Raw genomic sequence first — 231,058 nt, 5'->3', positions numbered from 1 at the left:
TAACATCAACTAGAGAGCTTATAGAAAAAAGAACGGGGGAAGCCTAAAATTAAACCCTGAAGAGCTATAGCATTTGAGACTGGCTAAGGGCAAAGGGAGAGCTTCATTAAATAAGGAAGCTCTGAAACTATGAAACAAAAAAGCAGACATATTTATCTAGAAGTTTAAAGGTTGTATGGTAAAAGATACCACGAACAAGTCCAATATACAATATATTTGGAGAAAATATTGTAACGTAGATGACAAGAATCGTAAATACATAAATATGCAAGCAAATGAGACAGGACAACATGAATGGGTATACAGAAATAACCAAAACAGAAACAGACCCACTGGGGCTGCAGATTAAGAGTTCATCAGATGTGGAGTGTCACGTAACTATGTTTAAAATGTTCAAGGTAATAAAAGACATCTGAGGATTTCAGAGGGAACAGGAAAATTAAAAAAAAATGTTTCTTTAAAAAAAAAAATATGTAACAGAAATGAAAAATAAAAGTTGGTATAACTACATTAGTATTGGTTAAAGTAGACTTTTAGGCAAAAGCGTTACCAAAAATATAGAGAACACGTTAAGATATTTTAAATCATTCAATTCACCAGGGATATAAATCAACTAAATTTGTATGCACCTAATAACTCTTATAAAATAAAAATTGACATAACAATAAGCAAATCCAAAATCATAGTGGGATATTTTAACTTACCTCTCTCATAAATGCTAGGCAAAAACTCAGTGAAGATATGTAAACTTACACAACACTATAAGCAGAATTATTCTAATGAACATATGTAGAACACTTGCACTAATTACAGATTATGGATGTTTTTCATATGCACACTGAACATTTATAATACTTGACCATGTTGTGGGTCATAAATTTGAAAGAATTGAAATCTTACAGAATATGATCTCTAAATGCCATGCAGTCAATCTAAAAATCAAAAAAATGGTAATGAGAAAATCCATGAGTATTTGGAAACTAATAAATATACTTCTAAATAACCAGTCGGTCATGAAGAAACCAAAATACAAACTAGAAAATGCACTATTTTGAATAATGCACTAAATGCACTATGAATGGTGATGAAGACTTCATATCGAAACTTACGGGATGCAGATAACGATTGTTATTGTTAAGGCTAAAAATCTATCAGCTAAGCAACCATCTTATAAAACTGGAAGGGAGGAATAACAGCAAACAAAAATAAACTAGAAGGAAAGAAATAATACGAATAAAAGGAGAGGAGAAAACAAACATACAACAGAGGATCAAAAAAGCCAAAAGCTGATTCTTTGTAAAGACCAATGCAATGCAAAAACATCAAGTGAGATTAAGAAAATAAAGAAGGCACTAATCAATCCCAAGAATGTAAAAGAGGACATCACCACCAACCCTGCAACATTAATAAACTCTTAATGCATGAATTATTTATAAAGATCAATTTGAAAATGTGGATGAAATGGACACATTCCTAGAAATTACAATGAACATAAGATATAAAAATCTGAATATTCCTCCAGCTATTAATTAAACCCACCTCAAAGAAAACATTAGACATTAAGGTCACTGGCGAAATTCTATGAAACTTTTAAGAAATAATGCCTGTCTTACGTTATGAGGTCACTAAAACCTTGATAACAAAACCTAACACAGACCTTAAAAGTAACTTATGAACCAATGGCACTGATGAAAATAGATGCCAAAAATGAAATATTGGCAAAAAAATCCAACAATATGTAAAGAAGACAATACATCACAATCAAGCTGCTCATTTCGGGAATGCAAACTTGGTTTAATACTAACTAGCACATCAATCAATATAACTCACTAAATGAGAAAAACCATATGATCATCTTAATTTAATAAAAAAAAGGTAAAATTCAGCATCCTTTCCTGATTTTTTAAACTTAATATTAGCAGTTTATTATAAATGATACTATAAAGGTTACAAATGAACATACTGATCAAGAGGTCCATAGAGCAAGGTCTGGATGGGTCCTGAGCGCAACTCGTTCCCTGTGGAGTTGGGAGGGTGCCAACGTCAGGCACATGGAAGCATTCACCAACCCAGAAACTCCCTTTCATGATTTTTAATGAAAAAATCCCTTGGGAATTGAAACGTGCTTCCTTAATTTAATAAGAGATCCAGATTCTAGGGCAAACACCATACTTAATGTTGAAAATTTTTCCTTTGAAATCAGTAAAAGGTTGAATATTGTTTCTATTCAATGTTATACTGGAATTCCTAACCAGTGCAGAAGGGCAAGAAAAAGAAATGAAATGTTGAAGGGAATAGAAAGGAGGAAATAAAGCTACAATTATTTGTAGATGATATGCGCAAACAGAATAATTTCTAAAGTTAGGATTAATAAGAATGTTTAGTAAGTCTGCTGGGTATGTCAATCTATTGATTGCTCTGAAACGTCAAAAGTTTATTGAAACACATGTGTTGGATTCCATCTCCACAGTTTCTGATTCAGTAGGTCTGGGGTGGGGCTCACGTATTTGCACTTCTAATTCGTTCCCAAGTGATGCTAAGGCTTCTAGTCAGGGGACCACACTTCAAGAAATACAATTATATGTTAGCAGTAATTTTCAATCAAATACCCAGAAATCTAACAAAAGATATACAAGACTATACCCAGAAAACTATAAATATTTGTGCATGTAAATTAAAGAGAATCTAAATAAAGGATACTCCATTGTCATAGACTGGAAGAGTCAGTATTCTGAAGATGTCAATTTACCTCAACCTGATCTATAATTTAATGCAATCCCATTCAAAATCTCCATCTTTCTTTTTTGTGGATCTGAAATGTATATGGAGGCATCATCTGTAATTGTTGAGAAAAGAGCATGGACACTTAAGATAGACTCCCTGAGTTTGAATACTGGCTCCTACTTTGTGACTATGGACGAATTATTTAACCTTCTGTCTCAGTTTTCTCATCTGTTCTGTGTAAGATTGTTATAAGGACTAAATATACTTTAGATGCATGCCTAGCACACACTAAGTGATACATACAAGTTTGATAAGTAAAATAAGATAAAAATAGGGAGACAACATCTAATGGATATCGTCTAGAGTCCAGAAGCACTCATGCATATATACGTAATTGGTTTATGACAAAGGTGGATTTATACAACAGTGAGGAAGGATTGTTTTTCCAATAAAAGATACTGGGACAACTTGGTGCCCATATGGGAAACAACAGATTTTGACTCCCACTTCACACTATACATAAAAAGCAATTCCAGGTAGATTATAGAGCTAAATGGAATAGGTGAAATAATAATAATAATAATAAAGCTTTTAGGATAATCCAGTAAAATATCTTCATGACCTTGGGATAGGGAAAGATTTCTTAAATACTGCACAAGAAATATTAACCACAAAGGAAAATAATGATACATTTGTCATTAAGGTCATGATAGAAGAAACCATTGAGAATGAGAAAGTCACACAATGAGTAGAAAAGACATTATCAATACATATGACTGATAAAGGGGTTGTATACAAGACATGTAATTTCACAAAACAAAAGCCTCAAAATAAAAAAAAACCAATAAAACCAAAGTGACAGGTAACCAAATAAGTAAATGGACAAAGGACTCAAGCAGGCACTTCACAAAGGAGAAAATCCAAATAACTGATGTTTCCATCCTACCTGGATCCCTGAGAGAAGAGGTGCAGCCTTCTGGAGGGGAGGAAGGGGAAGAGGCAGGAGGGAAGAAACGACTGTTGCGCCTGACAGATAACGCCCACGAATCCTGCTTGTTCTCACCTCCAGGCCTTTCCATATGCTGTATCTAGTCTGCTCTTTCCATCACCCCTTCACCTAGCTGCTATCTGTCCTTCAAGACTCAGCTCAGAGGCCCTCTTCTCCCAGAAACCTCAGCCCGTGCCCCTCCTAAGAGCCGCCCATCCCCAACAGTCAGGGTCACATGGCAGGGTACCTCTCTGCTCTCCACCCCAAAGGCCAGCCTTTTCCCTTCTGCAGAAAGGTGACCTCTGCATTACAAGCTGCCTGGCTGAGGTCTGGTGCTGACAGTTAGGGCTGGACATGGCAGAACTAAGAATGCACTGGAGGGGCCTCCCCAGACAGGAGACAGGGACAGAGGTCTGGAAGGACTTTTTTTCCCCTGAGATTCCTCTCTTCAGTGGCCTTCAAGAAGGGGAAGCTGGGAAAGAAATGAGTTTGCCTCTGAGTTGGGACTCAGCACGTTACCATTCAGTCTTAACCTACCTCTCCCCACTCCACAGAAGTGAGTGGGGCAGTTATTATCAGTCCAATTTTATAAAATTCGGAAGCTCATACCCAGAGTAATAATAAATACATGACTTGGGGTCACAGAGGCAGAGTTGGATTGCAAACACTGGCCTCTGCAGCCCAGGATCGGCCTCTAGACATGAGGTGGATACTGAGGAATTACTTGTTCAGAGAAGTCATCCCATGTGTTCCCTGAGCCAGAAGGCACAGCTGCTGTCTTCAAGTATGTAAATGTGCAGGATTTCCAAAACTTTGTTTTGGGGAAACTTGTGAAAGTACCAAAAGAGAGGGAGCCAAGTGTTTTGGGGTAAGAGTCACTGTTGACCAGAGCATTTAACAGCCCCAGCAGTAGGTAACCAGCCCCCATGCAAGAAGCTCTTCCTGCAGCGCAGACCCCACCCCATCCAAGACGGGCTTCCTCTGCTTCCCCCACCCCCACAGCCCACCCTCTGGCTCAGCCCGAGCCGGAGAATCAGACATGCATTCAGCAAGTGTGTATGAAGCACCTGCTGGCGGTGCTCAGCAGCTACTAAGGACTACTGTGCCACAGCGTCCTGGCGTCTTAGGGGGCCTACAGGTGTGGCGGTATGAGAAGAGCCACCCTGGACGCAAGTCCAACACTGTCTGGGCAGGTTCAATTCCCTTTCTTACTTTTGAAGACACTCATATGCACTGATTTGGCATATATTTACCAAGGTCCCCTAGGGGCTGAGGAGACCTCTCTGGAAACTGGTACCTATTTCTGGCTGGCAAATCACCGTTCTCCAAACTCCTGACCTACAACCTGGAACTCTGAGTCTAGACCAGACCTGGGAATGTCAAGTTCAGAGGTCAACCCTCATCCGTGGCTGAGTTATTTCCAAGAAACTGTGACTTGCTCTGAGCAACTGCCCCATGGAAGACAGTGCAAAGTGGTACAGTCTGGCCTTGGTTTAGGTACCAAGTAACCGAAGAAGCATTCTCCCAGGCCTTACGGTACCTCCCAAAGGTACCGAAACTTGATGAGAGTACCCTCTTGCCTCAGGCTCCCGCCAAAGTCCAAGAGGCCTCCCACACAGTCTGATGGGACTGAGAGGCAAGGAGAGAAGGCAGGGAAGAGACCCTGTGCCTCACAGTTACCGAGGTTGGTTTGTCTTGAGTTGGCCATTTCTTAAGAGTCCCAGTGCCAAGATCCAAAGGCCTGTACTGCCCATAAAGAAGAGGCCCACACATCCCAAGAGCAGCCAAAATCAGCTCACCCATTTATTTGACTGAGAACATGAAAGAGGACAACAAAATTAAACAATTTTTAATAAAATTCCTATAGAAAACTCAGTCACCGGGCAAATACTCAGTTCTCTTTCCCATGTCATTGAGAATTGACAGCTCCCAACAGTCTTTGGAGAATAAGCAGTAGTTTTGCTGGATGTTGCCAGTACTCAGAAAGAGCATCCATTTACACATTCAAACCAGTAGTTCCTATTGCACATATTAACATCGTTTGCCATCTAGCACCCTAAGTATATGGTACCTCAACAAATAAATTAAGGAATTCCATGTGGCATGAAATCATTTCAACTTGAACTAATATCCTTGAAAAAAATCACATTATTACAAGTTTTAATAAATACAATAAGAACATCTGGCATTTTACTAAAATACTGAATTTTAGGTCTTGAGTTTTTTCCATAAATAATTTCCTTTTCATTTGTTTTCTGTCTTGGGTACATTTGCTCAAGTATTATGCTCTATGAACTCTTTCATAGATAACCATGTAAAAACTGTATTAATATGTGCCTCATTACAGAAGCAGCTGGAAGAACTGGATCACATACAGTTAACTAAAAAGTAACTTAGGAAAATGCTCTGCTTTTTGTAAAACACAGGCTGAAGAAAACCAAAGAAACATCTTTTTATATAGAACTCCCACTAGAAATTTTATAAATATATATGCAGCATATATATTATATTTGCCTCACCAGTAGATTTTCAGCAAGTCTGGCTGGGATGATGTTACCATGATAGATAAATATAACAAAAGAATTAATGTTTCCACAGGTTTAAAAGATTTCGTTTGAAAAATAATCAATTTCAACTTATATTATAATTTGTAGTTTATACAATTTAAAAAGGGAAGAAAGATACCTTTCTTTTACGCCTCATTTGGAAATTAAGAACAGCCACCAGTCCCGAGGTGTGGATACGTTGGCTGATAACACTTGTTCACAATTCAAAAAAGAAATATTTACACCTTTCCAAAAAAGTACCAAATACTTAAAATTAAAAAAAAAAAAAAGACAGACAAAAAACAATCTCTAGTAGCATTCCTTGGCGTGCAAAGTCAGCAGAAATGATTATCCATAATGTTGACAGTTTTCATGATGAATCTTAGAAGCATTCAAAAAGCAGAGGGTGATCATCAGGGATTGTTCAGATTAGGTTGTGTGGGATGCCTTGTTCTTAAATTTAACTGAGATTCAGAATTTCATTCCCTTTATAACATCTCTTGGGGGCAGGGTCATATTCAACTTAGTGCAAGTGCAAAATGAAAACTAAACAGAACCAACAAATACGTTAGGAGCCAAGGCTGATCATTACGATCTGTAGTCTTTCCGGACTGTGTGGGCCATCCAGTTCACTTTAGTAGTCCAGCTTTCCCTGAGAGCCTCATCAAATTTTTGCTTAAATTGCTTGAGTGCTTCTTCTTCACTCTTCCCTAAGGCAAGAGAGTCCTAAAAATAAAGGAAAAGAATCTCATTTTATGCCTCCTCCAAAGTGACGTGCAAATGTCAACATCTGCAGGAGGCTTGCTTGGTTACACTGCCCAGCCACCATTAAGCACTGTGCCTCATGTTTTTATTTAAAACTTTTGCAGGAGGGAGAACGAACACCAAGGTAGGGTGACAATGTGACCTCTGCCAAACGGTTTTTGAAGACAAAATGAATTTATGATTACTGCAAGACACCTACTCAGCGGCTTGTCACTACCACTCCTGTGCAAGAACTGTCTCACAGAAAAAGACTTGGTTCCATTCCCTTTGAACATCTGAACAGGCAGGTATATTGAGCTCCAATGTACAGAGAAAGGGGTTTGTACCTTAAGATACTGTATATCCTTGACTGATGTGAGCTCAGGAAGCCCTGCAGTCAACATCAGTGCAAAGAGAGTGATGAAGAGATTCCCATGCCGTCGTAAAATCAGATACGCATCCTCACAGCACTGGCGGAACCTTTAGTTGATGGAGCAAATCACAAGAGCACGATGTCAGCGAGTTTCACAAAGGACGATGGGAGAGCTATAGCTAGACTCTCCAGAAGAGCAGGAAAATTTATATTGAACTAAAGGTTCGTTTTTGATTTTTCCTTCTTTGAAAATTGTGCCAGGACTAAAATTTACATAAAATAAATCAAGCTCTCTAAAACCACACATGTATTTTTCAGAAACAAAACTAAACATATTTTCTATGATAAAAAGCAATGTAACACAATTTAGGCTTTTAAATTCTATGAGGCAAAAAAAATTATTGTAAAGCAAGTAGTAATTATAATCCATGAGGATTCCCGAACACGTTTCTAGACTCCAGATCGGTGGTCTGACTTCGGGCATTAATTTCTTTAAAGTCCTCTGAATCAGTGATCAGTGTTTTTGCATTGCACCTCCCTGTCATCTTGCCGTCCTCTATTCTCTTCTATATGGTTCTTCAAAAGGACCACTCAATCCTACCTCAGTTTTGTGAAAGAAAAAAATGTACCCAGAGGTGTATCTGGCAGAAACCCAGGCAGAACTAGAAATGATAATACGAATTATTTAGTAAGGCTATAATATCAGTTCATCACATCGTGTAACCTGTCTCTATCATAATAGCCCTGAAATTGAATTGGTTTGTCCCCATTTTATATGAAGAAACAAAGACAGGAAGGCAATAATGTGCAAAGAAACATACAAGGAACGAGGAATAGATCAGAAATTACCAAGTCTGTCTCTGAACCCTGGCTCCCTCACTGTACTCCGCGATGAATGACAGCAAAATGCCTGTTCTCAGCATCTATCAAATGTCTTAATAGTTTCAGAGAATTTTCTAAGACAGGTAAAAGGTGGTATACTATTGGAATAAAGCTTATTTCACATTTCCAGCATTGTTTCTCTTCTCTGAGTATATCTGAACCATAACGTGGATCTGACAGGCAAATCCCCCAAAAGCCCCATTAGCAGATGGAGTATCTCCCAGACCTAAATATACCTCAGCAAAGAAATGCTAGTCCAGCTGTCCAGATGAGAAAATGTTGGATGTGTCTACCCTTGACATAAGGGCAATACTCACCGGCCAAACTTTTCCGTGTTTCCTGTTTTTCCTTGTTGAATCACATGAATGAAATCATAGGTAAGAATGAAAGGCACTCGCTCCCTTTTAATGCCAAATTTAGACTTGAAATTTCCAAGAATGTGTCCAAAATCAATGTGGAAGAGCTGGAAAACAAATGGGATTCAATTTTCCGTGTTTTTCTGGTGGGTGCCAAACAGAAAGAAGAGATCTCAGCAGTCCTAAATCCCGATGCACTATCCCCACCCTTATCTGAGCCCCTTTTTTCACAGCCTTCTGGGTCTCTTGAGAGGAGAGAGTGTCTAACATTCTTAGATCTTTTATACTCAATAATAACCCTGATATTAAACTGCAAATACCCAGTAGGGAAGGCAAATCTTTAAAAAGAAAAATGTATTCAAATAATAAACATGTCTGATTAAAAAGTCAAATAGTTCTACATATAAAACTATTATGTTGGTACAAAAGTAACTGCAGTTTTTGCAATTTTTAACCTTTTAAACCGCAATTACTTTTCCATCAACCTTATATTTCTACGTCAACAGTTCTTCATATAGAAACGTTAACAAAAAGAGTATATTCTTGCCCCACCAGCTAGCTATTCACCACTTTGAGTGCTACTACTTAGAGGTAACCTTCTCTCCACTCTTTCACATAAATTCTCTGGTATCTGCCTCCATTTTTCTAAATACCTTTTTTTATACTTATTTTTTACTTCCTAATTTAGGATTATTCTTTTTCTTATGGAAGGTAAAGATTTAGTACTCTCGTGCTCATGTAATACTACATGATGTGGCACATTATATCATCATTTCTGTTAAGTATATTCAATGTTTGCTATTGTTCAGACTACATAAATACATTTCAAAGTTAAGCCATATGGTAGTGGTATACCAGGACATTTCTTTCTTTGTTCATGTTTTGCCTTGACAAAAATATTTTTTTTGGACTTAAGAGTTCTATGATCCTATCATTAATTCTTCCCAAAATATTCTTAAAAATCTAAAAATCAATTTTTAAAGAAAAATTTTATTGGGGAAGGGGAACAGGACTTTATTGGGGAACAGTGTGCACTTCTAGGCCTTTTTTTCCAAGTCAAGTTGTCCTTTCAATCTTAGTTGTGGAGGGTGCCGTTCAGCTTTAAGTTGTTGTCCATTCAATCTTAGTTATGGAGGGCGCAGCTCGGCTCCAGGTCCAGTTGCCATTTTCTAGTTGCAGGGGGCACAGCCCACCATCCCTTGCGGGAGTCGAACCTGCAACCTTGTGGTTGAGAGGATGCCCTTCAACCAACTGAGCCATCTGGGAGCTCAGTGGAAGCTAAGCTCAAGGTGCCATGTTGAATATTTAGTTGCAGGGGGTGCTACCCACCATCCCTTACGGGATTCGAGGAATCGAACTGGCAACCTTGTAGTTGAGAGCCCGGGCTCCAACCAACTGAACCATCCGGGAGGCAGCTCAGCTCAAGGTGCCGTGTTCAATCTTAGTTGCAGGGGGCGCTGCCCACCATCCCTTGGGGGACTCAATGAATCGGACTGGCAACCGTGTGGTTGAGAGCCCACTGGCCCATGTGGGTATCGAACCAGCAGCCTTCGGAGTTAGAAGCATGGAGCTCCAACCGCCTGAGCCACTGGGCCGGCCCTAAAAATCATTTTAAAAATATTTTCCCACGTGATCAGGTAATCATTTAATTCTGTATGCGCTGGTTGTTCTCTAGGCCTGCTGTACAACCTTCCTCCTGGGTTCCCCTTCAACTCTTGTCCTATATGGAGCCCCCATTTCCCAAGTCCCACATCACATTCTCTTTTGGTTTAGACAAGGGTTTCTCAATATTCACATTACTGAAATGTTGGGCCTGATAATTCTTTGCTGTTCTGATCTGTACACTGTAAGCGATTTAGCAGCATCCCTAGCCTCTACCCACTAGACGCCAACAGAACAGCCCCCTCACCAATTCTGACAATGTCTTCAGACATGATAAATGTCTCCTGAAGACAAAACCACCTCAGTTTAGTACTGCTCATTTAGAACCTTGTTTTGGTGAATGTCCTTATTTTGGCAGCCTCCTTAGAATAGAAGCAAAGGAGACACAGCTTTTGAGATCTTGTATGTTTGAAAATGTCTTTATTCCACCTTTATACCTGCTTTATAATTTACAGTTAGAATTCTAGGTTAGAATCATCTCAAAATTATGAAAGCTAACTTCCACTGTCTTAAGTTCCCAATGTTGCTATTGAGAAGCCAAGTCTTCCTGACTACTGAACCCTACCTAGTATGAGCCCTACTGGCTCTCTGGGAAGGTTTGAACACAGTCTTTTATGCCTGATGCCCTGAAACGTCATGATGAAGGGTCTTTTCATCCACTATAAAAAAAAATGTTTGTGCTCTTTTAACGGGATATTCACAAACATCAACTTCAGCAAATGTTTTTATATTACTTGCTTTCCTTCCTCTTTGTTACTTCTTTCTGGAACTCCTCCATTAGGCTAACGGCAGACCTCCCTGGACTGATTCACTATCGTTACTGGATCCTCTTTCTCCCATTTATCAGATATTTCGGTTCTTTTGGGGATGTTATGGAGCAATACAGAGCATGGTGGCTAACAAAGTAATCTGAGCCAATACCAGGATTTAAATCCTTCTATATCCATTTTCTGTTGCCTCAATTTTCTCACCTGTAAATGGGGGTAACACTACCACTTACTCTGTAAGGTTCTCATGAGGATTGAAGATGTTAACTAAAGAACTTAAAACTGTGCCTTCAACAAGTTAAGAGTTCAATAAATATTAGCTGATCTTTAGTTTAACTACTTTTAACTTTTTGTTCCTCTTTTTAATTTCTAAGAATTCTGTTTTCTGATTTTTAAAAAACAGAATCCTATTATTACTTAATAGATTCAATGTCTATTTTGTTTTGAGTTTTTTAAAATCATCCTCTGTTTATTGCAGTTATTCTGTTTTTCCAGAGTTCTTTTACTTCCTATTTTGTTTTGGTCTTTTATCTTTCATGGTGGAGGCTTCCCTCAAATGTCTGCTAATCCTTGGCTGACCATTCATATTTTAAAATGAGTCACTAAAAAGCTAAATGAAAATTCTGTGTCTGGAGGAATGTTTATTGGTGGACTTACTTGCAGAGTGACTAGGGAAGAGACCTCAATTGTCAGAATCTGTAGGTCTTTTCACTGGAAACAATCAGATTTTCTTGAGAAGAATCATCTAGTCTCTTGCTGAGAGTGGAGGTATAAACCTGGTTGCTAGAATTCTTGGAGCAAAGCAAGCAGAATTGGCTGGGGATCATACCATTTAGTATGCCAACTTTCACTTCATCGCCATTTTTAATATGGCACCTTTTCCTCAGCTTCTCTAGAACTCGGTGCCCTTGAGTCAGAAGAATCATTCAGAGAATAACTATCTCCTTCTAGGAGATGGGAGGGAGGCTTGAGTATTTAATTGCTTCATATGAAACTACCAACAATCATGTTCTCATCCCCCTTAACCTCTTCCCTAATCTCCACCTTCTGCAATATCTTGTGCATCTCATTCCAGAGCTTTTTCTCAGACTGACATACCCCTCTAAAGGTATGCAGGTTTCCATTTTCCTCAGCTATGTTAAGTCATTGCCACTTTTTCATCACGCTTTCTATCACCCCCTAATCTGCTGATGTCTTTCACCCACTGTGGCCTTTATTCCTCCTATCTTTGACTTCTTGGATTTACATATTTCTTATTCCTTAACATCATATTAGAAGGGTGTCAAGAAAGAATAAAGAAATCCCTATGTATTCAATCTTATTAACCAGTAGTCTGAAAGAATCCTTTTAAGTGTGAACACAAGGTTCAAATCTCAAAGCTCAAGAAGAACTACCCAGATCTCCCAGGTGTGAAACGCTGGATCCCACCTAGAGCCAGAATTCACAGTGACCTACAGGTTTTCAATCTGGAATACCTCTAGTGGCAGAAAATTCCAAGGGTGGCTAAACTGATAAATATCCCAAATATCTCATCTGTCTTTACTTAATATAAAAGAATTTACAAGCAAACATAAGTCACTCTGAAAAATAGTTTTTTATTTGAAAACTAAGCTTCTTCATAAATAACCTTGTCTAGTACCTTAGCTACCTCAAAATGGTATTACATACTCTATTCCTCCCTACTCTCTACTCCCACATTTGATGTTCTAAAACAGAAAAACATGGCTCAACTTTTTTTTTTTAAGAACTGGTTATCTTATTTAAAGTTAATATATCATGCACATCATCTGTTCCTTCTATTCTTAGTTACATTTGTGTCCAAGATACAACTTTTTTTTATGGTTTTATATTATTTTTAAAAGATTTTTGACCATACAGGAATGCGTTTATTTCTGCATCTCTATTCTGTTCTACTGACCTATGAGTCTATTTTTATGCCAGTACCATGCTGTTTTGATTACGATAGCCTTGTAGCATAGTTTGATATCAGGTATTGTAATAGCTCAACGTTTGTTTCTCAAGACTGCCAAGGCTATTCAGGGTCTTTTATGGTTCCATATAAATTTCAGGATTATTTGTTCTAGATCTGTGAAAAATGCCATTGATAGATTGCTTTGGGTAGTATGGACATTTTAATGGTGTTAATTGTTCCTATCCATGAGCACAGTATATGCTTATCTGTATCTTCTTCAATTTCTTCAATGTCTTATTAATTTGCCAAGTACAAGTCTTTTACCTCTTTGGTTTAATTTATTCCTAGGTATTTTCTTTTGATGCAATTGTAAATGTAATCATTTTCTTAATTTCTGTTTCTGATAATTTGTTATTGGTATATAGAAATACAACCAATTTCTGAACATCAATTTTGTATCCTGCTACTTTACTGAATTCATTTATCAGTTCTAATGGTTTTGAGGTTTTGTTTGAGGTTCTCTCTACATAGTATGTCATCTGCAAATAATGAGATTCACTTCTTTCTTTCCAATTTGGATGTCTCATTTCTTTTTCTTGTCTGACTGCTGTGGCTAGGACTTCCAATAATATGGTGAATAAAAGTGGTGAAAGTGGACAGACATCCCTATCTTCTTCCTGATCTTAATGCTTTTAGCTTTTCACTTTTGAGTATGATATTAGCTATAGGTTTGCCATATATGACCTGTTATGTTGAGGTATGGTTTCTCTATTCCCATTTTGCTGAGAGTTTTTATCATAAATGGAGGCCAGATTTTGTCAAATGCTTTTAATGCATCTATGGATATGATCATATGATTTGTATCCTTCATTTTATTTATGTGGTATATCACGTTAATTGAACCAATCTTGCATCCCGGGAATAAATATCACTTGATCATGGTGTATGATCCTTTCAATGTATTGCTGAAATCGCTTTGCTAATATTTTGTTGAGAATTTTTCATATATATTCATCAGAGATATCAGCCTGTAATTTCCTTTTTTTGGTAATGCCTTTGTCTGGCTTTGGAAGCAGGGTAATAGTGGCCTAATAAAATGAGGTTGGGATGGGGGTGGGGGGGGGAGGGGAGGGCCGGTTGGCTGGATCGCTCAGTTGGTTAGAGCACGAGCTCTGAACAACAGGGCTGCCGGTTCGATTCCCACATGGACCTGTGAGCTGTGGCTTCTACAACTAGATTGAAGACAACGAGCTGCTGCTGAGCCCATGGGATGGTGGGCTGCACCCCCTGCAACTGAAGATTGAAAACGGCGGGTAGACTTGGAGCTGAGCTGCGCCCTCCACAACTAAATTGAAGGACAACGACTTGGAGCTGATGGGCCCTGCAGAAACACACTGTTCCCCAATATTTCCCAATAAAATTTATTAAAAAATTAAATAAATAAATAAAATAAGGTTGGGAGCCTTCCATTCTCTTAATTTTTTGGAATAACTTGAGAAGGATAAGTGTTCATTCTTCTTTGAATGTTTGGTAAAATTTACCTATGAGGTCATCTGGTCCAGGACTTTTGTTTGTGCCAAAACATAATTTCTTATACTGAAAAAATAGGTCACTTAAATAATCACAATATTTTAAAAAATATTTAAATAAATTCTTATCACCTAACTTTAAGGAAACAAACCAATGAATATATGAAGCACATAGTAAGTGAAACGAGGGGTGGGAAATAAAAGTAAAGACAATCACGTGACTCCGAGAATCACTAAAGAACCTGCCTGAGTTTCGTAAGAGATTGTGCTGTACCTAAGTAAGCATCACTGGGGCCCTTGGAAGACTCTGGGGAACAGCTCACCTGGCCATTTTTTTTTACCATGATGTTGTCACTATGTCTGTCACCAATCCCAAGGACATAAGAAGCTACACAGTAGCCGGCACAGGACAGGGTAAACTCCTCAATGGCTCGGTCCAGGTCATCCCTGAATAAGAGAAAAAATAGAAACAACAACGGTTTTCAGCCTGCAAATGTGTGAGCTGAGAACAAATCCACACTCCCGTTTCCTTTTTAAATGTGAGAACTGCAATATGGAGCTGACAGAAATGTTAAGAGCAGATCATATTGGGTCAGCCAAGAGAATGAGAATTCACAGGAACAGGGCAGAGAGGAGTGAATAGACTGGCTCAAAGACATCAGGTAACTGGACCTCAGCCATTCAAATTGCTGTGTCCTGGGGGTCATGTTTCAGTGGGGATGGGATAGGTTCATATACATAGAAATGAGAGGAGACCATTAGTTTTGCTGGATAATCCTGGGGCCTTGGAATATTTTGGTTGGTTTTGACATAAGGCTAGAATTCTGTATTTAAGACTCAAGTATTGCATTTCCAACCATTCAAGTCACTGACTTAAATTAGAAGTGAATAATACAAACCTATTAGAGACAAGGCCCTAAGATAAAAATTTGGAAACTGATTCTCACATACAAGTCCTTGGAATTTGACAATGATAAAATTTATGTCTGAATTTGAAGTCATTAGCCAAAAATATTTAGTGTTTTCCCCTCATTGTGAAATTCCTTAATTTCTTATGTATTAGGGCTTTTCCAACACAATAACCATAAAAAACACAATTCCAAGCACTTTATTTTTCAGTCTGAAGTCATCACAGTCTTCAAACTCATTTACTTCCATTATAAAAAACTACTAAGAACCCAGGTTCACACATTCACATAATTATAGAAATGAATGCCTTTATGCAAAAACCTATATGCTATTTTAAAAATACTTAAATTCTTAGATTTGCATTTAATTTGCATTTAATTGCAGGTTTGCAAGGCTCTGAAATTTGATCTAGATGAAGATCAACACCAATCATTTGTAAGACTTTAGGTAGGCCTATTTGTCATTTTGATCTAACCTGAAATGAAGCAATAAATGACACTAGTATCTCCTCTAGGATACGATAATTCTAATTGGGAGGACAGTTATATTTGGCTGTTTGTTCAGGAAAACAATAACCAAACCAAACAAACAAACAAACCCAGAATTGTATTCTTTAAGCCAGTTCAGAAGGGCATCTTTATTGAAGGCTGCTGCAGCAGCCACGTTGCTACTGTTCAGCTGAATGTCAGCAATTGTTTCAGATGTGCTCACAACTTCAATAAGGCCAGAGCGATCTCCTGTGGCTAAACAGCCATAAGGCAACATCCTGAAAGGAAAAAAATGGGCACAAGTGTATATTATCCATTAAATGAAACACTAACAGATTATTTTTCTCTGATTTCTAAAAACATTTGATTACTATTGATACCCTTGGCATTATTGTTATTATTGTCATATGGAAAAATATGAGTTCTACCTTCAGTTAGGAAGTAAATCTCTTGGCCAACAGATAGAGTAACTTATTAGAATTTCCATGTGCCAGCTAAATGCATAATTTGGTACCTAGTTATTCTGGTGAACAAGTCTGTTTGGGTAGGTAGACAGAAGCACATCAGATAAAAGAAAAATCTTTCATTTTTACTCTAAATTTGGGGAAGGGAATCACCCTTTATGAAGCATTAACAGGAAACATATAGCAGGCTAAGCACTTTACATTACCTTGGTGAATGGCAATGCCATCCTTCCAAGTATTCAAGCCCACAACCATAAGGTCATCTTTGACCTACTTTGACTATGAATACAGAGTCTAAGTATTTCTCAGCCTCTACCCTTCCTTCTGCTACCACCCTAGTCCATCAACCCGTATTCAATTATTCAAATTTTCTAATTAATTTCCGTGCTTCCATATCACAGTCTGTTCTAGATGCAACAACAACATAATCCATTTAAAATATACTGATATTATGTCACTTTCCTGATCGAAATGTCTGCAGTGGCTTCCCACCTTACAGTGAAAGCCAATAATATACTTGCCAGAACTCACAAGGCATTTACTCCCCCTTCACCTCTCCTAGGATCCTTCCCTTGTTTACGCTGGTGCTACTGTACTGGCTTCCCTACTATTCCTCAAACATATCAGGCACAATACGTCCTCATTCCTTTATTAAGTGTTATTTTCTCTGCCTGGAACGTTCTTCCTCAAGATATTTACATGGCTTACTTCCCTACCTTTTGGAAATCTTTGCTGAAATGTCACCTTCTCAGTGAGAAATTCCCAGATCATCCTATTTAAAATAGCAACACTATCTGTGACACAATACTTGCTATCTCTTCCCTGCTTTATTTTCCTTTATAACCCTCAACACTATCCAACATCCTGTACATTTTATTTATTTATTTGTTTATTGTCGGTCTCCACTGTTAGGATGAAAGTTCCATCAGGTAGGGATGTTTTTGTTCATTGCTGTATCCTCAGTGCCCGAGAATGTGCCTGGCACAAAGCAGTCACTCAATAAGCATTTGTGAATGAACAAACAAATTTAATAACAAAATCCCTAAAAGTTCTCAATTTTACAAAGGAGAAACGTAAGTAATTTGCAAAGTCATTTATTTAACTAAGTGGAAGATCCAACACTTAGAACTATGTCTTTGTGGCTCTAAAATTATCCTTTTAACCTAACACCGTCTCCAGTATCACTGAACAATATAAGAAGCCTCTCAGGCTGCTTCTTGCGCAAAATTATTTTTGCCAAATTGATAGGTAGTATTTTGCTTTGATTTGCATTTATATGATGCCTAGTAAAAATAAAACTTTTCTCAGATCTCTCTTAGCCATTTTAAGAATTTCTTTTGTGAATTAGCTACTTGCATCCTTTGCCTACTTATTAGGGTTTTGAACATCTTCCTTAGTGATTTATATGAGTTCTTTATATATTAATAATATCCTTTTCTCATTTTGGTTGTAAACATTTTCTCCAGTTTTTTAAAAACTGTATTATCATTAGAGTAACTCCAAAACGAAATGAATTACCTTGGAAAGTTCAAATAAAAGTCCGGTAACTACCGAAAATAGATGGAATTCATGGATTCAACAAATATTTGTGTGCAGCTGTGACAAGCATTAGCTGCTAGTGATCCAGACATGAGCAAAAATACCAGCTTCTCACTGAAACAATGCACAATGTACTTACTACATGTGATCTTTGTATGAATGAGAGGTGCCATGAGAACAAGTCAAGAGTTAAGATCTCTGTGAGGAGGAAGGTCCGCATGGCTGGAGGAGAATGCAAGGGGAGCATAAAAGCAAGGTGAAGACAAGAAACAATCAGTGTTGGAAAGACTACGCAGGGCTCTATAGGTCATGTGAAGACATCTGTCATTCTTTAAAAGCACTGTAAAAGCCTTTGAAGGACTGTGAGAGAGAGAAAAAGAGAAATAGGGGAATGAATGTATGTGTGTGTTAGTGCATGTAACAATCAGATGAAAGAGGAGAGTTTTATTAAGTAGTTACTGAATTCCCTTGCAACCAACAATTCAACCAGTTTGTGCCTCTTTAAGCACTTTCCTAGTTCTAGCAAAATAAGGTTGCACAATAATTGTGCACAATAAGGAGCACAATTACCAAACTACATGCTTGATACACCAATAGACTGCTTTACATCTACATTATTAATTTATTTCTCGTTTTAGAAATTTACCCCTCAGTAAGGTAGTTACGGAGTATGAAAAGATTTTTACCAACACCCCTATCCTTATCGTGACACAACACATGTGAAGTAAACACTGCCCAATTAAAGTGCACTTTGGCTCACTTTCCTGCTTCTCCTCCCACCCCACTTGCAGCCTAAACTGGGCAAAAGTCCAACAACTTCCTCTTCAAAAGCTGGCAACGATGAAAGCATTCAGTGCCTTGAGGATGGAACACTCACAATGGGAAGGAAAAAACATTCTTGTCAGAGAGACAGTTTGACAGAAGTCAAACTGGGGACAAACCCTGACCATCTTACATGGCCCCCTTTGCACTCAACTTCTACACTTCTTATAAAGGCCATGAAAACAATTAGTAATGTTTACCTTCCTTTCTCAAACTCTCTGACCCAAGAAGTAATTTGTTACCTTTCCACTAAAGCAAAAATTAAAAAATGAAATAAATCCTACAGTGGGGAGGCAGCTCGATAAACCAGCTCTCAATGGATATGTGGAAAGTTTTCTCTGACCTTGACTCTGACACATCAATCCAAGTCTGAGTGGTACCTTTAGCCCACTGCCTCCAGAGGAGGAAAGCGTAACACCTTTACCTAATGACTGCATTACTGTGTTTCCCCAAAAACAAGACCTCGCCGGACAATCAGCTCTAATGCGTCTTTTGGAGCAAAAATTAATATAAGACCCGGTCTATAATACAATGTAATGTAATATAATGTAATGTAATGCAATGTAAATATAACGTAATATAATATAATAAATAGAATGCTGTGTCTTATGTTAATTTTTGCTCCAAAAGACGCATTAGAGCTGATTGTTCGACTAGGTCTTGTTTTTGGGGAAACATGGTACTTCCATCTTCTTCCTTCATCCTTCTGAGACTACTGATACCAGTTTCATTAAAGAACTGCTGTGTAGCTCTCTTAAAAGGTAAGTAAACCACATTAGTGCAACTCAGCTGTAAAGTCACAATAAAGACAACTGTCCAAAATTTAATGTCACATGTATTTATGGGGAAGGGTAGAGAACTGTCAACTCTACCAAAGGCCAGAAAGATTTAAATGTAGAAGCATATCAGACCTGACAGAAAAGGCTAACAGCCTATATTATTTGTTGACCAAAGAAGGTCGGGGTGTTCTAACATATTGATAGATTACAAATGTTTTAATTTGGAATGAAGATGCCAAGAGTATTTTGAGACATCAGGAAAACATGAAAATGATAAATATGCACTTTCATTCATGCTAAAACGGCACTATTCCAGGTACTAAAATATTCTGATCGAAGTAGTCACGTATACAAGGTACATTAGATTTCAGATTGAACTTAAAAGTGTGTGCTACGTGACCCAGTTTAACCTGAACAGCTGGCCAAAAGAAAAACAAACACAATAGGAACACTGGAGCACATATATTTATAGAAATAGTAAAAAATGTTTGGTGAGAAAAAGGTATTAGTTTGAAAATGAACTCAAAAGAATTAAAGTCCTGCATATTTTTTTAGACATGGGGTCAGAGTACAAAAAGTCAACAAAGATCTCACTAGACAGACAAGTTCCTTTTTCTTTAACGTTAGACACACATTGCTTCTCATCAGACAGACACCAGGTTTATTTCTAGCACTCTCACATGTGGCTGCCTCCCTTTGCCTGAGGTCACGATGAACTCCACTTGAGGCTAAATGTGCTTTACATTTGAATAGAATGTAAAATCAAAATTAGGAGAAAAGAACTTGGTTGGGGTTTTCAATTATGCTGATGGAACTAAGGGCAAAGTCTCTCTAGCTCGGCCTTTTATAACTACAGAACACTCATTATATGGCCTGAATCTGTTCCTAACTAAAGGAGACCATGGTGTAGTTTATGTAATTACCCTGGAAAGAGTCAGTGAGTTACTAGCCTCAGCTTGACAAGTTTCCCCCATTTTTTATGGTATAACTCAAGTAAAAACATTTTTGTCGGGGTTTACTTTTTTCAGAGAGGTCTGTAAATTTTTGCTGGAATGAGCCAGATACTAAATATCTTAGGTGCTCGAGGCTAGGTCACTACTCAATTTTGCAGTTAATAGCATAAAGTGGACATAGACAATATGGAAACAAATGGGTGGTAGCTGTGTGCCAATAAAACTTCATTTACAAAAAAAAAGCCAGCTCATATCCCTCTGGGTTTATATTCCTTAGGGAGTTTCTCACAATCACTCATTCCTCTTATCTATGCAGCATTTCTTATCAGTGGTTGACCAAAACACTTGCTACCTATTCAAAACTACTAATTCCATTTTTACACAGCTGTGTTAGAAATTCCCCCTAACTTAAAAGAAAAACACTATCATTTCTGGTGCTCAAATGGTCCTTTTCAGATAAACTATAATCTCTCTTTCTTATTCCAATCACATCTATGGGACCCATGGAAGGAACAACACCCATAGCAAACTGTTCTTTCTATTTCAACAGCACTGCAAGTTTACCCTGGAAGGATCTAAGACTAGAAAATGCTTTCTTTAAAAAAAAAGGGGGGGGGGGAAGGTAAATAAAAAAATCACACATTTTAGGCACCAGAACACTGATAATAAACAAAGCATTTACAAGATGTCTTGCCATGACTGTTTTCTCATTTAAATTGATAAAATAATAGAAAGACATCAAGCGTAGAGTCTGACAGAGCTGGATTTGAATCTGGCTCTGCCACTTAATATTTTTGTAACCTTTGACAAATTGTTTAAAATCCTTTGAACCTTAATTTTCTCATCTGCTAAAAAAGAATAACACAACTTCATAGAGTTGTGAAGATTACATGATATTACATACATGAAGAGCCTAATACAATGCCTTGTTCAGTCAATAAACAATTAAAATATAACGAGAACATAATTCAAACTTAATCAAGAAATGCTTCTGATCTTGCAGGGCCAATGTTAATCACAACTGTTTCTAGCCACCTTGTGGACTAAGTTGCTGTAGACACTGAAACATAATGACAGGTAAAGACAAAACAGTTTTATAAATAGTTAACTTTAATAAAGAAAGAAAAGGAGACCTCTAAATCCCAAAATGCAGAGATTATTCATAGTGGTTTAGGAAGTTACTGACTTGGTTGCCATTTTAATGCCCATGAGAAAAGAGGCATGGTCCTGGGCCCATGAGGCATGACCTGGATCTGAGATCCTACACAAAGTGGAGGCTCTGAGAGAGCTGTCAAGTGTATGAAAAGAGAACCACAAAATGTCTGTTCACTGACTAGAGGATGTGGCAAGAAAGTCTGTCATCTACCCTGGGCACCGTGTGGGCAATAAAAAAAGTCACATGGAAGTGCTAAAGCTGACGCCTTCCCACATTCTCATGAGATCCAAATATAAACTACCTATAAGGTATGAGAGCCTAAAGGCAAAAAGTTAACATAAAAACTGGTTGATGGCGTTTAAAAACTTTGGGAAACAGCACAAACTAAACACAAACTCATTTAGGGGGGATACTTTCACATCCTAAAGAGTAAAGTACCCTCATAAAAAATACAATCCCACCAATAATGAATTCTAAACCTAATATTATTAACTACATAAGGAAATAAGATTAAGCAGATAAGTGAAAAGGTGGCACCCCAAGATAAACCAGAACAATATGAAAGAGACTCTAAAAGGATGAAAGACATGAAAAAGAAAAGAAAGTATAAGAAAAGTATAATATTAAACAAAGATCAGGCATACAAAATCAAATACAACTCCTATACAAAAATAGTCATTGAAATATACACACTACATTGAATACACACAAAAAATAGACAACGAAGTGATAATTAGTGAATTGGGAGAATTAAAGAAACTACAAAGAATGTCACATAAAGATAAAAAGGTGAGAAATAGGATAGATAGGTTAAGAGACATGCAGGACAGACCAAGAAAGTGTGACACACATCTATTAAAACTATAGGAGAGACAGAGTGGGAAAACTGCAATGTTAAAGAATAAGGGTACATTTTTGTAGAAACTAAAAGATGTGAATTTATTTGAAAAGATACAGTGAGAATGGGGAAGCACAAACACATAAAAAGAAACCCACACACAAACTGGAGTAAAACTGCAGAAACCAAAGGCAAAAAGAATTTTTTTCTACAATGTGGTAAAAAAAAAAAAAAAAAGATTATTTAGATTGACAGATCTGTAAAAAAAACAACAGAGGTCAGATTAAATGAAATAACGTCTTCAAGGTTTCTAAGGGAAGAAAGCAGCTGTCAACTTAGATTTTTAAAATTCTATAACCCGGTCAGCAAGAACAGGGAGTTAAGGACCTTTGAAAGTCCACTTTTCCAGAAAAGCAATTAAGAACACTGGTTAAAAAAATTGTCAGAATCAACTATTTCAGTAATATGGAAAAATACAAGAAAGGCTTCCTGCAATCTGGGAGTGTTTATTGAAGAAAACAGCTGAAACTCAGTTGTGCTTTACTATAACCTATTCAAATCCCTCCACCCTTCTCAGTTCTACAGTAGACTTGACAATTAACAGCCCACAATCATGGTGAAAACAGCAACCTGGTAGCCACTAGAGGGGGCAAAATGGAGTTGGAGATTCTTCAAAGCCCCATCTCTACAGAATTGTCATTCTCTGAACTCTCTAGTGCTTCCCAGGAAGATCCCATTCACAATGGTTTCTTTGACTTTACTCAGACCTCACCTAATGTGAACTGCCTTTTACTTGGGGGGGTGTCCCCAAAACAATTAGAATCCATTGTTTAAGGGATAAATAATTGTTGGGGAAAACAATAGGCTAATTAACCAAAAAGCTTAAAAGGAAAAGCCAGGGAATGATATGAACACAGGAGACAGTGAAAAACTCCAACACATTCATAGGACTCTAAAAGGCCATGTACTTGGAAAGGGTTGTATGTGTGCCCATGCTACATACAGGCACTAGAGAGAACTTGAAAGCCCTAACTCTCACCTCCTGTGAACTTTGAGGCTTTACACAAGTTAGATCTTGGGGCAGGGAGGACAAAGAGGGGTCAAATATATGGTTACAGAAGGATACCAGACTCTGGGTGGTAAGCACACAATGCAATATACAGATGATGTATTACAGAATTGTACTCTTGAAACTTACATAATGTTATTAACCAATGTCACCCCAATTAATATTAATAAAAGAGAGTATCTTTAAGATAACTGTACACAAAAGGATTTTTTAAAAATAATGTAACAAAAAGCATAAACTTAAAGGAACCTAGGTAATTTATAGCAGAGAAAACACAATTACTTATAAACACTGAAACACATACTCACCCAAACTACTAATAAAAGAAATGCAAATTAAAATTCTGTAAGAAGCCATGCTATATCCATTAGATTTGTAAAAAAAATTAACAAGGGCAAGGCGATATTTCTGGGTGGAAATATAACACTGGTACAACCATTTTGGAAGGCATTTGGGCAATGGTTGTAAAGTTGAAAATACACTTGCCTTATAACTCTGCAATTCCATTTCTGGCTATATAAACTAAAGGACTCTTCCATGTGTGAACAGAGATTTAGAAGTGCTTAAACTACAGGGCATTGGTGGTGGGGGGCGGGGGGGATGAGGATGGACACAAATAGCTAGTAACAGGGGAATAGATAAATTTTTATATTTATTTAAAGCATTCGTAGATAAAAAATAATACATTAGAACTCCGCATATTTAACTTTATAACCCCAAAAAAGTGAGAAAAACGTAAACTGCAAAAGTTATATGTAATATGATGACATCTATGTAAAGTTTAAAACATACAATGGATTCATAATATATAAAGTACTAAAATATGTATTACAGGTTTAGAATAATGGTTAATTCTGAGACATGAGTAAGGAAAATAGGATAAGAATGCATTAACTTTATCTGTATGTTTCATTCCTTGTTTAAAAAAATAAAATATGGAAACATGCTAACATCTGACATTCAATTACGTAATGTTTATTAAATCTGAACATTAGAACATAAAAATTGCTGTAAATTACCTTTTATACTTTCATGTTTGAAACAGTCGACAATGTAAAAAAATATATAAAGAATTAGATAAATGATGAAGTTAATCATCATTAACTAGAATAAACAAAGTTTAAAAACTGTATGGATCTGTATTATAGCCTGCTTAATGTTTTTTTCTCCTTGATTAAAGGAGATGCCCATTATAGAAAACTAGAGAAACAGGTACACAAGGTGTGTTTGGAGGCAGTAGGGGGAATCACCTTTAATCCCACCATTCAGAAATGACTATTACCATTTCAGTTTCTGTCAACATTTCAGTGTATCATTGTTCAGTGAATTTTTAACATAGCAGAAATATTTTATAAAAATACTTTTGCATCACACTTATTTCATTTGATAATAGAAATGAATAGAAAAAGCACTTTCTCCAAATTGTTAGAAAGTCTCTGTAAACTATTACTTTAAAATATCTAACACATTTGGTCATATGGAATAGCTAATACTTTTTTAAACCCTTATTCTACTATTGAGCAAATGTTCAAAAGGGGGGCCCAATTTTTAAAATTGTAAATAAAGCATGGATGAATCTCTTTGTGCATGAATCTGTCCATGTCTCTAATTTTAAAGTAAATTCTGGAAATATTGTGTAAATAAACTTGTATAAATAAACTTGCTACAGAGATGTTCATATTAATTTACAATGGCATATCAAAATACTTACTTTTTTTTGTTCTAATAGTGTCCTAGATTATCAATTAACAAACTCTTTGCTAGGAAATCAATGCTATCCAATTGTTCTTATAAGTTGTACTTTTACATTGGAACTGACAGTGTATAATTATTAGTTTATTTTATATCTTGTATGAACAGCCTTTTCACATTTTCCCACATATTTATTTTTATGAGCTCTTTAAATATTTAGGATTATTATCTCCCATCGTGTTCATTATGAATATAATGGCCCAGTATGAGGCTGGACTTTCAATTTGTTGACATTTAAATCTTATATTTTTATATAAATATTATCAACATTTTATTTGCAATTATCTTCATCTTCTCTTTACCTTAGAAGATTTGATAATAATTAAACTTTTAATATCTGTTTCCTTTTTTTCTGTTGCCATAAACCTTTCTTTTTCGCTGTCTACTCCTAATAATGGTGGCAAGCTAAAAGCCCTAAGAGCCTCCCTAAACTCCTCCTTCTTGGGAAGCAAAGGAATCAATGTTACTAGGCTAAGTAAGATTAGGGGCAGTCCTTTCTCTGGCCTTGTCACTCCCATGACCATCAGTGCGTCCTCCCGGAGAGCAACTTCAAAACCATAGCTTGAGGACCATAGCTTACTACAAGTTCTTTACTGAAGGTCAAACCTATTCCTTCTTTCTGCTATCACCATCACATGTACGGTGTTTCACATGATGAAGTTTGAATAAGATACTGTATTTAAGAGTAAACCATAAACTGTAAAATGCTATATAAGTATCACTCTAAAAAATTATAGCAGGAGGGAAGGACTCAGCAACGAGTTTTTTAAAATTTTGCTGTGGAAAGAGTACAACATGAGACAAAAATAATTCACTACAAATCTTACCGAAGATCCAGACCAGCTTCTTTCCACAGTAAATCCATCAAGCGCAGCATTTGGAGTGTCAACATATCCTGTCGTAAATCTAAGGGGAAAAAACGGTGCTTTATTAAATGTTTTCCATTTTATGACTACTAACATTAATTCAAGATTAGCTAATTCAGCCAGAATTAACTAAAACCACTGACAAATGCTGTGCTAATTTCTTCCCCAATATTTTAATGCTGACCACATTCATTATGTTAAATATTAGATTTGTTGGTTAGCATGTCCCTGTAACACTATTTCAGAAATTAAGTATAAAAATATTTTTAACTGTTTACCGTGTGTTAGGTACTATACTAATTGTATGAATGCTATATTACTATTATAACACAGTAATGTTGTATTACAGCATCCACATTGTTAATTTTTTTCCTTCTTGTTTACTTATAGGGATGCACAGGAAGTTCTTAAGAATCACGTAAGTAGTAATTGCACAATGGGTTCATAAAATAACAACAGTGGATTTTACTTATGATGTCCAAGCATAATTTTCAAGTAACAGGCTGTGAAAGCAATGACTTCCACATAATGACATTCATGTATGATCACGTGGTGTTAAATGTCTGGCAAAATACTACAAGTTCTTTTAAAAATAGTTGTAAGCACATATTATTGTAATCACATTTACTTATTTTATCTCAATTAATTCCCTTTAATAACAGGAATTATTAGATTATAATAATTTAATAATTTCACAATTAATAATTATCAAAGTATTAATAATTTAATAATCACCATATAGACAATATAATTTTCACGGACATGAAGACCCTGAAGCTCAATTAATTTTGTGTGACTTGCCTGTAGTCACACGACTAACAAGTGGTAGCAGTCTTGACTGCGTTCTGATTGGTGTGATTACTTCAGAGGCATTTCTTAAAGTATGTGTCAGTAAGATAGTTTAATTAAAATACAAAACTATGGAAGAAATATTAAATTGGCATCACTGAAACAAGATGTATGAATCGTATTACTTAAAATATTCTGTTGTTATGTCACAAGCTTTTTACCAAAGAAATAGACAGACTTTGTATTTTGTAGGAAAATAGAGAAAATTTATTAGAACTATGTATGTAAGTATGCTGCAGAAGTCAATTTCCAAAAGGAGGAAAAAGGGATTTAGGACACGCCGAATTCCAACTTATAATTACTGATAGCTACCTCTTTTGGCTGCCATCTGTTATAAATTTACACAACGCCTTTCAGATAAAGCAAACTGAGAACAAATGAAAAACTACTAAGGAATTCAGTACGGGAAAACCTTCAGTACATACCATCACCATTTTTAAAAATCACTCCAACTGAATCTTCACCAAACATCTTGTTGTTGTACACCAGCCACAAAGGCTTCATTTTAGAATCCATGTATTTACACTTTTCAACACTGAAATCAAACACGGGGAAAATTAGCTCACTTCAATGTAAAGAAATGGCAAGACTGTAATTTTGCTGTGATACACTAGGTCTGAAAGAACCCCTCCCCTGTTCCAGTCTACAGAAGTCAGGACTAGAACATTGCCTCTTGGTAGAAAAGCAACCAGGATGACAGCCTTGGGTGGCATGTAGTGATGCCACATGAGCTTGACTGAAAACCTGTTTGCCCTTCTCCCTACCAACATTTAAAATTCCTCTTCTTTCTTATTCTTCCTTAACTTTATGTTGTTCTGTATAGTCACTATCAGAACATATCATTGGATTAAAATTAGGATTAAGAGTTCATTCTTGATTATTTAAAAAGGGATCAATTTTGAATACTGATATAATGAATAGACATTATTTTTCCATTATTTCTGTAGAGAATGAAAAAGTGCGAAATAATTTTCTAAATTCATTCAAGATCTCATTTTGAAATAGGAAAGTTAATTAGTAAATAATTTAAAAATAAGTTAATTAGTAAATGATGGTTGCCAACATGTTGCTTATACAGGATTTTCAACACTTAGATACTACTAATAGAAAACAAATTTAATTCCATATAACTGAAAGGAAATTAACTTGTAATAACTTTCACTAACCCCACAGCCAAATTTATTTGGTAGACATATATCCTACTGAACACAAGAATAACCTTTGAGGACTTCAAAATTTCCCTTCTTTAATTATATTCCACATACTGCAGCTAAGAGCTGGCCTTATTCCTCCCCCAACACAGTCACTCAGAAGTCCTTTCTTTATTGCTATTTTGATGGGAGGTTCAGTGAGCACAGCACAGACTGTCACTTACTAGAGTTCCGAGAGGATGACACATGGGTTCAAAGGTGACTGCAAGTCAGACAGGGCTTCCCGATAAGCATTCTGTTTTAAACAAGTGTGCATGGCCTCTTTCCCTTTGGCTCTGTTTAGCTTCATTGCATTCAGTTTGATTAAACTATTTAAAGTTTTTAACTTATTGAGTGCTTCAACCTGAAAAATAAGTTTCCCCACCATCAAAATTCATTTATGGTTAAAAATAACATAAAGTACTATAATATCATGTGGTCATATTAATCACTAACCACTACACACACACCAGCTAATGTACAAACAGTGCTTGGCTTATGACAAACATATTAGATAGAACAACAGAATAAAAACTTACTTTTATCACTTGTTACTTAAAGCACCATTTTTCAAACTTTAACCCTTTTCTTAAATGAAATCTTATAAATTAGTAAAAAGTAGAGACATGGATGGTGGTTAAGAATATAAGTATGAAACTTAAACTACTCAGAACTCTGCAGCTCACTGAGTAATAGAATTTGAAACACAACTAATCTCAACCACTCCAGTTGGCCAGCTCCATAGTGTAAGAGTAAAATCTATATACAAGTAACCCTGGGGTTCCTGACATTCAACTGTATTATCTACTTCTTGTCATCACTCTTATATGACAGCTTCTCAGTATATTGTTTTTCCACTAATAATAAGTTAAAATGGATTTTAGTGTGATAAATAAGAATACAGACACAGTATTTGTTGTCCCAGTCTAAATTACTTCTTTTTATAATGAGGTAACTCTGGATATTAAAACATATGCAAATTAAAAAAAAAGCTCATCCAAGTAGTACAAGGTGAATCATCAATGGCCAACTGAATCAAAACCATTGTGTTTAAAAGACAACTTCATTGTTTAATCACTGAGGGTCTTTCTGTCATATTATGTAAAATTCCTTAAGATAGCCTCGGCCAACCACAAATCAAAAGGAGTATTTTATTTTATCGTTATGGCCTTAAAACTGGAAACTAATGATAAAAACAGTATTTACATCAACGTGTAAGTTGTATATAACAAGCACATGAAATATGTATACAACAAATGTTATAAACACCATGGCTTGAATTTCTACGAACAGATTTATTTTACACCATATTTTCATTTTTGAACTCTGCTTCTATGCAAGGAAACCACTAAGAATCTGTAGGGAGATCAATTCAGGCATACAGTTTCTACAGACAGGCTGAGAGTTTGTTCACAGGAACCTGGGAAAATACTATGTAGCTTGATGATAAAATCGAGAGGACTGAAGCTTGCCAAGTCAGTCATCTGTCAAAACCACAGACACTCCATTTTTCAGCAATTTCAGGAGCTGTACAAACACTGGTGAAAATGGAACCAGCTAAAAAATGGGCTATGCAAATAGGAACTTTTAAAAGTATTTCAAATTTGAATTTCTTCCGTATTTATACACTGTGAATTTTCATGCCCCATCACTAATTGTGTTGATATACATTTCCTGGACAGTGTCCTGAATACCCACATGACCATAAGTCATATACTTTAAGTGTTTCAACACCTTTTCTTTTTATAGGTTTACAGTGATAACAAGAATTGCTATGTAAAGGATAAAGTCTTCTCCTTGCTAATCATCAGTCAAGAAAAATAGTAAGAATAGTGTGGTCACACAAGTCACATGACTGCTGTTATAAAAGTCAAACTGAGGCTCCCAGAGAACCAAGAAAATGTCCAGTGTGGTTTGAGCATATCAGTGAAGTCAAAGAAGTAGAAACTTCATCAAGTATGGCCTTATAGACTTTGACAAAGAGTTTGGATTTTATTCCCCATGCAATGAAAATTACTGCAGAGATTTTAAAAAGGGAAATGACATAATACATCTACTTTTTAAAAAGATCACTTTACCTGCTGTGTAGAGAATGGGGGTGGGAGTTTGGGGGGAGGGACAAGAATGGAAACAAAAGGCACAATTTAGGAGGTAAAGGAAGACACCCAGGTGAGAGAGGACAATGGATTGGACTAGGATGGCAGCCATGAAACACAAGACACATTGCTAGGCATGAGATAGATTTAAGAAGACTAAAATTAAAGGGATTAGTATTATCTATTTCATGGGCGGCCGGATGGCCCAGTTGGTTAGAGCGTGGGCTCTTAACAATAAGGTTGCTGGTTCAATTCCCACATAGGATGGTGGGCTGTACCGCCTGCGACCAGATTGAAAATGGCAACTGGACTTGGAGCTGAGCTGCGCCCTCCACAACTAGACTGAAGGACAACGACTTGGAGCTGATGGGCCCTGGAGAAACACACTGTTCCCCAATATTCCCCAATAAAATTTATTTTTTTTTTTAAAAAGTATCAATCTCATACTCTTGTGAAGAAAAAATGGCCTATAATAATAAGTGGTGAATAAGTGTTAGCTATTATTACCATCATTAATAGGCTAGATATAATTGGTTTTAACATGAATGAAAAATCATCAACATTAAAATCATCAATATTAAAATCATCTATAAAAACCTATAGGAGTTCCTCTGGCAATAAAATTACTACAAGGCTCTATTATAAAAATAGGTTGGGACAGCAGAGAGGTATAGAATGAGTAGAAGGTTATGAGTGGAGAAAAAGATGGCCTTCAAATGAGAGAGAGGTTAGAAAAGGTAGTAAGGTAGGGGAGACTTTGCCATGAGGGAAAAATAATGTACCAAAAAGTAAAGACTGGAAGAGAATTTTTAATACTAGAGGAAATTTCGGCTAAGTTGACTGAATATACTGATTTCAGAATGTATCAGCTAGATGAAACTACCCTGCTATACTTACTAGTCATATACAGCTTATTGTCTGACATTTATACTGACAATAATAAACATTTAAGTAGTAAACCTTCAGGACTCATTTCTCTAACATGCACCCATAGACCTAGCCACACTGAAGTTGATAATTGCCCCAATATTTTCATCAGTACCGAATGACACCTGTGAATTCTACACCAGACTGAAAATGATTTTTCCCTGGCTTCCCCAAAGGAACTTATGGCCTTTTATCACGGCAACTGCACATCAGGGAAAAGGAAATAATCAGACCTATCAGGAACTTCTGGACACCTCTGGACTCTAAACTGACACTAATTCCAAAAGACCCAAAGTGTCACTAAGGGCCTTCAGACAAAGTAGGAGGCTTATGGAAGTCAAGGTAGCAAATTGAGTTTTTGCACAGAGCTGTCTCACAGTAGGCTCAGTGGGTCCCAGAACCCACTGAAATAACCCAGTGGTTATTTCCCCAGTTCTGGAACGCATCATTGGAATAGACAGACTTAGCAGTTGGCAGGATCTCCACATTGGTTCCCTGACACGTGGAGTGAGAGCTATTATGGTGGGAAAGGCCAAGCGGAAGTTACTATAACTGCCTTTCCTAAGAAAACAGTAAACCAAAAGCTGTAATGCATTCCCAGAGTGATTGCACAAATTAATGCCATCATCGAGGACTTGAAATATGCAGGAGTGGTGATTTCCACCACTCATCCCCACTCAGCTTGCCTATTTGGCCTGTGCAGAAGACAGATGTATCTTAGAGATTTATAGAGGATTATCCTAACATTAACCAGGTGGTGTACCAGATATGGTTTCATTGCTTGAGCAAAGTAACACATCCTCTGGTACCTGGTATGCAGCTATTGATCTGACAAATACTTTTATCTCCATACCTGTCAAAAAGACCCACCAGAAGCAGTTTGCTTAAATTGCTATTGTTGGCTTTGCCAACAATACACTTTCGCCGTCCTACCTCATGGGTTTATCAACTCTTCAGCCCTAATGTCATAATTTAGTTCACAGGGATCGTGATTGCCTTTCCCTTCAGCAAGATACCACTTTGGTTCATCACATTGATAACATTATGCTGACTGAACCTATTAAGAAATAGCAACTACTCTAGACTTAAAAAATATTTATGTCAGAGGGTGGGAAATAAATCCAACTAAAACTGGAAGACTTCTAACTCAGTGAAACTTCTAGGGCTCAAGACATCACTCAGGTCCCTTACATTGATAACATTATGCTGACTGAACCTACTAAGAAGTAGCAACTACTCTAGACCTAAAGAAATTTCTCTATCAAGGTGGCAGGGACAGAGGTTATGCATGGAGTCAGCAACATGGACCTCCACTCACCAAAGCCCACCTGGCTATGACCATGCTGAGTGCCCAATGTGCCAGCAGCAGAGACCAACACTGATGCAGCACCACTCACCCAGGGTGGCCAGCCAGCTACCTGATGACAGGTTGATTACACTGATCTGCTTCAATTATGGAAGGGGACGTGTTCTGTTCTTAATGGAATAGACATTCTGGATTCAGATCTGCCTTCCCTACACTCCATGCTTCTACGAAAACTATCATCTAGGGACTTACAGAACACCTTATCCACCATCACGGTATGCCATGCAGCATTGCTTCTAATCAAGAAACTCATTTCATGGCAAATGAGGCTCCTGACATAGAGTAAGCAATAATATCTGACCTATTAGTATCACAAATACCTCATCATGTGCAATGATTAGAAAATGAGGGTCAGGGAAAAAGATGAGTGATTATGAGAGACTATCATAATTTCAGAAAATTTCTATATATAGAAAAAGCAGCTTGAGGATTTTCAATTCTAAGAGCTGTAACACCTACGGATTTAGGTTTCAAAATATCTTAAGTCTAAAACAAATGGCAGAGCATATGAATCATAAATAATATACTATGGAAAGAGTAACTCAGGGATATGAAAAAACAGGGTCTAAAGATTTCGTGATAGTTGTCACCATCACCAACAAACCCATTGTTAAGCATATCTAAATACGAATTTCCTATTAAAATTTAAGGCATGGTATTACTATAAATGCTATGAGGAATCTTGACTAATTTTTCTGGTAGCATTCAATTAATGTTCTGCTAAGTTTGTTGAAACTTCATTTTTTGACTTGAATTTTGATTTAATTAATCAGGTTCAGTTACTGAAAACTGCCTGAAGTAATGAAATGACAGTAAAAGCATATGACAGAGTTCATCAAATATCATGTGGCAAATTGAACACGAAGATTAAAACAAACCTGCTTGGAAAGCACTTTCATGTGCCCTACGCTTCCCCGGCAATACGCTTCAAGGATGACACCAAATTGTACGGAGACAGCAGGAATGTGCACTTCTGACCTAAAGATAGTTAATAATATTATGGTATTTTGTCAGACACTTCAGATCACTAAATAAAAATACTGACTTCTTTATTCTATTATAAAATTGACTTATGATGCCAACTAAAGAAAGGAAGAACACATCCTCTTGCGAAAAATTTTTAGTAGTATGGTCAACTTTCCAACTCTTTAAACATTATAGTTCAAAAAAATATGAGATTTCATAATTAGTTAATTCTTTATTCCAAGAAATCCAAAATTTTCACATCTCACTTTATTTGCTTTTTTGAAAAGCTAACATTTCCAATTTAGAGACAATTAAAATGAAACACAAAGATCTGACTCATGTCACACAACTGACTAATCCCTCAATTGGCTTCTATTCAGTTTTTTCTCAAAGAATGATGTGCACACCTGAAACTAATTTAAAAAAATGGTGTGCACATTTGAAAATGGAATACATTATTTTGTTATTCCCTGAAAGGTATAAAATAAGAAGACTGAACTGGATAAGCAAAGAATACAAATTAACAATAAGAAAAAAACTCTATTAATAATAATAAAATCAAGATCCAGAAATATACCCCATAAAATATTATACAGCTTATTTTCCTTAAGAAGCTAAGCCTAAAAGGAAAAGTTATTTTTTCCCTGATAATCACTACTTTCAATATTCTGAAGTCCAGATGAAAAAAGTAAAAATGTCTCAGAACAGAGTCAGAAATGAGGAATCAACAATTTTCATAGGAAACTAAAGAACTTTTAGCTCTCTTTCCTGATTTTACGTTTACATAAATTTGGTGAAATAGGTTCATGTATTTCTGAAAATGACCTAGTTAATAAAGAAGTTGAAAATAAAGCTACTGTTATAGGAAAACTTTAAAATCTTTACTCTGTAAAAGCAATGATATAATATTACTACCCACAGCCTTTTGGAAGGAATACGTCTGGTTTTGAGTCTAAACACATTAACACATTTACTTTAAATATATACACTTTATAGGAAAACAGCAATACACTAATTATCAGTTTCAGTTAAAAATCAAGAAGGCATCGAGGGATACTTATCTGAATTGAAAATTGAGGATTTGTTAATCAAGAAATAGAAGACACCAAGAGAGTATCAATCTTACAGATGGCTCAGAAACAACTAAAGCAGCTCACTGTTTTTGCTAAATGTCCTGTATTACACTGGTTTATATTAACAAGTACAAGATAGTCTCAAACTGCAATATAAAACACTTACCTAAGGTGCCAAAATAGAAATTGCCCTATCCTCCGATTAGCAAGTGCTCTCTCCAGTAGGAATCTAGAGAGGGCACAATCAAGAAAAGGCTCGTATTTTAAAACTTGCACCAGTTGTAAAAGATATTGAGCGAGTTCTTCATCACTGAAAAAAAACCAAAAGACACAGTAAGTCACTCAACACCCCATGCCAGAAAAAGATCCCGTCCTATCAAATTATCAAATACTAACTTACTGAAACAATGGTTTTTTTGGGTCAGGCTTGTTGCATGCTTACAGTCACTGTTTCACTATTACAGTAACATACGAAAAGCTGAGGATTTCAGATGGGCGGGAGGGAGAGTGGAAGGGAGCAAAGAGCAGATACATGGGGCATCTTTATTAAATTAGCTAGGTTGCTATAATTGACAATTATATTTACAATCAGCCCAGAGTTACAATAAAATTAGGTACTGATTTCTGATCATGCTCAAAGTTATATACTTAGTTAACCAATCAATTTTTTAAAATAAAAATTCTATTAGTATGCCAGCAATTTATTTTCCTTTCCTATGATTAGGGTTAAGATAACCCTAGATAGCCCTTCTCCCACATAACCAATGAATAATTAAAATCTTAAATGCAAATAGTTTGAAAGATAAGGAAATGAGTGTACTTGTAAGTGGGAATTGATTCACTAATTAATATAACATAATATTGTCATTAACTGAGCAGAAGGTTAGTAGTTCTATATTTTGTGTCTGTCTCCAAACCATTCACACATAAACACACTCCTATCAGAGGCAATTCCAGCAGCTGGGTCAGATACGAATCTCAAGTCTACTACTCATTGACGATAGTCTTGGACAATAAATGGTTAAGAATGTAGTCTAAGGCAGATCTGGCACTGAAGCCCAAGGTACTGGATACCAAGAAAAAAACACCTTATAACTATACATTTAACGTAGAGAAATGCATCAGAATTACATATATGGAACATGCAGATCACAGCCATCTCCTCCTGGGGATCAATACATTTAAGAAAAACATCTGACTTGGCCTAATGAAAACTTAAGACTGAGGAGCAACTGGGAGCCTCATTTTTTAAAACTATCTACCCAACAATCCTAAAGTTTATTATAAAATCAATGGCCATTATAAAAGCTATAAATAGTGTAAAAGATAGAAAGGAAGAAATAGAAGGATTCCCTTTCCTTACACATCTAATTTCACTCCTCCAAAATGACCACTACTCATGCGTTTGTGTAATTTCTGTGGGCTATCACATGGTTTAAAACATATACACTTTTAAAAAGAAAAAGAATTATAGTGTTTATAATTTTCTGAGAACTTTTATTTATTTTTCAAATAGCCATACAGTATAACCCTCATTTCTGAGACTAGAAAGAAAATGGGAAAACCTGAAAACGCCCATTTTCTGAGACTGTCTGAATAACATTTCAAATTATCTCCCATAGATTCTCACACATGTATTGTCCAAAGGGGACTGTACAAGTATGTTCACTGCAGCATTGTTTATAACAGACAAATCTGGAGAAAACTTAAAATGTTCCTCAACCGAAGAATGGAATAAGTAAGATATATCCCTATGACAGAATATTACACTGTAGTAAAAGGAAACTACATTTACATGTAATGGGAAAGATTGACCTCAAAAACCTAATGTTAAATTTTTTAAAAAGCAAAATGTAAAACAATACATACAGCCCAATGTACATTTGTATGACTTTTCAATGTATAATATTTTGTATCTGTATTTTTATAGATATAAAAAGTGGTAAAAACAGAAAAATGTGGTATAGAAAGAAACACACCAAATTTATGATTATGGTTGCCTCTGGAAAGTAAAAGACGTAACCAGGATTATTTCTATCAAACTAGGGCAAGGAAACTATGAGGACATCATTTTTAACTATAATGCTATTTGCTTAATAATAATAATAAGTTTTTAATAATCATGACAAAATATCTACATTTATTAATTACGGGTAGACCAAAAAAAAGAGTTAACACAGCAGGCCTGACTGCTATCTTTTTAAAAAGGCTGGCACTTGGCTGGCATCTGGAAATACAAATTTCAAAAGGCTTTCTACCACCCTACCAGGTAAGAATGGCTCACAATGCCTAAACTGTGCAAACAGTATGGCTTATGCAGAACACCCCTTTTCCTTCTGGGAATCTAGAATTTTGGTATGTTCTAGGCAGAGTGAAAGAAACCTTAGAAACTTTGCCTGGTTTCCTCCAGACTTTGTCCCATGAATCTTTGTCTTTTGCCAATTCTGCTCTGTATCCTTTTGCTGTAATAAACCATCCAAGAATCTGACTATATGCCGAGTCCTGTGAGTCCTCCTAGTGAATCACGGAACCTGAGGGTGATGATGGGGACCTCGGACCCGGTATGTTTTTGTTTTACAATACCTATAGAGTAAATGTGAGAAAGTGAGAATGTGAGAGAGACAGAGGGAGGGAGGGAAGGAACAAATGCTTTGAACTCTGAATAATTCCTAGCCTTTTCCTTTCTTATGAGATATTCAAGCATTCATCATCTTTTCTACCCACCCGCAAGTTATTCCTTGCCCCACAGAAAGCCAACTCAGGAGATACCTCATCTGTCGCAGGCAGCCCACAGCATATTCCCGCACATACTGATCTGGATAGTTGAAATCTAGAAGTTCCAGGGCCTCCCGGGGAGGCAGTTTAGGCCAAATCTGAAGTAGCGCCTGAAGCTGTTTAAAAATTGAAACTGGTTCAGAAATTATAGGGGAAAATAATAATCTATTTTTCCATGGCATATAGTAGTAAAGAGGGGTCGAAAGAAAGGAGAAGCATACTTGCAATTATAGAGGCCTCAAAAATCCATTCCTGGTAATACAGATTAATAAAAATTGTCTTAAATTATAGCTGAAATATTCTATAGATAAGCAGGTTAAAAAAGCTATTAAGTACTAGCTTAGAATGTACACTGAACAATGAATTCTACAATCATTAGCCATTAACTAATTTTTAAAAGGAGAGAGGGGAGGAGGGAAGGAGGGAGAGAGGGAGCACATGCATATACACGCATACACAAAATGATCAAGAAATATTTAGAGGTAAAACTCAAAGTACAAATAAGAGCCGCAAGGCTCAAGTTAATGACAGGAAATTTACATATAAAGTTCATTAATAACAACATAACATTACTTTAAGGGAGCTCACTTTTAGTTCTTGATATTTTAAGAGCATCTATTGCTTAACAGAACGTTTTATTGACCATAGCATGTTTAAAACCTTTAAATCATAATAAGTAACCCATTAGAAATAAATAGTACCTAGTTATTTATTTTCTATAAATAAGGCAAATACAGCCAGTCTCCTATTTGTACATGCCATGGAGAAATGACCTAGACATAGGATAAAAAAGAATCCTTGAGATGAGCTGGAATTGCACGTAGAGGGTGGCTTTGAGTACACATGGCCACATTTTTGGAAACCCTGGTTCCAGACAGCCTAAATCTCTTGAGCTTTTGTGTGAGGCTTGGGCTTTGGGAATAAAATAAAAGTAGCTTATATTTTATTATTTTAATTCTACAAATTATTCAGCCCCTCATTAATTATGTCAAGTGCCTCCAAAAAGTTAATATCTGAATGAATACCCAGCAGCTGTAAGTTAAAAGGTATTTTCTCATAGCAAACAAATTTCAAAGTTCACTAAAGATAACTTTTAAGAAATTAACTTAATTTTTCAATTTACATTTACAGAAAAATAGCTTTCAAATAAGTTTTAAAAACTGGATTACATTGCCATTATTAGTATACATCTATATAAATTGCTAACAAAGATATGAAATTTATTACAATTTGCATGAATTACATTAAAGTTTCTCAACGAATATAGTAAAATGTTAGTTTCTTAATTTTATCTTAAATTTTTAATTATTCTTAAATCTGCATTGAATAAAAAGAAAGCTTTATTACTTGTTTTACATATATATATTATATATATATATATATATAGCACACATATACATACAGTACATAAACAGACATACACTTGTCTACGGTATCAAAATCTCATGGGGATGGGACTAGTAGGAGGGAAAATGTCTAAAATGGCTCCTAAGGAGTGTAATAATGAAAAAAGTTTGAGAAATACTGGTTTAAAGATATGAAACACCCACTTCACCCCACTTTTTATCACTGATGAGCCCCCTCCATCCTTTCCCCAAGGCCCTAATGAACCAGCAGTCCTGATAATGGATAAGGAATTGGGGGGACCATTTCTTGAGCGTCTAAAACAACAGTAAAAAAACTCTTAGCATATATACTCCACAAAAACAATAATGCAAAGGATAGATAACATTCTGTAATACTAGAGGTACAACTATGTTATGGGTTAAAACCGCCCCTACTACTGTAAAGTAATTAACCTTTTGTAAGATTATTTATAATTATTAAAAAATAAATTATAGGGGCGACCAGATGGCTCAGTTGGTTAGAGCACAAGCACTCAACAACAAGGTTGCTGGTTCAATTCCCACATGGGATAGTGCAACTAAAGACTGAAAATGGCAACTAGACTTGGAGCTGAGCTGCACCCTCTACAACTAGTAGCCTGAAGGACAATGACTTGGAGCTGATAGGACCTGGAGAAGCACACTGTTCCCCAATAAAATTTAAAAAAAATAAAAATAAATTATATAAACATAAAACTAAATACATTACCAAAACCTATCACTTTAGCTTGGGGAAACCTATGGAAGCAAATAGGGAAGGGAAATCTGACTCAGCCATATAATGAAAACAATTACCTGCCTGCTGCAAAGACTACTGAAATCCCTTCTGCATTATGCCAAAGAATGTTCTCCTGTGTATTAATGGGCTACTCTTCTATAGAATTTTCACCCATGGCTTACACCTATTGAATTTAGAGTACAAACTGCACCAGGCTTCTGGTTCTCCACTTCCCAAGGTAATCGATCTATTGATCTATTGAAAACATAGTTTGTGTTCTTTTGTACAAGTTCACTGTAACTGGCAATGGGGACAGGGTCAGAGGAGAAACCAAGCCACATTACTTTTTATTCCATTAACATTTTTACTAGACTACTAAAAAGGGGTGTTAGGATTGTGAAATTCACATTTTCCTACACCTGTTTACATACACTTGTGTGTTTGTACTTGAGTATTAAGTTACACTACTACCTTTCTTCTCTAAAATGGAGGATGTTAAGTTATATCTGGTAACAATGCTTTAGAGTCCCTCATGAAAATGAGACAAGCATGATAAATTCCTGAATATAAAAATCACTGTCCCTACTGTTCAAATAAAGAATATTAAGCATAAATTAGCTCATTTCATTTCCTGATAGTTGACATAAGAAACCTCTCTCAGATATCTTTTAAGAATACAGCAAGATGGCATGACTGAATACTGTGTTCTTTTTATCAGTAGCATACACAGCCAGATAGCATGCAAAAGCAAAGTCTTCCCTTTGAAAGGGCTATGATGGTATGCCAAGTTTTTTCACAGAATATCATTTTTAAAAGTAGATACAAAAAAATGAGAAGAAAAAAAGATTATGAGAAATGTTTGTACTTTAATTCTATACAACACAATATGACGTGTGTCTTCACAAAGGATGGTTTCAAGAGGCACTTAGAACGGGACACAATCCATGAGAAGTAGGCCAATGTGCCAACTAAAAAAGGTTTATATCTTATATTCCATCATTATGGGGGTTCATGGAAAACTAACCTTGAATTTAAATAAGTGGTTAAAGGATAACTATGTCAGAACAATTAAAACCTATCCAAATGACAAAAACAGCTTCTTTTCAGAGTAAGTAATGTTCATGTGGTCTAACAGTGGAACAGTTTAAACGAAGGCCATTATAATATACTTACATAACATAATTCAAAAAATCTTTAAGACATTATTAAGAAATAAACTCAAAAGAAATCCTTTCTACACGTAATTTGAAAACTATAAAATCAAAGATTTAAAAAATGCATATGATTAAAATCAATTTTTAAAGTCATTATACATTTACTAAAACTAGAAAACTTTTTTTGTTTTTAAGGAGGGCGCAGCTCAGTGGCTCACACAGGGATCGAACAGGAAACCTCGGTGCTACCAGCACCGTGCTCTAACCAACTGAGCTAACAGGCCACCCTCAAAACCAGAAAACTTTTTAAAAGATTGGGTGAATTCAAATAAGTTAACAAATTTGGTTATTTTAATATGCCAATTGTATTCATTCTGATTAAAAAACATTTCAAGGATCCTTCTATAGAGCATTAATGACCAATTGAATTTAATAAATGCCAGTGCTTTTGACAGTCTTGGAAAATTAAATCAAGGAGCAAAAATTTCGTAGGCTTTTTGGAGCAAAATTTTTTCCTCTGTCTCTATCCTGCCTAAAGACAAACATTCAACACTGCCCAACTGAAACGAATGTTACATTTGATCTGAATTGTTTATGCTCCAAAATGTTAACTTCTACAAACAGAAGTAATTTTCAAACAATACATATGCATTTTAGAACGTCCCTGCAAAGGGTCTTAAGATTAAAACTTTGGAGTTCATTGATGAAACAGAAGTAGCCCAGGACCTACCATGTGCTGGTAATTACTATAGATAATTACACCATAGATAATTATACCATGGGTAATTACTATAGATAATAATTGTGTTTAGTGAAATAAACAGAAAACCTACATAGAATCTGGAATTTTTCAATCTTGAAACTTTCTGGTCTACCATTTAGAGTATAAGTAAGAGTTTAAAACCTCAAAATTTCTCCAGCAGAAAACTATCCAACCTGTGGAAATGTATCTATGTAGGAAAAGACAGTACAGAAAGTCAACGAAGTACTACGTAATCCTAACAGGTGTCACAGAAATGACTTTCTATTACCTGAGCAACATCCTCAAGTTTATTCCACTTGATCGACAGTAACAATTTCGGCAGCGACTGTGGGAAATTCTCTCTGCAGTCTTGTCGCAAAGTCCAAATAAGATCCATTTCGTTCTCACACAGTTGAGACAGGGGATCCCTGTCCAAGATCTCCTTCAGTACAACCAGAAACTTTTTTCCACCCCGACTCTAAGAAGTAAAAGTACTCATTAGAGAATTGAATTGTGCAAACATCCCTGGCAAACACTTAGCAAATTTATATGCAATAAATTTATAAACAATTTATGAGCTTTAACATGTGAGTTACTAAAAATCTAATTCTTCAAAAAGATTAATAAAGATGGATATCCCTTTTAAAGTTTTTATTGCTGAATACAATATTTGTAAGCTAACGGCTCAGGATGAAGGAAAGAATTATTCTCAAACAGTTCTAAAAAGGGAAAAATACTGTTAAAAATCCATGTGCAAACACTAGGTGGCAGAATTGTGGTATGGATTTAAAAAGTCATTTATTATTATGAATTAAATTTCCTTCAAAGTTTTCAGTTTCTATTAAAACAACAACAACAACAAATTAACAGACACAAAAAATTAACCAATCATATGAAGTTTTTAAAAAAAGTAATAGGTGCTGTCTTGGCTTAGAGGCATAAAACCACTTCGATTAAGACCTGAATTTTGGCTAAACATGACAAAAATACAATTATCTCATTTTCTTTCCCAATCCTTATAAGAATATAGTAAAATGAAGAAGAGTCATGTTATTTTTTGGATCTAGCCGTTAAATTGCACTAACATTAAAAGAAATAGGTGCATTTCCCTCTACTTAAAGAAAAACTATACCAGTTAGGCCAAAACAGTAAAAACAAAAACAAAAAAACCTCTCCAGAATTATCTGACAAGATTCTGTAAGGATTTATATTCTATTATTATATTACTTTGTATATGACATTATTTTAACTAGGATTTTACATAAACATTAAGATAAATTAAAAAGTCATTACTAATTATCTAAAGTGGTGAGATTCAAAATAGCATATGCCAATGTAAAAAAGAATGGGAATAACATGACTATCAATGTAGAATATCTGAAAGATTTAACAAAAATACTATTGGAACGAATAAGCAACTGAAGCAAGGACAATACACAAAAGTAAACTGCTTCCTATACATGAGAAACAAACAATCAAAATTTGAAATTAAAAACACAATTCTACATTAGCACCCCAAAATATGAAAACTTAGGTATAAAATTAACAAAACGTGTACAAGCTCTATGTGAAAAACCTTAGAGAACTCTGATGAATGAAATCAAACAAGAACTAAATAAATGACAAAGTATTCTATGTTTGTTCATGGATAGGAAGACTCAATATTGTCAAAATGTCAGTTCTTCCCAACTTATTGAATAGATTCAATGCAAAACCAATCAGAATCTCAGTAAGTTATTTTGTGGATATCAACAACAAAAAAAAGTTTACATGGAAAAACAAGACTCAGAATAGCCAACACAATATTGAAGAAGAACAAAGTTGAAAGACACTAACCAACTTATATGAAAATAAATGTGAAATGCAAAATTATAAAATAGAAGATAATAAAGGAGAAAATCTAGGTGATCTTGAGTTTGGCAATGACTTTTTGCATATACCGCGTTTCCCCAAAAATAAGACCTAGCCGGACAATCAGCTCTAATGCGTCTTTTGGAGCAAAAATTAATATAAGACCCGGTCTTATTTTACTATAAGAACCGGTCTTGTATAATGTAATATAATATAAGACCGGGTGTCTTACATTAATTTTTGCTCCAAAAGACGCATTAGAGCTTACTGGCTAGTTTTCAGGGAAACACGGTAATACCAAATGCATGATCCTACAAAGAAAAAACTGATAAGCTAGACTTCGTTAAATTTAAAATTATCTGCTCTGTGAAAGACACTAAGAAGAAAATGAAAAGACAAGCCATTACTGGAAGAAAATATTTGCAAAAAAAAAAAAAGTCTGATAAATAACTGTTATCCAAGATATATAAAGAACTGCTAAAACTCAACAATAAGAAAATAAACCACCAGACTAAAATATGGGTCAAAGACGTGAACAGACACCTCACCAAATAAGATATATAAATGTCAAATAAGCATAGAAAAAGATGCTTAATATCATATGTCATCAGGAAAATGCAAATTAAAACAAAAATGAGACACAACTACACAGTTGGCTAACATTCAGAACACTGACAACACCAAATGCTATTAAGGACATGGAGCAACTCTCATTCACTGATGGTAAGAATGCAAAATACTAGAACCATTTAGGTAGACAGTTTGGCAGTTTCTTACAAAACAAAATGTACTGTTACTATGCAATCCAGTAATCACGCTTATTGGTATTTACCAAAAGAAACTGAAAACTTACGTTCACACAAAAACCTACACATGGATGTTAATATAGCAGCTTTACTCAAAATTGCCAAAACCTGGAAGTACCAAGATGTTCTTCACTAGGTAAATGGATAAACTGTAATACATATAGATAATGAAATATTATTTAGCACTAAAGGAAATGAGCAATCATGCCATGAAAAGACATGAAGGAACCTTAAATGCATATTACTAAGTGAAAGAAGCCAACCTGAGAAGGCTACCTACTAATTCCAACTATATGACATCTGGAAAAGACAAAACTTTTTAGTTTATTTTAAGCAAACTAAAATATAGTTTTAAAGAAATCACTGGTTGCCAGGGGTAGGGGTGAATGAGAATGAACAGGCAGCTCACGGAGGGTTTGCAGAGCAGTGAAAATACTCTGTATGGTATTATAATGATGAATTATGTCATTATACATTAATCTACACCCATAGAATGTGCAACACCAAGAGTGACCCCTAAGGTAAACTATGGACTGTGTGATTATGATGTGCCAACGTAAATTCAGTCCTGGTAATAAATGTACCCCTCTAGTGAGGGATGTTGATAATGGGGAGGCTGTGAGTGTGTGGGGACAGCGGGTCTATGCAAAATCTCTGTACCTTCCTCCCAATTTTGTTGCGAACCTAAAGCTGCTCTTTTAAAGTCTTATTATTAAAAAAGTACCACACAAAGACTCGATGTATGATTATACTGGTTTTTATATTCAGAGCCCCAGCTTAAAAAGTGTAGGCTCTACTTTATAAGTTAGACTTGGGTTTCTCTGAAAAGTGATCATGAGAAGTCAGAATTTGAAAATAAAACTCCTACATTTACATCTTAAAGTGACACGGGTTACTGCAAACAACACAGTAAAAATTGTTCATGTCGGAGAAAGGCAGACTGCTGTTAAGTTAAATATTGCAAAAAGTGAGCAGACCTACTATAATTTTGTGGATCAAAATTAGATTTTACAGACCTACTGTAAGTAAATATCCCAAAGAGCTATAAGTAAACTAAGAGGGGAGTGCAGGGGGTTAGCTGTATAATTGAACTGTGATTGTTTATTGAGCTATAAAAAGCACAGCACTGAATAACGTCAAGGTAAAAACAACCAACTACCAGAAATGTGGCAGGAAGCCCAACAAAACACAAAATCTTACATTCTTTTACAAAAGCCAAAACAGTACTGAAAATTATATTGTACAATGTAACTGGTGAACATGTTCAAATGCTTGAACTAAAATAATGGAAAATAGTGGTTGAAAGCAATGAAAATTAACACCCATATTCTCTACTTTTCTTTATGTTTTGATTTTTCAAAATCATATAATTACTATAATAGTGGCTACTGACCAAAATAAAACAAAACATGTATATCCTGCTATAAGCACACTGCAAAAAAAGACTATGGCTCTTTCCCCTTCCCTAGGGAAGGGGCTGGAAAACTCATGTTCAGAGGCACTGGAGATTCAGACAGCATGTTAGCAATGTTCACCAGGAGCAGAATTAACCAGTGGCTGGTCCAACTGAGGATTTGACAAACTGTAGCTAGGGATGAGACAGTCCATGAAGTAAGGGCTGGTGGGACAGAGACTGAGAAGATGGGTATGTGGTTGGGAGATTGAATATAAATAGAATTAAGCAGTTAAGTAAATATATTGAAGTTACTAAGAATCCAGATTTCTGTCAGAAAAGGAAATTAAAACTAGGGAAATACAAAGGTCAGAAAAAATCCTATAGTGGTGGATTCAAATTACAGGCACTGATAAGAACTCATGGTTTTAAATAGCTAAAGAAACATATCTCTGTGCCTGTACTTGCCCAAATATATACATGTATTATCTAGCTGCTTCATGAAAAGGCCTAAATGCAATGGCACGCCAGTAGCAATGAGCATACCCAGTCCCCAGATCCTGGATTCTAAATATTTTTCACAAATAGAAGGAATCAGGACTCCCTGGAGAAACAACTGATTCCAAAGCTGGGGTAGAGAACACACCAGATGAACCTGGAATACTGTGTTGTACCAGGAAAAAGGAACTGCTCGAAGAATGATAGTGACATGTCAAAAAGCCAAAGGGGAGAGCTTGAATGGGCCACGATGGCCACGTCTGGATCGTTTGGAACATCAAAGTAAGTAACAGTAACTAATTGTAAGTCACTGAATAAAACAGAAATCATGAATCCATACTACTATAAACAAAAGAAATAAAAGTAAACAGGTAAGTAAATAAATTGAATAGAAGAAAAACCTCTACCTTATGGTAAAGCCAACTAATAAACCCAAAAGGAAAAATAAATTTGAAAATCAGCACTTGACAAAACACTGTAATAATAATGATTCAAGTAAGCTGTATTAATAAATATTAAAACAACTGAGTACAAATTTGATGTGAAATAGGATGTTTAGAGTCAAAATATCCCCCCACAAAATATTTATTTATATAGAAAAACCTAGTAGATTCTATCCTAATCAAGTGGTAACAACATCAATAGTAACAGAACAAATTAACACTGTTTGCTTCCTGATTAAATGCATTAAGAACACTCCACAGTTTCTATGATATTCATGCTAAAAATGCATAGCTGGAATCTGATCATGACAAAACATTAGGTAAATCCAAATTGAGTGACATTCCGCAAAGCAACTGGCTTGTATTCTTAAAAATGTCAGTCATTTAAGATAAGACTGAGAAACTCCTTTTAGAAAGAAACTAAAGAGACACTGACAATGATATGAAACAAGTAATCCAAGTTGGATCCTGGATTTACAAAGGACATTACTAAGACAACTGGCTAAATTTAAATGGAATGTGTGGTTCAGACAACAGAAGAATTCTATCAATATTATTTTCCTGATTTTTATGAATGGACTCTGGTTAAGTATGAGAATATTCTTGTTTTTAGGAAATACACACTGAACAATGAAAGGGAAAAAGGACATGATGTATATGTACCACTTAATCTCAAACAATTCAGAAAAAAATGCACATACGCACAGACTGGTAAAACAAATGTGGTAAAATGTTAACAGTTGGGGAAGCTGAATGAAAGCTATATGGGAATTCATTGTGTTCTACTTGCAAGTTTTCAGTAAATTTGAAAAATTTTTTTTAATGTTTGATATTTTCTCTCCCTAAAATTGAGTGCTGTAAAGACTCCAAATCATTCTACTAAGAAAACAATCTAGGGAGATGAGATCCCCAGAACATCTGACTAAAGGATGAGTTATCATCTGCGTTCTCCAAAGCCAGCCATTAAGATTTTGTGCCTGAGTTTCTGCAGGAAGAAAATATAAAACAGATAATTATAACATAAGTGTTTTAAATTAGAGCAGGGTTTCTCAGCCTTGGTGCTATTGACATTGTGTTGCAGGAAGACAGTCCTGTGCATGGTAGAAAGTATAGCAGCACCCCTGAACTCTAACTCACTAGATGCCTGAAACACCTTCCCGAGTTGTGACAAACAAGACGATCTCTAGATATTATGCTAAGTGAAATAAGCCAGTCACAAAAACATAAAATACTGTATAATTCTACTTATATGAGGTATCTAAATAGTCAAATTCATAGAGACAGAAAATAGAATAGTGGATGTGAAGGGCTGAGAAGAGAAGGAAAATAAGTTGTTTACTAGACACAGAGCTTTAGTTTTGCAAGATGAAAAAGTTCTAGAGATCAGTTCCACTCAATGTGTTAAGAATATTGTGAATACATACATAACACTTTTGAACCATATACTTAAAGATGTTTAAGATGGTAAATTTTGTTACGTGTATTTTACCACAATTAAAAAAATTTTTTTTAATTCCAAGGGCAGGTTTAAGTCCCTTAGTAAGGTGATGTTAAACTGACTGATGAACTGTGTGTATGTGTGTGTGTGTATGTTTTATACATACGCACACACAAATAAATGTAAACACATACATACACACTCCAACAATACAATTCAACTTACCATGATCTTATTAAGAAATGTCATCAGCTCTTGGCATATACATGAATAGTCAGTTAAAACAGTGGAATGAGAACAAAATTCCATTCATTCCTCTCAAAGGACCATGAAGTGTCAGAAAAGATGTATCTTAAAAACTACTAATCAATAACAGCTGTGGGAAATGGTAAAGAGTGCCTAACACAGGGATCCTTTAATGAGAGCAGTAGGCAGGACCAGGGATCAGATGTGCTAAGAGCCATGCAGTAGTGAGAAACACAGTTCTAGGGAACTCCAGCTCAGAACCAAGGGATACAAGGAGTAGGAGGAAGCCTGGGGTAACCACCAAAGGGATTATCAAGGGATCTGTAGATGGAGCATCTGCTGAAGAGGGTCAGCATGCCCCTTCCTCTGTGCTGAGCTGAAACAGCAATGGCAAAAAAATGGGTACCAAGCCCCATGGAGCCACCGGATCCCAGAAGGTATGGGAAATCTTCAGACACAGGAGATTCCAAGTGTCAGTACAGTCTACCCTAACTCCTACAGTTACTGAAGGCAGGTTACAGTGAAACGGCAGACAACCAGGAAGTTACAAGGATAAAAAGAGCTAAATTAAGAATCACCAAATATATGAGAAAACCATTATAAAGTAAGATGCCAAAGGAGGAAGACCACTTCAAAAGCAAGTTTATTTAATCCCTAAGAAATAATTAAGGTGACATGATAGTCATGGAAAAGAAATAATCAGAAACCTTAAAATTACTGAAATTTTAAAAAGTAAAAAGAAACTCCAACATGACTAGTAATAAGGGAATTCAAGTTAAAATAACGTGATACCTTTTTCTGTCCACTGGATTAACATATTTAAAGGACTGGCAGAAATGAAAAAAGATAAGAACTTTTACACAGTGTGGGTGGGGTTGTAAATTTCCCATCTTTTATGGTATGCAATTTGGCAGAATTCTTATGAAAAAGGCACATATTTTTGGATATAATAATTTCACTTCTAGAAATCTGTCCTATAAAATATACATATATATAAAGAAGTATGTTCAAAATATTCATTGCAACACTGTTTTAATGGAGAATAATTGAAAAAAGCAAACCATCCATCAGTAGGGGTATGTATATTTACGAACTATTGGATACTAATAACGCATGCCATGAAATGTTAAGAAGGCTTTAAAAAGAGAGAAGTAGACCTCTTCATACAGACATGACAAGGTCCACAAAATACATTAAATAAAAAGGGGAGAGATTACATAATAAAGATATTAATTTTTTTCTTTAAAAAAAGGATATAGATATTTACACATAAAGGTATATAAGTGCATACACAGCATTAGGGTTGGTAGCTACAAGCTAAACTGTTTACAGTTATCTCTGAAAAGGAAAGTTGCTGGGGGATATAGAAAAAAAAACTTTCATTTTTGGTTTCACAATTTATTAACTATACTATGTGCCTAATTAAAAAAAAAGATACATCAAACCTGAGCAAGAATATTCCCTCCTCAGTAAGGAGGGATCCCCCTGATTTAGATAAGGTAATAGCAGATCACAGTAGAAATAGTAAAAATATGTATGCGTCTGATGTTCAAAGAGCGATATTAAGACTAAAAAAGGGCAACTAAAAATGGGCATGAAAATGAAGATATCCCTACATAACTGAAGGGAACCAACAATTTTCCAGCCTGAAGCTACTTTCAGGGATATTGATTTTAAGTTGTTTAAGAAACAAAACTCAGGGAACCTCACCCCGTTTCCCACCCAACAAATTCAGACAGAGAAAGCTGCTTCAGGAAGGGAGCCTTGGCTTGATCACCTTAAGAATCTTCACCCCAGCATTAGTCAGGAAGACTCCAAGCCTGTTAGCTAGATACCCCATATCCCACTGTTTCTTAGACACCAGAAAGAATCTGCCTGCCATATGTGTTCTGCTCTTTGTCAACTACCTATAAATCGCCCATTCTCACTTCTGAAATCTTAATAACCACCCCCACCTTTTCTCCTTTGTCCAAAATGTCATATACCCAATGTTACCTCACTGTCTTTGGAATTTTCATGCTTATGTGAATTCACCATGCATATTTATGAAAACCTTTGATTTTCTCCTGTTAATCTGTCTGTTAATTTGATTATTAGCCAAGTTAGAACTTAGAAGGTGGGAGGAAAAGTATTAATTTTTTTAGCTGCCACATAACTGTTATCTCTTACACTTAAACTGTAAATATCTGTTTCAGTAATTGCCTAACTGATAAGTTTATAGCTATAATAAACTTTTGTTTCATTAAAGAACTCTATTCTAAAAGTATTTGTAGTAGAAGTTGACTCGCACTGCAGGGCTATAGAAATTTTTGAGAACTCCAATGGCAAAGCACAAGACAGCCTGGGCCAGGTACTTCTCCTAGCCAACAGGAAATAGTGCTTTGATTCAGTGAAAAGGACAAAAACATATACATGATCTCTGCTTTGCCTATTGGCCTTTATATAACTACCAATCTATACAGAATGGTTTCACTGAAGACACTTAAAAATTGTACTGATGACGTGAAAAGAGAATATAAGATTAGAACTCAGCAACAGGTTAACGAGAAAAAAATTTCCACTGCAAAGTATAGATATAGTTTATATATATAGTAAGCTAAGTAAACAAAGTAATCTGTTCTGTAGTCTTGGGCAGAAAGAATAGGAATCGTGTGTGTATGTGTGTGTGTGTATGTGTGTAAGAGACTGTTGTTTTTCCTTCAATAAGCATTTTCCTCTTCTTTCTTTAGTAACTAGAATCTCTTACTCTTAGCCAAGTACATGACTGCCCAGCGAAAGACAACATTTCGCAGCTTCACTTGCAGTTAGGGATGTCCATGTGACTAAGTTCTGGCTAATGAGATGTGAGCAGAAATGAGGCATGTTATTAATACCCTTTCAAATAATGAGTGAGGCCTCTAGTCTTGCTTTTACTGTTCCTGTTGGCTGGAACATAGTAACCTAGGAAGCTCAAGCACCAACGTTAAAGTATGAGATAGAAACCACGTGGCAGTGCACCAAGATGGAAGAAACCTGGGTTCCCAACAGCACCGTAAACCTGGTCTGATTATACCTGCTTTGCTACATGAGAGAAATAAAGAAAATTACAGCCTCCTCATTCAACTGAGTAATATTCACAAAGACAGCATTGTTAATCTATTGATGTCATTGCATCTTACAAACTAGTTGCTGAACCCCATATTTATATCAGAAAAAGGATTACCACTGAACAGACCACCTACAACCACCTACAAACAGCTGCCATTTAACAAAACATTAATATGTACATACTCACACACACTCAGACTGTTCTTGCATGAGTATGGTCTTCTACAAGATCATAGCCACAAATGACATGAAGGTAGCTAATAATAAGCACAACTTTATAATAAAAAGGGGCCATTTAAAAACCTTGATACTTACTGATACATTAGCACTATCACTGCTTGCAATCTCAGCTGCTTTTTCGATAATCTGTTTAAAAAAAAATTTTAATTAAATTTTGGCTCTAGTATTTGTAAAATTTTAAATGTAAATGACTATACATGTACTTAAGACTACAAGGCACTACATATGGTCTGGCATTTCTATGCTTTATAATATAAACATGAATTTTAAATTCAAAATGGTATTATGCATTGATTCTCAATCTTCAAACTCCTGACAACTGAGAAACAATGGCATTACTATTAGGAACTGTAACGCCTCGGATGCACCAGGATTGTCTGTAGATAAAATGAGAAGTGGTTTGCATGTGTATGTGTAAATATTTTTAATATAGGTAAAGGTATTCTGGTTATGAAAATGAAAAGGTATGTAAGAGTTACTAAGCATTGAGTAAGTTTTTATCATTTCTTATCATGCTTTTTTCTGAATTAATAAATACGAAAAGTGTAAGTAAAGTCAAAAGAGAGCCTAAATATTTTTTTAAGGGCGGCCGGTTGGCTCAGTTGGTTAGAGCGCAAGCTCTGAATGGCAGGGTTGCCAGTTCAATTCCCACGTGGGCCAGTGAGCTGTGCCCTACACAATTAGATTGAAGACAACAAGCATCTGCTGAGCTTCGGGAGGGGCAGCCGGATGGCTCAGTTGGTTAGAGCGCGAGCTCTCAACAACAAGGTTGCCAGTTCAATTCCCACATGAGATGGGGGCTGTGCCCCCTGCAACTACGATTGAAAATGGCAACTAGACTTGGAGCTGAGCGGCGCCCTCCGCAACTAGTTTGAAGTCCAACGACCTGGGGCTGATGGACCCTGGAGAAACACACTGTTCCCCAATATTCCCCCCAAAAATAAAAATAAATATTTTTAAAGTCATTAAGTTCAAAAGGGCTCTAATTCTTAAAAAGAGGGGAACCCACTGGTCCAGGAGGAAGATCAGTGGTAAAGAATCTGAAAATCCATATCCGGTTACTGAGTTAGGTAATCCTAAACTAATAATCTGTATCCTCATGTATAAAATGTAGTGATAATTCCCATCCTATTTCATAGGGTTGTTAATATGATAAAATAATATCGTTATCAAAATTAAGCAATAAACAAAACTGATTTGAAAAGCAAAGTGAATGCAAGTGATTGCAGCAAAAAAAAACATTAAATAAAAATAATGCAGGGAACTTTCACTTTTGATCTCTCTATTATTTTATGTTTTACAATGATCATATATAAATTGTACTATTAAAGAAAACCCAGCAAGTATGAACATATTTACACATATTTAAAGACTAAACTTTCCATCTGAAGTTGATCTTCAAAGATAGACTTTCCAAGGGATTGTAAAGGCAAAAGGAAAGTTTAGTGACCATTTGTAGATGACGTAAGCAATGTTGAAATGAAACATTTTAAAGAAACTGGACTTCTCTTAAAGTATTAAATTAAAAATACTTGCATTTTCACAGAATGTTGTATTTGTAAAAATGTATCAAAAAGCATCTCATTTGATCCAAAATAAATTATAGCTGATTGGTGAACATACCATAATTGAACACAAAAATAGCCACACCTGGGACAACTATCACAAGTAGTTATGGCTTGTGAATTAAGGAATAAAGCCATAGTAGAAATGTAACAGATGAGTCGAAATGTACCTTTTTCTACTCAAGGTATACTAAGGCATATGATTCTTGACATATTTGGGATTTCTATCGTAATAATCACAAAATTTAATTTGGTTGTACTTTATTAATCAGAAAAACATTTTAGAAAAATTTGAAAAGTTGCTCCTTAGGTGGACAAAATTCAATTAAAATGAATGTAAAGGAAGAAACATTAAGTTACATAAATTTAATTTCCATACTATACAAATGTACTCTCTATAGGTCTGGTAGTGTTGAACATTAAAATACAAATTAGTTTATAGGTGGGTTAACTTAAATATTTAGTATAACATCAATTTTTAAAGGTAGCTTGTTCTCAAATGTATTAAGGAAATAAAAGATTTCATCAAAAAAATCAGCATCAATTATACCTGAAGCAAAGATGCTAAACCCAAAGATAAAACATATGACAGCTTAGCTCTCTTGGCATATAAATTATCATAGTACTATTTTCAGCCCCACCAGATACTCTCCTTACTCCCAAGATATGCAGCTTCTCATTAAGGAAATGTGTTTAGAAACTGAATTCCTTGCTATAGAGTCTACAAAAATAGTAGGACCTTAGAAGTCCTACTAATAGTAACATTCAACATAAATGATCTGTTCTTGGATACCAACTGGAACACAGCATTGATTATGTCTTTAATCTCTGAACTAACACGCTAGGCATGTTTCACTGTACAGATACATTTCACATGTTCAGTTACATATGAATGCATTCATAGACCTTTTAAATTGAAAAGGACCTCAGAGAACAATTATGACCTTCTCATTTTATAAATGAAGAACCTGAACTCCAGAGATAACATGTCTGTCTCACTTGGTCAGTGATAAAGCCAGGACTAAAGAGAGTTGGCTCCCTGCTCAGTGGTCTTTCTACTGAACCAAGCTGTCAATGTATGCGAAGTTTTGAAACAGAAATAGACACTATAAACATATAGAGCCAAAACTAATCATTCAATTATTTCACGCATAGTAGCCCTTTAAATAATTAGCTTACCTTGTCAAAAGGAGGGTAATAATAAGGTTGTTTTTTATTCTCTGGGAATTTGATATGCAAAGCCGTTGCATTTTCAGTATATGGATTTGTTTGAACAGTTCCCATGGGATTCAACATTTCTTCAAGTTCATCTAAAACATGCAAATAATTTTGATTCTTAATGCCCTTGAAATGAAACTAAAACAAAACTTTAATGGATTTCAACCATGAAAATGATTTTTAAAGTGTCACCTAAGGAAATCTGGCAATTATATCAGTACGTCTCTAATTTTCTGTTAAAGCTTGGCACAAACTTTGAATGTGAGTTTATATACATCTTTAAAATGAGAAAGTAACAAAAATTAATAAGTACCTCACCTCACTTTTTTTTCAATTCGGTAAGTATTCTGAATTTTGAATAAAAAAACTTAATTGAGACTGCTCTCCCTCCATCAAAATTAGGTGGCACAGAGGAATTGCTATTAGTTCATCACCATACACAGATTTCTTTATCACATGCAATATCTGATTTTCATGGTCATCACAGTACTCAAACTAATATTTTCAAAGTCATCAATGACATTCCTTTTGACAATCTTAATGTTCCTCTATTTCCCATAACAGCTGATAAAAGTTAAACACCTTCTCTGGTAGTTTTGTAACACTCCATTTAAGTGGTACTCCTTTAACTTCACCAACTGCTTGTTTCTTCAAGACATTCCTTCCTCGTTTCTATCACTCTAAACATGGTCCATTCACAGAATTGTGCATGGGGATCTTAGAAATTCAGTGTTGTCACAAAACCCAGGAGCTCACATAATTTTCTCATTTGATAGATAAGTAAACTGTTGAAGAGACATGAAACTCAAGATGAGAGGACAGAGTTTGCAGTACAACCTGAAGTCTCCTCTCTCCAAACTAATCTTTTCTCATACTGATTTTTAGCCGTTCTTCTCACTGTACTTCCTGAGGAGACAAATGATAAAGCCATTTCTATCTAGGCCTAACGTTGACATAGTGTGCACAATCAGAATTGTCTCCTGAAGCTAGAAAATCGTTAAAAGTATTTACAAATTCCAACTACTTAATCATCCTTTGCTCATCTTTTTTAATACTCTCTCATCTCACAGAATCTACTTTCAACTGGACTGAAGCAATTCTCATAACTTATACAACTCTAAAGCGGCCTTCTCTGCAAATTACAATCCTGTATTTGCTAACTAGAACTAGAAGCATTATACTTATTTGTCATCTGAAGTCAAATGTAGCATTTTAGTATTTTTATCAGCCCCAAACATATGGAGCTGCTTAACCTTGCTTAAAAGTGATTACAAAAAAGGCACTCTAATGTATTACAAATGGGGAGTACAGACTGGCACGATCTCTATTGAAGAGCAATTTGTGATTATTTATCAAAATTACAAATATATTTATTCTTTGACTCAATATAACCACTTCTGGGAACTTATTTTAGATATATACCTGCAAATAAACAAGGTTAATCATTGTAACAATGTTTAAACTATCAAAAGATAACTGCTTTAAGCAGCAGCAGCAGCAGCAGCAGGGGTAGCTGGGGCAGCCGGATGGCTCAGTTGGTTAGAGCGCAAGCTCTCAACAACAAGGTTGCTGGTTCAATTCCCACAAGGGATGGTGGGCTGCGCCCCCTGCAACTAAAGATTGAAAACAGCGACTGGACTTGGAGCTGAGCTGCGCCCTCTTCAACTAGACTGAAGGACGACGACTTGGAGCTGATGGGCCCTGATGGATCCTGGAGAAACACAGTTCCCCAATAAAATTAAAAAAAAAAAAAAAGGCAGCAGCAATCTCCGTAGAAAGGGCAAAGAGCAGAACACTACATGGAATATGGTATTTTGTGGACGATTAGGGAGAAAAGAAATCTACATTTGTATTACCAATGTATACATGAAGAATTCTGCAAAGACACAAAAGCAACCAAAAGATGTGATTATATACCTTAATAATGAACTAGGGATTCTAGATAATAGATTATTTGTAGTTCATTTCTGGCTTGCTCCTACTGGGATAACTATGACAATTCTAGGGCTGATACATGCAGAGTAAAGGTGTTCATTTATTATTTCTCATTTTACATTTTGTTAGAGATAAAGTAGGTTCATGATATGCCAAGTTAATATTGCCAACATTTTTTCTAAAAATACCAATCAAGTTACTTGATGATTCAGTAGAACATGTGTGAGTTTAAATTAAGATTTTCAAAAAAGTTTATTGTGAAATGCCTAATTTTTACTCTTATGGTGAAACTATAGGTTCTCTTAAGAAATGTGGGGTGGCCAGTTGGCTCAGTGGTTAGAGTACAGTGCTCATAACACCAAGGGTGAAGTTAGATTCCCACATGGGTCAGTGAGAAGCAATGTCTTGAGCTTGAAGCTGAGCTGCCGGCGGGCAGCTGGTTGGCTCAGGGGTTAGAGCGAGGTGCTCATAACATCACGGTCACCGGTTCGAGTTCTACATGGGCCAGTGAGTTGTGCCCTTGACAACTAGATTGAAAACAATAACTTGACTTGGAGCTGAACTGTGCCCAACCCCCCAACTAGATTGGAGGGGAAAAAAATGTGTACATTCACACTGCTCTCCTATATTTGAGGATTAACGTGATTTAGTGAAAATTACTGGAGATATATGCAGGAAAGGGTAGGAATAACAGACTATCCACACATAAAATATAAAAATGTGAGGAATATATAAACATGCCCAAAAATAACTCATTGAAATTTATGTCCAAAATAATTATATATATACCTCCAAAAATAATTCCCAGGTAGCAACTACTAATATATGAACATTTTCAAATGTTTGTCACCCACAAAATAATTTTAAAATCAAGTAAGTTCAAAATTTTACTAAATATATTAACCAACGATGGAGACAAAAAAAAAAAAAGAAAATCATTATTATATGGTAAGGTTTACACTAAAAATTTCCAACATTTGGGAAAGCAGTACAGAATAACAGAAAGAGTCGAGCACTCTTTTGAACAAATCCTAGGTTTTAGTCAATTATGTAAAATTGACAGACTAAGTCATTATCTCTGAGGTCCACTTTCCTCATCTGTAAAATGGGGATAAAACCATCAACTTCATAGGGGTACTGTGAGTAGTATTTGAAAAATATAGGCATGTGGAAGGTACTCTTCTTAGCTCAAATTTCAGGCTACAGCCAACAAAAGAATAAGTATTTTTACTATTCTTGCCAAATGAGTGAACGTTCCTTCTACTAGTATAGATATTTAGTACAATTAGGAACAATAGAGGTTGTTATACAAAGACACTGTTCCTTAGGACAATTGCTCAAAAACCTGTAAGTATAAAATGTTTACAGCGAGAACACAGTCATTGAAATAATAAATATATGCTGATACAAATCACTTTTTTAATATATTAAAATAATATATGGAAATTTGTTTTAGAATGAACAATGAAGATACTAAATGATGGTTTCTTCATGAAACTGAAAGAACAGTGAGTTATAAAAAAACATTAACTAGTCCACATGCCAAAAGTTACTCTTTAACACTAAGGATTAGGATGTAAATCTTACCAGGAAATGAAGACCAGCTGTGCAATATTATGTCTCCAGATCTCAACTGTCCTTTAAAGTCAAAAACCATCGTATTTACCCATGCTACAGGATAATGCTGTTGAAAAAGAGATTGCATAAATATGCTAAGAATGAATTTTAAGGTGTGAACATCTGCATGCCCTTTGTTTCAATAATCTTAGTTCTTGAAATTTCTAGAGTTCTAGATGATTTCCCCAAATCCACGCAAAATAAAAGCAAGATGTACATGAGAAAATGTCAACATCTCTATATTGGTTCAAGAAAAACCTAAAAGCCAATTAATGTCTCACAATAAAATAGCATATCCCCAAAATAAAATATTTATTGTACAGCCACTGAAAATGATGAGGATCTTCTAATGATTCAAGAAAATACATGTGATATAGGCAGGTTGTATGTTTTAAGAGCTTTCAGCATATATTACTCTTAATATAGAAGACAATGTCTCTATGTATCATAGAATTTATTTATATTGCTAAAAAGAAAGCACCAACTTGATAGGACTTTTATGCAGACACTTAGACTAATTTATTTGCTCAGTATAGCAAAAAACTTTATAAATACTTAAATGCTTTGAGTAAAATTCTCTATCAGTGGAGGAAAAAAGATAACTCTTCTGGGATTTTTTCATAAAAAAAATTTTTTGTTTAAATTATAATAACCAGAAAAAATACATACTGATATTAGGAATATAAAGATACAAAGTCACGTACATAAAAGTAACATAAAAGTAATCAGGTTTTTTTTTAAGGTATAAAATTCATGTGCCCATCCCTAAAAAAAAATTTTTCATAAAGAAAATGAAAAAAAGACTGGACAAAAAATATTAAATGGTAGAATGAGTGAGAAAAAGTATGCCATCCTTTATCCACAATTTCAAAATCTAAGAAAATGAAAAATAATGGTTTGTTCATAATTTATTTGACAGTAAAAAAAAAAGGCCATAAATTACATGAAATTAATTGACAGTCTTCATTTGCCTCATTTAGTGATATTAATATAATTCACTGATAGATAATGATGAGTTTGATTACAGATTTGAGCCCCAGACCCTACCAGGTTTGTTGAGTAAAGTACGATCTATGATCTTTCTAACATGCACAAAATTCTGAATTCTCAAATGTATCTGGCACCTGAAATTTCAGTTAAGAGACTGCAGACCTGTAAAACTTTCTTCATTCTTTTTCATCTGTATCTTCTAAAAAGTATAACATTTATAATACAGCACTTATAGTATGACAGTTACTAAAATAAATGTGCCAAAATATAATGAATGAATAGGACATAAAAATGGAGATTTACTGTGTTTTTGAAATCTGTCCTTATAGAGCAAAGTTACATGATATATTTTCACTTATATTACTCAATTGTTTCAAAAGGTCTTAAAATTATTCCACTATATTATTATTCCATTATAAAACATTTTTACAGAAGTTAGTATATTACCACTTTCCCAGATTTCCTGATGGTCTGATATTTAGAGGGATTAATTGTTTTAGTTGATTTCTTCGTTTTTACTTTATCCAAAACTGCATAAACAGCAAAACATAATCTAGCCATTCGCGGCAGGTCACAAGTATTAATATCAAATTCCAGTGGTTCATTCCAAATGTGATCATTTTTCCCTGATATCTCTGAGCTTACGATGGTTTTACACAGGAGTTCAGTACCATGAAAAAGGCCAGCCCTGACATGAATCTGTAATAAGGGAGATAAAAAGAAATACAGAATCATGAATTTTGCACCACTGAAACACCTCTATTTTGGAGAATGAAGAAACATATACTGAGAGAAGAAGCACATCAACTCCAGAAAAGCATATTTGCCTACAAAAGCATCAGACTGTAATTAATCAGTGTGTTATTCACTAAGCTGTTTAACCTATTTTTCACTTACTAAATAAACAAGCTAAAAAAAATGCCAGGGATATCAAAGGTATAAACAGTTCCAAAGAAATCAAGACCATAAGTATAAAAACTATTATCATATGCTTGCCTCATTTACTTGGGATCTTGCTTTACTCATTTAGTTGGGAAGGAATGGATGGAAAAACAACTCCAAAGTCTCTTTCTACTTCTAAATAATTCATCAGTTGGTCATTATAAGTAGCCAACTAAATATATTGTACCCATATTTATGATTATTCTATACATCACTCACTGTCTTTCATTTTTTCTTTAGATCCACGTTCAGAGTAGTGCAGGATATATGTAAGACATCCCAGAAATTTTTATTTAGTCCTTTACATATATACTTTTTTTAAAGACATGATCTAATTATCTCCAATTTAAAGGTGGTAAAAGTAGAACTAAAAACAGTACTAAAACACCGAGACTAAAGCAATGAAATATATTAAGATTAAATGTTTTCATACTGATTATTCAGAATGACTTCCCATAAAACGATAATCAATATTTACAGAATAAATGAATACATATGTGGAATTATTTAGGTTTGTCTTTCTTAAATTTAAAAAAACTTATCAATAAAAATTTTTACTTGTTAATAGTTACTATTCTAATTATGAAAAGGAAGATAAATAACCAAGACTATCTACTTCATCTATAAATATTCAAAGATATTAAGTAGTGATATAAAATTTTAAATATTGATAATACCATAAACTTTTTAAACTATAAATATTTATAATACATTAGTTATGATTTTAAAACCTATTAAAACAATTTAAAAGTTATACTAGCAAAAATGTAACTATAGTTTAATAGACTACACACTTCATAATGTAACACGGAAAGGATGGCTTACTTTAATAAATACTATTCATTAATCTAACTCCTGCAAAATAAACACAGATGGATTAACGGGTTAAATATTTTTAAATAATTAAAAAACAAAATGAAAATTGTTAAAAAGATATGAGAGGGCCAGCCCGGTGGCTCAGGCGGTTGGAGCTCTGTGCTCCTAACTCCGAAGGTTGCCGGTTCGATTCCCACATGGGCCAGTGGGCTCTCAACCACAAGGTTGCTGGTTCAACTCCTCAAGTACCACAAGGGATGGTGGGCTCTGTCCCCTGCAACTAAGATTGAACATGGCACCTGGAGTTGAGCTGCATCCCGGATGGCTCAGCTGGTTGGAGCCCGGACTCTCAACTTCAAGGTTGCCAGTTCAATTCCCTGAGTCCCGCAAGGGATAGTGGGTAGCGTCCCCTGCAACTAAATATTGAACATGGCACCTTGAGCTTAGCTGCCACTGAGCTCCCAGATGGCTCAGTTGGTTGGAGCGAGTCCTCTCGACCACAAGGTTGCCGGTTGGATTCCCACAAGGGATCGTGGGCTGCGCCCCTGCAACTAAGACTGAAAGGACAACAACTTGAAGCTGAATGGCACCCTCCACAACTAAGATTGAAAGGACAACAATTTGACTTGGAAAAAAGTCCTGGAAGTACACACTGTTCCCCAATAAAGTCCTGTTCCCCTTCCCTTTAAAAAAAAAAAAAAGGTATAATGTAAAAAATTGTGAACCCCTAATAAGTTTTTTAAAAAATGTTAGTTATAATTCCATCAACCAACTTCTGGCATAATTCAGACATAGGGAATGAAGTAAAATTATGGATCAGCTAGTTAAAAGTTCAAAAAAAAACTTCAAGTATAATGGCTAGAAAAGTCCTATACTAACTATAAACAACAACAGCAAAGGGTGTGATATGGAAAAGAGTAATAAAGAATGAGTCTAACTTGGATTGGGCATGGTAATAATAAACAAAAAAAGAGACCCTGTATATTTTGAGGAAATGTGTTGAAATATCATTCATTATCTAATAGTCAAACTGTAATTATTTAAGACCAAGTCGTTAAAATTATGTCTTCTTGAGAAATCTCTTTAAATGATTAAAGTAGATACATGGTTAAAAATAAGCGAGTAGAAAAAATAATCTACATTTAAAATAAAATGGAAAAAATTGTTTTCTGAATTTAAAATCTCCCATAGTATCAGATATTTAAGATTTTGTTTTTAGAAAAAGCAGTGAAAAAAACCATTCACTAAACTTGTATCGTGAAATTTTGTCAAAATTGTCCCATTTCCTGATGCCTGATCTGGATGTCTCCAGGCTCTGAAGAGTGAAGAATCATAAACCACCATTATGCTTAATACAGTGACACATTTTATTGTCCAACAGTAGTAAACTTCCAAAGGGACACTTTCTCACAAGCCCCAGAACACGTGGAGAGCAAGAGAAGGCAGGCTTTATAATGCAAAGGACTCACCACTGCGCTACAGCAAGGACGGGCAAAGCCTGCACACAGAATGCATTGCTGAACTCACCAATTAAAAATGTTCTGTGTTGGGCAAGATATGACCCTTTACCCCAACATCAATACCTAATTTCCTTCTGCGACAATATGACCAAAATCCACTACATTTTGCCTTTAGATATTAGACACAAAAAAAGATCAATAGCATGAACAGGCTGAAATTCCCATGATTTCATGAAGTAGGTATATTATTTTGTAAAGAGGCAGATTTGTTCTGATTTGTGGGAGATGCTGTGTACTAACCTTTAAGGACACAAAGATATCACAGATAGTTAAAATGTATTAATTCATTCCAAAAAATATTTAGAGTTCTAGGCACTAAACTAAGGAGATAAAAACATTACGTTACAATTTCTTTCCTCAGGTTATATATAATTGTAACAGGTTAGGAGTGCTGAGACCCATATAACTAGGCAATGGGGGGGTTATGATTCATGACTAATAAGTGTGATATAGGATGTATCTGGGCTTGGAATTCTCTGGGTTTATCCTGTTTGGGGTTTTCTGGACTTCCTGAATCTGCTACAATATTTATATCTTTTGCCAGCTTTGGAAAGCTCCCAGTAATAATTTCTTTACAGTTTTTCTGAATTGCAGTCTTTTTTTCCTTTCTTTCTGGGATTCAGGTTATACAAACGTTAGACCTTCTGATATTGTTATAGATAGGCTCTAGTATTTTTTCTCCTCCAATCATTTTTCTCTCTGTTTAAATTGGAAATTTTTAAATTAATCTTCAAGTTTACTGACATTCCTTTTTCCACTACCATTACCATTTCCACATTACCATTCCACTATTGAGTCCATTCAGTAAATTTTTTAAATTAGTTATTTTATTTTTCATTTCTAAATCTTCTGTTTGGTTCCTTCTTATATCTTCTATTTCATGCTTGAGACTTTCTATTTTTCCATTTCTTTCAACTGTGTTTGTCCTCAGTTGTTGGAGTATTTTTATAAGTGTTTTAATATCTTTGTAAGATAATTCCAAAATCTATGTCATCTCAGCATTGATATCTGTTATCTTGTACATACAACTTGAGATTTTCATGGTTCTTTCTTTGTCACTTATTAATTTTTATTTATTCTTTTTTTAAAGAGGGCGCAGCTCGCAGTGGCCCATGCGGGGATCGAATCGGCAACCTTGTTGTTGTCAGCACCACGTTCTAACCAACTGACTGAGCTAACGGGCCAAGCCCATGTCACTTATTAATTTTAAATTGTATCCTAGACATTATGATCATTATGTTATACGACTCTAGATTTTGTTTATATCCTATGGAGTTTATATGTTTGTTTTGGGAGACAATGATTAGGTACAGGCTGCAAGCTCCAACAAGCCTTCTGTAAGCTGTGGCACCAATACCAGTTCAGTTTTCAAATCCTTTGTAGGGCTTTTTGGCTCTATTCTATGTGTGCATCATACTGTGACCAGTCTGAGATTTGAGTGGCAGTTTAAGAGTATGCATCGTTCAGTTCTCCAAGTATGTAGGAAGTTAAGACTCAGATCCTCAACGTACAATTCAGAAATAAACATGTAAGCGTAAACAACCTTAAGGGGTTGCTTTCCCAAGCTCCTCCCACTTTGCAATCATCCAAGTATTTTTTGATTGCCTGGGGCTCGCCTTTTCTTGTCATCCAGCCAGAAAGCTTTATTCACCCACACTTCCTACAACTATGCCAAACAGCAGACGGACAGAAAGGACAGATTGGTGGGAGTCAATGAGGATTTACCCCATTCTCTTGAGACTACAACTCCTCTAATCAGAGAAGATGGTTCAACTCTGCATTTTAAGCCTGTTCCCATTGCTGCTACTGCTGCCACAGGACTTCTTAGAGACTGGGGCAGATAAGAACAGAGAAAAGAACAGGAAACAAAAAAGAGAGGGGAAAAGAGGGGGAGGAAACTGCAGTTTCTCTGAGAGTAAGAAGACCCCTTTGCCACTATCGCTATAATTAGAGGGCTTCTTGAGAGCTCTCTGACTATATACCAGCACCATCTTCTAGGTTTTAGGCAGTACTGAATTCAGGCCTCTGCTGAACATTAAGATGCACACCAGAAAAGTGAAAACATCACAAGGCTGGGAAAAGACTGACCAGGAAAGAAGCAGTATGTTACAGAATTCTAAGCACTCTCACAGAGTTGAAAGACACTGAAGTGCCAGCCAGGCAGAGTAATGAATCTTCACTGAATAGTTAGGATTTTCACTACAGACTCCAGAATCATGTGCCCTGTAAGATCTCTGAGACTGTGAATATAATGGGTCTCACTCCCAGGATTAGGTTACTATATGACATAACTAACTTTAAGGAAGGGAGATTATTTTTCAAGGGTCTGACCTGGGTCTTGAACCTGCAAACCTTCAAAAGGAACTACACAAAAGGCTCTCCTGGTTCTGAGGGCTTCAGACTCAGACTAAACTAAACTAAACTATCGGTTCTCCTAGGTCTCCAGTTTGCAAAATAACCCTAAAGATCACAGAAGATAACCAACTCTGTAAGATCATGTGAGCCAATTCCTTAAATATGTGTTTGCATGTGCATATCTGTGTACACATGCACGTGCATACACACAAACATACACACACACACCCCCTATGGGTTCTGTTTGTTTCTCTGGAGAATACTGACTGATAACATCTACTCTCATCACTTCTATTTAACATCATACTGTAGGTCCTAGCCAGGAAAAAAGTTTGGAAAGAAAGAAGTAACAGGTACACACCCCTCTTTTTTTCCCTTCAGATTTATTTTCATAATTGTACCGGAGCTCATAGCCTGTGAAGCAATTAAACTGAATGGGATGTATCCACAAGAAAATCATGCCATAATTGTATTAACTTACTTAAATTCAACTATATAACCCCGCTGGAAAAAGAAAAGGGTCAGCAAAGGAAGACTAGAGAACTAGATGAAGTGGAATGGGGGTACTTCCTTTTTTTTTTTTTTTGGAGTAGGGGATTCTTTAAATAGTACACATCATTAAGCCCATTACTTCTAAGAACATATGACCACAAACAATAAAGTCAATGCAGCTTGAAATAGCTAAAGGAAGTTGGCACAACCTATGGAAATAAAATGTCACTGATAAAGAAATAATTTATTTTGTCACTGACAAAGAAATAATATGTAAGGTTCAAGAAAATAAAGCAGGTAGTGAAGGCTACTTTGGTCTTCCTCAGGAAGAAATTAAATAATAAGAGAATAACTACGAAAGAATTAAATAATGTAAATTATCTACAGACAATAAATATGATTAAACTACAAATGGAATGAACAGGTAGGAATTCCCACTTTACAATGTAAATTACACATCTATACACACAAGTCACTGAACAAAACCACATATGTATATTATACTCCATATAACTTGAGGATAGATTTGCCTATATGTGATTTTTGCATTTAGGAATATACTACCCAAGGATTTCTACTGAATATTTCGGACTGCCCAAGATTTCTATAAAGTGAATAAGTCAAGTAGTAGAATAATGTATATAATATCATCCCTTTTTGTTTAACAAACCAACCAATCAACAAAATAAACATAACCAAAACCCCTTCAATTGCCAAACCATATATTTATATATATTTGTATAAATGCAGAGGTCACTCACAATGCCAGTTAACCTTAAATCCCATATGATGATAAAGAGATGGGTAGGAGAGATCAGTAACTTTATTCTTTAATCATGTTTGGACTTTTTTACCTGTTGCAGCAATGTCATACTTTTGCAATTGGAGAAAAGAAAATAGTAAGAAAAATTTTAATGAAAGGAAAAAATAAAATTATAACTAAAATAGAAAACAAACGCTAACTGGCATAAGCACACTCATTAGAAATTCTAGCTGAGAATGTAAGAGCAAAAAAGCTCTTATTTTAATGACAGCTACCCAAAGCCTCTTTAACGTCCTCTTATGAAAGCAAGCCATTAGTAATCATTGGCAAGGTACTCCTGAATGTATCATCCTGCCAGCAGACATCTCCAACTAACTGAATCTCTTTCTTGGATCACAAAACTATTCACTTAATTTCCTGCCAAGCAAAATAGGAGAGAACGCATGCTTTATACTTGGAGACAAAGTGCCTAGTTAAGCCTTCACGTAATTGTATGGGGTTGTGCAATAAACCCCCGTGTGTTAACAACTTGTGCTCTATAATGCAGTCATCTATTTTCTTCCAGGAAATGGTATTACATTTTCTGTGTTCAGCAAGTTTAAAAGAAAAAGAAGGGGGCTGAGAGACGAGGCTGGGCACAACTCTAAGCAAGGCTGAGACAGGAGAGTAAGCTTGCATACAAACATGTGACTAACAGTTTCAGCTTAAATTTCACTTGCTAAATTTCTGATCTAAAGCAATTTCTTTTACCTAATATATACTGCAAAATTTCAAGCTATCCAGTGCACCTTCAACTATTTAAAGAATACTTTAAAACAAAAATTCTTAATTGTTTTATAATAAATTACCATGTTTCATTTCATGTACCAATAGGGGTAAAATTTAATCTCCAATGTGACAGTCATTGAGCATATCAGTAAGTTATTCAAACAATGGAGCAGATAACAAATTTAAATCTTAGCAAGTACTCACTTTTACAGTTTCTTCTGTGTTAAGTTTATTTCCCTTAACCAAAACAATTTGGAAAGGGTTGTTATTTTCCCAAACATGCTGTAAAAAAAATGAAAGAGTATTTTAATGAAAGATATGAATATTTTATGTTAGCAATAAAATCATCTCATCAGTTCTCATGCCCACTGTCAAAATAATGAAAATAGACCTTTGAACTAACAACTGAAAGTCACATATACTAAATTAAGTATCATAACCACTAGCACCTAGTTCTCATGGAAAAAAAAAGGCAGCATTCCAATACAGCTAAGAGATTCACAAAATTAAAGACCAGAAACAAAAAGTATTAAAAGCTTTAAATATGTCAACAATTGACCATTTAAATTAATATATAGGCAGTATCTTAATAATCGATGAGTGGCTAAATACAATTTGTTAAGAATGAATAACTATTAAAAAATGTTAACTGTTCCCATAAGCACAAACTTAAAATTTGCTTTATACAAATTTATTATATTCCAGAGAAAATGGTGCCTTTGATACATTTAAAGTCTAAAGGTATTCAGTAAGAAGACAGGCAAATTATAACACAAACACTATTGTAGCTAAGCTGATAGAAATGAAATATACCACTAAACCAACTATTTCTGCACATCTAAATTTTTCTACCACAATGTCTCAAATTACTCGTTGAAGTCCCATGTTTAGCTGTAGTGTCAAGACATCTCAAATTTAGTGGCATATTTCTTTGGCATAAAAGATCACCAAAAATATAAATGGCATATTTACATTTATATGTAGCTTGATAAGGAAAAACAATAATAGCTAGACATAATTATTATTAAATGGTGATGGATCATTGGCAAATATGTATTGATTTTCATAAAAGGAGAAATGAGCAAAGAAAATATGGGTGAGACTTAAGCACACAACCTAACGAAATCACATGCCTCTTGGAATTGCCAAAAGTTTACAAATGAAACTTACAGAAATAATTCGCGTTTTCTTTGGTGGTAAAGGAAGAGGAAGGTTAGATGAATTTCTATTTATGGCAGCCTCTATAGCAATCATTTCCTGTTCATACATCTTTTTGATCTTGCAACATTCCACAAGTATAAAATGGGGCAAGGTCCTGTTCATTACACAGGTCCGGATATACTAACAGTAGCAAGAAACAATAAGGTAAGAATATTCGAGCAAACACTTAAATCAACAGAAGAATAAAATTAAGAGCAACACTGTAACAAAAGAATATCTATGAAAGAATATTTTAACTCAATATCAAGAGTATTAGAAATTAAAACCACAGCATTAAAAAGTTACGATTAATTGAACATCTAAGTACATAAGAACTGAGCTAGACACTTATGTTAGCTAATCTTTATAAAAACTCTGTAAAAGAGATTATCACCCATTTAATAGATTAAAGAATGAAAATCAGATCGGTTAAGTTAACATCTAGTGTCTTTCAGACCTGGATTTCAATCCACCTGCCTGACTTTTTTTTATTTATCTGCTAAACCTTGAAAAAAATAACATGCCTCAGTTAGATGTTTTATCTTCTCTTTTCTGCACTTAATACCTGACGACAGTTTGACCAATTAGTGCACCTTTCCAGGGCAGGACTTGATCATCACAGATATCACAGTGCAGCTTTCACCAATCAGTCAGGAAGGTGAACATGTAAATACACATGTGGCCATTTCTTAAGCCCTCAGTTGGCCAACTCATACTTTCCCATGGATCTTTGTGGTAGACCTGGTACCTTTTCAGCACAGGGTACCAGGCAACCATTACTGTCTCTCCAGAAAAAAATCTATTGGCCAAATCTATTGCTTTGTTTTATCTCCATGAAACCAGGATGATTCTCCAGAGGCATATAAATAAGGGTGTGGTTATTAACGTTACCAAAGATTTGTAACAAACTGAACAGAAATCCAATGTATTACTCAAAAGAATAACTTTCCTATACAGATACGATGATTCAATGTATTGCATTCAACTCAGAGCCACTAAAAATACATTCTTTAAAATAAAATATTAAAAAAAACATTTCCAGGCTAGCCTATAAGTGGAGTTATATATTATGATATATTCATTTAAAACTTATCACTGTGGGAGACTATCATTCCATTTCCTTCACATTCCTTTGCCCACATTGTATATTGTCTCTCTTATGACTTGTACAAAAACATATGCATGCCTCTATTTTTCTTTATTATAACCAATTCTAATGTTTGGCAAAACAATATACGTTCCCCTTCTCAAGATAAGATAAAAGTGTTAGAGAAGCAGATTACTTAAAAGAAGACAAAACATGAAGGGAAGAAGTCAGTACTTCTATTTCTATGCTGCCACCAAGCACTTTTCATCTTCCTTCTTCCTCTCACGGGCTAGAGTTCAAGCACTTACTATCAGAATGACACAGCTCTCAAAGCTGTGTGCAAAGCTCTAACTGCTGTTTGACTTTCTACCTACCAAAGCGTAAGAATTAAAGGCCACACCAAAAATCTTAAAACAAAATGTATAAAATTCTGTTACCTGCTAATAAATCAGTTTCTTATTCTCAAACGTCAATTTAATATTTGGCACGCATGTAATTCCTCTTTCTTAAAACAAAACAATAAAAATCACATACACACACACACACACACACACACACAAAAAAAAAAAAAAACACCACATTTTTCTACAATCTCGTTACTATTTATCTAACTTGGCATTCAGCCTATTATTATGTAAGGACCATTTTTCAGTCTCCAAATGTAATTTCAACTAAAATATCTTTAAGTTCTTAGAATGCAAAGACAGGATCCTATCCTTTAGATACCATACGTTATGTGGGGGAAGAGCATTGCACTGCACATGTTAAACTCCACTTTACTCCAAAAATATCTGACGCACTTAAGTGCCTTCCATAAAGCATATAATCAGAGAATTCATGACTAAATGGTAATTAATATCTCAAAGATTAAGGGAGGTTTTTGAGGATGGTCATATCTAATTCTTAGAAAATTCCTACCACATTGGAAGTAACAAAAAAAGGAGGAGAAGGGAGATTACACATATAAATATTGGACTGAAACTGAAAAGTTTTCTAGTACACAATGAAAATGTATAATATTACTTTAGACAATTAACTAATAATCATAAATAAGTTATTATACAATTCAATTAGTGGTTATTTAATCAAAATATTTCATATTTTACTTCCACCAGTATATTTTTATATAAATCATTATGTTTATATGATGAAATAAATAGGCATCTGTAACAAATTGTATTAAAGAATTCATAATGCTATAGGAAATTATAACACTGAAATATTCAATAAAAAAGCAGAATAAATACACACATAATGTATACAATCATTATGCCAAAAATATATATAACTTGAAGTAAAATGACAGAAACATGCCAAAATGTTAACAATGGTTATCTCAGAGGGAGATAGGATTATGGATATCTATTATTTATTTCTGTACAATTTCCTGTAGATTCCAAATGTTCTATTATGGTAACACTTTTTATCAGAAATTTTAATTGTTAAATACACACACATATACACACACACGCACACATACACACCCCGCTGGTAAACAGTTAACACACATACCTGGAACTGGATTAGTGGGTGATCACCAAACACATATTCTACTCTCCCACTGACTTGCAATACATAGTCATAGGGGCTAACTTCATCTTCTTTCCCATGAATAGTCAAACGTTTCTGGATTGCCAATTCGTTTATTTTGACAGGATTCATATTAGGAGACACTTGAAAGCTAAACACATCCTAAAGAGGAGTGTAAAAAAAAGGTGGAATTTTACATTTGTGCTTAAAAAATAAAACCAAAACACTCTTTACACTTGTATTTACTATTATATTATAAACAGCCATACACAATATTGAAATATGTACATACTTTACATTCAATATTCCAGTAAATTTTTCCATTTTCTAAATATAATGTGTCCACGTCAAATTTGTTAAGATTTTCTGATAATTTGCAGTGCATCTTACACTATACAGAGCACCACAGTTACCACAGGTCAGATTAATATTTAACGAAAGTTTATCATCAGGTAGTTTATGCATTTCCCAGTGAATATCTTTCTTTAAAAAGTTACAAAATAAAAAAATAAAAAAACTAAACAGTTAAAAAAAAAAAAAACCTGGACAACCAAGATGATGTAGTACTACACAGTGTAGTAAACACTGTGTTTACTTTCTCTCACAACCACATCAAAATTACAACTAATCTACAAAACAAACATTATTGAGAATCGCCTAAAATCAAACTGAACTGAAGCCTTTCGACTAAAAACTTGCAGAAGAAGACACCTCCAGACTGGTAGGAAGGTTCACGGAACCCAGACAAGCAGCATCTGGCTTGAGTATGTCCTGTACCTATAGCTATACAGCCCTAAGCCAATACTAGTGGCAGCTGGCCTTGGTTCACGGCTTGACCTCCCAAAGGTGCTTCCAAGCACAGCACAGGTGGCAGTCATCTGCAGATTTCTCTGTGTCTCCCACTAGGTGGCCCTGGGTGGGGCTCGGGCTGTAGCTGAAGTAGACCTACAGAGGATCCACTCCAAGGTGGTCCTGGGGCTAGCATCCTCAGTGGCCAGCTTCAAAATGAGCTGGAGCATCACCTAGCCATCTCTAAGTGCAACACACCCAAAGGGCAGATTGGGCAGGCACCAGAGTCCTGCTGAGGCAGTCCTGCTCTGTAAGATCAGGCCCTACACAACAACTCTTCCACTGTAGTCAAGGCCAGTCCTCACAACCAGTGAGCTCAAGAGTCAGTCCCTCATATTGATGTGCAACTATCAACCAAGGTTCAACTACAAGAGAAGGGCACACACAACCCACAGAAGGGACGCACCTGGAGTGTGTGACTCAGGTGACAGAAAAGACTGCAGCACTGAGCCCCACAGCACACCTACTACATAAGGCCACTCTACTAAGACCAGAAGACATAGCAACCCTACCTAATACATAAAAACACACACAGGAGACAGCCAAAATGGGGAGACAAAGAAACATGTCCCAAATGAAAGAACAGAACAAAGCTCCAGAAAAAGAACTAAGCAAAATGGAGACAAGCAATCTATCAGACACAGAGTTCCAAACACTGGTTATAAGAATGCTCAATGATCTCATAAAAACGGAGCTGGAAACCATGAAAAAGAACCAGTCAGAAATAAAGGATACAATAATGGAAATAAAGAATATATCACAGAGAATCAACAGTAGATTAGATGAAGCAGAGGATCCAACCAGCAATGCAGAAGATAAGGTAGCAGGAAACACTCAACCAGAACAGCAAAAAGGAAAAAGAATCCAAAAAGTTGAGGAGAGTTTAAGGGGCCTCTGGAACAACATCAAGCATACCAACATTCTCATTATAGGAGAAGTGAGAGAGAAAGGAATTTGAAAACCTATTTGAAGAAATAACGACAGAAAACTTCCCTAACCTGGTGAAGGAAATGGACATACAAACCCAGAAAGCACAGAGTCCCAAAAAAGATAAATCCAAAGAGTTCAACACCAAGACATATCATAATTAAAACACCAAAGGTTAAATACAGAGAGAATCTTAAAAGCAGCAAAAGCAGTCAGTTACCTACAAAGAAGCCCCCATAAGACTGTCAGCTGATTTCTCAACAGAAACTTTGCATACAAGATGAGAGTAGCAGGAAATATTCCAAGTGATGAAAAGCAACAACATACAAGATTGTTCTACCCAGCAAGTCTGTCATTTAGAATTGAAGGACAGATAAGGAGCTTCCCAGACAAGAAAAAGCTGAAGGAGTTCATCACCACCAAACCAGTATTACCGTGTTTCCCCAAATATAAGACCTAGCTGGACAATCAGCTTTAATGGGTCTTTTGGAGCAAAAATTAATATAAGACCTAGTCTTATTTTACTACAAAATCAGGTATAATATAATATAATATATCATATCATATAAATACTGGTCTTATTTTCAGGGAAACGGTACAAGGATTCTAGAGGGACTTCTTTAAATTGGGAAGGGGATTAAGGACAGGTGAAAGGGGAAGGGATTAAGAAGAACAAATAGGGTATTATACAGTAGTCATGGGGATGTAGGTTATAGCATGAGGAATGTAGTCAACAATATTGTAATAGCTAGGTATGACGCCAGATAGGTACTAGATTTATTAGGGTGATAGATGGAAATGGGGTTGGGATCAGACTGAAAAAGGTGAAGGCATTAAGAGATATAAATTGGGGCCAGCCCGATGGCTCAGGTGGTTGGAGCTCCGTGCTCCTAACTCCGAAGGCTGCCAGTTCAATTCCCACATGGGCCAGTGGGCTCTCAACCACAAGGTTACTGGTTCAACTTCTCGAGTCCCGCAAGGGATGGTGGGCTCCGCCCTCTGCAACTGAGACTGAACACGGGCATCTTGAACTGAGCTGCCACTGAGCTCCCAGATGGCTCAGTTGGTTGGAGCGCGTCCTCTCAACCACAAGGTTGCCGGTTCGACTCCCACAAGCGATGGTGGGCTGTGCCCCCTGCAACTAGCAACGGCAACTGGACCTGGAGCTGAGCTGCGCCCTCCACAACTAAGACTGAAAGGACAACAACTTGACTTGGAAAAAAGTCCTGGAAGTGCACACTGTTCCCCAATAAAGTCCTGTTCTCCTTCCCCAATAAAATCTTTTTTGAAAAAAAAATATAAATTGATAGTTAATACAGTATGGGGAATATAATCAACAATGGTGTAAATTGTAAAGATCATGTAAGGTGCCAGATGGGCACTGGACTTATCAAGGTGATCACGTCATAGACTGTGTAGATGCCTGACCACTGTGCTATACACCTGAAAAGCTGAAGTAGAATAACACTGAATGTCAACTATAACTAAACATATAGGTATATATAGTCACGGGATGTGGAGTACATCATAGGGAAGACAGTCGATGGTATTGTAACAGCTATATAAGATGTCAGAGGGGTGGTGGCTTGGGGGGTAGGCTATCACTTTGTGAGGTGTTTAAATGCTTATTACATTGCTTTGTACACCTGAAACAAATAAAATAAAAAGTTTTAAAAAAACCAACCTGTAGTTGTTCAAATTTAGTCTATATTAAGAAAAGAATTATATGATGTCTCTGGTAAGAAGAGACCTATACTTTATACAAATTGAACCATAAATTAACAATTCTGTCTGATGTTACAAACATGTAAAAGAAACAGAAATTTTAATTAGTGAAAAATGAAGACATTGTTGAGATGGAATATTGTTAAATCTGTCATCATAAATCCCAAAGGTAAAGAAATTAAAGATTACTTAATAATACCTGAATCCACTCAGAATCTAGCAAAATAATTTCCCACCATATGATCATATATTGAAGATATAAGAAAGCTCACTATCTCTCAATGCAGCCAACTGCTACTCTGGACAATTATGACTATTAGAAAATTCCCTACACTGATCTAAAATTAATTTTGCAATATTTTCCAACAAATTAATTTTAAGTCACCTCCCTTTTCTACAAGGTATCTTTCTACTTTCTCCAGTATTTTAACCATTTTTCTCCAGTATTTTCTATATGAGTTGGTACCATGTACATCAAAGTACAGGAGCTAAGATCCAGTCACTTGAGAAGTCGCCATCATTCCCCTTTCCATCCACACCTCACCTCCCAACAAGATACCAATGAACTTACATCCTAAAGTGCTGCCAACTGTCATTTTTTCTGTATCTCCTGTAATGCTCATCTACACCAATGATTCTCTAAATTTCTCCTAAACAGCAACATAATTCTTATTTGATCTCCATAACTCTTGCACTAACCTTCACCCAGCTTAGAAAATAATCTATCTTTAAAAGGAGAGCTGTAAAGAAATACGACACTTTTTTAACATTAATACAAATGGTCATAACTGTCTAAAGCAGTTGTACCCAATAAAACTTTAATAATGGAAATAGTCTATTCTGTGCTAATAAAATAACCAGTAGCCACAAATGGCTCTTGAGAATTGATATGTGGCTACTGTGAAGAACTGAATTTTTAAATAAAATATGTACATGTGGTTAGTAGATATTGTATTAAATGCCTCAAGTCTGAATGATAAAGCCCAGCCTCCTTCATATAATTATTCTATGATCCCCATCTACTCTCAGAAATATAAATCTAAAGGACAATATCATTATCAAATAGCAAGAAACCTGCAGAAATCACACAAAACAGAACTGGGCTTAAAAATCTGCAGGTATTAAAATTAATAGAAAATAAAGCAAGTATGGTTAATGTTTTTCAAGAATTAAAAGCAGCTTGAAAATAAAGAGCAAGTATACCTGAAGAAAAATCAAAGAGAACCCCAAAGAAGACAACGTGTTAAGAAAAACTTAAAATTCCATAAAATGGAAAATGGTAAATTTAACAAGATTTTAAAATACTGACAATATCAACTATTAGCAAAGATATGGGGAAACTCAACTCTCAAAATACTACTAGTAGAAATGTAAATTTGAAAAACTATTGGGCCGTATCTACTAAAAACTGATTATACACGTACACCTGACTCACCAATTCTGTTCATACATGTGTGTATGCGCAATATAAATAAATCAGCATTAATTCTATGAAACAGGAATACTGAATTTGCTATGCTCTGTGTGTATACATGTATATACAGATGACATAACAAATGAGGAAATCTGAACATGACTAGAATTTGAGGATAAAAAGTAAGCAAAACAGAACAAACAAAACAAGCAATGAAAAGATAAGCCACATATTGAAAAAATACATTCACAGCGCTTATAAATGACAAAGAATCACTAACCCCAAAACATCAAAAACTTCTACAAATCAATACAAAAACAACTTAATTAAAAAATAACCAAAACAAACAACAGAAATACAAATGCTTCATAAATATATGAAAAAAGATTCATTCTCATCAGCTTTGAGGGAGACACAATTAAGACAATGGAATTTATATAATAGAATTGTATATAGTACCATGGGCTTCGATCTTTTCTCCAAGGGCCTATTTTATTCTCTTGATAATTAAATTCATGTCTTTTAAAGATATACTAGTGTGTCATCATCACCCTTGTTAATTTTCTCCACATAAACTGTTGACTGGACTGACTTGGTCAGAACTCAACTTGACTGGTTTTCCCTATATTTCAGGCAGTTTTCCAGCATCACTTTCATATATTTCAGAAAACATTACATCTTTTATAAGACTTGTAATCTTCCTGGGCAATCAATTTGTAATGTATTGCCCAAGAGTTACAAACAGCTATACCATGTTTCCCATAAATAAGACCTAGCCGAACCATCACCTCTAATGCTTTTTTTGGAGTTAAAAAAAGCAAAATTATATATAAGATTTGGTATTATATATATATTATATATATATAAGCAAAAAAAATTATATATATATAAGCAAAATTAATATAAGATTTGGTATTATATTATACCTGGTATTATATTATATTATGCCTGGTATTATATATATTATAATATATGTATTATATTTACCATAGTATAATATATATATTATATTTACCACCTATATTATACCACCACCTGGCCACCTGGTATTATATTATGCCTGGTATTATATATATTATATATTATATTATATTTTATATTATGTTATATTATGTATTATATTATATTACATTTATTATATTGTACAATATAAGACCCGATGTTTTTTTTTGGTTTTTTTTGCTCCAAAGACGCATTCGAGTTGATGGTCCAGCTAGGTCTTATTTTCCGGGAAACACAGTAGATGAGACACTATCCAAAAATGCACTGACCATATGGGTAGGAACAGATACTTCGGCTTAGAAGGGAGAAATACAATTCATCAGTGACTATGTCTATATAATGATAACGGTGGGCATTCAGATAATGACTACTGAGGAGAGGAAATACTTATTCTTCACAGTTTTACTCTACATGCTTCCCTATTTTTCACATTTCCGCTCATGCTTCTGATATATTCTCTGGAATTCCAAAAAATATATATATTTTTGGAATATTTTATCACTAAACAGTATCGTATAGGCAGAAAAACAGAAACACGGACCAATGGAATAGAATTGAGAACCCAGAAATAAACCCACATAAATATGGACAGATAATTTTTGACAAAGTAGCCAAAAACAAACAAACAAAAATATATTTTCAGGGCGGCCAGATGGCTCAGTTGGTTAGAGCACCAGCTCTGAACAACAGGGTTGCTGGCTCCATCCATTCCCACAGGGGCCAGTGAGCTGCGCCCTCCACAACTAGACTGAAAACAACGAGCTGCTGCTGAGCTGCCGGAGGGGCGGCGGAATGGCTCAGTTGGTTAGAGCTCGAGCTCTCAACAAGGTTGCTGGTTCAATTCCCCCATGGGATGGTGGGCTGAGCCCCCTGCAACTAAAGATTGAAAATTGCAACTGGATTTGGAGCTCAGCTGCGCCCTCCACAACTAGATTGAAGGACAACGACTTGGAGCTGATGGGCCCTGGAGATACACACTGTTCCCCAATATTCCCCAGTAACATTTAAAAAAAAAAAGAAATTAGAAAAAACACATTTCCTTCCCCCTACCCCCACTCCTCCACCATCCCCCTACACACAGGAAGCTATTTCAAATTACATGTGCCCCTCCCTTTATTGATAGAATTATTTCATATACCTTACACTGGCTATGGTTAAAAAAAAAAAAAGTTTAAAAGTGCTCCTCAGGTTTATTAGTATTCATTACAAAAACGATTCCTGAAATTAAAAATAATACATTGTGATCTGGCTCCTGGAATTACTGTCCTGTAATTTTGAGACACAATAATTCCATAATTATATACGTATTTACCTTGCTTTTTAAGAGCCGTGTGCTATGGCTGGCTGATAGTGACAACATATGTCATCTAAAGCTTTACATGTTTTACACAGAAACTGCTGTCTCGATTACCACCTACCAATGCTGGAAAACTTTTTTAACCTAAATGCAATACCTTGTTACATTTCATCTCTTTTTTAGTTTAGTGTTTACATGCTGCTTTTCCAATACTGCTCATCAGCAGTGATGGTGAAATAATCAAATGAGAATTTTTAGAAATAGGAGGGTCAAATAGAAAATATGCATCTAAGATGTTTGCCAACTGTCCTCTATTCTGAGAGTCTCATTTCTATATTTTTAGTGATAAATATTCATTCAGTTATGAAATAGTGTTGATAATAAATTATGGTTTGGAATTTTTAAATTCAAATTTGGATCGTCCTACTTGCCTAAATAAAAAGCTCTTAACTCTATATAACTTCCAAAAATTCTTTAATAACTTTACTTGTCTATATAATTCAAAATCTAGGAAATTTTGTTTTAATCCCTAGGGAAATATTTAGCCAGAAGAAAAGGAGACTAGAGAGAGATATGACAGCTATATTTATATTATCTAAATATTAGGCATGTAGAATGAAGGAAAGATTGAATGGATACTGATCTGAAACAGGAAAAAAAACCAGGTGGGCAAACTTGTTGCTAAACTTTTTTGGTATCAGATTGTTGATTACGAATTTGTACCAAGGGACAATCAGTTAACCAAGGTTACTATCTGGAAGTGCTGAAAAGGCTGCGTGAAAAAGTTTAACAACCTGAACTTTTCACCACCAATTCATGGCTCTTGCATCACGACAATGCACCAGCTCCCACGGCACTGTCTGTGAGGGAGTTTTTAGCCAGTAAACAAATAAGTGTATTGGAACACCCTCCCTACTCACCCGATCTGGCCCCCAGTGACTTCTTTCTTGACCCAAAGATAAAGGAAATATTAAAAAGGAAGACATTTTGATGACATTCAGGACATCAAAGGTAATAAGACAACAGTTCTGATGGCCATTCTAGAAAAAGAGTTTCCAAAGTGCTTTGAAGGGTGGACTTGGCACTGGCGTGGATGATTAGTCCCCAGGGGAGCACTGGGAAGGAGACCACGGTGATATTCAGCAGTGAGGGATGGAGCGCTTTTTCTAGGATGACTCTGTGAACTTAACTGTCCGACCCTATACACTCTGTTACAATGGTGATTACATTAAAATTTGTATGTCCAGTAGAGATTTGACCCATATGTAATGAAATTCAGAGTGATCTAATCACCTTTTAACTGTAAAATTCCCTGTTCCAGATCTTCCAACACTGCCGAATTTTAAATTTGATTTTGACATTTTATGATATACAAATCTTGGCCTAAATGAAACTTTAATCTCAATATATCTCAGGATAAAGTGACAAATGGTTTTGTTCCTTAGATAAACTTCCTTTGTAAAAATGCCAGGAAGCAGGATCCTTTTTTCGCATTTGTCTTAACAGCTATTTAGTAACATGTTTGAAAGGAGGCAGAACTGGATAAAACCAAAAATACTTGGATAAAATTCTAGCTCTACCACTGACCAGATATGAGGCCTGGCACAAATAACCAAACTTTTCTTCCATTCAGTTTATTCACTGTAAAATGGATAGAAGAAAACAACACTGTACAGGGTTGCTGTGAGAAGTGGCAGTATATAAAAAATACCTTTCATAGTTCCTAGCATAGTATTAGTGCTTAATATAAAATGGCTATTAATGTGGTTTTTGTCGTTGTTATTATAGTAATTGAAGAACAAAACAAAAGATCTTTCAACTCCAACCCAGATTCTAAGGCCATACCCTAGATGATAAACGACCATATTTGATACAAAGACAGTAGCATGATTCAGTTTGTAAAACTGCTCTGAACATTCAGATATAGATTAACTGTATATACACGCACTATAATGCCCAATTCTGTATCAGCCCTTAATTTATATATTCACACAACACAACTATAAGAATACAGAAAAAAAATCATTGATCAAACCCTTCATTTTACAGACAAGAGAAAAATCACTTGAGAAAATAAAATAATATCCACACTAAAGAACATTATCTACACAGGAGTTGGCAAACTTTTTCTGTAAAGGACTAGGCTTGGGTAACAACATATGCATCTTTATCACATTTTCTTTCTCTTCTTTTTTTAAACATCTCTTTAAAATTCTTTGCTTGTTTACATCCCATTAAAAATATAAAAATCATTCAAAAACATTCAAGGTTTGCTAACCTCGATCAGTAAGGTTAGCTGACCTAGACTGACATACCACATCAAAAAAATCAAACATGAGCAAAGTATGTGTCACTTTAGATTATTACACATAATTCTAAATTTATTTCCATCTTAAATATAAAAATGTTCTTTGTAATAGTGTTTACTAGGCAAATAAGAGATTCTTTGAGACTACATTCAGGTAAAAATCAGAGATTTATTACAAAGTTATTTCTTAAATAAGATTATACTACCTGACAATTTTCAAAATGAACAGCCACAATGAGCTTTCCTCCATAAAGCTTATCTTCTAAGTTTTCAAGGATAGATGGTTCATGCTCTGGTGGATAAGTTTGCTTTAGCCAGTCCATCCAAGATAATCCCACTAGCGACTGAATCTTTTCCTCACTGAATTTGCGCATTTTTATTCGGAATTCATTCACTTCAGGATCTTTCAAGGCATCAAATTCATGTAGACCTAAACACATTTTTAAAGGTATCATTTTGAGTAGCTAATAGTAATAAAAGAGAATACAAAATATATTCAACAAAAACTTAATTAGATAACTGGTTTTTATCAAGAAAACAAAACTGGGCAGGAAAATATTATTGAAACATCAAAGAATAGCCAGATAAAATAATAAATTTCACGTACAGAAGATAATTATACAATTAGACTTCGAAAGAATATAAACTTGAAACCTCATAAAGAAATGTAGCCAGTTATGAGTTGTACAAAGATACAGTTAACCAGTTTTATGGAGATTATGACTGAAATTCACAGTACACATTTTTTAAACCACTATGCGATCCACAGTTTTACTTAACAAACTAAGTAAGTCACATGTAAAATATCTGAGAAAGGCTTAAGAATATGAAAACTTTTCAAATACTGTATTAGGAGAATACTGTATATTGAAATTACTATGTTGGCACAAGTTATTACTTAACTTAAACTTTCAGTTCACTGTGATTTTTCCACAATGGTTATAGCAAATCAATTAGTCAAAAATCTCATAAGCATAAAATTATTCATTGTTGTACTTAAGTATGAACCACTTTGGCAATATATAACCATATATAACTTTTTCATAAACTTATGATTATTCTAACAAATACTTCTAGAAACATAAAACAAAAAATAAACGTGTAAATTTTTATACATGCCTTAATTTTTACTTATCAGATTGACAAACATCTTAAAGTTTATCGATACTCTGGGCTGGAAGGGGTAGAAACAAACAGGTGTATTTTTAAAATATTTATTAGAATTTATTTACTATAGATTGGAAATTACACACACACACACACACACACACACACATCCAACCTTTAACTTCAAAATTGCACCAACAGGAATTTCAACGTGAGAGACATGGGACCCACCAAGAAAGACAAACATGCTCCCTAAACCAATCACAGAAGATGCCCATCTTCTAATGAGCCCACCTCCACAGCTTCCTCCGTCAACAACTTCCAATCAGACATATCAGAATCCTTCCCCTTTTCTGGGTATAAAACTTATTCACTCCCGTGTGCCACCGAGTCACTGCCAAACACAAAGTCCTTTCACTACAGAAACTTCTGAATAAACAGTCCACTCTCATTTGGTGGTTTTTATTTCCACAAATTTATGTATAAGTAATATGATATCAATGCAAAAATGTTCACTGTAGTTTAGTTTACAATAATTAAAAACTGGAAAAAGCTAAAGCTAATCATTAAGACTTGGTTTAAAAAATTAAGATAAATCCATATACTATTATATAAGGTCTGACAATTAAGTTCGCGAACTTGTTGCAAGGATGTTGCTAACCTTTTTTTGATACCAGAGGGAATATTCATTATGAATTTGTACCAAGTGGGCAAACAGTTAACCAAGGTTACTATTTGGAAGTGCTGAAAAGGCTGCATGAAAACAGTTCGACAACCTGAACTTTTCGCCAACAATTCATGGCTCTTGCACGACGACAATGCACCAGCTCACACGACACTGTATGTGAGGGAGTTTTTAGCTAGTAAACAAATAAGTGTATCGGAACACCCTCCCTACTCACCTGAGTTGGCCTCCAATGACTTCTTTCTTTACGTGAAGATAAAGGAAATATTGAAAGGAAGACATTTTGATGACATTCAGGACATCAAGAGTAATACGACAGCTTTGATAGCCATTCCAGAGAAAGAGTTCCAAAATTGCCTTGAAGGGTGGACTAGGCACTGGCATCACTGCATAGCTTCCCAAGGGGAGTACTTCGAAGGTGACCATAGTGATATTCAGCAATGAGGTATGTAGCACTTTTTCTAGGATGAGTTCACAAGCTTAACTGTCAGACCCTGGTATACATCTAACAACAATCCAACTCTTTTATCTTCTTTTATCTACTAAAAGTCATGTTTACTCTACTTTCTAAATGTTTCTCAACTATCTACTTCTCCTAGTTCCAACAGTCATTATTTCAATCCCAGCCATCATCATCCTCTCCTTGGATGACTATAGCAGCAGTTTTTCACTAATTTCTCTACTGCCAGTCTTAACCCTCTGACCTGTTATCCATTACACAAACTGAATAATCTTTCTTAAATGTAAATATATTATTAAAGCATTTCACCTAAAGGCAGCACAATATACATTCTTTTCAAATACACAAGGAAAATTTCCCAGGATAGTCTATGTTAGGCCACAAAACAAGTCTCACTAAATTCAAGAAGACTGATATCACATCAAGCACCTTCTCCAAAAACAATGGTGTAAAACTAGAAATCAATTACAAGAAGAAAACTGAAATGCACACCAACACATGGAGGCTAAATACCATGCTACTAAAACATGAACAAGATCAAGAAGGAAATCAAAAGATAACTTGAGATAAATAAAAATGAAAAGACAATAACCCAAAATCTATGGAACACAGCCAAAGCAATTCTGAGACAAAAACTGAGAGCAATACAGGCCTATCTCAAGAAACAAGAAAAATTTCAAAAAAAGCAATCTAACCTTTCACATAAAGAAACCAGAAAAAAGTTAACAAAGTCCAAAGTGAGTACAAGAAAGGAAATGATGAAGATCAGAGTGGAAATAAACACAATGGAGACCAAAAAAACAAACAAACAAACAAACAAAAAAAACCAACAACAACAGAAAATATCAATGAAACCCAGAGTGGTTATTTCAAAAGATAAACTTGATAAACCTTTAACCAAAGTCACCAAGAAAAAGACAGCCCAATTAAATAAAAGCATAAATGAAAGAGAAGTAATAACCAACAAAACAGAAATACAAAGGATTCTGACAAAACACTATAACAATTATATGCCAACAAATTGGACAACCTGAGAGAAATCGATCAATTCTTAGAAACATACAATATTGTAACACTGAAAATCAGAGCACACTAATAATCTATAGTGAAGTCGAATCAATAACCAAAAAACTGCTAACAAACAAAAGTCCTGGACCAGATGGCTTCACAGGTAAACTTTTTTTTTTAATTTATTGGGGTGACAACTGTTAGTAAAATTACATCGATTTCAGGTGTACAATTCTGTATTACATCATCTATAAATCCCATTGTGTGTTCACCACCCAGAGTCAGTTCTCCTTCCATCACCATATGTTTGATCCCCCTTACCTCATATCCCACCCCCCACCCTCTTCACAGGTAAACTTCATCAGACATTAATTTCAAAGAGAAATTAATACCTAGTCTTTTCAAACAATTCCAGAAAATTGAAGAAAACATAAGTCTCTGAAACACATTTTACCAGGCCAGCATTAACCTGATACGTTATGAACATTACGAAAAAAAAGAAAACTACAAATCAATCAATATCCCTGATGAACACAGATGTGAAAATCCTCAACAAAATATTAGCAAACTGAATTCAGCAATACATTAAAAAGATCACACACCATGATCATGTGGAATTTTTTCCTGGGATGTAAGGTTATTTCAATATCTGCAAATCAATTAACATGATAAACCACATAAATAAAATGAAGGATAAAAATCATATGATCGTATCAATAGAAGCAGAAAAAATACTGAACAAAATCTGACATCCATTTATAGTAAAACTTTTAGCCAAGTGGGGAAACAGGGACCATACCACAACATAATAAAGGCCATATGTAACAAACCCACAGTTATCATAGTCAAGGGTAAAAAGCTAAAAACTTTTTCTTTAAGATCAGGAACAACAACAAGAATGTCACTTTCACAACTTTTATTCAGCATAGTACTGGAAGTCCTAGCCACAGCAATCAGACTAAAAAAAGAATTAAAAGGTATCCAAATTGGAAAGGAAAAAGTAAAATTGTCATTATTAGTAGAGAAAACCCTAAAGACTCCACCAAAAAAATATTGCAACTAATAAATGAATTCAGCAAAGTGTCAGGATACAAAAATATTCAGAAATTGGTTGCATTTTTATACACCAATAATAAGCTACTGGAAACAGAAATTAAAAATAGAATCCCATTTACAATTGCATTAAAAAGAATACAATACCTAGGAGGTAACCAAGGAGGTTAAATTTAACCAAGGAGGTAAAAGACGTGTACTCAGAAAACTGTAAGACAATGAAGAAAGAAACTGAAGAAGACACAAATAAATGGAAGGATATACCATGCTCATGGATAGGAATAATTAACATCACTGAAATGTCCATGCTGCCCAATAAAGCAATCCACAGATTCAGTGCAATCCCTATCAAAATACCAATGGCATTTTTTACAGAAATGGAACAAATAATCCTAAAATTTTTGTGGAAACACAAAACCCCAAATAGCCAAAGCAACCTTAAGAAAGAAGAACAAAAATGGAGGTATCACACTACCTGATATCAAACTATAGTACAAGGCTATAGTAATCAAAACAGCATGTTACTGGCATCAAAACAGATACATATAGATCAATGGAACAGAATAGAGAGCGCAGAAATAAACCCACACCTATATGGTCAATTAATCTATGAAACACGAAGCAAGAATATACAATGGGGAAAAAACAGTCTCTTGAATAAATGGTATTGAGAAAACTGGACATATACATGGAAAAAAACAAAACTTGACCCCTTTTTTATACCATATACAAAAATGGATTAAAGACTGAAATGTAAAACCTGAACCATACAACTCCTAGAAGAAAACATAGGGAGTAAACTCTTTGACATCACTCTTAGAAACATATTTTTGGATACATCTCCTTGGGCAAGGAAAACAAAAGAAAAAATAAACAAATGGGACTACATCAAACAAAAAGTTTTTGTACAGCAAAGGAAACCATCAACAAAATGAAAAGACAACTTACAGAATGGGAGAAGATATTTGCCAATGGTACATCCATTAAGGGGTTAATATAAAAAATATATAAAAAACTCATGCAACTTAACACTAAAAAACTAACAATCCAATTTTAAAAATGGGCAGAGTATTTGAACAGGCATTTCTCCAAAGACATACAGATGGCTAATAGACATATGAAAATATGCTCACAACTAATAACCAGAGAAATGCAAATTAAAACCACAATGAGATACCACCTCCCTCCTGTGAGAAAGGCTTGCATCAATAAATCAACAAACAACAAGTGTTGGTGAATATATGGAGAAAAGGGAATCCTCATGCACTGTTGGTAGGATTGTAAACTGGTGAAACCACTATGGAAAAAAATATGGAGGTTCCTCAAAATTAAAAATAGAAATACCTTACTATCCAGCAATTCCACTTCTGGGCATTCATCTGAAGAAATTCAAAACACTAATTCAAAGCAGCATTATTTATAATAGCCAAGATATGGTAAGTATCCACTGATAGAAAAATGAATAAAGAAAATGTAGTACATATATACAATGGAATATTACTGGTCAATAAAAAAGAATGAACTCTTACCATTTGTGACAACATGAATGGACCTAGAGGGTATTATGCTAAGTGAAATAAGTCAGACAGATAAAGACAAATACTGTATCATTTCACTTATATGTGGAATCTAAAAAACAAAATAAATGAACAAACAAAACAGAAACAAACTCATAGATACAGAGAACAAGTTGATTGTCACCAGGTGGGAGGGGTATTGGGGAGATGGGTCAAAAAGGTAAAAGGGATTAAGAAGTACAATTTGCTAGTTATAAAAATAGTCTCGGGGATGTGTAAAGTATAACATAAGGAATATAATCAGTAATACTGTAATCACTATGTATGGTGTCAGATGGGTACTAGACTAATCGTGGTGATCACTTTGTAAGGTATATAAATGTCTAATCACTGTTATACAGCTGAAACTAATATAATATTTTATGTCAACTGTAAATTATAAATAAGTTTTTTTAAAAAATGCAAATCTGATTATGCTATTCCCCTACTTAAATCCCTTCAAAAGCTTCGCCAGTGCTCTTAGGAACATGTTTCTACTTTTCATGTGGCCTGGATGGTTCTTCATGCTCTCTGGTCTTCCTGCTTTGTCCTACCTGTCCCCCTAAACAAACCACAGTCAACTTCTTTTATTCCTCAAATAGGCCTTTCTTCACACATACCATTTCCTCTTGCTTTTCCTTTTTCCAACTCCTTTTACCTGTTCAACTCCTAATCAGCAGTGAAGACTAAGGTTAACTATGTGATCCTCTAAAAGCACATCACTGACTCACCAAGTGATTTAAGTGACTCTCCTTGACTTACAGCCTTCACACATTGTATTGTAATTGTCTGTTTCCTGATCCACATTTCGCACTAGATCATGAGCTCAAAGCAAAGACCACATCTCCCAAGTTTACTGCTGTAGTCCCAAGTATAAACACTTAGCAAATTGCAACTGAACTGCAGTTGCTACTGTGTTGGTAATTTTTATCAATATTTTCTAAATAAGGGACTCTGTTCATAAGTGTTAGAAGCAACTGAGAAGTACAGATTTCTTTGATTCATCCCAGACTCACTGAATTGTAATCTCTGAGAATCTGCTTTTTAGAAAACCAATGAATCTTGAATTTGCGAACCACTATAAAGATCTCCTAAAAATAAAACTGCCAAAAATAAGATGTTAAGCTAAGTAATTTGATTTTCAGCCCAGTTAATTTCCTACATGACTTCTGGTATGAAAATGAGATCACAAAGCTTAAACTAAGATAAGACTACTGTATAGTTTACAGTCAAATATAGTCTTTTAATATCAAAAAAATTATTAAGCAAAAGTAATGTCTTCAAACTAAAGATATTAAAATCCAGCAGACTATACGTTTCCTTCACTTTAAGATATGCCACAGCTTTAGACAGGTCATGGAAAATTAGGGAGTTTTCAAATACTTTTTTTTCAGGATCCTGCTAAAATGCTCTGATCAAGATTTACTACCACTGGCGGTTTGAAGAAATTAATGCAAGGATGACATGTACCTTCACTACGGGGGATAATTAGAACCCAAATTGCTGCTCTATAAATAATAATTTAGAATTAAACATAGAGAATAAAATGATCAGGCACATCATACTTAAGAGAAGGTATTTTTAGATCCATCAAGGCAGTTATGTCTGTAAAGGTTCTATTGTTTTCTTTGGGGATGAGGAGGCAGCAAACTTGTTCCTGAAGTTAAAATGAAATAATTGTTTATTGTTTTTCCAGGAGGCATGACCTCACCACGTCATGCTTATAGTCATGAAATACAAATCACCAAGTGCAAAAACTGACTTGTTAGGTATTTAAAGTAAAAATTCATTCTTAAATATTAAAGCAGACTTACTCCAATTCATAAATGAATGTTAATATTTGAATTTGTGTATATGAACACACCACCAGTTTTTCTAGACATGCTGAAGGTCTAAAGCATAATTTGTAAATAGTTAAGAGCTTATAAACTGCTTAATTTAATGCAGTAAAACACTCCTTGCAACCCGATCGTTCAAATTGCAGGGCACACGGCATAAAAATTTTGTACAGTAAACTTTATGATACTGAGTGAAATATAATGCATTATTTATAGGAAGAAAAATTCAATTCTAATATGTGTGTGCGTGTGTGTGTGTATCCCTGTGCAGTGGTAAAGTAAACTTAGGGTTGCCAAATTGAAAAAAACAAAAAATGAAAAACAAAGACCAGCATGTCCTCTTCTATTTTAATTTTAGATAAACAATGAATGATTTCTTTTGGCATAAGTATATTCCATGTAATATTTGGATCTCTTGTATTTTTATTTATTAAATTTGGCAAGCTTGGGTAGAGGTAACGGTAGCTAATGAATCCATATGTTTTAGAAATTAAGACCAGAAGAGAGAGCATAGTGATCTAAGTTTTGAAAAGATAGTAAATTTCAAATGAGATACCTATATCCTGAAGTTAGCTCTCTCTGTGGTGCTAATCTTTTGGATTATCAAATATTTTAGCTACATCAAATATTATCAGCAGATATTCTTGTCCTGGATGATAAAACTTCTAAGTGATTCTTTCTACTTTACCATATATTCTTTAATTCAAATGACGGAAAAACTTTTTCTAATGGAGAAAAATTAACGATCTATTAAAAGTCTTTGGGCCCCTTCTGCCTGTGAGGTTAGCGTCTGAAGCGGGCCCTCACCAGACACTGAATCAACCAGTGACCTTGGACTTCCCAGCCTTTAGAACTGTGAGAAATAAATTACTGTTGTTTATAAGTTTATGGTATTTTTGTAATAGCAGCCAAAATGGACTAAGACAAGGGCTTATGGAAACACAGGTTGCAGAGTCCCACCTCGGAGTTTCTGGTTCAGTAGGACTAGGATGAGGCCTGAGAAGTGCCATTTCTAACAAGTTCCCAAGTGATGCTGCCAGCTCAGGAACTTCACTTTGAGAACTATTCTGTTAAAGAATCTATTCATAAGAATCTTGAGTACTTGGTCCCCGAAAAGGGGAAGAGAGTTAGCATTTAGCTATGCTATGAGCCCTCCGGTCACACTTTCCTGTTTCTCTTGCATGCTCTCTCTCTTTTCTTCCTCGTGCTTATTAAATATTACCCAGATGTGCCAATTCTATCCTGAGAAAGTGATCACTCCCATACTCAGTAAATTTCAGAGGACCTTATCAAAGAATACAAGAAATGTTGAAGCTTTGCATTAGAAAATCTGATTACCAGTTAACCAATTATTAAAATTTTAACAGCAAAATATAAAATTTAGCCCACTTCTATACTTTTGCCTACTTATTTCTCACCTCAACATATACCTTTCCACAGTCAAAATCTGTGGTTCATTCCCACTTTAAACTTTTGCACTTGTAGCTCCCCTGCGCTAAATGTTACTACATTCCCTCTCTATCCATGTCCACAACTTCTTTCAAAACAGTTTCCTGAGATTCCATGCCTCCAAAATGCCTTTCTTTAGAAACTCTGACTCACACAAACAATTCACTTTTGCTTTCCAGTGGGTAAACACAGTTCTGAGGTGCAATATTTCATTTTCTATTATTTTCTAGTATCTTCTAACTGATTTGTCTTATTTTTTACTTTGCTATCTTGCTCTGACCACAGCACTCTTCCCCTAAAATGAGGAGATTATAGGAAATCAAAACTAATGGCAGTATAACCTTTCATTGCCTGAGCTTCTCTTCCAATGATGCATGGGGTGGGGGACAGTCAGGTATTCCTGAATGGGAGACCACGGAGAAGCAAGAAAGCACTAGAGCTGGCTTTCTTCCCTCTAAATTAAAAAGTCCACACTCCCACTGGCAGCAAAGACAAACTGCTCTAAATATCTTGTCTTCAGCAGCCCCAGATCCTAAGTCTAACGTACTCCTTCTTTCCCTCTACTTAGAAAAGACACAATTATCACGATAAGGAAGGTAGTGACTTCTGTTTTGTTCTTAATTTTTGCTTCAATGTTCAGGGAATACATTATGCAGCTACTCTAAAACAGTACCTGGCCTGTTTACTAACAGAAAAAAATATCTTTGGAGTACTAGAAAATAGGAAAGAATGCTCTCTACAGAGTCCATTAATATAAAGAAAAAAATTTGTATAGTAATCACAAACCTATTTAAAAGGGGGGGAAAATTATTGCCAACAGCAAGTTAACTATCCTCTGAAGTAATCAAACATTATTAAAAACGAGGCTATCATTAAGTAAATCAACAGGGTCTGTTCTAAGTACCCAGAGGGAAGAGTCCCACAGCGTAATCGTTAGCTAGGCCGAATTACCTTAGCTCAAGATCGAACAATACTATCTAAAATGGGATGGTTCTTACAGGGGGTGGTACTATTATCTTATAAAGATACTTACTATCTTAGAGCGGATAGAACTGTATTTATCATCTAATAGTAAATTTATCAATACAGTTATCTATCTAAACCAGATCCAAAAACCTCAAATAGATATTTTGGTTTTGTATTTAAACTCTCCTCTTCAATAATCCCTTAAATTATAGTACATAATTCAAGTTACTATCTTGTCTGAGGCAGGATATTGATAGTATACCGTTGGCCCCCGAGACACCTCTAAGATTACTATAGCAAGAGAGACTCCTCCATGTTTTTCATTTTGTTACTCACAATTCTCCCTGGAATTAATTTGCAAAAAATAATGTAGACATGATTCAACTTGACTCACGACAAAAATAACTTTTACTTGAAGACAATTTTAATTATGGAGTAAATTTGTCAATATGGATTACTTTTGGAAACTTATGAGCTAAAGTTGTAGTTGGTGTAGGGAGTTGTATATAAATTATTTTCATACAGTAGAGGCAATTCACACAAAACAGAGGCTCTCTCAGGAAGGAGCTCCTCAAACTATCTGAAGCAAAGAAATAACCTTCTTCTTCCCAATCTGTCAAAAAAACAATATTTTGGTAAAATAAATCACTAGAAAAGAAAAAGATATACAAAACAGAAGCCCTTGGATATCGTGGCTCTATCAGATTGCTAGACGTTTCTAAACATTTATTTTTGATTTGTTATCTTAGACTTACAACAATTTACAAACCAGCACTGCTCCATGGACTATACTTTGCAAATCACCATCTTATACTTACTATGTTTGTACAGATAGCAACAGACATGTTAAGAATTCATATTTAAAATTTTTTAAATTACCTTTTCCTATAAGGACTCCAATTTTTGAGTCTAATTTTTCCCCTGGGTCACAACTTCTTGTCACTAGCTTGAGAACTGGAAGAAAAGGTCTGACATCACAGAGTCTTCTTGTTTCATCTTCAAGCTCCTCATATACAGCAGTTTGATTCACACATGCAAACATATAGGAGTCAATTTCCATAAGGAGGTTAAACATTGGGTAATTGTGAACCTGCTTCCATAACAGCTGCAGGAAAAGATAAGACATTTTCTGAAATGAAAAAGATGCTCACTATAACACTGTTTGTAAAACTCAAAACTGAGGACAAGCCAAATGCTTAATAATAACGGACTGATTAAATAAATTATGGAATGTTAAACAACTATGAAAATAAAATATAAATACACTGTAACATGAAAAGCTATCAGATATATTAAGGTTGTTTTCTATTTTTAATAGACAATTGCAAAAGAATATGCAGGGTATTAACCCACTTTTTAAAGCAATATAATGGCATAATGCACAAAAGTACACTTGTATAATCAAAATTATTAAAAGTACATACCTATGAATAGTAATAATCAATATACTTCCATGCTTAATATTCCTGTGAACACAACTTGTATTTTGAAAACAACATGGTTAAAATATGTATCATGAACCCCATACAAAATGTGTATTATTTTTATCCTGCATTTTTCTATTCACTAAGGATATTTTCATTGACTAACACTGCCCTGTCAGGATCACCAATCTCTCATCACCTCCCCCAAGGTCTCCTGGATGAGATCATATAAATAATCACCACACAAATGCAAGGAAGGATACATATTTTAATTACAGGCAGTACAAAAGCCAACAGCTGATTACATATTTTAATCACAGCCAGTACAAAACCTGAAAGAGACCTGGGTTAAAAATCATGGCCAATCCCCAGATTCAGTTACATAAAACAAATAGGAGAAAGCAGTGCTACGTAGCAAAAGGGAAATATAGGTAAACTGGATTTCAACAAAATTAAAAACTTTTGTGCATCAAATGACGCTGTCAAGAGATGAAAAGGCAACCCACAGACTAGAAGAAAATACCTGCAGGTTATTTATTTGATAAGAGATTAATATCCAGAATATATAATGCCTTCCTATAACTCAACAACAAAAACAAACAACTGAATTTTTAAAAATAGGCAATGGTCTTGAATAGATAATTCTAAAAATGGCCAATAAGGGCATGAAAACATGCTCAACATCCTTAGTTATTAGGGAAATACAAATTAAAAACTACAGTGAGATACCACTTCACAGCCATGAGGATGTTATTATTTTTTTTAAAAAAAAGGGAACAGAAAATAACAGGTGTTGTTCAGGATGTGAAGAAACTAGAACCATTGTGCATTGTTGACGGGAATGTAAAATGGTATAGTAACTGTGGAAAATAGTTTGGCAGTTCCTTAAAAAGTTAAAACAGAATTACCATATGATCCAACATTTCCATTTCTAGGCATATACACAAAAAAACAGAAAGGACGTATTCAAACAGATATTCATACCAATATTCATAGCAGCACTATTCACAATAGCCAAGATATTTACAACCAAAACGTCCATCAAAAGATGAATGGATAATCAAAAATGTGGTATATCCATACAGTGAAATATTACTTAGTTTTAAAAAGGGAAAAATTTGGATACGTGTTACAACATGGGTAAATTTTTAAAACAGTATGCTAAGTGAAAGAAGCTAAACACAAAAGGACAACTATTGTGTGATTCCACTTATATGAAGTAGCTACAATACACTAATTCATAGAGACAGAAACTAGAATAAATATTAACAGGACTGGGAAAAGGGGAACTTTATTATTTACTGAGTACAGAGTTTAGTGTTGGGATGATAAAAAGTGCTGGAAATGGATACTGGTGATAGTCGGGCAACATTATGAATGTAGTTAATGCTATAGAACTGTGCACATAAAAATGACTTTAATGGTGAATTTCATGTTATGCATATTTTACTTTTTTTTTTTTTTCAAGGAGGGAATCAGTGGTTAATCCAGCTTCAGGTAAAGCCATAGGCATCCATATCTGTCACTGGTGATTATAAAAATAAGCACTCTGTACCTGTGGATTGCTTAAAACAATTCTCTTTTTTTCAATTTAAGGATCATGCAGTTTTAGAATACTCATGTCTCCTTGATGAAGAAGCATGGGTTAAAAGTTAATAGGCTGTCCAAGATCATGAGCTTTAAAAGTATTTGTCGCTCTTTTCCCCCCTAGCTGCTTGAAGGCCCACTGCCATCATGAACGACACAGTAACTATTCGGACCAGGAAGTTCCTGACCAATAGACTACTTCAACAGAAACAGACGGTCCTCGACACCCTTCACCCTGGGAAGGCAACAGTACCTAAGACAGAAATTCGGGAAAAACTAGCCAAAATGTACAAGACCACACCAGATGTCATCTTTGTATTTGGATTCAGAACCCATTTCGGTGGTGGCAAGGCAACTGGCTTTGGCATGATTTATGATTCCTTGGATTACGCAAAGAAAAATGAACCCAAACATAGACTTGCGAGACATGGCCTGTATGAGAAGAAAAAGCCCTCAAGAAAACAGCGAAAGGAACGCAAGCACAGAATGAAGAAAGTTAGAGTACTGCAAAGGCCAATGTTGGTGCTGGCAAAAAGTGAGGTGGAGATTGGACGACAGAAGGAGTAAAGATTCCTCAGTGACTGGTGATTGAGCAGATTTTTCATGAGAGGACTAATAAACTAAGAACTTTAAAAAAAAAATTTGTCATAAATACTTTTCGTTAAAAATATCATAAACCTTGGTTTCCATACTGGGTTCAGCTATTTGAGAAACATTAAAGAGAAAGTTCAGAAAAACAATTTCATTTATATGTTATAGTCTTTACAAATCAATGGCATCAATTCACTTGAAAAAAAATAATCCAACGAAACAGACAAGCCTTGTTATAGAAAAGAATTTGCTTCCAAATGAGGACATACCATTCATTACTGGGGTAAGAAAATCTAGTGAACAGCAGAAAACCTTTTCTTCCCCAAGAGTGACCATGAAAAGTAGTGAGGGTGGGGAGGGAAGATGGAGAAAGAAGAGGAAGGAAAAGAAGAGACAACCAACCAAAAATCACATGGAAAAAAAGTGTGACGAACGTACAGATAGTAATTACAAAGATTTTAACTCAAAATAAAACTCTTTGACAATGTCAAACTTCTTTTAATAATCTGAACAAACATTTCAAACTAGCTAACATAAGCCTATTTTTCTTAACTCGGGTATCATATATAGATTTTTTTTTTACTTAAAGTGGGAGTGAGAACAGGGATTGTTTTATATCTATAAAAGACAAAGTATATATCAAAATCTTAAAAACGTCATGACCTAAAGGTTGCATTTCCCTCAAATTTACCATATGATTTACATTATCAACATTTTCTATAATAGAAGAACGTGTTCCCCTAAGCAATACAGTAAATAAGCCACGTTTATATAAACCCCACTTATTAACATACCTGTTTAATGTAAGAAATGGAGGCTTCCCGAGGTACCTCCAGCTGGATATAAATCCCAGTGGGCAAAAGGAAATCCACGGGTATAGAGCCATCAGATGCTATCTGTGAATCCACTGCCCAGATGTCAAGGACGTCTGCCATAGCAGGAGGCATTATGAAATTGAAGCACATTCATAACCACGGGGCCCTAGAAATCAGTAAGAGAAATTTAGTGAAACATAATTAGCCAAATTTTACACTAAAATATGGTAAAGCCCAGTAGTGCCTAATCATTCCTTGTACTTCAGTATAGGCAGTAACAAGAAGCCAATTAAATCAAGCAAAAGTAAATCACTAGAAATAAGTTATTTAAACATACTTTGGGTTATCACTACATAAATTACATACATACATGTGTGTGTATCTATACACACACGTACCAAACTGATTCAAATTCAACATATTAAGTACATCACATGTGAAAGCTGAAAGGTTAAGGATTACAAGGTCCTGAGAAAGTCAGTTAATAACCACTCAACAACTGATTCTCTTTTACTTAGATGATTTTGGCTTCTTTGGCTGAGTTTTTCTTTGCAAACTCCAATAAAAGTGGCAATCAAGAAGGTCATATTTCGGGCCGGCCGGTGGCTCAGGTGGTTGGAGCTCTGTGCTCCTAACTCTGAAGACTGCTGGTTCGATTCCCACATGGGCCAGTGGGCTCTCAACCACAGGTTGCCAGGTTCGATTTCCCACAAGAGATGGCAGGCAGCGCCCCATGCAACTAATGACTGAACACAGCACCTTGAGCTGAGCTGCCACTGAGCTCCCGGATGGCTCAGTTTGTTTGAGCACGTCCTCTCAACCACAAGGTTGCTGGTTCAACTCCCTCAAGGGATGGTGGGCTGCGCCCCCTACAACTAGCAACGGCTGGACCTGGAGCTGAGCTGCGCCCTCCACAACCAAGACTGAAAGGACAACAACTTGAAGCTGAACAGCACCCTCCACAACTAAGATTGAAAGGACAACTTGGAAAAATCCTGGGAAAATATACACTGTTCTCCAATAAAGTCCTGTTCTCCTTCCCCAATAAAAATCTGAAGAAAAGAAAAGATCGTATTTCATTTTCTATCAATCTCATGTTAGAAACAAAACATCATGAACTTAGTTCCATGACCCACCACCTAATTATTAAAAAGACCAAATCCCTGGGCCGGCCCCGTGGCTCAGGCGGTTAAAGCTCCATGCTCCTAACTCCGAAGGCTGCCGGTTCGATTCCCACATGGGCCAGTGGGCTCTCAACCACAAGGTTGCGGTTCAATTCCTTGAGTCCCGCAAGGGATAAGGGATGGTGGGCAGCGCCCCCTGCAACTAAGATTGAACATGACACCTTGAGCTGAGCTGCCTCCCAGATGGCTCAGTTGGTTGGAATGCGTCCTCTCAACCACAAGGTTGCCGGTTCGACTCCCTAAAGGGATGGTGGGCTGTGCCCCCTGCAACTAGAAAACGGCAACTGGACCTGGAGCTGAGCTGTGCCCTCCACAACTAAGACTGAACAACTTGACAACAACTTGAAGCTGAATGGCACCCTCCACAACTAAGATTGAAAGGACAACAACTTGACTTGGAAAAAAGGCCTGGAAGTACACACTGTTCCCCAATAAAGTCCTGTTCCCTTTCCCCAATAAAATCTTTAAAAAAAAAAAAAAAAAGACCAAATCCCTCAACCCAGCTAACAAAATCCTTGCTGCTGTTTCTGGTTTATTTTCATTTGTTTGTCCTACCATTCCACATCCCAGGCCCTCGTGCCACAAGTGCCTTTTGCCTTCCTGCTGCTAGACCTATAGGTCTAGGACACTCCAATATCAAACTCGTATCCCAAAAAATGCACCCTCAACTGTGCCATTTAAGTCTCCTCTAATCCTTAAGAACTTCCTTCAAGGAAGCACAATAATAACAGTGGGAAGAACATGGGCTCTGAAGTTAAATGAGCCAAGGTTCAAATCCCATTTATTCAAAGAATGAAAGTGTCACTTCAAAAGACCTAAGAGACAACTTAAAGCATTTTGAGCACAAAAATAATGACATCCATAGATTGAAACACATCAAGTATATACAAATATGGGACTTAATAACGATACAAAAAATAAACTATTGGTCACCACTGGGGACCGCTAAAAACCAATTCACTATTTTGAAAATTAATAAAGAATGAAAAAGTAAATCTATCATTTATCATACTCATTTGTACTATTTCAATGTAACCAAATAATTGATGAAAGGTTTTTTTTTAGAACTTGAAGCTAATAAATGCAAAAAGAATGATAGAATTAGGAAACCACCATTCTGCAAGCTCCAATGAAATAGTGGATCAACAATCATTAATGGATAATAAAAAAAATTAATTTACAAGACAGGTGAAAAGATAAGAAATTTTACAATTAACATATCAGATTGACAACACTAAATTCTCTGAATAATCCAGACATTATCTGTCTCCTCCTGTAATGCAACAAGTCCTATCCACTACCTAGAGGGTATACTTGGCTTAAAAACAAAAATGAAATTGAATCTAATAAAGTCTCAGATCTGATCTATCTACCAGTTTATGGGAAATAGGGAAGATAGAAAAGGGAGTTACAAACTCAAGGAAGCAATCAGTAAGTAGAGTCTAGAGTGTAGGATCATTAATAAAACAAATAATAACATAAATAAATAAAAAACATAAATAAAACAAAGAAAGCAAGCTAATAAGTAACAAAAGGAGGGTGGTGGAATGACTGTTAAAAGAATAAAAGGAACAGTTAGGAGATACAGCCAAATCCAATGCAGATTTGAGCAAATCAACTACAAAAAAAATGCTTTCAAACAATCTAGGAAATTTAAATGTGAATAGAGTATTAGATGATTTTAAGAAAAGACTGTTAATTTTGTGACATGTAATGGAATGTTTGTTATGTTTCTAGGAATCAGTCCTTATCCATGAGAGATGAAGAATGCAGAATATGCAGCAATAAAATGGCACTGTGTTTGGCATTTACTTTAAACTATTCCTTTTTTTTTTTAATTGGGGGATATTGAGGAATAGTGTTTCTTCAGGGACCATCAGCTCCAAGTACTTGTCCTTCAATCTAATTCTGGAGGGCGAAGCTCAGCTCCAAGTCCAGTTGCCGTTTCCAATCTTACTTGCAGGGGGCGCAGCCCACCATCCCATGCAGGAATTGAACCAGCAACCCCGCTGTCAAGAGCTCACGCTCCAACCAATTGAGCCATCTGACCGCCCCTAAATTATCCCATTTTTTAAAAAGTGAAAGGATAGATAATTTCAACAAAGGTATAAAGGTAAATTGATGAGGAAAAAAGATAATCTTCTCAACAAATGGTGCAGGAATAACTGGACATCCATATAAGAAAATAAACCTTAATCACACCAAAAATAAACTAAAAATGGATCAAAGGCCCAAATGTAAACCCCCAAACCATAAACCCTTAAGAAAATATAGGGAAAAAATACTGTAATCTTGTATTAATAAGCAAAGATTTCATAGATATGACACCTAAAGCACAATTCATAAAATTAAAAAATTAAACATCATTAAAACTGACCTTAGATACAACTGTTTATAACATGAAGAGACAAGCCACAGACTAGGAGAAAATGCCTGCAAATCATATGAAGGACCTGTATCCAGAACTCTCAACATACAAAATAAGAAAGCCAACACCTCAGATTTTAAAAATTGGCAAATATTTGAACAGCTATTACAAGGACTAAAATTGAAAAGACCAATCACAGCAAGTGTTGGGGGGGAAAAAAAGAGGGAACTAGAACTCTCATACACTGCTGGTGGGGATGTTAACAACTTTGGAAAAGTTTGACCATTTCTTAACACACACCTACCATATAATCCATCATCCTACTCCTAAATATATACCAGAAAAAATTAAAATAATGAAGGCATATATCCATGCAGAAACGAGTACAAAATTGTTCATAGCAGCCTTACACTATCAAAAAAATTGGAAATAATTCAAATGTCCACCAACAGATGAATAGATTTAAAAAATTATGGTGTATTCATACAATGTACTACTAAACGGCAAAAAAAAAAAAAAAAGCATTACCGACACATTTAACAATGTGAATGAATCTCAGGATTATGCTGACTTTAAGAGTACATACTATGTGATTCCATTCACATAAAATTCTAAAAAATGTAAACTAGTCCATAGCGACAGATTAGCAGTCATCTTGTATGGGGGGAGGGGTAGAAGCAGGAAGAAATGAGAAGGAAGGATTACAAAGGGACACAAGGAAACTCTTGTAAGTGACAGATTATGTTGTTCACTATCTTGATTGTGTTGTGTTTTCAAGGTCTGTAAATGTCAAAATATATCCAACTGTGTACTTCAAATATGTGCAGTTCATTATATGTTAATTATATCTCAATAAAGCTGTTTTTAAAAATGAGAGGAATAGATGAAACAAGAAAAGAAAAATGTTGATACTTGCTGAAGCTGGGTGATGAAGATTACATTAAATTACCGTTCTGCTTTTGTGTATATTTGCAATTTTTCATAATAAAAAGGATTTGTTAAATCCTGTCTATACTATTTACCATTTATGTGAATTTTGATGAGTCACTGAAACTTCCCGCGCCTCCATTAACTAAAACAAAGAAAAAGAAGTCCAAGATGGCGGCAGAGGAGGAAGACGCGGCACTCCCATGAACGAATTCAAATACACATGTATATAGACAACAATTATCAAACAAATACACATGTATATAGAGAACAATAATCAAACAAATACACATGTATATAGAGAGAACTAAGGGGTGAACGAACAGCTTCTGAACAACAAACAAGAGAAAGTGACACAACACAAAAGGCTTGATAACCGTGGAAGCCCTCCATGAGCCGCGGAAATCTCCGGACCGGAGGAGGAGGTAAGCGCCATTTGTTTACGTCCCGCTCCACATACATGGCAGCGGGTCGCTATTCTGGCGCTTTGGCCTACCTGCAAGAGGACCACAGCACGTTCCCGGCTACACTGCCCAAAGCCTTTGTCTCTGAACACGCAGAGCAAGCGGGAACAACAGGACGTCTCCACACACACCTGGACTTCCTGCTGGGAGCTGCTCTAGCCCAAGCCAGTGTCACTGGCACCGGAAGCACTTCCTGGGCTCCTCCCCGCTCCTCGAAGCTATCCAGCACACAAAGCCTAGGGGTCACTTCTTACAACACCACTTTCTATATAACGAGAGACTACAGAACAGGCTGAGGAGCCACAGGAACTCTCCAGGGATTGCAAAAATTCTCTGGGATTGGAGATGTCTGTGAATGCCCTTGTTTATATCCCTTTCCACCTACACAGGATTTGCAGGAGCTCTATCCCCATGCTCTGCCCCAACTGCAAGGTCCCTCCCTGCAGCACATTCCTGGACACGTTGCCCAAGCCAATTTCGGATCCAAACAAAGGAAGCAAGCAGAAGCAACAGGGCATTACAACACACACCTGGCTTCCCCACACAAAGCCAATCCAGCTCAGTAGGCTGGTGCCCCAGACGCCTTAGACACCTGCTCAGCTCCTACTAGTCTGCCAAAACCACCCTACACACGTATCTATACACAAGTCACTTCTACATAAGAGAACTTTTACAAGACTAGGAGAAATAGCTACTTTGTCTAATTCATATAAACAAAGTGAAAATACAGAAGAATATCTCACTAATGAAGGAACAAGAAAAATCTCCAGGAAAAACTAAGGAAAAAGATAAGCAATTTGCCAGATTAAAAAATTCAAGGCCGGCCCGGTGACTCAGGCGGTTGGAGCTCCGTGAAGGCTGCTGGTTCAATTCCCACATGGGCCAGTGGGCTCTCAACCACAAGGTTGCCAGTTCAACTCTTTGAGTCCCACAAAGGATGGTGGGCTCTGTCTCCTGCAACTAAGATTGAACACGGCACCTGGAGCTGAGCTGCCGCTGAGCTCCTGGATGGCTCAGTTGGTTGGAGCGCATCCTCTCAACCTCAAGGTTGCAGGTTGGACTCCAGCAAGGGATGTGGGATGTGCCCCCTGAAACTAGCAATGGCAACTGGACCTGGAACTGAGCTGCGCACAACTAAGACTGAAAGGACAACTTGAAGCTGAACAGCACACTCCACAACTAAGATTGAAAGGCCAACAACTTGACTTGGAAAAAAGGCCTGGAAGTACACACTGTTCCCCAATAAAGTCCTGTTCCCCTAAAAACAAAATTTCAAAGAAATGGTCATAACGATACTCAGCAAGTGTGAGAGTGGAATAGAGGGACTTAGGCAGAACATCAACAAAGAGTTAGAAAGTATAATAAACAACCAAGCAGACTTGAAGAATAACTGAAAATGAAAACTACATTACAGACTCAACAGCAGATTACTTAAAACAGAATAATAGATCAGTGACCTGGAAGACAGATTAGTGGAAATCAACTAATTAAAACAGCAGAAAGAAAAAGGAACTTCTAGAAATGAGGATAATTTAAGGGAACTTTTGAATAACATCAAGCACTGAAAAAATTCACCTTCTAAGGATCCCAGAAGGAGAAGAAAGGAACAGAAATTGTCTTTAAAGAAATAATGGCTGAAAACTTTCTAACCTGGGAAAGAAAACAGACATCTAGGTCAAGGAAGCACAGAGAGTTCCAAACAGGATGAGCCCAAACAGGCCCACAGTAAGACATACTGAAATTAAAATGGCAAAAATTAAAGAGAAAGACACAATTTTCAAGGAAGCAAGAGGGAACCAACAAGTTACATACAAAGGAAATTCCATAACTCTATCAGCTGATTTTCTCAGTAGCAGCCTTACAGGCAAGAAGGGACTTGCAAAAAAAAAAAAAAGCGGGCGGTGGGGGGAGGAGCAGAACACCTTTAAAGTACTAAAAGAAAGGCACCTACAACCCAGAAAATTTACCAAGCAAGGTTATCATTCAGAATTGAAGGAGAGATAAAGAGTTTACTGGAAAAGGAAAAACGAAAGGAGTTCATCACCATTAAAACAGATGTAGTACAAAAAAATCTTAAAGGGTTGTGTGAAATCTCAAAGGTAAAGCTAAATATTTAATAAATACAGCAAATCAGACATTTATAAAGTTACTACAAAGGTCAAAAGAAAAAGTATCACACTTACAGTCAAACTCAATGAAGAATATAGGACATACACAACAAAAAAAAAAACATCTAAAACATGACATCAGTAACATAAAGCATGGAGGGGGAGCAAAACTATCCACCTTACTTAATATATTTTCATTTAAATGCCTATCAGCTTAAACTAGACTGCTATAGACATAAAATGATACAAATAAACCTCACAGTAACCACAAAAAAACTATAAAAGATATACAAAGAAGAGAAAGGAACACCAACAAAGCACTACAGAAAACCAGCATAACACCTGGGAAGAGATCAGGAGAAGAAAGGAACAAAGAAGTATAAAAATAATCTAAAAAATTTTAACAAAATTAACATACTTAATATTTTAAATGTAAATGGATTAAATGCTCCAATAAAAAGGCATAGGTTAGCTTAATGGATTAAAAACCATAAAAAACCATAACCTATCCATATGCTCCTTATAAGAGACTCAGTGCAAATCAAAAGACACATACCACAAAAAGTGAAGGGATGAAAAAAATATTCCATGCAAATAAAAATGAGAAGAAAGCTGAGGTAACAATACTCATATCAGACAAAACAGACTTTAAAACAAAAAAATGTGTAAAAAAAAAAGACAAAGAGGGACATTACATAATTATAAATGAGTCAATCTAAGAAGAGAATATGACAATGATAAATGTCTGCACACCCAACACAAGAGCACATATTATACAAAGCAATTATTAATGGACATAAAGGAAGAAATTCAGTTAATACAATAATAGCAGGGAGTTTTAATACCCTACTCACATCAATGAATAGATGAAACAGACATAAAATTGATAAGAAAATAATGGTCTTAATTGGCACATTAGATTGACTAAATAGATATTTATAGAATATTTCATCCAAAAACAGCAGAACACACATTTTTTTAACTGCACATGGAACATTATCCAGAACATATACTAAGCTGCAAAAACAAGCCTCAATATATTCAAAAAGGTTGAAATTATGTGTTCTGACAAAAATGCAAAAATGGTATGAAACTAGAATTCAACAACAAAAAGAAAACGGGGGGGGGGGGCAGAATACTAAACAACATGCTACTAAATAACCTGTAGATCAAAGAGGAAATTAAACAGGAAATCAAAAACTATCTTGAAACAAATGAAAACACAACTTCTCAAAATTTATGGGATGTAGAAAAAGCAGTTCATGGAAGTTCATAGCTATATAGGCCTACCTAAAGAAACAAGAAATATCCAAAATAAACAATTTTAACTCTGCACCTAAAAAAACTAGAAAAAGAAGAACAAAGTAAACAGAAGGAAGGAAATAATTAAGATCAGAATGGAAATAAACAAAACAAATTTAAAAAATAGAAAAGATTAATAAAATTAAGATCTTGTTATTTGAAAAGATAAACAAAATTGACAAACCTTTAGCCCAATTCATGAAGAAAAAGAGAGCCCAAATAGTCATAAATGAAAGTTACAACCAACACCACAAAAAATACAAACTCATTAAAGTATATTATAAACAATTATATGCCAACAAATTTGACAACCTAGAAGAAATGGCTTAATTTCTAGAAATATGAGGTGTGATCAAACAATATGGTGAATGTTTCAATTTTTAAAAATTACTACAGTAAAAGATACATGGCCATTAATAGCCCTCAAAATACTCCCCCTTGCTTTGAACATACTTATCCCATGGTTCTTGACACTTTCTAAAGCAGTTCTGGAAGTCCTCTTTCGCAAGTGTCCTTAGTTGCACTGTTGTGGATGCCTCGATGTCCTGAATCAATTCAAAACGTTTACCTTTCCTGGTCATTTTGACTTTGGGGAAGAGCCAGAAGTGGCAAGGTGCTAGAACCAGTGAATAAGGTGGATGAGGACACACCATGATGTTTTTATTTGACAGAAATTGCTGTACCAGAAGTGATATGTGACACGTCGTCTTTCTGTCATGATAAAAAAATATGGTGAGGGGTGGCTCAGTTGGTTGGAGCGAGAGCGCTCTCAACCACAAGGTTGCCGGTTGGATTCCTCAACTCCCGCAAGGTATTTGCAGAATGAAAACACACTATATCAAAATCATAAAGACCATGTTTGCTTATATTCAAATGCCACCATGCAAAGACAAACAGAGGGGCAAGCCAGCTTCTGAACACCAAATCACAGCAAGTACTACAAATGAATCAAGAGTTACCAACAAAAGCTGAGGGGAGGAGGGGTGGGGGAGAACAAAAGTAAGCATTTAAAATTGAGAAACATTAGCCATCTGTCATAGAATTACAATCACGATAAACCTATACACACCCAAGATTTTTTCACCACAGATTTTCAGCAAGACTCTTACAAAAGAAACCAAATCACCAAATGAATAACATTAGTAAAACAGGAGCATGAAACTATAAAAACAAAAAACCCTGAGATCTCACGCTTACCAAACTACTGGAAATAATGAGTCTTCCTGAGGCCTGGAGCCCTGAGTAGTAATCTTATCAAGGAGACTGATTGTACCTCAACACCCTACAGCATCAACTCCCCAGATACAAAATTCTGAACTCCTGGGGTATTAGAGGAAGGGGCATTATGGTAGATTTAAGAATTTCTTGATGAAGTAGGTACATCCAAAATGAATTGTAAGAATGAATTCATAGTACAACAACATGGATGGACCTAGAGGATATTAGGCTAAGTGAAGTAAGTCAGACTGCGAAAGACAAATACTATATGATCTCACTTATACGTGGAATCCAAAGAACAGAATAAATGAACAAACACAACGGAAATAGACTCATAGATACAGAGAACAAAGTGATGGTTGCTAGGTGGGGGGGGGGGTTGGAGGATGGATAAGAAAGGTAAAGGGATTCGGAAGTACAAATTGGTAGTCACAAAATAGTCACAGGGATGCAAAACACAGTATGGGGAATATTGTCAATTTTGTAGACTATGTAGGGTGTTATACGGGTACTCGACTTATCAGGGGGATCACTGCATAGATTATATAAATGCCTAAACACTGTGCTACACAGCTGAAATTAATATAAATATTGAATGTCAATTCCATATACGTGTATACATGTGACTGTGTGTGCGCGCGTGTGTGTGGCCACGGGATGTAAAGTACAGCACAGGGAATATAGTCAGTGGTATTGTAACAGCTATGCACGGTGTCAGATGGGTGTAGTAGACTTGTTACGGTTATCACTTAGTGAGGGGTTTAAATGTCTCGTCTTTATGTTGTTTTGTATACTGCAACTAATAAAAGAAAATGAATTCATGGGCCCCTACCTTCCTTCCTTTCAAGATCTGACCTTCAACACTGTCACACATACTAATTATCTTTACTCCACCCAAACTGAACCACTGATACTTGTCAGCATATCCTGCACTCGCTCCTGCCTCCTACCTGAATCATATCATTCTCTCTCCCTAGGATATCCTAACGTACGTATCTCCTGACCAACTCTTACTCTTCTAGACTCTTGGAATCCTGCCCTAATACTCTTCTCTGCACCTAAGCACCAGAGCATTCCTGTGTCAGAACAGGAGACTCTACTGAAGCTCATCACTTACTGATAGTCCCCAACCTCTTTATTATTTTCCAGCTGTTTATCTATAGTTCCTGACACATACTACTAAGATCTCAATAAGTATTTACTTATGGCTGAATGAATGAATGAATGAATGAAAAAATTCTATGGAAGTCACTAGTAGAACAATTAATATTCGATAACTAAAAATGTGATTTAAATCATGCTTGACAGGAAAAATTATGTGGCCTTCAAAGTAGTCTTTCAGAGCCTAGTCTAAGAAATACATGAACAGCCTCCAAAGTGACATCTTTATATGAAGCCAAGGTAATATTTTACCAATACATAGATAAAATACCATACACATCTAGATTTCCTAGAACTCCTTATATTTAAACACCTGAAATAATTTAAGTCAGATATCAGTTAAGTCTATTCACATGTGGCTTTACAAAACCTGTCTAATGTTTTATAGATGTGTCTTCCCATAACAGAGTAAAGTAGAAAAACATTCACAAACACACAAACTTCTATTTGCATCACTAGTTGCAGTGGATCAGGCCTAATACCACCGGTCTCCAATCATAAACTCACGTCATGTGAAGAAAACATAGGTCCCAGTATAACTTAAATACTGTTCTCCCACAGTGTTGCAATTCCAGTAATATTACAGGCATTTCCAAAAATGATGTATTTTCAACCGTTTGACAATAGAACTGCTTATTCCCATAAAATGGTATCTTCTGTTAAATTTAGACAGGCTAGGGAACTACCATGATATCTAAGGGATAACCATTATTTTTAATACAGAGAAAAATACAGAATTTCAATTCAGAAAAATTCACTAAGCTCTGTATTTATGTTTTGTGTACTTTTCTGTATCTCTGCTATATTTCACAATGAAAATGTCTTAAACATTTAATAACTAGCAAAATAAGCTGTAAAAATCAAGTATTTTTCTAATGCCATCTCAAAACTCATCATAAAAGAAAGTTTAATCCTTTAGCTTTACAGTTAACCATTCTCTATGCTTACTAAAGGAATATCAATCTCCAAAATCAATTCCTCTATCTTCAATTTCAAGCACAAAATCCTCACATTCAAAATGTCAACGATTAAGAGTCTAATGATTCAGCAAGATATTGAAGATGCTTGTAAAGCAATACTGTATTTAAATAAAAGATGCAGAAATGTTTTTCTCAACCAGGAGTAAATTATCAAATGGAATATTGCAAGTTTACACCCAGGTAAATAAATTTCCACCTAATATTAATAATTTCTACCTCGATATTAATAATTTACTAATAAATAAGTTAGGCTCATTGTCAGACTTTGTAAACACTCAATGTAGACACATAGCATATAATTATAGCCTAATATATAGGTTGACATGTGTGTCACTTTAATAAACACACTTTTATTAGACCAATTCTCAAGGTTGCCAAGTACTTTAAGTTAAATATTATCTAGAAGAATGGTTTTTAATCCTCTCAGATTCAATATTCTTTTTAAACAAATATTTTACATATACTTTAAAAATATGAAATGAAATTAATATAACTTACATGTAACATATATATACTTAATTTGAAAATAAAACCATATGGTGTCCTAACTATAACAAAATGGAGAAATAAAAAAATATAGTAATAATTATATAGTATGTGGTTACTTGGACATGACCATACCACTGCTTATTGAGGTAGTCAGAGGTTTGCATTTATACATAGAATCACCATGGATATCACAACTGCAAATGCAGACGGATCCAAGTGTGTTTTACTGATGATCAAATGCTGATCAAATGCCACTGGTTCCATAGATTTTCTAAATCTGTATCTTCCAAAATCAATATATTAAAATCATGTAAAAAATACTCTGTATTATATTTTTATGTAAGAAAGAGTTCAGATCTAGGATCAAACACAATAAAGAGACTTTTCATCAACATAAATATCTGGAAGAAAATTCAAAAATTGTGTTGTACATGAGACACTTTTTTTTTAGTCCAAGACAGTTCTGTGCATTGCAAGATATCCAGTAATTCCTTAGATAATAGTAGATCCTCCCCCAATATCAAGTAAAATAAAATCACTCTCTACAAATTTCGAAAGCATCTTAAGGGGAGAGTTCACATTTTCAGAAGCACGGCTCTAGGACAATTCCTACTATTTCTCAAAGTAGTAAAGGGCCCTTCACACAACTTATCCAGACCTATTTATAGTCTGTATTTAAATATTAAAGAACATAACACACAATTCTACTTGCCAAACATTGGTGTTTCATGTATTTTGGCTATGTTGTCTTTAACTAATTCTTGAAGAGTAAATAAAAGACACTCTAGGGCGGCCAAGTTGGCTCAGTTGGTTAGAGCGCAGAGCTCACAACACTGTCACCGCTTCGATTCCCACATGGGCCAGTGAGCTGCGCCCTCCACAACTAGACTGAAAACAAGGAGTTGACTTAGAGCTGTTGGGTCCTGGAAAAACACACTGTTCCCCAACGTTCCCCAATAAAAGTTTTAAAAAGGACATTCTAAGTCAAAGAACATTAGCCTCTTAACTAATCAGGAGAATGTAAAGCCAGTAGTAAATGAACCTACTGATGGGGTGGTCTAACTAAAACCACAGGATAACTTGTAGCTCTTCAGAACTTCATGCCCAACACTTTATGGTAAGTAATAAAAGAAGGGCCATAATCACAAGATGTGCTGTAATTTAGGTATGTATTTTGTCATACCTAAAACTGTCACACAGTTGAACAAATAAGGTAACAAACCAACTGCTAACAGAATCTTTTGTAGAGATATTTTGAAGAAAATAAAATTATTGCCACACAATTGGAAATTAAATACGTTCTGGTTCCTATTTCCCTATGTCACCCTTATTTTACAGGGAGCACCACACTAAATTCAGTCTGTAAAGTAATACAGTTTCAGGTTGGAGGTAGGAGCCTAAGGAGTAGCAGACCCTTCCCATTTTAAAAACAAGAAAACTAAGGCCCAGAGAGATTAAATAAATTATCAAGGATGACACAGAGGTAGAGCCAGAACCAAAAGAAAGATTTTTTTCCCCAAGCAATAAACATACTTTGTAATTCTTTACTTTTTTACTTATTTTTTTCCTTTTTATTTTTCTTGAGATTTTTATTAAAATATAGCTGACATACAATATTATATTAGTTTCCAGTATTTACCATAGTTATGCAACATTTATGTACCCAAAGAAGTGACACCATATTAGATCCAACAACCATCTTATACCATACCACGGTACCTCAGTATTATTGACTATATTCCCCATACTGTACATTACATCCCCATGACTTATTTGTTTTATACTTGGAAACTTGAACCTCAATTCTTCACTTTTCCCTCCTTTTTAAAATTTTAATTACAGTTTACATTCAATACTCTTATATTAATTTAAGGTGTACAACATAGTGGTTTAAGAAGTGATTCCCCTGAGTAGTCTAGCACCCACCTGGCACTATACATAGTTATTACCATACTATTTAATATATTCCCTATGCCTTACTTTACATCTCCATGACTATTTTGTAGACTACCAATTTGTATTCTTACCCCCTTCACCTCTTTCACCCTACCCACCAACCTCTCTCCCATCTATCACCAGGAAGAATCTAGTACCTGGAACCATACATTATTATTACAGTACTACTGACAATATTCCTTATGCTATACCCTACATCCCCATGAGTACTTCATAACAAGCAAATTGTATTTCATAATCCCTTCCCCTTTTTCACACACCACCAAACCCCTTTCCATCCGGCAATCATCAAAATGTTTTCTGTACCTATCAGTTTGTTTCTGTTTGTTTATTTTGTTTTTTAGATTCCACTTATAAGTGAAATCATACGACATTTGTTTTTGTCTTTGTCTGAATTACTACACTCAGCACAATACCCTCTAGGTCCACCCACATTGCTGCAGATGGCAAGATTTCATTGCTTTGTTATAGCTGAGTAATATTCCATTGTATATATGTAAAACCTCTTTTTTTAATTAAATTAGGGCATATTGGGGAAACAGTGTGTTTTTCCAGGACCCATCAGCTCCAAGTCAAGTCGTCGTCCTTCAATCTAATTGTGGAGGGCACAGCTCACTTGCCCATGTGGGAATCGAACCAGCAACCCTGTTAACAACTTGTGCTCTAACCAACTGAGCCATCCGGCCGCCCCTGTACCACCTCTTCTTTATCCATTCATCCATTCAGAGACACCCAGGTTGCCTCCCTATCTTGAACGTTGTAAACAATGCTGAAATGAACATATGGATGCACACGTCCCCTCCAAGACACGTTTTGGGTTTCTTTGGATAAATACCCACAAGTGGGATTACTAAGGTCCTTCTTTGTATCTTTGTTATTGCCTTTGTTTTAAAGTCTATTTTGTCTGGTATAAGAATTGCTATCTCAGCTTTGTTTCTTTGTTTCCAGTTTCATGAATTATCTTTTTCCATCCCTTTACTTTCACTGTGTGTGTCTTTTGATCTGAAGTGAGTTTCTTGTAGGCAGCATATGTAAGGGTTTTGTTTTCTTATCCATTCAGCCACCCTATCATTTGACTGGAGCATTTAATCCATTTACATTTAAAGTTTCTGTTAATAGATATGTAGTTATTTTATCTTATTTTTCCCCCTTCTCCTTCCTGAAGAATTCCCTTTAAGATTTCTTGTATACTGGTTTGGTGGCGATGAATTTCTTTAGCTTTTCCCTGTCTGGGAAACTCTTTATCTATCCTTCAATTCTAAGTTATAATTTGCTGGGTAGAATATCTTGGTTGTAGGTCCTTGCTTTTCATCACTTTGAATATTTTGTGCCAATCCCTTCTGGCCTGCAAAGTTTCTGGTGAGAAATCAATTGACAGTCTAATGGGAGCTCCCTTGTAGTTAACTAACTGCTTTTCTCTTGCTGCTTTTAGGATTCTCTCTGTCTTTAACCTTTGTCATTTTAATTACGATGTGTCTCGGTGTGGGCCTGTTTGGGTTCATCTTGTTTGGGACTCTCTGCGCTTCCTGGGCTTGAATATCCATTTCCTTCACCAGGTTGGAGAAGTTTCCTATCATTATGTCTTTAAATAGGTTTTCAATTCCTTGCTCTCTCTCTTCTCCTTCTGATAAGACTGTTGGTATGACTGATGTTGTCCCAGAGGCTCCTTAACTGTCCTCATTTTTTTTAGATTCTTTTTTCTTTTTGCTGTTCTGATTAGGCGTTTTATGTTACCTTATCTTCTAAATCACTGATTCTATCCTCTGCTTCATCTAATCCACTATTGATTTTCTCTAATGTATTCTTCATTTCAGCTATTACAGTCTTCATTTCTGACTTGTTCTTTTTTGTTTTCTATCTCCATTTTTATGTTTCCTATCTCCTTATTGAAGCTCTCCCTGAGTTCCTTGAGCAACCTTATAACCAGTGTTTTGAACTCTCCTTCAGGTAGATCACTTGTCTCTGTTTTGCTTAGTTCTTTTTCTGGAGCATTGTTCTGGTCTTTTATTGGGGACATGTTTCTTTGTCCTCTCCATTTTGGCTGCCTTCCTGTGTTTGTTTCTATGTATCAGGCAGGCTGCTATGTCTTCCAGTCTTAGTACAGTGGCCTTATGTAGTAGGCGTCCTATGGAGACGAGTAGCACAGTCTCCTTGTTAACCAGTGCTGGAATCTCCAGGGGTGTTCCTTGCGTAGGTTGTGTATGCACTCCTGTAGTCTAGACTTGGTTGCTGTTTGCACATTAATGGGAGGGACTAAGTCTTGGGCTGATTGGTTGTGAGGACTTGCTGTGACTACAATGGAAGAGCTGTAGTGCACGGGCAGAACCAACAGAGCAGGATTCACTTTACCAGGGTTCTGGTGCCTGCCCAGTCTGCCCTTTGGGTGTGTCATCTTTGGAGGTGGCCTACTGATGCTCTGACTCAGTCCAAAGCTGGCAATGGGCATGCCAACACCAGGGCCTCCTGGGAAGGGACCCACTGCAGGCCAAGTTCCACCACAACCTGTGGCCTACTTGGGGCCACCTGGCATGAGCCACAAAGCAATCTGCAGATGGCCACCACCCATGCTGTGCTTAGAGGTGCCTTGAGAGGCCAAGCCGTGAACCAAAGACACCTCTCATTAGTGCCAGGTTTAGGGCTGCTCAGCCAGAGGTACTTATTTAGGTTTTGTAAACCTTTAAGAGATTTTAGGAAAGTCTGCAGCAAGAACCAGGGTAAGCCATTTGTACGGAAAGTCACTGGAAGTGGCTTGGTCAATGGAGACTCGGATATGGCAGCCACCTGCATCTAGACATTAGGAGTGGGGAGGACTCAACAAAGAAACAATGGGTTCCGCCAGCTCTTCCGTCCAGGAGAAAGCTACCCCTCCGGCCCTTGCCCTGAAGCCAACTCAGTTCCTCCCCTTATGTCCTTTCAAGCTGCTGACCCAGCACTGGAGCTCAAAGCAAGTGACCCCATCAGTGAGTTAAGTCCATGCACAGGCCCTTTAAAACGATCACCTGGGACTACAGCAGCCCTCCATCTTACTCAGCCAAATTCTCCGCTGGTTTTCACAACCACATGTTATGGGGACTTCTCTCCCCATCACTGAAACCCTGGGCTGGGGAGCCTGGTGTGGGGCTGGAACCCCGCGCTTCTTCTTGGGGGGACCTCCACAGCCGAGACATCCCTCTCGATTTTTAATGCTCTCATGCAGGTGTGAGACCGGTCCATTTGGTGTCTTGGCCCCTCCTACCAGTCTCAAGGGGCTTCTTCTCTATGTCCTTAGTTGTAGGGCTTTGGTTCAGCTAGACTTTAGGTGATTCTCAAAGCTGGCTGTCTGTAGTTTAGTTGTAATTATGATGTGGTTGTGAGAGGAAGCAAGCACAGCATTTACCTACTGTGCCATCTTGACTGGAAATCCACTCTTTCCTTTTTCTTTAAAGGAAATGTTCTTCACAAGGTTACCTAGCCCAGCAAGGCCCTCAGTCCGTATCACTCTTGTTTGAACAAATGATCAAAGGCTGAGGACAAGTGTGAAACAACTATGAAAACAACTTTTCAAGGAAGCTATCAGAGGGCACAGAACTTCAGCGGTGACAATTAGGTCAATTAAACCCTTAGAGTGTAATTATAAACCTATATCCTGTCAATTGTTCACTGGCAGAAAAAGAGGAAAGAGTTTAAATGTTCTCAGCTTCCCTAGTAAGTGCCAATAGAGCCATTGGTTTTTACCTCTTAAGTCAAATAATAAGCAGAAATCAACATAAATTTGTTATATAGATGATGAGTAAGTTCAACCAAAAACTACTTCGGAAAACCATGGAAGAAATTTTAAGAGAGACTGAAAGGGAATTTTTTAAATTAAATGCAATAGAGTTTACCTAGTATTTATCTCTTCCTATTACATAACTAGAAGAAAAACGCCTGTCCTATAAAAGAATAGAACATTAACACTAGAAGGAGCCGTGAGCTGATGACAGGGACTACTTTTACTATTTCAACCTTCAGGTTTCAGAGACAAACTTAAGTGATAGGATCCTGATTCATTTGGGCTTTACTCCTCCTGCCCCCATCATTCAAAGACAATAAATCAGCCTTAATTGTTGATTTGTTTACAGTGAAGTACGCATTATACTGAGCACTGAAAAACTGAACAGTGTAGAAATTCATTTTTTAATGTAAATATGATTATTTTATATGAATCCCTGTAATTCTATGTAAGGAATATCTCTAAAGTAATTCTACAAATTATTAAAAAATAATTGCTAAAACATAAATTTATCCTCTCAAATAGAAGCTGACACTCTAAATTGCTTTTAGAAAATATTTGGAAATATACACTGATCCTTGAAATATTTCACACTTACTACCTGGGTAATCCCAATTCTATAATTTACATATTTAAAAGCTTTATTACAGAAAAATGGTCATGCACAAAGAAAAATATGCAAATATGACAACCTTACAAATAAACTGTCCAAACATGAAGCAATAAACAATGATATACCCATTTGATGGCAGTTAAGCAGCCATTTAAACTTTGTCAAGTGTGTGCAATACTATGGAAATGTCTGTAAATTATATGAAAACAGTAAAAAATAAACAATACAAACATATAATTAGAATTCTATTTAGTGTAAAAAGGAAAAAAGCCATGAGTACAACCTAATGATGCACAGAAACTAAGGCTGCAAGGAAACATATTAACATAGTTCAAAGTAACTATGTTTCCTTTTTCAATGTTTCATTAATAAGGGCATATAGCTTATATACTTTTTTAAAAGTTCTATTTTCAGGACACTTTGAGTAATTGTTGAGAGGAAGGATTCAGGTTAGAGCTAGGCTATCTATTCTTAATATGTCTGTGTTCGTTAGTACTTCTAAACTACAGATTTACATTCTTAGTATTTAACCCAACTATAAATGGAATACATTTGTAAATACTTAGTATGCCCCTGTAAAACAAGTCTACTTATTATAAGCCAGACTTATTTCAATGTTCATGAATATAGAACAACTTTTTTAAACTACCACACATATACTTAATATAACAAAAATGACCTCTGTGGCTAATCTAGACACAAACGAAACTCCCGTCTTGCTTGAGGAATTCCTCTCTTTTAAAACTTTTTCCAAAAAGGAGTCTATAATGTACAAACAGCTGGTACTCATCACAATAAATATCCTGAAGAGGAAAGCATATATCTAAAACTAAAATATTACAAATTTAAATAAAATTTATATTGTTACTGAAATTTCCCCTCCAAACAAAGCAGATTATCATCTTTGGGTTTCAAAAGACAAGCTCCAAAATGTAAGTTTCAAGTTCAATAAATGAATCATCTCAGATAAAATTATCCATTATGTAAATGTTACTTTTTCTAATTTGAAATGGTTAAAATAAGGTCTAATTTTATCATCATTATGTATTTAACTTTTCAGTCTGTCATTCCCTTTAATCTTGTATATAAGGCTCATTCAATATTGATTGAACAAGATCCACAGAGATTTTATTATTCAAACACCAAGAGGTCCTTTACATAATATGGTGTCACCTACATATTTTGCTGTACACCTTGGACTGCATAACCTTGGATAACTTAACTTAAACCTCTCTGACCTTCAGTTCCTAATGCATAAACAAGAATAGTAAATATCCACCTTGCAGAGTCAGTGTAAAAACTAAATAAAAGAGCATACAGAAAAGCACCTTGCATAGCCCTTGACATATAAAAAGCACTGAATAATTGATGACTAATATTAATTTACAATAAGATCTGTTTCTTTCCAATGAAAAGAACAGCCATGCCACCTATTCACAGCATACAATCAGCCCTGCTTGCTTGATATGAAAGGAATTAGAGCAGTGTTTCTCAAAAGATGGTCCCTATTGGCCTACCAGATAGCTTGCTTATATGCATTTCCCCAAATTAATTACAATTTCTACAGAAATCCCACAAAAACACTTCTGTGTTATCAGAGCTGTGTTGTTTAATTTCTCTTGGGTAACAGTTAATGTGATACTTCCATTCTTAGCAAATGTATTTTTACTTCATTTTTATTATAGAGTCCACTTTTGTTACATATTTTTTTGTTACTACTATGTTGCATCATTCATTCTAGGATCAATGGCTCAAAACGGTTCAAAGAAAAAAACAAAATTAGAGAGGCAAAATTCAAAGTTACATTCCTTGTGGCAAAACAAATACAATTTACACAATTACTCAAAAGGTTCCAATACCATAATGAAGTCAATGACAATGCTCAGAGAGAAAGCAGAATGAGCTACTGCAAAATTCCTTTACCAAATGACAACACAGGGTATTGCATAATATCAGTGGCATAAAATACATCAGAGCAATCACACCACACGTGCATATTAGCAGAAAGTTTGCTTTATGAAGGCCAAAACCCTTGGAGTGTTCATCACGGCTCCTGAGGAACGAGTGCTCAATGACTTCTTGTTCTGTTCATGAGTGAAAAGCCATGCAACTAAAGTAAGGAGTTTTCACTTCGTTTCTGATTCTGTGAATCATGATACAGAATCAATAATATAGAGCCACGGTATAGTGGCAGCTGCAAGGACTACGCATGGGATTTAGGTGCCAATACAGCAAGCATCCTGGTGTCAGTCTTTCCTTGCAGTCAGTGCACTCACAGGCATCTGAGTAAGATACGAGCATCTGACTACGGTCTACTACAGCTGTGCTGAGTATTTACATGTTGAAATGCATATGATATTTTATCATCAATTACCTTTATATTACAGTTAAAATATTATATTTTTCTTATTACATGCATAGATAGATTATATCACCTATAAATTTTATCTCAATATAGTAAAACAAGTATTACATAACATACTATCAAAAAGGGTTAGGGTCTAACGGTTTAGAATTACTGGTATAAATTTCTTTAAGGTTCTTTACGCATATTGCTAAACTTTCTAGAAAGATTTTTACCAATCTGTATTCCCACTACCTTAACAGTTATAAATAGTTCCCGTTAACAGGATTGTAATAGATCTTTTTAATCTTAGTCAATTACTTAAAGGCAAAAAGTTCTTAGGTTAATTCTCATTTCTCTAATTACTTGTAAAATCAAACATTTTTAATATTTACTGGAATCTCTATTTAAGCATGTGTCTGATCACGCTCATGTAATTTACAGGTTAGAGATCACTGCACTTAAACATTAGTAGTATTTATACATGTCATAATGAATGATACCATATGAAAATGTTAGAATTCTGAGTCGTGTTTTATTGACTTGTTGCTTGCTTATCTTAGGCTTTGTAACTTTTATGTTAAAGTATACTGTGCAAATAAACTGAATAATTTGTTATCTTAAGAGAATATTTAAATTGTGATAAAACAGACCACGTAAATCTCTAAAAGACACCTAGTAACAAAATCCTGTTTTCTAACAGTACGATATATAAATGATGTATTATAGAATTATACACTTGAAACCTATGTAATTTTACCAACCATTGTCGCCCCGATAAATTTAATTTAAAAAATACATAAAAGCTGTAACATGAATACTTAACTGGAATAAATACTTGATATTCTAGTGTAAGAGATGCTAGTAAAGCCCCAAAATCTTCCTGCTAATGTGTAATTTTTACTTAAAAAAAAAAATCCAAATACTTTCGAATTCCAAATACTCATCTGACATTAAGTTCAAACTACAGATTATCAGAAAATGGAATGCCCTAAGTGGATTTCACAAAATTCTAATGTATCTATGTCATTTGTGTTATATTAGAAATTATATTTTTTTCCATTAATTGTATTGCTGTCGTTATTTTTTCCTTTAAAAAAAAATCCCATTCTCAGCATACTTTGTACTAAAAAATACCATTCTCAGAATACTTTGTACTAAAAGAAAGTATTAAGTATTCAAATAAGACAATTTTTAAATTAAGTTAACTTTTGTTATCCACTGCCCATTTTGGAATATCAATATTTTAAATTTCTAATTGGTAAGGTGTCTTTCTCTATTCAGAATTTTTATGTGGTAAGGATTTAGGCCTCTCCGAAATCAGAAATCATAATGGCTAATTCCAGAGGCCTGGAATCTCTCCATGGTCGGAGGACTGCAATCCAGTTTTTCTATACTGAGATTCCTAGGTGATCTTCATCCCAAATAAAATCTTGAAGATCATTCAGAGCAGCAGAATCTTAGCAGAATCTCTGCTACAGGACAGAGTTAGAAACCCAATGAATCTCAAAATTCATGGGAAACATCAAATCATAGGGTACTCTACAAATCATACTTTTTAACCCACTTTTTTCTTGCTCCTTCCACTGATCATCATTGAACAAATAATAAAGTTTGAAACAAGCCATATAAATGAGCATTATTTAGTTGAAATGCATTAGACAATTTTAAATAACCTCACACTTCCAACAAATTTTTAAAAGCCATTATGTACATAATAAAAATAATTATTTACATAATGACTTAAAGAATAGATATTTAGATATATAATTCATATATATAAAGTATATAAATGAAATAGAAATAGAAATTTAGCTATCTAATCCATAACAATGGTACTGCTTCAAAGGGAGAAATTGTAAATAATTTTCTTCAGACCAAATGGGCTGATGAAAAATTCTTAATTCAGCAGACTGTGGATCAAGAATGTTAATAATCTTCCTACAAAGTTTTAAAAAAATAAGAGTCGTATCACCCCATTATTCCAAATCGTACTGCTAGAGTCTAAAATAAAACACTCCATTTAAAATTATTTAAATGGATTTGGGTTAGAATATTTAATTTTTTTATTAAGCAATGCTAATTAATTTTTTCAGTGTTCTAGTTTTCAATCTGCCCTCTTTTAAATGTTTGATCATGCTCGTCAACAAGAAAAAGATAATCAATTATTCTAATTGGATATGTATTTCCAAGAAAGACATGTTTCAACCTGACTACATTCTCTTCTCACCCTGTCCCTTTTCTCTTCCTAAAGCTCAAATGAATAGCATTGTGGACAGGGGAACTAACTGTTAAGGCTATTTCAATCACTGGTTGATCATAACCATGTTTTATGGTAAAAGTGATTGTTTTCCTAAATAGATAAAATTAACAGAACAAAGACTTACTAACAATATCTAATACAAAATACATAGTGACCTTCTCTAGCCTTTGAAGGGAATTCATCTAACATCGTGGGCAAGTATCTTCTATTTTTAAACATTTTTATTGTTTAAAATAATACATAAACAAATAGTACCCAATTAATTATTGAAACGCAAACCCCTACTACAAAACAAACCACAGTCTAGGTCAAATACAACACTGGCAGCATCTCCAAGACTCCTTGGGTATTTCTTCCAGATAGCAACTCCATTCCTCTCCCTAACCTCTCATCACAACACTGACTTCTGTGGCAAGCCCTTTTTTGCTTTTTAATCATTATAGTTACTAGTACAGGGGTGAAGCAAATAAATCTGGTTTATTAGACACACTTTTGCACCTATGATGCACATACGCATACATATTTTAGACAAAAGTTTCATTGTCTGGACTGCTTCTGTATCTGTTTCTCATTCCAGTAGCAATGGATCCAACAGACTAACCAGGGTGTTCTTTTGAATGTCAACAAGTCTTCATCCCAGAAATGTTATCCAATCAATTCTGGTACTTGTTTATAATAAGTGACATCATGACAATCAGGAATGACTGTATAGCAAAGGGGACCACATGCAAGTGCTGTGAGCCTGAGTCATGAGCCAAATTGTACAAGAGTGTGGTAATGCTGGTGAGTAACTAACCAACAGCCTTCACATCTAGGAACTGAACCAGTGCCAGAAAGCCATCTGGATGGCAAACAGTAACACGAGAAGAATTTTAAATAGCTTACAGCTGTAGAAAAGGCACTATTCCAGACTCTGAACCTTTTACATAGTTCTGTCTGCTGTCGTTTTAAAAATAGGTTATAATATATAAAAATTAACAGAGCATCCTCAAATGCTGACATTTCTTCTAAGGCATTTCAGGATTACTCCTTTGCACCCTACGAGTAGATAAGTGGGAAATACGTCTGATCTGTTTGTTCAATGTTCCCCTCTTAAACTGCTGGAGGGAATAAAACAGAGAAGGATAGTGAAGGCTTATATGAATGGTTGAGGTGTTTTCCACCTCAACCCCCACGAAGCTCAACCACAAGAGACGAAGATGGAATACTGAGAAAAGGAAGTATGAAGTACCTGCTTGAATCTCCTAAAGAGGTTTGGAAGGTAGTGTCTGGGGATCAGGAGACCTGACCTGAAAAGTTGAGGCAGCACCACAGTATCGCTGCCACGAAACTCCCGCACTGCCTCATTGCCCAGCCTACAACGAGTGCACGATAAAATAAGTAACTGGGAGTTACATGATTTGGAATATAATAATTCATCATAGTTCACTATGTCTACGTTCCCAAAAGATCTGAAATCTTCATCTATTTATATGCTTCAACCTCAGTTTTTGGATACTATCCTGTATTTAATTTATAACATTACCCTGTAGTTAATCTATCACACGGTTTCAAAAACCTCAAATATAGCATTATTTTTAAAGCAGCATAATTTTTTTCTAGAGATGAAAACTTTTAAGATCTACTCTCTTGGCTTTGAAATATACAATATATTATTATTAACTACAGTCACCATGCTGTACCTTACATCCCCATGACTTATTTACAACTGGAAGTTTGTACCTTTTGACCCCCTTTGCCCATTTTGACAACCCCCAAATCCCTGCCTCTGGCAACCACCAATCATTCTCTGTATCTATGAATTTGACTTTGTTTTCTTGTGTTTTTTGTTGCTTTGGTTCCATATATAAGTGAGATCTTACAGAATTTGTCTTTCTCTATTTCACTTAGCATAATGCCCTCAAGGTCCATCCATGTTGTCACAAATGGCAAGATTTTCTTCTTTTTATGGCAGAAAAATATCCATTAATAATGTACCACATTTTATCCATTCATCCATAGATGAACACATAAGTTGTTAAGATGTCTTAATTAATGTAAATAATGCTGCAATGAACATGAGTGTGCAGAGACCTTTTCAAGTTAGTGTTTTTGTTTCTTTGAATAAATACCCCAAAGTAGCATTGCAGGATCATAGTTCCTATTTTTAATTTTTTGACGAACTTCCATACTGTTTTTTATAGTGGCTGCACAAATTTACATTCCCACCAACAGTTGACAAAGGATCCCTTTCTCTACATCCATACCAACGCTTATGTCTTCTCTTTTTGATAACAGCCATTCCCAACAGGGGTGAGGTGATATCTCATTCTGGTTTTAATTTGCATTTCCTTAACAGTTAGTGATGTGCAGCATCTTTTCATGGAAAGAATGTGAGACGCTAAAGCTGGTTTTCATCACTACTGGCTCCCTCTTAGCTCTCTAGGTCCTGGTTACAAACTGCACTGTGGTCTTGTAGTAAATGGAAGGAAGCTTATTATGTGAGATGAAATAATTCTGAGGTTATGTGTGCCAAGTTGTAGGCAACTGTATTAATTACTTCTTAAATACTAAATGAAGAAAACAGTATGGAGACGCCTAAAAAAATTAAAACTACAGCTGCTACATAATCCAGAAATTCCATTTCTAGGTATTTATCTGAAGAAAACAAAAACACTAATTCAAAAAGTTATATGGGCCCCTATGTTCACTGCAGCATTACTAGTAATAACCAAGATATGGAAGCAACCTATGCATCCATCAACAGATGAATGGATAAATAAGAAGTGGTATATCTATACAATGGATTATTACTCGGCCATAAAAAAGAATGAAATCTTGCCATCTACAACAACATGGATGGACCTAGAGGGTATTATGCCAAGTGAAGTAAGTCAGACATTGAAAGACAAATACCATACGATCCCACTTATATGTGAAATCTAAAGAACAAAATAAACGAACAAACAAAACAGAAACTAACTCATAGATACAGAGAACATTTTCATGGTTGCCACATGGGAGGGGGGTAGGGAGGACGGGTGAAAAAGGGAAGAGATTAAAAGTACAAATTGGTAGTTACAAAATAGTCATGGGGATATAAAGTACAGCATAGGGAATATAATCAATAATATTTTAATAACTATGTATGGTTTCAGATTGGTACTAGATTTACCAAGGTGATCACTTCATAAGTTATAGAAATATCTAATCACTATGTTGTACACCTGTAACTAATATGATATTGTATGTCAACTGTAATTGAAAAGTAAAAAATTATTTAAATAAATAAAATAAATAAAATGTGTTGGCTAAGGTATTAGCAATGAAAGAAAGCTTTAAGTATCCAAACAATCAAGCAGTATTGAAAACTAGCTTCGAAAGACTCAGAGGTACATGATGAAAGAGTTCTGCCTAAAGATCTGGAGTGATTTTCAAACAGGCCCCAAATTCTTTCATATTCCTACTGTTGGGAGTGAGGCCTATGCTCCCTCCCCTTGAATCTAAGCTCTGTGACTGTTTGACCAAATGAATAAAGCAGAAATAATGCTCTACTAGTTTCTAAACCTGGGTTTTGAAAACTAGTAGCTTCCATCTGCTATCTCTTAAGACACTTCCTGGTGAGACGCTCATTCTAAGAGCCACGTGTGGGTATTTTGTCCAACCTCAACTGACTACCAGCACCAACAGTCAGACTTTTGAGTAAAGAGGACTTCATGACTCCAGCCTTCAAACTTGTCTCAACCTGAGGCTCAGACATCATGGAACAGAGACAAGTTGTACCTTGTCCAAATTCCTGACCACTGAGCAAGGGCACAACAAAATAGGTGTTTTACACTAGTAAGTTTTGAAGTGGTTTGCTACAGCAATCGATAATTGGAACATGATCTATCAGATTAAGAGATTAACTTATGCATCTATTATAGCCGAGTTAACTCATTTGTTTCTTTAAAAAATATATACACACACATATTTTCTTAAATATGTATTTTTCTCGAGGACATTTCTCATAAGAAATATTTTCTTCTTATATACAAATAGATTCTGTATATTAGCAAACAAGTTCACCTCTGAAATTAGAATCACTTGGACCAAAATTCTACTGAAATTTAAATGGAACTGAGAAGTAAAAATTAAATTTAAATTACCTGTGACAATCTTAATACTATCATTTCCCCAAAAAAGGGAAGTATCTGTTAAATGAATTTTTAAAAATGCAACTTCCATTACCCAACTTTGATATCTCAAATTTCAGTTATAAAAACAAGTATCAAGGCAGTTTCCTTGAAATTATAACTGCTGAAACTTAAGAGTCCAAATTTATGAATAAACTGAGGCAAGCTCTAGTCAGCTTCCTTAATTAGATGTTTATAAATACACTTCGTTCTTATATTTTCCAAAGAAAATGTAGACTATTTAAACAGGTTCTTAATTTAGCATTTAAGAAGTAACTAATACAAGTGCCTACAACTTGGCACACATAAGCTCAGAATTATTTGATCTCACATAATAAATAATCTTCCTTCCTCTCACTACAAGACCACAGTACAGTTTGTATCCAGGACCTAGATAAAGCTACAGAGCTGTAAGTAGCCTGGTTGTGGTAATGAACCAGTAGTACTGAAAAACAGCTTTAGCATCTCATATTCCTTCAAAATTGCATTGGAACAAGATGAAGACATAATGGAAACACCTATCTTGTGCCTTTTAATCTCTAAAAAAGGGTGTGTGTATTAGAAATCCTCTGCTAATAGATCCCTTATTTCATACCTTAGGACCTGAGATCTACAGAAATAAGATTACTTTCCCAGGGCCACTGTGACAGAGACTGCTTTGCTCCATCCAGTTGTGAGAATGTGGCTGAGCACTTGACCGACTAGATACTCCAATCTTCCAAGCTCCTGTGCAGTAAGAAGTAGTCATGTACTCAGCTCTCTCCAGGGTAATGTTGATTGGAAAAGACCCATCCCACTTCAAGAGAGGTGTTTTGGGAAAGTTGGTATGCTACCTACACTTTTCTCTTCTCTTCCACTGATCATAGAAAATGAAAGAGTCATGAGATAGAAGACCTGCAAGAGAACAAACCACCAAAGAGGACAATCCACCTTAGACGGTTCTATGAGTAAGAAATAAACATCTATTGTGTTTGAGCCATTATTCACTTTCAGTCTGTTACAGCAATATTGGCTTCACTAATTTAGTCAAATACATGGTTTAGATAGCTGCAAGACCATGATTAAAACCCAATACCCTCCCTCAGTCACATGCAGTCCAGTGGTCTGTCTATTCAATCACTGTTTTTTTCCTTATCACCCTTTTCCATCCAAACATTAAACAGAATCATGAAGGAGTAGGGGGACAACATTGATGAGAGTACCATTATGATGCCTTCAAATCATTCTTTACTTAAATTCAACAGCTTTCATTCTTGTTTATCACCAACTCAGCGCAATGCATTTTTTAATCCCCTGGTAGAAATGAACATATTGACTGTTCTCTTTGTTTCTAAGTAGAATTACTATATTTTTCAGAAGTGCAGACACACAAAGTATGTTGAATTTTAGGCAGCTAAAGCCAAGGGTATATTCCTAGGAAAGGGGAATCTAACACAGACTTGAAAAAAAGAGAAGAAATTAGACAAAGGGAGAAAGAACACATGCGGAAGACCTAAGAAACCTTAAGAATTTGAGGAATTCAAAGATAAGGAACAGAGAGGCAAAAAACAGAGGCAGAATGTTACTGGAGAGCTGGGTAGATCCAGATTCTGGTAGGCCATATAAAGTGTTGCTCTTGATGTTAAAAAACAAGAAGAGACTCACTGAAGAATGTTAAAAAAGTAAATAAAAATTGATCAAATAATTTTCATAAATTATAGTGAGAAAATGAATATGTAAAGAACATGAACCCAGTAGAAAAATGGGCAAAATAATTACACAGAAATTTTACAAGAACCAAAAATAAATCATAAACAAATGGGGGCAAAAATGTTCAACCTCATTAGTCACCAAGACAACGTAAATTAAAACCACAATGGTATGCCATTTCATAGATCACTGCTGGTGGGAGAATAAACCGATTTAACCTCTTCCAAAGAGTTTGGCCTCAAAAATTCCACTACTTAGGTATATATCTTAGGAAAATTCTTATCCGAGGATGTCACACATACATGAATGTTCAATGTGGAATTTTCCATAATATCCAAAAACTAGGCAAAACCTAAATGTATATTAATAGATCAATAAATTGTATTGGATATTTTACAATATGGAAGATTAATAAAAATACAGCTATACACATCACCATAAATGAACCTTACAATATTAAGAGAACTCTTAATATACAATAAATACATACAATATGATTCCATTTACTCAAGAATACAAAGTTAAATATTGTTCAGCGATATAAATGTAGATGATAAAGTTATAAAAAAAGGTAAGAAATAAATAATTCAGCAAAGTGTATCTTCAAGAGAGGGAGGGAAATATGACAGAGGAAGGTATATATGATTGTCTTGGCTGTTAATGCACAGAGGTTTTATTTCTTATTGTTCTTCAAATTACAAATTTAAGTTTTCATGTGTTCTTCTGTAATATGCTAAATGTCACACTTTTTTAAAAATTGACTAATAGCGATAACATATGTAAAGTCCCGAGGCATGGAGAATCCATTTGATGGGAAGCCATTCCCCATTTCGCTCTGCCTATGACCTCAGTACTGGTAATAACCAAATCCAAGCTCCAGATTTTTCCTGTCACTTGTAGTTCCCCTCGGCACTGTTCCCACCTAAGAACCCTGACCATCCTCACCCCGCTACTGCTTATAACCTCTGCCTTACCCTCCCCGCTACTGCTTATAACCTCTGCCTTACCCTCTAGATTACAGGAGGAAAGTGACATTACTAGGAAGGAGTTGTGATCCTGCTAAACTCTATTCCTGCCACCCTTGCTAATATCCAGATAGTGAGTTCCTGAATGACAGGAAGAGGCTCTTTCATCTTCAGTGCTCTGCACAATGCCTGATACAAGTCCTCGATAACTATTTGCTGAACAAAGAATAAATACGTACCTGCACTGCAGAGCTATGCTACTAGTGGAAAATAAGATTAAAGTTCAAAATCAGGCTGCTGCTTACTCATAGTCCCCAGGCCCTTTCAGTTTTAAAGAAGCCTCTCTTGGCTGCTTGCTCAGAATAGCAGAAAGTCGCCTCCAAAGATGCTTTAAAATCTTTGTATACAAAAATACTGGATTTGTAGTCATGGCTATTTATAATAATCTCCATTCACTAATAATTCTTAATACTTTGAATAAAAATATAGATCTTTTTTCAAAGTAACATAAATGTTTTTCTACTTAAATTTTAATTATAAATTTTATAAAATTATACTTAAAATATACTCTGTATTATGCATAAAACTAGTTAATCCTCCACATAAACAAAACAATGATATTTAATAACATATGTGACTACTTAGGATGCTCTTATATTGGAAAACTGTGTTAACATCAACAAGGCCGCCGTTTATGTTGCCCTTTATATACTACTTCCTCTGTCACGTGGCAGTCAAAAGGCTAAGTGAGATGCTTGCAGCAAAGAAAACAGTTTTGAAAGGTCATGCTACGCAGATAGCCAGAATTTTTTTCACAATATCCTTACTGTCTGTAACAGGCTATATGACAATCCAACCACAGTTATATTCTGAATAAAAGCAAAAGGCTTGTTATCAAAGGACCAGAAACAGTAGGCACTCAACAATATAATCTCTATGCACATTTTTTCTAATTGCGTAAACATCCAATGCAATTAAAGAAAAAGAACCCTGAGGCAAAGACAAAGAACTAGAGGAAGAAGAACTAGTAAAAACTGGGGTGGAAGTATAAACCACTCAGTTTATTCGTAGTGTTCATACAGCATGATGAAAAGTTTCTAAAAGTTTTTCAAATTAAAGCATCATTTACCAAGGAAAAGCACAATTATAACAATATTGAAGACAATATGATCTACTTAAAAATTTCTAAATCTTAATGACAATTACAAACAAGGTGTAAGCAAAGCTTTCAAAAACCTCTCTGCAGGGGCTGTAATCCCAACATTTTTTCCCCTTAATAACTTTTATTAGTCTATTATCCATCTAAACAGCAAGATCGAGATGAAAATTTCTTCAGTACCTTATAACATTTCCAATCTCAGAGGTTAATGAAAATTTCTCCAGTTCCTTATAATATTTCCAATCTCAGAGGTTAGCAAGTGTACTCTTTGAAAAGAAAAAAATCAGTCTAGCTCATTTAATCATCTAGTTCAATCATGTGAGATCACAGCTATTCCTGCCTAGGAATCAAAAAGCATAGCTTTCTCCTAAACCAACTGAAGGTACTTAGTACATTAGACTTCAAAGCCAAGTTACATAGACACAGTACCACAAGTTTCTGGCAATGCATTCTTTTTAAGGCCCCCAAATTTTAATTCCAGTGAGGATCTCTCACTAAAATTTAACTAGCAGATAATCGTGATTACCAATTCTGACCTCACAGCAGAGCATGAGGATTTGTCTTAATTCCAAAACTACTAGAAAACAACCTATGGTCAACATTCTTTTAAGAAAATAAATATATTTAAAACATTCTAAGGCCTGAAACCAAAAGTACACTATAAACCAAATCCAGGCATAGATATGGAGAAATTGTAATCCTTGTGTATTACCGATGGGAATGTAAATTGCAAATGCTGTGGAAAAGAGTATGGCAGTTTCTCAGAAATGTATACAGAATTACCATATGATCCAGTAATTCCACTTCTGTGTATATACAATTAAAAGCGGGGACTCAAACAGATATTTGTACACCCATGTTCACAGCAGTATTAACAATAGCCAAAAGGTGAAAACAATCCAAGTGTCCACTGATGGATGGATAGATGGATGGATAGATGGACGGATGGACGAAATGTAGTCTATACATGCAATGGAATATTATCAGCCTTAAAAAGGACATTGTGATATATGGCGATAGAAGGAGAGCTGACTCTGGGTGGTGAACACACAATGGGATTTATAGACGATGTAATGCAGAATTGTACACCTGAAATCTATGTAAATTTACTAACAATTGTCACCCCAATAAATTTAATTAAAAAAATAAAAAATAAAAATAAATAAAAAATAAAAGGACATTGTGATACGTTCTACAATGCGGAAGAACCTGAAGACATTATACTAAGTGATATAAACCAGCCACAAAAGGATAAATATCAATATAAATATAAATATATAAATATAAATATCACTTACATGAGATATCTAGTATAGGCAAATTCATAGAGACCGAAAGAATAGCAATTATCAGGAATTGGGGGTGAGAGGGCAATGGGAGTTACTGTTTAATGGGCACAGAGTTTCAGTTTAGGATGATGAAAAAGTTCTGGAAATGGAGAGTGGTGATGGTTGCACATTTGTGAATGTATTTAATGCCAGTGAATTGTACACTTAAAAATTATGAAAATGGTTAATTTTGTTTCATAATTTTAAAAAAATCCAAATAAAGTTATTCATCTGGAGCGATAAGCCCTCTATGCCTCCAACTCACCTTTCTCTACTCTTTCTACCTCCTTGTACCATTCAAAAGTTGGTTTTATTGTACATTCCCTTCTCTTATCATCACCTTCAGGTACTTCAAACAACTGGCCTCACTCACTGTTCGTTAGCCACAAGTTACACTTCTCAGCTGTGGCCTTGCCTTGCAGTCCTCCCACACCCTCAGCCCTGGAGGGTCATCCCATCATCACACAAGAAAATCCAAAGGCTGCGCCTGGTCTACAAATTGCCTCGTGCCTCCTCTACCTTCACAATGTCAGCTTCTACTACCTCCTCCCTCACTAACACCATTCCAGCCACAATGGCCCTCTTACTGCTCCTCGGACACATCACAGTCCAGCCTCAGAGCCTTTGCAGCCTTTGTATTTAAGTTTCTCAGCCTTCAAGTCAGCTCCCCACAGCCCCTAACCCAAGTATCTACTGGCCTGTTCCCTTACTTCATTTAGAGCTGTCAGCTCAAATGTCACCTAATCAGAGAGGGCTTCCCTAACCACACTATAAAACAGTGAGCCTATGCCACCCCCATCAATGTCTACCTTTCCCTAATATATTTTTCTTAATACTATTCATCACTACCTAATACAATATACATCTACTTATTGTGTCTCTTCCCCACCTCATTAGAATATCAATTCTATGAGAAAGGGATCTCTGTTGTTGTTGTTTTGTTTTGTTTTGTTTTTGTTTTTTGGGGGACCTCTGTTTTTGTTGATTGCTGGAACCCTGGCAGCTAACACAGTTCTTAGTATATTACTACAAGCTCAATACATGTGTACTGGAGCAATTGTGGCCTCCAGTCCCTTGATGCATTCCCTTTAACCAAGCCTGCATTCCACAGACATTTATTTCAACCACCAATGTCAAATTTCTCATTTCCATCTAAAAAGTTATACTAGCTAAATTCACACTGCCTGCCATGTCATGCTACTGCTTAGCAATCCTTTCTATTCTATCCCAGTGATCAGATTAAGTTTCTCCACCATCTCTGGCCTGGTCAATTCCAAAAGCCTTTTAACTGACCTTCCTGCTTCCCCTCTACTTCTATATCCATCTTCAATAAAGTAGCCAGAGAAATCTTTAAGACATGTATTATATCATGACACTTTTCTGCTTAAAACCTTCCTTAAAAGACTGCTCTTGAATCTACACTCCTTCCTATGGCCGAAACTTCCTCTCATGACACTACAGTGCTAATCCACTCTGTTCCAGAGCACTGGACTTCTTCCCATTCCTTTAGCACATCGTTCCCACCTTGAAGTTTTCACACCAGCTTGGTTTTCAAGTGAATGAATTCTTGTCTTTCACACCTTACCTTAAGGTCACCTCCTCAGAAGTAGCCACCCAGTCACTTTATCAACTGCCCTGTTTTAATTCTCTTCAGATCACATTACAATTTGGTATTTTTCTTACTCATTTCAATGACTGCAATCTTGTCTGTAAGAGTGCCTGGCACAAAGCAGGTGTTCAATAAATATTTGGTAATTACTCTACAATGCTTTTCCTAAATGTTTCCTTCTCCCAGGATACCAACCTCACCACTGATTAACTATATGCCTAGCAGATAACCTCAATCCCTACCTTTTTCGAAAAGTGAGATTCTAGTTTTTTTCATCTTTGCTTAAAAGTTCCTTCATTCACACTCTCTTCCATTCGTCTGATTTTTAAACAGAAAGATTGTTACTCTTTTGTAAAAGTTAAGCTCTTTGCCCGTGTCTTTGATCTCAAACCATCTTACCTTCTCTGGGCAATTAATCACTCCAATATTTAAACTACTCTACATGTTTAAACTACTCTAATGGATCATTCCCTTTTACCTAAAATATACTAGGTGCTAATGCTAAAATATACTAGGTCTTTTCCTATGTGGCTAACTCCTCAAAATGATCACTGTCCAACTTCATGCATAACCTCATTGAAAAGCATTCTACTTTATTCTTCCTCCTGTGTATTTTGTAAAACCACTAACTTAACCTCTTACAACTCATTCTGGTCTACTCAATCTGTTCTCTCAGTTACTGATAACCTCTTAATAATTAAATTCAATGAAGCTTTCCAGGATATTAAAATCCTTAATCTTTCTATAGCATCTCATCCTTCTGAAGAGTCTCTCCCTAAAATTCTTACTGTGCTTTGAAAAGAAACACTGCATGATTCTGGTTCCCTTCATACCTTTATTCTTATTTTTCCTTTACTAATTGTTTTTAACAACAGCCACTCATTTACAACAGGCACTTCCTAAAGTTCAGTGCCTTTATCTCTTGCTCTCTGTTCTCTGCTAGGATACTGGAAACATTATCTACTTCCACAGCTTAAATCATATGTGAATTACTCCAAATTCTGCACCGTCAGGCCCAAAATTACCTTTTCCTAAGTTTCAGTCTCATGTTTCCAAAATTGAGGAGATTGGATTCTCAAAGTTCTACCGGTACCTCAAAAATCAAAATGTGTCTAATAGAATTCACCATGTTACAATTTGTCCCACCGTCTCACCCCCAGTACCAGTCTTTCTTCGTGGTTTCCTTACTTCTGTTCATGGAACCATCATACTTCCAAACATGAAAACTCAAAATCTTAGATTCGTTTATATGACTTTACTGTCACATTTTCCCTGCAAAATTTACCTTGTAAAATGAACTCACAGCTCACTGACTTCCACTCCCACCACTCACTCAGGTATTCATGATTTCACTTCTTCAGCACCTATCATTGTTGTAATTAACCAATTCATTTCATGACTACTTGTTAAACGCCTAACTTGCCTGCTAGACTAAAAGCTCAGTCTAGCAGGCAACATAACCTCAGGCAGGGAATGTCAGTCCTTATTCACAGTACATCTAGGGTGGACCATGTTACTTATCCAAACCAGCAGACTTGAGAGTAAAAGAGGACATTAAAAATAGTTGAGTAATTACATAATATTATGTCAATTATATCATAAAGTTGGAAAAAAATAGTTGGGCATTAACAGATCTACAAGAGCCTTAAACCAGGGTATGCGGTCACGCTATTTATAATGTCAGAGCTTAGAGAAATGATCCCTGAATCCTAAGTACATAATACATATTGGTTTAATAAATAAAGAGCTGAAATATTCACTTTATCACCGCTTCATTCTTTACTCCATTGCAAGCTATTTTCAGGCACAAACACTGTCCTGAAATGGGCCCCGCTGGGGCCAACAATAACCTCCTCAAAAAAGCTTATTCAGTTTTCAATTAACCTCTCTAAAAAGCTTTCAATACTACTGGTCCCTCCTCTCTCATGAAGCTCTGTTACCTCTGTGGTAAACATAATCCTAAATATACAACTGTCTTAAAACAAGGCCTACAATCCTCCCTCGCTCCCTCCACCCCAGATAAACTGAAAGATTTAGAATCTAACCAATATTCACATTTTCCTTCTATATTTAACTTCTGGAAAAATTAAGTAATGAAAGATACAAAATTGGATACTTACCTGGAAATGGTAGCCCCCATTTCAGTCTTTTAGGAAAATAGATGGCATTACTTATTTTTTAAGTGAAGTTTTCGTGGAAGACTTTTTCAGATTAGAAGATACGCTACAAAAAAAGGTGAAAATAAAAGGTATTAATGCTTAAATGGGCTAAATTAAAAATAAATAAACTTTATTACTTATATGCCATTTAATTGCTTATAACTCTACATTTTTAAATATGGGGAAAATATAGAAAACACATGAATCACAATATTAAAATATGGAACATCAGAAATGGAAGGGACTTGGGGGGTAATCAATTAGCTCAGTTGGTTAGAGCATGGTGTTAGTAACACCAAGGTTGCTGGTTCAATCCCCACATGGGCCACTGTGAGCTGCGCCCTCCTAAAAAAAAAAAAAAAAAAAAAAAAAGAACTGGAACTGGAAGGGACTTAAGTGGACATCCTATGTAACTAAATGCTCATTTAGATTACCCCCTTTCTTGAAACCTACAATAGGTTATTTCATTTTTCCCTTTTTCTTCTTTAATATTTAATACATACAAAATATGCATCTAAACAAGCATATAATGAACAATGCAAATCATCATCCCATACCAATAACATTACATGCACCTATGTGCTCCTCTCATTCCAACCTTTTATCCTGAATACTTATTATCCCATTACTTTTTAAAAAATAACGGTCACACATGTATATATCCCTAAATAATACTTTTTGTCCCCTGCTCCCTTTTTCAGCTTGATAAATAGGTATGCTGTATGAAGTCTCCAGGGACTTGAATTTTTTCACTCAATATTTTTCTAAGATTTACCTATGTTACATTTTTATTGCTCTACAGTATTTCATTATATAAATATACCACATGTATTCATCCATTCTGTTGATAGACATTTGGATGGTTTATAGTTTTTTGCTTTTTATCAACATTATTATACATGTCTGCAGGTAACACTTGAACAAGAATTTATTGAGGGCATGCTTTAAACCTAAGTGGAATTGGTGGGTCACAGGACATGCAAATTCCCAACTTTACCAAAAATGCCAAATTGTCTTCCAATTGTATCACTTTATCAACCACCAGCAGTATATGAATTGGTAACATACTCTCTCTAATACTTGGTAAAGTTAGATTTCTTAATTTGTAGCAATATAGAACATATAAAAGAGTATGACACTGTGATTTCTGTTGTATTTGCTTAATGAGGTTGAAGATCTAATGATGTTGAATACCTTTTCGTGTTTATTAATTATCTATGTTCCTTTCTGTGTTCCTTTGTTCACAGCTTTTGGCCATTATTATTGGGTTGTCTTTTTCTTATTAATCAGTAGGCTTTATCAGGACCAGGACTGGATACATAACTTGCAAGGACCATTTGCAAATAAAATAAAAAAGCACAGCCACTTATTCAAAAATTAAAAATTTCAAGAAAGTGATAGCTTATCATTAAAATAAGTGTGCAGTCCTGTGTGACTACGCAGGTTGTTCATCTATGAAGGTAGCCCTGCTAAGGACACTAATTCTCTATTGTATGTATTATAATTATTGTTTTCCAAATTTGTGGTTTACCTTTTCATTTTCTTTCTGGTGTCTTTAGATGAACATTAATTTTAATGTGGTCAAAAACATCAATTATTTTTAGTTGACTCTTCTGTCTTGTTGAGAAAATCCTAGTCTTCATAAAGTTGACTTTAAAATCAACTTCATAAAGTTGATTTTATGAAAGTCTTCATAAAATATGACTTTGTCTTTCCATTTGAGCCCTAAACCATGAGTGCTTTCTAAGGATCAGTGAGTGAGCTCATAACCCTTTCCTCCCAGCCAGTAAGTCCCATTCTTCACTAATAACATTTTCTAGGACTTCATGACCTTTATGATAGCAGCATCCTAATCAGTATCATTTAACTCATTTCTGGGAAATCCTACTCAAATTGGATTGGACCTACATACCAAGTTTGGAATTATTTACATTTGTCAGTAGTACTCCAAGTCAAAAATTTTAATAAAAAATTTCCAGCACCTGATTAGAACATTTTACATTTAAATGAAGGGAGAAAAGGCTGAAAAAAATCTTCATGTTTCATAAAATTAGTAGCAATTAAAGGAGAGCATAATTGTTGCTATTAAAGTTGAAAATCTTTTTCATTTTGTACCTTCAAAATAAAATTCAGCTAGGGAGCAAGTAATTTAATAGTAGTCTTGGTTTCTTTGTTTTTCAAATAAGGACAATAATATTCTTTTTAAAGTGAGAGAAACGCTATAAAACAAATTTTAAAACAATGTCAAAGTATATCAAACTGCTTACTTTCCCAAAAGTAAGGGAACCAGTCAACTCAAAAATAACCAATTTGCTGGTGCAGGATGTTGACAGTGGGGGAGGCTGTGTGTGGGGGGGCAGGAATATATGGGACTCCCTGTACTTCCTGCTCAATTTTGCTGTGAACCTAAAACTGCTCTAAAAAATTATGTCTATTTAGAAAGGGAATAAGTAAAGGAAATGCTTCAACTGCACCCCCCAAAAAAAATCAATTTGACACAAAATCAGCTAATAATGAATGTAAGTATATTGCTTATCGTTCTTGCACAGTCAACAAAATCACTCTGATTTCATCAAACACAGAATTCAAAAAAGTTTCTTCTTAAAATTCCTAATAATGCTTTAGGCATAAGCAATGTTATTAATGACTTTACACGTGAAGATCCACTTACATAACTTCATTGTAAAAAGAAACTGAATTTATTAGAAGGAAAAACTTCTGGACAAATAATAAGTGTCCATTAAACCTTAAAGAGGTAGGAGGCGGGGGAGGGATTTCAAAAGTTCACCCAAGCACCGAGAATGGCCCATGACCAAACCAAAACCAAACCCCTACATAAGTTCTATCTCTGGTCTGAGTTCAAATAAAAGTACTTTTCTACAAAAAAAAAAAAAAAAAAAAAAAAAAAAAAAAAAAAAACACTATGCCTGAATCATGCAATTTATATTATAATTCAAGAGCTGGCTAAACTATTCTATTTAAGTAACAATCATTTCAAATTCCCACCCTCCACCCACAAATAAACAAGCCAAACCATCCCAATTCTAAAATCACGTCCTGATAGAGGTACTCATCTCTCTGTTCCTAACTACTGAACCTGGGGACTCCCAAAGCACTGCCAAAAAGTCCTAGACCTACAGCAAAAGAATGTAACTTCTACTCACCATTTATTTTTACAAAACGAAATTAGACTATCAAAAATATGCTTTGATACTTATTACCCAAGAAATAACCAGATTAAGACTGCTAGTGAATGAGTTTCTCCATCTACCTTTTTTATTCTTCTTTTTAACAAATGGAGATTATTTATCATGGCTTTCTTTTAAAATATAGTTTTTTAAAAAACCAATATACTCAATTATCGGGGAAAAATGGGCAGTCTCATTAGTGCTCCAGAAAATTAAAATTAAAACCACAGTAAGATTAAAAAAATGAGCAAAACTAATCTATGGTGTTGTCAGAACAGTGATTACCTTTGGAAAAGAAGTAAGCAATAGTAATGGAGAGTTTCTGGACTCCTAGCATTTTTCTACTTCTTGGTGGTGATTACGTGGCTCTGTTTCATTTGTGGTAAGTCATGATGTTATATATACATTGATGATTTTTTACCTTTTACTACACTGAAAAAAGTTAAAAGGAGAAAAAAATACACTGAACTACTATTTCACATCTGCCATACTAACAAAAAAGGACTGACAGTATCAATTGCTTTTGAAAATGGGGAACAATCAAAGCAGTTTACCTTCAAGTTAACAGTGTATATTAGCATGACCTCTTAGGAAACGATTCTAGTATTATCTAACACATTTCATCAATTTTAAGCTGAAGTTTTTTCCACATTTTAACATCTCTGATATAGAAATGTACCTTACAGTCACCGTATGTCAGGCAGCAGATAAGATCCACAGGTCACCACTGCCTACAAATGTGAACGTAATTCTTTTTCCTGATGGACTAGTAAGACAACTACAACCCATTAATATTTCAGTGCATAAACCATGTAAGGACCATTTGAAGTTAAAATAAATATCCTGGCTGTGGTCTCAAATCTTTATTGACATCTTATGGTGTCACCAAAACCCCCAGAATGAGGTCAGAGGCTTATGAAAATCCATCTCACTATAACCTTAAGACTTATACACTCTGCTATACATGTTTTACTTGGATTGGGGGGGGAATAAAGATGTATAAGTAAGGATAACATCATTTTTGCTTCAAAACTCCATGATATAGTTAAGTTCACAGAAAAAAAGTGTCTTAAAAATATGAACACTTTTACCCTCATTCATTAGAAAAATGCAAACTACAATGAAACACTATTTTCAACTAACCAATTTGGCAAAAATCCATTTGCCAAGTTACTTTGTAGGCAAAGCTGTGAAGAAATACAAATTACCTATCCACCATACCGAGACGACAAAACAGTAATTATATGAATTATGTGAAGGATGTAACTAACCTACTGTGGTAAATATTTTGCAATATATACATGTACCAAGTCATCACATTGTACACCTTAAACTTACACAATGTTATACGTCAATTAAATCTCAATAAAGCTGAGGGAGAAGAAATACACATTATCCCTTGTTATCAGGGGAAGAGCCTGGATCCAAACATAAGGGCAATACCAATCAAAATTGCAAAGATATATATAGCCTTTCATTAGTAATATAACATCTGAATTTATTCCATAATTATATACTTGCATATGGGCAAAATGACATACGTACCAGGTAATTCATTGCAACACTGTTACAATAACAAAAAACTGGGAACAACCCAAATGTCTATCATTAGAGAACTGATTAAACAAATCACCCAAAGGGAAACATATAAGTTAAAAAATATAACTACATACTCTACGAAAAGATCTGTGAAGAGATAGATCTCCATTGTTAAGGAAACATCACAATGTACAAAGGGTGGAAAGACCAATTTGCAAAACAATAGCATAATAACACGCCACCTTTGGAGTTGGTGGGCTCTTAAGATAGACAGAAATAAGAGTCTATATTTTTATTTTCTTTATTTACATAAAGAAACTCTAGGAAGATACATAAAAGACTAAGAAATAGTTTCCTGGGCTGAGTGGAGTGTTGAAGGAATGGGGTGAACTGGAACAGTGTCACGGTTAGGGCTAGAGGTCAGAGAGTTTCCATTGTTTAACTTTTTATATTGAAATGTTTTTAATCCCATAAGACTCTATTACTACTATACATAGATTAATAAATTAATAAGCCAAAATGGGATCCAAATACTATCAACATACAGGATGACAGAAACTATTCTTTTACCATCTCTGTAACTAAGACCCGAGCGTTGCCCATCTCACTGAGGTCTGTAGTGTGACCCTGTCCATATGGGTTACGTCATCAGCCCAAGATCTCTTAACACTAGTCTCCCTGAGAAAGGGTATTTTCTCCATAATTCCCGTCTGCTTCTCTTAAGGTCAGGGCGAACCTTTTCTCCCCTAGTTACATAAAGCCTCATGTCTTTTCTGAACAAAAGCTTCACTTAAGGGTTCTCTTACTCTCACCTGTAAGTCCAGGGCTTACTCTTTTCTACTTACCACCAATTCGCTTTTTTTTGTCTGTGAAACTTTGTTGGGGTGACAATTGTTAGCAAAGTTAATGGATTTCAGGTGCACAATTCCGTATTACATCATCTATATACATATATCACATTGTGCGTTCAGCACCCAGTCTTACCAGCAATTCTAATAACTAAGTCACGGTCTAATAAAGAAGGGAAACCTACAAAAGGGAGACATCCAGAGTTTGCCACCAATAATGTCTCCTCCTTACAACTAAATCAGTGAGATAACCCCTACTCTGGATTGTCCTCCATAGTAAATTCTAGCATCCACCTCTCTTTTCCCTAAAATGTAAAACACTATTTGACTAAATTCTGGTAACACCAAGACTAAGTATGAAAGTATGGGGTCCAAGCCTCTGGTGCCGTGCAGCTGCTGCTCATTCCACCATCCTGCCCCTCAGGCCAGCTCATACACACCTGCTGACATTTTCTTTAGGGCCCGTCCTGGTCCCACACGGCTCATTCCTGTGGGACCCTGCTGTGAACTGTACGTATCTCACTTATTACAGTGCGTTTTAAGTATTAGTTTACTTGTCTCCCCTACTGGACTTTGAATTCCTCAGGACAAGGAGAAAGTCATATTCATATTTACAATCCAAGTAACTACCAAAGCACCTTTGAATATGGCAGGTAATCAAAAATGTTCACTGAATGAATTGAAGAAACTACACACATAGACAAATTGTGAGTGTGGCTGAAATCTCACTTAATGTTCTGCTTAACCCCAAAAGGCATTTTACTTCATTCAGTCCCTGTTTTGAATAAAACAGAAACTCCAATACTTTTCCTTAAATACATCAATATCTTAAATGTAAAGTTTTCATACATAAAACCACTGAAAATATCAAGAATACATCTCAATCACTGCAGAAGTACTGCATAAAACTACATAAAATGTATGTCTTCAAAAGGTAAAGAAAAAACAGCTGATGTTAGAGTGCCAAATTTTTACGACCTTTTGTTCATTTTTTATTTTAAAGAAATTATGAGATATGATTAAAGAAATACAGATATAAAACATCTTCTAAGAAGGTAGACAAAGTTATAGGGACCAGGTTTTCTCCACACAGGGTTTCATCCACTAACTGATATGGGATTTTCCATAATAAGCTGTCCCAAGTGGCCTGAGGAAGAGGAAGTAGAGAACAGAATAATCAACTATTCACATATACCAGGGTGTCCAAACTTTTTTCAACGTTTTTCACCAAGGGCCATATGCAGTAAAATACACAAACAGCCGGGCCACTCACTCGAGGTGAAGTACGTATTGCCTCACCTGGTTTATTTAAGTAAACTAAATATATTTTTGGAATTTGCTGTGGGCCAATAAAAAATGGATTGCGGGCCGCAGTTGGCCCGTGGGCCGCAGTTTGGACACTGACATATACCCCAAAATAGTATGGCAGGTAGGTATTTATAATCCAGGATAAGTTTTCAAACTTCATCAAATACTGGTAAAAACTGGGAACCAAGGAGAAAACAAACTTTAAGGATGCTTCTAGTTAACCCTAAGCCTCTCTTCAAAATCCAAGAATTCAGTATCTTTTTATTTTCTATGAGAGAATAAGGAAGAGTAGACAGAACTAGGAAATATACGCGTATACATGTATACCGACACATGCATACAAACATCTACATTTCTGTGTCTACCTAAAAAGACCATAAATTCATACTATCTCAGATTCCAATCCAAAACTACAATACAATGTTCATTCAAGCCTTATTTATAACTTCCATTACCACAGTGATAAACCTAACTAACTCTTATCATCTTCAACATATTGAAAAAGTTGCTCAATCCTAAAATTCACATATAGCAGTTATGAAATTCCTAACTTACTCCAGTATGAAAAACAATTACACTAAATAGAGTTCAGTTTTTGTTTTAGCCTGGGGTTGATAGTCAAAATTCTGCGTAGTTAATTGGTTTAGTATTTTTATTCTCCCTTTCAATGTGTTATTCACTAGAAACCCACGTAGGTTCATTCATCTGTATTTCACTTGGGGTTTTTTCTCTTCCCATTCTGACAGATTTTATTTATTTGTTTCTGATCATGTGAAATACTAATATAGACTCAGAAACACATCCCTCTCTCCATCCCTCCTCCTCCATTCCCAGCCCCTTCATCCTTTCCACACTGTACCCACCCAAATCCTGAGGGAAACCAATCTCATTGGTTTTTGGCTTATCCTCCCTGGGTTTATTTTTCATAAGTGTGCAAATACGTATCTATATTCTTGTTTCCCTCTTTTCCTTACCGTTTTAGGTAGCATACTGTAGTCACTCTTTTGCACTCTTTTTCATTAACAATATGTCTTAGAAATTACTTTATATCAGTTCGTAGAGATCTTCCTCATTCTTTTCTTTACATCTGCACTGTACTCCACTGTGTGGATATACCACTGCTTATGGTTATTTAGATTGTTTCCAGTATTTTCACAGTGCTACAACGTAAACTATTAATATACTCCTGTTCTGTTCCCCCTCAAACACCAGCTCAGCCAAAAACAAAGACAAAAAAACTGGTTCTAACTCCAAAACATACCGAACTCACCGAACACTGCCATTAACCCTGACACAGCCACACTCTAAGCCATTATCAGCATTTCTTGGCTACTCTGCTCCAACACCATCCTAATCAGTCTCTCTGCCTCCACTCTAGCCTCTCTACAATTCATCTGTGCCACAGCAACTAGAATGTACCTGGTACAGAATAATTTAGATCACTCCAATTCCTTGCTTAAAACTTCCCAAAAGCTTCCCATTGTAACCCTGAGTTGCAGCTATGCCCTACAAGACCCTGTATAATCTGGTATTTATCTACTTCTGACCTCGTCTTCCACTCTCTTACTCATTCACTACTCTCTGACCATACTGGTTTTGCTTTCTGTTCCTCACATACTGTGCTCCTACCTTAGGGCTTTTTGTACTTGTTTTTCTTTCAACTTGGAATGTTCTGCCCCAGGTCATTTACCACCTTCTAACATTCATTTCTCAACTCAAAAGTTACCTCTTTTAAGAGGTTTTCTGTGTATCACCTGGGTCATTCTTCTAGATGACAAAGGGGTTCTACAGCTAGTAACCTCACAGGGTGATCTAATCACAAATTCCTACCTGGGCAGATCATGGTGGGGAGTCTTGCCACAGACATATAACTTCTTTAGCAAAAGGTTTATCTTTGCTTTAAGCAAGCCCCTTCTATTGTTTTTGTGAACCTAGGTTATAACACACCTTTCAAGTGCCTCATTTCAGACCCGAGAAATTTCTAGTCCAGTGGTTCTCAAACTTTTTGGTTTAAGGACCCCTTCACACTCTTAAAAACTACTGAGGACTCAAAAGCTCTTACCTACCTATAAAGTTATATCTATCAATAGTCACTGAATTTGAAATTAAAAATGAATTTTATGGTTTTTTCATGTAAAAAATAATAAGCCTGTGTAATGATTACTTAAAAAACACTTTTAAGCATATTTTAGTTTTAAAAACCATATCTTTCAGGGGCTGCCAGTTAGCTCAACTGGTTAGAGTGCAGTGCTCTTAACAACAAGGTTGCAGGTTCGATTCCCACATGAGCCACTGTGAGCTGCCCCCTCCACAACTAGATTGAAACAACTACTTGACTTGGAGCTGATGGGTCCTGGAAAAACACACTTAAATAAATAAAAGTAAAAAAAAAAAATCTTTCCAAACAAAACCTTTAGTGAGAAGAGTCATACTGTTTTACATTTTATTGTTGGGCTTAATAGAAAACAGCAAATTCTCATCTCTGTCTGCTTCCACCTTCAACCTACTGTGATATCACAAGTTATACCGCCTCTAGAAAACCATCATATATTTGTAAGCAAGTAAGAGCAAAAAAAGTAAATGTCTTATGTTATGAAAATAGATTTGACCTTGCAGATCTCTGAGAAAGAGCTCAGGGGCCTCCAGGAGGCCCCCGACCACACTTGGAAAACCACTGCTCCATTCTGTGCTCCCACAAGACCCTGGATGGGCTCTATCATTTGCACTTACCACACGGTATCTGAATTATCGGTTCGTTCTCTCTCTTCAAGTTCCTTAAAGCTGTAAGCCATGAACCTTCAACTTTGCATCCCTGTACCTCATGAAGCATATAGCATATATCCTCTCAACAAACATTTCATGAATAAAATGGTAAATATAGGAAAATATTCACACACCCTAATGTAGAAAGGTACATGTGAATGAACCAGATTCCACCATAGCCGATTCTCTACCATAGCTAATAGAAATGTATGAAAGAAAAATCACGATAAATTCATAGCAATGCCAGAAGTGGAATAAAGGATACATTCAGATCTGGTGTAAGCACACTAGATTAGAACTTTTCAAAGTTCAACCCTGAGGGAACAAGGAAAGAAGATCCTATAAAACATCTTAGACTGTAAACAAACACCCACAGATCCAGTTTCCTGACTAAAATATTTTATATAATATGCATGTGTCAACTATTAAAAATATAAATTTAAGTAAAATAGTTAAAAACCAGAAGGTGGTAAGTCTTCTTGGAGACTTATTTACTTGCTAGTAACAATGGACCTGCCCTCACTGTGAGTCACCAAATGTTACCAGGCACTCGAGAGCTTATTCACCTGACCTGGGAGAGCAGATAATACACCACGTTAGGACCAATCCATGACTAATACTAGAGAATTAAGTACATATAATCTTTTTTTTTAAATAATCTTCTGAACAAGATCTAAACCACAGCTCCTATTTCCTTATTTTCAGTATTACTTAAAAGTACAAAGTATATTGCTGCAGAAGAGCTTTGCTATACAGAGAATGAACTAATCGCTGCAGGAAACTGTAAGCCTACTAAAGCAAAAATACACAACCAGGTAAAAAGTCAATGTAGGGGGGAGGCCGGTTAGCTCGGTTGGTTAGAGCACGGTGCTCTTAACAACAAGGTTGAAGGGTCAAGCCCCACATGGGCCACTGTGAGCTGCTCCCTCCACAACTAGATTGAAACAACTATTTGACTTGGAGCTGATGGGTCCTGGAAAAACACAAAGAAAGAAAGAAAGTTTTTTTGTTGTTTTTTTTTAAAAGGCTTATAAAAAAAGTCCGGGGCCAGCCCGGTGGCTCAGGCAGTTAGAGCACCATGCTCCTAACTCCGAAGGCTGCCGGTTCGATTCCCACATGGGCCAGTGGGTTCTCAACCACAAGGTTGCCAGTTCAATTCCTCGAGTCCCGCAAGGGATGGTGGGCTCCGCCCTCTGCAACTAAGATTGAACACGGCACCTTGAGCTGAGCTGCCACTGAGCTCCCGGATGGCTCAGTTGGTTCAGTTGGTTGGAGCGTGTCCTCTCAAAAAAAAAACTCCATACAGAAAGATGAAATGAAGATTCAAGAAAGCTAGTGGACCAATTCAACTTGGGGGAATTCACATTTAAAACTCATGACTTATGAATAAAGTATTGAGCCAGAATGTATAGGAAGTAAAAAGTAAAGGGCATGCAATTTAAAAGGGGAGACAAGCACACTAACACAAAAAAAACTATTAAAAAACTGAGCGTAAGTCAAGATAAGAAATCGTATTTGTGACTTAGTTTAACCAGAGCATAAAATCATGGGACCTTGACTTTGTGGCTTTCCAGACTTTGTAGCTTTCCATTACCCACTGCCTAAACACAGCCAGCCAGCCATCTCCATCTTGGAATTCTCTTGATCAAAACCCAACTACCTAAAATTTAACCCCTCTGCCTGGCAGTCAGTGTAAACAATGAATTAGCACCATCAAGTTTAGTTCAGCTCATCCACTAATTGTTTAACATTGGGAAAGTTCCCTTAACTTCCATTTTATTATTTGGAAAATGGGATGGTTAAATTATTTGATCTTTAAAGTCCATTTCAACTATAAATTCCACGTGGTCAAGCAATTCTACACCTCACAATTCCTCAGCTTTTGTTCTAGTCAAACAACTCTCCAACGTTCTTACAAGGTCCTGCATGGCCCCTGCCTCCCTCCTGGACTCATCCTACACATCCTTTATCCTACACAACTCTAGTCCTTAGTCTCTCCTCTCAAGCTATATATGGCTTCCTTTCAGTTTCTCCAAGATGCCAGGCTCCCTCCCACCAAAGAGTTTTCCCATGTGCTACACGACCACATCCTACCATACTAGGTGTTCTTAGCCATGTCAGACCCAATACTCCCCTTTCTAAAATAACAAATATTTCATAACATCTCCTTTACTGTTCTAAATTAAAACTTATAGATAATACAAACTAAACATAATTTTATATAATTACATATATGTATATGTTATGTAGAGTCCTAACTATACACTATAAAGGAAAAATAAAAGGAACACAATTTAGTACAAAATAATATATAAGTAAATGCTCTAATGCAATTACTTTAGGAAGAAGTGAAACAGTAGAATACTATTGGTTTTTGTAACAAAACTTGGAGGACTATTTAACCATTCAAACAATACACATGAAAGCATGACTAACTCTAATTTACAAAAACAACAAAAAACTAGGAATCAAGAAACCTGAGTTCCAATACCAGCTTTGCCCATAACAAGCCTAACATCACTTCTAAATCTTCTTTCTTTAAAAAAACTTAAAGTCACTTCACCAGTCTGGCCCTCAGTTCCAGGTGGGTGAAGAGCGCAGACAAGTCTGGCACAGTCCCTGGGCGACGATCAAGCAGGTGGAACTCCACACTTACTTCACCAGAACAGCAGCTCAGCGAGATCTGTTGACATACTGTAGCTAGCATCTGTTTGTATAAGGCTTCTCCGCTTCTCCTTGTGTTATAAAAGGGACTGTTGGCAGTTTCTTATAAAATTAAACACACAATTACCATAAAACTCAGCAATTGCACTCTTGAGCATTTAGCCCAAAGAAACGAAAACTTATGTTCAAACAAAAACCTGTGTTCACACAAAAACTAAATGTTCATATTTGCTTTATTTGTAACGGCCAAAAACTAAAAACAATCTAAATCTTTCAACAGGTGAATGGTTAAACAAACTGTGGTTCATCCATATCATGGAATTTTACTCAGCAATAAAAAGAAACGAACTGTTAATACATATAACACCTGGACAAACTTCGGGGAATTATGCCAAATGAAAAAAGGCAATCTCAAAAGGTTATAAACTGTATGATTCCATTCATATGACAGTTTTAAAATGACAAAATAGAGAACAGATTAGTGGTTACCAGGAGTTATAGACCACAGAGGGGAGGGGAAGGTGGGACAGGTACGTGCTAGAGGTAGGCGTGGTTATAAACATGCAACACAACACATCCTGGTGGTGTTGGAACAGTTCAGTATCTTGACTGCGGTGGTGCAGACAAAAACCCACACAGGTGATAAAATTGTATAGAACTTAATACACACACACACACACACACACACGTGCTAAGTAAAACTGAGGAAATATGAATAATGTCAGTGGATTGTATAAATGTCAATATCCTGGTTGTGATACTATATTAGTTTTACAAAATGTTACCATTGGGGGACACCCAGTCAAGAATACAAAGAATTTTTCTGTATTTCATACAGCTGCACATGAATCTACAATTATCTCCATCAAAATCTCAATTTAAAAAAAAAGCCTGAAAACCTAAATCCACAGAGCTACAGGCTCCCTAAAGCTAGAGCCTGGACATTTCACAGTCCTCTGTGCTTTTCAAGCTGTCAGTAGTAAAGAACTAGTGGGTTTTCACCCCAAGTTATAGTAATCCAATAGATTCCTAAAATACAATAAAAAGAACAGAAAAATAAAAGACAAAATACAAGGCCACATTTTCTTATCAATTCTCAATTTCTGTAGGATACCATCGTGGGCGTGGCAGTCAGCACAAGGATCATATTTTTGAGTAGTGACGCAGCAAGACAAGTAAGCCTACTCATGGATTCTTAGCATACCAGTTCTATCTCCTGAAAATTCAGCATAGAGACATCAATCATCAGACTAAAGAGATGCTTCCCATGTTCATTAAAAAGGTCTTAAAATACTTATGGGGGGGACCTCCTACATAGTCATTAAAAAGCCCATCAGAGCCAAAAAACAAACAAAACATTTCAGGAACCAATCTCTTTATAAAACATAACACACGAGAGTTAAATGTTCCTGCAAGCCTGATTAGTTGAGAAATCATTCTTTAAAATATATACACTACAAATCACATACCTAAGATTAAAGTAAGCCAACTTAAGGTGTTCTGTGAAACTCTTTGTTAGAGACTAGTCTGGACTGGGTTTTAGGATAGGAGTGCTAAGAATATGAAATTGTCTATTTCCCAACACTCCAGCTCTACATCCGACTACCTTTCTCCTTAATTTAGGTTCAAATACAGATATTACATGACAGAGGTTGAGGAAAAACATGAAAAGTAAAATCTTTGAGCAATTTCCAAGTTTTACTTAATTTTATCCATAGTTCAAAACTCCTTTAAAATAAAACTCTTGCCAATGATACTAACAAACAGCTAAACTGCCTGCTTTGAGGTTCACATCTTTTCTTTCTCTATGCCAACACTCTTAAAGATGAACAAATACGCAGCAAAATGTTAAGAACCAGATAAACTACAGAAGGCACACCTAGGGCAAGAATAATATCCTAATTAACAGCCCTAATACATAGTGAAACACATTTATTAACGGAGTTGAAAAAGAAAACAAAATTATTCAGCAAGAAAAGGAAGTACTGGGGCCGGCCCAGTGGCTCAGGCGATTAGAGCTCCATGCTCCTGACTCCGAAGGCTGCCGGTTTGATTCCCACATGGGTCAGTGGGCTCTCAACCACACGGTTGCCAGTTCAATTCCTCGAGTCCCGCAAGGGATGGTGGGCTCCGCCCCCTGCAACTGAGATTGAACACGGCATGCTGAGCTGAGCTGCCACTGAGTTCCCGGATGGCTCAGTTGGTTGGAGCGCGTCCTCTCAACCTCAGGGTTGCCGGTTCAACTCCCCGTGAGGGATGGTGGGCTGTGCCCCCTGCAACTAGCAACGGCAACTGGAGCTGAGCTGCGCCCTCCACAACTAAGACTGAAAGGACAACAACTTGACTTGGGAAAGTCCTGGAAGTACACACTGTTCCCCAATAAAGTCCTGTTCCCCTTCCCCAATAAAATCTAAATAAATAAATAAATAACAAAAGATTAAATTGCATTACACCCATGTGATAGAACACTTAACAGACATTAAAAAATCATGTAAAAGAATATTTACTGACCTGAAAAAATGTTACTATATTAAGAAAAGAGGTTGGTGGCAGAATTATAGGTAATATGATCTTAATTTTGTTTTTTAAAAATATACATAACAAATATGAAAACAAAATTGGAAAGACATATGGAATGGAAGAAGTGAAAGGAGGATAAAAAAGGAGAAAAGGAAAGAAAAATCTCTGCCATGTTCGAGAGAATAACTTTTGGAATTTTAAAATAAAAAGATAACTGTTAAGTGATAAATTTCATTTTGTTCATTTCAGAGTCTGTAGAACTCTCTAACAACTTAGATCCTACTATTTCATATACAGAATTAATCACAGCTACAACACCGTTACATCATCTGAAAATTTTACAAGTACTTCACTGGTTTATAAAATTATCAAAAAAGGGGCGTCAGCCAGTGGCTCAGGTGGTTGGAGCACCATGCTCCTAACACTGAGGTCGCCAGTTTAATTCCCACATGGGCCAGTGAGCTGCGCCCTCTACAGCTAAGATTGTGAACAACAGCTCTCCCTGGAGCTGGGCTGCGGGGAGCGGCCAGCAGCCTGTGAGAGCCTCTGTGAGCAGCCAAATGACTGCCTCAGCCGGGGGAGCGCAAGGCTCATAATACGAGCATGGGCCAGGGAGCTGTGTCCTACACAACTAGACTGAGAAAAACGGCTTGAACCGGAGTGGGGGAGAAGAGACGGAAGAATAAATAGATAGATGATTGGTTGGTAGGTAGGTAGGTAGGTAGGCAGATAGATAGATAGATAGATAGATAGATAGATAGATAGATAGATAGATAAAAAGTAATGTATGGGGCGGCTAGATGGCTCAGTTGGTTAGAGCGCGAGCTCTGAACAACAGGGTTGCCAGTTTGATTCCCACATGGGCCAGGCCCTCCACAACTAGATTGAAGACAATGAGCTGCCGCTGAGCTTCCAGAGGGGCTGAGCTTCCAGAGGGGCGGCTGGATGGCTCAGACAGTTAGAGCTCAAGCTCTCAACAACAATGTTGCTGGTTCAATTCCCCCATGAGATAGTGGGCTGAGCCCGTGCAACTAACGATTAAAAATGGCAACTGGGGGCCGGCCTGGTGGCTCAGGTGGTTAGAGCTCCATGCTCCTAACTCCGAAGGCTGCCGGTTCAATTCCCACATGGGCCAGTGGGCTCTTAACCACAAGGTTGCCAGTTCAACTCCTCGAGTACCACAAGGGATGGTGGGCTGTGCCCCCTACAACTAGGAAACAGCAACTGGAACTGGAGCTGAGCGGCGCCCTCACAACTAAGACTGAAAGGACAACTTGAAGCTGAATGGCACCCTCTCCAACTAAGACTGAAAGGACAACAACTTGACTTGGAAAAAAGTTCTGGAAGTACACACTGTTCCCCAATAATAAAGTCCTGTTCCTCTTCCCCAATAAAAAATATCTTAAAAAATTAATTAATTAATTAAAATAAAAGTTAGATTCCATTTAAAAAAAAAAAGGCAACTGGACTTGGAGCTGAGCTGCGCCCTCCACAACTAGATTGAAGGACAATTACCTGGAGCTGATGGGCCCTGGAGAAACACACTGTTCCCCAATATTCCCCAGTAAAATTTAAAAAAAAGAATGTACATAAACGTGTGTAATCTATTATATGGGGGGTGGGGGAGACCACAGTATAAATTATATAAAGGCCTAACCACTGCACTATACACCTGAAATTAATATAAAATAATATTGAACATCAACTGTAATTTATATACATACATATATCAACTATATAAATATATATGGTCACAGGATGTAAAATACAGCAGAGAGAATATAGTCAATGACACTGTAATAGCTATGTACGGTGTCAGAGGGGTAGTAGACTTGGTGGGGTTATCACTTCGTGAGGGATGTAAATGTCTAATCATTATATTTTTTTGTACACGTGAAACTAATAAAAAAAAGAAAAGAAAAAATCTCTCTGAAGGATACATGACAAACTGATAATTTTGGTTGCCTGTGGGGAAGATACATGGCTGGAGGAAGGAAGCCTTTGGTACTTTCAAATTTTAAATGTAGTATCTACTTGAAAACAAAAAAAAAAGTTAAATGCAAAAATTATCTTTCAGTGTTAGACCCGCCCTCTACCTTGACACAGTATCCATTAAGCAACTATTCTGTAGCTGAGTGAAAAACATGTCTAAAACCATGTGATGGCACTATCATCCATTCTCATGTCTCCATCTTCTTCCCAAAGACAGTTCCAGAGACTGAAACTCTATAAGCCGAAACACAGAAGACTGGAACACTAAAGAGACCCAAGAGACCCATTTTGCTAGTTTAGCAACTAAGCAATCCCTAAGTCTCTTCTTAAATTCTGAGAGTCTATGAGAAAATTAAATAATAATTATTCTATTTCTCCAACCACATTCACGTCTCTTAGGTATCCCCTGAATTTCCACATAGCTCCTGCCCAACTGACACTAATTAAACATTGTAATTAGTGTCCATTTTGTTTAATATTGTAATACCTTATAGAAGGTTATCTTTTTAATCTTCAAAATAGTTGAATTTCTTTACTTTTTAATTATATGTATTTATTATATTCACCTCTTTTGGTGAATGCTATTCAAAATTCATAAGCACAAAAGGATATACAATAAAGTCTCCCTACCACCCAATTCCCTCAGTTAATCCAGGATCCTCTTCCCAGAGGCAACCAACATATACCAGTATGTTGGTTTTCCTTTCAAAAATAATGCACTTATAAGCAATCAAATACATATATTCTACTGCCCTCTTTTTTAGAAAACAGTAATGGTAGAATTCTACACATACTATGACCACACTTTTTTTTAACTTTACCCATTAATGTGGTGAAATCATTCTACATCACTACATAAAAACTTTCCTCATTCTGGTTTAGAGCAACAGAGCATTCAATCATACTTTCTAAAAGTCAATACCCCTACTAAGGAACATTTAAGTTACTTCAAGAATTTTGCTATTATAAACAATAGTGCAATAAGTAACCTTGTACATGCATCATGTACAAGGTTTGCACATGTGTGAGTATAACTATAGGATAATTCCTACAAAAAGAATTAATGGGTAATGGGATGTGCATTCATAATTTTGATATTGCTAAATTGCCTTCCTTAGAAGCTGTACCAATTTATACTTTCAGGAACAATGTATGAAAATATTTTCCCCAGTCCTATTCAGAAGTATTGAAATACTTTATCTTTGCCAAGCTGATAGGTAGAAGTTACTCTGATGTCACTTAAAATAATTTGGGTTTTTCTTAAAGTATTTAAATCCACCCCAAAAATGCTACTTTTTGAGATTACATTTTAAAGGAAACATTACTGACATTGTCAATAATTTATGAAGACTTCAAAAAGGTTTGGACTCCTTAAAAAAAATTTTTCCTTTACTGAAATAAGATCCGAAGTTTAGCACACAACTAAATGTAATCAAGTGCAAAACTTCTCTAATTTATTAAATAGTTCGTTTTCAAAATGGATAATACTTCAGGCTTTAAGTCTCCACAGCCAGTAATGAAGAAATAATACTTTTAATTTTATAAGTATACAGGCCTCGTCTATAGAAACCATTGCTTATAACTTAATTGAAAATTAGTGGCTCGCTCACCCACTGGTGTGAGCTCGTTAAGCAGAAAACCTCCTGTCTGTCCTGTGCATCTCTGTCCACGTGCCTGAGTATTACTATTAATGGTACTAGACGTAATGTTAATGCTCATATTCCTTTCTCAAGTGAATGTGGGTGGGGAGGCCAAAAAGCATAATGCTTCTCTATTCATTTTTTAAGTTAAAGATAATAACTGTAGTCTGCTGGTTCATTTATTCGTAAGTAAATTTATGTCTTCCTTCCTCTACTCCCAATACTTTAGGATCAAGCTTAGCAACACGTTTCAATATGCCACCCACCTGAGCAGAGGGGGAAGAAAATATTTTGAGTTTTTTTTATTTGAAAACTCTGTAAAGATGATTTTCACAAGCTTTCTAGAACATCTAACTATTCTAGGTCACACATTAAGCACTTTTGTTAGTTGCCTATATATGACAAACCACAAAACCACAGTCCTTCTAATTGTAAAGCCAAGGCAAAAGGAAAAGCTTATCGTACATTCAGAACAAAGGCATGCTACATCAAATAACTATTAATAATTCACTGTTTAACTCTTAACACTTACCCATAAAACTGGACTATATCCATATAAATTTGTTTAGGAGCAGTGAGAGAAAGAAAGTTAAAGGTTAAACAACTGGAAATCGTTTCCTGTTTTCAAACACACAGGTACTGAAATAAAGGTGGTGATTATTATACTAAAAAAAATTAAACCTTTAAACATAGTCTCTTTCAACCTTCCTCTGAAAGACCTAAAAAATAAAGAACTGTATGAGACAATCGTTAAAAGCATAAATTCTAGAGTCAGGCAGACCTGAGTTTGAAACCTGACTCTCCCACTTAAAAGCTGTGTGCCACTTGGCATGTTATCTTCCCAAAGTTTCAGTTCCCTCATCTCCGAAATGAGAAAATCATCAAGACCTTCATTACAAGTTTGTTATAAGGATGAAATGAAATAATATAGAAAGAACACATAGTATAACCTGACACATAACTAAGCATCTAATGGTAACTATTGTTATAGTCTACAATTACATATAATAAGCCACACAGAGCTTTCCTAATAGGCTATATTGATAGCCGCAACTTTAAATAACAAAAGAACATAAAAGGATGCAGGTTAACAATACACAGAATACACAGAATTAAAGAAATCACTGATTAAAAAATAACAGTCTAGGGCTCAAGGAGAAGATAGTGAATTCTTCATTAAATTAAACATGAAATTATTGTTGCTGGTTGGTATAGTATATATAGCTCTCTAAAAAAAAGTACACACACACGCACATATACTACAAGGACTGCTACATATATAGTAGTTCTTAGAGGTAGAATGAGTACCTAAAACCCAGAAGCCTCTCAGGAAAAATATTAATAATGGAGTGGTGGGTGAAGTATATCAAGATTTAAGACAACTAATGATTTCCAATGAAAAGGTGGTATTTCCATAGCCACCAAAAGAACAAAAATGAAATAATTTCAACTGATCAAACCTTGTCAAAAACCAACAACCAAAACCAACAACCATCTACTCCTATAGATGTTTCCTTAGGCTCACCATACAAAACAACAAGCATGTTAAGTGAATTCCAGCTGGTTCTGCCCCAGGACACCCCCAAAAAAATTAACTATAATGAATTTTAATTAAGGGGAATGACATCTATACAGCTGATAAATATGGAACCTAACTTTTGAAAATATACAACTGCAAAAATAAATTTTAGCTAACAAATTATAATTTTTGTTCAGTCAACAATGGCAGCATCTGTACTTATTTATAAAGCTAAAGGAAAACACTGATTTTTTAATAGTACCTAAATACAAGACCCGCTGGTGCTGGAGGAGAGCTCCACAGATACTCTGACCGCCAAAAAGATGAACATACGAGAAGTAGGTCCTACAGCAAATTAAGCCTGAAACATGGTTGGAGGCAAAAATGACAAAACTAAAGCTGTCCTACTTTGTTTGGCACATCAAGAGAAGGCAGGGTTCTTTTGAAAAGACAATAATTGGGGGTGGGGAAGAAGGCAGCAGGAAAAGAGGGAGCCCAAATATGAGATGGACTGACTCCATAAAAGAAGCCACAGGCATGAGTCTATAAGAGTTACGCAGGGCTGTTGAAGACAGGACATTGTGGACATCATTCACGCATGGGGTTGCCAAGAGTCAGAATCTACTCAATGGCAGGTAACACAAATACAAGACCTACACTAAATCAGTAGTTCAAAAGTAAACAATTTTAAATGGCCATAATTCAACTATTTAACAGAAATTAATTACTGTGTAACTACATGTACCTTATCGGAGGCAGTATTACAGTGTTTCCCCGAAAATAAGACCTAGCCGGACCATCAGCTCTAACGCATCTTTTGGAGCAAAAATTTATATAAGACCCAGTCTTATTTTACTTATAGTATAAGACCGGTCTTATATAAGACCGGGTATAATATAATATAATATAATATAATATAATATAATATAATACCGGGTATAATACAATATAATATAAAACCGGGTCTTATATTAATTTTTGCTCCAAAACACACATTAGAGCTGATGGTCGAGCTAGGCCTTATTTTTGGGGAAACGCGGTAGTAGCCTGGCTACAAAAACTGAGCATCTCTATTTCAAATAGCAGTTCTTCAGTTTAATTCCTGTGCAAATCAATAGGTTAAATTATTAAATAAACATTAAAGTTCAAATTGCATTAAACTTAAAATTCTGACAATCTGCAATCTTATTTAACTCACAAAAGCTCAATCATTTAAGCTAGTAAAGTACAAATGTCTCAAAATGGACTTTGACCTTCCTGTTGACAGTCACCTCAAATTTCTACCAGTGGCCCAGCAGGTAAGGAATTCATGGAATTTAGGTCTTCAAGGTCTAGTAAGCATTGTGGTTAAACCACCCAGTCAACACAAAATTATGTGGGGCAATGCCTGATGATTATCTAACTCCTTTAACCCCTCCCATTTTTTTCTCTACTTCCCAACCGCCATTACTTCTAAATGGTAGAAGGAGATAGATATGAAATTAGTAAATATTATAAGTTAGTTGTTAGAAATACAAGGAAAAACTATGATCAGGAATGTGGGTAAAACTGCAGTTTCAATAAAGCTCCTGGATTACCCATAGATTTCTTTTAATCCACATAATCGTCAGCCTGAGCCGTGGATAATCAGGATCACATTTCCCTTAGAGGGAAAACGAGCATTTGTCTGGTGGTCTCCCAAGTGGCTGGAAGCAACAGAGGAGGACAAGCTCCATGGTCAGCAACACAGCGACACGCAGTCCCTCCTGGGTTTGCACGAGTGGGATTCCGGCTGCAGACCCGGCTCTAGCAATAACACCAGAATATAAGGGACTGTCCAGATTAACATTCTTTCCTTCAGCATTAAATACTCCCAGTTAAAGGGTCAACTGATAATAACCTCGGGTAACCTGCATATACATTCTTGGTGAAGAGGTGGGGAGAAGATAGATAAATCCTGGAATCAGGACTCAGGAGAAAGATTTGTAAATTTTCTGAAGAAATGATTAAATTTCTAGATTATTAACTGCTATAGGCTGGAACCAAGTTAATAGGATAATGAGTAATGGAACACTACATTTGCAAAACACTTTGGCTATATAGGTAACATATCCTCCTCTCAATCCCTAAGAAAGTTGAATACCTAAAACTCTTACATTCTGGAATAAAATTAATAAAATTAATCTCTACCCTGCAATACCAGTAAATGGGAATCCTGGGTTTACTAAAGAGAGATGAGAGGATATGTGATGACTATCTGCTATGATTTTATCACAGACTTAGCCCCCACATTTGTTAGAAGGTCCCTATTATAACTTGATATTATGGGATTTGTCTCACTTGACAGGTTCCAAAAGTTATTCAATAATTTTTTTAACTTAAAGTCCTTATAAACATTCCTCCATCTACAAGATTAATTACTTCACTTTATTGCATGTACACCCATTGTTGAAGACTGGAGTTCTCTCTTTTATATTTCTAAAAGAAAACCAATAATTAGGTTGATCAATTATCCACTCGTCCCAGTTCTGACACAGTCTACCCGTGAGAAATTTTCTTTAAAAAACAAATCCAAGTGTTAAGAATATTTTTTGGGGGGGTGGGGATGGTAACATGGGAGAATTCTTTGGGGTGATGGAACTGTTCTGTATACCGTTAGTTATGTGTTAAAACTCATAGGATTGTACATGAAAAAAGTTAGCTTCACTGTATGTAAATTTTTTAAATTCAATGTCACTCCCCAATTAGAAATTTTTTTAATTAAAAAAATCTCTTTAGTCATCTAAAAAGTAAGTCTACTGACTCAAAAAAAGACAGGTCTAAATTAGAAATATGCAGTCTGCTTTATCAGAGCAACTGGTAGCTAACACACTATACATACCCAACCATACATCTATCGAGTCCCTTTCATTTTCCCTCTCTCAATTAGAAGCTTGTGGCACAGAATTATTTAACCTGGAGAAACATGAAGGCTACCATGAACTATATGGGACACCAACTTAAAAGGAAGTGCACCAGTCTGAAGCCACTCGAAAAGGTAAAGCTGGACGCAATAGCTGGAAAATCCAGGAAGTGGACCTTAATTATAAGAATAGAAAAGCCTCTTCGAGATAGTTTCCTCTCTCACAAGGTGTTCTAGCTAACATTGGACTACTGTAGGCTCATAGACATGCCTTAGGAAATTAGCCCTTGCAAATGAGGGAATGGAGGCAGAGGGGAAAAAAAAAAATCCAAGTGTCAAAATTGGGGGTACATGGGCAGCAACAGTAAGAGGAATTGATCACAGAAGCTGTCTCACAGAAACCTGAAAATTTATGATATTCTCCCTTACATTCCTTCTTTTCTTCTATTAAATGTTCAGTCAGTATTGTTCTGGTCTAGCATTTCCTCCTCCAATGTTTAGTTTTCCTTTATTTCAACTTCGACAATGGAATTGAACACTTCTAATTTTTCCATACCCTTCTTTGTTCACGTACCTGCTAGTTTTCAGGGCTACAGACTCAGTCTCAGGCAGGGGGAAAAAGTCCCAAACTATTTGCCTCTTTCTACATCATGACAAAGCTGTCAAATGAACAGTCAATAGAAACCAAATGATAGGGATTTATCCCCAAGATATGGTAAGCCATGATAACTCCAAATCAAATGGTTCAGAGGATACGTACTTATACAAACGTGTGTGTACATTCACAGGAGGTAGGGTGAGACAGGTCTCAGATTTCTTTTAAAAAATAGTGTAATTGAAATAAAAACACTTGCTCTCTGTAAAAATTCCAACTGCTACCCTACAAGATTTGATCTAGTAGTCTGGATCAAACGATCACATTCTAGCACCAATCCCCTCCAGTACAGGCCAAAATTCAATGCCTCAAAAGAACAAAACAAGGCTGGAAAGCTTGTATGGTTCCTTATCCGCAAAAATACTAACAATCCAGAACAAAATGAACAAAATTCACATTTGTTTTCTTATCAATGGCTTACTGTCTACATGCTTAGCCTTTTCAGGAGGTACAGCAGGTTAATGAAGACTGAGGGAATAGGATATCTAACAATAACTTGACCTTCTGATGACTTCCTCATTTGCACAAATCTGTGATCAAAACAGTGTAAAGTGTGTTTAATACATGTTATACTTGGAATCATAAGATTTTATAACTTTTTTCATTCACACATTCATTCATTCAACATTAGTTAAATGTTCCAGGCACTGTTCTAATTACTGAGAATACCCCAGGGAAGACAGACAAGGTGCCTGCCATCAGAGAGCTCAGAGTCTGTTGGAGGGAAAAGACCATAAACAAACAAGAAAATAAGCAAGATAATTAGCTGCTAACGTAGATAAAGAGCTTGGATTTACTTTTTAGTGTAATGAGAAGCTACTGGAGGAAAGGAAGTAAAGATCACTCAGCTTGCTGTTTGAAAATGAACTGTAGGAAAGCAGGACCAGAGGCAAGGAGACCAGTTAGGAAGCTACTTCCCAGGAATAACTGGGTGATGGCAATAAAAACAAACTAAATATATTCGGGATATATTTTGCAGGTAAAATTGACAGAATTTGCTGAAGGGCTGTCATTTGTGTGGGGGAGCAATGAGACAAACGGATGGACATCAGATTTTCACTTAAACGGCTTGGAGGAGTGGGTCACAGGACTGTTTTTATGAAATGGAGACTGCTAGGGAAGGAATAAGTTGAGGAATGGAAACCAAGAGCTTCAGTTTAAACATGTTAAGTTTAAGATGCCTACAGACAAAAGAAGTAAAGATATGTAGCCAAGTAAAAGAAATTTGAAGTTGAGAACTGGAGATAAAAATCTGAGAGTCAACAGCACATAGAATTTAAACCACAGGCCATACATGACAGGATCACCCAGAGAGTGTACAGGTAGAAAAAAGTAGAGGGGCAGGCTTGGAAGCCCTGAAGCATTAGAATGTTTGAATTCAGGAAGAGAAGGAAAAGTACAATATCCTGGAATATCCTTTATGTGAGTCTTTAGTCCACTACCACCTCCCAACCTGCTGGTGACACATACTCAAACACCATAAATTAAAAAAAAAAAAAAATGAGGCCCAGAAAGACTGAGTGACATCCCAAAGTTCCAGCTATTTGAGACCCACATGGAGGCCTACAATCAAGATGTGACTTCTGACCCCCTAGCCTTTCCACAGTGGCTAACAGTGCTTCTACTGTTGGGATCACCAGTCTAAAGTTAGATAACAGGGAAGATCATAATTTAGAAAGAACATAATTAAAATTACAACATTCATTTTTTAATTATTTTCTGTGTATTTTGTTCATATGCACAAAGCAGGTTGGATTAAAGCCTTTAATGGATGAGTCACTAAGTAAAGCAGGAAATAATAGGCAAGAGGTGCAAAACTGCAATAAATCAAAACCGAACTCAATTGTCACTTCTAAAACACAACCCGAAGGTGGAAGACCCTTATCGATGCGTGAACCAGGGAGAGTAAAACAAAGTGTTTTGGTTTCAGTCATTTTTGTTTTCCTGAATGCCAGTTCCAGCTTTAAGGCTTAAGAGTTTTACTTTGTTCCACCCTGGCCTCCTGAAACTAGGTGAAGATCCTTATCCTCAGCACGCTCTCCTATGCTACATTATCATGACTTAAACAGTTCTGCTTTTACCATAAAAATCTCACAGCACAGCGTGAAAATCCCCAAATGATTAATGAACTGCTGAGAATTCTGACTCGCTGGAGATGATTTAATTAGGAATCATATTTCCAAACATCCATTCAGCGCTTCAAAATAACTACTCATCTAATTTAATTATGATGACTTCACCAAACAGTAACACTGCCCACAATGTTTACAAAAGCACTTGTCACTCCCTTCGGATGTAGCCGTGTTAGAAAAAGTCTGTTTCCAGACTCTTCAAGTGTATACTCTGTAACCAGTGGCGGGCTTTCAATGTCACTTAAGATTATTTAAACCGCAACGCGCTTCAAGTTTAGGAGTCCCACCATCTTCCACCCCCAGGGAACCCTAAACTCGCTCGGTTTTATTTCAGCAGCAATTCCCCCCACTCGGTACCGGAGACGGATATTCCAAGGCGGCCTTAGCCAAAAAGAGACTGCCGGATTCTGTAATATAACAGACTCTCTAATATAACCACCGTAATATAACAGACTCTAGTATTAAGCAGCTCCAGTGGAGATTATTGCAACACCTGAGTAAGTCGGCAATATGTGCTCCCCCCCCCCAAAAAAAAAAAAAAAAAAAAAACCACGCACACGCGCAGCCAGGAATTACCGACAGCCGACCAGAAAAGATGCTGCGCCAGGGTTGCTGCCAATTGCCTACCATTTCCCGATCCCTTGCTGCTCCGTCTTGCACCCCGTCCCGTGCTACCATCACAACCACCCTGTCGAGTACATGTTATTACCATTAACAAATCGGGACACTCTGGCCCCAGGCCCCAGGGGTGGTCAGTAGCGGCGCTAGCATTTGAAAACAGGACCCTATACCCCAGCAGCCCGGGATCCCCGCCCCTGAAACACACTCCTGCGCAAAACGACTCTAGAGGGTCAGGAAGCACCGGGGGGCGTCCGCACAGACGCAGGGGGCGAGGACGCCGCCTCCGCGCAGACGCGCCCCTCGGGAACGCACCGAGAGCGCCGGCGGACCCGGGAGGCCGGGGAGCGCTGCTCACCTCGGAGACACCCCGGAGGGCCGCAGTCGAGCGGGGCGCCCCCGCGGGCCGACGGGCGGGCGTCCTCCGAGACCGCAGGAAGCGCGGCGCGGACCACGAAGTCGCCGGCGCCGCAGGTTGTGGCCAGCAAGAGCGCGCCGCCGGCCCGCGCGGGGGCACCTCAGCGGGCGGCCGCCACCGCGCCGCCCCTCAGCCGCGCCGCATATCCGGGTCCCGCGTCGCCGCACTCACCTGCCCGGCGCTCCGTCGCCACCAGCTCCCGACTCCGGCTGCGCGATCAACAGCCCAGACCACCACGACCGTCCACCTGCGGCGCCCCCATCCCGCCTCTCTCCGTCACCTCCCGCCTGCCCCGCCCGGCGCTACACCAGCCCGCTGCCCATTGCTACGGCCCGTTCCTCCACCACCGCACCGACCGACCGAGCACGCGCGCGCCGCCGCCGTGGCCGCGCCCGCGCGTGCGCGTGCGCGCGCGCGCGCGCCTCCCCGGCCGGCCTCCCAGCAGCCCTCGCTCCGCCCCGCGCGCCGCTGGAGCCAATCCCTGAACCCGCAAAGGCCGCCGCGGAGGGGCAGGGCAGGGAGAGCGGCGGCTCTGCTGGCAAGTGGTCTCCGGCTGTCCACTCGGCAGCGGCGCTGCTGAGTGGCTGTGCAGCCGGCCGTTGCTGTGGCCGGAGCACCGCGGGATGGGGAACCTCGGAAAACCGCCTTCAGGAGAGACCCCACCGTCTGCCCCGACTCGCACAGACACTACTGGAGAGACCCCTCTGTTCCTGGCTGGCCTCGCTGGCCTCCTCGTTGCAGTTTCCCTAATTCCGTTCTGCTTTTTCAACAAATGCCTTGGTTCCTGTGCGCAGCATTTTGCTTATCGCCCTTCCCCTCTGTCACTCCAGTGCTGGGGATGGGGACGCTGGGTCGGCTCCTGACGCCTGGCCATTTGATCCCTGCACTATTGATGGCCATAAAAGCAAAAGTCTAGCCTTCCGAGCCCAAAATTCTTTTTTTAATTAAATGGATTGGGGGTGATAATGGTTAGGAAAATTACATAGGCTTCAAGTGTACAATTCCGTAATACATCATCTATATAACTGCCTTCCAAGCCCAAGATTCTTTTTCTGTGTTTTCATTTTGGGGACAACAGCTGACATTTGTCTGCAGGGACTTAAGGTTTACCCAGCCTTTTCCGCATAACTTATCTCCTGTTACCTTTGACCTTAACCAGGAAATTTCGTGGCTCTCTTTCTTAGTGGCACACTCGAATTTTACTTATTAAAAACCAAAACTTTTAAGTTACTGTAACTTACTACTACTGCTCGGGCAAGTCAGTAGTTGCGTAGTCTGTGATAGAATCTAGACATAGAACCTAATATAAAGCGAAGGTGGCAAACAAGGCAGTGATTAAAGAATATTTGATAAATGGTCCTGGTTTAATTGATGTCATAATCAATCAAAACTAGAATCATGCCATATTCAAAAATAAATTCCAGAATAATTAAAGATATAAAATACACAAATAAAAACTTAGAAGAAATTTAGTTTTTAATTTTTTTTTTTTTAATTGGGGAACAGTGTGTATCTCCAGAGCCCATCAGCTGCAGGTAGTTGTCCTTCAATCTAGTCGTGGAGGGCGCAGCGCAGCTCCAACTCCAGTTGCCATTGTCAGTCTTTAGTTGCAGGGGACATAGCCCACCATCCCATGTGGGAATTGAACCTGCAACCTTGTTAACAGATCTCTCTCTCTCTCTCTCTCTCTCTCTCTCTCTGTCTCTCTCTCTCTCTCATCAGCTGAGCCATCCAGCCGCCCCTCCAGGAGCTCAGTGGCAGCTCGTTGTCTTCAATCTAGTTGTGGAGGGCGAAGCTCACTGACCCATGTGGGAATCAAATCGGCAACCCAACAGAGCTCATGCTTTAACCAACTGAGCCATCCAGCTGCCCCCAGAAGAAATTTTTTAAAGAATGGTGCTATAACCTGTGAAGGGGAATTTTCAGCAAGACAAGAAGCCCAGAATTATTTTTTAAAAATAAAAACATTTGTCTCCATAAACATTTTGAAAGTTTTGCATGACATCACAATAAGACAAGTATAAAAAACAAGAGATGGCCTATATCTACACAAAACATATGGCAAACACATTGTATGTCTAACATAAAAGAGTTTCCATAAACAGATTTTTAAAAAAGCCAAATAGCTCAATGTTGTTTTTTTTTAAATGGGCAAAGTATACAAGCAGGCAATTAAATGGAAGATAAAATCCAAATTTAAAAATGCTTATTTCACTAATAGTCATGAAGAAGGAAATTAAAACAATAATCCATTTTTTACTCATTAGATTGGTAAATATTAACAAGACCAATCCATGATTCATGTGGAGACAAGCACTTTTAAACATTGCTGATGGAAATGTAAATTGTCATAAACTTTCTAGGAGTAATCTGGAGTAATTAAAATTTAAAATACACATACTCACTCATTGACCAAAAAATACATTAACTCTGCCCTGTAGAAAAACTGCAGAAATTACCACTCATAAGGATACCTACAAGGAAGCCATAATGGGTGAATGTTGGTCCTCCTAAAGATATACCTACCTGGAACCGGTGAACATAGTCTTATTTGGAAATGGGATCCTTACAGATGTAATTAAGGATCTTGAAATGAGATCATTCTAGATTTAGAGTGGGCCATAAGCCCAATGACAGATGTCCTTATAGAAGAAATGCAGAGGGAGATTTGAGGTACAGAGACACAGAGATGGAGGTAACGTGAAGAATGAGGCAGAGATGGGAGTGATGCATCTACAAGCCAAGAATGCCAAGAATTACTGGCAGCTGCCTGAAGCCGGGAGATGGGCATAGAACAGATTCCCCCTCAGAGCCTCTAGAAAGAATCAACCCTGCCAACACCCTGATTTCACACTTCTGGACTCCAGAACTGTGAGAGAATAAGTTTCTGTTGTTTTAAGCCACCCAGTTTGTGGTAATTTAATAAAGTAGCGAAAGGAAACTAATACAAATGCTTATTGTATTGTTTGTGCAAAACAAACACTGACAAACTGGGAACAACCCGATTATCCATAGGTAGTGAAATCCACGAATCAATTGTACTGCCTCCATACTATGGAATATTATGCAATGATGAAAATGAGTCAGACCTATTTGTATTGACCTAGAGGGATGTCCGTGATATATTGCTAAAGTGGAAAATGCCCTTTTCGAGTGATGAAGAGTGGTATAATCCTATTAGGACGTTGCTGGCCATTTTTATATCTATTAATGTGAGCATAGAGAAAGGGATGGAAGAATTTACACCATTAGGCTGATCATATTGAATACTTCGGAGGGCTAAAAGAGGAGGGTGTGGGTGGGAGGGGGTTATCTTTCTTTATAGATCTTTTAATTATCTTACTCATTATAACCAGTATATGTATTATCTTATTATTGTAATCTAATAAACACAGTTTCATAAGAAAAAATGTTTTGTCACTAATTTTTAAATCACGGCTACAGTTGTGAATGTAACTTTGTGGACAGGGTTCTAGCTGTCCAATTTTAGAAGATTCTATTGTTCTCCATAAGCCCCACTGAGTTCTGAGCTATCCTTTTAGTATATAATCTTTTGATGTTTCCCCCTATTTGCTTTAGTTCCAAATACTTCTGAGTATATTTCCTAGACTCACAGAATTTTTTTAATTTTTCTTTTTAGCATTTGACCACTTTCTTTTCATTGTATAGGTAATCTATTCACATGGTTGGAATCCAGAATGTACAACCAAACATGCAGTAAAAGTCTCTCTTTCCACTGTGGTCTTCTTACAGACAACCAATGTTGTTAGTTTCTTGAGCTTTCTTCCAGAAGTATTGTATGCACATACAAGCAAATGCAGATATTTCCCCATTTATTTTACACAAATGGAAGTGTTGGAGTTATACTTGTTTTCTTCAAATAATATGTATCAGGTTGTTTTTTATCGGTGCATATAGATTTTCTGTATTCTTTGAAAACTTTTATTGGTGTATAGAATACACACAAAAAACTTCACGTCACAAACTTTTGCAAACGGAACACACCTGTGTAACCAGTTCCCAAATCAATAAAGAGAACATGACGAACATCTCAGAACCCACCTGTGACCCCTTGCGGTCACTCCCCTGCCTCCAGGGGTAACCACTGTCCTTTTCCTGTTTTTGAACTTCAATTAAATAGAGTCATACAGTGTGTGCTTTTTTTGTGTTTGATTTCTTTACCACTACATTGTTTTGATAATCACACAAAGTAATCACACAATAGTAGAAAGTACCATTACTATTACTACAGTAATAGTACTTTGTTCATTCACTGCTAGATAGTATTTCATTGTATTTACATTCTATTTTATGGCTATGTAGTATTCCATTGTAAAGATATAATTCATTTATCTGGTCCCTTATTGATGGATATTTAGACTGCTTCCAATCTTTTCATACACAAACAATGCTGCAATGAACAACCTTGAATTTATATCATTTTGTACATATGTAACTACAGAATGAATTCTTAGAAGAATTACTGGTTCAACAGGTATAGGTATTTGTAATTTTGAAAGATATTGCCAAATTACCTTCTATACGGGATGTAACCTTTGCACTTCTGCCAGCAGAGTATTTGAGAGCTTATTTTCTTAGAATTTTGGAGCTTGGAGCTTGGAGACTTAGAAATCACATGGCACAGGCCACTCATCTTACACAGAGAGAAATCGAAGCCCTGAGGGTGAAAAGACTTGCGGGAAGCCAGAGAGAAAGTTAATTATCATCCCCAAATTCTGAAGGAGGAGGCTTGGATGCTGGTCTCTAGTATCAGAGAGAACCAACAAAGCCTCAAACATCCTGTCCTGCCCACAGCTATTGGCATGCTGCCCTTTCTCCCCTCCTGTCCCCCAACTGTCTTCAAAGACCAGCACAAAAAGGCCCAGCCACACACACCAGGGCCACCGACCATGGGAGGAAGGAGACAGAAAGGGAGAGGCAGATGGAAGGCAGAGAGGAAGGTGGAAGAGTAAGCAGCGGCCACTTGAGGAAAGACAAACTGCAATAAAAAAAGAAAACTTGGGAGCAGATAAGGAGGGAAGTGATAATAAAGGGAGAAGGGGAGGCAAAAAGGCAGGGGTTTCTCTCTTTTCTCCAGGCAAGAAAAACATTCTCACAAATGCTTGATTATCAGTAATATCACTTTACAAATATAAAATTCTGGCTTTAAACAGTATATCTGGGGTAAAATCATTCAGTCTCCTTACATCTGTCTCTTTTATCTACTGCCTCCCCAGGACCAAGATTTGTGCCTAACATATAATAGATGCTTATTAAATTTTTCTTGAAAGAATTAATTATATAGCAAGAAACTGAGGCCCAGAGAGCTTGCTCTAAGTCATAGAGGCAATGGAAACCCAGATCTTCTAGGCTCCTAACTTTACTGAAGTGGCTGTCAGTTGCTCTTCATGACCCAATGAAATGGCCTTATTGGGTTTCCAAGCACCGCTTTTGCCAACATTCCCAGCTGAATGAGAAATTCTGTAGGAATACTGAGGAACTATTCTAGGCCTACTGGGACTGATGAAATGTTCATAGGTTTGTGAGAAGAGTCAAGGTGCATTTTTATAGGCACCAGAGACTAAGTTTATCCTGCCTAGTGACATCTTTCCTGCCTGCCTTCCTATAGTATATCTACTTTGGTGTGGAAGGCTTGGGAGATTTGGGTTCCATGTTTTTTACATTTTTCCTACCACCCCCCACAATAAAAGCTACATCTGCCTTGCTATCTTGACCAACGCTTCTCCAAGGCCTGAGCCTCCATTTCAATTCTTTGTGACTACTGGCCTCTCTCTGCTCTCTTACGAGACCGTTTTGTTCTTGTTTCGGGAGAGGCAGCAAAGTTATATTCAGAGACTGAGTCTATCTGTGCCAGCAATTTATTTAGCACAGGTTCACTGTGAGAATTATAATAATTCCATAAACCAATAGCATACAGGATAACATCTTTTAATAAGCCAAATAAAGAAATAACATACTCTGAACAAATGACAGATTAATCACAGGCAAGGGGAGGCAAAAGGAATAAAGTCAAAATTTAGAGATGTACCACTTATACAAGTTTGGTCTCTTGGGAGAGATGGTTTAACCAACTGCAAGTTGACATCTAACTATCAATACAAACAGAAAGTCCCTTGTTGCTAGAGCATGTTGCTAGGTAACAAAGATGCCAGTGTTGGCAGACAAGCTATGCTGCTCCAATGGCTATCATTCCAGGAACCATTACAGAGTTTCACACCGTTGCCAACCAAAGAGTTGCCTTGGTCACAGTAGGAGCAAGTTTCTAAGATCCCTGAAGAACTTGTTTAGGTCAGTAAAGCATCGCCTTGCCCAGACCAAAACTCTCAAACAGTTCTCACAGACTCTCGGTATTTATAGCCTAAATGTCCCTTGGCCACAGGTAGATTAAAACAACTTCACTTAAATCATAAACAAGTGGATTTTAAATCATATCAAACCAATACCCAACAGACTCCTACCTCTCTGTGTGATAATCACTGATTTTCCAGCCTGTCTCCCCGGTGGGATGCAAGAAACTTGAGGGCTGGAATGCTTTCTTGCTCCCCTCTATATTGTCTGGTCTAAGTACAAATGTCAGTTAGTTTTAATCAAAGGCTTTCTTTTAAAGAACCAATTTCTCTGCTCTACTCACATTTTTATCCATTTTGTTTTAGGAAAGGATTCAGATTTCCTCATATACCAATGTACAACCTGCAGGGCTGGAGCCTGTAGGAATAGGGAGGGCATTCTAAAAAGGAGGAGAAGCCAGGCTTTGAGACAGAAGAGGGACCAGACACTACATTCTCCTGGAAAGCCAAGTAGGAGACAATTTAATAAAAATTTAATAAAACACACATACACACGTATGTACATGAACACACGCATATATACACACATAGAGATTTTAGCTGAATTATATGACACTATACAACTTTAAAAAGAGTAAGACATTTCTATATGAACTGATCTGGAACAATCTCCAAAATATTGTTTAATGAAATAGACAAGACGCAGAACAGTAAAATATGCTACTATTGAATATGCATAGATTATCATCAGAAAGACACAAGAAACTAACAGTGGTTGCCTGGAAGAAGGAAAACTAGAGACTAGAAATAGAGTGGAAGGAAGAATTAATTTTTCTGGTTGTCCTCTTTTATGCTATTTGAAATTTTTATCATACTCACATGAGAGAGGGGAAATTTTCCCCCTTTCCCTCATAGTTCTTCTGGCTGGTCTAATAATAAAATTGACATGAGACAGATTAACAAGAGAAAGTAACCAAATTTTATTGTGTATGTACATATGGGGGATTCGTGAGATTATAGGACCCCAGGACAAATAGGACAATTGAGGTTTATGTGCCATCTTGAGCTAAGGAGCAAGGGGGTAGTGGTTTGGACTTCAAAGGGAAGATAGGCAATTCACAAGCAGAGAAGGAACAAACATTTGGTGACAAATTCTTGCCAGGCCACCCAGAAACAATGGGACACAGAGGGGAGTCTAACAAATAAACTTTGCTAGGTTCTTTCCTGACTGCCACACTTATTTCAAATTAAAATATAGTTATCTGTGATGACAGTTCCCTTCCTAGAGCAGATCCTCTATTTAAATTCTTTTAGACAGTTAAGGGTAAGGTCAAAGGTTCTTCCTGAGGCTTTTGTTTTTGTGGGATTTTTTTACAAATAAAATGTTTAAAATAATCAATACCCAATAAAGGCATATTTTGGTGTGTCAAACTCTGCTACCCCTCACTTACGTATTAGCTAGTAGATATATGATATATATGTGATATATATATATATATATATATATATATATATATATCCATATATATATATATATATCATACAAAAGGGCTATAATTTAGCAACAGGTATGACTATCATTGAGGAAGGAGAGGCAACAGGCAAGAGAGGAAGGGGTGGAGCTTAGTGATCCAGCCCCTGTGGTAATGAGGACACTAAAAGGATAAGAAATAGGCTCAGGGACTAGCCTTGTAAACGGAGAAGGCTGATCACACTGTATTTTAAGCACAATTAATCTTCAGTCTTATTAACTTGCGACTCTAGAATGGTGTCATTCACTAAAGAAATATAAGGTGAATGTTGAAAAATAATAAATCAGGCACTTTTAAAACCAATTAGCGCTGGTATGCAGGGTTAGGTAGATCAAAGATTGTGGCCCTGGTTCCCAAGGGGTTTGGGTGTGACTCTGCCTAGTGGAATGTGAGCTATTTATCAACAAAGGCGCTGCCCTGTTTGTTGTTGAGGACAGGGCACCGGAGACTCCAATTTAACTTGTTTTTATAAATATGGAAGATAATGTAATGTAATTAAATTAACATTTTAAACAGTCTGCTACCTGAACAGGTAGCAAATAATCTGAACTGCCTGAATCAAGAATTTTCTGTCTCTTTAAGAAGGCATCAGAGGCAGAAATGTCTCACACGCTAGTAATGCCAGTGGCTTGTTTGCAGTTTCACCCTAATTCACCTATTACTGAACTTTTATTGGAGGGCCTACGTGTAGCTCTTTAGGCAGCTCACAAGCCTCAGTTTTGCCAAACAGATTTGCCCTGACTTCAAAGGGAATTCTTTAGCTAAAGAGTGGACTCCATCACATCTTTCTCATTAAGCAAACACAAACCAAACAGTTGACTTTCTTTAGCTTCCGCATTTTGATCAAGTCTTTATTTCAAAATGTAGGTAGATAAGATAGTTTGGCTTCTTGCACTTCTGAAACTTAAATCAAGCTAAACTCACAGGTCTAGAGCAGTTTTGAAATACCTATGCAAATGAATGGAGAGCTTGCAGGTACAAGATGGGTCTGACAACAAAAACCTGGATTGCTCAATCTGAAAGGGTTGGGACCTAAGGGAAACGTGAAAGGATTTCCCTAGTCCTCAATTCCCCAGATTGGTCAAGGGACCATAAATGTTCCTTTTACAAGATCAAAACTTACACTGTCAGAGGGCTCAGGGATATTCTATCCTGACTAAACTTATTGAGTGAAATCAAGTATTTGTCAAGTGTCTCCTTAATAACTACCAAAAGAAATTCAGACAAGGCAGTTGTCTCTCAAATTCCAGTAGTACTCAGACTCTTTCAAGGGTGAGAAAAATGTTCTCAAACTCTGAAAAATAGTCACTTCTTCATTCACTCAGCAACAGTCCTAGACACTAGTAGAAATGGTGGAACTATGGGAGTGAGCAAAACAACATTATTCCTACAGCATAAGCTGCCGAGGCAGAAACAGTCATTAACAGTCATTATGGCTAAGAGCCATAAGGTGGATGGGCCTGATGCTCTGGCAGTAAATAATAAATGGGGGAACTGACTAAGAAGAGAAAGCAAACACTTCCCTAAGGAAGGGAAAACTTGCCTCAGTCTGAAGGAAGATTAGAGGAGGCAACGAGTGGGAGCAAAAGTTTCATTTTACAATCAGAAAAGTCAAGGCAAGGGTCCTATGGCAGGAGTGAACACAGCCATCTGTATCTGAATTCACTCATTTAATCTTCCTAATAGCCAAATGAAGGAAGTCTATGATTATATGCATTTTCAAGATGAGAAAACTGAGGCTCAGCTGCATCTCTGCCAGATTGTAAACTCCTTGGGGACATAGTGCTTATTTTTATACCTCCCACAGTTAACACAGAGTCTTGCTCCAAGTGAATCTTCAGCAAATGTGTATTAGTTCCCTTCACCTGCATCTGCATAGCCAGCAAAAACTGAAATAGGGACTCAAATACCATCTGCTCAGGTTAATAGTCCCTGTACCTTCCCCGCCATACTAATTCCAGTCCTCCAGCCTCCCTGCGTTCTATTCCTCCAGGATTTTAGTTAATTCATTGTTTTCTAGGAATACGCGATTTATGGCCCAAATATATATTTTTTTAATTTTGTAATTTTTTTTTTTTTTTGCCTTTTTTTGTTGAGAGCCCGCTGGCCCATGTGGGAATCGAACCGGCAGCCTTCGGAGTTAGGAGCATGGAGCTCCAACCGCCTGAGCCACCCGGCCGGCCCTGGCCCAAATATTTTTAAATTTGGTATTCAACTTTGAAAACCATTAAGTCATCTGTTATTTGAAAGAAAAAGAAAAATAGACAAAACACACCTGACTGTACATATGATTAAATAATCTTGAGGATGTAACACTAGCCAACCAAAGCACTGAAATCCAGAGTTCACCCTGCAACAGTATCCTGAAATTGTCTCCACTTCCACTCGGATTCTTTGAACGAGCTTTCCAGGTGTTATTTCCCAGTGATGACATGACTCACTATCTGGAGCTCTGGATTGCTCTGAACAGTAAGGATACTACTATCTTCACACATTTCAATCCAGGCAACTTAATTTAATGCAGGGTATCCGAAAATGTTTGACCCAACCCTTAGTAGAAGATGCATTTTACACTGCAACCCAGTACGTGTGTGGATTTTTACCATATTATATGCTAAAATAAAGATGTGAATGAATAACACCCTTATGACGTGTAATGCACTCTGAAATTTTCTAGTGCATTTCTATTTTCTATTCTATTCTAGTTCCTGCTTTAAGAATTGTAGTTGCAATCCACCAACTTAATTTCGCCACTTATTGAGTCTTGCAATTTGAAAAACACTGGCCCAATGCACATACAGAAGTTGCTACTCCTTGAGTACAAGAACACGCACAGCTTATTTACCTGTGTCTTAGCACTTATTACTTTACTTTCCCTGAATAAATGAGGGAGTGAATACCTACCATGCGTAAGTGAATTAGGAACTAGGAATTCAACAATGGCCCAAACTAAGAGCCAAAGCTGTGGAGACCGTTGCCCTGGTGGAACATACAGCCTAGTGAGGGAGACAGACTTTCAATCATATCAAATTAAATTAAAACTTTAATTTACTTTCAATCATATCAAATTAAATTAAAACTTTAATTTACTTTAATTACAGAATTGCTATGAGAATGTCAGTCAGATCGATGCAACTTAATGTGTGGGGCATCTCTCAGAGGTGACATTTAAGCTGAGACCTAAGGTACAAGTAGGGGTTAGCCACATAGGATTTGAGAGGCAAAGGAGTGGGAGAGCATTCCAGGCAGAGGAAAGAGCATTCATGTCAATGAAGAGAGGCAAGAAGGGGCTGGGCACATGTAAAATCCCTCTTCAAAAATAGCCTGGAGGACCTGTTGTTTCAGTCCTTAGTTTTCCTTTGGAAGCCCCAATCCCTTGCTCCATATGGGCCTAGGGGACTGCTTATGTGGGAGCTCTGACCCTATCCCACAGGTATGAACAGGGGGCCAGGATGGCCAATCAGAGATCTCCATTTCCCTGGCCACAGTGATGAATGTGATTGGTTCAGGGAGGAGCAGGTGACCTCAACTGGACCAATCAAAATCATCTTTATGATTGGTATATGGAAAGAAGCTCTTTCTCTGGGGCTACAGATATAAGATCAGGTAAAATTAGAGCTGTCTTCCATTGTGTAAAGAGAGCAGGTCAGAAAATGAAGCTGAAATACAGAGAAAAAGAGAGCTATCAGCAGGAGCAAGAGAGTGAGAAAGAACATCATTTGAAATGCTTGGTCTGGACAAGCCTAAAGTCAGCAGATTAGCAACACTTCACAAGTGTTTGGGTTAATAATCCACTCTTCCCTAGTGCTGGTTTTAGTTGATTATCTGTTACTTGCAACTGACTACAAGTGTGAAAGGAAGAGCAGAAAGCCAATCAATTTATTTTTTTTAAATAACAGAAATATGTTTGTGGGGTCACAGACACACTTCTTTCATGAATGGGAAATTTACCTGGAATATGCCAGGTTTCAAAGATTCCAGATTTATAAGGTTGGTCATATTTCCTTCTTTCCTTCCTTCCTTCCTTCCTTCCTTCCTTCCTTCCTTCCTTCCTTCCTTCCTTTCTCTCTCTCTCTCTCTCTCTCTCTCTCTCTCTCTCTCTCTCTCTCTCTCTCTCTCTCATCACTGTATCAGCTATGTGGAAAAAGGTTAGGGGCATTTATAGAGAAAGCAGGGAAGCTATAATATATCCTTAGCTAGAAAAATGTCTAGTTGGAGTGGCTTAGGCCAGGGTGTGGTGGTGGTAATAGAGCTGAAATGAAGCAAATTTAAGAACCCTTTTGGTAGAAGTGCCAAGACTTGGTCATAGATCAGACGGCAGGGGCTGAACTGTCAAGATGAATGAATCAAATGGGTAACTTAACACACACTGAGTCCAACAGTCACAGAGGAGTTGCTGTGTCTTAGACCCCGTGATAGGAGCTAGGACAGCAGAGACAAAGACTGACTATCTTCAAGGCGCTTACAGCACAAAAGGTCGTAACATTCAAAAATAAACAAACAAAACTCCAAAACCCCAGGAATAGGGAAGGGCTCACCTAGAATTGAGAGAATGAGCTTTGTAGTCCTTCTAGACCTGGGGGGCCTGAGCCTTGCCTTTGTAAGACAGGATTTGTATTAACTGTGGTAATCTAGTCCCCAGGATCCCCAAGGCTGTTGTGATCAGGGGAAGAGTTTGGGATGAGGAAGGCACTGGGTGAGGGGAAGGAAGACAGGGGGGGTAAAGTGTATGCAGGATGGGAACCCACATTGAGCTTCATTGCCATAACCATCCAAATGGGACTTGGAGAAATAAGCGGTAATGGAGTAGGTGGAATGGTAGCCTGCAAGTGCAGTATCAAGCCAGCTATCTCGGAGTTCACAGAACAGAAAGGCTCTCAAACCAGGTTAAATGCTCAAATCGTGTGCTTTATTAAATCAAGGAAAAAACACACAGGGAAAGAGATGAATGAGGTAGTTTGACACATTTAGGATAGGATACAAAGGAGTGGAAATATGACAGTACCTGAATTCTGGGGGACATTACATTTGTATGTTGTGTCTTGGCCGCATCAGACTTCCCTGCTAATGGTGCAGGTATCAAGGACCAGAGTTGAGGTCTGAGCAAAGGTGTGCCCACAGGTAGGAGTTTCCCTGGATCAATGACACACACTAATGCCAAAGAAATACACGGCTCAGTATACCTGGCCACTGGATGTAGCTCACCAATTAGCCAGCTGAGCAGCTATGGATTTTATTTGAATATTTTGGAGAGAGGATGGGGCCAGAATTGTTGTCATTCTCCACATTAAGACTTCATGCAAGAGTTTTAGGGTCTCATGTATATTTAGCATATCATGAATATTTAGAGTTCCAGTGCCTCATGTATATTCAGTACCTCAAAAATTTTAGGTATCTCTTGGTCCTTCCTTTCTATGTGTATTTTTTTTTTAAAGATATTATTGGGGAAGGGGAACAGGACTTTATTGGGGAACAGTGTGTGCTTCCAGGACTTTTTCCAAGTCAAGTTGTCCTTTCAATCTTAGTTGTGGAGGGCACAGCTCAGCCAGGTCCAGTTGCTGTTGTTAGTTACAGGGGGACGCAGCCCACCATCCCTTGTGGGAGTCGAAACAGCAACCTTGTGGTTGAGAGCCCGCTGGCTCATGTGGGAATCAAACCTGCAGCCTTCAGCGTTAGGAGCAGTGAGCTCCAACCACCTGAGCCACTGGGCAGGCCCTATCCTTTCTATGTTTAACACACACATCTTATACTCATTATCTTCACTTAACAAATTTCTAAAAGATTTTGCCTTTATTTTACAAACTATAAACTTACACATTTTCTAAAATAGGATGGAATAGTCTACAAAACAAATGCACATTATAGTAGGACTTCCAGGTACCCATGTTAGAGAAACCTCTGTGAGGGAGTGGGGAAAGGAGCCCTGGGGAGGGCTCTTCAAAGACCGAAAAGGGAAGGGACTTTCTCCTCAGGCAGCAAGAGCTGAGCCCAGGAGGGGAAGTGGGGCAGCCAGAATCTTCTAAGGGGTTCTCATCCACCAGTGGCCATAGGTGTGATAGAAAAGCAGCTAGGAAATACACATACAGCCTAGCGTCCAACCCAGACAGGTAGGATTGCTGACACCCGAACTTGAAGCTAGCAACTTTTCCCTAAGGCCCCCAGGAAGGAGAATTCTGGGAAGAGGTGAGAAGAAGCCCAGCCAGGCTCAGCCCAGCCCAGCCCAGCTAAGCTTTCTGTCCTGTGAATAAAGTCGGGTTCACACCAGGACTCCCCAGGTTTCCTGCAAATCTGTAACTTCCTTAAAATTAGTTATTTTTGTTACTCCTAGTTTCCCTGCAGCGCAACTAGTAAAACGAACAGGGTTTAAGCAGAGAAAGGAGGTGCTAGGGGTATTAGTTACTTATTTAAGAAGCTAACCTGGGGATCTGAGAATAGCCCCCCGCCCTATGGGGTAGGTGGGAGGCCGAAGTGGCTGTGAAGCCTAAGAAAGCACCCTGGGAGCCGGTGGGGAGAGCTAGGAAAACGGACTCCATCCCTGTGGAGGTGTGAGAGCTGGATGGGAAGGGGTGGACGTAGGGGTGGGGGCGAGAGCTCTGGCCCGGACAGCTCGCCCCTCAGGGAATCGGCAGGCTTTTTCAAACCACTTTGCTTTGTAGTCAGAAGTATAGGAACTGACTGTTGTGGGGAGGGGGAACTGTGGGAAGTAATTCTGCCTCCTCTCCTCCAGGCGCCCACCCTTCCCTCAGCTGCCTCTCCAATCACTGTACACGCATTGTCTGTTCTCCGTAGGTCTCCCCAGCCGGACTGTGAACGTCCCCGGAGCAGGCACTGTGTCCGATTCACCTCATTCTGTCTCATAATGTGGCCCGGCATGGGGCCTGACACTTGGAAGTTTCTCAAAGAGTTACTTGTTGAATGAAGGAACAAATGAATGCTTTCTCCAAAATACGCTGAACCCGAGATGGGCTTTACAAAGAAGGAAAAGTCTCATTGCTGCTTTCAACTTACTCAGGATCCAAGGAGGCAGTGAGCCCATAAAGTTTCATTTCTCTGTTTATGTACATTTTCCTGGGGATATGATTCTATATAATTGATCAGATTTTTTAAAAGGTGCCTGTCCCTCAAAAAGGATAAGAATAATCATTTGAGAAAATAGTTCCAGGATGGAGATTTTTATACACACATTCTCAGCACTGACTTCCCTGAACCAACTTACTTTTCTTCCCAACACTACTGTTTTCTTCCTCTCTATCATCACTCAAGTTTGTTATTTCATAATGTCCGGATGTCCCCTTCACCTGAGTAAGTGGTTAATGAGATGCTGATGGGATTCAGGACACCATACCCTGAAATATGGTGCCTTGGCATTTTAAATATCTTAAGCTGAAGGAAGTTTTCTAAGTGGCAGAAACACAAAGGTCATTCTGACCTCCCCTTCTTCCCTGAAACAGGTCATAAAACTCTCGTGTTTAAGGTACCAGGAGGAAGGAGGACATTCTTATCTCCAGCGACAGGGAATTCAGAGCGAAGGCTGTATAAACAATGCTTGTTAAACTGACTTATCTTCCTGGTTACTTCTTCACCATTTACTACTCAGCGCAAATCCCTCATCTTGTCAATTCTTCACAAATGTATTATTTGTCTAAAAGATATAAAAGCTTCCTGCTCTGGTCACTTTCTCAGGTCTTCATTCTCTTGTGAAGGCTCCCGTGTACATGTAAATATTCAATAAAATTTGGATGCTTTTCTCCTGTTATTCTGTCTTTGCCAGGTTAATTTTCAGACCTAGCCAGGGGCGGTAAGGAGGTCGAAGGAAACTTTTTCCTCCCCTACAATGCCGTCACCCAAGGTACCTTTACTGATTTCTCCCACACTCCTGGCTCCTTTGTGGTATTACAGGTGGAAAGACAGAGTGGAGCAGGCATGGGGCTTGTTGGAAGTGAGACCTCAAGGGCAAAAGTAGAACCAGGAAGAGAGCTGCTGAGATATCCTGCTACCTAATCCAATTCTCCTTGCACATTCTGCAGCCTCCCCACCCGCTGCATAACAATGGAAGGAAAAAGGAAGTGAGAAAAAAATAAGGTCCTGTAATTGAGTTAGAAGGGGGTAATTACCCAGGCCCTGGAGCAGAAGGAAAGTAGCTCCAAGAAAGGGTGCTAAAGACAGCACACAAAGATAACGAGTGGGGAATTTAGTTACAAATATTCACTTGTGTGGGATAGCAAAAAAGTAAAAACCTCAGTGCCGAATTGGCCAGGCACTGGGGAAATCTGGGGTAGGCAGCAAGGACCCGGTCGGTGCAGGCTCGGGAGCGGAGGAGAAAATGCTATGAGCCAAGCCAGGATTTCACAGTGGCTGTTGTGGCCTCATATTGAGTATCGGTGCCGCAAGGGAGGGATGAGTCAGTCCCAGCAGATCCAAGTTTAGGATAAAAGAGCCATTGGGAAGGCATTGGGCAAACACCTTTCCACTGAGAGGTCTAGTTTACGGTTCCAATAAGGAATCCCACCCGATCCAGGAAACTAAACTGGCCCTGGACCCTACCAGAAGGGCTCATTTTGCATGGAGATTGAGAGTGAGGTGCTGTTTTAAACTCCCTTCCCTTCCTCTGCCAGGAGGTTTCCGCCAGATATGCCAGCCTTTGTTCAGTGTCAGAGTTGTCTAAAGCCAGGGTTCGCATAGAGCAGAAGGCAGAAGGCCAGATTACGTTGTGAATGTCACATCTTGCCACAGGAGGCAGGAAAAGGTGCTTTGAAACTAAAGAAACTTCATGGTCATGGGTGTGGCTGTAAATGCATAGTGTGCCTTGGCGCCTCTTGGGAGAGAGTGTGGAACTGTGTGGGGATCTGGCCAACTGGCGTCTAGTTCTTTTGAGGAAGGTAAGCTCCACCACCCCATCCTGATATTCATGCCTGTTGAAAGGACGTCAGAATTGGGTTGCATCACTCAGTGTAAGTCTACATGGAAACAGAAAGTGACCTACAGCTGATATTGGTCCACTATACAAGCTATTAGTTCATGGTGGCCATTTGTACTGCATGTTAGGGAGATTTATATCATGGGGACAAAGCTTGTGATGGGGGACTTCGATTATATGGTGACTTTGATTATATGGTTTTGTGTTTGTTTTTTAAATTGTGGTAAAACACGTTTGTCGTAAAATTTGCCATTTTAACCATTTTTAAATATACAGTGACGTTAGTTACATTCACAATGCTGTACAACCATCACCACTATCTGTTTCCAGAACATTTTCATCACTCTAAACTGAACCGCTGTACTCATTTGTGTGCTTGGTTTTTGTTTGTTTTGTTGAAATAACTTTTTCTCTAAAACATGTTTGTCTCTGTGATGGGGACGTGTCCAGTCTTGCTCAGGTAAGAGGTCTTTTCACCTGACCGTTTATCACAGGATTGCTGTGAGTGGTTTTCTGTGTAAATGGTACTACAACTTTCCTTTTTACATACGCACACTTATTTTAGCAAAGTAGATATTATATAAAACTACTCCAAAATTAGTGCTTAAAACTACAAACTTTTTACTTGCTCAAAATTCTGTGTGTCATCAGTTTGGGCAGAGCTCAACTGGGCATTTCTTCTGTCATCAACTAGAGTCATTCATGCCATGGCAGTCTTCTGATGGCTCAGCTGGGGCTGGATGCTATGATAGGGCCTCATTGCATGAATGAAACATTCTGTGTCTGGTGCTGGCTGTCGGCTGGGTGATATATTTCCAGCATGCTACCTGGTCAGCTGGCTTCCATAGCAGCAAGAGAGGTCAAGACCCACTGTGCAAATAGTTTTCAAGCTGCTGTCCAAACCATCTTTGCGACTGCCCCATTGTCCGAAGCAAGTCACATGGCGAAGCCCAGAGTCAATGTGAGAAGGGACTTCCTGAAAGTCCAGATAGAGGCAGGTATGGTTCAGTGGAGCCATTACTATAACAATCTACCACACCTACATACTATTTTGCATTTTGCTTTCCTCCTTAGCAGAGTATCTATTTTCCAAGTAGATACAGTCATCATAATTACATTTGTAATGGCCACGCCATAGTTAAAGGACTATGCCAAAATGTAATTAATCATTATTATTTTATTTTCCACATTTGTTTTAATTTTCACTACTACAAATAATTCATTAGCTACACATAGTAGGTACTCAATAAATACGTGTAAGGAATTATTCAAGGGCGCTAGGGACACTGCTTGCTTAGATTCTTTGTGGGGGGGCATGAGAAAACACAGACAAACACATTTATTCATTTGGGCATGTATTTGTATGTCAGTGCATTCCTTCATTCATTCCATGCTTCCTACGTACAAGATTTATGCCACAAGGATCGATAATAATTAATCAGAGACCCAAGGTGGGTGCTCAGAAAAAGGTCCCAGGCTCTAGACCTACAGCGGTGTTGTTGGTGTTGTGTAAATCCAGATCATGGCCATGTGCTGGCCAACCCGTTTTGGTCCACTGACTTTGAACAAATAAACTCTTGTTTTACCAAACCCAAAACAAAACGTGCTGACTGAGCCTTCTTTACCAGGAACACTGTATTGCATTTCTCTTTGTGATAGGAAAGGTTAGCACAACAATGTTACCGTACAGTGCTGGGCACTGAGTCTGCATTGTCAGCTGTGAAAAAAACAGATGTCCCTGCATTCAGTGACAGCCTTTCTTTGGCAAGTGTATGTACCTTTGTGCTAAAAGATGAGAGGCATTTTTTAAAAACAGCAAAATTCAGACTCCCTGTCCTTAAGGAGCTTATAATCCAGGTGGAGTAATCAGGCCAGTCTGCCTGGAGTTATAGATCACAGAACCAAGGAATGTTTTATATTAAAGGCTGCCTAGCGACCCATCGGGTCTTAAAATTCCCCAGCAAGGTGGAAGTTCCCCTACAAAGTGGGCTGTAAATAGTGTTTTTTAAAATTTTACTTGTTTTAAGTGTGTTTTTCCAGAACCCATCAGCTCCAAGTCAAGTAGTTGTTTCAATCTAGTTGTGGAGGGCACAGCTCACAGTGGCCCATGCGGGGATCCAACCGGCAACCCTGGTGTTACAAGCATCACACTTTCACCAACAGAGCTAACCACCCACCCCTACTGTTAATTTTTTTAATTAGAAAAGCAATATATGCTTACGGTAATACATTGAAACAATATGGCAGAGAATAAGTTAAATCTTCTACCTCCCACCATCTAGTGAAGATTGTTAAGGATGGTGAGGATGGCTATTTTTTATACTTGGACAAACACACAATAAGCATTTGCACCTCATACTGTCAATTGTAAGCTATTTTAAAAATTAGATAGTATGTGTACAATATAAATATCAAATGGTATAAAAGAATAGACAATGAAGAGAAAGCCTCTCTTCTATGCCTGTTCCTCTCCCTCTAGCCCCTCAACTCTACTCCCTAGAAGAAACCACTTTTATTATTTTCATGTGTATCCTTCCAGAGACAGTTTAAGCATTTTCAAGCACTTGTTAATATTTGCTTTTAAAATACAAGTGTTAGCATACCACGTGTAATATTGTTCCCCTTAATATCTTAGACATTATTCCATAGCAATTACTTAGAGGTGCTTTATTCCTTTTAACAGTTGCATAGCATTTCATTGAACAGATATGTTTTAATTTATTAAATCAATCTACTTATGAATATTTTGGTGTTTCCAAACTTTTATTACAAACAAGGCTGCAATCAATAACTTTGGCTACTCATCTTTTTCATGTATGTAGGCAAATTTGTAGGATAAACATCTGAAAGCAGAATTTCTGGATCAAAGGGCAAATGTATTTGCTATTTCGATAGACATTGCCAGTTGCTCTCAATAAAGGCTGTATCAATTTGCACTCCTTTTATCAATTATGAGAGTATTTTCCCCCATTCTATTACCAGAATATTAATGACTTTAAAAAAAAATTGCCAATTTGGTAGGTCAAAAATAGTTAACCCTAGTTGTTTTCATTTGCACTTCTCTTATTATGAATGAAGTTGAACATCCTTTCATATGAGGGCCATTTGTGGTTTTTTCTGTGAGGTCTGTTCATATCCTTTACCTATTTTTTTATTTCTCATTTTTGTTGCTTTTCTTGTCAATATCTAGACTTTTAATATATATGTTTTAATTAGCTCAATTTAAATTGAAAATGTTTTCTAGTTTATTTTTATTATTACTTTTTTTCATGAAGGGGTTAAAAATTTTTTTTTAGTAGTTGAATTTAGAGAATTTAAGTGAAATAAGCCGGATATAGAAAGACAAATACTGCGTGAGCTCACTTATATGTGGAATCTGAAAAAGTGGAACACATAGTCAGAGTAGAATGGAGAGAGGGCTAAAGGGATGTCGGTCAAAAGGTACAAATTTTCAGTTACAAGATGAACATATTTTGGAGACCTAATATATAGCATAGTGACTAGAGTTGATAATAATGCATACTTGAAATTTGCTATGAGAGTAGAGCTCAGGGATTCTTACTATAATCAAGTGAAAGCTTACGCTGCTCACCACATGACAAAGATAAGTTGAGTGTCAAAGAATTGGAGCAAGAAAAGAGACTTTATTTGGAAAGCCAGCAAGCTAAGAAGATGGCGGACTAAAGTCCTAAAGAACCATCTTAAGAAAGTACAAAATTCAGTCTTCTTTTCTGTCAGAAGAAGAGGGGAACGGGTAGTGTTTAAGATTGGGAGGTGATTGATGACCGAAGACATCTGGACATCAGGAAGGATCCACGTAAGACAGTGAAATTTCATTGCTTTTGGTCAACGATCTCCAGTTGCCATGGGCTCAGCATGAGGTTCCTATAAATCTTTTGATAAACAATCATTACTTTTGTACATACCTTCCTTATTTCCTTAGGGAGGTAGTTTCAAGCAGGCAGTTTCAAGCAGGCAGGTTGTTTCAGTAATTCCTAGGCTACAGGTTAGATTCCTTTCACGATTAGCATATCTATGTGCAGGACTAGGCAAAAGTTGCTAACTAACATATTACGGGAACTGGGCAGGCTGGAGCAAGATGGAGTCAGAAAGACTGATATTTTATTCTATTACATTACCAACTACCACCACCAAAAAAAAAAAAAAAAGTAACTATGTGAAGTGACAGTATATTAATTGGCTTGATCATATGATAATCATTTTACAATGTATATGTATCTCAAAACATCACATCATACAACTTCAATATATACAATTTCATTTTTAAATCATACTTCAATAAAGCTGGGGGGAAAGCTAGAATTTGTTAGCATTTTATAGTTTCTTGTTTTATTTATTTGTGTGTTTGTTTTACCAGGCTGAAGCAGGCTTGTCCGCAATAAAACTGAATACATACAAAAAACTCCTCCATGTTTTCTTCTAGCACCTTTGGTCTTTTCATTTTTCACATTTCAGCCTTTCCTCCAACTGGAATTTAGTTTGCTGTAAAGTGTGAGGTTATGATCCACTTTTATTTTTTTCCAGCTTGCTCTCCAGTTTTCCCAACACATTTTATTGAATAATCCTTCTGTTCCAAAGTGATTTAGAGTACCATCTTTATAATAAACTAAATATACATACATGTACAGAGGGTGCCAAAAAAAAGTATACACATTTTAAGAAAGGAAAAAATTGTGTTAAAGTATTGACTATTAAAATTGTAATACTCAATATATAACAATAACAAAAGATGAATACAAGTCATGTTTGAATTCTGCAATTACAAGGGGTGCTCAAAGTGGTTACCATCAGCGTAATTTTAATACAGTTTTGCCTTTCTTAAAATGTGTATACATTTTTCTTGATAACCACTGTATGTATATGTATGTCTGTATATATATATTTTTTTCTATTTCCTATGTATATGAAATACAAAATTTTACATATATGTTGTCTTGGTGTAGAATTAACCTCTGGTCATTCGCAGACCATGAAAGCATTCATGAGACTATACAAGAGCAAGAAAAGGTTTATTGAAAGTCATGCAGAAAGAGAAAGTTCTGTTTGGAACTGACAAAAGGAGTTTTGCCAGGGCAGTCTGCTACAGAGAGCTGCGGTGACAGAGGGGTAAGAGAAATACTGAGAAATACTGGCAGAAGGAGTTTGCCAGGGCTGAGTCTGATGGAGACGGCTGCCCTGTTGAGGAGTGCTGGGGTTTTATATTTTTCTGTGCAGAATGTAGGGTACTTGTCAGCTTGCAAGGGGACTACCATGACAGTGATCTTCTCCTGGGAACTGTCCTGTTCCCATCTATGATGGATGTAAGGTACTTGTCAGTTTGCAGGTGCAGTGCTAGCCAGTGGATTCAGAGCCAAGTGGTTAATGCTTAAGTTCTTTCCTGCCAGCTCACAAACTCACTCCTGTTAACTCTGCCTGTCCCATCCTGCCAGCTCACAAGCCCGCTCCTGTTAACTCTTTACTTGTCTCATATGTATTTCTGAGCTTTTAATTTTGTTTCATTGATCTATCTGCCTAGTCATGTTCCCACACTGTACTGTTCTAATTATTCTACATTTAACATGTTTAATACCTACGTGAGGTGGTCTCTCCCCTTTTTTTCCAAATTATTTTTCAGAATTTTCCCAGATACTCTTGGAATTTAATTTTTTTAATTACATAGTTGAAAATTTGATGTTTTCATTCTGGTTATTATGGATTGATATGTTTATAATATTGAGTCTTCCTATCCAATAGTGTGTATTTTCTTCCTTCTACCAGGCTAATTTTTGAGGCAACCTATTCTATCATTGGATGGTTCTGATAGTTTTTAAAATTCCCCATTGTTTTGAAGTACATGTCTTTCTGTATTTTCTAGGCAATGGTTCTAAATTTGTTCTTTGAAACTATACAGGAGTTAAAATGTAAAGTGTTTAACATGATCTACAAAAACCTACATTAGCTCTTCCCAACATTCCGCATCATGGAATATGAAAAAAATTGTATGTCCATGGAACACTGGAGTAAGTTGATGCCACTTTTTGTAGTCCAAGGTGATGGTGATAGTAAAGAGGGAATCAGGCTGCCCCAGGTCCTGCTTCTACTTACTTGAGGGCCTGAGGGGATCAACAGCTGGGACCACGTGAAACCTCCTGGGATGCCCAACCTGGGAGACTCTTCACACTTGCCCCTTTGTACCTCTCTCACTTCATTTCAGCTACTAGGACCTGCTTTTCTTTCTAGACCTTAAACATACTACATTCTCATTTTAGGGCCCTTTCATTTGCTGTTCTCTCTACCTATATTATGCCTTCAGAAGTTCATACAGTTGGCTACTCATTCTTTAGATCACTAGACGACCATATCTAAAAGAGCATCCCTCTCCTGCCCTAAGTCATGCTATTTTCTTGGTAACACTTATGAGTTTCAGAAACTTCCAGATAATTTGTATGTTCATTCGCTCTCCTCCCATTGGAATATAAGCTCAAAAAAGGCAGGAGTTTTGTCTGCTTTGTTCTTTTTTATTCCCAGAGCCTTGTACAGTGCCCCTTACAGACACTCAATAAATACTACGTGAATGAATTGGGCTTCCTATTTTAGATCTTGGAGGTTATTTTTCATGACCCATCAGTTCTTCTCATTCAGGTTAATCTCTCTTCACCTACCTACTTCCCCCAACCAAAGTTTTCATTCTTGGTCTGATCAAAGGGCTTCGGGAGAAGCTGTGCAACCAGTTATGGCTCCTGCTAGCTACCCTGTCTCCCACTTTTTTGGGGGCCATTCTTGCCACAGAGAGACCATGTGACCTTATCATCCCCCTTGCAGAATCCAGATAATAGTACTCTGTCTGCAGCATTCTCGGAACCCACCCAGTTTAGTAACCCTATCAAAAACGGAAATGAGGTTAGCTCGGCAGGAAATGAGGTCAGTTTAGCAACTGATGGTGAAACAGTAAACAATGTGGGAGTTAATAGTCTGAGTTAACAATGCAAGACATGCCCTACCGCAGGCAGTGCAATAGGAAGATCAAATGGATCATGAACTGTGTAGGGCAATTTGGGCTCAGAGAGGGAAGATCCCTATAAGCTGCTGATTGATTACTTGCTGTGTAAGTTGGACAAGTGAATTTGTAGTGAAGCTCTGCTGAGTCCTCTCAATCGGGAAAAGGATCTCAGGACATCTGTAGGAAAATGGCTTTGGCCAAAATCTGTAAGTACCGTTTATTAAACCTCCCCTACTCTGTGCTAAGCAATTCTGTTATTTCTACTTCTCCCAATATTAAACATTTCAGAGAGAATGAAATGGAAATTTAAATGACTGAAGGACTTACCCAAGGTTCCAGCATACATGGTAAGGCTGGGAATCAATCCAGTCCCCACCTCCACCCCAGTCTGAGCCCTTTTTCTTTTTCTATGCTAAGTGAGGGAGACACAATGTAAATCTAGGGCTCTAATGAATTCTTTCGTAAGCAAACATTGTTTTGAATCTGTTCAGTAGGGTATACAATGCTTAATCAATTTTGAAATGTTATATTTCAGTGTTTGGAATATTCTTGTTAATGGACCACAAAACAGAAATAGAAGGTAAAAGTCAATGTAGAAAGAAAATAATCTAGGACAGTTATCAGAGATGATCAGCACACTCAAATTTCCATGTGTCACAGTCTATCAAGAGCTAATAGGCATAAAAGCTAATCAACAGAATACACCCATAAATGAAAATGAGAATGCTGTTAATGTCGACGAGGGATAGAATTGAGCTCATTAACCTCCTGTTTCATCCACATCTTTTCTGAATTTGTGGAAACTATGATGTAATTATAACCAGAAAGAACAGAGGCCAATTAGAATTATAACTCCATGTGGATGACATTTAATGTTTTCACATCTTTCCATTTCTTCTGGATAATCAAAGCCACTGGTTGCCTTCCCCTCCCTCTTCCCTAACTTCTTCACTCCTACACCAGGATGTTTGAATTGGCGCTAAAGAAGGAGTGAAGTTCTTGTTGGGAGATGGGGTCTTAAAACTGCCAACAGCTATCTTCCACTCACTTTTATGAACTTGCCTGAGAGAGAATGAAGTTAGCATATAGGGAGATGTGCAGAATAGAGAAGGAAGGGGAGAAAGAGAGAGCCAGTCTTAGTTGCAGTTGCCCTAGGCATTTTCTGGGGTTGTCTAAGCTAGTTGAGTTGGGTTTCTTTCACTTGCAGCCAAGAGTCTGACTATTTACCTTATTCATTTCAAACACCTCAACCATCATCTTTCTATGGGCTGTTTGAGGTTCATACCCTCTGATCTAGGGAGATTCTGTTCCATGAGGGTGTCCCCACCCATTCTATCCTGGGAAATCTCCCTCCCTTCCAAGCTCCACCTCTACTAGCCATGTGTTTTCAGGGACTGCAAATAAATTTTAATACTCCCTTTGTTGAAATAGTTCTACTTTCTAAGTAAACCTCATCTGTTTAAAAAGAATGTTTCTTTCTTTTTCTTCCTTCCTTCCTTTTTCCTTCCTTCCTTTTTCCTTCCTTCTTTCCTCCCTTCCTCTCTCTCTCTCTCTCTCTCTCTCTCTCTCTCTCTCTCTCTCTCTCTTCTCTCTCTCTCTCTCTCTCTCCCTAAAACCTTGGGCAAGACTTGGAGACAACTGTAGAATAGTAAATACAGCACTGGTAAATAAAGCTTGGATCTAGACTTTTTGGCCTGGCTGTGTGACCTTGAGCAAGTTTCTTGAAAGTTTTTGAATTTGTCCTCATCTGTTGAATGAAATGGTTATGTGCAAGCATCTAGTACAGTGCCTGGTACACACTGCCTGCTCAGTAAATGTTTGTTAAACGAATAATTTAATGAAGGAATTGAATCCTGATGTCCCTTCTTGAGTCTACTGTATGGACAATAAGTTCCCTTTGGTCTTTAGAGGTCTACTCCATTCTTAGTCCTCTGAGACCAAAAGTCATACTCCTCTCAGTTTGTTCAAATGCCAAAGCCCTAGGAGAGAGCATTTGACTGGTGGAGCTTCTATCACTTGCCGCATGGAGCAGTAAGTAGAAGTTTCTGTTGGAAGGATCTTCTAGGGACACTTATAGCTTCCTTAGTGAGAGGGCTGATTCCTGGGTTAACTAATTAATTCATGCTCAGGAACTACTAATAGGGTGAATACAAAGGACAATTTACCATAAAATTATCACAATATACTTCAAAATAAACTATATTCATGGAGTCGATTATTTTGGGTTGTCTTGTGTCTTTTTCACATTCGTTGGGGAGAATAATCAGATTTGACTACAGAAACTCAACAGCTTTGCCATCAACCACAAACATTTATGAAGTTCCTCACGAGGGTAGAAGAGCTGGGGATGTAAAGAGGTGGCAGGTCTGGACCTTAATTATGCATACCTTGGCCATTCCAAAGACTATTTTACCGCAGTAGGTTCACGTATAAATCTACAAGTATGTATAAATCAACAAAGAACTTCTAAAATGTTTTAGGGTCTGGATTGGGAGGGCAGAGGACCATTTTATTTTATGGAAAGAGATTTTATTTTTTTCCAGTTTTATTGCAATATAAAGTTGACACGTAACATTGTATTAGTTTAGGGTATGCAACATAATGATTTGATATATGTATTTATTGCAAAATAATTACTGGAAAGAGATTTTAAAACAGTTCACAACCTTGGTAACTTTCTTTTTCTGTTCTGTAATCAGATTCTCCGTCTTCTTGACTCTTATCTACTAAATGTTTACTTCCTCTGATTATCCATTTATACATGGATTCTTATCTTGTACTGTGAAAGATCACAATAAGATTATTCAGATGCTAGTCTAACTTGTTACCTGTTCCCCGAAGCCATGGCCCACTCGCCACATTCAGGTTCTGCTCACCCCGATACCCCCACACATCCAGTTTTGTAGAGATGCAGCTGGTACTCGGGAGGATCCTGCAAGTAGTTTTCTGGCTAAGACCCACTCCTAAACTTGGCCTGCTCCCACTGCTCATTGTGTAATTCTACAGGAGCATTGTTCAAGGGTCTTTTGTAAACCAGAAGTGGGGATCTGCTCTTGATGTCTAAGTAAACACTCTCCCCATTGAATGAGGCTCAAGTGTAAGGTATCCCTTCTGCAGAAAGCATTGTGCAGAAAACTCTCGCATTCCAGCTCGCACTGCCTTGCAAGCTAGATGAAAGGAGCAATGTTTTTCTGATTCCTGGCAAAAGCAGAGCGGAATCTTATCTGAGGGATACTTTTTTTTTTTTTACTAACTGTGGTCTTTTGAATATTTATTTTCAACAATCAGCTACTGCCAGGGGCTCCTAAGCCCCCTGATCTGATCATCAAGCAAAGTCAGTCCAGTATCTTGATGTCCCTTTACTTCCCACGTGCTCCAAAGTAGTCTGATACTCGCTGTACCAGGTGCTATAGTGGCTCCTGCTGGGTCACTCCTGGTCCTGTGCTTATTATCTGGAGGTTCAAGCCTAGTGATCAGCAGGGGAGTCCTTCCAGAGCAAGTCGCATTGACTTTGACCCAGAGGCAGTCTGAATGAACATAGTGACTTCAATGGAAGAAGGGGATTCCAGATTAGATAATTTGTAGAGAAAGTTAAAGCAAAAAAGGATAAACATATTTTGAATACTGTTCAGTCCCTATCTTAACTAGGTTAAAAAATTAGTTATACACAAAAAAGGATCTGAAAATATTTACATTAAAATGTTGACAAAGGTTTTCTCTTAATGATGGGATTACAGCTGATTGTTCTTCTTTATATCCTTTTGTTTTATTGTACCAGTCGGTAGGTATTACCTTTTCCTTTTGAAATTGTTTTTTAAATCACAAAAATAATGTAGGCTCACTGTAAAATCAGTCACACAGAAAAATACTTATAAAAAGTGAAAGTGCGGCTTTACCCTAAAGGTCAATATTAGTCTCCTCCCAGGTCTATAACCATTAATAAAAGTGTACTGTGTGTGTATTTATATTTATATATTTAAATAAAAATATATATATTTAAACATATGATCAGTGGTTTTTTTATCTTAACACTATGTATTGAAGACTTCAATGTCAGCTCTACCTCATTCTTTTAAATTTCTGTTTAGTATTTTGTGGCATTAACGTATTGTAATTTGACTAAATGTTCTCATTACTGAATACTTAGGTCATTTCAAATGTTCTGAAATTACAAAATATACTGCATTCAAATTGTTGTATGTATTTTCCTGTATACATGTGTATTTTTTTAAAACATTTTTTAAATTTATTTTTTAAGTGTGTTTTTCCAGGACCCATTAGCTCCAAGTCAAGTAGTTGTTTTAATCTAGTTGTGAAGGGCACAGCTCACACTGGCCCATGTGGGGATCGAACTGGCATCCCTGGTGTTATGAGCATTGCACTCTAACCAACTGAGCTAACTGGCTGCCCCCACATGTGTATTTCTTTAAGATCAATTTAGAGAAGTAGATTTATGGGCCAGAGATATACCCACTTAAATTCTGGATAGAATTTGCTAAACTTCCCTTACAAAATCCTTTACCAATTTGTTTTCTGCTCAACAAGAAAATAGAGCACTTGTTCTTCTATAGCTTTGCCAGTAATGGATATTACTGGATGTTTACATTGTTGATAATTCTGCCCCCCCCAAATTATATTATGTTGTTTTAATTCACATTTCTCTGATTACTAGCAAGGACAGTATCTTTTCATACCTTTATCGGACATTTAAGTCTCTTCTGTAAATTACATGTTTATTATCTGTGGGGGAGAAAAAATAATTTTTCTTCTACCCTTCTAAGTTCTTCTGGCTGGACTAATAATCAAATTAACATGAGCCAGATTAACAGAAAATGACCACATGTCTATAAGAACATGAGTCCTAAGGACAGAAGGCGCGATTAAAGCTTATTACACCATCTTGAGCTAAGGAAAGGAGGGTAGGGATGTGACTTGGGACTTCAAAGGGCAGGAAGGCAATTTACATGGAGATAGAAAAAGCAAATGTTTGGTAGATCAATGTTTGCTGGGCCTTCTTTAACAATGCAGAGAGAACTTGGATCAAACAGGCCTTGCTAGGTTCCTCCTTTTAACGTTTAGTTCATAATAAACTACAGTTATCTATGATAGCACCTTCCTGAGGCAAGATCCTCTATCTAAATTCTTGTAGGCAGGTAGGAGGAAGTTCAAAGTTTCCAAGTCTTTCGTTTCTTAAATATAATCAGCTTAAAATAATCAATATCCCAAAAGACATATTTTGGGGTGGCAAACTCTGCTTCCTGTCATGCCGTTTACAATTTGTCATTGTCTGTTCTTTATTGATTATATATTCTGTGTATTAGCGATTCGGCTGATTAAATGCATTTCAAATATATATATTCTCAATTTATCACTTGTCTTTTAATCATGTGTGTGTGTGTGTGTGTGTGTGTTTAGTTGCATAGAAGGTTTTAAATTTTATGTAATAAAAACAGTCAAAATTTTCCTTCATGGTTTCTGGGTTTCATTTCATGCTTAGAAAAATTTTCCACTATAAAACTGAGTTTGTGATAATATTTTCCTCTAATAATTATTTTATTTTATTTTTTTAAGGGGAACAGGACTTTATTGGGGAACAGTGTGTACTTCCAGGACTTTTTTCCAAGTCAAGTTGTTGTCCTTCAGTCTTATTTGTGGAGGGTGCTGTTCAGCTTCAAGTTGTTGTCCTTTCAGTCTTAGTTGTGGAGGGCACAGCTCAGCTCCAGGTCCAGTACCTGTTGTTAGTTGCAGGGGACGCAGCCCACCATCTCTTCCGGGAGTCGAACCGGCAACCCTGAGGTTGAGAGGACGCGCTCCAACCAACTGAGCCATCTGGGAGCTCAGCGGCAGCTCAGCTCAAGGTGCCGTGTTCAATCTTAGTTGCAGGAGGCGCTGCCCACCATCCCTTGTGGGACTCGAGGAATTGAACTGGCAACCTTGTGGTTGAGAGCCCACTGGCCCATGTGGGAATGGAACTGGCAGCCTTCGGAGTTAGGAGCATGTAGCTCTAACCGCCTGAGCCACCGGGCTGGCCCAATACTTATTGTTTTTTATATTGTACTCTTAAATGTCTGGGATTTTTATTTGTACATGGTATGAGATAGAATACAACTTAATTTGTAAGTATTTAGTTGCCCAATACTATGCACTCAATATACATTACAATTCACTGATTTGAAAATGCCATCTTTACCATAAACTAAATATTTTCAGATATACACAGAGTCTGTTTTGGGGCTTTCCTTGTCATTCCGTTTATCTGTCTATTACTGCAGTGACAGCATATTGTGTAAGGGACTGTTGCCTTTTCCTGTGATTTGCTGTCTGATAAGACAGTCTTCTTCTCATTACGGATCATTTTTTAAAAATGTTCTTTGTTGTGCTTATGTGTTTTCAATTGAAACAATCTTGAGAATCAGATAAGCTTGAAGATGATGATATAATCATTCCAGTAGATGTCAGGAAAACATTTCATGAAATTGAACATCCACAATATGGAATATTATGCAGTTATTTAAAAAAGATAAAGAAAGGAAGGAAGGAAGGAAGGAAGGAAAGAAGGAAGAAAGAGCTATTTGTATCTGAACGGAAAGATTGCCAACACAAATGAACAAAGCAATAGAACAATGCCTATCTTATGAATTGCTTGAAGTGAAAAAATAAGTCATTTACATATACATCTGCGTATGAAAATATATATACACGTATGAATTCAAAAATAGGTCTGGATGGATACACATTTAACTGTCATGTTTTTTTTCCTGGGGAGGGCAATAGGAGTGTACTGGACACTATGGGTTGTTATCCAGATGCCTCTTTAGGGCCACAGCACTTCACCAGTTGCCAGGAATGTCGTCTGCTGACAGTTTATGCAGAGTGCACGGCCAGGCATTGCCCTCAGCTGCATGTAGCTGCTTTTCCAAGTTTAAGACCCTCCTTAGGGACAGATTGCAGTCAATGACTGGTTTTATGCAGGACAAACACATGCCCCCTTTGCCTCAATTTGGGACAGTTCTGAAAGGCCATACTAGCTTCAGAACTCCCTAAGGGATTGCTGCAGCCTCTGTTGCAATTGCAACTGCTTTGCAGCTTAACTTCTCTCTACATGCATAATCTTGCTCTTTTCAATCCCTTGCAAATGTTGTTTCTGAGAATACGTCCCAATAAACCATCTGCACACAAATTTGTCTCAGAGTCTATTTCCTGGGGTACCAGGCCTACAATGGGCAATAAATTATTGGGTGGTTGAGGAAAGGTGGGTGGGTTTTTCACATTTTGCTCTCTTATGTAAACTTGAATAATTTATTTATAAGAATCTATTGTATAATTTTAAATGCGTGTTTGCATATTACCATTAAATAGAAAATATAACAACAATATTGAGCTAACTTTTAAAAAAGAAATTCTAACGCCCTGCACATCTTTCCAATTTCCCACCCAGTAGTCTCACTACCGTAGCATGTCATTTCATTTTTACCTACTTCCCTGAGTGGGGATCACACACAGTCACATTTTTGCCTAGCTTGCTGTGTAGGAAAGAACCACATAGTGATGCAAAGATTTCTCAAAGAGGTGGGTTTTTCAGTGCTCTATAAAGATAAAAAGGCAAGGCGGAGTTTAACCAGAGGGGCATTCAGAGAACTCTGAGTGCCTTCATCTCAGCCTTGGGTCCAGAGCAGGTGAGTTAGTTGTATTCCTTGAAAAAGGAAATTTCTGGAGGAAATTTGCTTAATATCATGTGGCCTCTGAGCCAAAGCACCAAGACTCAAACCTGGGGTTCGAAGCTCCAGATTCCTAGTGCAGTGTTCTTTCCACCAAAGAAAGTCGCCATTTTCTGGCTGCTTGCTTTTTATTTTTCACTTGGTGCAAGGCACACAGTTACCCTGTATTAGGAAGGATCATGTGTGGCTTGGATGGTAAGGAGTGAGGTTCTTTCAAGTTCCTTTTTGCTGTTTTACTGTTTTGATATAAAATAACCCAACTGCTTCTGCTTGCTGTAACCCGCCTAGTCTATGGGGTAGGGTAGAGTGGGGATGGGAAGGGGGCCGGGGAAAAGGAGGGCCTCAAAAGAGCCTAGCACCTCTGGAAATCTGGTGGCTGGCGGTGGCCACTCAGGATAGGGGTCGGCATTGGCTTTGCTGGGCCGGCCATCAGGCTGCCTCTTTGTGGCTTCCCAAACCAGGTCGCAGGTGATTGATCTTGCTGCTGGAGGCCTGGGGAGATGGCGAGTGCTCTGTTGACTCCAACAGTGTGGCCATGAATGGGAGAATGGACTTCCCGAAAAAGAAGCTCGCCCACCAGTGACCCACTCATCCTTGGGGAGACCGGGGTGGTGGGGTATGGCTTCCCTAGGGTACTCAACACTTCCACAGGAGCTGTTACTGGAAGTGGAAGCCAGGTAGCACCGGTAGAAGTCGTGGACGGCCACAAACAAGTTGCTGGAGAGGATGGTTGACATGCTTGTGGGCTGCTGGAAACCTCAGAGGCAACCCCTTGCGGTCTACTACGCGCAATCTTGGGTAGCTGGGCTGGGGCACTATGTCATAGAGCCCATTTGCAGAGGAGACCATGGGAGGCTCCACGACCAAGACACACAGTCAAAAGTCGCCATTTGCTAACAACTGAATATATTATTCTCTGATTAGGATACTCCTCCCTATGAGCACAGAGGGCTTCTATTCTCTGACAAGGGCAGAGGAAGTCTTGTCCTTGGAGGGGAAGGGAATAGGGAAACCTGTTTACAGGACCTGCTGTGCTAGTCTGTGCTCACCCTGAGGAAGTTGCTGTGGTCTTCCGTTGCTCAGGAGGCTCTTCCTCCCCCAACTTTTCTCCAGAGTTCTATTTTCAAGTTTCTCTGGGGACTGGTCTCCAGAAGCTGTAGGGAAACACTGTCACGTTAGTTATTCTCACACACATCAATGAAACTCCCCATTTAGGAGTCTGGATCTGAGGTTGGCTAATGAACAATTAACCACAAGTTGGGTGGTTGGAAACTTCCCTCAAAAATGAGGAACTTAAAAATTGAAGAGTCTGTGCTTGTTGATACAACGGTGCTTTATTCTGCTCCAAACAAACCTCATGCAACCCTAAGTGTAGAAAATAACAAATGTTAATGAGGATGCAGAGAAATTTGAAGCTTAGCACATTACTGGTGAGAATGTAAAATGTTACAGCCACTTCTGAGTATATACCCAAAAGAACTGAAAGCAGGATCTGGAAGAAATATTTTCATATCCATGTTTATAGCAGCATTATTCACAATAGCTAAAACACGGAAGCAAACCAGTCAGTGTCCATTCGTACAATGGACTATTCTTCAGCCTTAAAAAGGAAGAAGTCCTGTCACATGCTGTAGCATGGATAAACTTTGAGGACATCGTGCCATGTGAAACAAGCTAGTCACAAAAAGACAAATACTGTATGATTTCACTTATATGAGGTATCTAAAATAGTTGAATTCATAGAAACAGAAAGTTGAATGATGGTTGCGGGAGTAGTGATAGAATGGGGAGTTTTTTAAAGTTTCGGTTTTGAAAGATGAAAAAGTTCTGCAGATTGGTTACACAATGTGAATATACTTAACACTACTGAAATGTACCTTAAAAATGGATAAGATGGTAAATTTTATGTAATGTGAAATTTACAATTAAAAAATATAAAACACTAAATGAACAGGTCAAAAAGCAAATCAGATATAACTGAAGAGTGAATTAATAAACTAGAAGATAAATCTGCAGAAATTATTCAGACGGCAATACAGAGAAACAAAGATAAACATGAATGATTCAGTGAGAAGTTCTAACATAAACAACTGGATTCTAGAAGAAAAGAGTAAAGAAAATGGAAAAGAGATGTTACTCAAAGACAAAATGCCTGAGAAATTTCCAGATTCGATGAAAAATATGCATCCTCTGATTCAGAAATCAGAATGAATCTCAAAAATAAAAATAAGTAAAAATTTAAAAATAAATCCACAACTACATTCTTTTTAGGAAAACTACAGAAGATCAAAGACAGGGAGACTGCATTAAAAGCATCCAGAGAACAACCTAAATGAATAACTAACTACTGAAGGCAGTAAGTGAATGGGTAAATAACAATGGCACGTCAATATAATGTGTACACTGTACATCAACACATGGAATATTCAGTGATAAAAATAAATGAGCTACCAACTCATGAAGAGATATGGAAGAAACTTAAAGGCATACTAGTAAGTGAAAGAAGCAATCTGAAAAGGCTACATACTGTATGATTCCAAGTATATGACATTTTAGAAAAATGTGAAAACAAAACTATGAAGATGGTAAAAAGATCAGTAGTTAGCAGGGGTAATTGGGGAGGGAGGGATGAATAGGTGGAACCCAGGATTTTTAGGGCAGTGAAACTATTCTGTGTGATACTATAATGGTAGATACGTAGCATTATACATTTGTTGAAACCCATAGAACGTACAAGATTGAGAGTGAACTCTGACGCAAACGATGGACTTCGGGTGACAATGATGTGTTAATGTAGGTTCATCAATTGTAAAAAATGTACCACTCTGGTGGAGGAGATTGACAGTGAGAGAGGCTGTGTGTTTATAGGGTTCAGGGGGTAAATAGGAACTCTGTAATTTCCAATCAATTTTGCTGTGAATCTAAAACTACTCTAAAAATTAGTCTTAAAAAGAGAGAAGGGGGCTGGCCCGGTGGCTCAGGCGGTTGGAGCTCCATGCTCCTAACTCCGAAGGCTGCCGGTTGGATTCTCACATGGGTCAGTGGGCTGTCAATCACAAGTTTGCCAGTTCAATTCCTCGACTCCTGCAAGGGATGGTGGGCTGCGCCCCCTGCAACTAGAAATGGCGACTGGACCAGCAGCTGAGCTGCACCCTCCACAACTAAGACTGAAAGGACAACAGCTTGAAGCTGAAAGGCACCCTCCACAACTAAGATTGAAAGGACAACTTGACTTGGAAAAAAGTCCTGGAAGTACACACTGTTCCCCAGTAAAGTCCTGTTCCCCTTCCCCAATAAAATCTTAAAAAAAAAAAAAAAAAGAGAGAAAAAACAAGAGGGGGGGGATAATACCCAAGCATCTAGACAGAAAACAAATAATCAACAAAAGAACAATAATTACACTAACAACAAACATCTTACAACAGTGAATTTTTAAAAAGTGAAAAAAAAATACACATAAGAAATTTGAGGGGGCTGGCCCGGTGGCTCAGGCTATTAGAGCTCCATGCTCCTAACTCCGAAGGCTGCCGGTTGGATTCCCACATGGGCCAGTGGGCTCTCAACCACAAGGTTGCCAGTCCGATTCATTGAGTCCCACAAGGGATGGTGGGCAGCGCCCCCTGCAACTAAGATTGAACACGGCACCTTGAGCTGAGCTGCCGCTGAGCTCCTGGATGGCTCAGTTGGTTGGAATGCGTCCTCTCAACCACAGGGTTGCTGGTTCAAGGGATGGTGGGCTGTGCCCCTGCAACTAGAAATGGCGACTGGACCAGCAGCTGAGCTGCGCCCTCCACAACTAAGACTGAAAGGACAACAACTTGACTTGGACAAAAGTACTGGAAGCACACACTGTTCCCCAATAAAGTCCTGTTCCCCTTCCCCAATAAAATCTTTAAAAAAAAAAAGAAAGAAATTTGAGGTTGGTTATTGCTGGGTATGGTCATGCCCTATTCCCTACTCCCTTCCTCTTCCCCTCTGTTTTGTTTTCATTAATGTGCAAAGCAGCTTTATTTTGTAAGTAGGAGAAGGGATAGGACAAGGTGAAGGAAGTGAACAGAAAAGAAGTTTATTGAAGGACTAAAAGATGTTTGGTTTCTAATAGTGATATTGACCTTGGGAGGGAAAGGATCTAGAAAGGCCATTGGTCCATTTGCATGTGAGGGGGGATAAGATTATTCCCATATCAGTCTCTATGGGCCAGGGGACTACTGCAGACACTTTCAATGATGGTGCCCATCTGTATAGGAACTTAAAAGCTCCAAAGTATACTTAGATACATTATATCACTTAGTCTCCGAGAGAAGTCATACTCCAACTGTCAGGCAATGCCAATCACAACATTTCTAGATGTCTTGGTTAGTTTTATATTACCTGATATCTGTTGGCTGAAATTCTGCAGGCTTTCTCTGATTCAAACGTGTCATTTTGCATATGAGCAGAGAAAGGCAGACTAAGGTTTTGAAAATTGTTATCTCTAGCCTGGACCTTTCTCAGGAATCCAGACTGCTAACTGAATGCTGCCACTGAAATGTTTAAATAAGCACCTCAAATTTAATATGTCCAAAAACCCAAGCTCGTGATTTAGTTCTTTCAACTTGCTTATCTTACAGTCTTTCCTACCTGAGAAAATGGCAACACCACCCTTTCAGATGCTTAGGTTAAAAACTTGGAAGCATCTTTCTCTTATTCTCTCATACCTCCTGTCCAATCTGTCAGGGAATACGGTTGGCTCTACCTTTTGAAACGTATCCAGCATGCGACCACTTCTCATCATCTCCACTATTCCCATACTGGTCAAAGTCTCCATCATCTCTCACTTGGATTAGTATAATAGCCTTCTTAATGATCACACCACAGGAACTCGAGAAATAATTATTGGATATATAATTGAAGCAATGCTCAGCTATGAGTTATATTGGCTCTTCAGTGGCTCATGGTTAAACTTGAGACCCCTTGCTCTATTTGGGGTAGAGAGTGGGAAGAAGCAATATTTGGACAGCCAGTACTGTGGGGCCCATGGAGGAGACAATAGGGAGGAAAATTGGAGAAAACATGAAAAATACAGGAGAGAGGAGTCAGTAGAACTGGGACTCTAAGTCACCGTGGGAATCAGCAAAGGAATTCTAGGTCACTATATGTTCTGTCCCTGCTGTTGTGATTGCCCATTCTTTGCCCATATAGCTTGGCTGGTTACCCTTCCTTCTGTTGATCGGTCCAACACAGGGTCCTATAAGCAGATCTCCAAGAAGCCTAGACAGATGAAACGACCCTTGCTGAAGACTAGGTGAAGAGAGCAGTTTCCTTCTGAGCTTTTGGGGTGCTTCCTGTAGAGGGAGGGAGTTGAATGGATTGGGCAAACTCCTCAAACTGGTGCTGGAGAGGAAAGGTAAGGAGGGCATCCAGATGTAGCCTGGCCTAGGGTCCCTTCCTCTCCTCTTGGGCCACACTGTATCTCTTCCTTCTTCCTCTCCCCACGGGAAATCCAGCAGCTGCTTCCAACAGTCTAGGTCTTCTGCCTACTCTGAGAGTCCTTCCAGAAGTTCATAGTTCTTTCCCTTGACTCATTTTAGCCATTCTTTTAGTAAGCACCTAAGGCCTGGTTCCTCCTCTTGCTCACCTGGGGCTCTTCTCCAGACTGGCTAATGGAGTACGGTAAGGTTTGGGGAAATTGCTTGGCTGGGTCCCTTACATATTGAGTTCAATTTCCTCCTTTGTTTTAGCTTCCAACTGGGATCTTTGCCATAATAACTATAACTACTACACTCTGAATGGAGGCTCTTAAAGCTATATAGGCAAACACATAAATAGAAAGGCATTCTTAAGTCAAGTAGTTATCAGAATCTCCACTCCCACCAGATTCAGAAGCTCTGTGCTCACCTGCCCATAAGTGCTTAGTGAGAATTATTTAACCAGCTTGAATTCTTTCTATAATTACATAGAAATAGGGGGAAATTCTCTATTCTGGGGGTGGGAGTAGTTTCCCCATCCCCACCCTGCGCCTCCCAAGCCCTCCCCAACCAGCCAGCAGCAGTTACTCACCTGGCTGTGTGAGAGAAAAACTAGAAGGCACATTTATCCTTCCTTATCCCTACTTCCTATCCTATCTATGAGCAAGGCCTACTGCTTCTATAAAATATGCCTAGAATCTATCTTCTCTTAATGACAATGGTGTTCATCTTGGACAACTGCAGTGGTCTTTTAATTGGTCTCCCTGCTTCCACTCATGTCTTTCTACAGGTCACTCTCCTCACAGCAGCCAGAGCCATCTTTGAAGGACAAGCCAAATCCTCTGCTCATAACCATCCAAAGGCTCCCACTGAACTTTTGATACATGTCTGACTTCTGACCATGGTGCATGAGGCTTTGCATAAGGTGGCTGCAGCCTTTCTCTCTTGTCCGTCACATGTCTTACTGCTCTGCCCCAAAGCCACGTGGCATTGCCTGTTCCTTCAGCATGCCAAGCTTATTCCTGTCTTAGAGCCACGGGACTTTTGTTGGCAGTGATGCTCTGTGAAGATTTCCTTGTGGCTGGCTCCTTAGTATTTAGGCCTCAGCCCAGTACTTTGCTCTATAATGAAACCTTCCAAAGCTCAATGGCTTCAAAACAGCAGCCATCCATTTTGCTTATGTATCTGCAATTTGAGCAGGGCTTGACAGAGAAGATGCATTTCGCTCCATGCAGCGTCCACTGGGGCAAATCAACCGAGAACTGAGGACCTGCTTCCAAAATGGCTCACATGGCTGGCAAGTGAGTGCTGACAGTTGTCTATGAGCTAAGCCAGGGCTGAAGCCTGAGGGCTTTGATTGTTCATGTAGTTGGATACCTAGAAAAATGTCCCCAAAGACTTAGGTGGAAGCTGTATTGTCTTTCATGACCTAGCCTCAGAAGTCACATAGCATCACTTCTGTGGTACTTTATTAGTTGAGCAGGTCGAAAGTCCTGTCCACTAGAAGGGGGAGTGGCAGGGTTCTGCAACAGCGCACAGAAATGGAAATATTGCTTTTCTGGATAATCTGGGATCACGTGTGTTCTCCTTGTCCATTGCATAAAAGCAGCTCTACTTCCTTCTGCTGATCAGAGTCAATTACCCTTGCAGCCTCTCATTGACAGGACCCTGGTGAGGAGCTGTAGCTAGCAGTTCAATGGGACCCTTATTGTGTCCCCTGGCAGGAATGCAGTCCCTTTCAGGACCAGAATTTCCAATCTTGCAGAGCGCAGAGCTGCAGGCATGGGAAGCACAAAAGTCTTGGGAGTGATGGTAAATGGGCCACTCCTGTCCACCCTTTGGTTCCCAGGCCCAGCTTGTCTTCCTGGTCTACTGCAGATCACCTTCTTCTCTGGCTTAGTTGACTTATTTTTTCTTGGCAATCTGTACCCATCGCACTTTGCAGCTCTCCTGCCTTGTCTCTTATGACTCAGTCTCCCACTTGGATTAGTTTTGCCTCCTCCCATTGCCTCTAAGTCCCTGAGGGACTTCCCAGAGGGGGAAGTCTCATTGATTCTTCAGGGCCATGGCTGGCCTAAGAAGAGCTGGGGAAACTCAGGCCAGCACCTGCCCAAGACCTTACCTAGGTCTAGTGTTACCAAATGGATCCACAGGTTTTGCCCAGACAAAATGTCATGAGACAATACACATCACAAGAATAGGGCAGGGGCGGACAGGTGGCTCAGTTGGTTAGAGCACGAGCTCTGGGCAACGGGGCAGCCAGTTCGATTCCCACATGGGTCAGCGAGCTGCACCCTCTGCAACTAGAACGAAGTCAATGAGCTACCGCTCAGGTCCCAGATGCCCAGATGGCTCAGTTGGTTGGACCGCGGGCTCTCAACCACAAGGTTACCGGTTCGACTCGTCGACTCCCGCAAGGGAAGGTGGGCTGCGCCCCCTGCAACTAACAACGGGCAACTGGACCTGGAGCTGAGCTGCACCCTCCACAACTAAGAACGAAAGGACAACAACTTGACTGGGAAAGTCCTGGAAGTACACACTGTTCCCCAATAAAGTCCTGTTCCCCTTGCTCAATAAAATCTTAAAAAAAAAAAAAAAAAGAATAGGGCAGACTTTTGGAGGAGGGATACTCATTGATGAATTTATCTCTCGGTCTAATCTTGCTATGCTAATGCTTTGGTTAGAGTGTGGTTTTTTTGATAGGATATATTGAGAGCCCCACCAGGGCTGGTTGTTTCATTTGTTGTTTGTTTTGAATGGATAATTATTCATAGGGTTCAAAATTATTCATAGGCATAAAACAGTATTCAATGAAATGTTTTCCTCCTACCTCAATTTTCCAGCCACCCTAGATCCTCTTAATAGGCGCAACAAATGTTTTCAGTTCTTCCAGATATCATAACACATACATTTATATTTGCTTACCCAGGTGGTAACATACTATACACATGGTTCTGAACCTTGTGTGTATGGTTTTAAAACATCTAACAGTGGGGGTGGCTGGTTGGCTCAGTTGATTGGAGCGTGGTGCTGATACCACCAAGGTTGCCTATGTGATACCCGCGTGGGCCACTGTGAGCTGCGCCCTCCTTAAAAATAAACAAACAGAAATTTAACAGTGTATCTTAGAGATCATTTCAAATCAGTACCTAAAGAGATTCATCATTCTATTTTTACTGGTTTGCTGTGCATGTACATGTACATGTGTGTGAATGTACCATAATTTGTTGAACCCGTCTACCAATTGATCGACATTTAGTATTTTTCTAATCGTTTGAGATTACATTATTGTGGTGAATAAGTGTATATCCAGGTATGTGACAACATCTGTAGAATAATTTCCTAGTGGTAGAATAGCTGGGTCAAAGTGTATTTACATTTGTCATTTGAAAGACAATTGTCAAATCAACTTCCATACAGATTGTACAAGTTAGCCTTCTGCCCTCAATGTCTGTTTCCCCAGAGTTTTGCGAACACAAGGCATTAACAAACCATTTAATCTTTTCCAATATGAAAGGATCAGACTAGTATCTCAATGTTATTTTAATTTGTATGAATATTAGCCATATGATATAGTTTGTTTGTTTTTTAGGTAGAAGTAATTGTCAAATATCAGCAATTTTATGTGGTTTTATTGCTCTCACTGTGAGGCTGAAAAAATTTAATCTTAAGAGTCTTTTATCTATAACTTTCTTTTCAGAGCTTTTGTTGTTTTTTTAATTTGGGAGTTGGTCTTTATTGATTTATAGGAGCTCTTTAGTAGTAGAGAAATTAAGCTCTTACTCTGTTGTATGAATTGCAAATGTTTTCCCAGTTGTTATTTGTCTTCTGGATTTGCTTACAGCAGTTTTTACAATCAAGTATTTTTTAAAACTTTATTTAGTTGAATTTATCAGTCTTTTATTTTGTGGCTTTTGAATTTAGGCTTTAGTTAGAAATGCCCTTTTTTTCCCCTTCAAAGTTATATAGGAATTTTGTTGTCATTTCTTCTCATACTGTGGCAGGTATAGTGGATGAAGTCAGGCCTGCTGTCAGTCATTTCAGGAATGGGCGCTCTGGGACTGAAAACCTCAGCAGCAAGGGTCTGCCTCTCTTCATTTAAACTCTATGGACTTCAGGATATTGACGGGGTAGGTTCTGGGTGTGTGGGATTAATATGATTCTCTGCATGAGGGTGGGTTGGGGGCCAAGATTTATGGGAACCAGATAAGAAACATCAGTGGGTATGTCTGATGGGACAAAGCCAGGAAGCCCTTGGGCTCAATTAGCACGAGAGAATCAGTAGGTCTTAACTAAGCTTAATTTCCAAGCTCTTGTGTTGGTTCTAAATTAACCAGAACAAGCTGCTTCAGCCCAGTCCGGAGCACTAGCAGAGACCAAATGATAGGAGCCCTGGGTTTTGCACATACAATTGTCTTGCAGGCCCACGAAGCTCACCCTCCAGAGCTGTGACTTGGCTTCACTCCAAGGGTCTGCTCCATCACATTCTTTCCTTTCTACTTGTTTGTGAGTTTCACAGGTGCCTGTCCCATCATCTCCTCTTTCCCTGTGGTACTCAGTAAATGCATGTCACGCCTTGTCCTATATTGGGCACTGAGGGTGGAGAGAACGCAGCAGAGTCTGATGGGGTTCTGCCTTCAGGAGCTCACTGCTACGAGAGGGCATCTCCTCCTGGGGTCCCCAGAGCAGCTCCTTTCCCTCTCAAATTCTTCAGGACTCTTATTGTAAAGTACTGGGCTTTTGTTTCTTTTCTTTTTTCTTTTTTTAATTGAGGAATATTTTACATACAATAAAATGCAAAAATCTTAAAAGAGTTTTCTGACTCTTTTTGGTGACCCTTGTCACCCAAAGGCCAATCAAGATCTGGAATGTTTCAGTCACCACAGAAAATTCCCTGGTGACACTTTCCATCCAGTTACTGTTCCCTGCCCCCAATCCATTGGTCTGCTTTCTATCACCTTAGCTTAGTGTTGCCTGTTATAGAACTTCAAACAATGGAACTCTTTTTGTACTAGCTTCTTTCACTCAGAATAATATTTTTGAGATTCATTCATGTTGTTATCTACTAGTTCATTCCTTTTTATTGTTGATTGGGAGATGTAAGTTCATTGTAGTGGGTTCCTGGAGGCAGAATACCATCTGAATAGCTGAAAAGTCATATCACAATTTGTTTATCCACTAGTCTGCCGATGGACATTTGAGTTGTTTCTAGTTTGGGGTTATTACAAATAAAGTTTCTATCAGCATTTGTGTGCAATATATGAGGAAATGTATTTTATTTCTCTTGGGTAGTACCTAGCAGTGGATTTGCTAGGTCTTCACTTAGGTATGTGTTCAACTTTATTAAAACACACACACACACAACCAACCAAACTGTATTCCAAAATGATTCTGCCATTTTACAGTACCACTAGCAGTGTATACGAGTTCCAGTTGCTCCACATTTTTACAAATGTTTGGTGGTGCCAGTCTTTTTAATTTTAGCCATTTTAATGGCTATTTAGTGGTAAGTCATTGTCGTCATGTTGCATTTTTAACTTAGCGCATCTTGGAGACTTTTCCATATCAGCACATGTGCTTCATTAACTTTAATGGCTGTGCAATCTTTCACCGGATGGAAACATCACAATTTAACTATTCCTCTGATGATGGACAGTAGGTTGTTTCTATCTTTGACAGTCCTGCCACCAACCTCGTTCATGAGTCTTTGTGCAAATGTGCAAGTATATCTTTAGGATAAGTTCCTAGAAGTAGAATTGCTGAGTCAAAGGATATGTGCATTTTAAAATTTTGATTGATACTGTCTATTCAGGTAACAGCTCAAATTAGCTGTCATCGGAGGAAATGAGGCTCCCGGAGCCACGTCCTGCCTGGTCCTCCCATGCCACACATCCCAGCATTCCACAGCATTCACCACCTTTTGACATTTGACTTGACTTGCTCATATCAGTCTCACGATGTCTCTTATTGGCCCAATCTTTCTAAAATTACATTTCATTCTACAGAATGGATGTACCATAATCTGCATAGTCATCTCCCTATTGTTGGATCTTTATTGAGGTTGCTCCAATAGGCAGCTATGCAGATAATCTTGCAAAGAGCATTTTGGTGAACAGGTGAACTTGCACTTTTGTGCAAACAGTTGCCTAAGCAAATAATAATAGCTAACATTTACAGAGCCAGGCATTGCTCTAAACCCTTTGTGATATATTTTCTCCAAAAGCCTATGAGTTGGGTATTATTATTAGCTTAATTTTATAGATGTGTAAGCTCAGGCACACAGGTAAATAATATTTCCAGGGTCCTAGAGCTGATCAGGGATGATGGGGCTGGTTAAAACTCAGTCAGTCTAGCTCCAGTCCGTGGTCCTGACCACTATGCTGAAATGTCTAGCTTGGAGTCCCAGATCAAGGCTTTGGTTCAAAGGGTGACCACATTTAAAAGTGAGATGCTGTCAAATTACTTTCCAAGAAGGCTGTGCCATTCTCTGGTTCCACGAAAGTGAATGTGAAGGCCCTTTTTTCTTCCAAGGGGTATGTCTTTTTCATTTCCACATCTTGGGTGTACGAGATATAGGAATGAAATACACCCAGCATAAGGTCCAGCATAAAGCAGGTAGGTACCAGAGGACTGCTGACTAAAGGGATGGTTGGATGCATGGATGGATGGATGAATAAAGGGGGACAGACAGGTGTGGGAAAAGGGTGTTAAGGAGTAATCAGAGGGGCCACTATCCAGTGTGGTATCTGCCTTAAAAACTCATTCATTGAACACAAGTGTGAAGTGTTCCTTATTTTTCTACTCTTTCGTCAAATAACTGCTTGGCTGCCCTCTCCCCCTGTTTTTAGGCACCTGCTGAAGTTTCTCTCTCTGATAAGAGAGACCACCCTGTATAAAGAAGGCATCCCCTTTACTCTGCTTTGTTTTTCTCCTTAGCACCTATCCACTTCTGACATTACTTACTACTTTTTGCTACTGCTGTTTTGTTTATTGACTGTTTCCCTTGCCTCCCTTCCATGCCCTCACAATAGAAGAAAAATCTCGGATTAAAGACTTAAATGTAATACCTGAAACCATAAAACTGCTAGAAGAAAACAAAGGAAGTAAACTCTTGGATATTGCCCTTAGCAATATCTTTTCAGTTATGTCTCCTAGGACAAGGGAAACGAGAAAAAATAAACAAATGGGACTATATCAAACTAAAATGTTTTTGTACAGCAAAGGAAACCATCAACAAAATAAAAATACAACCTACTGAATAGAAGAAGATATTCACAAATGATATATCCGATCAGGGGCTAATACCCAAGATATATGAGGAACTCGTACAACTTATCTCCAAAAAAACAAACAATCTGATTAAAAAATGGGCAGTGGCCCTGAATGGTTCGGATGGCCAACAGACATATGAAAAGATATTCAACATCACTAATCATCAGGGAAATGCAAATTAAAACCACAATGAGATACCACCTCATACCTGTCATAATGGCTTTCATCAATTCATCAACAAATAGCAAGTGTTGCTGAGGATGTGGAGAAAAGGGAACGCACGTGCACTGTTGGTGGGATTGCAGACACTATGGAAAACAGTATGGAGGTTTCTCAAAAAATTAAAAATAGAGCTGCCATATGATCTAGCAATTCCACTTCTGGGCATTTAGCTGAAGAAAACAAAAACACTAATTCAAAAAGATGTATGCATCCCTATGTTCATAGCATTACTAGTAATAGCCAAGGTATGGAAGCAACCTAATTATTCATCAGTAGATAAATGGATAAAGATGTGGCATGTGTACACACACACACACACACACACACACACACACAATGAAATATTCACCAATGAAAGAAGAATGAAATCTTGCCATTTGCGACAACATGGACAGAACTTGAGAGGGTATTATGTTAAGTGAAATATGTCAGACAGAAAAAGACGTATACCGTATAATGTCACATGTGGAATCTAAAAAAACCAAAAATGAATGAATATGCAAAACAGAAACAGACCCATAGATCTAGAGAACAAGCTGATGGTTGCTAAAGTGGTGCTTATGAATAAATCCATAAATAATAAAATAAAATGAATAAATACATTAATGATAAAGTTTAACAGAGAGAATAAATAGGAGAAAGAGGATAGACTCATATATGGAAAAAAAATGAGCACAGTAATGTCAACTCTAGAAAAGTTAAATTGGAATACAATTTAATCCTAAAGAAAAAAAATAGAGTGCACATTCCAATGAGTTCAACACTTGTACACACCTGCAGAACCACTGCCACAATAAAAATACACAATATTTCCATCATTCCACGAGTTCCCTTGGGCCCCTTTACAGCCCATCCTTCCCAGGCAACCACTGATCTGCTGTCATTCCAGAATTCTACTCTAAAAACAAAACAAAAAGCATATAAATCCCACAATTGCAGGGGATTTGTCTGTGGTGTTCACTCATTTCTCCCCAGTGCCAAAGACATTTCCTGGCATTAGCAGTATTTGGTGACTATGGCACCTATTCACTGTTCCAGGAGCTGGCGGTGCAGCAGTCGGCGGGACAGAGAACCCTCCCTCTGGGCCTGACATGAATCCTGCCCGCGCGTGAGAGCCGGGAGAAGCTCTCCCTCCCCTGGGCTCCAAGTCACCTGTCCCCTCTCTAAGAAGACTGCAGCGGACGGCTCCCCGCGGCTCGGCCAGCCCGCCCCACAGCGCCCTCTGGCGGGCCCGCGCGTCCCTGAGGCGGGAGTAGCGGTGGGACGAGGCTGAACACCGGCCCTCCCTCCCGCCCGCGCGCCGAAAACCCCGGGAGCTCCCAGGACCGCTTCCTCCAGACTCGCGCTCACTTCTGCTTTTGCCCCAGAAGGGAAGGAAGAAGGACGGTTGCGGGGAGGGCGGAGCGCAAGGCGAGGCCCGCGGGGAAGGGGGAATGAAGGGTTCTGCAGCCTTCTCCCCCAGCGTCAGCCACAAGATATGCTTTTCCCCTCATTTTTGGATGGTCTTGCTTTTCCCCGGCCCAACTCGTCTCATCTTCCGCCCCTTCACCCCCCACCCTTCCGTGGGAGGCGAGGGGCTGCGAGGTCAGAAGGCGGAGGCGAGTATCCTCCCTGGGACTCGTGGTCCCTCGGGGCCTGTACTAGGGGTGTTTTGAGGTCAAAGCACGCAGTACTCTGTGTTGGGGTCGAGCTTCTCCACGGCCCGCGGGCTCTAGGAGCATCCACCCGGGCACCGTGTGGGTGGACGCCCAGTCTCCTGAACCCACTTGGGAGGGACGAGCCGGTGGCCACGCGAGCAGAGGTCAGGGCGCCACCTGGCGGTCGCAGCCCGCAGCCCGGACGCGCCTTAGGGGACACTTGCCCCTTGGGATACTGGTGTTGGGAGTCTCCTCCTGGGTCCTGCCCCCAACGCAGGATTCCCGGTCCATTTCACTTAGTGACTGGGGCCCTTGGAAATATGCACGATAAGGTGGGATAAGGTTTAGAAGAGCTGAGGAATGACAAAAACAGGATGATTCTTCTTGGTGTTGGCGCTAAAGTTTCCTGCCTTCACGGATGGTGTGAGGACTCCAAGTGGTCCTCCCTTCTCTCTACACTTCCCTCTGCCCCACACCCCCACTTATCTATATTGTTCTTTTCATCCTGGTTTTTATAAGGCATGTGTGATTATAAAAGGAATGAATAGTCTTTTTTTCTTTTTAAAGGAGACTATATCTTACGGTTGTTGAAGTCCTCCCCTTCACTGGAACATAGGTTCGTGCTCCCTGGAACCTATGTTTTTTTCGTCCTTGTCAGGTTCTTCCCCACTCAAAGACAATTTTGTTTTATTGTAGGAGGTTTATCTTGATTTATTAGTAGCCCCTCTTAAGCAGGGTGAGCCTTTTTTTCAGTTGATGTGAGTTGCTTACAAAGGGCCACATCAGTGATGAGCCAATACTCCAAGTCTGGTGACAGAAACCAAGGTTTGTGGTCCATTCTTCTGGTTTAGTCAGGAGTGGCCAGTTCCAGAAGTCCATGCTCTAGTAGCAGTAAAGTTAGGCTCTCCTCTTTTTCCATCTTATGTAGTACAAAATTGTATTTATTTGTTCCTAATAAATATCTGAAAGTACTCAGTTCAACAATTCTGTTGATATCATGCTCCAAAACATGTGTCCTCTTTCAGAGTGCTGACAATCTGTGTGTGTCATGCAGCTTATTCAGGCAGCCCATGGGTGGACAGAGTGGGAACAAGTCTGGGTGCAGAAGCTGAGGTTCCCAGAGATTCTAGTCATGTGAAGCCCCAGGTCATTGTCTAATGTGTTGGGCCCCAGGTGTTTGGAGTTCATGAACCTGTGAAGTAGCCTCACAGTTACTGGGGAAACAACATGGACTTGTCACTCATTGCTTTGGTGTATTAGGACATTAGCAAAACCAGATTCTATGATCAGTTCAGGAAAGAAAGGATATATATATATATACATATATATATATATATATATATATATTTAAATTTATTTATTGGGGTGACAATTGTTAATGAAATTACATAGATTTCAGGTGTACAATTCTGTATTACATCGTCTATAAATCCCATTGTGTGTTCACCACCCAGAGTCAGTTCTCCTTCCATCACCATATATTTGATCCCCCTTACCCTCATCTCCCTCCCCCCACCCCCCTTACCCTCTGGTAACCACTAAACTATTGTCTGTGTCTATGAGTTTTTGTTTCTCATTTGTTTGTCTTGTTTTTGGTTTATATACCACATATCAGTGAAATCATAGGGTTCTCTGCTTTTTCTGTCTGACTTATTTCGCTTAGCATTATACTCTCAAGGTCCATCCATGTTGTCACAAATGTTCCTATATCATCTTTCCTTAACGCCGAATAGTATTCCATTGTGTATATATACCACAACTTCTTTATCCATTTATCTTTATCCATTATCTTCTTTTATCCATTTATCTTTATCCATTTATCCATGTCTTTATCGAAGGACATCTTGGTTGTTTCCATGTCTTGGCCACCGTAAACAAAGCTGCAATGAACATTGGAGCACACGTGTCTTTATGTATAAATGATTTCAAATTCTTTGGGTAGATACCCAGGAGAGGGATTGCTGGGTCATATGGTAATTCTATTCCTAATTTTTTGAGGAACCTCCACACTGCCTTCCATAGCGGCTGCACCAGTCTGCATTCCCACCAACAGTGTATGAGGGTTCCTTTTTCTCCACAGCCTCTCCAACACTTGTTGCTGTTTGTCTTGTTGATGATAGTCATTCTGACTGGGGTGAGGTGATATCTCATTGTGGTAAGAAAGGATATTTTAACACCAAGAGTCTCTAAATAGATGTTTTCTCATTTCACCAAGGACTGGTGGAATAAGAAAGGACAGCATGGGCCCCAGTGGGCGTCTGGGAGCCCTAGCTGATGCCCTTCACAGCGGGCTGACTGCCACGAGCACCCTGAGGCCTCAGTGACAAAGGGGGAACATCCATTCAGGGTGTAAGTCTCTGAAAACACAGAGTTTGCAGTATCAAACCCACTTTTCACCTGCTTTGTCAGTGGCTAGTCACCATCTCTGGACTTTGGGACCTTCGGGACAGGTCTCTGTCATTGCACTCCCCACATTATTTTGTGGTTCTGACTGCCTACTGAACTGCCAGCTGGCTAAAGACAGGAACCTCCTTAGATCTGGCTTCTGGTTGCCAGGCACAAGGCCCACTACTCAGTAGGTACTCAAATGCTGATTGCCCGAATGAATTACATTCAAGTTCACTCCTTTGTATTTCCAGTTAAATAATTAAGGAAGTACTCATGGAAAGCTACTTCAGAATGAGAGAGGAAATGGCTAATTTCACACTGAGAAAATATATTTGCTAGTTTTCTCACAGGATATTTTATAGCTACTTGATTTCCTTTAGGTTGTGTATGTTCTGTTGGGCAATTGACACTCTGCAAAGGAGAAGTATTCATGCCTTTCACTGCCCCGCCTTCTAAAACAGCGGTTCTCAGCCTTACTGCACATTAGAATCACTTGGGAGAGGTTAAAATACTAATGCTGAGGGCACCATCTCTGACCAACAGAATCAAGGTCTCCGGAGGTGGGGTCTGAACGTTGGTTTTTGTTTGTTTTTTAAAACAGTTTTTCCCAGTGATTCTAATGAGCATCAGTGACTAAGAAGTTGCAGCCTAGAAGCACCTTTTTATTTTGCTCTAGCAACGGAGCAAGAGGAAGTGGTGAGGTAGGGGGAAGTGATGGACAAGGAAGAGAGACTGATGTTCCAGGCGTGGTTCACAATTTCCTGTGGGCTTGAGCCCTTGTTTTTGTCTTCTATAAAATGGGGACAACGATGGCTGGCCCGTATGGTGTTGCTGCACTTATCTGAGTGCCTGGCAAAAAGGAAGCGCTTGTGATAGTTTTAAGTGTCACTTGTGTAGGCTGTGGTACCCAGTTGTTTGGTCAAACACCAGTCTAGAGGTTGATATGAAGGTATTGTTTTAGATGTGTAGGGGAGAAAAAAAGTAATTTTCCTCAAATCTTTCTAAATTCTTCTGGCTGGACTAAAAATCAAAAAAACACAAGACGGATTAACAGGAGAAAATGACCAAAATTATTATATATGTACATACAGGGGTTCCATTAGAGTATGGGACTCTAAGTTCTGGCAATTAAGGCTTATACCTAAGATGAAGGGGGGAGGGATGTGGTTTGGGACTTCAAAGGGCAGGAAGGCAATTCATATGGAGATGGAAAAAGCAAATATTTCATAAATAAATGTTGGCTGGGCCCTTTTTAACAATGGGATACAGAGAGGACTAGGTTCTTCCCTGTGTATCACACTTAGTTCATATTAAATTACATTTATCTATGATAATAGCTCCCTTCCTGGAGCAAGTCCTTTATCTAAATTCTTTTAGGCAGTCAGGGGGAAAGTTAAAGGTTTTCCCCTCCCCCTCAGTCTTTGTTTCTTGAAAATAATCGGCTTAAAATCATCAATATCCCAAAAGGCATATTTTGATGGCAAATTTAGCTTCCCCTCAGTTGTGATTACTTTGAATAAAGCAGATTACCTTCCATAATATGGGTGGGCCTCATTCAAACAGTTGAAGGCCTTAGAGGACAAAGGAATTCTACCTTTGGACTCAAGACCACAAGATGGACTCCTGCTGGGATTTCCAGCCTGCCAACATGCCTTGCAGATTTCAGGATTTTGGATTTGCTAGCCTCCATAATTCTGTGAGCCAATTCCTTAAAATCAATCTCTCTCTCTCTCTCTCCCTCTCTCTTCCCTGTTTCTCTGGAAAATCCCAAATAATACAGGGTTCAATAAATGATGGCTACTGTTGTACCATCTAACTCAGTAGTAGCTGCTTCTGGTTTGGGGCAATAAAGAAGTTCCCACTATAAAATTCCAGAGTGTGAAGTCCAGGTGCAAAGATAAATGCACAGCACAGACATCGTTGTCCCTTTCTTCATCTGAAACATGCTAATTTACCTCAGGTGGGGGTCCTGCACCACAGAACACAGAGTCCCAGACCTGGGGTTGGGAGGCGTGGCTTTGGTTTCTGGCTGTGTCACCAACTCACTGTGTGACCTTGGGCAAGTCCACTGCTTTCTCTGGTTTTTGGTTTCATGTGGGGGTTGGGCTGGGTGATGTTTGAGGAGTTTTCCATCTTAGAGACTCTGAGTCTAGAGTTTCCTCTGGTGCTTCCACCTGCAAAGCAGGTTTCCCGTCAGTCTGTTTACTTGCTGGCGTTTGATTTCTGCTTCCTAAGTGGTTGCAGGTTGGGGCACTTGTATTTATGCTCACAAGAGAGGCCACATGGCTGAATTGTGGTTGTGCCATCTGGCTCCAGAGGATGCCTCAGACCTCACCCCAGCTGCACCCAGGCTCCTGGGGACACAGGCCTCAGGACACAGAAAATTTGGGCTCCTACAGATCTCTGCTGCTGGAATTCCCTTCCCAAGTCTGCTCAGGCATACGAGGACCTTCCCTTTACTGCCACTTGCCCTGGAGAGGGCAGAGACCACACATCGAGGACTCAATGATGTTCTGCAAACTCAGGTGTGAAAGAAATAGCACAAGCTGTGGTCCTCTTCAGATGATCCTAATCCCGACTATTCCCCCATCCTGCCTGAGACATCAGTCCTCAAATACCTCAGGGGCCTTGTGACGTCAGTCCTCAAATACTTACTGCCAAGTTGTTTGCTGTCTCAGGCTGCTTGGTCCCTTTGGGCCTGGCTTCTCTGCTGTTTCAGTGCCAGGCTGGTGGAGCTGGGAACCCCACTGTCCAGGTCACAGGTGTAGCCTGTGGCCATCCCCTCTGAGCACATGCCACTTCCCCAGAGCATCTTCAGGAAAACATTTTGATCCACTGAGCCTTTCCTGTCTGTGGGTGCTAAGAGTACCCTGCCCTAACCCCATCTTCAGTGGCTTCAGTCTATCTGCAGGATAAAAGACTTCCATTTGCTGCAACCCTCCCTCCCCGCCCCACCACCACCACCCCACTGCACGCAGTGCTTCTGAAGGTTCCAGGGAATGTTTCAGGAGAGGTCACAAGCTTTTCTCTCACCTTCTACTTGGAACTGCCCCGCCCCCTGGTGGAATTTGGCTGCCTCTGAAGCCACTTGAGGGTGGTGACTCTTCACTGCCATTGCTGCCCAGGCCACTTATGGCTCTGAAGCTGTCTTCCTGTCCAAGGGGGCATTTACCAGCCACTCACAACTGCAGTCCCAGAGGACCCAGAGGGGCCACACAGTTGTGGTTTCCCTGCAGCCGGGCTGTGACCTCGGCAGAAGTAGGAGGACGCCCCTCCCTGGCTCAGGGGTGCACCTTGTGACCCGGGCACAGATGCAGTGCTGCCTGTGGTACTGGGGCTCTCAGGACTCTCCTTCCGAGGACCCTTCCGCCTCAGCCTGTGGCTCCATAGGACCCCCACATACATCCTTGATGACCTAACTCCTCAGATGGGCTTCACATATTAGTCAGGAGTCTGCTGTTTGCACGTGATGAAATCTCAACTTAACGCTACCTATGATTATTTTTAAAGGAAATGTATTGGCTTATGTCACTGGAAACTCATGGTAAGTCTTTAGGTACAGCTGGAACCAGGAGCTTAAACAATGTTGTTGGAACTCAGCTTCTCTCCTGTCTGTTCTCCTTTCCTTTGTGTTGGCTTCACTCTCAAGCAGACTTGCTCTATTTGGGTGCCCCTAAAAGTTCCAGCTTATGTCTTTCCTATAGCTGTCAGTCTTGGGGGAAAGAGATCTTCTCTTTGCCTTCAGTTCCTACAAATGTTCTGGTATTGGGTCTCCTTGGCTTAATTCACTTGCCTATTATAGAAGCAATCCCTGTAGAAGATGGGGGTGAAATATATATCCCCTCCGATGACAGTGGAGATGGGGGTGTGTATAGCTCCATCTGAACTACTGGAATGAGAGTGAGGGAGCGGTAGTTCTAAAGAAAATCAAGGTTCTCTTAGAAGAAGAAAGGAGAATAAATGTCAGGTAGAAACAAAACTTCAGGTGTGTGCTACATTCAGGCACAACTGCATCCCTGCACTGAGAACAAATGAGGCTCAAGTTGAGAGCCAAATTGCAGCTAAATGCCAGTACAGAAGGGTTGTGAGGACCTATCAGATAAGGGGTGCAGGCAGCCAGGGCTGTGAGAATTCAGAGGACAGAGTGAATGTTTGGACTGGCGCTGTATCGTAGAGCAATGCTCCTCAAGTTTCAATGTGCTTGTGAATCACCTGGGGTCTTGCTAAAATGTGGATTGCATTTCAAGGTCTTAGAGCAGTGATTCTCAACCACATAAATTTCCCCTGCCCCACCCACCGGGAGATATTTGGCAGTGTCTGGAGACATTTTTGGTTGTCACAACTGAGGGAGGGGACTACTGGCATCTAACGGGTAGAGGCCAGGAATGCTGCTAAACATCTTCCAGTATACAGGACAGCCCTTCACAACAAAGAATGATCTGATCCCAAATGTCAATAGCGCTGCAGTAGTCTGGAGAGCAGGAACCCAAGGGAGGACGTCCCAAGCAGAGGAACTGCTCAAGCAAAGGTACTGAAGGTGGAAGAAGTGTCTGGTTGATGGGGGCAGGTCATAGGAAGCCTGACAGGAGGGGAGGGTGCATAGGGATGGAATCTTAAAACCAGATACCCTGGGTTGGAAGAAAGTCCAATCCCTTGCTGTTGAAACTGTGCTCCAGAGGAGCTGCAGCGACATGACCTGTGAGCTTGTTAGAAAAACAGAGCTCAGGCCCCACTCAGACCTTCTTAATAAAAATGTACATTTTAGCAAGATCCAGGTGATTTGCATGTGCATTAAAGTTGGATCAACATGCCTATAACAGCTCCTTAGCATGAGCTCACCAACAGCTTGTGTTTATCAAGCACCTACTATGTGCTCAGATTTGAATTAGATAAGCATTCGACTTACCTGGAGTGTAGGTTTGGTTATAGAGAAGCAAAATGAACTCCAAGTGTCAGACCTTCTAATAGGAAGTGCTCAGTATCCCTCCACCTTCTAAAAGGGTCAGGTAACAGTCAGATTTTGTAACAAGTGACCCTAGTCCTTTCTTTGGTCAGTGCTAATTGGATAGCTCTTGACCCCAGGGTAGACACTCCAGGTGCCAGCCAGGCCAACGATCTCTGAGATGGCTTGGTAGTTTGTCTTGACAGGATGAGCAGTCCCAAACAGACTCACCTCTTTTGGAGGTAGGAATCAGGAATTTCCAGGAGAAGTTGCTTATTGTAGGAGTTGGGATTGAAGGGACCTTGGTAGCCACCAAATCCAGGTGGGAGCCAGTGGTCTGGAAGAAAGGTTGATACGGCTGAGACTAGGGAGACATACAAGAGAAGCAGGGAGGCCCTGAGAGACACCCAGTGGTTGAGGAAAGAGAGATCACCACGGAGAAAGTTCTTACCCTGATGGCAGTCAAGTCTCAAAGCTATACAATTCAGCCCCTTTTTCTTTCCTCAAAGGAACTGCATAGTCTAACTAAAACACAACCATTTGACAGTTTATATTTAACTGATTTGCTTACATCTATAGACAGATTTAAAGACTAATGATAAAATTCCAAGTGGGAGGAGGACATTTTAAATTGCTTTTACTTTAGCTCACATACATTAATTTTTTGGTACATTTCCCTTTAAGATTATGATGTTAACTGCCTCTCTAACAACCATTTCTCCCCTCTCTTCTTTCTTCAGAGAACCCTAATTTTGTTTAGGGATACAGGTAACTCAAATACTATAGTATTTGAGTAACTGCCTCTGCAATATTTGAGTTAGCTGGCCCTAGTCCTGGGCAGACCCCAGTTAGTCTGAGCCAGCCATGGTGGTCTCGTCTTTTTGCCAGCAAATAGGAACAAGCATGTGGCTCAGTCCTGGCCCATGAGATGAATGGGGATGTCTGCTGAAGGCTTCTGGGAAAGTGGTCTAAACTCCTAAGAAAGGGCCTAGAAGAAATGGTTCCTTTCCCAACGAACATTTTACAGTCTGAATGCGATACTTGGACCTGCTACAGTACACAAAGGTGAAAAATGACAAGTAGCAGGGCTCGTGCACAAGTCTTTGAGTGTACCCATAGTCTGGAGGCTCCAAAAGTATTATAATTGGTACAAAGATACAGCAAGTTATTAATCACAACTAGATTAATATAATCCTGAATCAGAAGAGATTCTCATCACAGACCCTTTGCCTCCCTGGGGAAGCCAGGATGTGGAAGGCACAGTTCCTGGATTTGGCCAGGGCATGGAGACACCCCATTCCCCAGTGGGTGGTGGTCTGCTTTCAGCATCCCCTGGTCTGCAGGGGATATTAAGGTAGGAGAACTGGGTGTGGCTTTTCTTTTAAAATAATATCTCCATTGATGTTCGATACTATTTATGAAACGGATACCAAACTGGGAGAAAAATAGGTCTACTATATTCCCCTTGTCCTCTGTGAGGGGCCCAGGCTCAGGTGCTACTGCAAACATGTAAACTGGAAACATTTTCTTCTCTGGTTTTAGGGAATCCCTGGGGTGCTTTCCTGCCAAGGCGCTACTTTTGGTAGGCCCAGGTCCCAAAGCCGAGAACTCTGTGAACTGACTTCCACTGAAGACACAGGGCCTGTAAGTGCCCTTTGGGGGGCAGAGCCTGACCCCAAGGAGCGCCACTAACGCAGTAATGGCAGGCACCGTGACAGCCAAGCAGTGGAGGTGTACTCTGGGCGCGGCCAGGGCCGCCTCCAGCCACCCAGTCCCGCCTTTCTCTGGGGCCATCTGAAACTGGGCGGGGAGGGGTGGGTCTCTGGGTGTCGCCGCGTACAGGCGGGTCAGCTGCGTCGGGTTAGCGGACCGGCCCTGCGCGGGGCCGGCGCGTAATGGGGACCATGCCCGCGCTAATGGGAAGCAGCCGTCGCATCCCCGCCCAGCCTCCTCCTCCCGCTCGGCCCAAGAGCGGCCGAGATAAAACGGAAGCGCCTCGAGAGGCGCTTTGATTGCAATACGAAACAAATTATTCCTCCCGGAATGGAACAAAATAAGTTAGAGTGAAGTCTCAGGCCGTCATGCCTCCCCGCAAGGCCGCTGCCGGCGGTCCCAGGCCTGCAGCCCCTGCCACGCAGGGCAGGAACGGTGCACCCAGGGGCTGCTCGCCCGCTGAGGCGGGGTGGTTGGCTTATCCTGGCCTCTGGACCAACCACCTGCACGGGTCCTAATCCTTTAAGTCAGTTGGACAGCTGGCTGCTGGGTGAGTTCCTGGTTGAGCGGAAGTTTCCTCCATGTCAGTGGTCCTCAGACTTGGGTGTGGGACCCTCAGAATCTCCTTGGAGGGCTTGTTAACAAATTGTGAGCCTCACCCCCAGAATTGCTGATTCTATAGGTGGGGTGGAGTGGGGCCTGATAATTTACATTTCCCAGGCAATGTTGGTGCTGCTGGTTCAGAGACACCACTTTGAGAACCACCTGATGAATATGGCCTAGGAGTTTTACCGCCCTGACATTCAAATGGCTGAGTCCTAGAGAGGTCTGCAGGGGATAAATTGTCCAGTAACTGCTCAAATGACCTACCAACGAATGAATATGCCTAGCCTCAGGTCCCTTTGGAGCCTGTTTTATTTATTTTTTCCTAATTTTTTATTGGGGAATACTGGGGAACAGTGTGCTTCTGCAAGGCCCATTGGCTCCAAGTCATTGTCCTTCAATTTCTTTGTGGAGGGCGCAGCTCAGCCCCAAGCCCATTCACTGTTTTTCAATCTTTTGTTGCAGGGGGCGCAGCCCACCATCCCATGCAGGAATTGAACCGGCAACCTTGTTGAGAGCTTGCGATCTAACCAACTGAGCCATCCGGCCACCCCTGGAGGCCTGTTTTTGATTGATTACCCCTCTCCAATAGTGAACCAATCGAGTCCCACTCCAAAGCTCAGAGACTGGAATTTCCCAGCAGCCTGTGCAGGTGAGTGGGCAACTGCCAAATGCCTTTTAACAACACTGGTAAAAGCTCTAGGACTCCAGGCAGCCCCTTTGGGTGATGCTTTGTTCTAGCTCCTTGGCCTCTAAACAGGCCTCTGGCTGTGTCACTGTGCCTGGCCAGAGGTAATTCCTGGCAGGGAGTGTGTGTGTGTGTGTGTGTGGGGGGGGGATGTAGGAAGTGGGTAGTGGAGAGAACAGTGGCAGTAATTCTTGCTGTGGTGTCCTCTCAGTTTCTGCCTGCCTCCAAGGAACCCACTTATGGATCTAAGAATCTGGAAGAGTTAGACTTACTATGTTTTAGGTGTGGGATGTCAGGGATGAGTGCCTTCCCTCCTGAGCAGACATTGGTTCTCAAACTTGAGTGTGCATTAGAATTGCCTGGACGCCTTGGATTGCTGACACCTCCCCTAGAGTTGCTGATTCAGTGGGTCTGAGAATTTGCATTTCTAACAAGGTCCCAGGTGATGGCCTGGGTTCCACACTTTGAAAATGCCAAAATACACTGTATTGTGCATCTCCAAGCCCCTTCTGTAGCCTCAAAGTGGTCATGGTATGTGTGCCCAGCTCACACTCTGTACATCCTCCATCAGTCGCTGGCCTTTGTATTCACCACCTTTCCCATCTTTCAGTAGGCAATCTGGTTTCCTGTCTGCTATCTGGCTCTGAGAGCAGGGAACAAGGTGGTTCAGGCTTGGGAAAAGCAGCATCCTCCAACCCCCACCCCTATTTTTGCACACAGTCAGGAATTAGAGCTCCCTTCTTTCTGTCATCCCTCACCCTCTAGGTTTGCTTGAGTTTCAACCCTAGGTCAGGCTGGAAAGAACAGGAAGCTGAGGAAGGGATCTCTTTAATATGCTCTTTAGGCTCCACACAAGACCAGGGCTAGAGGGGTCACTATTGAATTTCTGTTAGTGATAGGATCTCTCCGGTGTGATACTTGTTTTTCACTCTGTGCCTTGCACATCATAGCGATTTATGAACTATTTGCTGATTGTTTGGGGAAACCTATCAGGAGGGGAAACAAAAGGAAGACACTCCTCAGGGCTACCATGAACTAGAAGTTTTTGATCAGTGTTAGCCAGCTTGGCTGAGGAGGTGGGGTCTCTCCCCTTTGGTCTCCTGTGTCAGAGGCTCCTGGGTGGGAACCTCTGTGGGTGTGAGTAACCAAGGTCAGCATCATTCTGTGTTGGGAACTGTGAGGCTGCCCTAGCAAGCTGGAGACCTTGGAAACGAAGGGGTAGGTGGTCCATAGGGGGCTTTGGTCAACCAAGGCCACAGGGAGCCATCCTTTGTTCTACTGCCTCAGGATCTCTAGAAATGGTAAGTTTCTTTAGGAATTTAACCGAACATTTACACCCACAGGTTTAGAAAATGTCAAATGTGAATAATCATGGCATTTTTTGGATTAGGATGTCAGTTACCAATTTAGATGAAAATAAGCCATGTGCAACCCATTAGGTTTTCATAATTTTCCTCTTAATTGGTTGTACTTTGAGACTGTGTATTTAGGAAATGGCTAAATTGGCTGTAGGTTCCCTATTTGGTTGTTGCCGTGATTCTCAACCCTAACTGTATATTGGAAACGACTAGGGTTGCTTTGAAAAATACCGATGCCCTGGCTACATCCCAGATGTGGAGCCTGGGCACAATACTTTGTAAGACTCACCAGGTGATTTTTGTAGTGCAGCTAGCATGGAGTAATTCTAAGCTACTGATTGAGTGGTTGGAGGGGCCAAACTTAAGCAAATTAGACTTTTGGAGCATCTGCTTAGCCTTCAGTAAGTGCCATGACTGCTCTCTCCATGAAGAGACCGTCAGAAACCACCACCAGACCCCTTCTATCACCAGCAGTTCTAGTTGACAGGACCAGGGGTGGGGGCCAGACCCAGGGGGACAATTTTTCTTTCACAGGAAAATGGAAGTGGGACTCAGATAAAAGCTATAACTGGGCTCCTCCCTTGAATGGAGCAGAGAAGAGACCTGATCAGAGCAGCAAGAAAAGTCGGTGTGCAGAGGGAAGCTACCTGGGTTCCTGCCATCCCCTCAAGCCCCTGTTTCAGCTTTTCAAGAAGTCTAGCTGCCACCCTGCCTGGGACTTCAAGGGTTACCTACAAATCCTTATAACACTCTCCCTCACCCCACTGTTAGGTTTAAGGCAAATCTAGTGGATCTATTTATTTGTGACCAAAGAGGCCTGACATGTGCACAGACAACAGCACAACAAAAGCACACAAAAATAAACATGTATTCACCTCCCCCTCCACCCCCAACACACACACTCACAAACACCCAGTGTTTAAACCAGGCTCTTTGTAACTCCATGTGGTCCCAATGGAAGATTCTTTGGAATCTGTATTTTCCGGAATCCACTTGGAGAAACCTCAGCTTTCAATTCAATTGGGAACAGCAGTGGTTCCCTAATGTGGCTCCATGGCTTCATCAGAATCACCTGGAGGACTGACTTACAGTTACAACGCATACACAGATTGCCGAGCCCCAGCCCCAGAAAGGCAAAAGCTGTGCAATGTGAAGAGGATCCTGAAATCTGTGCTTTATAAACTTTCTCCAGCATTTCAATCTACTAGGAAAAGGCTGGCTGAATTAATGTAATTTGTGAAATTCCTATTGTGGTGTCCCTATCAGGTCTGAGAGATAGATAAGAGCCTAGTCTGTGGACATACAACATAAACACCAGTAAAGTTCAGGCTAGTAGTTGGAGCACATGTAAACAAGCAAACAGGCTAAAGGGACATTTCCAGGTTGGCAGCTTGAGCTGGTCAAATGAACCAGATCATTTGCTTTGCCTCTTTAGCTCTAGATGCAACCAAACAAACAAAAAAAAGTATGTGAGTATGTGTGTGAAGCAGCAAGTGTACCTTTTATTTTAGAAACAAAAATATCATTTCTGACCCAACAATAGCCGGATCCCTGTGAATGAAGGGTTTGCATATTTTCCTGTTTTAACGGTTCTAGTATAAACAGCCCAAGCCCAGGCCTGATTGTCAGTAGGTCCTGAGCAGCCCAACCAGAGTGCTGGAAATGACTCTTTTAGCCCTGAGAACCTGGACCCGGCTTAGTGCCAGGACTCAGGGTTGTGTTTTACAGCAGCAATGGGGTCAGGAGTTGAGGGAGAGGGCAATTGCAGTGTTCCCCAAGACCAAAACTAATGCCAGAAGCAACAGCAGTAGCAGCTGCAGAGGCAGTAGCAGCTGCAGAGGCAACAGGAGCAGAAGCTACCACGGATTGAGTAACTACCGCATATTTATACAGGTACCAGGCTAAGTAATGTAATTATTTATTTGGATACTTAAGAAAGCTCAATGTGGTAGCATTATTATTGCAATTTTTAGAATGAGAGGTTTAGCAACTTTTCTGAGGTGACACAGCTTTTAAGGGATAGATCCAAGATTCAAATAAAGGCATTTTTGACTCCTAACTATTATAAGATACTGTACACAGACACCTAGGTCACAGACCCCATCTTGTGTGCCAGCTGGGGATATAGGGCTTTGTTCCTAGAAGCAGACTAGACACTTTGCTGGTCCCTGCTTTCTTTCAAGACATTTCTCTCAGCACCCCAGCTCCACTGGTCTCCAACAAAGGGAGACGGCTGTCATCAGGGACGAGAAGGCCTTCTCCCAGCTCAAAGCAATCCCAAATTTCTGGGTGTATCCTTTGTGCTCTGAGAGTGGGACCATGACTCTCCTTTGGGGATTAGCAAAAGACCAACTACAGATTATATATTTGGTGACTCAGAAACTTTCCTGGACCTGAAACAAAGAGAATTGTGCTGTTATATATAAAAAATTGTGGTTCACCCATGTGATGGATTATTAAGCATTCACTGAAAATCGTGTTTCAAAGAATAAAACATGGAGAAATCCTCATGGTGAAAGGTTAAAAGAAGCTGGATACAAAATTGCAAATTGTATATAAAATATATTCTTTCAATTATGGAAATTAGACTTTCATTAAAATATATAAAAGATCAGAGGAAAGTCACCAAAATGTTTTACTGTGGTTACCTAATGGGGAATGGGTGGGATTTCTTGTAACTTTTGTTTTCTTTGTGCATCTTAATGTTTTATTTTTCACACTTTTCTTCAACTTGAATTGTCTTTGTAAGTGGGGGCAAGGTGAAAAGTCTTAATATATAGCACTGGAAATGCACAGGTATGATTATTGATTGATTTTTTTATCCCACCTTGGGATTCATTAGGTGGAAGTGTCTTCTGGCCTCACCGGTTAACACCTATTTCAAGAGCGAGGATGGAGGCATCTTGAGCCAGTTCTGTCACTACGAGGCAGACTCTGAGCGAGGCCCGGTGCGGTGCGGGGAACCAGCCCCTTCAGGTCCTTGAGGCGCCTTTAATTTGGTTGGGGAGACAAATGCACTGCAACGAATCGAGGCATCCAATCGCCAAGGCGACTATTAAGTGGAGTTGAAAGTCGATCGGAGGGAGGGGGCAAGGTTTTCTGGGCACAAGCCTCGACCAATGGGGTGCTAATCAGTGCTATGGTGCTGAGATTACAGGGGCTTGAGCACAGCCTGGGGCTCTTCCTAGGGTCCCCAGAGTCCTCAGGTGGCCTGAGGGAAAGCGCCTGGAGGATCCCCGCGGGTTGCGGCTTCCCACGCCTTGCCCCACTCCTCCTCGAGGGCCGGTCTGCGGGTGACCTCGGCGGAAGTCGCAGAGTAGCTGGATTGCCAGCACAGAATTTTGGCTCTCTGAGCGGCCCCCCTGGTCCGAGCACCCGGGATCTCTGGTGCCGGCAGGTAGCAGGGGCCAGAGATTAAGAAAGACGGGAGGGTTTCGGTAGTAGTCGAAGGTGCGGCGGCCACTCCCGGGATCCACCGAGAGTGGGGTCACGCACTCTGCGCTGTGGAGTCGCCTTGCTCTACACTAGCTAGCCCCTCTAGCATGCGCAGCTCCTCAGGCTGTTGGAGGAGACGGCGATGTTGTGGTTTGGTGCCAGCAGAGGGCAGACTTGAGGCTGTGTAGCCGCCAGCGACTGCGCCTCACCGAGGGCTCCCTTCCAGCTCCCAGGCTCTGCCAGGTGGGGGCGGACTTGGAGCCCAGCGACCGGCGACCTCAGTCTGTCGGAGCTGGGCGCCAAGGTCCAAGAACACCTGGCGAGATGTGGTCACGCTATAGCCCTCAGGCAACCTCGGCCTCGGAGAGTGAGGGTTTGGGGCCGGGGATATAACCAAATGGCCCAGGAGAGTAAGCAAGAAGCAAAACCCAACACACACACGGAAGACATACGAGTATGTCAGATTCCAAGCGTGTAGGAACCTTAATGATGCTGGTGAGAGCTAGTATAGTATTCGCATCTTTGGCGAGGGAAGTCGGAGGATAGGAACCTGATGGCTCCGAGCAGCGCGCAGGTGACGGCGCCAGTAGGGACCTGGCCATGCGTGCTGGGAGCAGATGGACCGTTCCCTAGGGTTCCAGACACAGCTAACTGGGGATTCCAATCCCCTCCCTGGGTAATTCCTGGCTGTTGAATTTGGGGGAACTCACTGCACTGCTGTCATCTCCGATTAATTCCTTCTGTAAAATGGGTATGGAGGGCTCCGGTCTTGCAGGGTCGTTAGAGATTCCACACAGCAGAAGCTCAGTGAATTCGTTTCATCACTCCTAGGACTTTGGCACAACACCAGGCCCTTGGGTTTGCTGCTGGAGTGAAAGGATCCTGTCACCATGCCTGCCGTGGCTGCCTTGGAGACATAGTCCTGCCAGGCTTTGGGACCGAGTTGCGGGCGCTCTTTCTCGGCTCTCCAGCGAGCCCTGAGCTCCCTCGCCCTGGGCAATGCTGTCACCAAACTCAGGAAGAGGGCACTTATCAGGGAATGAATTGAAATCCGGCACCCGGCGAGTTGGGTCTCCCGGGAAGCCTAGCCAAGGGCCATCGGAAGTGGGGTCTCTTAGGACGCTAAATAGGCCAGCCTCGGAGCGCAACGGGCAAACACATCCAGGTTCCACAGCGGGCGGGGTCTTTGGCAGGCCTTGGTCTCCCACAAACTGCATACACACAGGCGCCCATTAACTTCTCTTGGCTTGTTTCCCCATCTAAAATTCAAAAGGAGAGCGAGCATTTCCCAGGGTAGTTGTGAAAATCGTGATTGAAGACTGTAAAGGCCTGTGTCAATGGGAGGCGTAATTACTACTCAGGAGCAGCCAGCTCCATCAGTGCCTGCACAGAGCGCGAACAGGATAAATGCAAGAAGTGTACAAACGTGTGCAAATGTACATCACGTGTGTAAATGAGGGTACCTGTCTCCGTAGGTGCAGGACAAATGCACACACACGTATGCATGTACATGCACACGGATATGGGACACCCTGATGAACACGTGCGCATGCACACTGCACGTGAACACGACGTGTGCCTGGAGGCAGAGTGTGTACACTACTCAGCCTACACGTTTCTCTCGAACTGGGTAAATGCCACTGGGGGAAGCAGGGTCTCACGTGCCTCTCCAGGGTGCGGTGAAGCCCGGATCCGGTAAGCGCCTCGGCGCCGCCGGGCTCCTTTATCTCTCATCTGCCGGCCGATGGGCAGCTCCAGTTTCAGTGGGGACCAAGATCCCCGGGTCGGCTAGAGGGGGCAAAGGGCGAGAGAAGGATGAGTTGAAGGGCGCTCCGGGCACGCGCGTTTGAAGGGCCTCACTCCCTTGGTCTATCGCTTTTTCTTTGCCTCCCCAGGTCGCGTCCTCAAGGAAGATAAAAGAGATCCTGATCAACTCAGGGAGGCAGCTAGGGCCCCCTACCCACAGAAGCCATCATGAAGTCAGGCGAACCAAGGGTTCGCCCTTGGCTTAGGAAAACACGCGGCTGCTTCGCGGGCCAGGGGCCCCAGGACACCACGTGACGTGCATGGGAGGCGCGCAGCGTGGCTGCTGGAGGTCCCTGCTTCTCTGCACCCACAGGTCTCCTGGCTCGTCTTCCCTTTCTTCCTTCGGAAAGATTATGAGCGGTGCAGCATTCGCATCACCTGGTTGTGTCTGCGGAGAAAAGGACTCCGTAGGCGTTTTGGGAAGACCAAGGCCACCGCCAGGCAAAGACAATGTGCCGCGGAGGCTTGAATTCCGCGGCGAAACGCGTTTTTAAATCACGGAAAGCAATAGAATCTGTTCACAAAAGCTTTCCCAGCCGTTTCCGCAGACCCGTTCTGCCGACAGGAGAGTATTACGCAGAAAATTTGAGGCCAAGGGCTGGAGGAGTCCCTGCGAGAAGGCACAGAGGCGCAGCTGCTTCAGACGCAGCACGAGTTCGGCTCCTGTGCGTCAACCGAGCCCAGAGGCAGCGAACACGAATCGCAGCAAAAGTGGCGCACAGTTCCACTCTGAGGACCAAGTCAGGCGAGGTCCGGGGAGCCACGGCCACTCGCCCCGGCCCCACACCCCCGCGCCTTTAAGTAGGAAAACATAATGCTAGTGGGAACTGGGCCCAAAGAATTTAGTGGCAGAAGACTTTCAGGCCAAGTCGGGACACGCGTGGATCGGTGCCTCAGTTGGACCTGGGGGTGGGGGAGCAGCCCCTGGCCTTGTAGCCCCTGTTGGTACAAGGCTGGCCTTTTGGAAAAGGCCGGTGGCACAGCCCCTCGGCCCCCTCCCTCGGGAATCCACAGGGCTCTGACCCGGCCTTTATCTCGGTGTGGTCAGCAGGCGTGGGGGCTTCAGGAAAGAAGACAAAGGCTCGGTGTCTCTGCGGGCGGGGGCTCGGTTTCCTGACTCTGTTCACACTCGGCCGTTAGCGGTTTTTGGGGAGATTTTAAAAAATATGTGTCGAATTTCCTTGACCCCCCCCAAGATACAAACAAACAAACAAACAAAGAAAAAAGGATATTCCCCTTCCCACCTCTTCTCTAGAGAAGAAAGTTGCCTGGAATCCTCCCTTTCCTTTTCTTTGCTCGCCTAAAAATGTCATTTTCCTTTATACAGAGAGGAAAATCGGGGGGAAGGTTTTATTTTATTCGGTTTGATGGTATTATTACTAAGGACAACAGGGTCACGCTGAGCGCCCAACTTGGGAAACCCGAGTTGGCCTCTCGGCGTGGCGGGGACTCGGCCAGCCTCCGCCCTGTGCGCTTAGCACGTTTGGGGGCGATCAGGGCCTCGGGCGCTTCCTCTGCCCTCTCCGTCGTTGGGAGCGCCAAGTGCTTAGAGGGGCCCAGTCTTTCTCCCCGAATTTTGTTTAGAGCTGCCAGGAGGCGCCTCGCCGGCGCCTGAGGGTCTGTACTTGCAGCGCCGCCAACAGGCTTGCGGACCCGGGGTTCTGGCAGCCCAGCCCGAACCAGCCAGAGCCACGGCCCCCCACCGCCCCGCTCCCACCCGCGGGCGGTGCCTCTGCTGGCTGCAGCGCGGCCCAACCCGCTTCCTGCGTTTGCCCCTCACGTTTCCCGTCTTTCCACAAAGACAGAGAGGGGAGCCTCTCACAAGAGCTGACCTCCGCAACCTCCCGCCGGGTGGCTACCTACAGCTTTTCCGAAAAAGGGAGGGAAAAAGTTCAAGCAGTCCCGCGTTGCAGAGGGAGGCTCCGGAGGGTGGGAGGTGCCGGCCCGAGAGCCTAGAGTGGCGGCTGTGCCTGGCCCCAAGCGCCTGGGTCGGTGTCACTTCGCAGGTCACCCGCCTTGTCAGAGGAAACCTTGTACAGCGGTGAAGATTGCCTTAGGAGAAGCTAGAGGGAGGAGGTTGGAAGAGCCTCGGGCTTGGGTATTCACGGCGACAGAGACGGGATGTACCTCATCCCCAGGGGAAAGGGGCTGGGGCAAGGTGGACAGTCACAATCGCCTGGGACCAGACCTGGGAAGGCTCTTGGGGCCCGCAGGGGTGGCCGTGGCCATTGGGTTAGGATGTCAGACCCTGCAGGGTTACTACCAAAGGCTTTTCCGTCCTTCTTTCTTTCCTTCCTTCCTTCCTTCCTTTATTCCTACCTTCCTTCTTTCCTCTTTCCTTCTGTATGGGGAGGAAAACCACCTACTATAAACCATCTTCTATAAACCAGGCATTTGACATTAGAACATTTAATTATTGCAATAACATTGCAAAGTATAAATAATTCTATTTTATAGATGAGGAAACTAAAATTCAGAATGAGTGCTTTGCCCAAGGTCACACAGTTATTAAAGGAGGCCATGTGGCTCCATACTAGTTCTTCCAGGCTGAACAGGCCCCTGTCCTTGTCCCATCCCACCCAAGGTACATCCCAGGGGTCACATGGTTCCAGAACAAGCTTGTCAGAGTTTACCACTGAGCTGGAACCTGTGCAACAGTCAACACAGAAGTTCCCAGGTACAATCTGCCCACCCCTGTGCTTATTTCTCTTCTGGCTGGCTCCTCCTTCCCCCTTTACAGAGCTCTTCCAACATAGGGCAGCAGCGCCTTAGCCACTTGGAAAGCCCAAGTGGGCAGTTGGGCTCAGCTCTCTCAGGTCTCTCCTTAGAATTTCCAAGGCGGTTCGTCTCACAGAAAGCTATGTGATCTCTGGCTGTCCCTGTCTCTTCTCAGGATCCCAGTTTCCTCAAATGTAAATAAAGAGATTTGGGGTTCCTGGGGCCCAGACGCTCTTTTGTGATAGAATGGAGCCTTCTCTCCAGAAAGCAGAAAGTGGATTAAGACTGCTTGGCTTCAAGAATCCTTACTTTCTGGCCCTTAAGACAGAACCTGGGACATGAAGGTTGCTCCCAACCACTCCATGCCTCTGGCTTCCATCACACAGTGGGAGCCTGGTCCCATCCCTTCCTACAGGTCCCACAGGCTACTCCAAGAAGCAGGGGCTGCTCAGGAGGCAGCAGGACCGACAAGGCATGGTCACAAACCAGCTTAGCACCGCAGAATGGGGTCACTGTAGGGCTCCTGAGCTTGACCCAGTGGGTCCCATGCTCCAAGCCTCCATTAAGGAAAGAGCTCATTCATAGGCAGACTGTCTTGGGTCTGACCTAGTTTCCCGGCTCATCCTCTTCTGCCCCTGTGGTTGCAAGAAACCCCAGTCGGGCCCTGATTTCCACGCAACATTAGGGGGCTCCTTGCAGCTGGGGTCTCCAGTCTCTGCTATTGGGATACCCAGGCATCTAACATCAGGTGAAAGGTTCCGGGCTTCATGCGCACCCAAACCAGAGATGCAGGGCAGTGAACTCTTTACTTGTGCAAGGGGGAAGCAGGCCCAAGACACCTTGTGGAATAGGGTGTGGGGACATCCTTCTAGGTCCCTATCCCACAGTCCCTTGGTGCATGTACTGCACTGGGAAAGATTTCTCCTGGGTCCCCCTGAGAACAGGATTCCCCCAGCCCAAGTATTCTGGCTGGGAAGTCTTAGGGAGCAGGAGTAACCAAGAATTGATGTGTAAATGTGAGGGGGTGTTCATTTTGTTAGTGGTAAGTGTGAGGATGTTTATGTGCATACTAGTGCACACATACTAATTCAATATCTTGTGTCGCAACTCAGTACTCAGGACATGCAGAAGTTGGCTGGGTATTTTCATCAAAGCCCATTGACGTTGTATTTACAGTATACCCTGGCAAGCATATACACATATACCCATGCGGTCTGGCCATCTAGGGCAGACTGTATATGTTAAGGCATACTTGCTATGTATCAGGAACTCACTTAACACGTTTGCCCTCGCTTAGAGAATTCCCTACGTCATCTTCTTGAACAGAAACTCAGAAGTGCAAAGAGGGACAGGAGAGAGAGGAAATGAGACATGAAGACAGTCAGCCATTGCCTTGAACTTGTAGCACTGGGGGAAAATGAGCAAACTATATGGTTTTTGAGAAACTCCCAGGGCTGGAATTAGAGAAAGATGTCTTCCTGTGGGCATCCAGGGAGAAGTGGCTCCCTGGATGATTTGGCTCCCTTTTCTTACTTCCTCCAATCCCTGTTTAGACCAGAAATCCCACACCTCTGATTCCTTCATTTCATCCTTTGCACTTGGTGAGGCTGCCACTCTCTTCCCAGCCTTGGATGACGCTTGCCTTTCAGTACGTAGGGGACAGAGAGGCTCTATCCTCCAGTGCTGGCATAGGCCAACCTCCTCACCTCGCTGGAGGCTCTGCTTTCTCTGCTTGGGGTAGCACTGGGGGCTGCTGAGTCCTAGTCTCAGAATTGAGAGCCTCAACCAGCTGAAGCAAAGGCTCTATATGTATTTTCTGTTATCATTCAGTAAGCCAGGATTACATACCCAGAACATAACTGTACACATTACCAATGACTTATGAATGCAACACACACTGTGGTTCCAGTAAGCACTTCCTGAGTACTAGCCGTAGGATTATTACAATGCCCCAAATATGTGCTCTCTTTGAAGGTGAATGACAGACTTACACACCTCCCACTCTGTCACCAGGATACGACTTTACACTGCATGCATACATTTGCAGCAGGCACAGACGACACAACTGTCCGTGGGATACATGTTCACACCACAGAAAGCACAGACAAGCACGCAGCAGTCCACTTTCTTTTCAGCAACTCCCCTTAGCCAGACAAAGGCACAGCAGATCACCAGAAGAGCCCGGACAGCAGGCCTGACCAGCCTCCTGGACTTCCCGTACCAGCTGAGCCTCCCTCAGGAGCCTGCTCTTCACAATCCCTGGCCCTGGCAGGCTCCCCAATCCTTATCTCAGGATGATGCTCCTCAGAAACTCTATGGCTTCATCCTCCACCTTCCAGCCTCCAGGGGATGCCCGAGGGAGATGCCACTTAACCTCGGGCCCAACTGCACATAACAGAGATCACATTCCTGAAATTCCCACGCGTGACCACCAGTATGGACTAAAGTGGGAAGCCTGCAGCCTCGTTTCCCACTGCGCGCAGCCGGTTTCCCCCTCACTGGTCGGCTTGGACCTAGGGCCACTGCTGTCCAGGTTCAGAGTGGGGGACTGTGAAGAACACGTGGCTGGGTGCGGGGTTCAGCCCAAGCTGCGCGGGACGCAGGGTGAGAAAAGCCTGATGGAGGACTGAAGGCCGTCCCCCGCCCCTGAGGAAACCACGGTGTGCCGAGGTACCACCCGGCCAAACACGAGTGTGCCTGCGCGATAGCACCGGTGTTTATTTGTTATTTGGAGTCTCAGTAGAAAAGAAAGACAAAAAGATTAGATTCCTACAGTCACGCAGTATGTTCACCCCTCTTACGCATTATCTAAAGGCAAATGAATTCTGATAATTAAAAAATAATAAGTCATTCGTTACATTTGTACAGAGGTCTGCAGCTTACAGAGCATTTTCACAACCAGAATGTTATCTGTTTCTGGCAGTTACATTTGACCGGAAAAATTTTAAAGTATGAAGGCAATATAAGGAAAACAGCCCACATACCTAGTCCGACTGTATAAGAGGTAACATACAAAATGCGTGGGTGCAAAAACACAACAAGTCCTACCTACAGTCGCGCCTTGTTGAAGAACCACGGCAGATAAAATCTCTAGTGACGGTCAACAGTCGCAACAGACCAGCGATGACACAGAAAACAAACACTCTCTGGGAACACAAAGAGGCAGCGACAACCACAAGCCCACCCCACCCCCCAATCCGGCTGCCCTTCGCGCGTGTTCATCTGAAAAAGGATACAATTTTGCTGAAAATCGCCCTCTGGTTACTGACTGCTAAACAAACTTAGGCGCGACGGAAATAATGTAAGCCCGTGTTAAAAGAAAGAACAAGAAATTTATTCGGGAATTGACAAGACAAAACAACAACAACAACAACAAAAGTGCTCTAGTTCTCTCTAGAAAATTTGGTCCTCCAAGCGACACATTACAGACCAACAAGATCTAGGGGTCCGGGGCTGGCCAGCTCGGGTCCACAAGCCCGCCCGGTCCGACTGCTGCCAGGTTTCACATTTCTCCTGCCCAAGGTGCGAGAAGCAAGACGTTTGAAAAACAAAAATCGGGGAGAGGACGAGCTGCCCCCCTGCAGCGTCCGCCTGGCAGGCTGTGATCTCCCGGTACTCGGTACTCGGGGCTTGCCTCGGAAGACCGGGGGAAATTTGTTTTTGATTTTTTTTAATAGGTAGAGGGGAAAAACCCCCCAATCCATAGAGGAAACCATCTTTTACTGAGCATATTCTCCTACCTCGTTGAACACAGCTTTTTGAAGGCCCAGACAGGAATTCTACTTCAAATCTCCTGGAGGAGAAGATTTTCATGTTTTGCTTTAGCAAACCCCAAGGCCACACCATACTTCGCTGGTTTTCCTGTTTTTTTTTTTTTGTTTGCTTTTTTTCTTCTTAACAGATGTGTGTTCTTTTAATATTACCTAAAATAGCCCACCCAATCTTTAAAGCTAAACCTTAGCCAGCTGCTTAGGCCTGGAGGGGCCTGAAGCGCCGGGATGGAGAGCAGAGGAAACGCAGCCTCTCTCCGAGCCGGGATGTGGTGTAAACCCGGGCACAGGCCGCCAACCCCCGCCCCACCCCGTGGGCCCCGGAGAGCCGCTTCAGAACCGCTCCATGAGGGTACGCGGAGCAAACACACGTTCGTCCCTTTTTCCCGCGGCTCCGGGCTCCGTGTGGGCCCAGATCCGCACTTCTAGGCAAGGACTGCGCGGCAACCCGGCGGGCAAAGCCGAGCGCGAGCGCACCGACCTGTGAAAGAAGGCCAAGCGGTCAGCGCCGCCGACACCCGGCTGCACCTCGGCCCCGGCACTTCCTCCCGCCGTGCATTCTGGCATGGGGTGTCCAGCCCTGACGCTGGGGCGCCAGAAGGGGACGAGGCCTGCAGAAAGCGCGCGGAGAGGCGGCCTGCAGTCAGGAGGAGCGAAAGGGCATAGAAGGGCAGGGAGGCGAGCACAGGAGAAGCGGAGGAGACAAAGAGGAGCGAGAGGAGCCGAGGGGAGCGAGGAGGCGCGCAGAGCGGCCGTGGGCGCTGGCTCAGGAGGTAGCCCCAGCCGGAGCGCGGTCGGGCTGGCGGCGGTGGCTGCGGCCAAGGCCGGGGTCTCGCGTCCCTGCATCCTCGCTCCAGGCGTGCGCTGGCCTCTCAGAGATCGAGGCGCGAGTGCAGCGCTCCGCTCTTGCTGTCGTGGTCCCAGTAAGAGCAATGCATCATGGCGAGCTCGGGCTGCCGGGCGCAGGCGAACTGCAGGCCCGGCGCGTTGGTGGGCGCGGGCGCCGGGGGCGCGGCGGTGGCGGGGCTGGCAGGGCTGAGCTGGCCTGGGGGCGGTGCGGCGGCCCCGTGGTGCGGCGGGGCTGGCGGGGGTGCGGCGGCCGCGTGTAAGTGGTGTGCGTGCGGGTGTGAGTGGGCATGCGGCGGCGGCGGGGGCGCGGCCGGCGGGCCTCCTAAGCCGTTGTACGAGTTCACTACTCCGGGAGGCAGCGCCATGCTCTGCACGCGCGAGTACGGCCCGTACGAGGCGGCCGGGCCAGCCAGCCCCTTGACCACAGCAGCCGCGCCGGGGCTGCCGGGGCCCGCGGCCGCCGCCGCCGCTGCGGCCGCCGCTGCGGCCGCCGCCATCTGGCAGGAGGCGTAGGGCATGGGTGAGGGCGGCTGCGGAAGCGGCCACGAGTTGTTGAGGAAGCTGGACTGCAGGTACTTGGGGGGCGCCAGGTAGCCGTAGCCGTCGGCCCCCGCGCCCGGCACAGCGCAGCCGCCCGCGGCGCCCCCTGCCCCAAACAGCCCCTTGCCCGGCTGGAAGTGCGCGGGCGGCGGCCGGAAGGGCCGCTTCATGCGGCGGCGGCGCCGGTAGTTGCCCTTCTCGAACATGTCCTCGCAGGCCGGGTCGAGCGTCCAGTAGTTGCCCTTGCGCTCGCCGCCGCCCTCGCGCGGCACCTTGATGAAGCACTCGTTGAGGCTGAGGTTGTGGCGGATGCTGTTCTGCCAGCCCTTCTTGTTCTTCTCATAGAACGGGAACTTGGCGATGATGTACTGGTAGATGCCGGACAGCGTGAGCCTCTTCTCCGCGCTCTCGCGGATCGCCATGGCGATGAGCGCCACGTACGAGTACGGGGGCTTCTGCGCGGGGTCCGGCTTCTCCGGCGCGGGCCCGGCGCCGCCACCGCCCTTCCCCGGGCTCGGCGGCGGCGGCGGCGCCTCTGGCTCCTTGGCTGCGCGGCCGGTCTCCGGGGCCAGCAGGGCCCCCGCGGCGTCCTCAGGCTCGGGGTAGCTGGCCATCATGACAAAGCCGGCGTGCCGCGGCCAGGCAGCCCCTGCTCTTTTCCGCTGGCGCCGGAGCCGGGGAGAGTTTGGGCGCACAAGTCCGCTGGCGGCCGAGTCAAACTTCTGCAGACTGCCGTTGCCGCCGCGCTCGCTCGCTCGCTCGCTGGCGGCCTTTGCTCCTCTCCCTCTGCTTTCCCTTCCCCTGGGAAGCGGCCGGCAGGAGTGGAGCTCAGTTTCTGGCCATGGGGAGTCCGCCCCACAGAGAGGGGTCTGGCCCCCCGCCCCTCCCCGCCAGGCCAGTCCCCGCCTCGGTGGGTTTTCTTCACCGCTCTCTTCCCCTCCCCCACCCTCCGGTTCCCCGAGACACGACCCGCGTCCCTGGCGGAGCTGTCTCCTGGTCCTAGTGCGCCCGGAGCCTCGCTCTGTTCTGATTCGTATGGGCTCCGCCGAGTTCCGCTTGCGTCAGGCTCCTTCGCCCCTATAGCGGGGCGGCCAGTCGCGCACGGGCGAGTTCATCTCCAAGTCACTTTTTGTAAACGCCCCGCACAGCCGGGACGGGCCTGCCCCCTCCCAGCGAGCTTGGGGGCCCGGCGCACAGCCCGGCTCACGCTCTCACAAGCGCTTGCAATCTGACGGTGCTCGCTCTGCGGAGTCGGTCCGCACTCGGCCCTGTGCACGGGAAGCTCGGGCCCTAGCGAGGAGAGGCGCGCCAAGCCTCCTCGCAGCTTTCAGGTGAAAGAAAACGACTCCTTTGCTCTGCCCTTTGCTGCTGTCTTGGGGCTAAATTTCTACCTCGAGGCTGGGGGAGGGGCGGAGCGGCGAGGGGGCCGGCCGGGTGTGGGGTGGAGAGAGCTGTGCAGTGGCTTGGGAAAATCTTAGCCCAGAAACGCGGCGTGTCACTGAACGAAGAACACTCCGTCTGGCCAGTCCCTCGCGTTCTCAGAGTGACTGGGCCAGGCTGGGGCTAGGGAGAGGGTCGCTGAAAAGAGGCTCCAGGTCCTCCGCCTGAAGCCCCTCCGACCTTCCTTGCGAGGCCCCAAGACCTAGGGACCAGACCCTTCCGCAGAACGCGCGTCTTAATTCCACCGGTTGGATGTACTTTAACACCAAGTAGACCCCACTCTGCTCCTGCTCCTACAAAGGCGCGAAGGTCGCCGCCGTTGGGCTTTGGAGGATTATATGTGTGCACCCGTATTACATCGAGAAGTCGGGGAGGGTCTGTCCTTGAGACACGTTGAGATACCAGCTGCCCAGGTGCACTTGTGCTGGTGCAAAAACACGGGTATGCACGTGTACAAAATGTGAGGTTTAGGTTTATGGGGTAAAACATTTATATTTACAGATATGTAACGGTATATGTCTATCACAGATCAGAGTAAATGTGGCTCACGGATATTGCATCTTCTTTCTTCTTCCTCTCTCCTCCCCTCTTTCCTTTCTTCCTTCTTTCCTTCCTTTCTCCGTTTCCCCTTGTCTTTTCTTTCTCAATTCTTCCGGGCTCCATCGCTGCCAGAGTATATATTCTGTTACACACTAGTAAGAAAAACAACAGGTTGTGAGGGAAGCACTTGTTCAGATCTCTCCCCTGACACGACATTTGTTCTGATCTTTCTCCAGGGTTGAGGGATGAGTTCTCACCTGCCTTCAGCAGAAGTCTGATTGGGACCCAGTTACCTCTGCATGCACGGAGCTTATCTCAGGGGAAGTCAGCGCTGGCAAAAAGTCAGGTGTGCCTTATAACAGTTAACTTAGCCTTAAGAAAATGTTTGTAATCATCAAGTGTGAGAGAGATGGCCTGTGATTTGGGTCCTCATGCCCCCAAACTCCTTGTTGCTGATGGGGTCAGGATTCTCTGTGGAGGAAGGTGGACTGAATCCGCTCCATGCAGGTAGGTGTGTGTTAGTGATTGGCATGTCTGGAGTGGCTGGCCCAATGCCTTTCACCGCCTCTTCCTCCCAGGCTGCCCAGTCTCTGAGGATTCCTAGAGTTCCCTTAGTGGCCTGTGGTTCCAGCATCCACAGGCCACCTGCATGCGCTGCCTGCTTCCCACTCAGGCCTCTGATCTACATTCTGAGATTAAAGGAAAGGAGGGCAGGGTAACGGGGACTCTTTGGAATTCAGCGTCTTGAAGATGAGTGCAGAGAGGTCAGCAGGGCAGCCTGGTCTGACCACCACAGTCAGAGGGAACAGGGCTCTCCTAAACTCATTTCAGTAAATACCCTCCTCCACCCACTGTTGAACATATCTCAGAGTAGCAGTGGTTTTCTCCCACTGCTCCCAACATACAGCAGGGCAAGTCGCACTTCTTCACGCTCTCTGTGCCTGCTTCCTGAGCAGGAGTGCGGGTGTTTTTTCTCGCCATCACTGCATCCTGCCCAGGCTATAGGTGGGAGTTCGGTTTAGGCTGCTGCAGATTGACTGCAGTGCCATCGCCCCCCTGGGGCTGGACAGGGGGAAAAACAGCTGGGGCGGGTTCCACCCCGGGGGGCTGCTCTCTTCT

General features: G+C 38.9%; 3 protein-coding genes and 1 pseudogene across 5 annotated transcripts; 1 reads left to right on the top strand and 3 right to left on the bottom strand.

Annotated features, from left to right (window-relative positions):
* Positions 1 to 5,543: 5,543 nt before the first annotated feature.
* Positions 5,544 to 157,510, bottom strand: PIK3CB (phosphatidylinositol-4,5-bisphosphate 3-kinase catalytic subunit beta). Of its 2 annotated transcripts, XM_081071900.1 has the most exons (25): positions 157,268 to 157,490; positions 130,373 to 130,475; positions 94,200 to 94,386; positions 91,228 to 91,281; positions 90,683 to 90,908; positions 79,888 to 80,111; positions 70,142 to 70,321; positions 67,513 to 67,683; positions 66,547 to 66,624; positions 59,134 to 59,385; positions 57,667 to 57,763; positions 54,106 to 54,236; positions 51,437 to 51,487; positions 41,649 to 41,837; positions 37,355 to 37,476; positions 34,752 to 34,895; positions 33,425 to 33,524; positions 28,343 to 28,521; positions 27,393 to 27,502; positions 26,080 to 26,158; positions 15,991 to 16,158; positions 14,807 to 14,930; positions 8,575 to 8,720; positions 7,350 to 7,482; positions 5,544 to 6,984 (listed from the first exon to the last, which is right to left on the bottom strand). In XM_081071900.1, exons 5-25 carry the CDS (start codon positions 90,876 to 90,878, stop codon positions 6,847 to 6,849), a joined length of 3,012 nt encoding a protein of 1,003 aa, XP_080928026.1. In that variant the 5' UTR covers positions 90,879 to 90,908; positions 91,228 to 91,281; positions 94,200 to 94,386; positions 130,373 to 130,475; positions 157,268 to 157,490; the 3' UTR covers positions 5,544 to 6,846. The 2 variants fall into 2 exon arrangements, with proteins under 2 accessions (XP_080928026.1, XP_080928025.1); XM_081071899.1 differs by lacking the exon at positions 91,228 to 91,281 and having other exon boundaries at positions 157,268 to 157,510.
* On the top strand, positions 92,962 to 93,353 carry LOC308507214 (small ribosomal subunit protein eS24-like; annotated as a pseudogene). Its single transcript has one exon. The product of its transcript is annotated as a small ribosomal subunit protein eS24-like (transcript).
* Positions 157,511 to 188,855: 31,345 nt separating the features above from the next.
* LOC308507618 (pancreatic progenitor cell differentiation and proliferation factor-like) lies at positions 188,856 to 189,308 on the bottom strand (the record flags this gene model as incomplete). The annotated part of the gene is made up of 1 exon (XM_081072822.1): positions 188,856 to 189,308. The coding sequence occupies one exon, from the start codon at positions 189,306 to 189,308 to the stop codon at positions 188,856 to 188,858; it is 453 nt and encodes a 150-aa protein (XP_080928948.1).
* A 38,134-nt stretch (positions 189,309 to 227,442) lies between these two features.
* FOXL2 (forkhead box L2) lies at positions 227,443 to 228,576 on the bottom strand (the record flags this gene model as incomplete). The annotated part of the gene is made up of 1 exon (XM_081071885.1): positions 227,443 to 228,576. One exon carries the CDS (start codon positions 228,574 to 228,576, stop codon positions 227,443 to 227,445), a length of 1,134 nt encoding a protein of 377 aa, XP_080928011.1.
* Positions 228,577 to 231,058: the final 2,482 nt, after the last annotated feature.

Source organism: Rhinolophus hipposideros, assembly GCF_964194185.1.
Source record: "Rhinolophus hipposideros genome assembly, chromosome: 14".
Taxonomy (NCBI): Eukaryota; Metazoa; Chordata; class Mammalia; order Chiroptera; family Rhinolophidae; genus Rhinolophus; species Rhinolophus hipposideros.
Note: the sequence above shows the minus strand (reverse complement) of the source record. Positions and strands in the feature narration are given on the sequence as shown.

What these genes read in the sequence shown, in the direction of transcription:
- PIK3CB (XM_081071899.1), bottom strand. Translation starts at nt 94,370, where the DNA reads ATGTGCTTCAATTTCATAATGCCTCCTGCTATGGCAGACGTCCTTGAC. An exon ending in AACACGGAAAAGTTTGGCCG is followed by an intron (nt 7,483 to 8,574) that starts GTGAGTATTGCC and finishes CATCAACTAAAG; the next exon opens with GTTCCGCCAGTGCTGTGAGG. An exon ending in AGGATATACAGTATCTTAAG is followed by an intron (nt 6,985 to 7,349) that starts GTACAAACCCCT and finishes CTTTATTTTTAG; the next exon opens with GACTCTCTTGCCTTAGGGAA.